The sequence below is a fragment of the Lonchura striata genome, chromosome 4, assembly GCF_050655825.1.
Source record: "Lonchura striata isolate lonStrDom1 chromosome 4, ASM5065582v1, whole genome shotgun sequence".
In the NCBI taxonomy this organism is placed as follows: Eukaryota; Metazoa; Chordata; class Aves; order Passeriformes; family Estrildidae; genus Lonchura; species Lonchura striata.
The window spans coordinates 38,174,976-38,463,333 of NC_140706.1; the positions used below are offsets into that span (position 1 = coordinate 38,174,976).

The following is a 288,358-nucleotide window of genomic DNA, read 5'->3' on the forward strand; positions in this document are numbered from 1 at the left end:
AAGTGTTTAATGCTGGGATGAGCCACCTACCTCAACAGTGGCAGAAGCAGTGTACAACATTACAATGCCAACACGCTATGATGATAAGTGGCCAGTGACATCAGATACTGACACTGAACAGGATCTTCTGAGTAGAGCTGTGAGTTGTTTTATATCAGAACCGTGTGAGATGTTGATGTTATTTTAAAAGCAAAGCAGAGCTCTTAGGTCTGTGCTGACCCAGAATAAGTAAGGCTGAAGTCCAGGTGACAAATATGGTGTTGTTCCATCCTCATGCACCATTTGCTAATGGAATATAATCTAATGACATACTCCTCTCTTCACCATGCAGGGAGCCAGGATCATTGTCTCCCAGCTCAGCTATTTTGAGAAAACAAAGTTTTTTGGTTTTAAAACTTCATGTCATAATTTGAGCCTAACTTACATGTAGGTTTAAAGAAAAAGAAAGGAAAGAAAAAAAGGAAAAAAGAATTTGTTTGGTGTTTGGATAAGTATAGAAATATTTCAGTGTTCAACTTCAAGTGTGGAGCTACCAGAAATTCAGTTTTGTAACTTAGGCTCATCTTACACATTATTCACAGTAACTCTTTACTTCAACTATTTTTCCTTTTGATGTAGAAGGAAGTGGTGAAAGGCTATCTGATTATTTCAGAATGCTATTTTTCTTAGTTTCCCTTATCTATATTAACAGTAACATCTTCAAAGAACTTGAAGAAGAATGTGTTACCTCTTCATTCTGAATTCTTTGAACATGTTAGTTTTTTCGGTTTCCATTCACTACCAAAGCCATATTTTCCTTTCTAAGAAATTCTCTAAAATTGATAGAAAACCTGTAGATTTGTGTTATAATCTATCTTTACACAGTCAAAGCCCAGTGCAATTGCATGGCATTCTCTTCCCCATCTGCAATCCCTTTGCTGCACAACAGTCTTGCTAAAGGAAATACAAAAGATGAAATTCCTCAAACACAAGGAAGAATAGTGAATGCTTTCCACTTGGATGACACTTTTAAGATAATCTGTTGGTCTGATTTAATATCTCTGAAACCTCTCAAATTATTCAGTAAAGTATGCTGTGCTCTGCAAAGTGTATTTCTGTGATCAAACTGTGCTGCTTTAAAACTTTTGTTGCCATATAGTAGAAATAATTTTCAGCTTTACTTCCCCTGGCATGATAGTCTACAAATGACATAAATTAAAATTTAGAATTATATTTTCAGATGGAACTTTCTTTTCATAGGTTTTTTTTTTTTTTTGTTTGTTTGTTTGTTTGTTTTTCCTGCTCTAGCAGCTTGCCTTTTCAGCAGTTGTTTAGTATTTATGGGGAATTAGATGTGTCTCTGAAATGGCACCACTGCAGTAGTTGGTGCCTGTAGCACTGAGTACATACATATACAACACCCCCAGCACCATGCTCCAGCCTGATAATTTAGATGGGAATAGATAAGCTCTTTTATTTTAAAAGCTAGTAATTATTATTGGCTGCACACAAACTCCTTATGTTTTTATTTCAGACAAGTGGTTTCATAAGTCAGGACTATAATTTTGACATTATTATGATGGTGATCAGTGCTAAGGATCAGTGCCCCAGGTGACAACACCATTGTAACATCTGTGAGCTAGCAGCTATCTTGTGTAGCTTCATATGCATCCTTCTTGGTTTTTCTCAGTTTATTCTAAATTCATAGAATAAAGGAAAAGGCTTCCTTTCTTATGATCAGTGATGCTAGTTAAGTCATAGGCTTTAGGTTTCAAATTGGGTATTTGTCTAAATCATGACATAGTCTAATTGGTAAACCACTTTTTTTTCCACTTTAAGATAACTTTTAATTGAATTTATGGCATTTACTCAGGAATCATTCAGGTATAAATGATAGCTTTAAACCTGTTCCTCTTTTCTTGGATTCCCTTGCCACCTCCAGAAGCATCTAACAGCAAAACCTTCTGCATCTTGTCTCCACATCATCTAAGTGTCCCTTATCTCCTCCTAACATGCACAATAGTGAGAAATTATTCACTTAGAAAACTAAATAGGATTGTTGGTATCTTAGGCACACTCTCTTCTCTGCGAAGCCTCAGTTAAAACCAGTGAGTTACAGAAACAGCACAGAAGGGAAATTAATTTTGCTGTGGCAAGAGGAGGTAGAAACCTGGCCACCAAGGAATCAGATCAGACACCAGACCACCAAAATATCACTTCAGAGGAACAGCTCCTGGTGTTCAGAGGAATTTGATTTGTATACAGCTGTCTGCTAAAGCTAGAGAAGGAATTTAGAGACTTTAGATAAAATCTGTATGAATTTTAGAAATATCAGTGTCTTAAAAACTTTTAAAAATATAAAATGCATTAAATTTTCAGGTTTATTTAATTGGTTATGCTAGAGCTTATGAATAGTTATTTAGAAGCTTAATTTCACAGTCTTGAATATAGATTTTCTTTTCTTTCTTAGAGTAACCTTCCCCTCCCCTTCTTCCCCTCCTCAGTGTAGCCTTCCTTTGAAGATTTTTAAGACAAAGATGGCTTAAAAATGGAAATTAACTGTGTATGAATAAATTATGTTTGACCATCATCATTGGTGCTGTGTGTTAGATGCTGTCAGGTCACAGGTTAAAAGAGAGATTTGCTCATTTAAGACACTTAAAGTGGAGAGGTAGGACCAGGATGAGGTGGAATAAGAGATGTCATTTTTCTTTCAAATAGGTCAGTTTAAAGGGCATGTGGATTCACTGACTCAGTTCCACTTAGATGTGTAAGGAACTAGAATCAGAGTCAAATGACTTTTACATTCTTGGGAGAGTTTCTTTTTTGTTTCAGAAAAGGAAGTAAAAAAAGTCACAAGTGGAGCAAGATGAAGTAAAAAGAGAAGGAATAAATTAAATATAAAATCTTATTAAATAGTAAACACTTATATTTTTTATTGATTCTGTTGTAAGAAAAGAACTAAAGCAAAGAAAAATAAGCTATTAAAAAGGAGAAAGAAACATAAAGTCAGCATATTGTGGTTTATAAAGAGCTGGTGCAGATAGGTAACTGTCCACATTGCAAAGTGCAACACAGTATCTGTTTTCAGTTATTGTATTTCCAAACTTTGTGATGAACACTCCTGTATAGGACATAATTCCACAACAATTTATTAAACAAAATCTTAAGGATCAAAGTGTTATCTTGAGTTCTATTATGAATGAAGAAAGATGAGAGTATTAACACTGCAAATCATAATTATTTCCCTAGCTGCCTCCTAGTTCCTGGAAAGACAGCTTGGGATCTAGGCTGCCTCAGTGTCTTGAGTGGGCCAATTCAGACTGATTTACTGATCTCTCTGCTAGTTCATTCTCTTTGGCTAAACATAATGTTTGCTTGCCTCGGTGAAAAATTCCAAATCTTTCTCCTTCAGACATTCAAGGACTGTAACCTACTCACCAGGTATCCCAAGAACTATCTCAAAATGCATTTTCCTGTTGTGCATCAGATAACAGTATTTGTTGTTTGTCATGCACAGCCTCTTCTTTGAAAAATCCATTTTGAATTGAGCTAATGGCCATTCAGCTGTGAAAAGAAATACAGCACAGAGCAATGGTAGAATTGATTGGACCATAGGATATCATCACAACCTGCATGACAATAAACCAAAATGTTCAACAAGCAGCTTGACTTAAAATTTGACCTACATTCACTACAACTTGGGAGAAAAAATCTGGGACAGTATAATCTCACTATGAGACAATACAATGAAACTTTTTAAAATAACTTTCTCAGGATATTTTAATTCTTTCCTAAGTGGTGCTATTTCTCTACTCAGCTGTCCCATTTTTCATTTTGAGAGTTCATTTACCCAGAAATATTTTCACTTCTCTCTCTGATATGTTTTAGCTGCAGGGAAGGCTTCTGCCTATGATGTTGTGCTCATTCTGAATGTTTCATTAGGTACTTCAAATACTCAACATGCAATAAACTTTTTCAAGGAGTGTATTGAAGAAAATAATATGGATTAAACTTTTGTTTATTTCTTTTTGAATTCAGAATAATGCATTTTCTGCTTACTTTGTGATTCTCTTGCAGTGTTGTTTTACATATTCACTTTTGCAAACAAATATTTTAAGACTGACAAAGTACTCATATATTTTTAGTAGAACTTTTGAATGCTTGGTGCCCTTTCAGTGGGTCTTGTGCTGCTGGGTGGGTTTTTGTCATTCAAATGGGATTTCTTTCATTTTAATAACTAAAATAAGTTTTAATTCTGAATTATGTCCTTCCTTTTTCCTTCATTGTCTCTTCTGAAATGATACAGGTTCCTAGAATAATTTGTATCTAGGATTTTATAGGCTTTCATAAGTCCCTTTTGTAATGTGCACATGTGAAGTATACGAATACGTACAGTATAATAAGACATGTATCTTATCAAAAAATACAGGTGAAATTAATGCTAAATATATATTTCATTTTGAAACTGAGTCTAGATATTATCTTTTGTAGGGATGCAAAGTCATAGCCAGAGATGATTGAAATCAGTAGAAAACATGGTCATTCAGTGCCTAATATTTTTTCTACAATGTTTTAAAGGAAAATTTTTTTTTTTTCAATATTAAACTGCTTTTACCAAACCATAGTCTAAAAGACACAATGAAAATTAAATTTTGCTTTTCACAAGTATACTTCTAAATATTATAGGATTTACAAAGTATATGAAGTACAGGAGGTTGTTGGCAGCTCTAACCTATTTTATTATTACTGAAAAACTGCAAGACTTTAATAGCAGAATACAAAATAAAAGTATTGAATGTTATTTAAAGAATTAGCTGAACAAGTCATGTACCTTGGAAGAATTTTCTTTAACTGACAGTGAATCAATTTACAAATGATGCCCACTAAAATCACAATGAAAAATCTTATCTTAAATAGAAGATATGTATGTAGTGGATACATAAATGGAATTGATGACTTCGTTTCACTTGGTCCTTCTCTCCAGGAAGAGATATTGTGTTGCCCAGTATCAGCTCCTTCCTGTGTCAAACATCAAATAAAAGGAGAGAAAAGGAAGTGAAATACTGTATTTCATTTGAAAAGATGGTATTAAAGAAAAAAAGAATAGAATGTTCTATAAGAAATAGGACCCTTGTAGCAGACTTAATGTGCATTTGGAGATTAATAGAGTCTTTAAAGTATTTTATAAGGGATTTTTATGTTTGAAACCTATATTCTAAAGAAACTAAATAAATGAGCAAATAAAATATACTGTTATGATAGTTTCTCCATCAATTTTCCATCAATATGCCCACAAATTGTAAAAATATTTGATCAATTTTTTCCAGTACTAAATAGTGTAATGAACTAGTATTTTTCAAAGAAATAATCACAGACTGTTGCCATGAAAACCTCCTTTAGTAATAATGATCTTACTTACTCAGAAATTAAATAGCCTTAGTACTAGGACTTAGATTTAAATTACTTCTACTCTTGCCTACAGTTGTCTTTCAAAATACCATTGTATATTAATTCCACAGCACTTTAATGTATCACCCTACATTCCAATAAAAAAATATTTTATGCTTTCTGCCTCCATCTTAATTACATTCATATGGAAAGTGTTCAAAGTAACTGATACTTCCAGTGAAAATGTGAATAAGGAAATGTTTACTTAGTTCTCAACTGTATATTGGGTTTTTTTGGTTCTACCTGATGCAATAAACTTTTCTGTGAAACAGAGATACAAATACTAGATTAAAAATATTCAGTGTTATGGTATTATGAAAAGTATGGAAAATAATAATTTTTATATTGTGAAATCCCACTGATTTTATTGTGAAAATTATTGTATTTTTTAAAGTATCTTTTGACAGGGAAAAGCATGCAGCATGGGTTTTAGTAATGTTGCCTGGAAAACCCATGCTATATTTTCAATAACATTCATATTTTGCATGTACATTATTGACTTCAGATTGAGTTACAGATTTGAAACACCTAAATTTATTTTGAATTCTGACTATGGGGTAAGTTTACATTGTTAATCAAACTGGTTAACCATGTTTGTGCTAGGTTTGAGCCATTTCCAAATGGTGTAGGGAAAAAATGAACATTGTCATTAAATTTAATTAATAGTCATTGTAGAGGGCATGCTGTTTAACTCTCTCTTACCAGCTGAGAGTTAATTTCTCCAGTTACAGTAACTACAAGAATCAAATGTCTTATTTCTGCTGACAGCTTTCAGACCTCCCCTCTTCCATCTCTGTCACACAGTCTCTTAAGAAGACTTGCAAAGTCCTTGCCTTACAGATAACTTTGTTGTCTCAAGGAATAATATGCATGAGGCTATCTATGAAAGGAGACACCACTGTTTAATTGGATGGTGGAATTGGAATTCATCTTAAAATAAGAGTTTTTTCAGAGGAAAGAAAAAGTAATCAAACCAATGGCAAAGGAGACATAGAGATAAAAACAAGAGATCAAAATTATGAGTAATCCTTAAAAATGAAACAGTGTAACTTCCTCTTAAAATTGTATGTTATCTTTTTTTCTTTTCTTACAAACTTGATATGGCACATAGTTGACAGTCAGGAGTGAGAAACTCCTGGAGGCCAAGTCTTTGGGTGCTTAAAATTACCTTCCTGAGGGGCTAATGGAAAGAAATATAAAAAAATCCTGCGGTGGATGAGTACTTTTGGAGATTTCCTGGTTTTCAGTTTTGCTAGGTCAGATTTGGAATTTTCAGGTAAACCATAAGTTTTGATTAATGGAAAGTTTTGATGACCTTGTACTTTGGCACAAATATGGTTTAATATTTCTTCAAAAGTCCTTAATTCACCAACTTTACTTCAAGAAAACTGTCTGAGGGAAGGTCTTATTGTTCACAAACAATAATGTCATTCAGAGTTTGGTTAATGTTCATTTGCAAGGAGTGTTTGTAAAGCTCAATCAATGAAGACTGCATTAGGTGAGACACTGAGGGGATTAAGGGAACAGAGAGAAGTATGTATAGCACAGCTTATCTGGAAGGCAAAAAGCAGCTTAGTAGTGCTGATGTACTTTTTCCACTCTCCAGAAGTTGCTTGACACCAATAGCTGTGGACAGAAGTTCAACAAGCCGCCAACATTTTGCTGTGCCTGAGTGGAAAAACCCAGGTCCACTCAACCTGATTGCATTTCACATGCCTTTCTACAAGGTAAGCTGAATCTGCTGTGCACTGTTTCCTCTATTGTGTTCTGGGAGGATGGCGCTTGTTATTTAAGTGTTTAATACTGCATCCAGAAAATGAAGAAGCTAAATTTAGCAATGCCAGTTTGAACTCTTGGTTTTGGCTTGTTTGGTGTTTTTTACTGGCAAGAAAGCAAAACATACACGGGTAAAAATGTGTATCTTAAAAAATAGTATTGCATTTGTAGAATCAGAGTCTGTTTTATAAACAATTTCATGGAATTTCTGAAAATGCTAAACTCATCTCCAAAGGCAAAATTTAGAATATTTTATGCAGCAAAAATAAATTGCACACTTGTAGTATGTTTTGCAATTTGCGACTGCTTTGAAGGAACATCTGTTCTGTGAGGACTATTCAAACCTTTTAGATGACCTATTAAAATCTTAGAGACTCTGAAGCATGCTATTCTTAAGTCAAAGAATGGGATGAGGGAGGAGGGACATGATGCCTCTTTTAGCACCATGTTAGTGTCCAGTGGCACTTGGGAAAAGCATGTCCTGATAATAAAGTCACTGAAGAGGTATTACGTTATTGTAAGGAAACTGAAGGACAAGTAGATGCTTTCTGCCATTAAGATGCACTTTCTGTATACTCTTCTGGCAGCCTGGAGGACAAAGTAAAGTGCTAATACAAGAAGAAAGGAAAGAAAGAGCTTTAGACTGCCATTTTACATTTAAGTAAAATTTGTTATACTAACTGCTTTTGTGATAAATGTTTTTGCTAAAAAAACCAACTACATGCACAGTACAACACAACACAGTATCTATAAACTTACTATTACCTCTATCAAAACCTGTGCTCTTCAGCCAGTGAAAGACAAACAGGAATCTGGAAAGATCCCCAAGGTTCTAAAATGTCTCCTGCAGTTACAGTCATATCTATACTGGGAAATTCTGCCAGTAAACAGGTAACAATAGCAGGTGCTGATCTAGATGTTGTGTTTGATTTATCGCCTTGTTAAAAATGTCCTCATCAAGAGAAATTCTGTCAGGAGATTTCTGTGCCTCCCATCCCATCACCTAGTTTACTGTTGGGTAGAAACGGTTCACCTGAAGAATTCAGGGTGTTCTAATCCAAGGAGTCATAGTTCCTTTTCCTGTAAAAATCTTATCCCATGTCTAGGCCTTTCCTCTCATAGTCCCCTATGTCTTCCCTTTGCCCTCACTGTTCTCTCAAAAGTAGGTGCTGTAGCTCAAAGTGTTCCCATCTCCATTTTAGAAACAAGATGCATGGTTTCTACAGCACTTCACTTATTAAATGATTATGTATTATCTTGGGAATGAGAAACTTGAAGGTGATGAAAACCTGCAACTATTTCAGGTTCTGTCAGACACTTGGCAAATCTTTTTACACCCTGTGAACTGGTGCTTCTAAATTTTTGAAAAACATTTTGGCAGTATTTGGAAGTATTAACAATATAATTAACTGTGTATGTGCAAATCGTTCAAGCATGGAGCTTGCCTCATGAGACTCTTAAGGATGGAAGCACTAAAATGTATAAGGGAAACAGGCAGCTCTGTACTGATATATACCAGTACCTGAGTGGTTTCAACCAGGATGATAGTTGTGCAAATGTAGATTCTGAGTCCTATAGAAAGGTGTTCCTAAACAATGCAGGAAACAAGAGCTAACACATCCCAAGACATCAGAACTGTGTTTGTGGTACATTCAACTTGTCAGTCCAAAAGCTGTTTGTGTGTACAAAGTATTTTTGAGAGTACAAGTGAAGCACTGGGAGATCTGGCTGACTGTAATACTGTCTTTATGGACCTTGTCTGCTGTTCCGCAAATAGGGGATATGACACTGTTATAAAGAAAAAAATATTAAAATGTTAAGTGGAAAGAATAAATATAAAGCTGACAGCAAGCTGATCCTTCATTAGCTAGACAGAAGTTACAGAAGCCTTTCATTAATGTGCTTGACTGAGGGTGACTTAAAAGAATGCCTTAGAATGCCAGGCATCCCTCATATATTTTGATGCAGCTCTAGCAGAGTCAAAAATGGCTAATCAGTGTAATTGTTTGCTGTACTTGCTCAAGCACACATATTAAATGATTTGCAAAAGCCCATTTTAAATTAGAGTTCTGATGCACTATATCATTAGACACAAGCAATAACATTTCCCAGCACATTAACAATAGCAGTCAAAGCTTATGTGAAGTAGTCTTACATAAATTTCATATTTTAAAAATTTGACTGTGAGCTTTTTGCTTAACATTATATTTGAACTCAGCCATGTTTTCTAAGTGACAGAGCTATTGTCTGACGGGTTTGCTGCTTTAAAATATATTTCCTAGGCAGCTCAAGTGTAAACAGTTCCACAGATATGGAGGTTTTGTGGGTGTCTTTGCAGAATTTGTCTTTTCTGCCTGAAAATGACAAACCTGCCTGTTGCACTTCCCTGGGCAACAGGGAACAGGACTGGGCTACTTTCTCCAGCAAGCATTTCTTTTGATCTTGCCTCCTTTGCTATGTCAAAATTATGACCTGAACATATATTTTCCTTTTGTATTCCTGAAAGTGGATTTATTATTAGCAGAGAATTTGCTTTCCTTAAATCTTTCCCACAAAATCTTATCTATTATTACTAGGAAATAGTATTAAAAAATGTTCAGTCATTTTCCATGAAACTGCCAACAACATTAATATAGCATCTGCTTATATGTCCTGTATATTTTCTTCATTAACAAAAGGCAGCCTTCCTCTTGCCATATCATCTGGTTTACTATACACACCTACATAGCTCTATTAATTTGTGACAGGCTTACACACTGAAAATTTGTTACATTTCCTTGTGTCCATGAAGTAATTGCAGAAGCTTTTAAAGAACCTTAAGAAGATAAGCTGCTGTCACAGTGCTTTAATTCCAGCTTCTATTGTCTTCTGAGAAAGCAGATATTTGCAGAGAAGACTATGGGACTTGGGTCTGTCATCATGTTACTGCAGGGTGATAGCCCTGCTTGCTGCACTGCTGCAGCAGAAAAATGTCATGCTGGGAGGAAACACAGCTGATTCGAGAGACACATCTACACAGTGGATTTCTGTGGACCTTAAAATGCTGGTCACCACAAGAATCTGCTGCATGGCTCTTCCTGACACTCTTGCATTAGCTTTTCAAAGAACAGCAGTCCTGAAACATGTCTGCAGTCACACCGGGATGCCAAAAAACCACAGGATAATTGTAAAGGCAGGGGTTCTGGTATCTGCAAGCAAGGCTTCTAGGATCAAGAATTTTTGTATGTATAGCTAGTTATGGCATAAGGGAGAAACAGAAACACATCTAGAAATACAAATAATATGCAGTTTATCTAAATAAATAATTATGAAGGAAATTAAATATTATATTTTTTTAAACGAGGACTAGAAAGAATTCTTGCTAGGACGGAGAGCAAGGAGCGGAGTTGCAATTGCTCAGCTCATCCCCATCTCGACTGAGGTTCGCTGGAATTAATGCGGTTCCCCGCCGCCACCGGGGGGCGATGCTCTCCCAAGTACTTCGGGAAAAAGGCACAAATTTCACATTCCGGCCTATCCCGCTGAGATGTTAGCATAACCATGGCTCTATTTAAAGAGGTTTATAGAAGTAAATTTTGAAAGGTAAGATTTAATATTTTGATTTAATATTTTAGTCACTTTCCTAGAATTTTTGGATCTTTGACTAAATTAAATTTAAAAGTTAATTTAGAAAAGACTGTGTCTTATGGAATTGGAATGTTTAATGTATTCTCCTTGACTTCAGTTAATGAAGGTTATTATTAAATATCTTATTTCTGCTTAAAACTCATGGATACTGTCATAAGACTGTCATGTTCTTAATCTTCATTGCCAGTTTGTAACCATTAACCTAACATTAGTTAATACTTCCCTATTTATTATCCATATACTTTTGAAGAAATTAATAATTTACTATTCTTTGACTTAAAGGAACAAAAGCTAAAAGCTTTCCAAGTGTTCAGAGTGTACATATATTGTTTACCACTACTATTCTTCAGACCTTTAACCCAAATGTATATTTCATTCCCTGCAAGTGCATTGGTATTTTATACAGGAAAAAACAACTTCATTTCCAGCTGCATAAAGCAGTTGACTATAGTGAGTATATCTGAATAGGATCATAGAAATGTTGAAATGAAAAGGGGAATACCCTATCATTCAAAAAGTTAAAAAAAAATTAAAAGGGAGTAGCGGCATTATAAAGCACAAATTTGTTATTTCACCAAAAATTTCACCATTTACCTTTTACCTTTCAGTTTCATTTACTGTAACCTCTTAAAAACCTCCCTCCAAAAATCTACTAAGGGATTAGCACAACAGGCATTTTGATCAATATGTACACACACTTTTTCAGATTGGTAAAAACACTTTAAACAAGTTATGGAATGGACAATTCTATTTTAAATACCCAGTTTATTATTAACAGAAAAGCATTCATTACATGCTTTATAACTCTCTGTCTTTTTATATTATCTATGTACATGGCCTAAGATCAGGAATAATCAGGTTCAAAACAAAACTTCAACTCTTAATCAAGTCTTTAGTGATTAGTACAGGCTTTTGGCATTCGTAATGCCACTTGGTGTATATTGATCAATACAGCCTATTCATTTAATGTGGAAGATGTAATTTGCCTCTGTTGTTCTAATTCTGTGCAGCAATATCAGAACAATCTCTGAGAGGAGGTATCAAGATGATTTCCTAGGCCACAAGTTTTAGGACACTGTAGAAAAATGTCTGTGCCATGTCTCAAAATATTACCTTTCTCCATAGCTTCTGTTTTGGTCTGAGAACTGTAGTCTGTCTTGGAGCTAATTTTCATGCTACTGAGATAGTTACAGGTTGATGTCAAAAATCAGAAAGCTCTATGTCAGTCACTCATTCCTCGTTTCTAATATTCTCCTGGTGCATGATTTTCTCCCTATTCCAGGGGTACTTTAGGTGAAAATGTAATTCTTTATTGTGAGCCTCTCTCAAAAAGAAAAGATAGCCCCAGCATTATGACTCTCATATGTGGCCACCAATACAAAAAGTTGCAGAGTGATGAAGAATGGTGACATTCCTCCACCTTGATTAAAAAAAAGTCTTCTATCATATGGCTAAAATTGTTCCTGCTATGTAACTCTGAGGGAGACCCTGTTATTAGAATTAGGTGATTATTTGATATTGTTTTGATGAACATGAGGCTGGATGCTGTGGAGGATTTTGGGAAAACTAAGACATTGAATTCCTACAATTAGTCTGGATTTGCATCCTTTAATGAAAGCAATGCAACCCCTCCTTCAAAGGTGTTAACAGTTTGGGGTTTGGATTCTCAAAGATGCTGGTATATTTCTGTTCCTGTGTTCTTGACTCTCTCTTTTGCTATTGGGTGTATCATTCAGAGTGATACATGAAAATTAAATTTCTGTATAGAATCCAGAACTGCAGGTGTACAAAAGAGTGAAAAAATCTTGAAAGTTCCAGCCTTCTTTCTCTCTTACAATTTGAATGATGACTTCTCTTTGGTGTTTGGAGAAACTATGCAGGATATTAGGGGTTTCTCTGAAACACAAGCAGCCTCCTTCAAATGAACTCTGGAGCAAGGAAGGAGTACTCTAGGTTATTATTTTTAATATAGGGAAATTATGTCGCTTGTACAATGTAACAGAAAATTTGGGATCCTTTGTGTTTACCTTGATGATATGAGGGTGAGAACTATAAAAAATAAAAAAGCAAAGCAAACAAAAAAACCCCAAAACAAATAACAGTGAGAGATAAGAATTACTTGCTGTTATACTCTCCTGGGTTGGTATAGTTGAGTGTAATATATGTTAACATAATAAAAGCATAAATCATAATAATTTATTGTGGTGACATAGATATAAAAAAAACAAAACTTTTTTAAAAAATGCAAAGTTGTACTACTTTGTTGTGTATTAACATACCGTTATTTTACTCCAATAAATTGGGAAACTATTGGACACATAATGTTTTAAGCTAACAAAATATCCCAACAATTATTCTTTGCAAAGCTATTAAATGAAAGTCAACTAATGGTCTTATATGCACCCCAGACACATGCAAAGTTAGAGGAAGGGAAGAAGAAAGTTTCATCAGCTGTGTCAATATACTTCTGCATTTCTGCTGACCTCTATAAGAATCTCTGGAGGAACTGAGGTCTACTGGTGGGGTACTGCTGAATCTGGGGGGTAGCTCAGTGGGTTACCATCAGACTGACAGTAGCATCTTCACTGCTGTCCAGAAAGGCTCCATGGGATAACAAAATGCACTGTAGAAAAGCATATGATCCCTATTCAAGACCAGAAAATTTCAGTAGCAATGTTAAACCTGTGGTTTAACAAATCTATTTAAATCTAGCTGGATTAAATTCTGGGTAAATTACAGATGTTCAAACCCCTATACTTGTCAAGGTAAGTAGAGGAGGTTGAGCAATGTCTTCTCCCCACTTTCCTCTGTATGCACAGCCATTTGGCATACTATGTGTCTATGCTAGGGAGAAAATGTTTGCTATGGATGCAGAAAAACTTCTATCTCAGAGGGATTTGAGATTGGAATTATGGTAATTCTCCCCATGGTATCTTGTGCCCTTTGAAACAGATTATCCTAATGGAAAATTATCTTTAAGTAAGGGGCATGCAAGTTTCCAATAGATTTATAAATTGCTTTCCAGACTACTCACAATGTGTGCAATATTTCATTCCTTTCACATTTTCTTTTATGTCAAATTGAGATGAAACGTAAATGTCCTATAACTATTTGTTGAATCCAAACTTTAAAAATTATTTTTTCTTTAATTTCAGTGTTTTAGTTGCTTAGAATTGAAAAATTAATTTTAATTAAATGTCAAATTGCATCTACTGGTATCTCTAAATTACTTTATTCTCTAAACACTATGTTCCTATTCTCTCCTATGGCTTACCTAAGAAGCCAGATGTTTAGAAATTTCCAGATCTTTTACCAGGCTCTATGATAAATCTACATCATCTACAACTTGTTACAGTTTCCTTCGGGGTTTAGACATATCTGGCCCACAGAATCGAGGACTCAGAAACTTAGTCTTTGAAATACAGAAACTACAAATTGCAGCCAATTAATTATGACATAAACGACTATTTAGTAGGTCACCTAAATTTTGAAAAAATGAAATTGTTCCATTTGGTTGGATAAAGTGTTAAATTTTGCTGTGTGAAAATGCCCTTAGAATAAGCAGAATTAGCTTCTTAGAAGAATAAATTATTTTGAACTAACACATTTTAACTGTTTACCTGGATTATTTGTTAATTGGTGGTGTGGAACCAGAGTGCCGTGGAACCAGAGTTCCTTTTCTCTGTTCCTTGGGTTATTTTCTGGTGGTTATTTTGTGGTTTATTTTGTTTCTTTTTATTTACTTTATTTGTTTATTATGTTTGATTATGGGGATTTTGTTTGTTTGCTTAAGAACTTTCCCCTCTGATTTTTAATGTATTAAAGGTGATGAAAAAATCAAAATAGTTAAAAGAATGATCATATGGAAAAATATATAGTTCCTAGATGTCCTGATTAAGACAAGCTTCCAAGTGTGAAACACTGCTGCCAATTCAAAATGTCCAGTTCAATACAGAGAGATTAGGCTGGAAACTGAAATAATCTATAAATTAATACCAATCTACTCCCAATAGCTTCATCAGTCCTGGTAATCTGAAGGCCAACTCTAGAGTGGTGGTTTTTGTTTTGGTCTTGTTCTACATCAATTCTCCACTTCTGAAATAGACCATATATATGATTATTAAGACAAAATACAGCCAAAGAAGTTAACTGAAGAAAGTGAAGGGAACAATGGAGAGGTGAAAAAAGATGAAAAGAAGTAGGCAAAAGAGAAACCACACATCTTTATTCTGAAAACCACAGAAAAGGAAATGAGTTGGAAAGAAGTGATTTTGAAAGACAAAGTCACAGAAAGATGAAAAAGGTATTGGTGGTTTTAATAAATGAAATTTGCCTGTGTGCCATTGTGAGGTTTTTACCCCTGCAGTAAATTTGATATTTTCATATTTTAAAATTGGGTAGAAATGTTCAGAGGCTCTTCTGGGTTATATCCTAAAAATTCTATCTTTTTTTTTTTTTTTTGCAAGATTTATGATTAATTTCACTTACTTTTAAATTATACAGAAGTTTTAATGATTACAGCACATTCATAATAAAAAAAGAAATATCATTTCAGAGACCTAGACCTTATATGGAGGTTATTTGTAAAGAAATTGTACTTAATTGCATAGCCTCCTCTCACTTCTGACTGAATTGGTAACAAGGTAAGACATACAGCATGTGTGATAGTGCCTACAGGCTCAAAACAAATTAATTTAATGGACACAAATGTGTACTCCTGTCAAATTATGTATTTGATTAGGAATGGACTTGGCTTCAACTGTACATGTGGTTTTGCAGAGGAAAAAGAAGCCAGTTACGCCATTTAATTCTGAAATGTCTTACACAGGTCTAGAAACAGAGCCAAAGAATAGATAGGGTTTGTGATTGAACTGTAAAACTGAGATTCCTCTTCTGTTGTAATTCAGATTCCTTTAATGCTTACACTGCTCCAAAATCTATCATGTTAACTAAGCAAATCTTGATTTTCATAGCAAAATTGTTTTGAATATGTGCAGTCCTCCAGATTAATGTCAGGCTGGGTAGGAGTGTTAATCTGCTGGAGCTTTGCAAGCTCTCCGAGGGATCTGGACTGGCTGGATCAATGAGCTGAGGCCAATTGTCGGAAGCTCAACAAGGCCAAGTACTGGATCCTGCACTTCAGCACAACCCCATGCAGCACTGCAGGCTTGGGGAAGAGCAGCTGGAAAGCTGCCTGTTGGAAAAGGACCTGGGGTGCTGGTCTACCAGCAGTGTGCTCAGGTAGCCAAGAAGGCCAGTGACATCCTGGCTCGTATCGAAAATAGTGGCATCAGATTGTATCAGCAAGACCACGGTAGCAATTGTGCCCTGTACATGGCACTGGTGATGGCACACCTAGAATCCTGTGTTCAGTTCCGGGCCACTCACACTCAAAGGGCACTGGGATACTGGAGCAGGTCCAGAGAAGGTCAACAGAGATGGTGAAGGGTCTTGAGCAGAAATCTTATGAGGAGCAGCTGGGGTTATTGAGCCTAGAGAAGAGGAGGCTTAGGGTAGGCTTTATTGCTCTCTACAGCTGCCTGAAAGGAGGGTGTAGCCAGGTGTGGGTTGCTCACTTCTCCCAAGTGACAAGAAGAAACAGCTTCAAGCTGCACCAGGGGAGGCTTAGACTGGATATTAGGAAAAATTTCTACATGGAAAGTGTTGTCAAACACTGGAACAGGCTGCCCAAGGAAGTGGTTGAGTCACCATCCCTGGAGGTATTTAAGACATGTAGATGTGGTGCTTATAGGCATGTTTTGGGATGGACTTGTCAGTGCTGGTTAATGGCTGGACTTGATCTTAAATGTCTTTTCTATCCTAAATGATTCTATGATTCCATAGTAAATAGATACTTTAGATGGAAATGGCATGGTGAGTTCAACCGAATTCTAAGTAATGTCTCTAGCTAGTTCTATAGGTAAATTAATCAGCCTACAGTTAGTCAATAAAGTATTGCATGCAAACCTGTCATCGCTAGAAAATACAGGATACTTGTGGGGAACGGCCTTTGCGCAGTTACTGACAGAAGAAAGGGGCAATATGGTTCTATTTTGACCAGCTTAGCTTTTGCTTTTGTGAAGATCTTTGGGATGATTTTTGTTCTCTTTTAAGTTGTAAAGACTTACATCTTACATGACATTAGGCTGAATTTGTACCTACTCATTTTTGATGTCTATAAACATGAGCCTTGTTTCTTTTATTTCTCATATAAAACATTTTAATGAAGAATAGCTTTCTTCAAAAATTACACCTTATTTGGACACATTTTTAGACATTATTAAAATTATTTAGATTTTATTAAATCCTCTGTAACAGTGTCAATGACAATTAATACATTAGAAGTCTATTAACAAGATAAAACTTGATAGGATATTGAATATGCAATGAACAGTATATATCCAATATATGTTCAGTATATAATAGCAAGATATGTTTTATTTTATCAAATTGCTTTGGACATCATGCATAAAACATTTTACAGGTAAACATTAGCTTCTTAATAAATAATATTCAAAAAAGTCTGAAATAGGAACTAATATAAAGCAGAACGTTTCTGTATTGGATAAATTGGATTAAATTTGTTTAATTTTTGAGTAAACTTTCCATTTTGATTAGTGTTCTGGCAAAACAGAAAAACACTAACCCCGGTTTTGCACAAAAAACCAAAAAAAACCCCCAAATTCCTAAAAAAACAAAGAAAAAAAACCCAAACAAGAGCAAAGTCTTGTAATGTGTTAAAAAACCCCCATGAAAACAGTCTCAAGGTTAGAAATTTATCATTAAATAATTTTCTTGCTTGCTACATTATTTATAGGCTACAACTATTTTTAAGAGAAGCATTCAAGAATTTCAAGAACCCTGTCTCTTCAAAGTAAGATGTAAGATCAGACAATGGCTTGTGGTCAGGGAGAGTAAATATTGGGAAGGAGATTAATTAGCATGCCAAAAGATCTTTACTAAGATGAGGAGCCTACAATGGGGCACAAAATCTCCAGCTGCGCAGAACCCTCAGGAAGAAGGAAAAAGTGGTAAATGAAGAATCTAAAAGGGTCCCCTACCTGTTTAATCAACCACAGTGATTAGAATAATTAATGTTTTTTCGAACTGTGTTGCAGACACATTTCTTAAAAGATGCCAGTGATCTACATAGTAAAGAAAAATAAGAGAGTGTGTTTCAGAGAGAAAATTTAAAAGAACCCAAAACTCTTCTGCTATGTAATATGCTTTTTTCCCATGTTATCTTCATTCTTATTCAAAAGTTTCATTATATACTTCATCTTCTAGTTTTGTCTGCACTAGAATTAGTTGCCCAGGTAAGTTATACAAGTGAATTCACAATATTATTCTTAAAACTTCAGGCTTGAAAATGCATAGTGAAATAAATGAAATAGCCAGGTGACACAGATCAGTTTGGAGTTTCTACCACTGACAGACTCCACCAATGGTGATTCTAGAAGTAGATTTGGATTGACATCTGCCAGCAGTGACATCTGGCTTTGCCTGTGGGCAGTGAGATACCTAGCTGTTCCCTTGGGATTCCCTTCAACATAAGTTTATTCAAATATAATAAGTGAACACATTCTTCATTTGCAGGAAGTGAGTAAAACACTTTTGTGACACAGTGTTCAGGACATAAATTTCCTACCATTTCCTAATAATTTCTTAGCATGTCCCTTCTCTTCCATCAGTAACCTATGCATACAAACTTTTCTTCCAATATATATCTTCATGCATACATTACATAATTCCAACGCTCTTTCATATAACACACAGATGTGTACACAAAATACATATTTAAATGTATTCTCCCTTTTTTTTTCTCTTTCCATCTTTTTCCTTGTGCAACAACTACATTACTCACACCAATATTGTAACTTGCAAGTATATTACCAGCTACACCATCTTCATTGCTACATCCTTGTAGGATGCATCGGCTACTCAGAGGGGAAGACACCTGAAAAGTTATTATTCTAAATTAGTAAGACTTAATATTAAAATATTTGTTACTGGAAATTTGCAATATGGATCATATTTTGGAATCGAGAAGAAAGATTTTTTTAATTAATAACAACAATACTTCTTGACTGGACAATGATGAAGAGCTATGAGGCAGTTTCTAAACTCCTATTTCAAAATTATGTTCCTGTTACTGTTAGTATTATCTTCTTACCACTGCTGCAGTAACAGATTCCCTGTCACATCTTAAAGATGCTATTATTAAACACGTCAGTATGTAACAATACAGTTACATTTTCTGTAAGAAATATATGTACATTTAAAATAAAGAATATTTCTCAAGGTGCATAGATTTAATCTTTGAAGAGAAGTGAAATTATTGAGAAAAAAAGGAAAACTTGTTAGTTTTGTATCTTCAAAATGCCATTTCAATCAAGTATCATTGTGTGCTTGAATAAATGGTATTACCAACTTGTGTAAAGTCCTTGATCAGAATGAGGCTCTTAAACCAATTATGTGGAGATCAGAGTGGTTAAAATTATAAGGAATACATTTAGAATTATTAAAGACTTCAAATAGCTTGGTTCAGGCAAAATTACATATAATTGATCATTAGTATATGTTGTCAGTAGAAACTGCAGTGATAGGTGTTGAAGATCACTTTTCAAATTGCAGTGAAACTTTTGTAAAACTCAAACCATAAGAGATTTCACCTTTCTAAGGATTTTTACTGAATGCAAATCTTAGCCACTTTTATTCCTCTTCTCTAAGTACAGAAAGGTGAACAATAACTTAAAAGTACTAACTAATTTTATCTGGAGAAAATTGTCAAACACAGGTGAAGCAAACCAGAACAAAAATAGATCACTTTCATTGGTGGGTAAGTGAAAACAAAAATTCAGGAATTGGGATGCTGTTAAAAAAGTTTAAAGAAGTAATTATTTAAAAAAACCCCAAAACCTCAACACATTAGCTTTATAGAGAATTTTCTTCTTTGCCAAAGGGCAAAGCAATTTGTAGGAAATTAACATTAAGTCTGACAAATACAAACTGGATTGTCAGAGAATGGTTTTGTCAAGCATTGACTCTATAACCCACCCTGAGAATAACATGACTGTTTTATTGATTCTTATTTAGCCTCTGTGTAGTCCCTCCATCCCTTTGCTTTGAATTTTATGATTCATTTATTACAGAATATAATATCATTCTGGATAGGTAGCATTTTTAGAGTCAGGCACATAAATCCTAATCTGGCAATCATCCTCTCTGTCATATGAGGGACAGGATTTTCATTGATTTTAGTGATACAAGTTCAGGAACAAAATGGCATGACTTATGTACTGTATGATGTAGGTTATTTGATTTAATTAATACTCTACTATCTGTCTGTAGTTACAGTTTAGGACCAAAATCAAAACTTGAGAAAATCAGTGGCAATCACATAATCACTTCTCTTTTTGCATGAAGTGGCATTTTTCTGCCATCAGAGAATCTCTTGATGGACTTGGCCCTAGTACCAAGTATGAAAGTAACTCATATTTTCAGCACTACACTTGGAGTGTTGTGTACTTGACAGACTTGGCTACCTCGCGGTGGGTTAATCTTGGCTAACAGCCAACGTTTGTTCCCCCAGCTGCTCAGAGCCCCTCTCCCCAGCAGAACAAATATAGGAAGAACTGGAGAGAGAAAGCTCACAGATCAATATAAAATCAGGAATACTGTTTAACAATTACTGTTGCAGACAAAACAAACTTGATTGGAGGATTTATTGCTAATTAAAGTAAAAATGTAATAGCTAGTTTGAGTAGTGCTAAAGGTGAACGTCAAAACAACGTTTCTCCCTTATTTTCCCAGGCTCCTCTTCATTCCAGACTCCTCTCTCCCTGACCAGCACAGGGAGAATTGTGGGCACGTACAGTCAGCATGTAACAATTTCTCTTCACTGCTCGTTCATTCTCACACTTTTCCTCTGCTCTGGCATGGTTTTCCATCGGCTGCAGTCCTTCAGGACAATGAGCTCTGGTCTGGGCTTGCCACAGTTTCTCTGGCTATATCCCTTTGCTCTGGCATGAATCTTCCAGGATGTGCAGTGCTCTGCCATGGAGAGCACCTTGTCACCCCTCTCTGGCCCCGGCGTTCGCTGCTGCTTCTCAGCGTTTCTGTCCGCGCTTCCTCTCTCCGCGCAGCGTTTTCAGCCCTTTCTCAGCGGAGGCACCGCCAGCTTTGCCGAACGGCTTAGCTGTGGCCGCAATGTCATCCCTGTGGAGCCGGTCGGAGCCAGCTGTTCCCAAAACGGGAAAGTTCCACACCTCTCCCCACAGGGGCCACCCCGCGGTCTCTGCCCCACTCCCTCTGCCGAAACCTTGCAACACGCAGCTAATACAAACCCAAATGCAGAATGTTACTCTAGTCTAGGGAGTAAAGCTAACATTTAAAATGAGATGAAAGAGGTCAACAGGATGGCAAATAGAACTTAAATATGGAGGCAGGAATGCTGGACAGGTAATTGAATTATTCCTGCACCTTGCTCAATTCTAAATTAAATTTAACTAATTCGGGAAGGCAACCAAATGTCGTTAAAGACTTGGAGTTAACCCACAGTTGCTGTTTTTAAAAGACAAAAGCCAGAAAGAGAGGGAAGTGTGCATGTTATCCCTTACAAAAGGGATAACACGGGCAGGCGGCATCACAATGCGCCTCCATCAGCGCTCAGAGGCGACCCGCGAGCTTGTGCCTCTCCTTGTCCCGAAGTCGCGGGAAGTTCTATCTTGACATGCTGTGAGTTTTGAAGGATCGTGTCCGCCTAGGGGTTTTCGCCGATCTAACTCGGGGTGCGAGGTGCCAAGGAAGCGGTAGCGAAGTTCCAGCGGCATCCACCCCCACCTGGAAGAGGCGGCGGCACCGCGAGGCCGCTGCGTGGCCGGGCGGGGCTCGGCGGGGCAGTGCCGGTGCCCGGGGCAGTGCCGGTGCCCGGGATGTGCCGGTGCCCGGGAGGTGCCGTGCCCGGGAGGTGCCGTGCCCGGGATGTGCCGTGCCCGGGGCAGTGCCGGTGCCCGGGATGTGCCGTGCCCGGGATGTGCCGGTGCCCGGGATGTGCCGTGCCCGGGAGGTGCCGGTGTCCGGGATGTGCCGTGCCCGGGAGGTGCCGTGCCCGGGATGTGCCGGTGCCCGGGATGTGCCATGCCCGGGATGTGCCGTGCCCGGGAGGTGCCGTGCCCGGGATGTGCCGTGCCCGGGATGTGCCGTGCCCGGGAGGTGCCGTGCCCGGGAGGTGCCGTGCCCGGGATGTGCCGTGCCCGGGATGTGCCGGTGTCCGGGATGTGCCGTGCCCGGGAGGTGCCGTGCCCGGGATGTGCCGGTGCCCGGGAGGTGCCGGTGCCCGGGATGTGCCGTGCCCGGGCAGTGCCGGTGCCCGGGATGTGCCGTGCCCGGGAGGTGCCGTGCCCGGGATGTGCCGTGCCCGGGATGTGCCGTGCCCGGGGAGCCCGGCTCCGGGCGGGCGCGCGCCTCTCCCGGTGCGGCGCGCGGCGCGGCGCGGGCGGGGGCGGGGCGGGGCGAGGGGCGGGCGGCGCGCGCGGCGCGGGAGCGGGGCGGACGGACGGGCGGCCGCAGACGGCGGCGCGTGCGGGGAGGGAGCGGGCGCGGGGCCGCCTTTCCGGCCGCGGCGAGGAGCGCGGGGCTCGCAGCAAGGTGACGGGCTGGGCAGCCTTCCCTTCCCCTTCCCCCCGCCGCGGGCGGCTGTCCCGTCCCCCGCCGGCAGCCCCCGGCCGCGGGTCGGCTCCGCTGTGGGTAACCCCCCTGCCCGTGTTTCCTCTCGCCCAGATGCTCACGGCAGCGGCAGCCTTGGTGTGCGTGTGTGCGGCAGCCTGGTGCAGCCCGGCGGCGGCGGCGGCGGCCGGGGGCAGACCGGACAGCGGCAATTTTCTGGACGATAAACAATGGCTCACGACCATCTCCCAGTACGACAAGGAGGTCGGGCAGTGGAACAAATTCCGAGACGTAAGTTCAGCCCTTCCACCCTGCCGGCCGGCAGCCGCGCCCAGCCCGCTCCCGCTGGTTCCGTTCCCGCAGAGTGTAGGGCATCCCTTGTGGAGCGGGGGCTGGGCTACAGCCTCAACTTAACACCCTTCTCCCCTAATTTGAATTTTTAATTAATTGCCTGCGGCGCCTCGGCGAGGAGGCTGGAGGTCCCGCCGGGCGGTTGGCGGTGCGCTCCGCCGCGGAGCGGCCAGGACCGCCCGGCGCGCCCCGGGCCGTGCGGGGCGCCCGCCGCACCTTGGGGGCCCCCGGGCCGGGCCGTGGGAGCCCTTCTCGCCCTGCCGGGCGGTGCAGGGGAGAGCCGCGCTCGTCCTCCCTCTTCCCGTTTCCCGCCCCGCTGCGGGAAGGGATGCGGCGGGGGCGCGGGGCCGGGACAGGGCTCGCTCCGCCGGTGCCGGCCGGCACAGAGCCCCCGCCTCCCCGGGCACCTGGCAGCGGCGCCGGCCGGCACCGCCGCGTCTCGCCGTGCCCTGTCATTAGTGCCGGCGGGGGAGAAGGGCAGCGCTCACGGCCGGGGGCTGCGGTGTCGGTGCGGCGCTTGGGCGCAGCGGTGCGCGGTGTCGGGGCGCCGTGCCTGGAGCCCGGCAGCAGCAGCCCCAGCCTGACCCGAATCTCATCAGTTACGAAACCTGCGCTCTAAGGTGGCTCTGTCCTCAGCGCGCTTCGCCTGTCCGCCTAGTTCGAGCTGTGTTTGCTGCAAGCTGAGTGAAACGCAACCTATTTCCAAAAGTCATTCACATTTCTTTAAGTAGAAAAGATTTTATTTGATCATCCAGTATCCTGCGTCCCTTGGCGTCACTTTTAAAAATCTGAATTCCAACTATGCAAAGTAATTTTTTGTTTTCTTTACTCTTTAACCTGCTGGATTTCTTTGATTTGGTGAAAAGCATTGATTTGGTTTGCAACTTCAGAGGCAACAGGTTTTTTCTTGTTCTACAGCCTGCTGGTGACTGCGGTTTGCTGTAGCAAACCAAAGTCAATGTCTCCAAGAAGTCTCTTATTTTTCTGAGACCTGGATGGAGTATCTGGTGATGCATGTATTTTCTAGCTTTATATCTGTGGGATACAAACTTCGTTATTTATCTTGAGCACCTGGGAAAGAGCTACTAGAGTTGTGGGAGAACTTATTTTCATAATAGTTTTTATTAAACAGCATAATTCTGGTGTTTGGGAGCACTTCCAATCAGTCAGATATTTTTGTTTGCCTTGAATATCTTAACAAAAAAGAGCTTAGGTTCATGTGAAAAATACCACTTCAGTATGCTGTGCATTGGAACCTGTGATTTTGGGGGTGAAAAAAAAGTGAAAATCTGGTGCTATAGAAATGTTTGAGGATTAAAGGCTGCTGCTAGAAAACTCCAAAATACATGCATCAGTTATGTTTTGTAATTGGGCAAAGTCATTTATGTAAGAACTAACCTGCAAGGCTGAGGAAGCTAAGTGCTCTCTAATGCCTGTCTCCTGGGTGCCCACTGACGTGTACTGTAATATTGGATATTAGCCAGATAATTTATTCTGTGACAAGTAGGTGTCCCCAAGGGTTTTAAGAGTGACTGCTTTGAGGAATACTGCATACTGATTCTTCTGAGGCAATTTGCAAATATGCTGGCTTATTTTTACACTGTGTAAGTTTTATGAGGCTGCTGCTTCAGTGAAGAGTATGTTTTTATTTCTTGTGCAGCATGCTTGTGTCCTATTGATTGGTACCCAGTCTAGAATATTTATTTAATATTACAAGGCTCTCCCTATAAAGCATGGGTATTTTTCAGTAATTCATAACATACAACTGTAAACCACTCCCCACAATTGTGTTAATCTACCTGTACAAGAATGCATTAAAAAAAAATCTTGTAAGAACAATTATCAATTATCATACTTAAATATAACATGGTGGAAAAGTTTTACCATCCAGCATTTTATATAATTAGTAAATTTACTTGTGTAAATTTGCGACTGTAATTTGTTGGTTTTGAAATTGTGATTCGTAATATGATTGGTGATTCAGAAGTGGCCTCCTGTTAAGGAACAGGACAGCAGCATTTGAAACGTGGGGGTAACTGTCTTGCAGAGTTAAAATCAAGGTATGCAAGGCCTGTGTTTGTAATTTAATTCTCTGGTCAGAGTAGGATATTTTTTGCAGGCTTTCAATACTCTACAGATGTTAGGGTGAGATGGAATTCTGGTGTGAAAAGAAGTATTTAAAGGCTTAACTTAAGTCTTAACTGACAGGACTGATTAATGTGAAAGATAATGACCCTGACTTCTGGCTCATTGGCTCAGTTGCTTAAGAGTCTTAGATCACAGTGAGAAAGAACACAGTCAGTGTGAAAGGGAACCCTTACAGAGCCTGATAAACCAGGATATGATATTTTATTTATAAAAAGTCAAGCCAACCCACAAACCTAGCTCTCTTAACATACTCTAAAATGTCAGTTTTGTCACTAAGTGTTATTAATATGAGATTACTAGCTAAGATCTTTTCAGTACTTTCTACAGGCAGAACTGTAACTGACTCTTCATTTCTTTTGAAAGGTCTTGATCATTCTGACAAATCTATTGAAAACAATGCAGTAGATCTAGGCAAGAACTATGCCTTAACATGTTACAATGGGAAACTAGACATGTGTTAGAGGCTACCTAGCTTCCCACTTCTTTTTCTTGTGCAAAAATTGAGAATGGTCTTGTTTTTAAATAGGAGACTTTCCCTCTTAAAGCTAGGGAGATGGGACATGTCAAATATCACTTCCCTTAAGTTGTATGTGCAAGTCAAACCATTTTGGGTTCTATACAAGGATAAGTTTATTTTTTGCCTGAAGTGTGGGGAAGGAAGAGTTTTCAATCCTGTCTTAGTGCTGCTGCAGTCCAGTTGCTGAGTAGCTGCAACTATTCATGCCTGTCACTAAAATAAGTCTCAGGGCTGATGTGTTTATTAAGGTTTTCCAAGTTGCCTGGTTAGGCTGCTTCAGTGGTGTCAGGATGCTGGGAGGTTCTAGCCCATGGAAATGTATCCTCTGTTTATTTCAGACTTACAGATGCTGTTAGGGGTATCTTCTTTATTCATTGATAATGCTTTATGGTAATGGTTTTACCTATGGTAAAAGCACTAGACATTTCATAAATATATATACACATATACTGCAGTTTGTCTAAAGTAAAGGTTATTCCTTTTGAAAAACGTGATTGAGAAATTGCATTGCATTTATACTCTCCAACTTTGAACTTCCTAAATCTTATCTAGCAAACCTTCATTACTCATAATGCTGTAAATCTGTGGAGGAAAACAGAGTATTGGAAAATAGCAATTATTTTTCTCTTTCTGTTTACTTTTCAAATAGTGGTGGTGTTTTTAATCCTAGAGCAAAACACAGTGGCTTTGTAATTAAAAATAATTTTGTCTGTTCATATCTTTACAGTCAGTTGGACAGAATTGCATACAACTGTATTTGTTTGTTGTATCACTGTCTAAAAATCTTTAAGGCTTTCTTTTCAGAAATTTTAATTTTAATTTCTTTAAAATACAATGAAGCAACATTCTATAGAATAACTCATTTTAGAAATGGATATTTGTAAAGTGTCTTGTGCATTTGTGTTCATTAAAAACACTGTATTTTATATGGTAAATTTAACTTGCTGTTGGAATAGAGATGTTGTGTTCTAACTTGTAAGTGATATATACTTTTTCTTTTCAGAGGTCATAATTTAAGTGATTGCTGTATTTTCAAATTTAAGTTGATAAATGAACTCCACAACTCAACTGTGTCATAGTATTGCTATGAAATAATAGGGTTTGTTGATCGTTACAACCAGCTGCGTCATGCTACAGTGTTAACTATCATCCCACCATGTTAATTACAGTTATCAAGGGTGAAGAAGGTAGAAGAAAATTGAATAGACCTAAAACCAATCAGCTAAGAAGAGGAAGTTTGCACTGGTAGTACTTTTTACTCTGCTTTGCTGTGAGGTGTTCTCACATTGACCATCAAATGCATTGCCTTCTACATGTGGCAACTTTGGGCAGCTTGTGTTGGCTTCCCAGAGGAGTCTTTTGGAAGTATTTAAAGAGTTTGTTTTTTCAGCATTAGTGAAAACTAGACCTCTGTGTTTGGAAAGCAGATAAATTGAATATTAGGTCTCCATAGCAATTCAGTAATAGCCAACATTAATTATCCCCTTGTCTGTTTTGGAGGTTTAAGGCTTCTCAAAAACAAACACTGCCACTCAGTTAAGCTCCATTCCAGCTCTATGCAGTACTGTTGTGAGCAGAACATCTCTGTATGGATCACAACTACATCTTTGTACAATTGAGTAAGCCAAAGGCTCTTTTAAAAGGGATTCATCACGAGTTCTTTGTACTTCATTGTGGGATTACCATGTAAATATTTGGAAGGTTTTAATGCTTCCAGAGTGGAGTACTAGTAACTTTAGTTTAGGAGGAGGAGGAGGAGGACTTCTGTTCAACAAGGTTTTTGTAATGGACAAGAAGCCCTCATAGTTTATTGAGGATCCTAAATGTACTTTAGAGGAAGTCAGTATTTAGGATTGGACAGTGCAGCACTCATGGTTTTTTCTCTAACTCATGTTAACTCATTAGTTGCGAAAAAAGGTTTGGTGGTCTTATTTCTTCAGTACTTTTCATGGTTCAGGGCAAAAAACCATATTATTGGGTACAGCAGCTTTTTTTACAACATACATATGTCATGATCATGACATCAGGAGAAAGTGGAGTTGAAAACATGAAAGATGAGCTGCTTCTTCTTTATGTTGCTTTAAGCCTAAGTTAAACCAAGGTCTTGTAATAATGTAAAGCTACTTTTGCAAATAGGGCTTTGAATCTTTTCCACGTGCCAGCCTGTTAGCTGAAGCTGGCACTTCTACAGTAGTGTCAGTCACTTTTTTCCATGACTTACTTTGTATGATCTGAGTTTTATTAATGTGGTGAAGGAGAAAAAATTTTGAAGCCTAGGAGGTCTGACAGCATAAGTATTTTGTACCTTCACCTGTAATTACTGCCTTTGAAATGAAGTTAGTAAGGACTTGACTGCTCTTTTTTAAACTGTAAAATATGGGAAAGTATTAAGAATTTGTATTAATTTTAATTAATGAAGGAAATTTAAAGAGCTATTGAATTGTTCATAACTTCTAGATTGAATGTAACAAATTATAATAGGAAAGAGTAATGAAAATCTTAATTTTTCCTTTCTTCTGTGTTATAGACATAGGCATCTAATTTTTACGTGCTTGTAATTAATTCTTGAGTATGGATTCCTGTTTTCTTTTACAGGATTACTTTTCCTATGGTCTGCCTTTGCTGCCTGTTTCTAGTGCCAAATACTTTTTTTGTCTGAAAGGCAGAGTCTACTAATCTCAAACTATTGTTAACACTGAACACTTAAATGTCTCTTGGAAGGCATTAACTTGGAAGCTCTTTATATAGCTGACGTTTAGAAGTTAAGTAAATGGTAATGTGCTTTTCCTTAGATTGCCCTCATAATCTAAAGTAAAGCTGATAACATTGTTTCATCTTATCTTTATCTCCTTTCTCTGAAGAATAATCTTTATTTTATATGCTGTAGGTTATTTAGTGGCTATGGATATCCAGTCTTCTCTTGTCTTTCCATTAAATCTTATTGGGATTGACTTTAGCCATCTGTGCTTATTATAGTGTAGTACATATAGCTTTGTAATACACAAATAGATGGTAACAGTAACAGAAACTGCATAGGCTATCTTGGTTTTACAATCAGAAGAGAAAGATGCCTGAGAGATTTTGTAAGGAGTGACAGAATGTAGGAAACAGTGGATTGAGCAGAATTGGAATATTTTTAGACTGATGCCATTAATATTTTTTCCTATCTCCTCTGTTTCTATTAATTCGTGGTAATTGAAACATTTGATGTAACTCTCTGCAGAAAAGAGAAATCATAGCTTGGGTTATTCCTTTTGCAAGTGTTGGCCAGTTTCTGAGTGTGACTCCTTTGAGTTGAAGCAGTTGTGTGTTGTTTCTGTGTCATGTCCATGTTGTTGTGACTCCTGCTGTGGCCACCTTGTCCCTGCACGCCCTCCCTTCCCTGCAAGATATGCTGAAAGAATAAAGAAAATCTTTTAGCAGCTGGTATGTTTTTTTGGAACCTAACTTTAGAGCAACTCCTATATATTAAAGCATAAGGAAGCTTTTATTCTAACTGCAGTATTTCTATCACTTTTTTATCAGTATTGGGAAAGTACTTTAGTAAAATAGCTGTAATGTTGTTTTGTGTTAATGTTTCCAATGTTGACCTTTGAAAAATTTTTGATACTGATTTTGGAATGGTGTTTCTCCTACTGCTTGTTGTTTTTCTATTATCCTGTTTGTCTTAACTAGACATATTTTAATGTCTTAGTAACTACTGAGAGTTTCTTTTTCTGCATCTCAAAGTCCCACTATGCCTAATGCTAAAAATCTTGCCTGTTTGCTTTAGAAACAAATACTATGTAGGCAATGCTAGTAAATGCTAACATAGGGGATTGCATTAAAAGTGTTTGTAATTTTCATATTTCTTGAAATTTTATTTCTGAAAGAGAAAAGTTAGTGGCTTGTTATATCAGTGATCAGAGTTTCACTGGGCATTCTTACCTGATTTGAGCAATCTTTAGTTGTTTTTTAGTTTTTTGTTATTTTTTTAATGGTTTTTCACTTCTACTTTCCCATTTGACAATGATAGATGATAGTAGGAAAAATTATGTAGGAATTAATGATGTACCTAAAAAAGGTGATACAGTTTAAGGTAATAACCTTGGACAGGACACAAGGAGAGGTAGAATGAAATTATAATCCATGACAAAGCTTTTCACATTACGATGAAGATGTGATATCACTCCTCTGTTACTCTTTGGAAGTGGCTGCTTTAACAGAACACAATGAGAGAATGGGTTTAAAAGATTGAAATAATTCAAACTTTTTGATATTTTATCACTTCCAGAAAATATTATCTTAATATATTGTTATTGAAGACCATCCAGTGCTTATATTTTGCTGTAGAAAATTGTTATGAACTAATTTTTTATTTTCTCATGTGATACATAATCATTGACTCAGAAGAGACCGTCAGTTTACAGCTTGTTCTGTATCTTTCTAAAAAATGTCTGCAAGTCATCAAACAATTTTATGTAGTGCACTTCACTGGGGCCTATATGCAACTGAAAACAAACTCCTTTAACATTTCTGATCTTGCTCTTGATGATGAAATTCATTCCAGTTGTTAAATCTTTGTAGCATAGCAGTGAGAAGTACAGAAGTTACTCCTTGTTATATGCTACTGCCTGTGAAAAATGATCTGTGTTCTACCAGCTATTCATTAAAGCAGCAAGAAGTTATTAATATGAAGAGTGTGGGGATCTATATTTAATGATGCATATATGTTTTGAGGATTTGGCAGGGCTTGTGTTGTTGACTGGAACATCCCTTCACGAGAGAACCCAAGCAGCGATTCTTAGAAGTGAAAACAATAGATTGGTAGGTAAAAGAGCAGTGACAAGACTCTGTTGTAGAAAGTGACCTTCCAGCCTTTTGCAACAGAGTAAATTAATAACTTTAGTCAGATTTATAAAATCCATGTCAAGCTCTGAGAACTATTTGTATTCAAGTTTAGGGCCAGAGTAGACCGTTGGATTTGACAATGTACTTGCCTGTGTATAGTGGCTTATTTACTTATAGCCTCACAGATTATATTACACCCAAAAATTCTACTTTGGCAAAAGCATTTCAGGTTTCAGCAATGTTTGTGTGCTACTGGGCACAGATTAAGATTTGCTCTCTAAGGCCTGCACTATGAGGGAATTAATTAGCTGCAATATTCCCAGATGATCTAGGCAACAGATTATTTATGCTGTTTTGCAGAAGAATAAGGAAAAATACAATTTAAATTCATATTGGTCTGATCTAGAAGTGTTTTCTTTTTGGCCCAAAGACTAAATGGCTGGAATGAGTGCTTGACTTTTCTTATGCTAATTTGCTGTTTAAAAGGATTTCTGTTCTACCATCTTCATAGAGTTTTCTTGGGTGTGTTGTCAATAAAAGCCAGTTGCTTTTATGTGAAAAATCACAGTTGATGTTGGAATGCAAGCTACTTCAAATCTTAAGGAAGGTAGAGAAATGGCTTCAGAATTTTCATTAAGATAGTCACCAGGATACATACTTTAATCTGGTGTTCAAGTCTTTAAGCATATTCAGAAACAGGTAGGCAACCTTTTTTCCAACATCCAGGAACAGAAGACATGAATGTGAAGAGCTCTTTAGAAATCCGGCAAAGGGCTGTCAGATTGCTCACTGTATTGAAAATAGTGCACAATATTTTATATGTGAACTATATTAAAGCACAGTAAGTGCATAACTATTTTACTAAATCTTACTCAATCTAGCATTTCTCACCTAAACTGTTAAACTGTTAATTTTTTCCTATGTGTGCTTATTTCTACAGGTGTATATATTTATATACCTTAGTAGGCAGTTACACGGTCCTGTTTTGCTGAACTCTGGTACTTGGGGTATGAGTGGACAGAATTTCTTTACACTATTAAGAAAAAGACTAAATTATGTTAGAAAAAGAGGCAGTTGGTTCTACCTGTGATATCCACTGAAATTCATGGGCTCCACAAAAGAAAATATCCTCTCAAAGCATGCAGGAATATATACCCAAAACTGCCTTGTAGTTACTGTAAATAATGTCTTAGCCAATTTAAGTTTAACATGATGATGAATCATGAGATTTATCTCTGAGATTTGTGGATGTAGTCTCATAAAGATGGAGAGGGAGGGATATGCAGAAGTAGAATTAACTATGTATATGTAGATTTGTACTGAGGGAATAAGATAGATGAATAGAACCTCAGAACATTTCAATGTTGTTCACTATTACTGAATGTGGATTTATAAACTGGGTTCTAGACAGTGGTAGAATTGTGGTGTGGACAAAGGCTACCATACTCTTCTGTCTTGCATGCTTTTTACATATGGTGAATGTTTAAAATTCTTCTCTTTCCTTTTTTTATTCCTGTGTAAAAATTATAGTTTCTTAGGGCAAATGAAACTATCATTTTTTCCTCTAAGTTTTCTAGATTTGGATTATAGCAGTCTGTAAATAGAATTCTGACATTTTTGGGAAACATAAATCATTGGAAGACAATGGCATTTTTTCCTCCAGAAGGTTCTAAAGTTCTAATATTATAGAGTTAATATTATAGAGTATTTGATGTCCAGCAGATGGAAAAGTTGAGCTGCTGTGTGGGGTGGTTTTTTTTTTTTTAAAAAGAAGTGAATGAGGCGGTGCGTGTGTGAGGGCGCACATGTGCTTATGCTAACTGGTACCTCAGATCAATAAAAATGTGAAGTGATTTTATTCTGTCTGTCCCTCATTCTGAGGAGCAAAATACCTCAAAGAATATTTGAAGTAATTTATAGGTGCAACCTCACCATGTCTGCCATTTTATCTTACCATTTGACATCCCATTGATTGCAGATAATTTGGATATAAACTGAAGGTGACATGGGTTTAATAATGTTTGCGGTATGCAGAATGAAATAATTCTGAATTCATATCTCAGATTTTGAGGCAGCTATATACAATAGTTTCAGCTCACTGACTGGAAGAACTAGGTCTTTTTTTACATTCCCATAAATATCACATAAGAAAAAGGGAAGTATTGCTACAAGCATATAGAGATTATCAATAAAATGTTTGAACTCCAGCTTCTCCAAGAAAGGTGGGGGAAGTTATAAAAATAATACTTAAAGAAAATGTGAGAAATTATTCTGTGAAGCAAAGCTGATGTTGATTCTAGCAGTGCTTGTCTAATTGTAAAATGTGATAGCATCTTACATAGTCAAGGTTTTAAAAAGATCCTTCTTGTCAAACAGTTACTCTTTCAGCTGGAAATTAAGGGGATCTTGAATTTTTTGCTATTGTAACTTTCCAGCCCAGTTTGAATATAGCTGGACTGTTCAAGAGCGTGAACGTTAGGAGATAGTTTTCCCTAAAATATTATAAATTGCTGTCAGACATTATTAATAATAAAAAGTTCATCTGGTTAGTAATATCTGTTTATTTACTGCTGCTTCTTCTACAGATATCTATGCTTTTTATTCTAATGCAGATAAAGGTTAGCAATTTGTGCATGCTTAATTACCACATACACAGATCCAACTCTTGTTTATTTATTGCAGAAGGATTTTTTTTTAATTACCAAAAAAATTACTAGTTGAAGATAAAATTTCTATAGCTGTAACATTTTTCACAGTATTTATACAACTGAGTTATGTCAATGTGCATCATTCATTTAAACTACAATAAAACAAATTTAATCTTGAAAATGAAGTAGATGTATTTTCGGATTTGACAAATTAATTTTTCAATTGTCTTAACTTAGGTAGCTGTAGCCAAACAGCTTGCTCATTAGACCAAAAAACCTGCCAAGAGTAATCAAGCATAGGGATGAAACAAAAGATGTTGTGATGTTTTATTTTATGTCTCGTGTAGATCAAGAGAAGTGTTTGATTGAAGGAAAATGAAAGAAAAGAAATAAAATAATATTAATAATGCTGAATTAATTGTAATTTCAAAGGGATGTGTAGTCAGCCAACCTTATAATACATGAATTGTTAAAGGAAGTTGTTCAAATAGTATATTTGTAAGAAGTTTCTCAGGAAGTGAAACATTTCACCTTGAAGATTTTCTCTTCTCTTTTCTTCATTTTATCAAATCTTCACTGGGTTTCTCTGGGGTGATGTTGCATTAGACTGGATCTGAACCTGGTTTGCAGGGAGTCTTTAATTGAGGTCACTGAGGATATGTTCACTGACGTTTGCGAGAGGTGGAACTTTGCCAGTCTGCTTATTTGAAATAATTATCTGACATTTAAGTCTACAAAACAGACTTCTGGATGTATTTTGCATATTTGAAAAATTGAAAGAAAGCAAGCTAAGTCATCCATCCAATAAGTCTTTTTCATTAGAAAAACCCCTCTAGTGGTATAAAGTAGTGTAAATACCAAGATTGTGTGGTTTTTTTATTTTTCTTTTTGCTTTAATAGATATAAGAGAATTACAAGTTCATTGCAACTTATGGAGTACAATGAAAACATTGTTTCTTTATTTTGTTAAGTTTCTATATTTGACTGGGGATTTTATTTTCCTTTCCAATAAATAAATTGTTATTCTGTAGTTCCTCCCCCTTGCCTCCCTTCTTCAGCCATTTGCAAGGTGTGGGTACAAAAAATCATTCAGTTTTACTGACCTGAATCAAAGTATTCCATTTTGGCTAATTCATCTTCAAGGATTTCTGTTTGTGTATTTAAAATATGTGTCTGATTCATTTGCTGCATTGCTTCATGTGTAAGTGTAGGTGCCTCTGTGCTGCCTTTACATGCCCAGCTCCTGCAGTGAATTGCAGATTGTGTGATCCCTCTGCTTTCCCCTTCTGCTGAATCACGTGTTGCACTCTGCAAAACTGTACAGAAAGTCAAGTAAATTGGAGGGTGACAGTTATGAAGCAGAAATAAATAAAGTCAGACAAGCATTAAAAAATCTGCACAGTGTATAGCAAGACAGTATTTCTGAAGCAAGATTTCCATCCTGTGTCAGAAAGGCCATTTATATAGATAATAATACTGTTAAAAACAAAAGCTGAGTAACCTATTTTGTCAGAGGTATTAAAGCATCCGTTGCATGGCTTAATTCTGTGGAAAATCACAGGGTTGCTGGCAAAACGAAGTACTGGGGATGGATTTACACAGGAGCTGCTTCTTTCATCTGGTACTAGAGTAGATTGATCATCTGGCATTGTTAATTCTTAGATGTCCCAAGTAAAGTATAAATCTGTAGGCAGAACAAGTCAAAACCAGGTTTAGGTGAGATATGCAATTGTGTAATTATAACTACATTTTTGGAAGTCTGTATTTAATCTCTGTTCATATTATGGTATATCCTACTTATTTCGCTCATCTTAAGTAAAGTTCTGTTATACCTGTCTCAGATCTATTTTTCTAAGAAGTTACTCAGTCATTTGATGCTTCTAACATTTTTATTTTTTCCTCATATTTATTCAGAAATCTACTAAACTATTTGTTATTTCCCTCCTTGACTCAGCAACACAATGGGTTGTTCACGTGTAAATATTTTCACAAAAATAAAAATATATTGTCACTTTCCTTTTATAACATTGACCAGAAAATTAGAAATGAGCGTAGGATGAAAAGAAAGTCAAAATTGTTGCTTTTATATCAGCTGTAGGGATTTGCAGCAATTATTTTATCCATGCAGAGATTTTTTTGACACTGGTCACAGTGGTCTATGTCCCTTTCTATAGAACCTTTACACCAGGTTCAAGTCTCTGTTCAATCTCATAAGCATCTCAAGTGTTAGTATTGCTTGGAGTCTCCAGGCAAAAACCAGTGATTTTATGCCTTTTCTACACCAGTTTATATATTTGGTATGACAGAACTGGAAAAATAGGTGGAGGAAGAATTTCTCCCTTTTTCAACCTGGATCTAAATCATGGTCATTCCTGTTTTAAACAGTTAAATGCATGAGACTATAAACTCTGAAACTGAAGGACAACAGCCATCCTTGGGGCTGGACTTAGTGAGAATGTAAACTCCCCATCCTCCCTGAACCTAGATTATTGGAAAGCTGGGCAGTACAGTTGCACTGTATCAGAAATAGAACATCTTATCTAAAAAACTTGAGTATCAATTCAGAATTTCAGATCTTATCACTGAGGTCATGAATTTGGAAGAATTTTTCTCTCATTCTATTTTTTTCCTTTCTGACAAGTAGACTATAAGTTTGGAAGTCTTCCTGCTTTCCTCCTGCAACTTCAGGTTTCTTAAAGAAGGATGTGAGTGAATGGTGTGCTTGCTGAAGTTAAGTATCTATAACAAGAATCTGTTTTATTTGTGAGTGCATTATATGAAATTTGACTGTGACTCTTAGATAATGCCTTCTTGCTTTTCAAAATACAGGTGTTTTCATATTTTTGTGATTTGGTGGGGGGTTTTTTGGTTTTATTATTAATTTATAAGGAATTATGTACCTAAGTTTTATTATTAACCAGGGCAGTTTGGCACAGAAAATGTCCTGTAAAAATTATAGATTGTTCACTGGGACAAAGGTTTAAGAAGTAATCAAGTTAGAGGGGATTAAAAAGAGGTTAAGGGCTTTATTCCAATAGTGTAAAAGTAGTTAAGGACTGGATCCTTTTTTTTAGCTGTGTATTGCTGTTCTGAGTGATTTTTGGCTTGAGTTGTTAGGAACAGGTATTTGTAATGACTGGCTGCCAAATAGATTTGTAGGAAAGGAAAGAATCCTGAAATCTTCAAACACTATGTATTAGCTTTCTGAGAAAAGTTTGTGTTAAAAAAGAACACAAATATGACATAATTATTCCATGTTGTCCTTTGATTTACTGTTTCTCACCTAGTTCTTTGTCATTGCTCAATTTGTGTTGTTTTCTTTCTATTTACTTTCTTGCACATAACAATTAAGTCAGAATTCTTGGGAGAAAGCTTAAGAGTAATTTAGAGGGCTTTTAAAGAAAAATGGCTGGTTTATGATCACATGAGTATTGTTTCATGATTTCTTCTGAGAACGGAATTGCACAATTGGTGAGCAAATATTCAGCCAAAGGCATTTAAGTACCCAGAGTTCTTACCCTGTGGATGTCTAGTTACCCTCTATAGGCAGTCTACTATTTGTGTTTGTTTGGAGAAGTGGAATTTATGTGATTCTTTCACTATATCAGCTTCCAAGTTAATTTCTAGGAGTCTGTATTTTACTACACTAAAAATAGTTTGCTTATTTCCTTAAATCACTGATGAAAATAAGACTGAGTGCCAAGTCTTAATTTTCACAACAACCATTAATGTTCAGACAGGTTAAGTGAATCTTGAAATATCAGTGATGAAATGGTCAGGTATAATGATTTGTTAATACACCATTATAAAGGTCATATTATAAAGATTCAATGTTCAAGTCCAGTTCCATTGGCCAATGCTGGAAGAGGTAGGTATCAGTCTTAGAGGGGATCTGACACTGGATTTCTCAGATGAACCAAACTGACAGTGCAGCCAGGCTAGTTAATCACCACTGGGACTGATTTCTGCATACTGAATTTGAATGTCTCACATCTGGAGTGCTCTGTGTTTTGTCCAGCAAAGAGTTTAGGTCTGTGGCTAATGTAAACCTGTGAACGAGCTTTCTGTGAAATCACTTGTTGTGATTCCATTAAGTAGGTTTATTAATTTGTTTTAAGATAGTAACAATTTGGCTAGTTTCTATTTTTGCTGTTCATTCCAAAAGTATGGGATTGTTCTTTAATAGATGAAATGGTTGAATTGTTTGCTTTTAGTCATGTCTTACTGGTGGGTTTGATGTGACAATATTACTTGGACGTTTCAGAAAGTTTAGCTCTGCTACTTTGGAAAGATTAATTGTAGCACCAGTTACTTTGACAGTCTAATTCCCATTTCATACACACAAAAAAAGGAAATATGATAAACTGTCAAACTACTGTACTATGTCTGAAATGATTTGGTTCTTTTTTTAAGAAAATGTTAAAACCACTGGGTTTTTTGACCACTGAAACTTGCAACCTTCTTTTTAATTAAGTTCCTCACTACTAATGTAGTATAAGTATCCAAAGCATAGAATTTGTGAAGGGATCTGCTGTGCAGGAGCAAATAATGTTAGTGCCAGTAAATATCAGATCAGGTGTGTAAAAACATGTAGATTAATTTATAGATTGTTATTTGCAGGTATAACTAGCCTGAGAAAAGACTATCCCTTTCAATATTTTAAAATTTATTCAAGAGGAATATACATCAAGAAACCCAAAATCTTTTCAGTAGTTAATGTAGTTTATCTTATTTGGACATGTTTCAAAATTTTGTGTTAAACAGTAAAGCTAAAATTAAGATTGTGTTCAAATTTAAGATGGTACTCAGTTTCTGCAGCTGTAGCTATGTATCCCATCTTTTTAGTGTACTCTTCTGTGCCTAAAAATTCTATATTTCCTTTATATCTGGACACAATCCACTCACACCTTCCTGTGACGTAGCTCTTTTACAATTAAACATTTCTGTAACACACAAATCAACAGTTTATTTTGAACACTTACTTACAGTACATGAATTGTAGAACTTGCCTTGTTTGTAAACTTCTTCTGCAGATGTGTTTTTGTTAGAGGTCTTTCACAATAACTTGCTGAACAATAACTAATCAAGAACAGCAGAAATCAAGAGCATAACCTCAATTTTTTTTTATCCGAGGGGAGCACTTACGATATGGAATGTAACTTGAATATCATGAACTATGGGCCAGGTGTCTTTTAGCAGCCAACTCCTGTAGTTTATGTGCTGCATTCAGCTGGAGCTGCTGCTCTGAAAACACTATTCTGAAATGGATTTGTATTTTTTTTGAGTATCTTGGGAAAATTTTGTGTTGATAAGAAATGGTTTCAGGTTCTGTAGGGCTATTGATGAATTCAGCAGAAGGTGAAAGTAGCTTTAAAATTGAACATGCGTAGAAAGCACTCAGTTTCTAGATAGAAAATAGCCATATCCAGTGGGATTTCTGTATCATTTTCTTATAAAATGTGGACTTTTTGATGTAAAATTAATTATTTTCAGCAAATCTGATGATTTTTGAAACTGTAAACAGTCAATTTGTCTTCATTAAGTTTTTTTTGTAGGAAGTGAAGTTAGAGAAATGTGTTATGGAAAGTTAGTTGCATGATCATGGACTTGTATTAATTGTATTAATTAGTTAAGGACTATCTGTGAGGAAAAAAAATCACCAGAAGTACTGTTTAAATGTGAAAGGTTCTCATGGGTTATAGGGAATTCAAGGTAGAACTCTGACCTAAGAACAAAAATGGTGTACTTTATCAGACTATAGAAAAAAACCCCTTTAAAATAACTGCTGAAAAGTAAATGTGCGGTCTATTGCTATGTGTGGGTGCTGTTAGGCACTTGCAGTTCTTAGCTTGGCTGTTGCACAATACTACAGTTTATTTGTGGGCAGTGTGTTTCTTGGTGGTTTCTGTCAGTATCTTGCTGCCCCATATCACCGATTTGGAACAAAAGTGTGATCCTGCAGTGTGGTTTGACAATAGGCATTGTATTTCTTGATGGATTTTGGTGATATGTAGAGATGTGTGTGATTCTTTGCTTGTATTTTAAAAATACCCAAATGAACCCAAATGACTATGCAACCAAAGAAGCAGCGACTTGCCGCATATAATTAAGTTTTCTTGTTATTAAGTTGGCATTTGGATTTGGTTGCTTGGTGAATAGTTCTTTAGCATACCTAGTCTATTTTAAGGGACAAAATAAATATGCTCAATATTTTGTTCTGGTTTTAAGGAGCAATTTAATGTACTTTACATCTTCATGTATTTTATTGTTTGTTTTTATTGGTCTACTACGTTTTTTTTCATATCTTTGTGTCTTGTGTTTACTTTCGTGTTGCTTTATTAGATAACTAATGGAACAAAAGAAGCTGAGTGCTTCTCTAGGGGAAACAGGAAAATAAAATGTTGGTATATATATACAACAAGCACTAGAAGGATATTCTCACTGATGTAAAATATTATAGCAACAGTATGGTAATTTCTTCATAGCTGGATTTTTAAAGCCAGTGTTAGGTGTTTTAGGTTTTAGATTTATTTAGGTGCAAAACAGCAGGGAAAATATGTGCCTGTTTGTAGGAGGAGCGGGTTTGTTTTTTTTTTTAGCATGTGCATATATATGCACTTGGTGGGGTTTTTGGTATAAAATTCCTTTGACTGTTAACTGTAGGTCTGAGACATAGATATTCTTCTCTTTTTTGGACTGCAAGAAAAAAAAAAGACGGGGCTAGATCTTTGCATCTTCTGTAGTTCTAATTACAGAGCTAAACTTGATGAAAGGGTGGTGTATGCTCTTTCTATTGTATATCTTGCCATATATGATGTAGCATAAATTTAGTTTATAGGAAAATTAAATGCTTTTTTCTTTGTTTGGTTTTGTTGGGTTTTTTCTTTCTCTTGCAGTCAAAAATTATAAGTTTGCATTGTTTTGCTTTAAAAGGACTCTTGCAAAAATGACTTGTTAAGTTCGTCACATATATAAAACTCTTGCCTCATATAGAAATACTTCATTTAAGTTGTGAATACCAAGAAGAGTTAAATCAGTTTGTGATAAATCAACAGCGTATTATCCTTTCCGTATCAATTATAGCGAGTAAAAGAGAGAACCTTGGAATAACTTTTCTTTCCAAATGAAAATGGAAGATCTTACTAAAACACTGTTATTTGCTTAAATAAAATATTTGTCATCAGGGCATCTGTCACTCCTATGGGTATTAATTTCTACTAAACACTTTTTCTATCAGTGATCGAAATACATCTTTGAGTTTCATGTTGAAGAGTTACAGAAACAGGTAATATTTTTCTGAAGTAAGAGTAATCTTTTGAATCCTGATTACGAAATTCATCAACAACTGATACATGATGATTAATGTAAAATAAGTAGGTATAGAGAGCAAATGCTTTAGCTGCTCCTTCTGGTATATCCCTGTGGAGAGACTAAAGGTGCATCTAGGTAGCAAAATGCTCTCAAGAGAGAGCACTTGTGTGTAACAAGTGAGGCTATGGAGGTAATAATAATGATAACATAGAAATAGCATAGCTCTAGTAATTCAGGGCATTAAGCAAGCAAGTTTATCCTATTTCTGAGTGATGCTTAAAAAATAATATTTGCTCACACTTTCAGTGATTTTAGTATTTGGTTTACAGAGGTCATTTGAATGGATCTGAGTGGTAGTTTGAACAAAATATGTAGTTTTACACAATTTGTGCAAAAGTGCTTAAGTGCCTTTGTGTAAAGTAGCTTAATATAAGCCTTCTTTTTACCACCTCCAAGTGAAAACTTAATGCAGAACAAGTTAGCCAGCTTGCTTGTAGGCAGGAGTTAGTCCACTGAGCTTAGTTTTGAACAGCAACCACTGAACAATGGTATGTATTTTGGCTAGCAGGATATGTATTACTGCTGCTTTCCAAAACCAAAAAAGGTTCAGTGGCAATGTTGTAAAAGTAGGTTGTTGGTGTGCAATTATTTGGACGCAACTGAAAATCACTACTATTATTCAAAACATTCCAAATATATTTAGCCTATTCATTGTTAAACCTGAAACTTGAAAAAATATTTCAGTTGTTGATGTCCTGTTTTTTATTACTTGATAACTAAAGTTTAATTCAAATGAAAAAGAAAGCTTTTTAAAGAACATATTTGACATATTTCAGATTTTTTGATTTCTTTTAGTAATGCTTCAGAGCTCTCTAAAGACTTGTGAGTATCAGAGAAAGAGCCCATGCAGATCAGGGACTCTTTTTACTGATGCTATTCATAAATCAGCTGTACTGCTACAGAAATTTTGATATTTCAGCTGGGGCTTAATTTGGGACCACCTCAAAGGTTAGAAATATTTTTTGATTTTCAGAGTACATGTTTTCTTTGACTCTTTATTCTAGCAACTGAAGTAGGTATGAGAGGAGGAAAGAATCCTTAATCTGTGGGGGAAATTTAGTTAGGCATTCTTTTGGCCGTGGTTAACCTCACTTCTGAAGTAAAGAATGAAAAGCAAAGAGAAGGATTAAATTGAAAGAGGAAAATAAGTGTACACACCGAAAACTTTAAAATAGAAAGGAGAGATGGTTTTTCCTTTCTGACATTGATTGGAGAGAGGAGAAAACTTCAAACTGAATGAAAGCATGCTCTGAGATGTTCATATCCTCTGCTCTGTATGCATGTAAGTAATTTGCCTATTGAGCATCAAAATGGGAGCAGCCTCTTCCTGTTGATGTGTTTCTTCAAGGTTCTCAAAGATAAAGCAGCGTAAGGGAAATTGACATGTGTTCAAATACTATTAGAGGTGTAATTTAATTTGCTTAAGGCTATTGCATCTCCCATTTTCCTGTAAGGAGAGATGAGGAGCTCGACCCCAAAGTACCAAAATGAAAGATCACAGTTAGGGAAAAAGCACATGATTGAGACTGGATATTGTTGCCAGTGTTCCATGACACTTTATTATTATAAGAGTATTTAAGACAAGCTTAAGACTCCTCAAGTGTGTACATAGTCTGGATATAATTTCTGTTAAAAGAGGAGGTATTGGTTAATATTGCAGTAGCTTTTCTTTTTTGTTAATCATGTTTCTGTACATTACACTCTGTTTTCTGTTTTTCATTGTGAACTATCTGGAAATAGAAGAATTAGTAAGACATTTTTAAGGCTTTAAACCTTTCATCATTGATTAATGTGACAGTTGGAGAGAGAGAAATTTTGCTAAAGTTTTTATCCTGAAAGGTCATCCCTTTTCCACATAATTTGAGCTGTAATTAATAGGAAGAGTTGTTTAAAATGGATACTATACATGTTTCAAAGGGCAAATCTGCTGTGAGTAAAAATTCTGCTTCCCAAGTGTCTGAGTTTCTTTCCCAGGAGGTGCTTTTTCACTTTTCTCCTTGTATGAGCCTTTTAAAACTATACCTAAATTTCTTTCTCCCTTCATCTGAATCACTAAGAATACAGTCCAGGCTGGAGTAAATTGCTAGCATTTTCTTCAGAGGCATGAAAAGACTTCAGACTCTAGATGAGCATGTTATTTTTGCTGACTGGCTGTTGCCATCTCTGCCTTAAATCAGATCATGTGGTGTGTGCAAGGTCTGTGCTGTGTTCCTGTACATCTCTAACTCTGGTGTCTTGGTCTGAAAGTGTGCACATCAGTACAGCTGCAAATAGTAAATACTCGATTTACTTTTGCTATACCCAGATGTGACTATTTGGCCAATGTTTCTGTCTCTTCTGCTCTTGAGTTTCTTTCCTGTTTCCCTCCCCATCTCTTGCATGCTAATTTTTTTTTTTTTTTTTTTTTGTCATTTACATGATCACACATGGCAATTGTCAGTTGGTGGAAATTTGTTGTGTCAAATTCTCCAGTGCTGAATAATTCTTGGTAGGATTGCTGTAAATAATTTCCACTGTAGATAACTATTACTCTAGAATAATTTGTTGTCTTTCTCCATAGTTATGAATGTAGTCTTCATGGAGGAGTTTTGCTTTAATCTGAAGTCAATTACCTGAAAGCTTAATGCATTTCTTTGTGCTAGGGTGGAAGAAAGAGTTGTGTGATAAGGCAAGAGAAGATTTTAATTTTTATTTCAGAAAAGTTTTGGTAGAATAAATAGAAGTGAATATAAAAAGGTATCCTTTTCTATAGCCCATCATGACTTCTATCATTATTTATATCTTTGCTGTTGGGATACAAATCCTTAAAAGCTGAGAAAAAGGAAAGAACCAGTTCAAGAAAAGTTTTGATAACAAGAATGCTGCTTTTCAAGGATGTCAGGATATTGTGCAGTTCCTCATGGATAGATACATATATCACCCCAGTAGTGGAAAAAATTTGAGAAATCTTCTTTGTGTAATTTATGCATCTTTATGTGTTAATTTTTCTGTTAAAATTATTCCTAGGCAAGAAATAAAATTAGGAAAAAATTAGAAATAAAATTATGGATTTTGTGTGAACTAAGAAGACTGTTCAGTGCCAGGACACTTAGCTTGGTTTCTTAAACAACCAGGAAATTTTTCCCCTTATTTTCCTTACCTGATTTCTACCCTTACATTTCACCTATTTCTTTTTCAAGTCTTGTCAATAATGACTATTATTTTCACCAGCACCTGGGACTGGACATGAATTTGTCTTTCCTTAGGAACAGAATGTAAATTAGATATTACGTTACAAATGGAGATAATTTTGCTTAGAAAAAATATCAACATTAAAGATTTTTCATCATTTTTTTCAGAGGGAAAAAACCCAGATGTAAATTAATTATTTTTGCTAGCTTGCAGAAAGCCAGTTCTAATGGAGGTTGAATCAGCTGTGATAGTAATGTATTGTTTCTTTTTGTGTGGAGTTGCTTAATATTCCAACCTAAAACTGCTGCCTTGATTTAAAACGCCTTGATTTAAAGAGGTGCCAGAAAAAGCATTTACCCTCTCCTATTCCTTCTGAAATAGCCACATTTGGAAAAGTAGTGTTGTATTTTTGGATAAATTTTGCAAAACAAAGAGAACTTGTACATTGTCCAGGTAAAGCACTGCTGGGTTTGTATGCTGGGTAATAAGAAGGGTTTCCCTGTTGGCCAAATAACTACTGAGTAGTGACGTGGTTATTCAGAAGGTGAAGCTGGCACTCATCTTGCCCAACTGCAGTAGTGTAGAACCTTATCATAAGCATATTCTCTGCAGACTTACTTTATATGGTAAGTGGGGACAGCTGTCTGCTTTAAACTCTTTTTTTGTTGTGATTTTGTGTGTGACATAACATCCTTTCAAAGTGTTCACCTTTTTCTGTAGTGAAGGCTAGTTGTCCTAGATGCTTTGTACAGATGGAACAGCTCATTTTGAAATGCTAAAATTAGGTACAAATAGTCTCCAATTTCAGGTGTTTTATACAAGTTAATGGAAAGACAATTGTTTGTTATTCTTAAATTCATCATGTGAAAAATAAAGCATTGAACCCGCATATGTGTACATTATTTTATTTTTGCAGTGCAGCATTATACTGCTAAAAGAAGTTGAAAACCTTTAACTCTGACATGTATAACTATTAAGTAGTTACTAAAATATTAATGATTTTGTTTCAATATTCTTCTACTTCCAGTAATGTTTGAGGTTTTTCCTAAAGAATGAAATAGAGTTATCATCTACAGGAACTTCTGGATTTTTAGTTTTCTATCCTTTGGTGTTCAATAAAATTGTTGGTGACTTGATATACTTTATAAGCAGTTAATACCTTTTAATGACCACAGCTATGTTAGAGAAGATACATTATATCCTTTTAATCAATTGTTTCTTATTTTTTTTCACAGAAGTGTCCGATCTTGAGATTAGCTTGTTTAAATGTGAAATATTGCAGTATGTTTTGTGTATGATGGAGCACTGATAAAGGGCATGACCTGAAATTCTTGGCAATATTGGGAGCACTTAAGTGTGCTATGGGTCAGTCCTTGAGGACAGTGCTGGTTAATGCACTCTGAATATGAATGTCTCAGAACATTTATTCCCTTGCCCCGCATGCACTGTGTTACAGTACTGTCTCTGAAGGAATCATAGGCGTATATATTGTCAAAAAATCTGTTTTTGCAGTAGTGCTGCAGTCTGCTGAGTGGGAGTTGGTTTCTCCAGGGAGCTACATCAAGAACATTCTTAGGTGTACTCTAGTTTGTTAAGGAAGTGTAGCTTCGTAGCTGCGAATTGCTCTTCTGTCACTCAAGTAACTACATCCATTTATATTCCATAGTTTCAGGGAGAACCTTCAAAAGCTGCTGATCAGAGTAATGAATTGAAGGATAGGTAGTAAATTCTGAAGAGGAAATGAAAACAGATAAGGCCAGAGTTTAAAAAAACCCTTCATAAGTTATGTGAAAAGTACACAAATACAAGGTAAAAATATACAGATATATCCATGCATAGGAAAGCCAGAAGGGAGAAAAATCTGAAAACAAGACAGAAAAGGAGGGAAAAAGCTGAAAACAATAAATGAAGTAAACAAAACACTTTGTGTGTATTAGCTGCCATATCCAGTAATCTAGGGATGCATTATATAGTATTTATGATGTTCCTACTGTACATACAAAAAATATTGTAAACTCGTAGGCTTTGCAGTACAACTGTTTGGTTTTGAGTAAAAAAAAAAAAAAAAGAGTTCCGCAGTGTATTAAACTACCTATGCAGAGATAAAAGCTTGAGATTTTAGTTCCAGAAATTGGAAAAAGTTGATGTCGTGACTGTTTCACCATGTTTTCTGATGTGAAGCAGCTTTCACTGAAGATGTTTTTTTCTTGTCCTACATGGCGTTAGCCTGAGAGGCAGTGTGAGTTCAAAGCATGAGTCTTCTGAATGTAGAGTGTTAAGTAAGGGACTTTGTTTTAGAGAGGGGGATGGGAGTGAAGGCAGAGGCATCAGCCTAAGGATGGGTTTTGGTGGCTTATTGACACCTGAAGCATCCTGACTAAAAAACATTCTTTCTCTTTCAGCAAAAATAGAAGAGACCTGTGTGAGTAATTCTTTTAGCAAACATTCAGTGATTTGAATTTATTTTTCTAGCTAATCAAAAAGTCTTTTAATGTGGATTATAAGAATGCTTGTCTTTAGCTTATAAAGATAAAGTGATTTTGGTTAACAGGATATACTCAGGAAGATATTCTGGAAAGAAGAATCCAAAGTAGACTGCATTATATGTAAAATGATTTAAAAAAAGTAATTTGAGTGCATTAAATGGAAGCTTTACTTAATGGAGTAAAGTGAGCAAAAAATATTGAAAAGCTGGGAGTATGTGCTGTTTTAAAATACACAGATTTTATACATGCATGTGTATTAAAATTGGTGCTCTGTATTGTTCAGAGAAATTGAGATAGTATGATCATCAGTGATTTTGTGTTTAAGAGCAAAGGATAATTAGTACTGTACACTGCAGGAAAATCTAAGAGTTTACTTTTTATTTCTTTAGTAGTTTTTTCAGATGAACTTTGATATGGAAAGGTACCTTTGGTCACGGGCTTGCTAAGCTGGTGAAGAGAGCTTTTGAACTAAAGTTGCTGAGAAAGAGGAGCTGCAATCCATCCCCCTCTTAACATTTTGCTACCAGAGCTACAGGAGAAGCCAAAGGCTGGAGACTCAGGTGTGCAGAGCAGCAGGAGAGCACCTCAAGGGCAGCACAAAAGAATTCCACTTAGTAAGTCAACTTCTTAGGGGCCCAGCTTAAATGCCTCTATTCTAGTGCACATAGCATAGAATTAAACAAAGAGTTAAATGTGTGCACACCTGCACACAGATGTATGTGACATGTCAGATGTTTTTTTGTTAGCTCCTGTGACTGGAGTGTTGGAATGGAAAGCTACAGGCTTTAGGAAGACAGGCAGGGAAGATGGGAAAGGGGTGTCACTTTCTGTGCCCATGCATCTGGAGTGCATGGAGGCAGATGAGGGGTTGACTGAGAGTTATGGGTCAGGCTGCTTCAGGGCTCCTGACCAGGAAGACCAAGGGGGTGAGGCCCTCTATGGACAGATAGGAGTGGTCTTATTTTAACAAATCCTGGTTCCTGTGCAGGACTTCAACCAACCCGATATCTCTTAGAGGGACGATACAGCAGGGCATAAGCATTCCAGGAGGTTCCTGGAATGTGTTGATGACAACTTCCTTCTCCAAGTGATAGAGAAGCCAGAGAGGAGAGGTGCTCTGCAGAACCTTGTTCTCAACTACAAGGAGGATCTGATGGCGAATATCAATCTGAAGGGAAGTGTTGGCTGCAGTGAGCTAAAGTGATGGAGTTCAAAATCCTTAGGGCAACAAGAAAAATGCACAGCAAGCTCACTACCCTAATCTTCAGGAGAGCACAGCCGGCCCTCTTCAGGGATGTGATTGGCAGAGTACCTTGGGATAAAGCTCTGGAGGAAAGAGGAGCCAAGAAAGCTTGTTGATATTCAAGGATCACATCCTCCAAGCTCAGGAGTGATGCATCCCAACAAAGAAAAATTTGGACAAAAATCACTGAGAGGCCAGCGTTGATGAACAGGTTGTTCCTTGGTAAATTCAAACACAGAAAAGAAGCCTGCAGAGGGTGGATGCAGGGATAAGTAGCCTGGGAGGAAAAAAAAAAATGTCTGAAGAGTCAGAGATCAGGTGAGGAAAACTGAAGTTCTCTTAAATTTAAATCTGGCTAGGGATATCAAGGGCAACAGTAAAATCCTTCACTGGCAAAAGAAAGGCTAGGAAAAGTGTGGTTTCTCTGAGGAAGGAAGCAGGGAACCAGGTCACACAGGATGTGTAGAAGGCTGACATACTCCACAACTTTCTTGCCTCAGTCTTCACTGTCAAGTGTGGGAGTCACACTGGCCTGAGTTGCAGGATGCAAAGGCAGAGACTGGAAGAATTAAGAACCAGCCACTGCAGAAGATCAGATATGAGACCATCTAAGGAAACTGAGGGTCCATGGGACTTGATGAGATACAACTGTAGGTCTTGTGGGAACCATGCAAGGAAGCGGCAAAGCCACTACCCATCATATTTGGAGAAGCTGTGGCAGTCTGGTGAAGTTCCTTCTGGAAAAGGGGAAACATAACCCTAATTTTTAAAAAGGGAGATAAGGAAGACCTTGGAAACCACAGGTCAGTCATTCTTACCTAAGTGTCCAGGAGAAGTCCCTCCTGGAAACTCTTAAATGATTGATGACAGCCCAGATGGCCTTCTGTGATGGGATTACAATGTTGTTGGATACAGTAGGAGCAACTGATACCATGTTCTGAGAGCTGTCAAGAGCATATGACACTGTCCAGCATTGTAATCTTTAAACCGGAGAGACGTGTATGGTGGGTGGATCACTCAGGGGATCAGGAATTAGCTGGATGGCTGCTCTGAAAGGGTTGTGGTCAACATCTTGATGTCCATATGGAGAAGACTGGCATTTCTTGGGGGTTGGTGTTGGCTCTGGTGCTGTTCAACATCGTTGTTGTTGACATGGACAGTGGGATTGAGGGCACCCTCAGTAAGTGATCATAATGCTGGAGGGAAGGGATGGCATCCAGAGGGACCCAGACAGGCTTGAGAGATAGGCTTGTGTGAATCCCATGAAGAAGTTCAGCAAGGCTGAGTGCAAGATCCTGCACCTGGGTTGGGGCAGCCCCAAGCACAAACACAGGCTGGGTGGAGATTGCACTTGGAGCACCCTGGGGAGGACTTGGTGTGTTGGTGGATGAGCTCAGCATGACCCATCAATGTGTACTTTCTGCCTGGAAAGCCAGCCACATCCTGGGCTACATCACAAGTAGCATGGCCAGCAGGTTGAGGAAGGTGATTCTCCTACTCTGTTCTACTCTCTGGATACTCCACCCGGAATGCTGCATCCAGGTCTGGGGCCCCCTGCATAAGAAGGACATGGATGAGAGAAAACAAGTTTGGAGAAGGGTTGTGAAAGTGGTTGGAGTCTGAAATGCCTCTCCTGTGAAGACAGGCTGAGGGAGTTGTGGGTGTTTGGAAAACAGAAGGCTCTGGAGAGACCTTAGAGAAACCTCCCAGTACCTACAGGGGGCTGCAAAAGAGCTGGAGAGGGACTTACTACAAGGGCCTTGTAGTGAGAGGAGAAGGGGGAATGTTTTCAAAGTGAAAGGAGGTTTAGATGAGATGTTAAGAATAAATCCTTTACTCTGAGAGTGGTGAGGCACTGGAAAATGCTGCCCAGAGCAGCTCTGGATGCTTCCTCCCTGGAAGTATTCAATGCTATGCTGGCCAGAGCTTTGAGTAACCTAGTCTAAATAAAGGTTCCACATCCATGGCAGGAGAGTTAGACCCAGTGATCTTTAAGATTTCTTGCATCCCAAAACATTCTATGCTTCTATGATATCTTCTACTTTAAGTGTTTCAGCAACATTTTCAAAATTCTGACTGGGATAGGAAGTGTTAACTTTAGATCCTGATACCTCAGTCTCTATGAGGTTCATTTAACTTTGATACTCTTGCCAATTTTTTTTTGATGCTCTTGAAACGTCACTTGTTTTAAATAAGTGTGAAAGAAGCTACAAGTAGGTTCAGTTGCATGTTCCTATTTTCTCCAGCAAAACTAGAAAAAATGTGGCATTTGTATGGAGTCAGAAACTGTATTTTGTTTAAAACCTCCAGTGCCATTTCATCGCAGTGATTTAAAATTAATAGATTACAATATTCCTTACAGAGAACAGTTTATCCACTAATGCCACATGGCAAAGTGGTTTTACAGCACAGTAGCTTTTATTCTGAAGTCTGCCTCCTTTTTTATTCAAATTGAATGTACCCTCAGGGTTTAGATTTGTGACTTCTCCTATATTAGGGTAGCCTGAAGATGAGCTCTCTAGTTCTTGGCAAGTCCTAAGCTCTTTTTTCAGAGTTTTTGTCATACAGAGCTGTGACCATCTGGTAGTAGATGTCTTATTTTTTCCTTCTGCAAGTGTGCTTAGTGATCCTAAATATTCTCTAATCCCACTGAGAGTAAATAACTCTGTTCTGGAGAGCCCTGGCAATACTTTTCATCTTGATAGAATGTTCCTATTTTCTAACAGTGTCCTGGAAAGAAAGCTTACTTAATCAGTATTGTTAAGATGAACTCCAGTTCTTAATTTTACTTTTGTATCTTTTGTCAGTGGCCAGTTTCTTATTCTCGGTTATTATACATCTAGATTAATCTGACATCTAAACAAAAGATTGCTTTTGATTGTATGTATGTTTTTCTTGTAGAGTGTGTATACGTTCAAAAAGAAAATGGTCTTTTTTTTCTCTTTTATATTTTGAAGAACATTAGAAAGTTCTATAGAATGGATGGGAAACAATGCCATATTTCTCCTGAAAGGAAAGAATTAGACAGTTTCAAAAGGTTACTTATTAAAAAAAGGTATTTTATGCTACAATTAATGTGACTGTGAAGAAACCTTTGATCAGGACTGCTATCCCCTGTATACTGGTTAGATTGTTATATTGCATAATTGTGTGAAGAAAAGCCAGGCAGGTATTCTGAAGCATTCCCCACTCTTCCATTCCCATAAACTTTTAACAGTGGCTTGTATTGCTGGCAAGTGTCCTGTAATCCTTTTTGCATGTATGAAAGATACACCTGGAAAGGGAGGGCTTTGTGTAGCTTTTGTGTTCCCAAATCTGTTATTTTATAACAAAAAGACTGTCCATTTACTCCACCATGTACTTAAGTACTACTTAAGATAAAAAAGCAAAAGCCACAAAGGCATAATGCAGCATTTCAAAATGATACAAAGGCACTTCAGAGGAGCTGGTAATATTACAGGCTTTATCAGCATTGCATCAGTTCTTTGCTTCATAAATCTTTCACTACACAAATCAAATAGTCAGATATTTGACAAAAGTGATGTAAGGGAAAAGATGTTACAAATCTCCATTACAGTTAAAATGATTGCAACTAAGGAAGGTAATTATTTCATCATTCCATCCACAGTTCCCAAATGCATCTAGAAAACAAATTATTGAGAAAGACTTTGTAATTTTGAGGCCATGCTCATTGTAGGCTGTTTCAGAATAAATAGTTGGCTCAGGTGCAAGAATACATCTTACTACCCAAGTCACTGGAATTTTTTTGGGGGTTAATTAGTTTTTTTTTCCACCCCTACTTAATTGCACATAGAAGTTCCCCCTTTACTTGGCTGTATTACACAGAATATGCAAGCAGATATTTACCGATTTTGCTTTAGCTGGTAGGCAGTCACTAGAGGGTAATATATTCTCATATCACTTTTGGTCTTTCCAAATCCTCAGGCAGCTGCCTCTGTGCATGCTTATTTAGCATGTTAGGCAGAATTGGCAGCTTTTTGAATGTTTGCAATCAGAATACTTTTGTTGGATGTTGCAATAATGGGGCTGCAGCATTGCCTGAAATCTTCATTGGAATAAATTGTTAATGTCAATGCTGTTGGCAAATAAAGCCTGTATTTTCAGAAAACTCTTGAATTCTTGAGTTTTTTTAAATTTTCATATCCTTGAAACACTTTGTGCAAAAGAAAGCCCCTTTGAGAATCTACCAGGCTAATTGCTTGCAAAGAAGGATGACATTAATCTTGGATTTGATGAGACCTGTGTGGTTGAGGCATGTGGTTGTTTCAGACTGTTGCCATTCGGGGAGAAGAAAATGGAAAGGAATTTTGTTTTTTAAGTAGCTTGGTCTCCTGTTGCATACTGGTCAACTTGATGTGTTGCTGCTCAGAATCACAGAGAATTACATATTCTCAAATAATGGTTATCTGAATAAGTGCTGTCTAGAACCAAAAGCTGTGAAATTTTTAATGTGGTATTTCTATTCAGCAGTCAGACCTGATCTTCTACAGAATCTGAAATGGCTTCTTATTTCATTTGACAACTTAGTAGCTACAGATTATTTCAGGTTTGTTCTGTTCTGCTGTTTTTTCATCAATCTCTTGTGAGAAATAGTCTCAAAAGATTCTACTGAATCAAATTTTCTACACTTAGAAGTGCATGGTGATAACAATTTGCTCTTTAATGGTAGTTGTCACTTACCTGTACTGACAAATTCACAAGTGCTTTTGAGAAACTCCAGTATCTTTTTCTGGAGTTCTTTTTTATCCTCTGATTTATAAATTCTAGTTGCATAAATCAGTTTGTTATTCTGTCCTTCAAAACTCTCTGCCCTCCATTTGCACATTTTATCTTCCCAGGAGATTTAAAAAGTTACATTCTGTTAGTTTGTAAAATATCTTAAACCCAGCCAATGACTGGATCTGTACAAGCGGTTTGGTAGACACTCAGAGGTATGTAGCTGGAAACTGTAGGAGTACCAAGTTAGCTGCTGCAGTTGTGTGCTAAAAATATATGAGGGGTTAGATGAAGAACTGTAAAAGTAATTGTAACATACCTTCTGCCTTCCAATGACACTGATCCCAAAGTGCATCCTTGTCTAACATAGCCAGCCTTGGAATTGGCCACCAGAGGGCAAAACTAAATGTGTATGCTCCCCACTTCTATATGTTCTTGAAAATCAGCTGCAATTCTTCATGTCAATGTTATTACATATTTTTCCCTCTACATTAATGGTAAACGTTTTTTAAAGAAAATACTCTTTTTCACTGAAGAGGTCATCTTGTCTTGGCTTATTGTGTAGCAACAGTAACCTGAAAAACCAACTTTGAAACATCACCAGGCTAGTTTTACATCTTACTGCTGGATGGGTTTTGATAACAAGTGCAAGCAGAAGATCATCTGTGAGTCTTTTGCTTCTTTTCATGATCTGAAAGAGCATTAATCAGTATTAGGTTATTAAAGAAGCTCTTGTTTACTGTAGGAAGTCTTCAGTCATGTAAGCTTGGGAATAACTATTCTAAGTCCATTTCCCTGGTGCTGCAGCCACTGACATTCTTCCTCTATGTTTGAAACAAGATAAAATTTTGTTCTATAATTCAAAGTAGTTCCAGGAGTTTCCTTTTACACTTGAATAGAACTTTGTTATTTACATTCCCTTTAAGGCAAACCACTTTACTGGACAATATTGCACAAAAGTTTTGCTCAGGCAGGTACTGAATTCACAGTGTAGGTATGAAAGATGACGCATCTCAATGTTTGTACATTTTTAGGTCAGTAGAAATAGAGACTGGGTGGATTTCTTTGAAGAATTATATACAAAATTAAAATATAGAAAGAATAAATAAAACCATCTACTCTAAACCTTTCAACTGCTTAATAAGCAGGGAATTGATTATAGTCACGAAATTTAGTGGCTTAAATGGATATTATATTCTCTCACTGTGTACTGATGGATACATCTTAATTTTAATTTGTTTTTCTGTGAAAAAATATCTTTCCTATTTGACATAAAATTATGGCTGTCAGATGAAATAGTATATGTAATGAAATGCATATCTCGTTGGAAGGGAATGGTACAATTATTTAATTTGGTGTTTGTTTTCATGCTGATTTTAGAATGTGGGTGAGTGCATTTTCTTCCTGGTATTTATCAATACCAAGCTATGATGTGGTGTGTTCCTGTTTAAGTTTGGGCTTCTTGGCCGTGGATAGTTTTATTTTGTAAAAGTTCCAATATGGCCTGGATCAAACCACTGTGAAGCTAGATGAGATATTACAGGATAGAAAGAAATGCTTTGACATTAAAGGTTTTATATTGAGTAACCTTGATTTATAGAAATAGTGGGTTTATTAGCCCTCATGTGCAAGACAGTAATTAATGTGGACTGTATGTTTATCATAATATTTTTCTGTTATTCTTTGTAAACATTTATAAATATATTTGTTGAGCTTTTTGTTTGGGATTCATGTGACTTCATAGGAATTTTGGATTTGATTCATATCGAAGTGGTAATTTTATAAGTAGAGAACTATTAAGCTCAGAGTAAGCTAAGTATTTGACAAGTTTTCAGTGTGTTTGCTTTGTAGATGATAATGTTGTAATATAATTTAAAATATATTATATTTACAATGCAATATTTCTGTAATGTCTGTCAGAGGAAGACTTTGAACCTCTACATCTGTATACAGCTACCTACTAACATGAGTTGTAGTAAAGGACTATTTTCATTAGTGGCAATTTGATATATTTTCCACAGCATCTTGGCCATATCCATTGTATTTCACAAAGGTTTTCTCTTGAAAGATTGAGTGGGTAAGATGAATGTGTCATTGTGTGGAGGTATGTCTCTGAGTCATTAAAAAATCCAAGAAAACCAAAAAATTCTAGAAACTCTCTTAAAGCAGGAAAGAGGCAAACTTCAAATACTTGCTTGTGCTTCATCTCTTTGGTGGATGAAACAGCTTTAAGACTGATTTGATACATTTAATGCTTGTTTTTTCAATTAAAACAGCATGTAAAGAGTCAAAATCCTTGTAAATCTGTATGTGTAATACAGTATATTTTGTTCCTTTTTTTTCCCTAAAATACTCCATATTCAATACATACTTTTTATTAAAATAAGATATTTGAAGTTTAAAAAAATAATTCTTGGGAGTGTTCTTTCAGAATATCTAAGAAAGGGCTTTGAAGTTCCTGTGTAGCAGGCAACCTTTCATTCTAGAAAAGAATTGATGACATTACAATTGGAACAATAATATGCATTGATTTTTATAACATCATAATAATAATTTTATAATACCTTAATACAAATTTGGTTATTTCAAGGAAAAAAAATCAAGTCCTATTGTAGTACAATTTCATATTTAAAACTCAAATGATGTTTCTGGCATGTGCAACTGAAGGAGGCATACCTGTGGTCTTACATGAGACTCTTTCCTGACTGAATGTTAAAACGTTTTCAAATTAATTTAGAAATTGTTTTTATGACATTTCTACCAACTCTTGTCCAGTTTAAACTCTTATCTGTACTATTAATGAAAATTTATTTTCCCTCTCTTCTCCCTTGGACTTGACCTACCTGTTCATGCTCTTGAATAAATGCAGGGATATCTACTCCAAATGACTCCTGGAAAGGAGAAGTTTTGTTAAAAGTGATGTAAAAATAGAAACTTGATGTATTTATTAGTGTATTACTTACATTTCTTGAACAGGGTGTAGTGAACAGCTCTAAAGGAGGTGATTCATGACTCATCAAATGAATTATTGCAACAAAATGAATTCCCCAGCAATGTTGTGTTCACACAGTAACAGAGGATTTTCCAGATATATCAGAAAAACTGATATAGATGGCTTTCCTTTCTCTGCCTTTTGTGTTCCAAATAAAAATTCTTGCTGCCTCTGCATGAGATGGGTGGCAATTCAAGGATGGAATATAGGAAAGAAAAAATGTCTTTTCAATAACTGGGTTCCTTATGAACTTGAAAACTGGTTGAGATAAATTGTTGACAGCTTGAACCTTAATGACATAGAATGCATAGTTGCTTTGTTTTCTTTTACAACTAATCTTGTACTTCTATCATTATGAACATGTGTTGTATATTTAATTATGTGATCCTGCATTTTTGAAGGCAGTTTTGCTTGTTTATTTAACAAACTGCCTTACTTTCAAGGTTCTTTTTATTATTATTGTTTTAGTAATGTGCACTTAGTGAATTATAGACTGCACCTTAATGAAGTAATTATTGAGGGAAGAGGAGTCTGCTTCCACTATATAATTGTCTTTTGCTGGGTAATGCGATCAAATTTGTAGTTACACTCATTCAGATTTTGTGTCTCTTCTCTCAGGTCTTTTAAGTGGATTGTTGTAAAAAGAAACCAGTTGGTCTATCTGATCGTGTAAAAACTGTGGGGATTTAAATCTTAAGATGTTTTAGAGGAAAAAACCCTAATGCCTTCATTGATAGACAGATCCACAGAGGCCTGTTGCTTTTTTGTGATGCTGGCTATTAGCAGTCTGCTTTGTAGTTCTTTGTAGTTCACATTTGAATTAAGTCTTGAGTTTTTCAGGAGTTGGTTATGATCTTGGCTTCGAATAAAACTTATTTAGACTTTATCTTCCTGGAATATAGTGTCTGAAGTAACTGTATCTATGGCTCTGGGATGTTTTCTACAGGTGTAACAGAGTTGACAGAAGAAATTAGATCAATTTTTCTTTAAGTTATAGAAGAACAAGGCTGTTTGGAGCCAATATGTTCAGTGCATATATCAAACATTAGATATATATGTAAAATTTAGATTTTATTAAGATTGCAGGCAAATTTCTATATTTTAGTTCTCTGCTTTAGTATTTATCTCATAATCAAATAAGCTTTAAGGAATAGGTAAAGTGTATGTCATATATATGACACTGATTTGAACATAGCTATCCTGATGGACTTGAACTGTATGTCTTGCTCATATATTTATAACTTTGTATGAAATGTGTTTGAAACATGTGCTGTTTACTTGCACAAGGGAAGCCAGTGTTACACAGCTGTAGAGATGTTGAGCTAGCCATTGGCTTGCCCTTTCTGTTCTTTCTTGCTCTTTTGTCTACAGTCTTCTTTTTTTTTAGCATAAAAATATGGAGAAAATGAAAAATTGTACATGGTCAGCAACCCAATTATCCTAAAAAGAAAGTCTCATACAGCTGTAGTGATGACTTCTTTATATGAAATATGTGAAAATAAGTCCAGCTCAATGTCTCTAATTCAGCAGCTCATGTCTGATAGCTGGCAATAACAAGCAACCAAAATAGCAGATAAAAGCATCAATGTAGTTATGGAGCCTTCTTTTAAAAAAAAAAAAATCTATGAAAATCTGTACTGCTACAGTATCTTCATATATTTCTGTAGTGTGTTATAGGTGCTCCCCTCTTTTGTGTTCTGTTTAGCCATTCATGGCTGTAGTTACAGCTTTGAGTGCAAATTACTGTCCTTCTGGTGGGATAATGGTTTTATTTTGTATTCCAGACTTTGTCCTATATTGATATTTAAATATTAAGAACAACATTCTATAACTGAATTACATGAACCATATATAATCTGTGTTTCCACAGAATTTAACCAGGATCTGACTTGGCCTTCTGGTTAAAATAGATCTTAAGATACTTCTAAGTTGAAAGAATTTTACCAGCTACAACTAAATCCTTTGGCTTCTACTTTAATGAGGAACAAAAATTATCTTGGATATTTTTGACGTTGATTTTCAACAGTTAACCAACATACATTTGCATCCAATAATGAAGGAAAGACATAATTAGGTTTGTAGTTTAGTCTTAATATAAAGTTAATCCTGCTGTCTTTAAGCTTGACCATATATTTATATTTTTTCTTTCTTAATCAGTTATTTTAGATTCCCTAGCACTGGATTTGTACCTGTGTCTGTCAGTGATCCTTTTTCCACTTCTGAAAACTTAAGAAAATATTAGTTGTCTTTTCCTCTAACACTAAAGGGTACTTTAACTAGCGACTGTGGGATTGCTGCTATTTGGAAAACAGTGATAGTCTTAAGAAATCTCAGTTGTCACTTATATTGCTTCTTTGGGTTTTGTTGTGTACCAATATAATAATTCTAGCATTTCTTATCAAGCTACAATCAATTCTACAGTTCTTCTTTTTTTTTCTTTCCCTCTGGTTAACAGCTGCTTTAGTTTGTTAGATGCAATGCTTACAAATTAGGAGGTACTGCAGTACTTACAAACGGTGAAGGTGTTTTAGTTTTATCAGTGCTGTTTCCTCATCAGATTATCTGATAAGAAAAAGTATAAACCAGCAATTTACCAGAGAATTTGTTAACTGAATACTTAGCTCTTCATATCGTACCTTCATGTAATTCTTCTGTAATCTGTCCTCTAATCTTTTGCCTTCCCTAAAGAATAATGTTATGGTGCATATTTAGAGTGAACTTGATAGTTACATTGAACTTAGCTCTCCTTAGGCACTACCATGGTACTTTGCTTGCCACCTTGTTTTGTTTGGAAATTTATCTTAAGCAAAAAACAGAATTGTGGTAGTCATGACTGAATTTAGAGCTTGTGGGCTATATTTAGGTATTTTTTATAAGGTAGGCTCTTCTGTACATTATCTTGGCATCAGATTTAACTTGAATGAACTGATGTATTGCTGCTGCAAAAAACAGGAGAGACTTAGAGAAATTCAGATTAGAAAGACAAATGAGTATCTCCAGAAGCACGTTCTGACATGGGTTGGTCCATTTTATTCAAAGGCAAATTGCACAGGTATTTGATACCTGTATTTGATCACAGGTATTTCAGATAGAATAGTTTTATATAGTGATCTACATTTCTAAGCAGCTAAGTATTACTTGTTTTATGCACAAATCACTGATCTTCAAAAAATTAACATCAATGAAGGTACAATTTTCTGAAAATTTAGGCAACAGTCAATACAGAGGGGAAGGAGAAAAAATAAGCTACAAAAGTGATTATTAAAGGACTTATTGAATTCATTTTAGACGAATCTACAATACTGAGGCCATTGAAAAAACCTTAATAGATATTATGAGCCCCCATTGATCATATAGTACAATTGTGAGTTGGTGAAATGTGGAAAGATTGTGGTTAGAAATCTTAAAGGTGCCTTGTGTTTTGGAATACACAGGCTTGAAATAGGAGACAAGAAAATTGTAAGATTGTGCAGATCACCTGCAGTTGCAAAATTAATATTCTACACTTTTATTTTTTAGTTTTTCTATCTATTTGAAGAGGATTTATATAAATGAAACAAAACTATGACACACAGTTTTCATGCGTAACTTCCATGTAATTTACAGGATGAGCATGTGAAGTATATTTGTGGAATGTGATCAATAATTCTGGATTTATATAATGTTTAGGTTTAATTTGGACATAACTGAAGGTGATGTTATGAAACTGTCTTATAGATAATGACCTAAAATATAGATATAATTTGGCAGATGTGATGGCAAAATGGAATGTGTTGGCACGTGCCAGAGCTTTGCCACTCTTCAGTGAGCGTATGGATTTTTCAGGTTAATCATTCTGATACATTTTTATCATCTAATGAAAAATGTTTGCATTGTGGGTATATATTTCAATCCAGAATGCTACATTTATAGAAAAGAGTCAGGTAATCTCAAGGTTTAGTCATTGAAGTATATTGCTACTTGTTTACTTTGACAGCAGAGTGAGGCAATTGTGTCACCTTTAACATTACGAATTTTCTTTGAGGTCTTCAAAGTTTATGTGGGTGTCTTGCCAGTGTGTAATCTTTAAAGGAAGCATCAAGTATTCTGTACTTGAATCTTACACTGCTAAAAGTTCAGGAAAAGCCAATTTCTCTCTGACTCTTTGAATGTTGCAAATAGGCACTTTCAATTTCAGCTTTATCATGTGCTTGTAGACTGGGGATCATTGGGTTTTCTCTCCATTCTAAGTGTCATTTTTCTTTGCCTTCAAAAAACGTGTTTGATTGTGGTGTCTTTTTAAATAACTTTCCCCCTCTCTACTTTTATTTCTCTTTTTACAGGAGACAAATGATTGTAGGAAAGAGGCTTTTTCATACATGAATCACCTTTTTCTTCATCCCAGCTAACTGAGCTTGTGTACCATACAGACTATGCAGGTAGTAACCTGTGTATGATATCACTGTAACATCAAGAGACTTAGGAAGAAGTTAGTTTCTGATCTGATCCATTTTTTATTTAAGATGTATGCTAGATTTTGGAATATTAATTTAGATAGTCTATACTTTATTGTTTAGGCCAGAATTAAATAAATCATCTTCTTAAGTATTGTTTGGAAGAAAATGCATCTTGTGCTTACCCATGCAATAATTACCTGTGTTTGAAATGGGCAGGTTGATGATGTGCACTGATAGAAGTACATGGATACTTTGGACTTGCAGCTTCCAAACATGGACTTGGAGAATGGAGCAGTACATGCTGCTGTGTGAGAATGAACTCCATCCCAGCCAGACTCAGGCCTGCTGCCAGTTCCTATTTGCATGGCTTCTATCTTTGAGTACTTTCATTCTGCCTTGGAGTTGTGCCTCCTCCTTGCTTCTCCCATGTTTGCTTTCACTGCTGTCCTGCTATGAAGCCTGTCTCTTGTGAGAGACAAGACATTCACAAAATTTGTCTTTGTTCTGTGTATAAGAGCACTTTTCAAACTTTGATTTGCTACTGTAATCACACATTGTTCATAAATTGTGAAAGTCAGAGGTAGCTGCTTCTCTCAGACTCCCATTTTGCTTCTAATTTAGGAGCATTCTATGATGAATTAGTGCTGAAGTACTCCCCCACATATATGCCTTTCTTCAGGACAATTACACACTTCATCAGTGTAGACTGAGTTGAGTACTTAGTCTTCTGTCCCACTCAATTTGCATTACTTTTTTTTTCTTTTTGTCTGTTTTCTGTCTTTTTAACCACAGCAGCTGCAGTCAAGACAGATAACCTATTAATTCTGTATGTATTTAAACAGATATGTGAAACTTGTTTTGTGATGAACTTAGTTATAGTTTTATTTTTAAAAATTATTATTGTTTTTTCCCTGATTCAAAATCAGTACTTGATTTGGCAAACAGACAAAACAAAGGATGACTCAGACATTTTAGAATCCTAATGAGACCAACTATCAAAGAGATGCTATGAGATATGGTATTTCTTAATGAAAACATGCTGAATGCTTGAAATTGTTGACTTGAGAATGGTTGACTTAACTCTTAATGGGGTTTTAAAATTATGGTGTTGGGTAAGGTATACACGAAAACTTCAAGTTGCAATGACTTTGGTTTTTTTAAAATATATGTATCAACGTGCAGCATGGGCACTATCAGATGTTCAGACTCATTATTGCACATCAGGAGTTTTGGAGGGGACTTATGCTTTTTGGTGCACTTGGCAGATTCTTGCTTTACATAAACTTTGATGTTACAGAAATTGTACGTAAAACTTTTGCTGTAATTAATAACATGTTGCAGAGTTGTGTACCTGAACAGCTTGGAGAATTGATACTTTCCAGTTACTTATGTATTAAGGGTGCTATGTACCCTGGCTCTTTGCCAGGAATCCTGTTAAAATTGCAATATTGAAGGCTTTATACTTCTTCATTGTTAGCTGTGTTTCTTGTGTCACTATTGATTAATTTGGATTTTAGTTGCTGTCAGTGAACTGAAAACATTGGAGACCTAAGACTTCTGTTTATAACATTTGTTACAATACAACACTGTTTAAATTATGTTTAAGCATTCTTTTGCATTTTCTCTCTCTTTTCACTTGGTTGTGACCTTGTGGGATAATTCCATGGAATAAAGGAGAGAGCACAAAACAGTGGAAACTTCTAATTAACTTTGAGTAGTGTTACTTCCGTAAGAAGTCCAGTTAGTATACATTCAGAATTCAGGTAATAAGTTACAGGACATTACCATTACTAATAGGAACCAGCTGACCAAAAAGAAAGTCAAGTAATGTGTTAGCAACTGTTAGAAAATAACAGAAAACAAACTAGAAGATGTGATTAAGTTCCTGTTGACATTCCCCCTTTTCTTACTCCTCAAGATATAGCATAGAATTAGAGTAAATATTAAAAAGAGGAAATAAGTGATAAAGGGTATCAAGAAGTAGATTTTAATTAAAAAAACCCTTAATATTAGAGGACTCAGATAGGGAGATGGAATGGTAATGAGAGGATGCTGTATTGCTTTCTTTCTCTAAAGACCTCTATCTTTGTTTATTGATCAGTCTGTATCTCTTCAATAACAGACTGCAGCTGTCTGTTCCTGGCTCCAGCTGGAGATGGAAATTGGAGTAGATGGTTCCATGTGGCAGGGTTAGTTGCCTGCATGCAGTGGCATACATTCTAAAACCAGAAACATATCAACGGAAGTATTTAAATGCACAGGAACTCTAGTGGAATAAATACAAGATGGATTCACTTAAAATTTAAAGCCAAAGAGAGTAGAATACTTTTAACAAAGAAAATGGAAAAGTCTGTGTACCAGAGGGAATGGAAACATTGGTAGATTCTCAGTCTTGTGTATAACCATGAATTTTGAGAGCAGAAAAGAGGTACTTCCTTGAAGTTGAATTTCATTCAATGTCATTGAATTTTGCTTTCACAGGAGGAACAGTTAGGGTCACAAGGAAACTGAAAAATTTATTTTCCACAGCTTATGTCAGTCCTGGCAAACATACAAGATGGGTGAATCTTTTATTTTGTCTACTTCCAAAATGTATACTAGTGACCAAAAAGAACTCTGAAAAACAAGGGGCGATTTCATGTGTTTGAAATGTATTGCTTAAACTATTATTTTATAATAACAGTCATGGTCTATGGACACATAATTTGCTTCCAGTGTATCAAAGACAAAAATCATGCATAGTTCATTACATAATTGTCCTTGGTTTTGGATGAAAATCAAGATGGCAATTAAACAAAATTCACCTCAGCAAAAAAATAGAACAAAACTAAGGAAAAAAACAAAACCTGTCATGATCTTTTTCTTTACCTTTTGTTGTCTTCACTTCCATTCATTCTGGTTTTCCTACTTTTGTCTGAGTTTAAAAAAAAAAAATCTGCAGATCAGTATTGCACAACCAGCACTTCTGTTAATGAACTGGGATTTATCAGCCCTATTCTGAGTAGTTCCAGTCTCCCATATTTATCACTGTACATATTTATCACTATTCTATGAATAGAACTATTGTGGTAGGTTTTATTAATTGAGATAGGCTGGAGACATAAGTATGGAATATCACTACTGCAGCACTTTTCTTTGAGGAACTGCTGACAAAACCACCAGCTGGGGACTGGTATAGATAAGAAGGACTTGTTCTATGAGTGTAGATTGCTTTGTCCTTATCATTGAGATCTCAGTATCTTTCAGGAATTTCATAATATGGCACAAGTACGGCTTGAGATGTGATTATTTTTTGATTTTGCTCAGTGAGGTTTTAAACTTTATTTTTGCAGTACTTACTTTTTCTCGTTTCTGATGATGATTATCTTTTTATTTTCTGATAAGGCATGGCCAGACAGTGGATATTGTATTTTAGAAAGGCAACCAACAGTGCCTTTAAAATTCTGTTGTTCTTACTTCTTTCACAAGATATTAAAGAAGGACCAAAACAGAAATAACCCTGAGGAACAGTCTTCTAGGATACACTGTGCACCACAAAGACTGAGCAATGAGCATTGGAGCTCACTTGCAGAAGGGTGGAAGGACTGATACTTGGCATAAATTATATAAGTTGCCTAAAGAATTAATTTCTTCCTGGTATACTTGTTGGAAATAGATACAGTAACAGAACGAGTAATTGGCTTTGTCAGTCAAAGCATGAACATTTTATTTAAAATATACAAGGGAAATTTCACCCAAGCCTTAAGATGCTTGAAACTTTCAGATTTACAGTATACTTTCAGATTTACGGGAAGCTAAATTGACAGAAGAGAAACCAACTGGCAGAAAGGAGCTGAGCATGTGAAGTGTAAAATTGCTTTGTTTTGGAGTAATTTCAGTGATACCATTTTTTAAAGTAATTTTTTCCCCTTTTAATTTGCTTTATTCCTTTTGGTTTGAATGAACTTGGGCCATGTGTGGCCATAATTTCTCCTTCAGTTCTGAAATGCACTTGGAGGATTTTGTGGAAATAATAGACTGCAAATCTTGTGTTATTTTGTCATGTTGATTCATATCTGCATGGTGGTGTATGTAAGAGAGCCGATTCTTGAAGTTGTCTCCTTATAATGGAGATGGTGTGGGTGTGGAGTATTTAAGACTGGTCAATGACTTATTTAGAATCAGGGATAGGAAAAGGTTGGAAAAGATCCTTAAGATCAAGTCTAACAGTAAAAGTATTACTATTGAATTATTCTGATCCTTCTCTGGTAAAGCAGGAATAAAGCAGGTCTGAGTCAGATCAGTGGTGTTTTCAGTATGCATTTTTGTGGTATGAGCAAAGATAATGCCCCTACAGCACCGGGTAAATAAGCAGCATTATATTTATAAAATTGTATTTTCTTCTAAAATTGCATATTGCCATCCATGTTGTTTATAAAGTGCCCTAAGTTAAGGGGGAAAAAAACCCAAAAATGAGTATTGAAAATTACGAAGACATAAGTAGCAATAATGTGTTGAAGATAATACCATTGAAGTGCCTAGGGTTAGAAAAAAGCTGATGAATAAAAAATCCAAATCATGAAAAGTAAGGAGATTTTAGGTAGTAAAACAGTGTATCTTCCATATAGTGAGTGATATATTGACATAAAAGAAATAGGGCAAATCAGCCTTTCATATTGAAATTGAGCAAAACCATACATGTATTTAGCAAGGATATGACTGGCTAGTATGGCAGGGACTTGGTATTATATATAAAGGGATTTTACAGTGAGCTCTGTAGCTCCCTTAGGAGCACCCTTAGCAATATTACTTTGACTACTTGGAGTGCAGGGGTTGGTACTGCTGTTTTTTAAAAAATCTTATTTAATGTAACTGAGTATTTTCACCCAGAGGTTTGCCTAACTCTGCCGGTGCTTTTGGCCTTAGTTGTTCTTTGCAGTGAATATAGGCAACTGGTGACTTTGGAACATCTGTCCAAATTTTGTCTTGTCAGGTATTTCTAATAATGTCAACTTCTTTTTTAACTTGGTCTCCAGTTTTCCACATACAGTTCCTATAATATGGTAAGTAGGCCCACAGAAGCAAAGATCCTTGATTATAAATTTAAGGACAGAAAAAACCAGTATTTACTTGCCCTAATGTCCTGTCTTACATAGGCCAAGGTATTTCACTACCACGCTCTGGAAAAACCCCAGATTCCTTAATACTGTCAATCTGATGTACAGATATTGGGCTGATCCTTAGAATATAAAAGTTAAGAAATCAGGCATTCAGAGCTTATACTTAAAATTTAAGCTTGATGCATTTACTGGTCCCGTTCTGTTACACAGTATGATACAGCCTTGTTACCTTCATGCTCATGTCTTGCACCTCTTAAGTGGAAGGGATTTTCTATGAGCCGTGCTTGACTTCAAGGGGAAAAGACTTAGGAGTCATTATACTTGTGTTTCATTCATGTTTCAAAGTACAAAGTAGTGAGAGCACAGAACTACAGGAAGAAGAAGGAAGGTAAAGTTAGTTTATACTTCAGGTTATGTGTACCAAAACATAATCTCTTGTTTCTGTGTTTATTTTTAAATATTCAGACTTTCTAACTTGAAGAAAGTAATAGTATTCAGTGTAACATTAAAAGATGTTACTAGAAGTAAATTTTTTGCTCAAAACCAGCTATTAAATATTTAATGAAATAGAAGTAATGGATCAGTACTGTAGCATTGTCATGTCTAATGTAACATACACTGAAGAGAATACCTGAAGAGAATGTTACACTTAGAAGCCTGACTATTCTTATTCAAAGACTTCAACGGAGGTCCCACATAGGTATTTTAGCTGTGAAACTCGTATCTCCCAGAGATACACTATAAATCAGTTTAAGCCCTTAAAATTGATTCTGCTTTAAAATATAAGTCAACTGCTTAATCTGTAATATTTTGCTTCAGAATAAACTGCAGAGATTACATGTGAAGTTTCAGTGAAGTTTCTTCCATGCAAGCTGTCATAGTAAATGAAAGAAATAAAATCCCAAGTGAATGTGTTGAATCCCAACCTGAGCAACCTATTCTGGTTGACCCTGCTTTGAAGTATGGGCGAAATATTGAGTTGTTCATGCCAACTTGATCTTCAGGCCAAACCTCATGTCATAAGGAGGGATGTCCTTAACTAGACAGGTTGCTCAGAGTCCCATCCAACCTGGCTTTGCATGGTTTCAGACAGGGCATCTGCCACCTCTCTGGACCAACTGTTTCAGTGTCTCACTACCCTCACCAAAAAACATTTCTTCCTTATATCTAGTCTGTATTTGTGTTCTTGACAGTTTAAAGTATTAATGCTTGTCTTATCACTACAGATATATTTGTTGTGCTTCTGTTCTTTTACAGGTCATTTTATTATTATCTAAGCATGTCAGCTATCATACAAAACATCACGCATGAAATACTTTATTAGAAAAAAATGTTTGTCTGTAATCTTCTTGAAAATGTTGTGTGTAGCTGAAAATAAGGCTTTTCAATGCTGATATACTGTATCAACTCTGAAATTGGGAGGATATTCATAAGCTCAGCTCCAGTATCCAGTCTATGCTGTAGAAGAAGAGCTGATTTGGCTATATTCTAGGGCCTGACGGGCAAAAGATAGATCTGTGGGGGTTGGTGTGGGGTTTTTTTCCTTGTTTGTTTGTTTTGGTTTTTTGTTTCTTTTGTTTTAGCTGTATGTGGAGGGTAAAAATTTGTTTTTTTAGGTTGTGATCCTCATTTATGTGCTACAGTTATTTTTTTAATCCCAGACTTGGAAATCTGTTGTAATACTGAATATCCAGTGCATTAGAATAAGAAAGCATGGACTTACTTGATTTTTGCCTATTATCTCTCAAGAAATGTTTAGAATGTCCTTGAAAAGTGTTTGCATGAGAGGAGGATGAGAAAATAATCTTAAACTGTGAAGACTAAGGCAGGTTTTGCTGCTGTCTTCAACTGCCCTTTGTAGTAGTGCAGAGATGGTAGAGCCATCATCAGTCAGGGATGCCTATCAGTAAGGAGATTTAGAAGTAAAGGACATGTTACAACATGAAAACCCTAATTAAGTGAAATAAAAACAATTTCTTGTGAGAATAGACAGTGGAATGGGTTACGCAGACCAGGAGTTGGAATCTCTCTTCCTAGAGATGCTCAAAGTTTGACTGGGCATGACTGTGCAACCTTTTGTAATTGGACATGCTTTAAGCAGTGGTTAAGACTAGATGACTTCCAGAGTTTGTTTACAACCTAGATTTATTTTATGATTATATGGAAAATTAAGATTAAATAAGAGACTTTGCTATATTTAAGAAATATAAGGGAGTTATTAAAACTTTGTTCACCAAACAGTTTATTGATAGTATTTTGTGTAATATTTGAATGTAAATTGCAAGCTTTAAAGTATTAGATCTGGTACTGTTCTGTTGAGGAAGTTTGCAAGGTGTTCACTTCTTTCCTAAGTCAGAATATGCAACTTTCCATTATTTTCTAGCTTATTTAATCAGCAGGGTACAGGAAATACTTGAGGGAGAAAGATTAAAAAAAAAAAAAATTAATTTTCTTTTGGGTACAGGAAATACTTGAGGGAGAAAGATAAAAAAGAAAAGGTAATTTTCTTTTTAGATGTAACACAAATTATATATAATTACAGACGTTAAATTGCAGAATATGTTTGAGAAAAATTATGTGTATTTGTGTGTACCTTACCACAAACATAGATCTGTGTACTGGTTTACAAATCTAGATATTGTTGCTAAGCGCCACTACCAGACTAGGAAAATAGCTTTCTAGTCTAGTTAAAAAGAATATAGAATGGAGGATAGACAAATTTTTTAATATATTTTTTATATTTTTTATATCAGAAAAGGTAGTCTCCTTTTCTGTTGTGGTTGTCTTACTGTTTCCCTTTATGTGCACAATGGTTTTGGTTTAGTGATTTCCCTATCTCATAGGAGTAAATAAATCTGTTCCTGTGTTGATCATAATAGCAAAGAGTAGACTAATTCTACCTCCTTTTATCAGTAGGATTTTGTTAGAATTACTCAGCAGGGCAGCTTAGAGACAAATTTCTCCTCTGAGCCTTTTAAATGTTTTAGCACTGATGCTGCTGAGGCAACTCTTCATTTTTTAAAATCACTTTAAATTTCACTTCATAGTGACAAGATGGGGTGCTGGAGGAAAACACAGTCTTAGGCCAGTGAGGTTGGTGTAGTGCTGTCCACTTCTGGATCTAACAGCATCTCTACTAAAACCTCTAGATTTTTACTAGAGATGCTCTAGTAGAGGATTTAGGACAAAAGGCACCATGATTTTCCTACAGCATTTCAACGTCCAAAGAGAAAACTGGACTCTGAGTGCAGAGGCTTGGCATAAAGATTGAGATCCCAACTGACCTCACAGTCCAAAGCAGACAGGTTCTCTCAAGTATTTAGGAGGGAGGATTGTTGTTTCATTGCTGGTGGTCATAGCTGTTGACCTGGAAAACATTTTGCTTTTTTTTTTTTTTTTTTGCTTCTGTCACCACAGAAAACTACACCTGATCCTTACAAAATATGACTAGTTGAAGATGGGAACTCAATCTATCTTTAAAAGTATCACTGAGAGGAAGTGAACTGAAATGTTAATGTACTCAAGTGTCCTTTCAGGCCATTGTTTTTCTTTTCAGCAGAAGGAAGGTGGTCCATATAGGCCATCAGAAATAATGAAAGCTAGTCTTCAGCTATGATTGCAGTTCATAAAATAAAGTCTTTTATTACTGAAATTTTCCATAGACTGAAAAAGGGAGTTGGCATCCACTCTTAAATGTTAGCTGCAGTTCTTGTTATTGTTGAACTTACTGCAAAGATTTGGTATGTTGCTTTATTTTTTGCAACCAGCACAGTGATAGCCGTGACATTCTGCTGCTGCTTGTTTGTCACCGTAGCTAAGACAACTCGACATGCAGAGTTTGTTAGGTAAACACACAGTAAGGGCACTAAGGATTCGATCCCTGGTCTTGGTATGTAACTTTCTTATTGCAGAACTTCCATGACAGGGAAAGGTAATGATACGTGCAGTATTTTAGAGATTAGTTTTATGATAGATCAGGATTTTCTAAATTGTCATTATCACTGTGTCTGCTGGATTGACTTGTCATTCTCTATAAGTATAGCTGTTTTTACTACTGAAATGCTTCTGGTTTTAGTTGCTGTACTCATTCAGTCTGCTTGATAGCTGCAAAACCTGTGCTCTTTACACAAGTGGGAATCAAATATTAACATCAACATTTCAAGGAAATGTCAGCCAAAGAGGACATGCAGACAGAAATTCTGATTCTCCTTCCACTTATATACTTCTTTCAGAATCAACATGGAATTAAATTAACAGAATAGTTGCCATGATGTTTTCTTTGTAATCTCGTTTCCCTATTTGGAAATGGGAGGTCTCAGCTGTTTTTCACCAGATCACTCTCCTCTGTGCCAAACTTTACTTGGGCAGGGAATCTACTGGCAGACACATATTATGCCTTGCTGAATTTGACATGCCATATTTAATAAACTGTGATTAGAAAATAATTTCTATCATGACATCACTGTAATAAGGAAAGAAGAGAATGTGTGTAATTAGTGATAGAAGTATTATTTAACGTTGGTCTTTTAATAAGGCAGGTTACACTACATGGTATTTCTTCATGAAGTAAGCTCTGAATACAGATCCCCTCTGGGTTACACAAAAAGAAGTGGCAAGTCATTCCACCCTCTTCCAGCTACTAAAAGATCAGTAATTATTTTTTGTGTTTGAGTTTAGGACAGTATGAAAAACTCAACAACAGGCAGGCTGGATATGTTCAACAAATAGTTGTAATTACTTGTATGGCAAAGTTTCTTTTTGTGCATACTTTAAGTGTGATCTTCTGTTTTTTCTTCTTATAGTGATTAAAATAATGGTGAAGCCTGGTCCTAAGGTGAGAAAAATATTTAGAAATGCCTTAATAGGCTTATATGGATTTTGGGTCAAGTCTGTGGGGAAATGTTCCTGAAATCTAGGTTTAGAAACTTGATATAATAAAATGGAAAATGAGGTGAGGTGATTTTCACTGATTTTTTTTTTTTTTTTTTTTTTTTTTGACAGCATAAGACTATGGAGGTTCTTACAGGAATGTAGACTGGGATTTAGAGGTACTATAAAAAGAACATTTAATTTGATCTATCATTTTAGCTCAATTTAGGCTTTTAACACAGATAAGTCTCATTAAAGTACTACAGAAAAATTCTGAACGAAGAAGACAATAGCTTTTTGTGAGAAGGAATAGAGAGTTCTGTGTTTTGTCATCCTTAGTATAGAGCAAGAGCATCAGGGCTTAACTCAGAAACGAAGAGTGAAAGAAAGATTAGGAAGAGGCTGAAGTTCACAAATTGCCTTTTATTTGGAAAGATCCCAAAATAAATTGCACTGTATGTTGTACAAATGATTAACATTTGGCAACATTGAAAGTTTTCTCATTCTGGGGCAGGATACAGCAGATTTTTAGTGCTCAGCAATAAAATTCTATTTTAAGGCAAATTGAGGACTCTGTTTTTGAAACACAGGGAAAACTCAAGAATGCAGAATGCAATTTTCTAATTGGGTACCAAAAAGGCTCATATTCATTTTCCTTTCAGGGGGTGTGTGTGCATGTGTGCAGGGTTGTGTCAGTTGCAATTGCAGCTGCTGAGAATTTAGCCCAAGTATAATAGTCGAGTCTTTGGTGTTAAGTCCCTCAGAAGTAAAAATGCTTCTGACAGCATAGTCCTTTCTAATACACTGCTGGGAGTTCAGCGTGGACTTGGTGTGTCATGTACTGAAGCATCAGCAGGGTTTCCTGCAGCCAGTGGAATTATCCTTTGTCACTCATCCGGGCAAGGTCTGAATCTGCTAGGTTTGAGATTAAAGTCCATAATAACCTGGCATAAGACCTGACGGACTGAGATAACAGAATGTTCTTGTAGGTGAGAAAGGAGGATGGTGCTAGGGGTGCAGTAAGGTTGTGGAAGTAGCATGATATAATTTCTTTGACTATTGAATAATAATTTGTCTTGGTAATGGTATTTTATTGTAATAGTTCACAGATACTAGGAATTGGCAGTTTGCAGTTAAGATCCAAACATTGTGATAAACATAGCTTTTTAATTTTGATGTATGTAAACTAGTCCTTCAGTCAAATCAGTGAAAGGGAGTTAGCTTTCAAACATTTTCCTTGTCTGAAAATATTTCTGCTGATGTCCTTGAGATCTGGAGAAGCCTATAGACTGAAATAAGCAAAATGTAACTTTTAAATAAAAAACAGTGAAAAATTTTAAGAAAAAATTCAAAAGATAGACTAAGAGTAAAGAGTAAGTGATTAGTTAATGAAATTTGGAGACTATGATAGAGTCCATTAGTGCACATTGTAAGATGCTGCTGCAGCAGGGATACCATCCAGTAGACTTCTTTCTTTCAAAGGTTTCTAGTCTTAAATTTAGAGTTCTTCCTTCATCAGTTCGTAACACAGGTAATGAGACTTTCTTTACTTGTGCTTGGTCTTTGCTGACATCTCTTACCGCAGATCTTTGTCCTGTTTCACGTTCAGGATGTCTGCTGTGTGAGGATTTTATACCAGTGCACTGGAAACCATTTGAGAATGAGCTGCTTCTTGATCCTTGCTTTGCTCTTCAATAAGAGATGCATTGCATGCCATCTTACAGCACCACATGCTGAAGTTGATTGGAGGTTTTCATGTAAAGCAGGAACTTCATAATATAGTGCATATGAAAACATATTTCAGAATAATGCATCTAAGTTCAACAAGAAATGGGTCAATTACTTTGAGATAAATTTAGATTGCATGTGAGAATAATTTCTTCAAGTAATTCAGCACTTGGTGATATACTTGTTCATTATTTTGTGTGAACTAATTAAAAGACTAATGCCAGTATTTCTAAAATTCCATTTTTGCTTAAAATCCTGTAGATTCTTTTATTGATCTTTTGAATGCTTTTATTTATTCTTCAGGCTTCATCATTAAAAGTTATTGATTTAGAATCTGAGAAATAATACTGTCTTATAGAGCCCTGGATATTGAATTCTTCTTTTTCGGAACAGGTGCTGTTGTTCACGATGAAAATGAAGCAAGTCTTTCCTCTTAACTTCAGTGATTTCCCTGAGGAAGACTGTTCAGATTTAGCAGATTTGACAAATAGCATTTAGTGATTAAAAACAGCCATAAAAAACACACGGTACCAAAGTGTGGTTTTGTGCATATTGTCACCTCTGCTCATTAAAGACTTTAAGGTTGACCTTAAGGGTAGTATCTCTAGATATATTTAGGAGAAAGGGAAACACTAATTTTCTTTTCCTTGCTTGCTGAGCTAAGATGTGTGTAAATAAGGAGATGATACCTGGTGCATTTACATGCCTAAAAGAAGAGCACTGTAGGAGCTGAGTTAGAGAAACTTCTTTAGAACTATTCCCAAACGTTAGATAGCTAGATAGATAATAGATAAGCTTCTCTGAAAAACAAAGCATCAGGAGGGCAAAGCAAATGTGTCACATACACAGATTTCTTGCTGTATCCAGGAGTAATAGTAGGGGAAGCTGAACCAGTCTGAACCCTTTTTGCTGCTTCTGCCCTGCAGTTAGCAAGCCTACAGCTGCAGTTTGAAGGACAGAGGAAGGCCACTGTTTCTCAGCTATTTTATGGTTTCTGTCGATGCAAAGTCAGTAGGGTGTTTTGACTCATGTTTCTTTGTAACATATCCTAAATTTCTTGCTATTTTTAATACATGCTAATGAATTAAGATACAGAATATCCTAGGTAGTATTTAATTCATGGGGGAGTTTCTTACATGCTTTTCACCACATATGGTTTCCATAACACAGGCTGCATAACAGTGCCTGGAGTTAAGTAACAAAATATACGTGATTTCTTTAAATTAATTTACTTTTATTTGGCATTCCTAAACTTCACTCTCAGTAGGACTCAGCCTTAACTTGTCTTGTTTATCCACTTGTTACCACCATAAAGCATTTTACTTGAAACTGTTGCAACTTTCTTGCTTTAACTTAGCATAGCTTTTGTCAAGGGCATGGAAATAATTGGAATGTGCAGTGTTGTCAACATTTTTGCTATTTAGTGTTTGCATTTACAGTAATAAAAATGTTACAAGACAGGTGTTTCATAAGGTATGAGGAAAAAGCACTTAATCATGGACATGCTAGAACTAGTATTTGAGAAATTGGAACATTAGAAAACTTCTTGAGACAGCAGCCTCTCTTGATTTAGCTGAGAAATATTGCAGTATTGTATTAATCTCCACTAATATAAACAAAGCTTTTCTTGGAAGGAAGTATCTGATTAGAGGAAGTTCAGAATGAGTAAGTAATATAGCAATACTGTAAATTTTAGACTTAAATTTGACTTTTAATATAGGTTGAAGGAGCATAAGTTTTATTTCTTCCTACAAAGACTGGCATGTCTTTGAAAAGAAGCTGTAGTTGTGAAGTACATTCTTAAGGAGATATGTACTTCACAACTACAGGAATTTAGGCTACTAAAGCCTAAATTTCTTCGTAAGCACATAGGGCATTTCGCTTGCAAATATTTTTCTAAGAAAAGAATTCTGATGTGGTTTTGTTTAAACAAACAGACTAAGATAGGCCAGTGAAATCACTTTAATCTGCAGAGTAACTATTTCTTTTCGGTGAGACGTCTGATCTTTTCCAAATGTATCTCATTATTAAGCCCAATTCAAGAATATGCTGCTTGCTGAAATACGTATTTTCCCAAATCACTATAAAATACCATTACTGTACTAAATCACTTATCACCCTGAAATCTGTATGTGCTTCTTCTGCCTTGTTCTTCAATTTGCTAAATTTGTAATTTTCTAATGTTGGCAAGAATTTCTTTGTATCCTACCAATCAAAAGGGATGACTGAGTTACTTAGAATATAGTTCTCTTTTTCTTACCATCCTTACTTTCTCTTGTCTGTATACTTGTTCTCTTACTGACATTAAACATCATGACATCTTATATAAATTTCTTAATTGTAGATACCAATTATTTTCTTAATATCTGTGTAGTGCTCTTCAACCGAGATGAGTATTTTTAACTACTTCCCTCTATTAAGTTGCAAACATGTTATATATGTGTGGTTTTCCTTCCATCCCATTTTCTGTTGACACATCTGTTCTTACTTGCTTTGTAAAGACAATAACAATCTCATAATATTTTGATTTCCTTAATTTCTTCAATTTTGGACTGTTTTCACACGAGGGTGTTCTTTGTTTGCGTGGCAATGAGGGGTAGACTAGAACATTGTCCTGAGCCTTCGCGTGAAAGACATTTTTTCTCCTCTGCTGGGAGAAATATACCAAAATTCTGTCCATGCAATTGGCATGATATGGTAGATCTCATGATTGTCTTTGTAATTAATTTTCTCCAGGTTGAAAACAAACAAGCAAGTAAAAGCAGTGTCATCAAAAGTAGAGTATCTGTTTTGTAACTGATTATATGTTTTTATCCCTGACATGCTAAAAAGACATAGATTTTCACCTTCCTGAAAGAAAATTGATGAGTAGCACTTTCTTCCCCCTCTTCCTGTGGTCAGATATGGTTGAAAAAATGTTTTCCAAAAACTGTAAGAGCCAAGGCTTTTTCAAATCCTTTCTTAGAATTTAGCAGACCTTTAAAACCTAGGCTGTTACTGTTCTTATGCCCTCTGTGTGTCCTTCACATCTTACAAGACTTCTGTCCTGAATATAAGTTTTTATTGTTGCATTATACAAAAAAAAAAAAAAAAAAGCCTGGTGGAGGGAGAGAGAATGGTTTGAAAAGACAAATTACATGAGCTCCTGTCATTTGTGGAATAGTGTAGCATTTGATACAGAAGGTGCTCACATTCCTTGTTGTCTCCTTGTGCACAAAACTGTTGCTTCTTTGTAGAAGGCTCTCTGGCTGGTCTTTGGTGGTACTCTGCACTGAGTATTTCTTTCTTAGCTTTTATCTTTTAAATTGTCAGCTGTTTCTTCCAGTTTCCAGAGACCTCCTTTATACAGTTCACCATTTTTTTTTAACAGACACAAACCATAGCCTCACAATCATATCGCCATTCTCTTTCAACATACCAAGGTTTGGTTTTTTTTTTTTTTTTGAACATACCTCCAGCTCCACATATATGATCTGAGCTCCCTGTATAGTCTGTTGCTGTTTTCTGTCTTGCTCTTGGCTGTCTGTGGAACTGTATGCAAAAGATCAGGGAGTAATTTTTTTGCCCTTGTTGCCTTGGGCTGGTATGTTAATGAAGAGGCATCTGAAGAAATGGAACAGTAAGAGGTGTTTGAAATGCCTGAGTGGGCATATGAAGGTCCTTCTTCACAAGTCGAATCTTGAAAACATAATAGGAGGTGCATGAACAGAACTTTTTGTATTTGTAGTGAAAAGATTGTTCATTATTTCTTTTATTCATAATGAGAAATGCGAGACACACTTTTAAAGAAAGAATGTTTTAAATTTTACTGGGATTTAGAAGCCTAGTGTTTGTGCTTTGATATTCCTTCATTTTCAAAATGCTTTTCAGTATTTTCTCCATATTTCTGAATATATGCTTTTAGTGAGCATTTGGTATTTCTTGACAAGTGATTTAAAATACTGTGCTATTAAAACTTGCTGTTAGTAATGCTGCTGGTACCAAAAAGACAGCATCCACAGAAATCTTACTGAATGGGCGCTATGCAACAGAGAGGACTGAAAAGTGGTGGCTCCCAGCCCAGCTTCATCAATGGTACCAGAAACAGGAGGCAAAGGAAGGGAGCGGGATAAACATTAGATGTGGGGAGCTGAGTGCCAGAGTCACTGGAAGCAGCTATTGATTCTAATTGTGCTTTGCCAGCCCCGTGAATACGGGCTCAGGGGTGGCACAGCCCAGGAGCTGGAGCTGGGCAGGAAGCTGACATCAGGCTCCCTGCGGGCTGGCACTGAACAGCACAGCAGTGTCCTTTCACCTGGCACCCCGCTCCTGGAGGCTGCTGCCAGACAAGCAGCAAAGGGGTTTTGCAGGAAGACTCTGTCTCACCTGCAGGTGATTATATCTTTCTCTGCCAGAGGAGCAATGCTTATATTACCTCTGGGGTGGTTCATTTTTTTGGAGCTTTTTTCATGTTGGTTCTTTGAGTTACTGACCTGATAGTTGTCTTGACTCATTGATTCTCAGAAGTATTGATGTGAAGGGTCACTGCCTTGTCTGTATCTGAGTACTTTTAACACTGAACTACTGGTAGTTTTGGCTAGACTAGTTATATTTCTAATGTGAGACTTAATCTGCAGTCAAAGCTGGCAGACGTCTCCACTTTGCTAGCCTGTAAATATCTTCTAGACTTGTTTTCTTTAATTTCCTAAGTGTAATAAATATGAATTTTTTTTTTGTTTTGAAACTGATTCACTCAAGAATGCTTCCTGCTCTGTGTAGTTCTTAAATTTGGCTTGATGGGAAGCAAAACAGGTATTTCAGCTGGTGAGAAAAGGGAGATCCTGTTGAGAAGAAAGTATTGAGCCAAAAAATGTGCTAGATACAACAGTCCCTGCCCTTCCTGGAACTAGTTTTGTTCCTAGTTCTACTGCAGACCTATAGCTATATGGCATCACATAAGGTCTGACAGATCAAGCAACCCATTGCATGCATCTGGGACAATTAGTAAAAAAATGTGCTAAGGAGCACAGGGTCCATTCTGGCTTCTTGCCTTCTCAGATGTTCTGAAATACTTGAGATACTATGATAGTAAATAGAGTTCTGGGGAATGTAGTATCTACCTTATTCTCATGTGTGCATTAATGGGCTACCCTGCATTTAATGGGCTAAACTGATACTCCACATTTGTACAGCAGAGTGCTCACATGGCTTATGATAGATCAGATGTCTGTGCACTTCAGCAGAGATGAAAACCAACATCTGATAGACAAGTGAGTATCCACATACTGCTGAACAGCATGTCTGCATCCTGGATGAGAATTCCAGACTGGCTCAGGTTTCAGGTTGAGGAATTTTCCCATACATGAGCATAATGTATTTTCCTGGTGCAACTTACGGTTCCTCAGTTCTGCTTTATGTTTTGGGGTAGTACTCTCATTAGATGTGTGTATCTTAGTTACTCTGTGTATGCTGTCTGTGGCCCTCATTTATTTAAGGAAACTACAGTATTTAGGGCTGGTGGATTTCCCATATTGATGGCAGCTTTGTTGTTGTCTCATCCTTTTTTTTCCTGTAATATTTTTCCATGTGACCAGCAATTTAAGGCTTTGTAGGATAATGACAATTTCACTGACATTAGACCAAAGGTTCTGGAGCAAAATAGAAACAGAAAAAAATTGCTGCACATGTTTTGTGCTTTTTTTCCTGGCTCTGGGAAGAGGCTGGTGCAGAGTATCAGATGACAACCCTTCCCCAGCTCTTTCAGTGAGACAGGATACAAATATCTGTTACAGTCACTGGGGAGATTTGGGGCAGATGAGTCAAATTCTCTGCTCTTGGAGTTGTACAGACACGTGAGGGGGAGGCACTTGGGGAGCTCAAGTTTGCTGCAGAAGTGAGCTTGAGGCAAGGGGAGAGATGTGATGTGGGACAGTTGGCTGAACTGAGTTGGCTTGAAGTGGAGTCTGTAAATAGCACAGCTACCAAAAAGCAAAGACCTAGCCTAAAAAAGAGGTAAAGAGCTTTCGTGTCAGATGAGAAGCAGATGTGTGTACTTGAGATGCAGATAGAAGAATTGGAATGGGAAGCCCATTAAGAACTCCTTGAAATGAAAAAGAGTGAAATACTCAATAGAAAAACAGCTAATGGCAGTGAGGAAAAAAATCTGAATCTAATACTGTAGATATTAAGTTTTCAGAGAGCATGTGCAGCCAGAAAAACTTTTGCTTCTAAAATTGTCAAATGCAATTCCATGTCTCTTTACATATTGAAGTATGTAAGTCGTCTTTGTTAAAAACAAAACAAACCTTCTGTAGGAATAAGGAGGCCAGCAGTAAAATGTATTTTTTGCACTATGGTAAGTCATATAAAATCTGAGTGGGATTTTGTATAGGCAGAATTAAGTTTGCTGTTGAATAGTGTTCAGGAAATCACGTCTTTCCTGTTTTGGTAACTGTTAGAAGTATTGTTTCTTGAAAAGTTATTATAAATGAAGCCTGACATTGCACAGACTTCTTCTAAAATTGGTAGTCTGTAATTAACATAAATAACAATATCCCTGTGCTGCAGCAGTAAAATTGTATTTTAATAAAATATAAAGAAAAGTTCAGAAAACTGCTTCAATTATAGTGGATTCTCTGTTACAAATCAGCCTTTATTTTAATATATTAGCTTTTATTGTGTAGGCCATACTAGAGCTAAAATGTTGAATACAAAACAAAGGCTGAGTTTTCTTTATTAAATTTTTTAGGTCAACCTTGGTCTGAAAATATTTGTGAGGAAACTTTCTTCCTTGCCCACGGACGCCTGCTGTTCTCTGAGTCACATATCAGCCATGTGCTACTATGTTCTTTAGAATACAAAGATTTCTGGTCAAGTGATGGCAGCATCTACAGAAAGTGTTGCAGAGGAGAGATCAGTTAAATAATGTAACAACTGTTCTACAGAGGAAAGAAAAGTTATAGGGTCATAGGTTCTGTGCTTATTGAAAGATGAAAACTGCTGCATGGCATTGCCATGTATTGGTTAGGTTTTTTGTTGTTTTTTTCCATTGAGCTTTTTTCTCTCTTACCATACTTAAATGTGTGTTTTTAAAAAACTAAGTAATAACTAATTTTTAACAATAAGGGAATACATATAGAAGAATATTGAAGTCCAAAAAGAAGCAATAAAAATGTTCAAGGCAGAATATTTTTTCCCTATTTTTAAATATCTTTTATTAAGCTGCTGTTTTGGTTCTTTTTATAAGGTTGTCAGATTTTGTAGGTTTTTTTAAAAGTAAGACCTTTTCAGGAAAAAAAAAAATATTAGTCTCAAGTTGCATATATAACTGTAGCATGAGCTTAAGTTCTTAGAAACACTTCATCACTATGACCCTGAATGAGCATAATGCTTAAACATGCATAATTTTAAGGCATGGATATTAAATTTCTTGAAGTCCATCATCCATCCATGGCTATTAGAAGTGCTTTGTCTTTCGAAGAGATGTTTGAAAGAAATCCTGACATTTCACCTAGTTTCAAGTAGAGCAGTAAGGATGAATTTTCTGTTGAAGATGTATAAATAGTGTTAGCTGGAAAATGTTGAAAAAGTGGTATGGTTACTGTTACAAATCTGTGATTTTATTCTGCCTACTTTTACAACTTGCCCTTTAACATGCTCAGGACAAAGGCCAGGAAACTCCTGAAGAAATTCAGAAGACTTAGGCTCTATCCTGAGACCTTAAGACACTGACTTTTGCATTTACAAATTGCTACAAGATACTTTACCTAGAGATTCTGTGATGCTACCCAAGCCTTCGCTGTAAACTGTGTATTCCTTCATTCTGTTTTCACATTAAAAATATGAAAATGAGGCTTTGTACATTATATAATGGCCCTGATTATTCTGCAGAGGATATTGAACGTTATTATAATCAAACTTACTGACTGAAGATCAGAAAAGGTCTGAATGTAAGAGGAAGCCAGGCTCTGATGCAGAAGGTTGAGCAGCTTCAGGAATATTCATAAAATTGTGAAGCTATAATTTATTGAAGCATTTTCTTTACTTAATCTGACAATTGATTAACAATTTAAATTTTTTTTTAGAGGCACATAGGGGTTTTGTTTAACATATCCAGATGTAGATTTTATTTAAGTAGCAGCTGACTAGAAAAATTAATTATTTAGAAAAATCAGTATAGGTACATACGGTTTATTGGTATTTATATTTTGGATTTATAATAGAAAATTCCATGCAAACCATTCAAATAATACTAAAAAGAACAAAACCATAGACACAAGTTACAAAGACAACAGAGGGGTAGGCATACTGGGGAGAATACAGAACAAAATAGTGTTGTGTTGGGTGTAGATCCATAATGCTGCTTTGTCTTGAATGCTCTGCAAATTCTAGTTGCCAAGAAAGCAGGCTTGGAAAAGATTCACAGAAGAGTAACAAGAAAGGCAGGGGTTTGCTTTGTAGACAGAAGTCAGTCAGCAAGGCTTCTAGCAATGCCTGAGGGATATTATATTTGGGATCTGTGAAGTTGTCTGCAGTATAGAGAGGAACAAGAATTGATTTATCTTCTGGATGGTTTCAGGCCAATTTGAGAACATGTAAGGTATACAAGTCCCACTTGTACATTTTTACTTAAGCAAAATGCAGGATGTTTTGCCTTAGAGGGGGTATTTGTCACACTCAGGATGACTTCTCTTTTGTTCTAATAGCTGAATATTCTAGATGCTCTAATTTTTCACCATTTTAATAATAACAACCCATTTTTTTGCATGGGCTCATAGTAAATGAACATTGTTGATTTAGTAGACATAGAAAGAGAATCTACCATTTTGAAATTTTTTCAAGAATTTTAAGTTTTGCCACTGTGGTGTGACTCCTGGAACAAAATTGCCTTACAGCTGGTTCAGACCTGTTCAGTACTCTACTGTAGGAATAACATCATAGTGACTATTAGGAGGAATATTTGAAAAATACCATCATAATTGTAATTCTGCTTACTTCTTATGTGTTTAAAAAAATTATATGTCTGTGTGTATTTTATTATTTTAAAAATATAGTAACTAAAAATGCAAATCACATATACTGATTTGTAGATTGTTAATCTGTCTAGTGCCAGAGTGAAGGAATGGTTAAGTATTGGTACAGAAATACAGTTTTATTTTGCACTTCCAGTTTCTTTTAATTTCTGTCTTTCTCTTTCAAAGTGCAAATTTTAATAACAACAATTTTACTAATAAATACGGTTTAGGCTGCAACCACTTTTTTCTTCTTTTCTTTTGGGGTCAAAACTTAATGAGTGTTCTGTACTTGCAAAGATTTATTTGATGCTTGATCATTTTAAACTTCTGACTATGTGGCTTTGACAACTCTATGAGTTTACATTTTCTCAGTAGTTTATATTTGTATAAATTGATGTTTCTTTACAGTGATCTTTTTAGCAAGTGGGATGGAACTGCTGGATTTGACAGTACACCCACTGTGTTAACTTTAATATTTGCAGACTTTAAAGTGTTTGGTACAGTCCTTTAAATATTTTGTTCTTGAGAATAGTTAGTTGGATTAAGACATAATAATAAAGAATTCCAGCCATTTTTCTGTGACACTTGTTATCTGAGATGTGCAGATAAATCTATTGTCTATTATGAAATTTCTAATCACCTTGAAAGCAATTAATTTAATTAAGTTTTTCCTTCTTTGAATTGAAGCCTAATACAGATGATGACTTAATAAGGAAGATATGTTATGTTTATAAAGATGATTTGTAGGAAAAAGCTAACTAGACTGACTAAATGAAAAATCTTACTGATATGGTTAAAACTACATAGAAAATTATTTTCTAAAATTCACATATTGTTTAAAATAGCTGTATTTTATTGATGATGACTTTGAAGCTTTACTTTTGAAAAACCATGCATTGAAAATGTAGTTAAGTTTTTCAATACCATTGAAGTTAAAGTACAAGAAAACTACTGTAACATTTTAAGATCAATGCTAGAAACATTACCTCTGTGAGTACTGTAAGATATTTTCTATTTAAAATGCTATTAAGTAATATTTTTGAATAGCATTTTTACTATGAGTGATGCAAATGGCCTCTGCATTACACTGTTTTATTCTGTGTAAGTAATTTGTCCCATTATGATAACTGTAATCTTTTTCTCTCCTTTTTTATTTTATTTTGCTGCTTGCCTTTTCTAGGAAGTAGAGGTTGGTATGCTTCTTCTGTCTTTTATGATACTGTGAGCTTTTCATGGAGTCCTTATATTTTACTAAATTGAGGTTGTTTCTCCCCCTCCAGGATGATTATTTTCGAACATGGAGTCCGGGTAAACCATTTGATCAAGGTAAGATTCCACTCCTAGGCACTTGTGTGGGATAAAATTTAAGTAATTTTATTTGTGCTCCTGTTCTAGAATACTAACAGAATTCTGTTAATTTGTCATTCTCTGTCTTCAAATAATTGGTTTAAAGAGTACCAGAAATTCAGCTTAATCATAATTTTATGTCTGTGATATTTTCAAACATTTATTGATTAGAGAAAGAGATGGGAGTGTTAGAAACCTCCAAAGTAGCTTAAAGTTTCCCTTGGAAAAACACGAGTTTTGGAATATTTTATTTGTATATTTAAATTAAGAACTCAGGCCTTTTCAGTAGGACATCTGACAAAAAAACAGGCATGCAGTCTAATATTTGTCTTTTGCAGTCAAGGAAAAAACTATTAAGATTTTGGATGTCTCTTTATATCCATCGGATAAAATATGATCTAGAAAAACAATTTTGGGACTCTGTCATGTTCAAGTGATCTATCTTGAGGCAAAATGCAGCTGGAGCATTGGAATGCTGCAGTACAGCAGTTCTGGGCTGAGAATAATAGAAGCAAATGCAGCAAATATTCCCATTACGTATTCCCTCCCCAGCACTAGAACTTAATATTTACTGTCAATATAATGTCCCTCATGTATGTTGTTTCAAAATGTATTGCTGCCATTTAAAAACTGCTGAGGATATTGATACTTTTTTAAATTGCTCTGAGAAATGTTTCAAGGACTTTGTCTTGTCTGGTAGTACCAGTGGCCTAAATGCAATCAAGAAATGGTGCAGGGCTTTGTAGACAAGAGACCAAGATAAAAATATGTTGTGAAGATAGTGTTTATTCAGTTTCAAGAACACTGACTTGTGAGGGATATTACTTTATTGTAATATTAGAAAAATTTGTGGTTCAAGGAACTGGTAGTTGTGCATATTATAAAAACAATAATAAATGTCTTACATAAAAGCCTTCCAGTCCCTAAAGGGGTCTGCATGAAAGCTGGTGAGAAGGGACTTTTTACAAGGACATATGATAGGAAAAGTGGTAATAGCCTTAAGAAGGAGAAAGCTAGGTTTAAATTAGATATTAGAAAGAAATTCCTTGCTATAAGATGGGGTGAGGCACTGGAACAAGTTGCCCAGAGAAACTGTGAACTTCCCATCCTTGGAGGTGTTCAAGACTAGGCTGGATGGGGCTCTGAGTAATATGGTCTAGTGGAAAGTTCACTGCCAGCAGTGAACAGGGGCATTTGAACTAGATGATATTTAATATCCCTTCCAGCCTTAACTATTTCATGATTCTATGAATAGAGTTTCAATTCATTCTTCCTTATTTCAGCACCTTTTGAAAGGCCTTCTTATATTAATGGGTTAAAGTATGTCAAAATTGCTCATGTAGACAGATCTGTGTAATTCTGTTTGTATTAATAAGAGCTTCTATATGGAAATATATGTCCAAGCATACTAGAAGGATGAAAATGTATAATGGTATTTATTCCTGGGCCACAAAATATATTTTTAAAGATAGAGAAATACTGTGATTTGCATTGCAATCAAACAGCACAATTTCTTAAAGAAACATCTGGCATTTTTTTGAAGGACTTATTCCCATTGAACTATTGTTTGCCTCCATCTTTTTAAGACAGAAAAAACCATATTTCAATGTTTGAATGTGTGTTTTCTATGTGTGCATATGTGTATTCACCCCTAAATGTTTTTGTGTTTATACAAATACCACAATGTAACTTGTTCATAAACAATTATGTGGGGCATGTATTACTGTTGGAAAAAATCTGAGTGTTCTTATAGCATATTTACTTACTCCTAAAAGGCAGGTTTTGCTCTTTCAGTGGTTTTGGAAAGCAAGTAGAATGTTCTGTGTTTAGGATTAAAGTTGACTACTTTTATTAGCTTTATCAACATTTTATCAATGCTTACTCAAATTAACCTTCCCATACACACACAATATTTTCTGACGCATTTTCTTCATGCACCAGTTTTACATCAGATGAAAATATACAGAATACTTCTGGTACATTTTATTTTTAGACCAGAGATGGTAGCAGAGCTTGGAGGGTGTAACTATTGAATGAAATTGCATACACAAAGACACTGGTGTAATTTGGTGAAGTGGAAAGGATGTTTTCCTTTGCTCAATAGAAGTACCTTGGAGGAAAAGTGGAGTATATTCATGTAATTGAAAAAACGCAGCATGACATTTTCTGTGGAGGTTGAATACCCTGAAGGTATGGTTGGTTCATAGATGTACTTATGAAATTTCTTGTAGACCATTCCATTGAATTATTTTTGGCTTTTGTAGTATCAGGTTATATTAGATGTCTGTTTACAGCAGGAATTTTGTAGATACTGTTGTACAACAGAACCAGATTTTGAAACTATTTTACTTATATTAGTTCAGTGTTTGCCTTTTAGCTCTGTGCATTTCATCTACCTAGTTCTGTAATAATTTGGGTAACTAATGATAACCAAATATATGCAAACACATCTCTATAATTTGCAAATACATTTCTGTACTGTGAACTGAAATAATTTAGAGTCATATTCAATAAAATAATTTGATTCACTCATTTGCAAGCCCTGGGAAGTCATAAGGGAGTTTAATGAAGATCCATTAGTTGAAGACTGAAAACAGTCATGTAGAATTAACTTTGCTGCATTTGATATGTGCTCTCATGATCTAGTTTTTGTAGTAGAACTATTGATGTTTTTAAACTAGAAATATATATCCATCACTTTCAGGATAAGTTGCAGTGATTTGCAATTAAAATGTATCACATAGTACTTTAAAATCTTGTCTCGTATAAAGAAATAGTGGTGTCTTTGTAGAAGGATGCTATGAATTTCAAAAAGAGCAGAACTGAAAAGCTTAAAAGCTTTTTAAAATACTTCATGCTTATTTACTAGTAAGGCTAAACTATATTTAATCTGGTGAACAGTTTCCAGTTTCAGGTATTTAGGTATGTTTAGGAATTCTGCTCACTAATGAATTACACAAAATCCTACGTTAAACAGATTCCCACTGCTTGATGAGACTATCATCTAGCCCTTGCCTGGAAAGATCTCTTGTAGATGTCTGAGGAACATTTTCATGGTGCTTTTTCTTAATTATCTGATACTGTCTTTAGATTATTATTTTATTATTTCTCTTTTATCAATGTATCTATTGTGGTAATATTACAAAAGTGCCCTGTCCTGTACAATTCACAGACTTGGCTCCTAGCTCAGGTTCACTGGATAATACACATCTGCTTGTCTGGTTATGGCTTGCAAATTGTTTCAGTATTTATTTCTGTGGGATAATCAAATGAATTCTAAATTTTTTAGCTATTTTTAGAAGAGTCTGTAGAAAAGCTTTTTATTGAGGCTACATTGAGCCCATAATAAGAGATTTTGCTTGCTTTCAGTAGCAGTCTAAGCCCTTATTTCCTGCTGTCCTGACATCTTTGCTTTATGCCCTGATGTTAGGTCTAGAGTCACTATATCAAGGATTATTATAAGATAAAATAAGAAGTGGGTTTTTTTTTTTAGTTTTTAACATGGCCAAATCCTGGATTCAGGTGTCTTTTCAGACCCACAGATAGTTATGTCAGAAACGTGTTAAGTCGAAATGTGTTGCAGGGTGATGGTGACTGTCCAGAGGTACAGCACCACAGCTTCTCAAGCTGGCAGCGTGCTGAGAAAAGGGTATGTGGAGCTGTTTCTTTGCATTTACTGACCTGCTAAAATTTAGTCTTGCAAATATCTCACTTGAGAAGTCCACCTTCTCTCTACTGTGCTGGCATGTCCCAGATAATGGTCAAATCCATGAGCACTGTGTACCTGAAAATATGTTCCTGTGTACTAGGACTGCTTCTTCTTTATAGGCCTAATTTGCTTAAATTTGCCACAGAAATTCAATACAAAGGCATATAAAGCAGCTGACAGAGGTAGGTATTATGAATATGAAATTGGACATAACATTACAATTTAATTTTGAGAGAAAAAAAGAAATAGTTTAATAAATCCCTTTAAAAGAACCAAACAGTATGCAAATACTGTAAAGAAGAAAAAAGAACTGTACATAGTTTTACTTTAATAGAAGAACGAAACCTGAAACATTACAAGTTGACTTTTTGACCTATTTACTTTCTTGTATTTAAAAACCTGTTAATCTGTAAAATTACAAATATTCAGAATGCTAAAATATGCTCTTTACAGAATGTGTTTTATGTGGAGGTTATCATTCAGTTTAACAAGTACATTTCCTGGTCATTTTTGTTATTCCAGGCTTCTTCAAAATGCAGATCTATGTATATCTGATGTATTAGATACTTCATGCAAATAGTCTACTGGATTCTAGTTTAGTTGGTTTCAAAAATTTAAAAGCTGAAGCTGACTACAGTAAAACTAAATTGATTAAAATTCCCTATGTAACTTAAGAATACATAATGAAATACAAGAAATTAGAGTTCTCCAAGAGACAAAAATAGAATTTTTAAGGTTGGAAAAGGCCTCTAAGATAATCGAGTCCAACCTTTAAGCCAGCACTTCCAAGCCCTCTCAGCCATGTTGCTGAGTGCTACATCTACATGTCTTTTAACTACCTCCAGGTCAGTGGCTTGACTGCTTCCCTGGGCAGCCTCTTTCAATGCTTGGTGGCCCTTTCAGGGGAAAAACTTTTTCCTACTACCCAGTCTAAAACTTCCCTGGTGCAACTTGAGGCCATTTCCTTTTTGTCCTATAACTCATTAGCTGGGAGAAAAGAGCAACTCCCACCTCAATACAGTCTCCTTTCAGGGAGTTGTAAAGAGTGATAAGGTCTCCCTTGAGCTTCCTTTTCTCCAGGCTAAACAACCCAGCTCCCTCAGATGTTCCTCATCAGATCTGTGATCCAAACCCTTCTGCAGCTCTGTTGCCCTTCTCTGGACATGCTCCAGCACCTCAATGTAGAGAGGACCCCAAAACTAAACCCAGGATTCAAGGCATGGCTTTGCCAGTGCTGTATCTTGTAGCATGTTGTTTTTCTAGAATAATCATCTTGGCAAGTGAGACAATGATGGGAGAATTTTCAGGAAAATGCATTTCTGCTCTTACAGGTCTGCAAATGTCTCTTTGCCCTTGTTGCCATATTGGAAGAACCCAGAAGTCAGTTCTAACACAGCCAGCATGTCTCTAAATTATGATTTTGTGTGTGTAGGAAAGGATAATATAATACTTAACTGTTTGCTGGTGAAAGATCACTATTGTGAATGGTCAAGTATTCTTAAGGTGTTATTTATTTTCTGCCAAATAAAAAAAAATAACATTTTGATATAAGAATAAAAAACCAAAAATGCTTTACTAAAACTGTTGAAAACTTAAAAATTGTGCCAGGGAAGTGTGCACTTGCATTTCTCCTTCTCTTAGTGGGTTTGGATATCTTTGCAGAATATTTGAGAGTTCCTTACTATATATAGAAGAAACTCAATATAATTGTCCTAATTTTGTTGTCACTTACACCAGTCTGAGCCTAAAATAGCTGTTTTTCAGCAATTTGAACAAACAGGATAATTTCTGAATTGTCACAGATAATGGAATTTCTCATTTACATCTCTTTTTGAGCTATGTGTAACCTATTCTCTTGTAAATTTTCAAGTAATACCCAAAAGACAAAACACAAAAAAGTGGGATGTTTTTGAAGCAGAGATCATAGATATTTGTGAGGGGGAGAATTTCTTATAATTTAGTCACTGCACAAGTGGCTTAAAAAAGTGTGACTCAGTGAGGATGACTGTTTTAAAAGGAGTGGAGAAACAATGAGTGAAGTATTTGAAATTTTGAAAAAGAGATCAAGCTTTAGTGGGTCTGTTCCAGACAAAGAACAGAGACTGGCAGATGCAATTTTGCTTTTTTAGCACTTATTTTAACTTATATTATCAGTACCTAGAATACCATGTTATGAATCAGTGTAATGGCATTTTCATGTCCATGCAAAAACTTTTTTGCAGTGAGCAAAATAGAAATGTGCAGTGCTTTCTGTCTGATGGTTATAACCAGTGTCAGATGATTATGAATTGGTATTAGATGTTTCTTTGCTAATCAAAACTTTTGTGTAGAATAACTACAACCATTGCAGGGCAGCTAGAAACCCTGTGCTGATGTCCCAGAGCATACTAATATAGAGCATTAGGAACAGTTTACAGAAGCCTGATAGAGACTTTATACAATTGTCCTTGAATCATCAGTCTGGCGAGTTCTGAGCACTCTTGGAGAATTTCTTGTGTAGAAGCTACCTCCATACACACAGCCACCTTAATTATTGCTCACAAGGTAGAAACCAGACTACACAACCAATCATGTTCAGAGATTTGAATCTAAACTTTTAATTACTTCTTTGGCCACCTACAGAAAAACCTGCACTCTAGCCTTCTTACTGAAGCTGTAGGTTCATGAGTCCAGATGGAAATAGTGTTCAGGAAGATTGCTCTAATGAACATCCAGCTGTAGTTACCCATTCTGCTTGTTATGCTATATAGTGAATTTTACATGGCAAATACAGTCCCTGGGAAAAGAAACAAAAATTTGAGGTTCTTCTTTTTCAGAACATTCTCATCGAGTTTCTGAGGTAGGGTACTTCTTGTTTATTTTTTTTTTCATAGATTTCAGATTTCTAGCTGCACAGTGATTAATTTTTATATTGAAGTTAAAAGGTGTTAATTCTCAGTAGATATGTTGCGTAGTAAGATGGGCTTTTCTTGTTCTGAATCGACAGCAGTGTGGATTCAAGCCACCTATGACTGAGGAGGTCCATATGTGCACATGCAAATTTTGAATGCTGATCACTGTAAAATTTAGGCAAAAGATAACCATTACCACTTTTAATTTTAATTAAATATTTATCTGGGCTCCATGTTAGCTGACAGTATCAACTGAGTGTTGATACTGTCAGCCCTGCTTTCCTTCCCTACTGTTTCCCTACTGGAAATTGTGGTCATGGGATTCTGCTAATATCTAGACCCACAACATTTGTCAGTAAGAAATCCTGCTATAGCAAGTGAGAAATTATCATCTTTCAAAATTAAGAAGTAAAGTGACTCATGGTCTTTCGGTACCTGCAAGAATTGTGTTATTTATGAAAGAAGGCAATATGAGTCATTCCCTTCTACAGCTCTGTCTGCCTTGGGTTATAACCTAGGCATTTGGCCTGATTATTAATATTTTTGTTAAAACTTTAAGATAAAAGATTTTTAGATTTTTTCCTCCCTGCATTGTCAAATATGAAAACTTTGCAAAGAAGTCAAGAGTTGCCATTTAAAGTAGTGGAATTAAATAATTAATGGGATGCACAAAACATAGCTGAAGCTTTGGTAAATGGAAATAAAATATGTAGTTGGTTCTTATTTTGCCCATCAGAAATGAAGCAGAACACTGGAGGAAAAAAATAGACTTTAAGTCTGAAAACTTTGTCCTTAGCCTTTTTTTACCTTTCATTTTACTTCAGAGTAGAAAGGAAGGAACATGTTAGAAAGCACTCAGAAGATTGTGGAATAATGATAACTTTGGTTTCTGCCAAAGTGCTACCATTAGGAATATTCTTATGTTATGGCTTGCTAGTCTTCATTTCCTATTATATTCCCTGTAAAAGTGATGTTCTGACTAATGCCAGTTTTTGGGAGTGCTTGCTGTAAATTAGGTTGCAGAAGGGATGATGGGAAACTTTTCTTAATTGCTTTCCCAAATTTCAATTACAAATAAATAGATCTTTTAGTAATAATTGAGTCAAGTTTTCAAATATTAATTGCTTCCTTACCATGTGAGAAGAACAAATCCATACTAATCTATAAAAATCAGCAGAAGTTCCTAATGGGAGAGCGACTTACTTGTCCTGAAGTTCTTAGAGAAATAGTAGATGTTAAAAAACATTTTATAGTTTTGATATGCTTTTTCAGACAGTGGTATTTTTCTACTTGTTGAAGTTTAGGTAACATGACATTTCATGGTATTGTAGCCAGATACATGGACAAATGTAAAGTAGGCATACAGACAAATAACCTGTAGCAAGTATGCTTTTCTGAATATTAGAAGCTGTGTAAAGCTGAACATTATCAAATTGTTAAAGCTTATATATCAGACTTGCATCTTTAGTAGCAGGTTGTATGTGACACTGTAGGAAGTCAGCTGATAGAGTATTGAAGAGATGATTTCTGACAAGACTTGCATAAGTATATTTCTTAAGTCTAGCGTCTCCTCTCTGTAGTGCAACCCTTTACCTGCTTTAAATAGCAGTGTAATTTTGCTGTACAATAGACATTTTCAATTATGGGGGGGAACCTCTAATTTTCATAAATATGATGAAATCAATTTAGTAAATGTTGGTCTGATAAAAACTTGGACTGATACCTGATCATGTTGAAGCCATGTTGAAGTTGTGAGGAATACATCAGTCCCACTGGGGGATTTTGACACTTACAATGATTTTGGTGTGAATATTGTACTTTTTCAAAGCTGCTTATTTTGGCAGAAATGGAAAGAAACAGGCAGTGTGGTCTGTGCAAGTCTGCATACTCTGAATGAGATGGGGGAATGCCAGGATTGTGTTAGGGATAGCTAGAAGATGGACTGAAGAAGTGAAGACTTAGTGCCATGTATTTATTGATATAAATGAGTTACATGCTTAGCGGAAGTCTGTGATACTTTTCCTGAAATAAATGTATGCATTTTCATAGTAGTTTAAGATATTTAGAATGATTCCTTGTAGAGACCAGACAGACACATAGACGTGTCCCTGTGTTGGAAGGGGAGTACAGTTCTTCCCCAGCACGAAGAACTTCAGGCCCTGGTTTTGAAAACTGTTTTTCTTATGGCTTAGCCTTTATTTCTCATGAAAATTATTCATTTGTCAGTTCCAAGTATCAAATAAAAGAGGCACAAGAGAAAGGCAGGCCATTTCCTTGCTTTTGTAAATAACTATTTTTTTTTTTTTAGTCCTTTCAAAGTTGGCAAAATCAGTAAAGCAATCTGATGTGGATGCTATACACTTTATGGTGTAGGATTGACTAGAGCATCTGGTATTCAAAGAGAAAGAAGAAGACTTATAGTGGTTTTCATGATTTCTCGCAAAATCTCTTTCTGTGTTCTTTCTTGTTTTATCCTCTGGGCATGTTGTTAGTTCAGGGAGACATTTACCCTTCAGTTAGTTCAATTTTTCATGTTCCAAAAATATGCAGTTTTTTTATCAGTTATTTATCTGATCTCTCCCTTCCTGTTCAAAAAAAAAAGTGTTTCCAAGGATATACATTCTTCTCTGACTTCTGCATCAGTAAAACTTTGTTCAGTAACTAAGAAAGTTTCATGAAAAATACTGGGAAAAGGGACACCCTGTGTCACACATAAGGTGAGGTAAAAACACTTCCACAGGGAGCTCATAGTTGACAGAGAACAAGTTCAGCAGGTCATGGAGTGATAATGTGAGTTTGTGTCGGTGGCAAGACCGTGAGTGCTGAACATGCTTTTGAATATAGAAATGGTCTTGTGATTTTGGCACCCGTGGCTCTGCTGGCTTGCTCACCTTGCTTAGTGAGTCTATACCTCACCTGAGGTGATCAAGGGTTACATACAGGCCATGATAACCACTGAGTCAGCAAATAGCAAAAGATTGTATTACTATATCTGTAAATACTGAAACACTGGTTTCCATGTGATACCCATCTTCATGTTGTCATAAAGGCAAAGTGGGAAATTACCATCTCTTGCTTGTAAAGTTGGGTTCTGCCTGTGATGTTTTGCCAAAATGGAACATACTGCCAAAACCATATTTTATGGCTAGCTAAATTTGATGGAATTGTCAAAACATACCTTCAGAGTCCCAAGAACTGTAGAAATAAAGTAACCATTTCAGTGGGAATGGTTACATGATCTCCCCTGTTAATCCTTTCTCCTGGAACATGTTTCCTACCTGGTATTAAACTCAGCATCCTTATATGGGTCCAGGTTTCTGTTACTCATGGATTTTTTTATTTCATTAACCTATTCTATTTTACAGAAGAGTTATCTGAAGATAGGCCATATTCCAGTATTGCTACCTTAGTGTCTCCATCAGGGACATTCTGGGAAGGAATGTTGGACCAGTATACATACTTGGACCAGTACGTTAAAGAGAAAATATTTTAAATGGAATCTAAAATCTAAAGTAAATTGGAGAACAATTTTGGCTCCAACTCTCTAATCCTAGTTCTCTTTTTTTTTTTTTTTTTTTTTTTTTTTTTTTTTTTTTTTTGCTTTGCTGCAGTTGCTTCCCATTTGTATAGAATTGCTGTAGTCAGATTTATTCTGGATTACTTGTGGTTTTATGACTAGCTTGCCGTAGAAATAAAAATGTGTGGAAGAAGGAAGAATACCTCTTTTCATATGTCCTTTGCTGCAGTTAACAAAATACTTTTCTGTCTGCATTGAATTACTGCTTTGATGATAGTATGATCTATTTGTTTTTGCACAACTGAGTGTATTATTAAAAAAAAAAACCCTGAAAAAAATCACTGTTCTGACTATATTTAATTCCATTTAGTACTACAACGTCGTGTGTCAAAACTGCAACTAATGATCAGCTCAGTTCTTTTCTGGGTATATGCAGGGTTAGGAGGCTCAGTTAATATCCTCTGTCAGGTCACACAGAGATGTGGTTAAAAGATTTTTTTTTACTTTGAAGAACAGGAGAAACATAAATTTTCTTTCAGAATATGTATATGTAAATGTATGCTCTCAGGCACATGGTGTGATTGTTGGGAATGTCCTGAGCAGGGCCAAGAGCTGGACTTGATGGTTCTCATGGGTCTTTTCCAACTCAGAATATTCTGTGATGCTGTGCTATTTTATAAGCAGATGCAAGAAATGGCGAAAGAGTATTTCTGAAATACAAATAAACACTGGACAGTAATATGCTAATGTGAAGAAGAACACGGGAAAACTGAATTCCAGTTGTTTATGGCTTTCTTGATTCAAAAAAGGCTACCAATAGGGGTAAAAAATCCAGTTTTGGAATAGTTAGATTACTTGAAAGGACACCATGGAGATCAGAGAATGGAGAAGTTTATTTTCTCTTCTGAGAGCTTAAATTGGCAGATGCTTTTCAATATTATAGCCATGTAGGCATGGCTACTCCAGAAAAATGCAAATTTATTAGTAAGCAAAAACAGCATTATTCGGTTCTTCCAGTATTATAGCCAGAAATCACTGTTCATAGTTTGAATTGTATTTCAGAAATGAGTATGGATAATGACTAAAGGATTGGCTAAAAAAAAGGCAAAAAACAAACCACAAAGCAGAAATAGAAACCTAGAAGGAGGTAGAATTTATGTGTAAAGATGCAGTCACACAAATTACTTACTTGCATATTTTAGTTTACTTTTTCTTTTGCTGAAATCTCATCTGAGTAATAATTTCTAAGTAAATTCAGTGTCATTGTTTGTTGCAATTGTTCACCACTTACTGTTGAGTAGAAAGAATCCAGTTGTGTCTTAGTAAGCACTTAAGGGAAACTGCTTACAAGGTGGCAATATTTGAGGAATATGTTTGAGGATTACAGTCAGAGAGTGGCCATTGTTAAAAGAGTATAGCAGGGAGCACTTACTTACCTACACAACAGCTGTATTTTTTCCTGCTTCCTTTCAGTCCAGTACAAGTAGGCCAGCCCCCTCCACATACTGGGTGGGTTTTATGTGTGGTGTTTCTTGCCTTAATTTTGTAATCTAGATAACTGTTAACAACTTTCTGAAACTATTTTCAGCTTTAGATCCGGCTAAAGATCCATGTTTGAAGATGAAATGTAGTCGCCATAAAGTCTGTGTTGCACAGGATCCACAAACTGCAGTTTGCATTAGCCATCGAAGGCTTACACACAGGTAAATACTTTCCTATAGACATTTTTGTAGTGTTTGTGACTGACTTGTAAACCATAAATCCATCATAATTAGTTTAATTACTTAACAACATGTGAGCAGAGTAGAAGTGGATTTTAGAAGTCATTATGTATATGTAATTTGATCATAATGTTTACTACTTGATTTTTTTGACTAGAATATTAAAAAAATATACATAGTTAAATGTTACAAGTGCTGGTACAAATGCATTTAGGGAAATACCCACTGTGCCAGTACCAAATGAATAAAAATACTGTAATAGTATTGTACTGCTGTACATTATTTGACATCATCACTTCTTCTATGAAGCTAGAGAACTCAAAACTGCCTGCTGAAGTGTAGGCAACAGCCTGATACAGGGTAAGTTGTTTGAGATTAGTGGAAGTTATTTTCCTTTCTTCTTTTTCTCTTCTTCTGTGCATTCTGATTTTCATTGCATGCTGGACTGGTTAAATGTAAGGAGAAAATATATAACAAATTAATGTGTTCTTGTGGCTTTATCTGAGGCATAAATATGAATATGTAGGACCTGAACCATACACTTAGTTGAGTCGTGACTGTTGCATGCTAAGGAGATGGAGTCAAATTGCATTTTTGACTTGATTGTTCTTTTTTTTCACACTTCATTAGGGGAAACAGGACACAGTAGAATGGCTAAATTTCAATAAATTGATTTAAATAAGTGTCTGTTAAAGTGCTTTGCTCAGTAGGGGCTGTAAAGAGCTGAGGAAAATAAGACTTCCTTATGTGTTGACAGAGGATCATTTCAAGTACAGTTTTATGAACGATATAAGGAATGTTCTTCTGAGCGTCTAGTTATGTTAAATACATCCATCTGGAGCTTTTCAAACAAGCAAGATAGTACATAGTAAAAGGAAAAGTTTAAACTATTCTCATCTGCAGCTGTACTTAACAAAAAAATCCAGTATTTGTGGAGTTACGCTGTTTATATTAAACAATCTCAGTGTAGAACTATACATTTTAGTTTGATAATATGATATATATGGTGCAAGAATTATCAGCGGACAAAGGTAGGTAGCCTGCTTTCAACTGCCTGTGAAGTGTTGGGAATCTATGAGTGTTAAATGTGAAGATACAACATAATAATTCAAAACTTCTAAGAGGTATTACATGTCATGGAAAATAATGAAAATAATGACATTTTCTAGTTAAGTATACGTGCAGTAGGTGATGACTGAAAACTGTTTTATATTAGATGAAGATGCATACTCTTCAATTAAGAAAGTTTTTGACACCAGCCTTCACCCCTGTATTATTCCTCCCACAGTTCTTAGTACTCTTTTAGAAAGGTAATATTTTAAAAGAAAGAACTTGCCTGAATATAATGCAGTCAGTAATGGGAAACTGGAATGGCAGAGCCTTGATGTTTGTAAAAAGCAGTGTAAATCTAGTCCTGTAAGGTAGATGAAGCAATTTTTTACCTACCTGTGCTGAGCCAGGGCAGGGTTTTCCCAAGTTTAGATCTCCCTATTCCCCCAGATTACCACATACAAGGAGAAATAATTTGCTTTGTGCTTTCTTTCTGAAAATGTTTTTCTTCATGCAGCTTCTGACCTTTTTGTAACATGGTGGGATTAATGTAGGAGCATCATAAACACAAGCAGACATGTCTGCTAGGTCTCTTTACCATGACTGATTTTTTTGGGCCAGCATGTTATTCCTTCACTTCTGTGTACAGTTTGCGTACTGATATTCAGTAGGGCCGTCTGTTCCTCAGAGTTCCCAAAGGACTATGCACTCTGTGTGAGCCTGTCGCGGTGTGCTCGCTGTTTCGCGCGGGCACGGCGCCTCTCCCAGGCCCTGAACCTCCTGTGCAGTCACCAAGGGATCAGCATGAAAACACAATATGGGCCTTGCTTGTCAGTCTGAGGATTGTTTATTAAACCATTAGAGTGATAACAAAAGTGTCCATAACTCCAGTGTAGAACAGAGGCAAGAACCAAGAACAAAGGCAGGGCAGTGAATTTGAAGGGAGCAAGGTGGGGTTTACAGTGGGGAACCAATAACAAAGGGACTGGGGCAGAACACAAAGCGGGAATTAAAATATTTAAACCACTAGGGAGCTACAGGGGAGGGGAACAGTTTAACTAAACCAGTGAAGCGTCGAAGGACACAAAACTGACAGAGAAATCTCTGGAAAAAGGGGCAGGTATGAGGGAGGACTGACATCTGGGATTAGACCAATGCCGTGGGGGGCGGGGTACAAAACCAACTATTGAAAATAATAATGTAACAAAAACACGCTACAACGTGAATCTTGGTAAAAATTAGATGAGAAAGCATAACTTGACAGTTGATAAAATAACCTATCTACAAGTATCCATTTCTGATATATCATTTGTGTGTAATCTGTTGTGAATAAACATTTACAAAATTTCACCCCAGTAATCCTTTCTTTTTTGCTTAATTTGTGTGTGCACACATGTGTTGTTCATCTGGGATTGGATAATATGAATAAGGAAGGTGGGGATGTTTTCTGAAAAAAATAGTTCAGATCTTTTTCATAAAGAACTTGCCTGTGGATTTTAATTTGGACATATTTGCTGTATAGATCCATAGAAGTTCCAGAGATTTTTCCCAAGACTCTTGCACAGAAAAAGTAGTTTAAAGTATGTGAACTGATACAATTGCAAAGATGATCCCCAAGAGACTGTCAGGGAAGAAGAAACTTAGCACACTTCCATAATAAATAAAAAGTTTATGGGCACCTGTGGGTACACAGGGAAAGAGGCATGAAATACAGTTACAGCTGAATAGATTTTTCTGTACTGTTGTCAAGTTGAAATGCTCTGATTTATACTTGAATTCTCTATTACTAGAAGCAGCATTTTCAAGAAGCCAAATTACCTGGTTCATAAATTTATGTTTATAAATTCTGTTACTTTCTTTAGATAATAGCATAGAGAAGTTGCTAATCAGTGAAGACTGATAATTGTATCAAATGGAGAACTCAATTTAGTAATTTCTTTTGTTGTTTATAAGAAATTAACTTACAGAAAAACACATAGGTGTAGACATTGTTATTCAGTCTGTGCTGTACTAGGTGTTCTCTATACAGTGCAATCTCCAAGCTACTGTAGCCCAGTTTGGATTACTGAGGGCCCCTCAGCACCACACAGTGAAGCATGGGTGGATATCCTAGCCACCTGCAAGGCTGGTAGTGACATGATATGACAAGGTCCCAACAAGATTAATTAATGTGACATCACACTTTAGTGATGATTCTACCTGTGCTTTCAGCAGTCTTACAATTGCTATTAGCTTGGGGATCTCAGCACTGTGGTCTTGCTGCAGTGTGCTTATATTTGTATGGTTTTAAATCCAGCTACTGTGTCTCACTGTCCTTTTCATGGAGTTGTGGGTTAGGCAAGCCTATGGTTTTGCTCTTTCCTCAGTTTCCATGGCAGCTGAGAGCATGATCTCCTCTCAAGGCTCATTTCCTTTTCTGGTAGAATGCCAAGATGGCAAGTCCTCTTCTAACACACTCCTGCAGGGCCACAGCACAAGAGCTTCCTTTATGTGCTGTCCTGGAAAGACTGAATAGTATTTGACAAAAAGATGAAATCGGTGTTGTAGATCATTGGTCATGAGAATAGTTGGAAGTACCAGGACTTTAAAGACACAGGGTCATGCTTAAAGGAGCAAGGTTTTTGTTGGTAGCAGGTAACAGCATTTGCATCTCTGCTGGCTTTAACTGTGTTGGAAGCTGTGTTCTGTGTGCTACACACTTAGCTCTACTGTGAAACACACACAGCTCTGCTGTGAAAGGAAGATAACTTACTTGAGGGGAAAATACGCAGGATATGTATGTAAAGGTAGTTCACATTATTCCTATGTGGACTGCTGTGGAAAGAGGGTATCTGCCAAGACTAGAATGCATCATAAATGGGTCTTTATATGAAGTAATGAAATGCTTTGGAGTATACCTTATTCAGTTACAAATACAACTTGCAGAGTATTGAATACAGTATTGGTTGTATTGGGATGTGTTGATATGAGTGCTATGGTGACAGGCAGGATATTCATCACGCTAGGAGTAATCATCTACTGCTTTTAGTTTCCCATCTCTTCACTCTCAGGAGATTTAGTTATTTGCATCTGCGGTACTAACAATCTCTGGCAACTGTGAGTTCACCCCTGTGAGCCTGGGGAAGAGCAAAGAAGTTAGGTGAGTGTTCTGCCAGAAGACATTTGGACAGGAATAAAAAGGATGAGTCAGAGGAGAGGGCTGTAGGTGGTAATGGCCATTTCATAATGCCTGCAGTGGTATGTGTGCTTTTTGCATATTTAGCGCAGTAGTGGTAGACAGAAATCCTCAAATCTCCGTCACTTCTTGTTGCCACTTTGAGTAAGCAAAGAAAGGATGTGTGCAGACACCACGATACACATGAGCTCATTAAGGCCATGCAAGCTGGTAACTAACTAGGCTCAGAAAACTGGAAAAGTTAGTTCAGCGGTGACCTATCCTAGATTTACAGGTCCTGATGGATAGTGTGTTAACTTTCTTTTAGATTTGAAAAGGGCAATTATGATATTGACATATACTGTAATTTTCACTAAGACCAACATTCTGTGAATAATAGGCTGCAGTACTAAACTAAGCACTAAACTAAGGTGAAGTTCTAAGCCAGTAGATTATCTGCAGATGAAGAGCAGGAAAACTTGAAAAAATGGGGAAGGATTGCTGCCCAGCAGAGAATTTGAATGTATGCATAACAGTGAACATGAGACAGTGCCTGTGGCTTCAGGAGAATTATTTTTATTGGAATCCTTTTTGTATTTCATGTTTGTCAAAAATATTTAAACCTAACACTTAAAGGTGAAAGAAGGAAGAGGAGGTGCGGGCTCTTTTTCAGATGTTTCTCTTTGCTTTTATCTCAAATCAGCTGCAGGAGATAATTTATAAAGGAGATTAATTCAGTTGAGACCTAGTTATTGTACAGCCCATTCCAAGATTTGACTGCTTACAGCTGGAAACCAGTGAAGACTCTCAACATGATTAGTCTGAAATTTGGGAAATTTCAAAACAGTTTTGGGCCAAAAATCATATTTCAAAAATCAAGTAAATCCCAGTGTCTTTGATATATTAAAACCTAGTGACTAATATTGTACTTACTCGTTGATCGTAGCAGACTCTGATTAAAAACCAGTCTCTTTCTTCTTCCATAAGTAGAGGAAAACTACTGTGTAAAATTGATTTGATAAATGTAATCAATCAGTGCTTGGAGGCATTAAATTATTTAGTGCATTGAAGGTGTATGCAGTTTTTCTAGCCAGATGTAGATCTGTCTCTTTTATGAATTCCCACAAGACATGATGCCCCCTGCCCCCTCTGTGAAAGTCCTGATATGCTCTTTTGATTTTGTTTATGTGAATTGTGCAGATCAACACAAAGGCTCCCTGCTATGGCAGAAATAGATTGCATTTGTCCGTGCTGTAGCATGTTAAGATGGAATAACAATGTTTAACGACCTGACAGTGCTTATTGTGTAGTGATATCAAACTCCCTATTTCTTTGAGTTTTTACCTTCTCCAATTATTTATCCTTAGGTTTCAGAGTAGGAAGCAGTAGTAACTGGTTTCCAGTAAATATTAACTAAGCCACAGATTCTGGTGATACTTGCAATTCTAAAAAAAAACCTTCACCCCATTTTATTAAAGTAAAGGTTAAGGTAGGACTGGCAACTTTTTAATGGTAAAAACATTTCAGTTACAGATGTTGATCAACTGGAAAATAATAAGAGTTCACCAGTTATGAATAGAGAGTCAAATTTCTCTAAGTTAAAAGTAAGAAGTGAAAAATTATAGCAGCTCTTTTTTCTGGTAGAGCCCCACAAGGCAGATTCCAGACAAGTGTGCAGACTGGACACCTGTAAGGTGCAGAGCTGGGTAGTGGTAAGCAGTATAGAAGGCCCAATGATAGAGAATTCACTCTCTAAGGATTAGTGACTCTTCAGAGATCTGTGAAATTAAGATAAATTTAGTGACAATGGTTCCCTGCCCCAAGTCTATGTGAAGTAGGACTCAAATTTAGGGATTAATAAAAATTCTGTAATATTTCTACCTATGGGTGCAGTCTTCAAGTTACAACAATTTCCCTATTAAGGTGTATTAAAGAGTGTCACTTTATTTCAGACTCACAGAAGCTGGTAGTGGTAAAGATGTTGCATCACCTAATCCTGTTTATTAAGGTAGAGTAGTAGGATAGCTTCATAGATTTTGTGGTGGCATTTTATCTTGTTACAACTTCCTTCAGGGTTTTGGTTTAAATGACATTTTGAGGTGCTCATTTGGTTCAAGTCATTGGTCATCTAGACCACTTTCTTGCCTTGGACTCTGTACTCTTTCAGTTTTCTGAAGAATGTGGAAAATCAGTCTGAATACATTTTATATGAGGAAGATTATCAGAAGATCTTCCCTGTATTTGATCACCTTAGTATTTTAACTTGAGGAAAATGTTCCATCTCAGCTTCGAAGTGATGAATGTTGGGCCTTGGAGCATGATGTGGATTAGCCTGGATGATGTGACAGAAGCTCAGAGTAACACTGTGAAAGAAAGCCAGAACCCCTTCTGTTTCTATTCATGTGGGTACTGTATGACCAAGATTGTGCTCCCAAGCAGAAAAAGTGAAGTCAAATTTGTGAAGGGCTTATTTGTGCCTATATGTGAGAAAAAATCACACACATATATAGTACATACATGTACATACATATGTGCACATACATAGATATGAATGAATAAGTACACATACATATGTATTCTTTTTGTTCGTATTGTATGCATACATGTACCCCAGATTTCCAAAACATCATACTTATGAACCTGAGGTATTTTGCTATCTCCCCTCCTTTGCAACAAAGGAAAGAGGAGATCTAATTTAGACTTTTTACAACTAAATTTCTGATTAAAAAAAAAAAAGGATGTAATTGCAGATCTGTAGTTGTATTTGTTTTCAAAACTGTAGTCTGAGCAGTTTTGAAAGCAAATCTGTTAGAGCTGATATGGTTAGAAAAAGAGGAAAAGAAGCAGAGAAGAAGGAGTAGTATAGCTTTGTAGCTTTCCTGTCATTTTAGGTGCTGCAATGTTTTATTATTAAAAACAACCAACAAAACAAACAAGCTTTCAAAAAACTGAAGGAAAACAAAGGACTTGCTTTGGGCAAATTTTGTGAAAGTTTCAAACACCACTATTGAGGATGTCATCATTTCACATTATAATGCTGCTGAAGAAGGCCAGCTGGTGCAGTTAAGTCCCTTATTGGAAATTTTAGTCTGATTCATTACTGTGATTTGTAGTTGTACACAGAAACACTTAATCATTCTTATCCTCCAAGCTCTATTGAATCTACTGAAGGCTTTCTGGTTCTTTGCATAATTTGTGCTGCCAGTCTGCCAGCTTGGCAGTGTTTCAAGCTTGTTGCATTATCTGTGTTTGTTTGCACAGGAAGTGATGCTGCATGTAGGCTGAATTTACAGTAATTCTTTTGTAATAGGCTAATGAGCAACACTACTTCATTCACAATACTACCATTATATAGCTTTGATTAGACCAATTGTTGTGTAACTATGCCATTGTGATCATACTTGCACTCTACAAAGTACTGAAAAGGAAATTTGCTTAGCCGTAGCTTCACTGAATTTGCTGAGAAAATAATTTAGACTTTTATGTGCTCAAGAGAGGTGAAAATCTGGATACGTTGGAGATTTTTATATGCTATGCAATTTAATTTATTAAAGTGAGAAAATGAAGCTTCTTTTTTTACTCTCCATTTCATTGCATTGGGGAGGAAAGGAGGCGACTGGCACCGTTCATCATACATTCTGCATGTGCTGTGGAGGCCTGTTAATTCCTTGGCGAGCTTGGGTTCCCTCCATTCATGTTTGTGGGAATTATGGGTACACAGCTGGAGGAAAACGGGATCCTCTCGTGGAATTCCTTCTTTCTCTGTACGGAGCTTTTGCTAACACTAGTGGAAGAGTTCTGTGTGATGCATTGTGTATTGCAGTATCAGTGTTGTCTGTATCAGCCTTACTATTTATTAAGGTTGTTACTAAACCATACAGTGTTTATAATTTTTGCTGTCCAGCTTCAAAACTCAAAAATTGCTGTCCTTATAGAAAAAAAACAAAAAAACCACGTTATCCCTGGCCTTCTCAGACTGTGTCTGTAAAAACTGAAAATACTAATTTTTTAATGCTCGGGGGTTTTTTTATTCTTTTTGTTTGTTTTTAGTATGTAAAAGAGATTTTAAATAAAAGAGACCTAAGCAGAGCCTTTGTATTCTATATGTTAGCAGAGCAGGAGTTGTCCAGTATACTTTCCCCATTCAAAAATCCATGACAGTCTTTTTTTTAAAGAAAATGTGGAGCTCTATGCAAGACTACATCATATGGACTTCAGTTAATTTAGTAAGTCCTGAGTCTACTAATTTTCCACCTGCTCAAGAAGAAGCTTGTTGAGATTCTCAGTTGCCTGTAGGAGTGAGAGGGTGCACTGGGTAATCAGTGCATGTGATGATTTTTTTTGTTTGATTTTTTTTTTTTTTTTGGTCAAGAGACTTCTACTTAGAAATTCTGCAATGAGGTTATAAATTAGGATTGGATTTTTATGCAAGAGAATGGATTTCAGCTGTATTTCTATCTTGCTGTTGGTGGCTGAAGACACACTCATTTGTACAATCTCTTAAGAAGCAGGGACTTAGAAAACTTCTATTCATAAAGTAGACAACAGGAAAGAATGTGACTAGGAAATGGGACTATCTAGGAAAGCTTTGCTGGTAGAGTGTATAATTTTGACTAATTCTAGGGGATGTTAATATACTGTCCTGGTTGTAAAAATGGTGTGTCAGCTTTTGTTGTGTTGTTTTAAAATGGTCTTTTCCCTTACAGTATTCCTGAGAATCTACTTTAAAAGATGGCATTTAAAAAAAAAAAAAAAGATTAGGAAGAATGATGAAGACAGTGATTTTAAATTACTTCTCCACCCTTAACTATGAAGTTGTGATTGCAGTCCACAGCAATAACTCACTGTGTACAACTGTAAATATTGAAATAATACAAAATTATGAGATTTTTTTATTGCTTATTAGAAAAGGTAGGCAAAGTGAATTCGGGAACAGTTCAATGCCCCTTCCTAAAAATATGTGTTAAGCTTGTGATAAATTTTTATGGTGCTTTAAAAATTAGCTGTCAGAATCAGTTTTCAGTGTACTTTATTAGAAAATATTATCAATTTTAAAATAGCTGATGCAAACATTTGTAATCACTTAATGCTTAATTTGGAGTTTCTTCATGTCTTAGGGGTTTTTTTTTTTTGTTTTTTTTTTTTTAATTTTTTTTCTGTATTAGTGAAATACTCTGATACTACGTAATGGAACATGGTAGAATTTCAGGATGCTTGTGTATGAAGGGTTCTTTCACAGATTTTAATGTTTTATTTTGCTTATAATGAGGTGCTTTTTTTATTATCTAGCATCAGTTCTTATGCATTTCATTTTATGTGAAAGTTGTCGTTCATAAGTTGTGTTTATAGGCTCTGAATATATCTGCTTGTTTGCTTATGTACCAGTGGTGGGAAAAGGATAGTGTGTGAAACCAAGTAGCAGTAGTGTTCAGGGAATAGAAATCATTGTACTAATTTCCATTTATGTAAAACAATACATTTAAGGTCTCCAATGTTGAAAAATCCATTAAGTGTAGTAGCTGGAGGTGTTTGTCATCATCGAGTGAAGTATGTGCATATATTGCTACTTTACAGTAAAATGTACTACTGCTTTTGGAACACAGATAGTGTACTCAGAATGCTAAAGGGGTGTTAGAGTCTCTTAAATGTTTCTGTTTCTTACATGGTCAATTATATAAGGGGGTTTTGTGTCTGGTAGTATTTTTATCTTGTGTTTAAAATCAAATACAAAACCCCTTTTCACATGTCCAGATTGTCTGAAATAGGTTTGCTTTACAGAGGGCTGTAGCCTGTTACAGGAGAACAGAGGTATTTTGCTTAGGTATGCAGCTTTCACCACAGACTACGATATCTTTTATATATTTTTATTACCTAAAAAAAAAAATTTCCCTTTTTTTTTTAATGTCAAAATCTACATACTGGGCTATTTACACCACACAAATACTTTTTCCAAAACACCTCTGCATCTTCTCTAGTAATAGTAATAATAATAACGAAAAATTCTTACAATCACAGTCCAGTTAAAGCTGGATTTAAAGCTTCCTAAATCTGTGGGATCCACTGTCTTAATTCAGGCACTATCTATCCAGTGGTTTGAAGAGTTGTTTTGGGTTTATTGTATATGCACAGACTATCCACATGATGTGTGGCACTGTAGACTGTGTGTCCAGAAATCTCAAAGAAATACTCAGATTCTGTCTAAACAGAATTCCTGAGGGAGGCAAAGAAGGGATTACACCTGAGGAAACCTGAGCTCAGAATAGCTGTGACTCCAGCGTGTTCTGGTTCAATTCCTTTGAGGGATACTTCTTTCAAACACAGAACTTCAGTGATGCATTTGAACATTCAAGCACAGGTAGCAGGTACACTTTGGGGTAAAATTTATATAAGCATTTTATAATAATAGAGTGTGGTTTTTTACAAGATTGCAAAAGTGCAAAACATTCAGGATGTACCCTTATTTTATAGACTGTGTTGCCTGAAGTTGCAAATGCAATAGCAACAATGCTTACAGTATTATCACTTTTCTAATAGATGCAGACCTGCAATTCCTAGGCTGTTCCATAAAACAATGTAAAGCAAACAAGCTACCCCAAACCAAATAAACAAAACTACACAGAAAAAGAAGCATCAGTTCTCTCCTATGTTCAGAACAGCTTTTCTCCTCTAACTAATGGGGTAGAACTGGTTCGTAGCACGTATGGATCAAGCCATCCAAAATTATAATCTTGGAGGATATGTATTCATCAGTGCTTAACTTTTTCACTGTGATTTAAAGTTATTTAATTCTTTGTGGTTTTGAGTGTGACTGTGTATGAGGCATAATTTCTGTTCTGTTTTCTAATTATTATTCTTTCTTCCTTAACTGTAGATTATTTTAGTTCTGAGTCTAAAATAACAACTGTTGTAAAATACAACCTTTTAAATCTTAGAAATAATGCCTCTGGGAAAGATGTTTTGTAGAGAAATATACCTACGTGGGCTTTTTCTTGTCAGAGAGTTTCATATTTTTCAACGTTTAAGATAATTATTGTAATTTGGGGATTACTTCATTTCTTGATCAGCCGAAGATCTGGGAATATAAATGTTTCTGAAAACATTTGCACATCTTGAAGAATGCGTTCCTCTTGCCTTTGCCTTCACTATTTGCACATTAATTGTCAGTGAATATTTGTAGTACAAAGATTTGCATACTTAAAGAAGCTTATTTGAAGTTTTGATCCCTAAATTCAACACAAATTATGTTCCAAGCTTTTTGTGTTGGATCTTCCTTCTAAGAATAACTCCAGCCATCATCTCCTCTTCAACCCCAAACTCAAGGAGAAGTGCAAGGTAGGAGCAAATAAAAGATTAAGAGGAGATTTAAGCTGAGGAGTAGGATGATAAATTTACGACTATAGGAGAGTGATATCCTGAGGTTATCAATGATTGATTTTGCATATTTGGAGTATGCTACTACACTTTCTAAAATGTATGAAGGTACAGCCAAGATCCTCTGTATGCTCTTAGCTATCATAAAATAAATGTACATGTTGGGTAGTAGGAGGGGAGGGCTTGCTATTCCCTTACTCATTATTACAGTAACATTTCTAGGGTAGCTTCAGCTTTTTTTTGTACACACTTGAAATGTTTAGAAAACTGAATTTCTTTCATATTCTAGATGTATACTCATATCTAGAAGTTATATGACATCATTATAACTATTTACTTCAAAGTACAAATGCTGGAGGTTTTTACCTGAAGTACAATATTTTTGTCACGCTCTGATTCACCTCTCCTATCTTCAAATTGGAAAACAAGGTAATTTCTAATAAAATCAGTAATTGTTTATTCTCTTCTCTCAACTGAGAAGCAGACACAAAGGGTCATTATGAAGAACTTGGAAAATTTATGCAGATGCAGTAGTTATAAAATCAAACACAACAATGGAAATTTGTAAAGAATGCAGAAGAGGGTAGTCTGTAAATATTAAGAAATAATTTTGTGTGAGGTCTCACAATGTATTTAATAGTCCTGTTATCTATGTCCACCTTGATAAATGACACATTCCAGAAGGAGAAACACTTCTGAGCTGTTAAGAATAGGATCAAAAACCTAAAGAGACATCTGGATGAAAACCCTGGAATATGGGTGCTTTACTTAGTGCTAACTTTGTAAGAATGACTATGGCAGAATAACTTATTTCTGCTATCATTGCTCAGCTACTTTAATTTACTCTCAGAATGAAGGAAAAGAGAGAATATAGAAGGCAGCAGATTCCAAGCAAATTTTAAGAATCTGTTTAATTTCGAAAGACATTACTGCCACAGAGCTCTTGGTCCACATTAGTTAAAAGGAAGATTGAGAAAGGTGTGTGTGAAGAGCTAAAGCAATCTTCCAAGCTAGCATGCAGGTAAGACAGCTGATATTTCCGGCATGTAACAAACCTGTTCTTCACAAGAGAGTTATAAGTTTTGCTTCTGGTCACTTTACTCCTATTTTCCTTTTATCTTTCCTTTTAGCTGCTCCTTTCCAGCTCTCCAGCCGCTTTCTACAAGAAGATTCTGTATTTGATCAGCAGACTGGATACTCATCCAGTTAGAGACCACAATTTACTGTTTACCAAAGTAATTTAGTTATTGAAAGACACAGTTGATTATATATGCCTGAACCTATAAAGACTGCAATAAAAATAAAAGTTGAGCTAGACTATGAAGTAGAGAAGGAAAAATGCTGCTGGAAGAAGTACACTGTCTTCTCTCAGGGTTTTTTTTTAAAAAAATCCTTATTGTCTGCAAACAGATACTTTCCCAGGAAAATTATGAATGCTTTTTTTGCCCCACAGTGGGAGCAGAAAATAATTTATTTCCATTTGTCATCTCTCAGTAGATTATTTTTTCCTTTTTCCATGCCACTGCAGCATTTTTATCACTCTTACTGCATTGCGATTTTGCGATTTCCAAGCTGAATTTGTGGTTAGTCTTCTAAGCAAAGTATTTGGAAGCATGTTCAGCCGTGAGGCTGAGTGGTGAATTGTTTGTTTTGCAGAGTCATGACTTTGAAGATGAAATTGGGCAGCTAAATCAGGATCAATATTGTGTTATGGTATGCAGAGCACTAGGGGTGTCCAGCTGAGGCACCATCAAGGGCCCCGGCTGTATGAAAATGTAGACTCTTTAGGAGTAATTAAGTGGAGGAAAAGGTGAAGTCTTAAGTATCTGATTTTTCAGTTATTCTGAATGGTTTTTGAAATACTCAGAGAATTTTCCAAATTTTAATGTCTTCATTTTGCAGAATGAAGATGTGAAACTACAGAGCCCTAAAAGCTGAACCGCAATTCTCTTTGTGTTACCATCCCAGAAATATTGATTATTGATGTTTTACCTTTTGTAATGTGCTTTTGTTTTATTTAAGAATTTCTCTTTTAGCATTTTTGTTGTAGTTTTATTTACTGTTTTTCTCTCTCTTAAATAACTCTTTTCCATTTTTCTATATTACTTTTCTTTATCACAGTACTTTGTGTTTTCACTCAGCATGGCTTATTATTTATGCAGTCATATCCAGTCAGAGATGCTTTATGGTGGCTTGAAAGAAATGGATTATGTGTTATCTTGTAGGTACCATTTTATGGGACCCATATTAGAGTAATTGAGGAAGGAAGAAAGAAAAAGTAAGGAAGAGTCTATACTGCTGATGTGTATGAACATTAATAGAAAAGGAAAATATATTAAGATTGGAAAATTACTGACTTCCTAATGGCACAAAAATAAGTTATATCCACTTGTTTGCCTATCAGATTATTTTATGGAATCAGGTTTTCTTTTTCTTACAGACATAAGGGAAAATAAAATGCAAACATAAATAATAAAAGAGCATTTTTGTCATGCTAGGCTAAATAATGTGAAATAACATTACAGTAGTTAGTAAAACTACTTTGGCAGTATTATTGACAATTTTTTTTCATTGCTATTCTGGCACACATTTCATTCTGGATATGTCTGTTTTGTATTAAATTTCCATCTGTAAAATGATTTATTTATATGTGGGCATTATCAGACTAGAAAACCTCACATTTTAAATCTCTTTGATTTTCTTGCCTTGAGCAATAGCACAAATAATCTATGTATAAACTTCATTTATAGATGGCAATGAAAGTAGCAGTTTTCTTTTAAACTGTTTGGCTTATTTTCAATAGAGCAATAACTGTACCTATCTCTTTGGATTTAATATGTCTATGACGAAAGCAGATTAATAAGTAAAACACACTGTACATTATTTAAAATGTGAATATTTTCAAGCTATAAAAATCATCACTTGTAATATATAAAAAAAGCTAAGTTGCTTCCTAATTGAGAAGGGAACTTTCTCCCTCAGTGAAAGTCACTGTTGATGATCCTTGGATTTGATCAGAGGTAAAAGGATATTACAAATTAAAACTAGCACTTAGGGAACATCAGTATTGTTGCAAAATGTGGTCAAATTTTGAAGAACAAGGGCAAACAAAAGCAATATGCAGCCAAAATGGAGACTGTACAGGTGTTGCTCTTTCTTTTATTATATTTAGCTGGTGCAATGCTTTGTTGAACTGGGTTTTATATTTTATCAGTTTTGCCCTCTTTTCCCATGAAGTTTATCTAAGCAGATTTTGATACTCATTCAGTGAATTCCTGCATATCTGCCAGTATGGATGACCACAGTGTACAGACCTGTGGCACAGTGAGTGTTTAATAGAAATGGTACTCGCTGATGGTTGGGATTTACTCTGTCATGCATGGATGTCTTTACCTAGGCAGGCTCTGCCCTGAGCTACCTGTGTCAGGTTTGAGGAGAAGCACTCCAAAACTAAACTTAGCCTTCAGTAGTAAGCAAGGAGAAAAAGAAAAAGTTTTATGTTCTTTCAATATAAAAGAATATCACTCTAGTAAGTTAGTATACTGCAGCAGATGGTCCTCCACTGCTAATTGTTTGACAACCCAGTTTTGCTCTTTTATCATCTTACTATGCACTTGTTGCTATACGTTTTATCTGAGTAGACCTCTATATGATAAAAGCTTGTCAGCTTTATCTTCCCATTTTCTGATGTTATCAGACATAATTCATAAACTCAGAAGACATCATGCTGGCAGAAAAGATAATATCAAGCTGAAAAGCCTTTCTGTCTGTTTTTTGTTTGTTTTTTTCTCCTTTCCTCTGCCTCTGCAGGAGAAAATCGGTGCTGATAGGTGCTCTTCCATCTATCTAAAGAGTACTTGGAAGATTACAGTACAGTAAGCTGACAGTTGTCTACATGATCTAAAGGAATTCTCTCTTTCAGACATGCCATAGCTATTAACCAGTGCCAGAATACAGAACTTTTATGAGATACTGATTCACAGACATAGATACTTATCTTAAAAACTCATGAACTGTAAAACAGCGCTCTTTTAGCAGCTGGTTAACACCACCATCTAAAAACATCACAGCCTTTGTCAGAAGTGATCTAGACTAACCACAATAGCAAAACTAGCTTGGGATAATAGTTCTTTAGTTTTAATTTAAACTGATGGTACTTGTAATCCTGAGCACCATTGCATAACATAATTTTCTGTCGATGTGTGCTGTGTCTTACAATCTGTAACCACAGACATGTTATTATCTTTATGCTTTTGAAATTATTTTGGCTGTAGAATTAAGGGCAGAAAATCCTTGCACACTAGAATTATCAAGACAGCTGGCCTATTTCAAGCCTTGTTCATAGAATGGTTTTGGTTGGAAGGAACCTTAAAATAAAGTAAAACCCCCTGCAAGGGACACCTTCCATTAGACCAGGTTTCTTAATTCCCCATCCAGCCTGGCTTTGAACACTTCCAGGGAAAGGCCATCCACAACTTCTCTGGGCAGCCTGTTCCACTGCCTCACCACGCTCTTACTGAGGAATTTCTTTTTGTATCTGATCTAAACCTAACTTCTTTCAGTGTAAAGACATTACCTCTTGTCCTATTCCTACGTGTCCCTGTATTGCTCCACAGCACCAGGCACAAGATACTACATAAAGAGGTCTCTTATGTCTGTTATGTGGTTTTCTTGTTTAGCAGAATTATTCTTGATTTAGCTAGAGTATGCGTCCCATTCAAAGTTGTTTAATGTAAATGAGTGTACAGGGTAGGTAGAATTGTATTACCCGGTTTCTGTAATATAGCAGTTTAAAGTAAAAATATACCAATTCTACTGTTTATGGAAATTAATTGTGGTACTTCTGGAGGAGGGGAGAACTATAAATTAAACCTGGCAGGTTTAAGAAGCTGAACTGTAGATGGTGGGTGCAGCATCAACCACACAGATGGACACGCTGATGAGTGGAGTTAGATACTGTACAATAAGAGCTGAAACGGGCTGGGGAGCAGGGAAGTATCACTCACTCCAAAGCTGTGCAAAAGAACAAAGAACATTTGTTAAAATGGATGGCTGCAAGGTTTTGTGCTGTAGGGTGAAGCCACCCTGAGTAACTTGTGCAATTAAGGGATATTCAGATCCCTGAACATGAATACTTTGAATATAATCTTTGTAGAAGTAGCTTATTATTTCTCACAGGTCTAATGAATAGCTCAGAATTGTTAAATTCAACCTGGAGAGATATATAGTTACTAATGTCTCTCCTTAAATTTTTCAGTTTTGATTCAAAGTATGTTTCTTTAGTTACCTTTTATATTTACTCTTCAGAAAGAAAAAAAATCCAAACATGTCCTTTTGAATTTGATCAATAACTGATATTTTCTACCTGTAATCCTGCATTAAGAGTTTAGTATATAGAAGATAAATTTAAGTCATTAACAGAGCAGATATATGTTGATAATATTAAGGAAAGAAAATGGAATTCCTTCTTTCAGATATTGATTACTGTGATGCTTGCAAATGGTTTTTTCTTCCTTTTTTTGTCTTTATTTTTAAGCAGACACTGACTAATCCTACATGAGGGAAGAAAGAGCTGTGAGTGTGGGCAGCAGGGGTGCAACTTGCACTTGCCAGGCAATGAGAAAGATAGATTGCATGAGAATCACTCTGCAGGGTTCTGAATCTGATGAGTGCAATATCAGTTTATTCTTATAGTGGTGAAAGAGCATTTTTGTGGCAGCCAGTGTTTTGAGCCAATAGGAAAAGTAGCTATTTTCTAGTGAAAATTATTCTGTAATTATGTTGAACATAGTCAGTGTTGTAGGAGTAGATGTCCTCATATAAATATTAATCAAAATATTGTTACTATTTGTCTACTTTGGGTTGTAGAAGTGATTATTAGTGATTTGACTGTTTCATTTATTTTAATTTTGTTTTATGTTTAAATTATTTTTATTCATTCATTTTTTTATAAATCAGAAGCATTAAGGTTCTCTCTAATGAAAACTGTGTCTTTAATTGGACTATCAAATGCAGGTGACAGCATCATATTATGCAAAACAGATTCTGAATTAATATCTTTGAATTCTCTCTCAATAATAGATATACAATCATTGAAAAATTTAAACCATTACCCTGACTTGCAGCTTTGCAATTGCTAAATTTGCTGATACATAGGAATCCTATTTAAGTGATGATAATCAAATGAAATTATTAGACTTTTCTTACTACTAGGGAGTTTTAGATTCCTGTTCAGCAAACTACTAAGAATTATTGATATGGCACCATACTCTGGTTGTTACACATAGTTTTTAAAATTACATCTATTGACTAAAAAGAAGTCTTTACTGTTTTAAAGAATAAGGTTTCTGCTTTATTAAATAATGTGTAAAACAAAAAAGTTTACTTTTGCTTCTGTGCTGTTTTAGAAAACATTGAAAAATGTCTGCTTTCCTTTGGAACACAAATTGATGTCTTTTTCCAGTAGAACTAATACATAGTAAATATATTTATATTCAAAGAGGTAAACTCTGCAAGGCTGAGTACACACACAAAATCTATATAATATTCTGTCTTTGCAAAGTAGAAAACTATAGGTTTGAAATGTGTTTAGTAATTCTTTTAGCTTTATAAAATGAAAGCAGTTCTGGGAAAAGGTAATAAATATCTCTAAGAAATTATTAAAACACTGCCTTATTACAAGGTCAAGCACTTAGATTAGCATAAAAAGCACTTATGAAAGACATTTGCATATCTTGGTGATCAAAGGTGAAGTCTAAGTTCATAAATTCATATACACTATTAAAAACCTTTCTAAAATAATACATAATTGTAAAGTGGGGGTGTGTGTGTGTGTATGAATTGCAGTTTCTTTTCTAATATGGTTTCTATGTTATGTCAACTTAAATGTGTATTAAATTTTTTGAGGCTTCAATTCTGGAATGACTTAAAATTGTGAGCATCCCATGTAGTCACTGAAACTATTGAAATCTTTGCAACTTTATTTCTATCAGTTTGATTTGTGAAAAATTTAAATATTGATTATTAGTGAGATATGTGATGGAATGCATAAGATTTTATAGATTAAAATAAAGCCTTTAAAAAAAAAATTGTAACACTCAAGTAACCTCGTAAGTTATTAGATCCTTAGTTTCTTATTGAATGAGTAAAAATGCATATATCCACTGAAAGGAAAGAAGTAATATTTAGATCAATTCTTATATGAAGTACAGGAAATCCTCTAAATACTAGAATGAGGAAAAACAGTAGGTAAGTTGATAAGCTTAAAAATTATGAAGTCAGTGGTAATTTTGTTTGATCTCTATGTGAAAACAATATCAAGTAAAGGAAGCGTCTTTTTCATTTACATGATGATACATTTTCATACATTATCAAAATAATTGAAAGACCTTTCTCTGTAACTTTACTGTTCTCCAGCTCCCATGGTGGAGGCCAAAATAACTATGCTGAAGAGCCAAATTAGACATCCTCTGATAGGTGTCTCATTCTGCCATGTGCAAAACACCTGCTTCATCCAAGATTTCCTTCCAATTTATGCTTAATTTGTGAAGTTATTGTTGTAATCTTTGCTTTCTGAACCACTTTATTCAAGTACTTTTTACAGTGCACAAAGGCTCTGTAGGCAGGATACATGCTACCTAAAATTATAAAATCGTTTATTGGCCACTGGGCACAATATTTAGCTGGCACTAATTTGCTTTTAGACTGTACAGACAATGCTCTCCACCTCTTTCCAGAAACTCATTGGGTCTTTGCTGGCCACACAGTTAAAGTATAACATGTATAGCATCCCATGGCTCATTGAAACAGACTGATCCTCAGTGTTGTTTAGGCTTCTGTCTCTGTTTTTTGCTTTTATAAATTTTCATATTTGTGAATTGTTTTCTCTCCACTCCTGACTGATCTTGTTCAACAATCTTAGTTCTGTCTGCAGTTATACCTCTCTTACATTGCATGGTTCCACACTGCTTAATTTCTGATAATTCTTCCTCATAATTGAGTAGTTTCCTTAGTGTGTGCCAAGGTTATTCATCCATGTCATAATAAAACCTCACTCCTCAGGAGGAAGGGAGGCTAACTCACTCAGCTGTGGGTTAACTGGGAAATGGATGCCATTTTTCCCTATTCTCATGGTCTGAACTGCAAATACTTGTGGGCTGATGGAGTGTGCTTTGCTGCTTCATTGACCAGCATGCCTAGATTTTAGAGACAGTGAGAATATAGTTTATGCTCAACTCTTAACTTTAGTGGGTGAGTCTAAAGATTTGACAGCATCTGTAGCTCAGGATTTCCAAGTGGGATTTGTAAAGTAGGTAGGAATAAAATGCAGAACATTCACAGAAGTCATACTGCAAATGAAAATATGTGGTAAAAATGGTAAATACTAATTTTTTTAATAGTCTTATTATCTAGGTATTGTTTATGCAAATGTGCCTCACTTGTTTCTCTTGAAGTAATTTTATTGATCTGCTAATTTAAACAGATATCGTGATAGAGTTATTACAGATATTAAGTTGACACTAAACTTGCACCTCTGTCTTTAGAAAAGTCTAAGTGCATGGTTTCTGTGACAGAAAATGAGGTCTGTTATATACAGGATTGCTTTCCACATCTCTGGCATTTGCTAAGCAAAATCTGCTTCAACTATATGTATGTGATCATTTCTAGTTAAATATAGGACATGCATGGAACTATGTCAGATCTGTAGTAAGCATATCCATAAATAATGTTGGACAGGAAATTCCACCTGAATGGATCTCCGTAAACTTGCAGATGACACCAAGCTTTGTGGTACTGTTGACACTCCTCTAGGACAGGGTGCCATCCAGAGGGTTCTGGACAAACTCCAGAAGTGGGCCCATGGGAATCTCAGCAGCACTTCCCAGAAGGATTTGGGGATGCTGTACATGAGCTGGCAATGTGCACTCACAGCCCAGAAGTCCAGCTGTGTCCTGGGCTGCATCCAAAGAAGCATGGCCGGTGGTTGAGGAGGTGATTCTGTTCCTCCACTCCATTCTTGTTAGACCCCACATGGAGTGCTGTATCCAGTGTGGGGCTTCCAACATGAGAAGGATGTGGATGGGATGGAGCAGATTCAGAGGAGGGCTGTAAAGATACTCCGAGGGCTGGGGCACCTCTCCAGTAGAGACAGGCTGAGAGAGGTTGTTCAGCCCAGAGAAGAGAAGGCTGTGGAGAAACCTTGTAGTACCACCTAGAAGGGGGCCTGCAAGGGATCTGGAGAGGGACTTTCTGCAAGGGCATTTTGTGATGGGATTGAAAAATAGTAGGTTTAGATGATATGCTGGCAAAGAATTCTTCACTGTGAGGGTAATGAGGCACTGGAAAAGGTTGCCCAGAGCAGTTGTGGATATCCCATCCCTGGCAATGTTCAAGACCAGGCTGGATGGGGCTCTGAGCAACCTGGTGTAGGGTTAGGTATCCCTGACATGGGAGGGGGTTTGGAATCAAATTTTCTTTAAGGCTCCTTCAAAGCTAAAATCTTCTATGATCCTATGATTTCTGTGTTGGGGTGCAGTCTTTGTTTTTTTGTCTTATGAAAATAGTACACTTGCGAACTCATTCAGTCTACACTAAGACTGCTTATCAATAAATACAAATGTCTTACCAAAAATGTTAATCTATAAATTGCTAAAATTGTTAAAATATATTTTATTTTGATTTCCACATTAATATTACTAATTTTTGTTCTGTTTATCTCAGTTTAATTCAGTTGTTGTTGGTTTATTCAGACGGATTTTTCTACTATTTTTAGAAGTAGTGCAAAGTAAAGAAACAAATGAAAATAATATACTCAAAAAGACTGGCAGTAATGAATTTAAAGGTTTTTGACATTTGAAAGAAAAATCTTAACAATATATTAACAACTATGGCTTTCTTCCAAGAGACTTCTACATGAAAAGGCAGCTTTGAAGGAAATTCAGGCAACTCTAAAGAAAGCAATTTAGATTTTATGATACAAGTATTTTTTTTGATTATGTTAATCTTACACAGGCTGATTGTGTCCTCCAAAGGCCATGACAAAACATAATCAGGCTGACTCTCTAAATTGGAATAACTCTAAAACCTCCTGAAGATGCAAATGTAGTTATCAGAGAAGAATTGCAAGAGTTCTTTCAAAGAATAATTTTTAGTAACTCACACTTTTTTCAACCAGTTTTGAAAAAATGTGTTTGAAGATTATCAAATCTAGCTATTAAATGCCATTTTTCAATTGAATAGGGCACTTATGCATTATATAGATATTAAATAATTCATGTTGCCAAAGAGTTGCTCAAAGCTAAATTTTAAATGGACTACATTAAGTATTCTCAAAGTATTTGCAGGCACAATTTGTGTATACAGGAAGGTAAGTTTGTGTCTGCAAACAGGTACATAGGCTAGACTAATTGGGCAGATTGGCTAATTATGTTTCTAGGCAGGCATGCACAGTTTGGTGTATGCAAATTAATGCAATCAGAAGCATTGCTTGTAAATTAGGCCCATATATTTAATTTTATCCTTTAGGTGTCAACAATATCAGATAAGGTGGAGATTGCATTCAGTAACAGTTATTTTATTATGAGACGGGTACCAAAGCCTTTTCAGGAAATTTTTGGTGGAAGAGGTTGACTTTCTTATGACATCATATCATTAATGTGACAACATACTAACAAGTGCAAGAACATTTATAGTGATTGCAGTAGAATCACAAAATTCAGTGACAAAATGTTATTAGCTGCAAGTTGCAGTCATCTGGGTTGTCTTCTTGCATATTGAATTATAATAAATACAAGGAAGAAACAAGTGATTTATTGAAGTGAAGTAACTGCCTTGTTTGCTATTTTTTTCCATGTCTTAACATTTTAAAATTTAAATATATATTGCTTTATCTACATATCTCACATAAATAATAACCAATTATGTGTTATAGCTTTGTACTTATTTCGGAATATTTATATATATCAATTATCATATCCCAATATAATTTTTATCATCACAGTAGTTTCTCAGTTATTTCCGTGTCAGTAATTTGTATGTCATTGCCTAGCTGTAAAAAACATAACACCAACACCTGGTTGCAAAGAAATAGTCAACAGAAACAAATCTGATGTAGCTAAATAATGGTGAAAGGAAAAGTTTGAGTACATAAGTAAATTGCATTATTCAGCTATTTTTTAAAATGCACATATCTACCATAACTGGCATTGAAAATATTTTTAATTGACTTTTCATATTTACCTGTCAGTGTCTGACAGTCAAAAATAGCTGTTCAGTAGCTTTGGTAATATGGTGCACTTTCAGCATCATTGTACTAAAAGCCTAACAAAGCAGAGTTCAGTTGAGGAAGGTAATTTCTCTGACTATATCAAATATTTTCTGTTTTCTTCATACCTCTCTGCTCATGACAGAACTGTGTTCTGAGCTTGTTCTAGTTTCATTGTCCTTGTGATCCTGTCTGAGATACCTCTTTTGCTTCAGGTGATTTTATTTCTCTTCATCTAACAGGAGGGTTTTTTTTCCTTTCTCTGTCTTTCTTTGTCTTCATCAAGAGCATACACAAGCATGTATATATACGAAAACACTAAGCACCAGTAGTCCTTTCTTTGATTTATTTTAGGCATCTACACCAAGTCCCCTGTGTGCCACACAAATTCTGCTTCCAGTTTGTTTTTTGCTGATGTCAATGAGGTTCTCTCTATTGATGTCTGGAACTTCTGCAATTTATTTGTACATCATTTTAAAGTTACTGTATCTCTGATAAACAGAAATTGCATCAGGTTGATAGTTGGGATGCTTGTCCTGTCAGTAGCCTCAGGCTACTGGGGCACTTCTGGATAATTGTGAGCTATAAAAGTAACAAGAAGTTAGAGAAAGATGCAGCCATCTGTATAATCTAATGATGCTGGAACTCATGTGAATGACTGGAATGCTTTCAGTCAAGTGAAAGAAGCAGCAATAGTCTAATTATTACTATATATTGTACATAATCAAAGACACAGTTTATCTTTTTTTTTTGCTATAATGGAAACAGGATGATTTTTGCTTTGTCTTCAAATTGTGCAACTCATCAGAAAGGATTGCTACTTGTTAATTAAGGTGGTATGTTCAAATTGTTTCCTTTTTAATGCTTCCTGGTGGACATAAAAACTTCCTGCATTGATATTTTATTATCCATTATGCTACATAAAACTAAATCTATTTTTGGCTTTTTCAGTAGTAACTGACACCTTCTGTATGCAGCATTTCAGCTTCCTGTTTACACTGTAAAAAATCTGTGCAGTTCAGAATTTCATTACACAACATAACTTGAATGCAAACTTCTATAATTCTGTGATTGCTGTGATTTTTTTTTTCCTTTTTTTTTAAAAGACCACATTTACAGCTAAAATTATTCACATAAACATTAGCATGACTTGGAAATGGGCTTTTGTTTTTTGTCATCACCAGTTTACTCTTAGGTGTATGCTTTTAGCCTTTTACTCTGCTCATTATAAAACCAGAGGATGAGGAGTTTATTTTCTCATGTTTCTTTTTATTACTCCAGACAAGTTCTTCTCAAAAAATGATTCATTACTAGCAAAATAGTTCTTGATTATCTGTAGGTGAAAGAGTTCTCTGAGAGTTCTGCTCCATGAAAGAATGTTTGATTTGAGATTATATAAGTTTGAACATTTGTGTGTGTTCTGATAAGTCATTGCTGTATTCTCAGTAGTATTAAGACCCAAAAAACCAAACCCAATATAAAAATCATGCACTATTGTTTATTTTTTATTTATATGCAAGAAGTAACTTAATATATTTTTAGGTCATAAAGGAGCTGTTTCATGATACAATGGCTGCTAAATGCTTTCATAGTTGAAAAAAATACTGGAAAAATTAATGAATAATAATGAATTGAAAGCTACAGAGAAAGAGCATGTCAGTCTGAAGATGGCTGTATATCACAAACTGAAAGCTATAAAATATTGTGAAGAAGCATCAGTAACTTATTTTAAACTTTTATTCTGACTCAGCATAGCCTTTTCCTAAATTGAAATAATCCATATAGCTCTGTATATGTTTATATGAAGATATACATATATGATTGTGTAGATTGATTCTGTGGTCCAGTAGATTAATTTGTTTTTCTCCCTTTAGACTATATATTGAGTTTTGACTGAATTTTGCAAACTGTAGACAGTGAAAGACAGTGTTCAAAGTGGGGCAAACAGTTGGACCACCTCCCTGTTACTAGAGAAGTATTTATCATGCAGATCTCTAAAACCTAAATGTTGCCTCATAAAATATCAGTATTTAGTTCTGAATATAGTTCTATTCATACTGTTCAATAACAAAAAGAGTAAATGCCATGTAATTCCAACATCTTTCACTGATCAATAAGTGTAACAGTCCCCAAAGCATTATCTTAATCATTTCTTTTCTACTCATATGTCTTAGAAAGTGAAATAATATGCAGGAATCAAGTATCACTACAGTGAGTAAAGTACAAAGGTGAAGAAGTTATGCCAAAGACATTGACAGCCTTTTAAGTAAAAGAAAACTTTATGGTTCAAAGTATGTATGGCTTACTGTTTGTAAAGGCTCATTAAAATACCCTGAATATGTTCTATTTTTACTACTGCTTATCAGAATTACATACTTTTTGTTTACTTACAGTATGAAAGAGGCTGGTTTAGGCCATAAACAGTGGAGGGGTGGTCCCATTTCATCAAACTGCAAGCAGTGTCCAGTAGTTTATACCAATCCTGTTTGTGGATCAGATGGTCACACATATTCTTCTCAGGTAAGAATTGAATAAAGAACTAAAGTAATCTTTCATTGTTCCAATCAATTCCAGCTCTTGGAAAATAAAATTATGTATTGTAAAACAAACTAATATTTATTTGTTTTGGCTAAAAAATGTATTGCAGAATGCCACCTACAAGAATTCTAGTATTTTGTATGATGTAAAAGCAAAATGGTAGCAAACCCTAAGAAACATAAACCAGTAAAAGCTGGAACAGCAGAGTGTAGGTGTGCTCCACAATGTAATGGAGCACATGGAGTGCTCTGCTGTGTGACGAGACACCATGGTGGGGTTTGGGGTAAGCAAAAAAGTGTTGGGTGTCCCCAGCTGGGGGTAGAATAGGCATGTTAAGTCAGATTTCCCAGCCAAGCATTGAGGGTGTGCTTCAAATTCCAGGCTCTTAGACATAGGTGGAACATATCCAGAAAAAAAATGTAATCATGTAAGCAATTGTTGGATAGCTTTCCTTGCAAAAGCATGTTGCAAGTTTTAAGATCATAATCAAATCTTCCTTTTCTAATCCTTACCCTCCTGTCTTTTCTCTCATATCTTTGAAGATAAAATAATAACTTTTAAATGTTGCTGTCAGTTTACCACATCTTGTTTGGATTAAATACTTTGTGTTAGTCCTGCTAAAGTCCAAAAATCCTGGGACTGCATTAGTACAGTGCAGAGGTGAAATTGTGAAATGGAGGGGCTTCATAATGCTGAAAACAGATTAATTTGTTTAGCATCCTTCATTAAAGCTTTAAGCACAAGAATACTCAGCCAATATTAACAACTGAATCTTGTTTATTAAAGTGTGGGCTCTTGATAAACCTGTTTTTCTCAGAAACAGAATATAGTTCAGTAGTGTGAAAGGAGCTACTGCATTCTGTGTTACTGACACTGTGTCCTTACACTAACAAATTGTTTCATTAGTAGATAGTATCCAGTGCCTCAAGAGAAGTATAATAATAGATTAAATTGATGGAGATGTAAAAGCTCTGTTTGTTACTTATGAAGAAAAAAGATCCATGTCATATTTTAAACAAAATACTTTAAGGATACTTTAATATCTAAAGATTTTTAGAGTTTCCATAATTTTTGTTTGTTTTGTACATAATCACAAATCAATCACATCTGAAGTTTACACATCTGTAGTCACGTGTGAAGTTTAGAAAAAATATTTCGTTTCCAGGAGGGACTGGGTGTTGGATTGAACACCAAGTATCTTTTCCAAGGATATTTTATTCTTGATAAACTAAAAACATCAGATTTAACTAATGCTTCCTAAACCCTGACGATACTTTGGCTTTTATCCTAAATTTTACATTAGAACATGTTTTTCCTACTAACTTGAACATTTAATTATAAGGATTTGGTCTAGAACCTACTTTTCCTTTACAGAAAGCAATTAAAAATCTTCTAATGCTTATACCAGCTTATCTGAGGCCCTACAAATGAATTCTGGATTCTTTGTCACAGCTAAAATATACTTCCTTTCATTGACAATATGATTTCAATTTAGGAATTTGAAAAGTATTCTGATTTTCATTAGCTGTAATCTCTTGCCTATGTTTTTTTTGTGAGCTAAATGTGTGCTGGCATCTTACTAGACATTAGGTGATGCTGTCATTTAGTGTTTACTTTGCCTTGCTGTTCAAATGTTCAGGCAGTCTTTAAGTCTCAAGTCCAAGCTGCACACAGATATAATATAGATGGTAGCCTCTACAATTTTGCAATTTAAATAGATGGGGTAGATAAGTTAATATAGTTAATACTGGATGAGCAACTTTTTTATTTTTTGGATACTGTGTACTTCATTTATTTCAATCTCTCCCTGTGTTCTTCCTAATGTAATACAAAGATCACCCCAGTTTAACCTCATTGCTTATTTCTTATTTTACCATATAGCAATGCTGTGCTCTAAATACTTCTGTAGGTAGAAATGACCTTTCTGGCCCCTCATGGTCTGGTCTGGACTAGATGTACAAAAGTCTATAAATATTGATGAGATGCAGATATTTTTAAATCAGTTTGTGTTAAAGGTGCAGCTGTTCAAAGGGAATGATGAGGGATGAGTGGATTGATAGGCACAATGTGCTCCCATTCCAGTGCATTCAGTGCAGCACTACATGTTACCCACCTCAATGTCCCTTGCATGCAAACAGTGAAGAAGTAACATACCATCAGAGATGTTTTGGGTTGTACTTCTGTCTTCCACTGCCTTGTAATGGTAGATTTCAAATCTCAGCTTCCTGAAGAAAAATGCTAAAACCTTTCATTGCCACAGAATATCTATATTAGTCTATAAATATTTATTTTTATTTATTTTCAGTGATATGAGGATTTTGTATTCTGTGCTACCAGTTGCATCAAAACAGAGGTCCTTGCCAGGATATTTCAGGAGCAGTGTTTTTAAAAATTGACTAAAGACAAATATTTGTGTTCCTGTACTCCAGGCAAAGTTTATTTCATTATGTCATCAAGTTCCAGTAGGAGTTTATACAGCACTTTTCTTGTATTTAGAAAGCATTCATCAATGACTCTGGAAAATTGTATAATACATTTTCAGAAAATAAGTCATTAAATAGTAATAGTATTGTAGAACACAGCCAGACAGTTGACATTTGTCAGATAGATGCTCTTTTGGGAGTATATCCTTGCTTTTCAGGACAAGTCCATGAAATGCTTGAATTAAGTTATGTAACTACAGCTACTTCATACAGGCATTTTGCTTTGGAAAGCAAACAAGAAAAAAAAAAAAAGATTATATAATAGCTGGACTATCTAGAAAGAAAAGTTATCTGCTAAACTGAGCTTTTCCAGAGTCAGGTAAGGGTATTTTGTTTCCCTCTCATTTTTGCAGTCCAGGTTAAGTTTATTTTTTTTCTCAGCTCACAATCAGTCACATGAAATCAGTGTAAAAGAAAAGTGGCAGATGTAAGACATTTGTTACTAGCTTTACAAGAATGATGAAACAAAAATATTACATGCTGAAATGTTGAGTAATCAAAGTGAACATGAATCATTGTGCTGGAAGAAATTCAGTATAAAGAGATCCTGCCATTTCCTTGGCACAGTGGTGGTACTATTTTTACTTACTGGCCTTTAAATAATACTGCATATGTTCTACAGTTGGTCTGCTTTTACCTTCTGCATTTCTCTAAACTTTGGCACTTGAAAGTGCAGTATGCATTTTTACACTAGGAATTCTCAAGCAGTGCTATCTCATAAGGCTTTAGTACCCCTATGTACTTGACATTCTCCATGAAAAACACAGCCTGTCTGTGGCTTCGTCTTTCCTGGGATTAATAGGGAAATAAAAGGACATGAAATGAAGCTCAGATGGGTTGTTTTGAGGCAGCAGCCCAGCTCTTGCCATTCTTCCACCCAGGGAGGCAACTCACTGATGTGCAGCACATGCTGTGAACCTGGTGTAACTGGGATGAGGTGGTGATGCTCAGGCTTGGATGATTCTGTTGGAACAATTCTCCCATATTGCACAATATTGTAGCTGGACTTTCACAAAAATGGCCAAGAGGGGCAAAAAAATATGGTCATGCAGATGAATCTTCTTTTGAGTGGATTTTGCATATTTTGATTTCAGCTCTGATGTTTGGTATAAGAGCCTGAAGTTTTCTCTCTTAAGTTGAATGCAGTTGACAGTCCCACTTCAGCAAAATATAGCCTTAAATAAGATCAATGAACAGTGCTTGCAGTTTTTTGAAAACACAGCAGAAGTAACTAAATCTTTAAATTATGCCCATTGCCCCATGGTTTTATGCCAGAATTGCTTTGGCAGTTCTACTGTTAGCAGCAATTTGCTCAAGATGGCTTCATATTGATAGTGAATTTATATTTTCTCTTACCTATGAAAGCTTCATGTTACTGATGACAATCCTGTATGTATAAATATAAATAATAATTATGTTTTTCAAAAGCAATGGGTCTGAACTAGTTTCTCAGACTAAGATGCAAGCTGTATAGAAAAGTAGTCAGAAAAGAGGACAAAAATCTTGAAAGACTCCACAGATAGATAGGTATGTGGATTTAGATCTTTTTAATATTCAAATACTTTCTTCAGTCTCCCAAATTACAATTCCATACTATGAGGAGATTTGAAAGAGCTGGGGATAAAATTGGACTGTGTGAAGGAGTGAGTTTAATATTCCATTCAATTTTTGTTTATCATTTTGCATGAATCTGAAATAGATTTTTATTCTAAGGGCATCCCATATTTAACATTTTTCTTTTTAAAGTAATTGCTATCTATTAATTTCAAGTATTTTTAAAATTTTAACTTAATAATCTGTATCTCTTAGCAGTGTGTTCCATATAAGACAGCTTGTTGGGAAGAAACATAAAAAATCTGTATTGGCATTTTTAATCTTTGTTGTTACTTTAAGGACTGTAATTTTACATAACTTAAATTGATTTAATGCATTAATTACTGTATTGTGAGCTTTCAGGTCACATGCCTGAGCTATTCAAACTTTTTTTTCTGCTTCAGGAGAGATTGCTAGAAACTGAATTGCTATTACAAAATAGAAGTTTTGTATAAGTAAAAAAAATTATTTTTCACAAGGTTGATTCAATGTATGTCAGTCTTCTTAAATTGGGCTATTCCACTATGCCTTTCCATTTTTATCTGCCTTGTTACTAAGCAATCTGTTGTAGACTTAACTGCCAGTTAAAATATAGCCAAAAATATTAAGGTTAAATCACTGCCTGCCACCTTTAGTAATAAAATAATGTAATCTCTCTGAAATAAATTGTTTGACAGCATACAGGTTCTTTTGCAGCTGCAAGAAGGATCTTCTTCCAGGTGCTCTACCAGGGCTGATTTGTTTTTCTAATAAAAGTAGATTTTGTCAAAAGGGGCATCTCAAAATCAAGATTTGTGTGTCTAGCCCAAGCAACACCCATCCAAAGTCACTCCGTTGTAAGTGGAAAAATTTAAAAACTTCTACAGACCAAATCTGGGTTGTACTGTTACAATGACCTTGTGGCTAAAATGCATGGCAAATAACAAATTAAGTTGGTAGATGTCAGGGGGGAGGAAAAACAAACCCCAAAAAATGACAATAAACCATGGCCAGGCTGCCTTCTGCCCCATTCTCTCCACCCTTATAGAACCCCACAAACAATGAACACCCTGTAAACAACTTTTCTTGAATGAGACTAATGAATAGACAGTGGTAAAAATAAAATGCATAATGCTTAGTTGATCCTGGAATATACTTTGAGTCTTTACAGAAATAGCAGAAACTGGTTGTTTATTGCTTATATGCTTAAAAAAGGCAAACAATAAATAAAGGAAGGAAATGAGATTGGCTGAAGCTGGAAAATCAGACATGGATGGGTTTTGCCAGTAAGGCCTGAAGTTTTATCTGGAACCTTTATATTGATAGGATGTGGTATTAAAAAAAAAAAAAAAAGGAAGAGAAATATCATAACTTTATATTATCCAGATTTTCAAATAGGCTGACATACTAAAAATTCCAAGCTATATCAAATTATACATAACTGATCTCCTCTTTATCTGCTGCATTGAAAATAAATAGCTGCTAAAGCTGTAGAGAAAGAAGACTTAGATAACAAAATGCTTTACAGAAACTTTAATATTTTGAAATTCTGAGCAATTCAGTATTTCTCACACTAGGATGATGTATTTATATGAGCAGGAATTTGATTCCCTTTTTCATTTCCAGAATATCATGTTTGTTTAATATATTGAATTTGCATTAAGAGATACCTAAACTTCAATACTTCAGTAAAAATAAAAAAAATTGCAACTTTAGGGACTGGAAAATATTTTCCAAAGACTTCATCTCTATAATTCCTTTAAATGGAAATCCACCTTGGCATGGATGAGATGCTGACCAAGAGCTTAAGGGTCAGCATTAAAGGGAGACAGGGACAGATGACATTAAAATAGGGGACTGCTACAGGACCCCTCACCAGGAAAAACAAGTGAATGAGGGCTTCTACAGACAGATAGGAGCAGCTTCACTTTCACAAGCCCTGGTCATCATGGGGGACTTCAGCTGCCCTGTTGGAGGGACAACACAGCAGGGCATAAGCATTGCAGAGGCTTCCTGGAATGTGTTCATGAGAAATTCAGTCTCCAAGTGATGGAGGAGCCAAGAAGGGAAACCTACAAGACAGTTGGAGAGAGACTTTCTGCAAATGCATGTAGTGATAAACAGGCCATGAGTAGATTTAGGTTAGATATTAGGAAGAAATTCTTTACTATGTCGGTGATGAGTTGCTAGCACAGCTTTCCCAGAGATGTTATGGATGCCCCATCCCTGGAAGTGTTTAAGGCCAGCTTGGAAGGGGCTTTGAGAAAAGTAGATTTATTTGCCCATGACAGGAGAGTCTGAACTAGATGATCTCTAAGGTCCCTTCCCACAACATGGAGTCATACTGTGACTCTGTGTATGTTTTTTTTAAACGGTTTTGTTTTTTTCTATAATTGAAAGCACCTAGGCTGTAAGGAAAAATCAGTCAAAGAATAGGATAAACAGGTAAGGGGAAGTAGTATCAGTGTTCATTGAAGAACCTTCATGTCACAGTAGTAGGATACAGATACGAAGTTCTGAATGTAAATTTGTGTGTTAACTGTCAAATGGGACAGCCAGTAAAACAAGAAAGCTAAAGACATACATAGTTACATGGAGAACAGTCTTTTCTCTGGGAGGTTTAACCATAAGGAGTTAATATTTTGGAAATAGTATTAAAAATGTAACTAGAATTACAACTAAAGTAGTTGGAATCATTTTGGCAGAGCAATTCTTTTCCAAAAAAAATATGTCCACATCATATGCAGGCAGAAATGCATAGGAGCTGAACACAGGAGCTTATGTAGCCTTGTGGAGCAGAAACCGGTTCTGTAACAAAACAACAGAGAAAAGGGTCTGAGGCATTGAGACAATTAATCATGGTCTTATGTTTTCTATTTGCTTCAAATATTAAAGTAATGAGAAAATAGTGTAGAAGTTTGAGATGAGCTGTGTCAATTGCAAGAAGGAAATCAAGAGACACAATTGTCTCAGATTTACCAAGTGGAAGCACATTAAAGCATATGGTTTCAGTGGAGTAGAAGATAAGGATGGTAATAATCCAAGATATAGTTAGGTGGGTTTAGAGGATTTTTATGATCTTGGGAGGCTACTGTTTAGGCATTTATTTCTAAAAAATGGAAAAGGAGCTTTCAATAGGGAAAGAGAATGGTTAAAGATGACATGAAGTGAAATAATGTCAACCTAGTGAACAGATTTTGAGAATTTATAGTAACAATCTATTATAAGAATGGGGCTAAAGAAGTTGAGATGAAAACAAGCAAATGGCAAGTGAGAACTGGCTCAGATCTTGGCCCAGTAAAAGCTGCAAATAAAGTGAAAATTACTAGAAAAATGTAGTTATTCAAATTAAAAAAAAATTCTAACGTAATTAAATTTAGTAATCAAATGGGAAAAAATGTTTAGCGTCTAAAAATATATTCTTACACAGTGTTCATGCAGGTCACATTTGTATTTAGAAAGAAGCTGAAATACTGTGAAATTTAAGTTTCCAACCCCATAACAGAGATTTAGATCACCAATGCTATAAACTAGTCATGTTGGCCTGGAGAAAAAGAAAAACTTCAGTCTTTTTTTTGTCAGATTCCGATGCAGAATTATGTTTGTAATGTTAGAGAATCTTCTTCCAAGTCTCATGGTTTGGGTTTGTTTTTTTTAAATTTGTAATTCCTGCAAGCTCACAATGAAATATTATAAATGTGAGCCAGTTGCTATGTGGATATTTCATTGAAAACAAATTCAGACATATGACTTGAGTATCAGAGGTAGGTCCTCTGCATCATAGCAATGTGTCAACAACAGCAAAAAAAAAAGTAGCATCTTAGGCCATCATGGACTTACTGGAAAAGAAAAATAAGCACTGATATAGCAAAATTTGTTACTCTGACTGTTCATTCAAAGCATAACATATGAAAACTTGGCTTTGTGTTTTCCTGGTTTGAATCCATATGTGTTTGCAACAGAACAAGGAAAATTTTGCTTCTTTTAGGAATCAAGTACTAACAGCACAAAGGGGAAAGATTTAGGCACAGTTCTGTGTGTCTCTGCACAAGGTGTATCTCTTTAAAGTCAAGAATAGAGATGTGATATAGTGAAAAACAGTCCTACTTTGGAATGTAATTCCCATTTGTACAATACAGTGTTTCTTTCCTGACAGAGTGAGAACTAGTAGGAATGTGAAATTTCATAAATATTTTTGTCACTGATAGCACATGGAGCCTATGGAGCCTTGTATTTTGGACTGTTTAGTAAATTAAATCTAGCTCTTGGAGTTCAAATTAATATTAGCATACATTTTTAGGTGAGCAAAAAAGCAGAAAGCTCTACAGGCAATACGCCTATTTGAGAGTGCCTAGGTGTTCTACCTACTTGTAACTTACTATGTAGAATTAATTTTTCCTTTTTATTTGCCTTCTCTTCTTTTTCTCTCTCTTTTTTTTTTTTCCCTTTTTCGCCACAGTTGACAAAGAATAGTTTAAATGTCTTTGAAACTTTGATGGGATAACCCAGTATGGACTCCCTAGGTCTGTGCATGTTGCTTATGTTGCTTTTAGTACTTCTGTTATTTTTCCTGTAATTGAAACTAATGAACATGCCCTTTAGATGCTATTTTAGCTCAGATACAACTTTATAAATATTTCAACTTAGATATAATTGGATAAATTGAACTTGTTTAATTAGCAATGCAATCAGCCAGCATGGCTTAGGAAGTCATATTACATTAAAAATACAGTGATAATGCATACTAATAAGGAATAAGCAAATTGTTTTAACAAAAAATTCCACACTTTTAGAAGCCGTTTGTCTTGTTATACAATTTTGCGGCTTTGCCATTACTTCTATTTTGCTATTGCTGTTATTCAGAAATTTGTATGCCAGATGAAAATCAGTGAAGAGCTTTACTAGCTGATTCTTGAATGGATGTAGTCAGCCATTTTTAAGATGGTTGTGTAGGAGAATGAAATGTTTTTGTTCACCTTTAAAAATTTTCCTTAAATGTTAATTTTCAAATTTGTAGCGGGAACTTGAAAATGTAAAGTTAGTTTTATCTGAGCAATATTTATTTTTCTCTCTCAAGAAAAATTCTCAAAATTGCAAAATACTGAATGCTAACAATGGGGTGCACAAAGGATTTTGCTTACACACAGTGTTGGGTCACATTCTGTGCCTCTCTAGCTCAGATGGAATAAATACGATGGTGAAGTTTGAAACAAGAAGCCTGATGAAGTGCTAAAGTTTGGACTACACAGGCAAGAGCTCTGAATAAGAGCCAGAATTTACAGATTTGAGTATATGTGTGAATATATCAGAAAGAGATTTATATTTTTGTGTGTTAAGCATGCTTAAAAGAAGCTTTTAGTAAATTTTCAGACTGCATCAATGTTTATATTTTTGGAATAAGTGAAGGCATGATACCATATATAACATGGTTATATATTTTTACACCTTTTATGAATGATTTTTTTAAAAACAATATTTTTTAATTTGAAATATCTTTTTACACAATTTATGGTATTCAAGGAATATTGAAATAATAATTTGTATGTAAGGAAATATATTACATTTTTTACACAACTACTAAAAGCATTATTATTACTTATTCTGAATTGACTGGAAATAGTGTATTTCAGGTAAGGATTTACCATTAATTAAGCTTTGTGTTCTTACTTGATGGTGTAAAATATTAGTTAGCCTGTTTGCAATATGTTTAGAATAAGATACTGAAGTATATATTTTTCAAACTAAGTGTCTAAAAATTCAGACAGCTGATTTTAAGAGCAGATAAGTTCTTTGAAGGATTTGCAGAAGCTCCTAAGCATCATGTGTCTCTAATAGCCTCTAAGTAGGAAAGCAAAGATAAGTAGGTGCTTAATTTAAATAATCCCAGTAGGCATCTCTTGGCATGTTTCTGTGATTTAATATGTGTTCCAGGGTGCCCAAAAAAGATAGAATATCTATCTAGTTGACCTGATTTAAATGATTTCAAGCTTTAAATTTTATACCATTGCACTGCAGAACATTGAAGGAAACAGACAAGAGTTAAGGTGGATGAGAAGAAAACTGCATACAGGTTTTAATTTTGTCATGCAAATAGCATTCTCTAATTTATAGCTTCATAAACAATGTATCACCAGTTCTCTTTCAACCACAAAAGGTTTTCTTTGCTCAGGGTCTTGGTTCAATAGACACATTTCCTGTTTATTCTGATCAAAATGCTAGTTACATGTCTTTATAGTTAATATATTCAACAGTTGTTTACATTTTCAATAGCAGTACTTGTTTGCTGAAAAGCTGTTAATCCAAACTCCTATTTTTTATGTGAGAAATACACATGCTTAGCAGGTTACTGATAAGATAAAAAGGCATTTGTAGATCTTGGTGATGCTTCATGGATAGATTTGCACATTAATTTTTCCTTTCTTAAGCTTGAATTTGTTGAAAGTAAGATCTCTTGGCATTATGCCTAGCTGTATTTGGCTGGAAATTCTATACCTTCCTGGCTGCTTTTTGTAAATGAAATCCAAATTATAGAAAATTTTCCAAATTAGGTTTACCACGCCAATAACTGGCCATATTTTCACCTTCATTTCAAGCCAGCCTAAAGTGATTGCATGAAGCAGTCCTTTATTTCTCTTCCACGTTCTGTATCAGCTAATGGTCAGTGTTGAACTGGACCTGGAACTTACCTGATCAGAACTCACCCTACCCACCCTGCCCCTATATTTGGTGACAGGAATCACCGAGTTAAAAAAGATACTTTCTTTACATATTTGACTTAGATTCAAATCTGAGGGCATAATTTCACATAACATTTTGCACCAAATACAGTAGAGGAAAATTTTTTGCTGGAGAATATATGTAAGCTTTGTGAAACAGGAATAAAGTCTGAAAATGGGGAAGGTGGTTAAGAAAACAGCATGAAGGCAAATTGAAAGCACATAGTTTTGAGTAAACAGAGATTATCTGTTCAGCTGTCAGAGATACCAGCTTCTAGCAAGAGGGAAAACATCTATATTGATGCATGAGTGAGGAGCTCTGTGGGAAAGATTTCTGCCTGTGAAACATACAGTGATACTGGGAAAATATATCTGTGTGGTGCTCTAGCAAAGAGCTCTTTTCTCAGAGATCTTCTTGATTGCATCATACAGAAATCTTCTGACCATGAATTGCTGATCATCTAGAAAATATACAGGAAAGAAAGAACTGTGTGTTGTGGTGGGAACATATAGACTTGAAAGGATATTCCAAATAAACCCAGCAATTCTATTGGTAGCATATGAACTAATAATTATTAGGGAAATCTGAATTTAATTATTTATGTGTGTGTTTTTTCTTAGAATTGGATAGCATGCCCTGATTGATTTTTAAATGTTCAAAAACATCAGGGACTGATGTTGCGAGCTGTCATTGAGATAAGGTACACTTAAAGGTGATGGTTAACTTTTAAAGAGAAGACACTCTACAGTTACATAAATACTAATTATTGGTTGTCTAAAAAGTAATTTATTAAATGCTCAGTATTAAATGGTGTTCTAGAAAGCATTTCTGTAAGTATCAGCACCTCAGCAGATGAAAATATCTGAAAGATTCTTAATACTGAATTCACACTTCGTCCAATATTTCAGGTATGCTCCTGTTTAGAAAAGGGTGTGTTGATGTATCTGGCCAGACTTCAGGTTTTCAGTGTGAAGGGCTTGAAGCACATAATGGACACAGTACTCACTGGACAGCTAATTTCTGCTGACTTGTGTGCTGCAGGGGTGTACCAGATCTGCTTCCAGCTGCCCAGGATGTATACAAATGGAAAAGAGGGGTTGGAGGGGAGTGTCTGCACATTGTACCTCAAGGCTTCCATTTGTGAGCTTCTGTTCTTTACTTGCCAGAGAAATCACACATGTCCTCATTACTTAGTTTGAGTTAGTTTTGTTTAAAAGCCATTAGGTATTCCTGGCAAGACAGCACTGTTGTGGAAAAAATGTTATCTTGCACTGAGGTTGAAGCCTTTTCAAAAAGGAACACAATTAAGTTGGTGAGAAAAAGCAGACTGATAAAATTATTGGAAATACCAGAGTCAGTGCTGCCCAAGGACTTTTATCTTTCTTTATAATGCAATTCTAATTCTGTTGCCTTCTTCCAGAGGGCTCTTCACTCACATAACACACAGAATGGACATACCTCCCTTTTATCTAATCAGGAAATTGTCGTCAGTACACACATCTTTTATTATATGGTAGCCAGACAGTTAAACTAAACTTCTCATCTACTTTAATATGACTTTATTCCCTGTACATTTTGAGAAGTCTGCAAATAGCAACTAATTTACAGCTGTCTGACACACTGTCCCTCTGTGTGATATGTCTTTATACAGATAGTTGATGGTTCTGCAGATGAAAGCAAATAAATTATATGTGAGATATGTATATACAATTTAAAGATTTTTTGTTCGTATTTCACAATGCAAAGCATTTATATATTCAACTAATTTTTGTTTTAGTTTATCTAAAAATATTTACCGTGTTCCCAAAACATATATCAGGCTTTCAAGAGCTCAGGAGAGCACAAAGGTACTCAGTACCAAACAGAATTTTGCTGAATTTATCTAGGATCGATAGACCAGTATAAACATTATTTTTCTTTCCTTTTGTGCCATCTCCCTAGTTCATTCATTACACATCTTTCAAACTCTTCAGTAAATGAACAAGATTTATGCAAGCAATAATCTTTTGACACTGATTCATTCCTGAAGCGGGTCTGTACTGTACTTCCCAACTGAATAATCTTGATGCCATCTGATTCCCCCATGTTCTCAAAGCAAGATAAGTTACACAAGTGGAATTCCTGATGGATTTATCTAAACCTGGTTGTAAATACAATTATTAAGATTCAAAAAGCTTCTCCAATGATTTGTTTTAAGACATCACTACCTTTCTTAAAAGGTCTGCCTAGTATCTATTTATTATTTCTCTGCAGCAATTTAAGACAATTATTTCTTGTAACATTCATTGTGGTATTCTTTTCAGCTACCTTTCAGATGTCTTTTGCCTATTTGACAGCTGTTTTGTGAATAGTCTTTTCTTAAGACCCAGTCCTTCAGCCTCTTTTTGATGACTATTTTCTAGGTTTCTTGTTATTACTTTTACTCCTTTTCTGTTTAATTTCCGTCTTGTTTGAAACCTTGTCACAAACTGTATATTGCTGCCAGAACTATGTGAAATTGTCTTACATGTTTTGTAGGTTGCACTAGCATTTATATGTCCTGGTATAATGTTTTTAAACATCATTCAATTGTTCTTAATGATCACTAAACTCCTGTTTTTCCTTTAGAATAGATATCTAGCCAGTTGCTCCAGCTTGTTAATATCTTGATTATCTTGTCTATGTAACAGTAGAACATAGGAGTTTTCTGTATTGAATTTCATTATATTGTAGCCTATTTTAATATTATACCTATTTTTTGTGTGTTTCTATCTTCTAAAACTCTTCCATGTTTCACAGAATATCCTTATCTCATCTTCCAACCCTCTAGAATCATTGAATAGGCTGAGTTGGAAGGGACCCACGGGACTCCTTGTGCTCAGCTTCTGGCCTGCACAAGATAGCCCCAAGTGTCACACAGTGTGCCTCAGAGCCTTGAACTCTGTCAAGCTTGTTTCTGTGACCACACTCTGGGGAGCCTGTTCCAGTGTCCAGCTACTGAGTGAAGAACCTTGTCCTAATATCCAACCTAAACTTCCCGTAACACAGCATCAAACCATTCCCTTGAGTCCTGTCAGTGGTGACCTCAGAGGAGAGATCAGTGCCTGCTCATTCTTTTTCCCTAATGAGGAAGCTGCAGGCTGCAGTGATATCTCCCTTCAGTCTTCTCCAGGCTGAATGGACCAAGTGACCTCAGCCACTCCTCATACAGCTTCCCCTCAAGGCCCTTCACCATCCTTGTGACTCTCCTTTGGAGGCTCCCTAATAGCTTAGTATCTTATTTATGTTGTGGCACCCAAAACTGCACACAGGACTTGAAGTGAGGCTGCCCCAGTGCAGAGCACAGCAGGACAGCCCTGTCCTCCTTGCCTGGCTGGCAATGCACCCCAGGGCACAATGACTCAAATTTAACTTCAAAGCCATCAATCAGGATCCCAAATTTCCTTTCCATGGCACTGCTTTCCAGCATTTCATTCCGCAGTTCAGCTGTATTCATCCAGGGTTGTCCATTCTAGGTGCAGGATCTGGTACTTTTCTTTGTTGATCTTCATACAGTTGCTAATTGCCCATCCCTCTTATTTGTCCAGGTCTCTGGACCTCTCTGCCTTGGAGAATGAGTCAACACCTCCTCCCAATTTAATATCATTGGCAAACTTACTTCATATACTTTAGAGTTCTGCGTCCAAGTTGTTTATGAGGACTTTGAAGAGCACTGGCCCTACAGTGGAGCAGTGTAGAACCCCAGTAGTAACTGGTCACCAGCCTGATGTAGCCCTAATGTTATCCCATTTACCCCACAGTGCTTTGTGTCCAGCCCATGAGCCAGGTGCTCATGCATCACATGATGGGGTTATCCTGCTGTCTGCTGGACATTTTTTCCACAAGGGCAATGTGAGAGGCAGTATTGAAAGCACTACTGAAATCCAAAAGGATTATATCAATTGGTTCCCTTGGTCAGCTAGGTGGGTAACTTTGTCATAAAAGGAAATTGTCAAGTTGGACTTCATCCTTATTAAGCTGTCCTGGCTGTGACCAATGATGGTATTATCCTTCTTATGTCTTCCTGTAACTCCCAGAATAATCTTCTCCATAATTTTATCAGGCATGGAAGTGGGACTGGGTCAATATTTGTCAGCTTCCTGTTGATTCTCCAGATTCCTAAGACTATTGAAAAGTCATGGAGAGGTATATGGTTAGGAAATCAGGCAGCTCCTTGAGTACTGCCCTGGCATGAATCCCCTCACACTACCTCTCCTTTTTGACCACTATTTCTCATTTTGTCCTCATAGTCTGCATGTCAGTGATTTCTTTTTCTGTGGATTTTTTCAGGTATGTTGCTTGCTCTTCTACCAGTTTAAGAGAAACACTGAAGGAAGTTGGACCCACTTTTATTTAACTGACCTAAATTTACAATATGGTCATTCATTGTTAATTTGGGGAATGATGTCAAGAGGTTTGAACCAGAGTTCTGCTCCTGGTTTCATTAGCTGCTAATAGGAAATTATCAGAACTGCCTTGATTCATTTTCAGCTTTTGCAAGCACTATGATGTTGCTTTGTTTCTGAAAAAAATAAATATATCTCTGCTGCCTGCTATTTGCAAATAGGACTGAGTAGACACCTTAAAAGAAAAATAAAGAAAATAAAAGAAAAAAAATAAAAAAGAGTAAACTTGCAACTCATGATGCTAGCTGAAGCACCTATGAAGTATTTACTAGTCTCTTCAGCAACATTCAAGTGAATCAAAATTAGGAGTCTGTAAAAATAATCTTTCAAAGAAAGGATTAAAGAAATCTTCAGAAATTAAATAAAAGCATTAATTTTCTTTTTCTTCACTCTTCATACTCTGTTTCTCACATTCTCTGGAATGTGTTTATATGTCAAATATTAAGTGGCAGTCTCACCAAAGGGAGTAATCAAAGCCTAAAGCACAACTATCTGTAGCTTTAAATCCTTAAACTACCAAGTTTGAAAAATAAAAACTGTCATATCTTAAATATTTTAACAGAGATTAGTATTAAATCTGAGCAATAACCCATTCCACAAACTTCAAATACTGGTTGGAGCATTAAAATGTGAATTAGGTTATGTACTTTCTGGAGAGAGCACTGGTAGGCATCACAGTAATGCAAGCCCTCTCCTGTACAGCCAGGATAATTGAGATAGAAAAAGTTCGATTGTTTCAAAATCAGCATGGGAGGGTGTTTGCTTTGCTTCCATTGTCTAGTCCTTTGTGAGATATTAGTGCTATATAGCTGTAAATTGGAACAGTTATGTTGGTTTTTTGGGAGATTTAAAAGGTTCTGTTAGTGTAATTTTCCTTTAACCATGCATTTTTGGCAAAAGCTGACACATTCAGAACTGAGGTACAATAATGACTTAATTGACGTACACAAAATCTGAGGTAATTATTTCTGTCTTTTCAGTACTGGCAATGGTGCCAAAATGTACTGTTTTAATACAGTGATGCACTTCAGGCTATGCAAGATATAGAACTGCATGAGAGTGTGACAAGATCAAAAGTCTTGACTGCTTAAAAAGTTGATAAAGTTATGTAAATTCACAGTGCTTACATCTACATACTAATGGAAACTAGCAGTCTTTCAGGAGGCTCCTTGATTCTTTCATAGCTACAGTGCTCCCACCCTTTACATATTTTGAAGAGAGAGAAAGAAACTTTGACTTTTGCATTCTCTGGAAATCCTAAGAATCAAATAATGGAACTGCATTACAGTGAAGTCATGTACCCCAACAAAATATGAGTCAGGGAATAAAAGATAAAAAATTCTGGTGAGATTGTTCTGAAGTGTTGTGATGCACAGAAAACGCTTTGTATTTTTATTTGTTACTCGAATTGCTTTTCTGACTCATATGCTTCTGTGTCCTTTACCTATTTAATGAGACATCTGGCATCTTTTGTTCAAGGATAAAGTGTTCTCCATAACAATCTTTCTTCTTTTGCTTTGGGAAAAAGTTCTTTGTAGATGCTTCCCCCATCTTTGTTTCTTGTTTATGTTTTTCCTAATAATACATTGGCAAAACATCCTGAAGAAAAATCTCTATGCAAAGAACTGTTTTATTGCAAGAAAAAGTAAGAGTGATAATGTTTACAATGATACTATTTTCTTTGTATGTGTTTTTTAACTACGTTATTTTTATGTGCTTGAGACAAAAATTTTGTTTCTCAGATATAGTTAGCTTTTATGTGGTTTCTGGGTTTGAGCTGTAAGCACACAGATCGGAACCTCACAAATTAATCTGTTTCTGTATCAGAAAAGATAGTCACTGTGCAGAATTACATTAGGCACAGCTTTTCATTTTATTCATTAATGCTTTTTACCATGATACTGTCATCTTAAAGATAGAAAATTAGTAATAAATTCTATAAAAATTGATTGTTTATTGCTCCTATAAATAATGAATGTTATTGCTGTGTTTATTTGCTCATTGAATACAGATAAAAACCAATGCAGCCTGCTTCCATTTAGCATGGATATTCAAATCTGTTTTATGCCCCAAGTGCCTTCATGCTTGACTAGAGTCTGAAAATGTAGCCAGGCTAGGAACCAAAAACTTTGTACCTTTCTTGAATCTAATTTTTGTTACAAAAGTAGCATATATTGCAGGAGACTTTCATGAGAGATTGCTTCAAATTTCTTAGAAGTATAATTTTTCTAATAAGATATGTTTATGTTAATGATAGTCATTCTGTCTCCTTACAGTGCAAATTAGACTATCAAGCCTGTGTCTCAGGAAAACAAATTTCAGTGAAATGTGAAGGACGTTGCCCTTGCCCTTCTGACAAATCCACAAATGCAGGCAGAAATGACAGGAGAGGTGAGTGATGGTAATTCGTGTAATATTTTTAATACTCATTTCCAGAAGGAGGGAAGATTTTGCACACAGAATATTACAGTTATCAGAAACACTCATTATTCTTGAATAAAACCAGCTTTTGTTCAAGGTTGTTTCTTTGCCAAGGGTTTTCAAATTGTACCTATAGTAAAACACCATGGATTTTTCAAATATGCTATTGTAGTATGAGTTACTGCTGTTCTTCTTTTTCTTTTTTTCATTTGCTATTTAATACTCCTTGAGATGCTTCTAAGGCCAAAAATTAATTCCCTGCTCCTCAGTGTTGTCAGTTGAATATTCAAGAAAACAAAGTATGGTAGAAAGAAGGAAACTTAGAAGTGCTTGTTGCTGGTCATAGGAGCAAGCAGTTGAGCTGTAGAACTGTTAGTAATGGCTGTATTATCTGAGTTCATTTGAAAAGTGCTTGATAGGAGTAAATCAGCTTCCTTTTGGACCATGAATGAGATTATGCTGCTAGAAAATGAAGTTGCTTTGCAAAGATTCTTAGGCATTTTAGGTGCAGCTAGAACAAACTGGAGAGAGAAAATGGTGGCTAAGCATATTTTAGTGGCTCCCAGGTGATTATGGAAGGTGTTTGTTAAACAAAACATGATACCATCTTTGGTGCTTCTGAATAGCAAGCGGCCATAAGGTTTTAGACTATCATGGACCTGAATCTGTCAAGAAAAGCATGATTGGAAGTCTTCATTTTAAAAATTTCTTTAGACTGATCTCTGTTGGATGCATCTTTTTGTTCTGTCTATATAGTAACATTTTGATGAAAAAAATACATTCAAAAGACAGAAAAATTAAAATTTATGGATGATGGGTTTTTTCCTGTAGTTTTTACAATGAATGAAGATGACCACTATAATGATTAAACTGTGTGCAGGCATACAAGTCAATTAAAAAGACGCTCTGAAACACTTCTTTAGGTCCCTTTTCTCGTCTTTGGCAATATAATTGATTGTGTAATTAAGTATTAATTGAATATATGTAATTAAATGCTTCTTGTACTGGAACCCCTCTGCAAAATTATAGTCTTGATGTTTTTTAAAGCATTAATTTACAATTTTGTGTAGTATCTTGAAAATAAATAAATATGTAATCTTCTCACATTGTTAAACAAAAGGAAATGTGCTGGAAGACCCAGCGTTGTGGCTAATGTGGCCCTTTTGATAAGATATACAGTGAGTGTAACCTTAATGTGGTTGCAGTATCCTCTAGCAATAATTTCTGTATCTCCAGGATGGATACAGGAATATTTGCTTAACAGTGGGCATGAAGTGAAATTAAGATAATGAGGCGAAAAGCATTTCTGTGAATAGCAGGCTTACCATTCTCCAGTGTTAGTCTTTTAAAATGCTATTATTGCCCTTAGTTTTTACCAAAATGAGATGAGTATTCTCTCTGCTGGAAGCTGTTTCACCTAATGCAGTTACCTTTTGTGTGTATTCTTTCAAGCATCCAGAGACAAATCTTTTTGCTTCAAAAATTGGAATTTTTTTACAATTAGGAATGAACTCTTCTTGATGATTTAAGTTGCCAGGGAATTAAGATTACTTGTGCCTAGTAATGTAAAAGAAAAGGAATAAAGGTCTCATGGGTATAGGAATTAAAACTAATCCTGTCCTGACAGATTGTCAGAGCAAGCAAAACACGGGGCTTTTCCAAGTGCTATATTTTGTTGCAATGCTGAAATTTGGTAATATATTTTCTTTACAATACCAAAAGACAGGAAACGTGAGAAACACAAAAATGAGCTGAGCATCATTAGTAAAATTTCAGCTTTTATTGTGACAGAATACAAAATTTTTTACAGCAGAAGTTCTTAGAACAAAAGTTGTAAGAGTACAGTCTTTGTCTTTAAATGGAGCTCTGTAAAGTGTTGTTGTGGTTGGACTTGATGATCTTGGAGATACTTTCCAAACTAAATGTTGCTATGTTTCCATGGTTCTAAGCTGTTACGCATATGTCATTTGCTTACAAATTTGATGAAGCCAAACAGGCAAAGTAAGGTTGCTGTTCCTTTTTCAGGGGTAAGTTAACTAAAGGTTTCCTAAAATACATCCCCTACCTAGGCTGTTTGGGACAATTGTTCATCTTTTCAGATTAAAATTGCTGATTTTTTGTTCATCTTTTCAGATTGAAATTGCTGATATATCTAGAGAGCATACTATGCCTATGAACTTTCCTGAAATAATCTTGGTGTGGATCCCTGTACTCCTTTGGGAAGCAAAATTAAATCACTATTCAGAAAATCAGATTTTCTTCTAAAAATGTATATTAATTTAATAATGAAATCATAGGGTCCTTTTAGTTGGAATTAAACTATGAAGTTTATCTAATCCTTATTTCTGATGAATACATGAGGCAGGTTAGGGGGTCCAGGCTTTTATGAAGGTTGTCTCATTTTAATGATACATTTAGAAACATGAACCCAGTTGATGTTCAGGGTCTCTTATGTTAAATCCATAAATAAAAGGACTAAGAACTTGCTTTGTATCTAGATGTGTAAGTTGTTAAGAAAAACAAAAGTTACAAGCAAAAAAAAAAAAAACAAACTCCACAACAAAAAAAAAACCACAATAAAATAAAAATCTTTGCCATCTTTTTTTTTTATTGTAATTTCGATAAAGCAATGGATATCATATAAGCTATAATAGGTGCCCCAGTAATTTTTAAAAAGAGACAGAAAAGAAAAACTTAGGGTTATAAATGAGAGAGGGACATCTGCAGAGCATTAGAGGCAGTATTAGGGGAGCACAAAGTTAGAAGTAAATGAATATGGGGAGTACAGAACAGAGGGAGGGCTTTGGAAGTTGTGTAGAAGCACAATGAGAAAAGAAGGGAAAGCAGAATGGATGGGAAGAGCTACCACTTGTGGCAGAAGTGTTAAAGAAGCATGTGAGGAAGCATCTTGTTTTCCAAGCATAGCCATTGCCTCATGCCCTGCTTTTGCCCCAATCTCCTTGTCAAGTATGTGCCAGGATTTGGGGTACCCAGCTCATACTGAGTTGTACAGCTTTGAATGAATGGATTTCATTGAGTCAGAATCTGCAGATGTTTATTTTCCTAAGCACATCTGAGGCTTTTTTTCACTGGTTATGTGGAACCAGAAGCTCAGAAGGATTCTATGGACTGCAGATTTTTACAAAACCGAGGAGTCTTTTGGCCCCTGGGCAGTGTCTGGGCACAATTTTTTTCTTTCAAATAGTAGTCATGGTCTTTTGCTCTGAAATGTAGTGAGCCCTGTCCCTTGCTTGTCCTGCTCTTCAGTCTGATGGGTAAGAAAAAATACACATGATTTAAAGTGTGGTCAATGAAGACCACAGACATTTCTGCAGAAATTTTGTCAGCAGGTGAGTGTATGGCTGACAGCTGTTAGCTATGATTAAAGACCTTCAAAGGTATCTAAGAAAACCATCCATTCATTGTCAGTTGTCTCAAATTTGCTCTTCTCTGGAGTACATACATTGGGAAAGTTTAATTATTCTTAAAATTAAAAATCTTGACAGAGTTCTTGGTTTTATTTCCCTGTCAAGCTGCACTAATGTTCTGACAAATGTGTGCTGTGACATGCCCAGGATCCTGGTCTCCCAAAAAGTCTATTTCAAAGATTTGGCTGATGTGGAGTACAGCATCCTTCTCAATTATGTCTTTGGATACCTTCGTCATAGAAATAAGTCTGTGTTTCTGCCCTGACCTAGGGTCAAGATTCAGCCAATTCAAGGCCCTGCAGTTTAAATGACAAAAGCTGTATTATTGTTGATAAAATACTGAATATGCATTTTTATTAGCTATTGAAGTAGAAGAATTCAGTCTCAATAATTTTTGAGTTAATCTCTAATAAATCCTGTGCTCATGTGTTATTTTCACTGAAATAAGAGATTTAGGCTTATATTCATGGAAAAAAAAAAGGGTTTCTCTTTCTTTCAGCATCTGAGGAGGACTATGTAGGTAACAAGGAAGCTCTTACAAATGTCATACTCTTTGACTCTAAGCTTTTGCCAGAAGGAGCTGAAAAGGCAACCTTTCATGCTCAAAGTACTTTCAGTTAGCATGTCTGAAAGACTTTAATCACAGAATATGACTGCTCTCTCAGCTGCATCCTGTTTTATGCTGAATACTGCCAAATTGTTAATTGCTTTGTAGAGATGGGGATAAAGAACAGTAGGATTAAAGACACTGTGGATACTGGTTTGTTCTGTGTGCATCAGTGCTTCAAAAACAAATAGAGGGACAAACAACCAAGCAACACTCTACCAAATCCTCTGATTTAATTTGCATAGCATCATCTTTTCGATACATGACCTCTACTACTCTTCATATAGTACAGGTATAGATGCCAAAAAAGAGCTTTTGTTTTGTTTACATTCAAAGAGAACACTGACTGGTTTCCAGACTTCACAAATAAAGAGATTGAGGGCTGAAATCACCACTTGTGTTAACTCCTTAATCTCTGCTTTGTATTTCTGCCTTTCAATGACAGATACTGCTGTTTTGTAATCCCCTATTTCTCTTTTGAACAGGTAACTACAGGACATCAATAGAATAAAATTCCGTGTTCAAACCAACATGTACTAGGCCAATTAGATCTTATATTATCAGTGACATGTTATATTGCTGTTTGACCTTTATTTACAAACATGGTAGTATGTTTTAAAATTTTTTTAAAAGATCTAATTGTAACATTTAATTTCACACTGTCATGCTTGTTACAGAAAATAAAGTGACCAGCCTATAAAAAGAAACACTAAGGGAAAAGCTGGTTCTCATCACGGGCAAGCTGCGCTCAGTTAATATTCTCTCTCAGAGGAATATGCACAATAAATGGAAGGAGGTGGTCTTGGTAGTCTGGGAGTATAGGTGGTAGCAACATTCATTATATGTGAGTTAAATTTGCACTGGGTAATTGTCAGCTTTCTAGTTTACTGTTTTTCTTAGCCATATATTTATATTGAGTAAGTTTTTTAAATGTAATTCCTACTACAGTTCTATAAAATGCAATAATGAAATAAATCCTCTATGCTTTTTTAGTTGCTTAGTTTTCATTAATTTCATTAATTTACATAAATTTTGCTAATCTTTCTTAATATAGTCTTTAGATGAAGCCTGAAATGCCAGAGCATAATGATGAGTGGTATCAGTGGAAGCACTCAAACCCAGGAGTTTGTCTTATTTGTACTGATATACACTGCTTGAGGTTGGTTTCATTGTGGGCTTGCAACAAAAATTGAATCCGGGCTAATATTTCTACTCTTGTCTTTACTGCTGGCATCAGCATGAATCATGCTATTGATTTAAATGTAAATCAGCTATAACATTGTGACTCAGTTTCCTTGTTAGAGGAAAATACATTATCCATAGGTAAGCTTTCTTACTCTACTGATGTTTCTGAACACTATTTTATTATTGTTTCTGAAACCTTTTGATTTTTAAAGGTGCTATGAAACTAAAATGTATTATTGTATATACATTGTAGTACTTCAGAGGGTATTGACTTAAAAGTAAATGTTCATTTTTCTTCTATTGCATCTTTTACTAGAATACATAGTTTTTACTTTCAATCTTAATGCTATTCATCTTAAACCTGTATTTGTCCAAGCATTCAAGCTACTGTTTTTCACCTTTTTTACTTTGTTATGCACATTTACAGTAATGGTGAGCTGTAAGTATACCTAAGGTATAATTTGAAGCTATTTGAAGATAAAGTGAAAATTGATGCATTGTGGATTTTTATGCTTTGATATTTTGTCAGTCTAATTAATTAGGAATATTCTTTTTTTTTCTCTGTTATATATAAGGTGAGTGAGGGACCACTTTTTACTTGATCTTTAATAAGAAGTACTACTTTTTTATCAGATTTTAGAGCTTTACTTGATATTTTATATCAAGTAAATATATAATTTATATTATAAATGGTAGGTTATTTCTGAGATAGCAGACTAATAATCTTTGCAACAATTCATTTATATTTGTAAAATATTTCCATATGTATGATAGGGAATTTGCTAGCGCAAAAATACTATGTTACTGTATTTGTAAAAGGCATTTATTTAAGTTTCATTACTGTGTTTGTGTAATAACAGAAACATAGTGGAGCTAATTTTATTGGTTGTTTCTTTGATACTAAGATATATTTTTTTCATAATTCTTTTAAATTTTTAAACTAGCTTCTTTTTCTAAATGACAATGAGCCAAGTAAAATTGTCAGCATTATCTTCTTTTCATTAATCAAACTCCATACTAAGACTTCCTAAAAGGAGACTTGTCCATCATAATTAGTAGTAATCTAATTTAGTGTGATTAGTAGCAATCTAATGTGGTGTAGAATGACAGAGAATGTGTTTGGGATGAGAGTGGTCTGACCTGTGTCCCCACCATCCATGGTTCCTTTGTCAACTAGCCTGGGCTTAACCAGAGCACACCCACATACCTAGGCTTCCTTCCTCTGGAAGCTGGGAAAGGCTGGAGAGGAGTCTTAGAGGCTGCTTGCCAGGTATTGTCCATGTGTGATGTGGAAATGCTGAGGGGCCTGTGGCTGTGTTTGAAGGACTGGAGAAATGGAGGTGCAGCTGTGTAAGCTGTTGTTGGGCTCTGGAAGTGACTCAGTTTTGCTCCAGATGCCTGTTTCTCCTGTAATTTCAAACTTCTCCTGCATGGAATAGTGTGCGTTCACTTTGTTTAAAATACCTTTATAGTTTGAAAAAGATAATTAGAATTGGTTACTATACCGGTAGATGACCTTTGGCTAAAATTTTTTTGCTTTTTCTTTCTATTCTTACAGGGATTAGAATATTTGAGAACAAGTGGTAGAAGTATGTGTTGTGCAGAAAAGAAGTGATATCACAAATGCAGATAGAGTAATGAGGCAGAGGCATTCTGGTAAAAGAATACCATTAATTCAGACCAGAGTGGAGATGATAATGTAAAAAATAGTGAAAAGGCAGAATGTGCTTGAGCAGTCATCCATATTTTTTATATTCTCTGCAATTAAGTCATAATTGTAGAACGAATTAAAATTTGTTTGAGCCTGACTGTTACAAGGAAGAAGTGAAGGATTAAGGGAAGGTTGCTCATTCCATAATAATACTGTAAAAAAGGCTAGAGTGTATACACTGTGTTTATGAAAAATAATCCCCATAACACTGCAGAACATACTCGAGAATTCTTTGAAGAAGAACATTCTATTGTTTCCAGGATGAAGTGTAATACTGAGAAAGGATTGTTAACTGAGTGCTTGTTGTCAATATTGCAAAGAGCTATGATACTAAAGGGAAGATGGGAATATTACATACCCATCGCTGGAAACGGCTCTTTGTTCACAGTTCCAAGCACCTTTGCAATATCAATCTCCTCTATAAGCACCTTGTCTTTGCTCTTAATTTGGCCTGTTTATTTCCAAGTCAATCCACTTTTTATGGCTGCTTTTGGAAGCTTTTGGGTACTCAAATCTATACAGTTTTGTCAAATCCTAGGATGTATGCCACATCCACAAATTTGCTTTTAAATGGAAAATTCTTAAGGTCTCAATGCTGTGGAAAGCAGTTCTATCCTGCTGTGGTGGACTGCACTTGGAGAATTTGCACCTCTTGTTTCTTGTAATCAGCAAGTGAGTGTTGTACTGGCAGATCTGGCCTTGTGTTAAAAAAAGTTGTGTAACACAGTTTCTGATTTCTAAAATAATGTCAGTGTTGCATCTCTGCTCACTTTGTGAGTACTTTTTATCACACAACACCGTGGGCGTGCATGTCCTGTGCAAGCTGTGGCTTAGAAAACACGAGTGCATGTTTGAGCACTGGGCACAGCATGGGACTCCTTGTCCATCCTGTCTGTAGGGAGCAATTCAGAGTGAACTCCCAAACTCCATTTCAAAGCTAGCTATAAGTATGTGAGCTTATAGACATGGGGTGAATTGCTTTTTCTGTAATCCTTGATTTCTTTGGGGTTGTTCCAATTTTTAGGGCCATTTATACACTGGGGTGTTTTTTTAGGTAAAGACTCATTTACAAGATGAGTAATCAGTCATTCCTAGTTGTATTCTTACAAAGTATTCATATACTTTTTACTGGGAAAAAGTTGTTCTGGAGGAGGTTTCTTTAAAATTATTTATTATGAAAATTTTGATTAGCTTAATTGATTTTTTAAATTCCTTTCCCCTTGTGTTTTTGTAGGAGGGGAAGCCCCAAGGTACCCAGTGGTGAATATGCCTTTAGAGGCAAAAAAGTTACCTACAGTGTATCAGTCTGTGGTTTTGTGTGTGTTCCTGCAATTTTAAGACAGGCAAGCTGTTATGATGAAAGTAGATAATGCTGTTTTTATTTTAGGTTAATTTTAACTTAGATCTTGAAACAATTAGTGAACAAATTCAGTTCTAGAGTCCCCAAAACATACAAATTATTTGGAAAGTTTAGTCTGTGTAGCACAACAAACTCTATTATAAACTATTTTAGGTAGTCATGAGAGCATGCTTTTTTAGGATACATTCATTGGTTTCTTTTGCACTTCACTAACCAGCTTCCATGTATTATAAAGTGGAAGCTTAAATATAGTCCAGACCATTAAAATGGTGTTGCATTCAATTATAATGGCTATAATTGCCTTGATTATGTAAATGAAGGGGCCTTGCCAATCTTATGGTACATTAAAAGCTGTACAAGTGTGTCACAGCAGTTGTATTGAGAATAAATAACCAAAGAGATGCAGATCATATGCTAAGTATCTGGATCAGCATTATCTTTCTGTTCATACAATGCAAAAATAAGTTAAGGATGCCTTTATGCTTGTGTCTCCTTTACAGATGTGATGGTAATATTTTTTTAATGATACTTTTTTTATACCATAAATATGCAGTATTTAAAAATCTTTCATTACTCAACAGTGGAAGATAACTGCTACAAAAATCAGGTGTTTTTATAAACTATGTAATTACTTTAAATTACTTAATTTGCTCCTCCTTCATATTTTTTGAAGATAAAACGTGGTGCTAATTGCAACTTAATTCTGAATTATTTTTTCTGTAAGTATATCAGTATATTGACAGTGAATCTGCTTGAGATCCTTAGGAAGCTCAGGAATGGACTGATGATGGTTCAGTATTGTTCTGAAGGTAGATCAGTAAGATTCATGAAATCCTCTTCAAGTACCATGTAAGCTGAGTGGTATTTAAAGAACACGTGATAACCTTTTGGCAACCACTTCTCAATAGTATTAATTGAGTCTTTAGTACTTCAATATCCTATTTACTTTAGTACTTCAACTGTGCTATCTGTGTTCCCTGTTAAATAGTTGCAGTTTCACTTTTCTGAAGTGACTGTTCTAATAGCTGCCAGAATTTTAGTGTTTTCCTTAAAATATCAAAAGCCTTTAGAAGACAGGGATTGAAATGTCTGTCTTTGGCAGCTATTGCTGATATTTCTACAGCTGCTACACTGAAATTGACAGAAATTCATTAATACCCTGGTGATGTGGTAGCCCTTTCAATTTTTTTTTTAACATAAATATTATATCTCATTTATTCTTTGAAGGTGATCTCTGTCATGGTAACTAGTTTCTACTTGAGCTAAATTTAAGCAAATATTCCAGTAGCTTACTACACAAGGAAAAAAATTTACTTGGAATCAGCATAGCCTTACTTGGTTACACAATATCCTCTTTCAGTAGTATATATAGTATAATAGTATATATATACAATCTTACATATAAAAGTAGAAGTTTTCTCTTAAAAAATCTTTCTCACCCCTCCTGAGCATACAGACTGAAGTACAGAATATATTTACTGTTTCAATTTTGCTTTTCTTACATAAATACCTGAACATTCTTTCACAGTTGAGAACCATTGTTTTCTTGGTTAGGGTAAAATTTGAGACACTACCGAACATTTTAATGTGGTTGTGTGTATTCACTGATACTCTGAAAATGTCTATCTGTGCATTGAAGGTATGATGACACCTAGGCCCCATTCACATCACTCACTTCTAGCTGTGATAATTTCTAAAATTTGAAATGATGATGCAGTGGATGTATTGTTAGAAAAAAAAATTAACAGTATTAGAAGAAAATTATTTAACAATAACTCTGTAGGACAATTTTTACATGCTTCTGAGTGTCTTTAAGAAGGTAAAGATGTATTTTGAAAAACCCCCATCCTTATTTTGCATGCAAAATAGTCCTGCTAGCTTTGAGTCTTTATGTAGGTTACTACATCTTTACTTAGAGACTCGGGAAGAATATGTACTAGTGTCAGTATGATCTAAATCTATTTCAAGTGAAAAATTTTCACATCTCAAATGTTTTTACTGCCAAGAAGGTAGGTTTTGTATTTGTAAATACAGACTTATTTTGCATTCTTGATGAATCAGCATTATCAAAACATGTATTAATAAAATTATTAGATCGATCCTTTGTGCCTCAAAGTATAGTAATTATCCAACTGTGTTGCTTTTTATCTGCATCACAATAGAAAATGCTAGTTTTATTTTTTCTTGATATCTTTATTTTATATCACAGATGCATACCACTTTACAAGTCAGAAATTCTCTAAATAAAACATTAACGTCTTCATGGAAAATGAAAAACCCAACTTCTTTCCTGAAGGCACCATGATCCATGAAATTAGCTGTGGCATCTGTTCTGCTGATACTGCAAGATCAAGTGCTACAGTCACCTCATATGCAGGCATCAGCACTTGTTCAGTTTTATCAAATTGTTAAGCTTTGGCTCATTAGCATGGTGGCACCTTTAAAACATAACTACCCTAAAATTAGATGGCTTTTTATTGTGATTTACTAGTACAGAGGTATGTCTTTACTACTACAGAGGCATGAAAAAAAACCAAACAAATCTCTTTACCATTTCTAAGAGTACAAGTCTTAAGAAATCCTGGATTGATTAACCCTCAGTAATTCCTGTCAATATTTTTGTATTATTTTTCATATTTTTAGTAGGGGTTTGTTAGAATACTGAGAACAGTAGGAGAGCACAGAACATTTAAAAAGAGCGTAGTAAAGTCCGTTTAAGTGGAAAGACAGTTTTGTTCTGTTTGGTCTCTTTAGCAGGATTGTCTCAAATTCAGATGTGGCTGAATATTTTAAGAAAGTTTGTTTTTAAGAAAGTATGTCTCTGGAATAGGAATCCTGTATAGGAATCTGATTTTTTTTTTCTCTAGTTTTCTTTTAAGGTCAATAGTTGAAGCTGATCAACCTCTGTAGTATTTCTGTATGTACAGTTTAAGAGGATTAAAAGATACGTCAAAGATAGAGGCCACTAAATTGCTGGTATTATATAGTTACCTTCTTTCTAAAGGTTTAGCTACAGAAAAGGAATGCAAAAAGAATGTATAGTTTTAGCAAAATGGACAAAATACTGCTGCAGCTCAGAAAAACAAAGAAAATAGTAATATTCTCTGGTTACGTGTTTCACCCTGTTTAAGTCTACTAAAGAGAAAAAAGAGATTGTACAAGCATATCCAAGTCAGTTGGGATGTTTCTGACCATTTAATTGAGCATTGGATCATAAATAGACTTCATAGAAAACAGGATACATAACATGCAGTAGGAAAGCAAGTTTAAAAGAAAATTACTACAAATAGGAGTAATTTAGAAGAATTGTCCACCAGCTTTAAAGATTACTGATTGATAGCTTAAAAGTATTTTTTCTGAGTGAAAAGCTGACAATAGGCAACAGTATAGTGTGTCAAAGCTAAAGGATCCAGACAGATATCAGAGAGGAGCATCTGTGACAATTTACTGCTTAAGAAAATAAAGCTAGAGATGAGATCAATGCAGTTAATCACAAGGTTATTGTATATGTGTGTTTATTTCTTGATGTCTCTAGAGTTTCATTCACCAGGGTTAAAGGTAGATTTTGTAATACAAGCACTGATTTCCCATGTCCACAGTTCATCCAGATGGTCTTTTAATTAATAGTGAGAGCTCTCACTGACTGTAAGGATTAGCAGCCTGCACCTCTGTAGTGTTCATTTGTGGGCAACATGAATCTCATCCTGTAAGATGCCAGTCTGTCAGGATGTTTTTTCTGCATTGCATGGGAAGCTGATAGAAGTTCATTGATGTCAGTAAATGATGTCAGGGAAATGATTTCTTAAGCTTGTTGAAAGAGATTCTCACCAGTGGCAGGAATGTAGCACTCAGTACAGAGTAATGCATTAATTCAGCTTTCTAGCTGAAGTATATTCCCTTTCTGGAGAACATCCTAGTTTTCTTACATTGAGAAAATATATATTACTATTTTCTTTGTCTTTTTCCCCTCTCTGTAGGCCACTTGGTACATAGTGTTATAGACCATGTAGCGCTTCAGTCTGCAAGTGATAAGTCTAAGATATTGGTCCTTATCAGTTAGGGTAGGAGAGTTAGAGTGAAGGATAAGCAGTTAGTTACTCATTTGTCTTAAATAATTTCATTTGCTATTTTAGTTTATTTGAAATTAATTCAGTTTTTTGCATATGCAGTGTCATAAAGATTTTTCCTTTTTAATTTTAAATCTTATTTCTGAATTCCTCCAATGTATTGGGAGAGATTTAAAATTAGTTGTTTTGTAAGATCAGACTTTGATGTGACAAAGGGGTCAGGCTTTTGATTTTCTCTATTTTTCTTCTCAAAACCCAAAACAAATACAGAAATAAGCTTGGGGGTGGGTGTGGAGATGGAAAAGTTTGCTTAGTGTAAAAGGAGCAAGAAAGGAATAGAATTTTTTTCCCAAAATAATCTGTGCAACTGGCACAGAGAATCTGCATAAAGATCCAGTCAATGAAGAATTAAATTTTACCATCACTTGAAGTGTTTTTTTTGACATGTTTGAAATTATCAGTAAAATTCTTCTGCTATCAAACTTTTACTAGGCTACACACCAGTATTACAGAGTCACAGACTAGCAGAATGGTTCAGTTTGAAAGTGACTTCTGGAGATGCTCTTGCTCCAACCCCCTGCTCAAGCAGAGCCACCTAGAAGAGGTTGCTCAAGACCGTATTCAGCCAACTTTAAAATGTCTCTGAGGATGGAGTCTCTGTAACCTCTCTGGAAAACTCCATCACTCTTACAGCAAACAACTCTTTCCTCATGTTCAGCAGAAACCACCTGTTTCACTTCGTGCCAATTGCTTCTTACCTCATCACTGAGAACTACTGAAAAAAGCCTGCTTCTGTTTTTATGTCCACCCTCCAGGTATTTATTGACATTTATAAGATCCCATTGTATTCTTCTCCAGCAAAAATGGTCCCCGCGCTTTCAACATTTCATCATATGAAATTCTTTTTATGCACAAAATGTAAAATGTAAAGGTCCACATTATAATTAGCTAACCAAAATTGTCTGTCATAATAGAACCTCATGAGTGATTTTGTCACATTCAGTGGCAACTAGTGAAACAATTTTTATTAAGGGATACTACATTTGCTTTTGTGTGCAAATGCATGTTTTTCTTTTTTAGCCAAATATAAAGAAATGCAGTCTGATCGCATGCATTTGAGGAGCAAGTTGAGAAATGTGTAGCTTAACATATAGCATGAAATATAGTCAAGAAAATGGGATTTATAGCTCAAAATATATTTATCACAAAAAATTCTTTGCCATTTTAAAGTGATGATGGAAACCCATAAATTTCCTAGATAACCTTGTGCAGTTTACAGTGATTCTAGATTTATATGCTAACTTTCTAAGAGAAATCTCTTAGAAAAAAACCAGTTTGCATACATGCATACACAATGCAGATATTTTAATGCTTCATATATATATATATATATATATATATATATATATATATAAAATATTTTATCTATAAATTAAGCACCTAGACCATTGAAACTATCCTGTGGAACCAAGTGGGTTTTTTTGTAAGGTAACATAATCATGTACAAAATACACTGAAAACTATGACTAAAAGTAGTAGTAGTAGTCTGGAAACCTAACATATTTTACAGTACATGAACTCATAAAAACTGTTTGCAAATCATAAAGCCTGCAAAACAGCCTTTGCTTTCCATCTTCTTCAGTCACAGTGATGTAACGTTCAATTCATACATTCATTCATAGAATGCTTATCTGAAATAAGCATTCTAATGGGTAATTATTTATTCTTGACATATGGACAAAGGACACAAGGAGCCTTGGAAGTAATTTTTAAATTCCTAGCTATATATATTTATATGTAGAAACAAGCTAACTATACACAGCATAAACATAAAATTGTACTGAATTTCATTACCACAGACGTCATAGAATAATTGCACAATCTACTATTCCTTTTTTTCCTATTGCTCTACTTCATTCTACAAACAAGATCTCTTCAGACTGGAAGAATGACTCTATTGCAGTTTAAGGATCTCCATAATGGAAATAGAAATGCATATATCCATTAAGAAGTCATTTGCAGAGAGATTGATGGTGTTGGCATGCATTTGTTAAGCACCAGGCAAACAAGCAGTCCATATGTGCAGACTGCCCATACTGCACATGCTGTGATCTGGTGTGTCCTGGAGGCTTGCAGCTTAATGACTTGAAACTTGTGTGGAACACTCTTCTGGGAGAGCTGCACATGAAATGGTCTGGTCAGAGCTTCTGCTCTTGTTCTGTTATAATCTGAGTTTCCTTTTGATTTCCAGAGTTGTAGGGAAGATAAAGAACAGCATTCTAAAAAGTTGAAATGCAGGAACTCTGTTCCTGTGTGATTGAGCAATTTGTTCCAGTGTATCATGTGGACGTTGGGTAATTCTGCTGCATAAATCAAAATGGAATATACAATCCTTATCAAGCATTATAAATGCTTATTTGTGGGTTTTTTTGGGTGATGAGGAATTTCTTTTGGAATGGACGCCAAATAGTAACTGTGAAAACAAAGTACCTCTGCCTATTCCAGTCTTTACAGAGATCTTATTTTTTGCTATCAGTGTCTCATTGTTAGCCTGTGTTATTTTATTTTTTCAAATTGAATTTACTTTATCTGTGCAATATCAGGCCATATAAAAAATGGACATTTTCCTGAAGACAATTTCTTTACTTCTTTCAATGCTATAAACGAAAAGGTTTGTATGTGGACTCAAAAATTACATATATTTGCATTTCTTTATAGCAATTGGGTAAGTATCAATCAATTAATTTAGATTAAAATGTTCAGCATCTTACCTTTCTAAAAAAAAAAAAAGGTTTTCATTGTTTTATTTTTTTTAAATAAATATCTACTATTTTCTCCAGAAAAAAAAATCAGTAACAGTGTGATAATGATAATAGGTATTTGGTTACAGAAATATGTGCTGAGAAGCAAATAGTTCATTTCACAGGAAAATTTTCAACACCAAAATGACTAAATGGAACACCTTGATTATGTGGTGTACAATGTAATACAAACAATGTGTTGTTCATTAGCTCTTGACACTTCAAAAGGTGAGGAACTAAAGAAAGAAACAGCCTAGAAAAGGGGAAAAGGTGACAGAAGAAAATGCGAATAGCAAAGATATGATGATTTTTTAGTTACGTCTTTGGCTAAGGAGCATAGTCTTGTGCCCACAAGGCAGGTGCTTGGCTACCTTGTCTAGATAGAAGAGGGGAGAAAAACTCACTATTATTTTATGTTTATATTCAGCCATATATGTATGTTCCTGTCTTCTGCTGAAGAGCTGACCTATTTTGTGTGTGCCTGTGTAGTAAACAAGAAACAAATAAAATCTAGATACCTAATATACCTAGTTGACTACCTTTCAGGGGGATTTTGGAGAGTTTGTGTGAATTGCTCCCCTGTGGGCCATTACTACTGCCTGTATCCTCAGGAAGTTTCTTCTAATTGTCATCACTATTGAGTGACTGAATAATCAGAGGAGCTGTTGCCTGCATCTTCTTCACAGGTGATCGATATCAGTGTGTTGAAAATGTCATGCTTTCTGTTTTCTTGTTTATTGATTTCTTCTAAGAGACTTACCTAACACTCGTGAATTTTTGGACTTTAGGCAGTCACTAGACATTCAGTACTCATTTAATTTATTTGGTCAACTATTTGTTTACATCAGATATTTTACACAGCAATGTCATGGTGGTAGCAGGAGTGGTTTTGAGTTCAGTTCAGGGTGTTGTACATTGATACTATTTGGTCACAGCTCCCTCATGCTGACTCCTATTGAAATAAACAGTATTACTGAGTAATGCTGGGTACAAGTCTAATAGGGAGGGAACTGGCAGGACAACAAGAGGGATTTGGGGGTGCTGGTCAGCAGAAGCTCAGTGTGGGTCAGCAGGGTGTGCCCTGGAACCCAGAGGGCAAAACCCCATCCTGGGATACATCAAGCACAGCACAGACAACAGAGGTGACTGACCCATGGCATTCAGCCTTGGGGGCCTCACCCTGAGCGGTGCCTGCAGTTCTGGGCCCCACATGTCAACAAGGAAGTGATGGTCCTTGGATGCCTCCAGAGGAGGGAAACAAAGCTGGTGACAGGGATAGAAACAATATGCTGTGAGGAGAGGATGAGAATTTGGGGCTTGTCAAGTTTGGAGAGAAGGATGCTGAAGGATGACTTCAGTGGTCTCTACAGCTCCCTGAGGAAGTGGAAAGGGAGGTGCTGAGCTCTTCTCCCTGGAGTTGGGTGAAAGGACACATGGGAAGGTTTCAGAGCTGTGCCACAGGAAGGTCAGCATTTTGGAAGCATTTGAAAGCATTTTGTTACTGGGAAGGTGCTCAAACACTGGGACAACCTTCCCAGAGAGGTGGTCGATGATCCTGTTGGTGTTTAAGAGGCATTTTGGACAATGCCTTTAATAACGTGTTAGATTATGGTTAGCCCTGAACTGGTCGGGCAGCTGGACTATTGTAGGTCCCTTCCAAGTGAAATACTATTCTAAGTGAGTAGGAATTGTTTTCCTAAGTTATGATTCTGTTTAGGAATCTGCCCACTTGCTTGTTTAATAGATTTATCCCAAATGTAGTATAACATACCTTGAGGCACAAATAGCAAAATTCACAAATCTAATTTCTAGTATCTGGAAGATAATAAAACCAAATTATTTTCTATGATTTTATATATTTTGTTTGTCTCAGCCTGAATAAATAAGTCAGTTTTTTGGAGTTTGAAGCTTTAATGAGTTTTTGGTTTATTTCTGTGTTCTAAGGCTTAAACAACATTTTTGGTACCATTTTAAATTGCAAACCTTTAGGTTTGGTGGGAAGTCTGTTGTTATTGTAACTTCCCCTATCAACTTGGAAACATTAAGGTTCAATGTAATTTTTTTTTTTCAGAAATTTTTTCCCCCGCTCAAGTTACTGCCTGATTTCAAAATACTAGTTGGAGTTGTACTGAAGTTTTTTAATATGGAACACTAAACTACATTACCATAGTGACAACTGGCGACCATACTGCATCATGTACTGCAAAAATTTATTTAGTCAGGCCATCAGCTCTGGGACCCCCAGCATAAAAAGGACATGGACCTGCTGGAGTCAGTCCAGAGGAGGGCCACAGAAATGTTCAGAAGGGCTGAGACCTGCAGTGGTTCAGCCTGGAGAAGTGAAGGTTCTAGGGAGAGCTTATAGCAGCCTTCCAGTATCTGAAGGAGGCTACAAGAGAGCAGGATGCTCAAGGCCTTATCAAACTTGGCCTTGAACCCTTCAGGGCTGGAGCATCCACAACTTCCCAGGGCAACCAGTTCCAGTATCTCATCACCCTCACAGAAAATAATTTATTCCTAATGTCTAACCTAAATTTCCCCTCTTTTAGTTTTGCCGATTACTTGTTCTCCCATTACTACAGGTCCTCATGAAAAGTTTCCCTGTAAGCTCTCTTGAGTACTGGAAGGTTCCTATGAGGTCTCCATACAACCATCTCTTCTCCAGGGGCTGGACAGCCCCAAATTTTTCAGCCATCATCATAGGAGAGCTGCTCCAGTCCTTGTTTTGACCTTGTGGCCCTTGTCTAGACCTGCTCCAATAGCTCCATGTCCTTCTCATGTTGGGACCCTGGGGCTGGATGTGATAGTCAGGTGAGATCTCACAAAATCAGAGTAGAGAGGGAGAAAAATCTTCAAGTTGCTGGCCATGCTCCTTCTAGTGAAGCCCAGGATTCCCTTGGCTTTCTGGGCTGAGACTGCACACTGATGGCTCATGCTAAGTTTTTCATCAACCACCTCTGAATTCCTTCTCTGCAGCCCTCCTCTAAGTCCCTTCTCTGCTCAGCTTGTTGGTGTGCCTGGGACTGCTGTGACACAAGACCTTGCACTTGGGTGGCCTTGTGGAACTTCCTGAGGTTTGGGTGGGCCTGCCTGTCAGGTGTGTCAAGGTCCCTGTGGCTGCCATCCCTTCCCTCCAGCATCTTGACTGCAGCTCACTGCCTGGTGTTGTCAGCAAACTTGCTGAAGGTGCACTTGATTCCACTGTTCGTGTCACTGACAAAGATATTGAACAGTATCAGCCACACAATATAATTATTCTCTACATTTAATGACCTTTTAAAATTATGCAGTACATCCAGTCCTATTAGACTTTCAGGTGTGTCTGTAAATTATAAAAATGACACTTTCTGCCATGTACAGTATGTTATAGGATTATGTTCTTTTAGATGTTACAAGATTATGTTTATTTTTCATCATATTTACCAACTCTGACTAATCTGTGAGCAGCCCTAGAAACTTCAGAAACTGTTTTTTTTCCTAAAACAGGAGTTCAGTATAAAATGAAAATAAAATAGTGGTTTTTCTCTGTAAATTGATTGCATATTAAGAAATAATAGCAGTGTTGGTTCTTAAAGTTGAAATGTATTGATGATGTCCTTTCAATTAATCAATTAATATATGCAGACAGCAGCAAGTAAATAAGATCCCATGTCTGTTCAGGTACCCAAACCTATAGCCTTCAAATTACAACTGTAAATCCAGGAGGAATTTTTGAGGTTTTATGCAGTAGTGATAATGGTTTTTTATCTTTGTTGAATGCAAAACTGGTACTGAAATCAGTGACAAAATTCCCACTAAATGGAACCGGGGTTTCTGTTTGTTTAATTAAATAAGAGCCATGGAGAAACTCTTAAACTTGGACCTGTTACACTGCAAGGTAGTTCTGCTTGCTGTTGACTCCAGCAATCTCTGCCCACATTTGCTGTGCCTCAGCTTCACCTTGGTAAATGTGAAATTGCTCTTGTCTGAAAGCCATTGAGGAGCAGTGTCAACAGCTTGAAAGTGAGGCAATGAGCCATGCAGACAGGAAACCAACAACTTTCTGAGCTCAGTGCAGTAGTAATAAAACATGGGGTTCGACCACAGTGAATTCACAGGGTGGCTGTCAGGGCCTGTATCTTTTAAAACTACCTAAATAGCTGAGTGATACAACTGGCCCTATAGAATAGAATAATCTGGCAGGACTCTGTCGTGCCATGTTGATTTAACGGTGAACATTGTTGAAGAAATGAGGAACTCCTGTGTGACCATTGAAATTCAGGTATCACTGTGATGTGTTTCTCTGTAGTTATTGATGTGTTTAAAGAAATATAAAATACTTCTAAGAGCACGGCCCAAAAAAGGCAGAAGAGATACATGCATTAAATTGAATTTCAGTAGCAAAAGGAATAACAGCTAGAAAATGGTCTTAAGTCTTTTGACAGAGAACAGAAGAATCTATGTGAGAAATAGACATAATTTTACACTATAAATGTTTCTTACTGTTTTAACTAGGATATCTTCAAAAACATTATCAGTAAGTCTTTCATTATTTCTTAAAACAATTGTAACACTGATTTTGTTTTTTCACTTTTAAGTCTCAGATACTGCTGCATTATTTTCAGACTCTTGCTGATGTCACTGATAGTTTAAGAACTTCTACAGATTTTGTAAACAGTGCAAAACAGTGATGCCATTATTAGGACAGTAGCTTGGAAGTCTCAGATGCAGTGGTGAAGAGGCTCACAGTTGATGATCCTTGGCAGTTCTTTTCAACTGTAGGCAACAGTGCTCATAATCAGTGCAACTAGTTAGTATAAATGCCTTTCATGGCTTATGATTAACAAGTGAAATTATAACTGAATAGATTACTACCTGGCATGTCTAATTGCCCATACTCTTTTTGCCTTGAAAGGTTCTTAATCACCATGTGGAACAACAGTGTACATTCTAATTATATAGATTTTGTCTAAAATGCAAAACGTTTTCTTGTGTAGATTTGTTTCAAAATATGATGTCATATTTCTTTAAACAAAAAGGTTATATTTTTTTTTCTTTTAATAGATTGCAAAATTTATTAAATGTAATTTTTCATAGTGAAAAATGTCAACAGAATTGTTTAAACAATTATCACTGTGTTGATCAGTGTTAGCAGTCTTTTCCTCTTCAAAGAACCAAGTAGTTGGTCTAGACAGCAGCAAATTGAGGGTGAAATTCTGGTTGTACTGAAGTCAGCAGTAATTTTACTATGGATTTCAATAGGATAAGGATTTTAAGAGGACTTAGTTCTGTTATGCATACACATGGTGCTGATTTGGGCTTTCTGTAAGCAACTCCTTTTGAAAACTTCCATACTTGCAAAGTCAACATGGGCAGCACTACATGCAGGAAAGTGTGGCAGGAAAAAAATTTTCTGAAACCTATCACGATACCAAGACTGACCCCCCAAGGTGTCTGGTTTGGATCTGATGTTGGTTTATGTCACACTCTGTGTGTTAAAGGTTCTCTGTAACACATATGATGTTGTTGATAATGCAAGATTTTTGGATTTAAAATACATACAGGAATAACCACATTGGAAATTACCAAGGCTAAATAAATTCCTATCTCTATGAATATTCTTATACAGCTCATAACAATTCCCTGATCTACATCAGACATTAATGAACAATCCATTTAGTGCTGAATGCATAGACTAGCAAAACATAATTGCACTTTGCTAACATATTTCATATATGCATTTGTAAACATTTTGGGTATTTGTGCCCTAACCATGTTTTTTTAAAACTCATTAGTTTCTGCATTTCTCCTAACACTCTTGTATATTGAATTTGTGTGGAGACACAGCTGCAGATTACATTTACTTAACCAGCATTCTGATTTCACTGAGGTGGTGGTAGTGTAGTAGAGTTTGCCTCTCACTGCCTGTCAATTCTGGGCCAGGGGAATTGAGTCCTGCTGTTACATTACTATATAATGGATTAGCTGTCATAGGTTTCCTCAATAGTAGAGAAAAAGTTTGTCTACCTCTGTTGGCCTTTCTTTAGGGATGATACAAATAATTGACTAAAATTGAAGTAATTCTTCCCTCTTGGTCCTCTCTGAAAGGTCTACAGGCAGCTGTGCTCTTTAATTAACAATTTTATGTGATTGACAGCAATGTTAGATTAAACATTCAAGAAAAACACACAAGCAAGTGGTTAGAGTAAATGCAAAGTGGTTTAAAGCATCAGATCACAATCAAAATAAGAAAAAAAATAATTTCTGCAATGCAGCCTCAGATCTGTTAGACTTCAGTGGGATCCAATATGATGTAAGATTCCTTTATGCCAGACACTTGCAGAGCAGATTGTAGTTAATTTCTGTCAAAAGGTGATTCTTCAGCCCACTGTTCAATTCTCCTGCCCTTCCATGACAGACAAAAGATGCAAACCAGTAGATAGTCATAACAAGGAGCAATAATTTTCTCTGACAACAGAAAGAAAGGTCTATCAGCCCCTTTTAGGTTCTGTGCATGTTTACCAGATGTAATACTTTTAAAGTCTTTTATCAGGACAGAACGTTTCTGATTTCAGAAAATACCTAATTTGAAATGGTAAAATAATATATATATATATATATATATATATATATATATTAAAGTTTTCTTTATAAAGAGCATGATTCAGTGATCTTTTTACCTTTGTCTACTATGTTTCAAGGGATTGTATGTCAAATGCAAGAAGTCTTTGCAGGTCTCTGTCAGTCATAGTCTTGAAAGGAAGAAAATGTCCAGACTATGTCCCAGAGCTGTGTAGTGCTTTCAGGAATCCTTAAAACTGAATTTTGAAAACTACCATACTTCTGGGTTATGGTTTCCTTAAAAGCTTTCACCACTAACACAATTTTTGGTCTGTCCCTATTTCATACTTCCCATATCTTTTATTACATGAAATAGCAGTTTCAATTGAATATACAGAAATATTTTTAAATTATCTTGAAATATAGCATATGACCGTGGAACATCTCTTTGCTATCTTCTTTTGCTGTCTGTGTTCATAACTCTGTAATTTGCAGATTAATAACATCATTTTCATCCTCAGAAATTAATAGTTTGGAATAACAGAACACGATGAGAAATGATAGCCAGCGCTAAAGGTTAGCAGCAGTTAGCAAAGGAAGTAATACATATTAACTGTCCTCCAGAAAATAAATTGGCAAATTCCACAATAGGTCTGTGAAAGACTACTGAGAGACTAAAGTATCAGTATTGTCTTACTTAATTGCAATGTCTTTGTAAGTCCACATATTTTAAGATGTAGACAGTAACTTGGCACATAAATTGTGTGTGTTGTGGCTACTATTATTTTTCCTGCACTCAGAAATTATTATTATATTGAAATGTGAAGTCTTTAAAAACTGTGAGGACACAAAAATACCAGATTTATTTTATGAAAATGTAATTTATTGAAATCATTTTGCATTTTATGAAGCATTAATCATGTGCAGAATGTCTGTATGGAACATTAATTTGAGGCAGTAAAAATAAGCAGCTGCAGTTCCCTGATATGGTATCTGCAGCATTTGTATTAATTATCTCATAACATAGACTAACCAAAGTAGCAAATTCATTATGTTGAGTTAAATAGTAAGGAGATCAGAATGTTTTTATTTTTTAATTTCAAGGTATTATCTTCTTAAAATCACTGGCCCTAGAGATAACAGATGGCTGATAAATGTCATCTTATAGGAATATAAATATATGCATTAATTTTTTCAGTTTAGAGCCTTTTTTAAAAAAAAACAAAAAACACCAGTTCTAACTGTACATTCAGGATGGTTAAAAGATGACTGAAACGACTGTCCCATCCTTTAGTTACAGGTTTGGAGGGATTTTTGTCCTTCTGCCAAATTTATGGGGTTTTTCTAGCACATTTCTTTTTGCCATATGTTACTCTTCCTATTTGTGACAGATGATGCAGAGCTAGAAGTGCTGCTCTATATTACAGGAATTGTAAGTCACTTGCATACAATTCTTAGACATTAAGAATTAGCCACATGGGTACTAGCCCTTATTCTGGAGCCAGGAATTTTCAGTCCAAGTAATCAGTTCCTCAGGGCTAAATTCACAAGGCTCTGCAGAATGGCAGCCTTGCAGAGTACTGGCACTGAGTGGTTACGTGTGCTATAATGTTCCAGTTTACTATAGTAGATGATGTCTTTAAAGGCAGCACTGAGTTCTGATGGCAGTTTCAGGGTTACTGTATTTTCAGAAGAACATTAAATGCCTGTGCTGGAACAGATGCTCAACATTTTCTGTGCAGCCATATGACTGGTAGGTAATGCTGTCAAAGGGCATTGGGCTACATGAGCATCAGCTGTGGACAGCTCCTAATAATCCTGCTTGCAGCTGATTCAGAATTGCTGCTCTAACCAGGTTTCTGGGTGTCTGGCAATCCTGGACAGATGGGTGCAATCTTCAAGTTACAGCATGAGGAAATACTCTTGTACTTTTCAGGGAGAACAGTATAGAGCTACAAAACAGTTGCTGGTAATTCCTTTCAAAGAGGGGTTGTCTCTCAAGCACTGAGGAACCCTCACATGAGTTGCCTGATGGTCACAGGACATGAATGACTTGACACTGCCCTGAGCAGCCTGATGTAATTAGACCTACTTTTAGCAGAGAGTAAGACTGAGCTACTTCTGGAGGTCCCTTTTAACAACTATTATTGGACCATATCATATTGTTCTTTGCACTGCTTTTGTAAGAATTATGCAGTGTTTCTAATATGTTGAAAAGTTTGAATAGCAAGAAGTCTTGCTTTAGCACACACTGACTGATCAGTTGCCCATCTCACATGGAGGAATTACTAGTTGACTCTAAAACATGGTTGATGTTTTCCAAGTTTTCTATATGCTCTCTTTATATTTACTTCCTGATTATTTTATCGTATACATGAATTTATGAGTATAGTTCTGCCCGATTGAATGAGACTGTGTGTGCTGAGGAAGATCATCTGCATAATTTGCAGTGTGGTTCTCATTTTTTTTTTCTTAAATCATTTTTTTGATCCCTTCACTTAGCAAAAGCTACTCTTTGATATAATAGTATTGCAGTATGCTCATTATGTCCATTCAATACTTACTAAGCCATTTTTTTTCTGTTTCTGTGTTTACATAAAAAAAGAAGCACTATTAAATAACTTACTTTCTCTTATATCAGGGAGCTAAGACTGGTTTAAATTTGTTGGGGATTTCAGTACATTGTGCTAGTGCTAAAACATGTTCTGCATGTCTTTACAGCTTTCAGTAACACTATTTTTACTTCATTAATTAGCTTGAGTTGAAAGGCACTTAAAGAACTCAGGCTGATACAGCATTTTCAAATATTTTACTTCCAGTCTGTAAAGTATATTCAAATGCCAACATAAATCATAACATTTACTGTATGTGAAAACAGATTGACTAGTTGGTTCTACCTAACATTTAATAATATTTATTATAGAGTTATATCTGGGTTAAGTACCTATAAGTTTTATAATACCTTCATTTTCTTTTGCATAGCCATAGCTGTTAATTTTAGCAGACAGTCTCATTGCTTGAAATGACAGTAAAGTCCAGTAACTATTGAACTAGTGACTTTGCATTACCTTGTACTAATTCTCTTAATGGCTGCTAAAATTGATTTCAATAGCGGGATTGCTTTGCACTGGCATCATACAAAAACAGAAGTATTTCTTGGCAGGTTCCTGAGTGGATTCATGTGATTTAATATGCATTTTTTTTATTACTGTCTAACCTTCTACAACCTTTGCTGTCTGTCTTTCACCATTAAAGATTCATATCCCAGTCTTTCAGGTTAAATAATAGTCTGAATAGATCTGAATTACCTCATCTTGACCTATATTAAATCAGTACAGACAAATTTGCACAATAATTTCACTACAAGCTCATCACCAGGATGAAAAGTTTTTAAACAGTTTTTAGTATATATCAACTAATTAATATAATTTTTCATCATGTTTCAAAGGCAAGTAGCATTCTGGTGAATGGATTTTCAGGTCAATCATCTCTGTTACAGACCAGAAAGTTGAACATAGATATGTTCTCTCATTCCTGATAGACTCGGGCTTGGCCAGCAGTAGGTCTGTGCTGGACATCAGCTCTGCTGGACATGGAGGAAGCTTCTGGCAGCTTCTCACAGAAGCCACCCCTGTAGCCTCCTGCTACCAAAACCTGGCCATACAAACCCAATATACAGCTGTAATGGAAGGAGACATTAAAGAGGAGCAGAGTGTCCCAAGTTAACTGCTGATTCTTTGTGCTGACCTGTCAACTGATTGCAAGAGTTGGTACAGGAAGGTGTCATTATAGCAAACAGAAATCCCACATGTTTGAATTAAGATATGTAGTCTTGGATCAGGAGACCATTTTCATCTTGCTGTTGTATACATTTTTTAGTACACATGGCTATTTATCATTATTTTTCCCCAATTCCCTGTAAGTTATCAGAAAATAAATAGTTCTATTACACAATAGAGAAGCACAAATAGAACATTTATAAAAATGTCAGTCCATAACATATGGAAATGTATGTATGGATGAATTCTACTTTAGTCTTTCATGGATAGAATCAAAGTATCAAGAGGGACTTCAGTAAAGAATAATTAATCCCATGCTTAGATGCTTGCAGTTGTACAGGCATTGATAGTTGTTGACATAATGACATGTTTCTATCCTATTCCAAAATACAAATAGGCATTTCACAGTGTTGTTTAATTTAACGAAGTGCTAAAAAAGCTATGTCACTAAATGTGCTGGATTGCTACACAATAAAGGAAAAGTAAGCAAACTGGAGATTTGTTTTCAAGAGTGTCACTGTGAAGCTCTGCAAGCTTAGGTATGAGCTTTTAGATTGTAGCTTATTCAGTTACTGGTAGACCTGGAAAATGATCCCAGTTTGGAAATGGTAGCTATTGAGAATGGCAGTAGAAGATATTTTGTTACCTGAGCAGGGATACATTTGGTGTCTTTTCTGCTCTTGTTGTCTTCCAGATACTGCTATTTCTTTTGTTTTCTCTTAGCTTTTCCCAAAGAAATGGGAAGATGGAGTTCTGGGAGGGATAACTGCTTGCTTCAAGCATGCCCTTTCTTTGTCTTCTCAGTGAATAATCCTCTTGACTGCACATCTCTCTCTGATACATACTTCTATTGGCTTCTGTACAAACTGCCAGTACTTTACAGCACTTCAGCCAGTCTTCTACTAATCTGCTGCTCTTGGCACTACAGATGCTCTCTTTGGTCTGGTGTGCTTTTTCTGTCTTTGCTATTTCTGGTCAAAGAACACATCCTTTCCATCCCCAAGTGGCTGTACAGTTGCCTGTTTGTCATTATGTGCTTACAGGTTTGGCTTGTGAAACTCCATTCCAAGTATTCCAAACTTCCAGCACATTGTTGAAACACTTTTGCTGCCAATGCTATTTCCTCTTTTCATGCCTCAACATAGGAAAGCAGGTTGGGTGTTTGTGATTATCTGCCTGAATTTCACCTCTGACCTTTTCTGGTAGGGCTTGGATTAGTATTGCCTTAATGAACATGGAAATGAAAAGATAAAAGGCTGTCATGGGAGTCTCAGCCTCATCTGCTGTAAGGTGTGAAAATAACTGTGCTACAACTGTGTATTAGTTTGCAAAAGAAGTTTTCTACTCCTTGGCATCTGTAATTTTATAATTCCTTTATACTGCAGATATTTATTTCTCAGGACCTCCATTGGGTTCTGAAGGCATACCTAAGCAATGCAGCTGAATTAAATAAATTTAAAAATCTGTGGAACATATCTGTTTCTATTACTATGTGGGGTTTGGGTTTTGTGGGGGTTGGGGAATTTTTTTTTAGCATAATTTGAAAAGTTCTATTTAGCACCCTGAGGAAAAACATTAAACAACTCTGCATTTTGCTTTTCAGTGTGCAGTGACCTGGAATTCAGGGAAGTTGCAAACAGATTGAGAGACTGGTTTAAGGCACTTCATGAAAGTGGAATTCAGAATAAGAAGACTAGAATTGTTCAAAGGCCTGAAAGAAGCAGTAAGTGATTTCTGCTTGTCTTATTTGATATTTTCTTCGATCCTTTTCTGTTCTTTTGTTTTTCAAATGCTAGGACCTGCCTTATTCTTGTGTGCTTTAAATAGGCATGTGTACAAAACTATAACTTTGGGCTTTTCCAGAATTGGTTTCTTATTTATGGCTTAGTACTAAAAATGTTCACTTCAGACTTCCAATATCATTTGGCAGGACAACTATCATTCACAATGCTTTAATTTGTGAATGCTATCAAATTAAAAAAAAAAAAATAAAGAGCTTAAATTATGTGTGACCCATCTTTGCTAGTTGATGTTACTTTATGTACTGGTCCTGAAAAACAGGTGGAAAATAAGCTTTTACTTAAAAAGGAATTTTTAAGGTTATACTTGAAATTGGAAAAGACTCAGGAATACTAATGAAGTGGAAACAGTAGGGGCATAATTTTTAACTCCTTCCAATATTTAAATAGACTTTTTTTGTTGTTGTGGAAAGTAGTTACTTTTTAAAATGTAATAATCAAATGGTTTTTTAAGAAGAGCAGTTGAAGTGTCCATTAATAGTTCCAAAAGTAAAGTCCAGCTGTGAGAGGAGTCAAATTGGATTTTGTAAGCCATAAAACTCTAGCTTTTGTTAATAAGAAGGGCAAACTATGAATTCTTCCAGAATATGTTTCACAGAACTTGGCCACCACTGGCTTCTTACCTTACTTACTTTATTTTTAGCTTTCTAAATATTTGAGATTTTTTTTAGCTTTTGTTTGTTTCAATTTGTAGCATTACTTTTTTTTAATTTTTTTTTTAAGAAATCCATTAATTTCACTTAGTTGGAAATGCCATTTCATTGTATGATTTTTTTTTCATGCTAAGAAAATGTGAATAATTCTGTAAAACTGAATGAAGTAAAGATAGTTCTGTCTTATCTGAGAATACTTTTCTTAACATTGAGAAAAATTGTTTATAAGATATGGTGGTAATGCAGTAGTGCCAGTTTTTACTGATAATGAAAAAAAATTATATTTATACCTGTATATTTCCAATTTACCATTTGCTAACAGTCAGTCTATTTCTGAAGAAGAATTGTGCACCTTGTCCTGTTAGAAGATGAAAGACCAGAGGCCAACAGTAATAAATAGAGAATCTTCTTATGACTTGGAAATAATAGCATGATTTGAAGTCTAATACACTAAGAATTTTGAAAAGAACCTAAAAAATCAGGGAGTCTGAAAGAAAATTACTTATAAGTGTCTTTTCTGGAACTAGCATAGGAAGACATTATTACACTAAAACTAACAAATCCCTATAGAAAATTTGGGGAGGGAAAGACTAATTTTGTAAAGAAAAGTAAATAAAATAAGCAACTTACGATTTTAGCTTCAAGATTTTAATTTCATTCTGACTATCCTAAATTCCTTATTGATGAAGAGACAAGCTGATGTTATGCAGTGATAAATTATATTTCCCTGATCTTCACTGCTGAGGCATATTTGAAAACCCTGAAGTGCAGACAGAACTCATGAGAACAATACAATTTCCCTTACTCCTAGAATAAGGAAAGAACTCCTAGAGCTGGAAAGACTTGTAGTTTTAAACAGTATTTTTGATATCTTCAAAGCACTGATGGCTTGAGAATTTGTCAAATTCCTGAGATTATATCAGAAAATGTTCCATGAAGCTGAGCTGCAAAGTTGAATAGGCCAACAACTTGAACCATAGTTCTAGCTTGCTAAAAAGGAAAGGTTCTTCCATGGAATTCCTCCATGTGTCAGGTTAGCTCATGCAAAGGCATCTTCAGTGCAAGAGTCTGGAAAAAATCCAGCCTAGAATTAATTCTGAACAGGAATTTTAATGAATCCATCCCTACTTAAACTTAAGTCTCTAAATGAACCAACCACATCAGTATTGCTGACTGAAAATTGGTTTTGACTCAATCTTTTGTACAGAATTATCCTTATACACATGGGTCTTTATTATTTTGTTTTATTTTCAGTTATCTGCTTTCCTCCAACAGTTACTCCTGTTAATAAAATGGTAAGTGTGGTGTCCCAAATAACAAATTTCTTCTGATCAATCTGTTAGGAAACTGATAGTTTCTAGGAATAGGACTCATGTTGCTTCTCCCTACCCACATTTTCATATAAAATTCTTTAAAACACTTCCAGGAAGAGACTTCAGAATGCAAACTTTCACAGGAACGCTGCAGTTGTACTTTATTTCTTTCTTTTGTATTTTTTGTTGTGACATGAGAGTCAATGTGCCTAAGTTTATCAAAATACCTTTGGTACCTTCCCCATGTTCCCCAGGGCCAGGAGCTGGCTTTTGGTGATTCTTATGCGTCCCTTCCAACTCAGGACATTCTGGGATTCTGTATCCTGCCCTAACCTGGGCTCTGCTGGTGTCTGTGTAACCACAGTGAGCAGGAATGTATTACAGCCTGAGACAGGGGACAGAGTGTTATGCCCTGAATCTGTCTCCTGGCTCTTGTGGAGCCGGATGAGGCTCACCAAGATCACAACCTTTGTGATCAAGTGCAAAAGCATTCACTTCTGCTTAGTCCTCTTTATTTCAGTCTTCACTGCTTTATTTTAGTCTTTCCCGCTCTGCTCTGTCCTGATTGCATTAGGAAAGGAAACCTTTTCCCAGCTTGTGCACAGTAGGTCTCAGCTGTGAGATGCTGTTCACTGAAGGTTTTCTATCAACCACAATAGTACAGAAATCCATTACAGAAGAAAACCTTGCTATGCAGCTTGCACACGGAACAGGTAAAACTCATGGTCTAGATGCCAGCCAGGAGTCTGGCAAAGAGTGCATGCGTGTTTATTCACGTGTGATTTGCCAATGACTTTTATTGCTTCAGACAGCACACTAGTATTGGAAAAAATTGTGCATTTCTTGGCATATTAGAGAAACAATTTCTGTATAATGCAATATGTGAGCCCTGTGAGTGTATGCTGTTCTGATTTCCACATGGCTTCAAAAGCTGTCTTCCTCACTGTACACATTACTTATGTGCTTAATAAGCAGGCAAATTATAGTTTTGCCCTGGAAAGCAGATAAGAGTTTAAATTCTCCCCAGAGAAATAACCAGGAAGAGGCACATATCTGTTAGTTCCTTTTGAGCAAATGTTTTGAATGCCCAGTATGTAAGCCAGGTAAGATGGTTATATTTCTTAATAATTTTTCGCTTGGAATTGTTTAAACCAGGAAAAGAGCATGAGCTGGTACTTCATATTTTTTAGATAGTGTTCAGAAATAGCTGCTTAAAGGTTCACTTCATTAGGGTGTATGGTAATAGATTTTGGGTAAGTGGTTAAAATGAAAGAGAAAACCATATTTCATAATTTAGTCATCTGAGCAGCAGTTTTTGCACTCCTCAGCATAATGTCCTGATACTTAATCATCAAGAATAAATTACTATCATTCAATTATACTAATTATTCCTTAGTTTCTGCTTATTGCTTTGTGTTACAACGTTGAAAAATGTATCAAACCAGCATTCTAGTTGCTGTTCCAAGTGATAATGTATGTAGTATGTGATTTGGGCAATAATTTTCTAGGTCTAGGTCACTGGGATTTTTTTGATTCTTAGTTGTGTATCAGCTGACACCTTCGTGTGTCAAACCATGTTAGCACATACCAAACTCTAGATATGGACTTCAAGGCTTTTCTCCCTTTTACCCAAGTATATTACCTTCAAGATGTATTACTTTATCAATATTATAATAGAGAAAGCAAGTAGCTGAGAGAAAATACTTCTGGTAATTTTAGGTTTGGACAGTTCAGTAAAAGTTCTTCTAAAATGAACAAAGAATTTTACCATAATAATCTCTAAAAGAGTTGGTAATGTGTATATAGACCTGATGATCTTTTTGTGATGTAGCAGTTCTGGAAGAGGTGGAGTGCTCCATTTTATATCAAACAAAGCTGCTTCTACCTCTAGCAACACCTGCCTGATTTACCTCTGAAATACTTGAGGCATTTTTATTTATTTTATTTATTTTAGCAAAACTAATATTTTACCTATATTTCAGACATTTCTATATTGCAGTGACTGGTGGTTGTGAAAGACTTTGGCCTGATGAAACAAGACCAATGAAAGCTAAGAAGAACTGATTTTTCTCTATTTACAACACTAAAATTGTATATGCTAAACAAGAGGAAGAAGAAAAAAAGTAGTAAAAGCAACAACAAATATACTTGGACTGTAAATGAGAATACAAACTACTTCAGAGTTGAACTCTGAGAAAAGAAACATAAATTACTTTCAAGATAAAACATTATCAGTTTTAGAAATTATTAAATCAAACAGTTATTTAGTAGAAAATTAGACCCCATGACCCACAGTGCTTTTTTACTCCAGTATCTGATACTATTTAACAGATAGGTTATGAGAGTTTTAATAAATGTAAGCTTTTCTTACATAAAACGTTATTGTTTGAAGTGGGTTTAATTGTGGTGTACAAAAATAATATATTCCTATCTTCTAGGAAGAGTATGTCATGAATATCAGACTTCATACTCTATATTTAAATATTCAGCTGTGGTTATGTTGAACTTTGACAGGATTTATTGAAAATATTAGAACATAATAACATTTTTCTGGTGCTATCTTGTTGGTATCAGTGATCTGTAATAAAATGATCTGCTTTTAATTATATTGCTGACTCCAATACAAAATTTTTAATTTCAAGCTTTGTCCTTAATTATAAAAAAATGTAATAGAGAAGATGCTAGTGGGACATAACTTTTAAAAAAATCTAAAAGCTATATAGGAAGAAGTGAGAAAAAAACTGAGGAATGGGAAGAGAGGATGAACTCCAGTCACAGGCTAATGATAGTTAAAGAAAGCAAGAAAAAGATAGGGAAAAAATCTTATGCAATTGTATAATATTGTTCCAACCTTAATTTAATGGTGTGTACAACTTTGAAATGTTCAATTCTCTTTCACTGTACTTCAGATAAATTTATTTCTTTTTAGAATATAATATGAAACTGACTAAGGAGTTGGACTCAATGATCCTTGTGGGTCCCTTCCAACTCAGCTTATTCTGTAAAATAAGCAGATGTTTGGAGGGTTTCTGCTTTTCCTTAGCATAGTTTATTAAAAACATAAACCTGTCTTTTAGTGTCCTCAAATACAAATATTTTACAATATGAGCTTTGCCAGCATGAACCACAAATACTAATTTAAAAATATTTTGTCCCATCACTGGAAAACGATGCCTCTTTCAATAAACTTAAGCTGGAATTTCCACATGTAGGGGTATTATCTTCAATTATTTTGGCCCACAAGGTCTACCCTTAAATACACTTTTAAAGTGTCTTTTTTCTTAAATCCCCTTCTAGTTGGCATCTTACTAATTTAAATTGTAGTTGCTTTATTTCTTCCCCAACTATTAGAGTTTGGTGAGCTGGCCAGGGTGCTAAATGCAGAAAAAATTAGTGAGCACAAGAATAATTTCTCCTGTCATACAGGTACACAAAAGGCAGGATAGGTAGCAGTATGTTTCATGCTGACTCTTTTGGTATCAAAGGTCATGAGGAGGATCTCTAGCTAAACCAGAAAGAGAGAAAGTGTTAAGAGACCTTCAGGAACAGAATCTTATAGGTAAACAATGTTATACTGAACATTAATCCTTAGAAAAAAAATGTTTTAATATAGAAGAATCTTCCAGATTTTTTCTAATCAGGAATACCTGTTGAATAATTCTGATACCTTTTACAGATGAGGTTGCATAAGACATTTACTCTATATCCTTATTTATTCAGTTGGGTCCTGTATCTCACTGCTCTTCATAATCCACAGAAAATAAGTTTTGTCCTGATGTTTTATTAGGGGCTGAAGAGGAAGGGAAAAGTATCTTTGGCTGAATGCTTGGGTATGCTTTTAAATTGTGTTAAATAAGTGAAAACTTAATAGGAAATGGCTTAAATTTTATTGCTTTTTTGGTCTTCTTTCTATCAAACAAAAATCATAATTAATGCAACAGATCATCAGGGAACTAGAAAAAGTGAGATCACCCTGATGAAAAATCATTGTTAATTTAGAATTTCTGAGGAAAGGGATTTTATGTGTTGGTCTGACTTGCAAAGGGATTTTTGATGCTATCACCTTTCTTTTCCTTTCTGAAATGGTCATTCTACCACAGAATAGGCATTTCCATGTACAGATATATATCTAAAAGGACATCTAATGACTTCTAAATGCAATTACTGGATTAAACCTGTTTTAGCAGTTTAGAAGCACTTTTCCTATTTCTTTACTGTTTGTCAGAACAACAACAAAGGTAGGCAGGCTTGATTTTCAACAGGAGTAGAAACTGGGAATTCCTGTATGCTCTCATGTCAACTTTTCTATAGCCATATCTAACAATCAAATTTTTTTTTGTTGCTCAGTTTTAACTTAAAAGTTTCAAGAAGAATGATGTTGGGTAGCTCTGTATGAGGGTGTGTACTCAGTTGCCTGGCCACATGGTGCTGTGGCATGACCCACAGCACACAAACCAGGAAAAGGGCGTGTTTGTGTTGGCAGCTCACAGCTTTGACACAGCCAAGAGGCCTGCTGCTTTCTGCATTTCCCTTTCATGTCCATAGGCAACTCTGCATGTACTTTAAAGTGCATGCAGGAAACACAAATAGGGGGTTTGAGGTCTGGCTACAGGAATAAGTAACTCAGCCTGTTCCATTTACCTATTTTTTCATACAGTTATTTAGGAAGATGCAAACTGTATTAGGTAAGTATGATACTGGAAGCTGGCCGCTGTTAGCAATAATTTCTTACGTGGCCTCCTCCAAGATACAAAGTACACCGTGTAAAGATAAAATACAATTTTCAAAGCATTGCTGAGACTGATTGTCATGTTCCTTTTTTATAGATAAATGTATGTTATCAGAACAAAAAAAAAAAAAAAAAAAAAAAAATCAAACGCAAGCAGGAACTTGTACGTGTTACCTGGAATTTATTCTCTTCTTAGTTCTGCAAGCTTTGCAAACCAATTAAGCTTCATTCTCCTGATTTGTAATACCACTTAAATTCCTCATCAGTATTTTTTTCCAGGAAATCATAATCTATCATTTATTATTGTACTTAATGTGTGTGCTATATAGATATCACATCTGACATGAAAACTCATATTAATATATGTTTTGAGACTGAATATAGGATTGATTTTTTAGCAGATTAGTCACTTTAGAAGTGAATCTGACATATAATTTCTATGTGCATTTCAATAGCATATACTGTTTATTTATGTTATCTGTGTACCACCATAGCTATTTCCATGATGCAGCATTCTTTGTGGTGGCTGGGATCAGCAGCTGCTCCAGCTTTCCTCCTATATAATTTTTATTAATTTTGTTTTCTCTCTTAGGATTTGATACCAGCATTTTGCCAATTTGCAAAGACTCCCTTGGCTGGATGTTTAATAGGCTTGATACGAACTATGACCTGTTGTTGGACCAGTCAGAACTTGGAAGCATTTACCTTGACAAGAATGAGCCATGCACCAGGGCATTCTTCAATTCTTGTGACACGTACAAAGACAGTTTGATATCTAACAATGAGTGGTGCTACTGCTTCCAAAGACAGCAAGGTAAAAGATGAGATCAGCCTGTATGTGTGTGTGACTGACCTTTTTGTTAGGCTTTATCTTTTTTTAACATATTAAGAAGATTACAATGAACTACAAGCTCTTAAATGCTGTGCACTGAATTTGTGTTAAGGTTTGTGACATATGGTGAATACCTAAAATGAAGTAAAAAAAAAACCTCAAACAAACAAAAAAGCCAAACTACTCAAGCTGAATGGAAGGGCTTGCTAGAAATTCAAGGACTAAATAAAGTGCAACACTGCCACTAATGCTTTTACTGCTATATTGTTCCTTATGCCAAAATTTAGTATGTATGTAGAAGGAATGAGATGAAAATAAAGAACAAAATTACTTAATTATTTCTTTCCCAGTCTACTTTACCTACATTGTAAAGTAAAATTTTTTATTGCTAATGTAGGGTATCTTAATGTTCAGTGAGCCTAATAAAATAGCTGAATGAACATTATGGATAAAGTTATTTCCAGTAATTTAGACCTAAAACCAGTTGGTGTTTATTACCTAGTTGAATCTCTTGTTAATGTTCTGATGTGATTTTGGTTAGACAAATAAACACATTCTATAGGCATTATTTTCCTGAGGAATATATAACAATTTTAGACATAGGTGAGACATCACATAAATTATATAGTCAAGCTAGTTATTATTCACTGACTGAATATTGTCTACAGTTGGTCAGAATAACCCCTGCATTTTCCTTACTAACATGAGGAAGTTTTTCTAGAGGATAAACAGCGACTAGGGTTCAAATTTCTACTGCTGATAGAAGAGATAAAACTGATTTGATGGAAAGATTGCTAAGCTAACTCAGCCTTTTGGAAAGTTTTAGTATCAGTTTTTAATTCTCACTTGTACCCTTAAAACTCTCATGAGAAATTTGCATTATCATTCAACATTTATGGTTTCATTCTGATTTCTGTGGAAATAAAGGTTTTTATCATGCTACATCTGCCAGTTGTAAATCTAAGTAAAAATAAAGCTGTACTTCTGTAGATAAATACTAAATAGCAAATATCTTTTCTTTGATAACTTTCTTGTTAAAAAGTTAACATTTAAACTTTCAAAACACCTTGTTTGTTTTATAGTAGAACAATAACTTTTGTTTGATTTTTTCATAAGCATATATATATTGCTACCAATACTAGCAAATGAAAAATAATCCATCCCAGAAGTAATGTAGCTCTTAAATAACATAACATTTTGGTCATTTGTCTATAAAATAAAAAATTTTTAAAAATCCCAGCACAATAATTTCAGCTTAATATATAAGAACCCTTAGTCTTTGGAGGGCAGTATAATTCTTTCCTGTTGCCAGAGGAAGTCCAGAAAATTACATGTGGCCTACCATGGTGTCGTGGTTTGACACGGAAAGAGAATTTTTTCCGGAAGGAAGAGGTCAATTTAGATATTGACCAATTGAAAGTAGACACGCCTCTGAGAGCACAGAGGGGTTGAAAGCAGAATTCCCAGGGGAACTCGCTCTCTTTGGTTCCGGTCAGCGTGCAGTGCAGACCTTCCCCCGCCCAGCCACGAGCTGGGTGGGGGAGGGGAAGCCCCATGGCCTGAGAAAGGTAGCCCGAAAGCCCCAAGGGTGGTGAAAGGACTGGAACCGGGCTGGCCCCTGCAGATGGAAGGGTGGAAGAAATCTGGGATGTCTGCGTTCCCCCCCACCCCCCCCGGCCCCGGTTTCTCTCCCGAGGGGGAGAGAGAAAGAGGTGGCGGCGGTCCTGTCCTGTCAGCAATTCCACCACGAGGAAGGAGGAGCGGGGGGAGCTGCGGGGTGCCCAGTTGTGTGGGAGTTGCTGGATGTCCGGGCATCGAGCCATCCTGGGAGTTCGGACTTTTAACCCTTCCTTGAGAAATGAAAGCTTTGTGAATTTTCCTTTCCCCTCCTCGGTTTGAAAGAGAGGAAGAGGGACACCTTGGACCCTGGGATGTTGGAAGGAGGAATTCTGGATGGGAGGGGGACAAGGAGTGGCTTTTGGCTGGACTTTTCCGTGTTAGCCACAACCTGAACCAAATCTTCTCCTTCAAGAGGGACTGTGTTTTAGGAGGATGCCAGTGAGTCAAGAGACCTGCTTCAGCTGGGAAAAAGACAAAAGTGGAGTGAACAGAGAAAAGGTTAGGGGGTTTGTGGTGGTGCCCCCTTGCCCTGGAAAGGAAAGAGAAGAGAAGAAGATCTCTGTTCTTGAGCCCTCGGCCCCAGGGGAAAATGGGGGGGACTGTGGTCCCAAACAATGAAAAACTGAACTGTTGTTTTCTCCCCTCTTGGCAGGGCATCCTTGAAAGGAAAAAATCCTAAAGGCAGTCTGACCATCCATGCATTGCGGTGAGAGCACTGTGCATGGAAAGGAGAAGGGTCACCATGGCAAACTTTTTCTCTGGGCGGTGCCATGTGTGACATGGAAACACAGGATGTGGAGCTGTGTTTCTTGGGGGGTCTGTGGCACAGGAGAGACTCTGTTCCCTCGATGGACTGAGTATCGGTTGTTTGGAGGGTGGAAACCTGATTGGGGTCCAGATTGTGTCTCACTGTGGTTTGTTGGAGTTGGGTGGTGGGGGGAGGAATGTTTTGCAAGGTTTTCATTTAGATCTTTGTGTGATTTTTTTTTCCCCCTTCTTTAGTTTTCTCTTTTCTTTTGTAGTAGTAGTTTAATAAAGTTTTTTTCCTGTTATTAAGCTTGGGCCTGCTTTGCTCTATTCTAGATTCCACTTCACAGCATTCAAGGTAGGGATCACATTTTCATGGGGGCACTGGCATTGTGCCAGTGTCAAACCATGACACATGGTCCAAGTTTTTTCCACCACTTTCATATTATGGCATAACCAGAGCACATGAAGAAAATAATTCCACAGATCAGTTTGAAGTAGTTTTGCATTTTCTTAGCTAATAAACTGTCATGGTTTGACACTGGCACAATGCCAGTGCCCCCATGAAAATGCAATCTCGCAATTGAATGCTGTGAAATGCAGTCAAGAACAGAGCAAAGCAGGCCCAAGCTTAATAACAGAAAAAAACTTTATTAAGCTACTACTATAAAAGGAAAAAAAGGGAAAAAAAAAAAGAAAACACACAAAGTTCAAAATGAAAACTTTGCAAAGCATTCCTCCTCCCACCACCCAACTCCAACAAACCACAGTGAGACACAATCTGGACCCCAATCAGGTTTCCACCCTCCAAACAACCGATACTCAGCCCATCGAGGGAACAGAGTCTCTCCTGTGCCACAGACCCCCCAAGAAACACAGCTCCACATCCTGTGTTTCCATGTCACACATGGCACCGCCCGGAGAAAAAGTTTGCCATGGTGACCCCTCTCCTTTCCATGCACAGTGCCCTCACCACCAATGCATGGATGGACAGACTGCTTTTAGGATTTTTCCTTTCAAGGATGCCCTGCCAAGAGGGGAGAAAACAACAGTTCAGTTTTTCATTTTTTGGGACCACAGTCCCCCCCCCATTTTTTTTCCCTGGGGCCGGGGGTCCAAGAACAGAGATCTTCTTCTCTTCTCTTTCCTTTCCAGGGCAAGGGGGCACCACCACAAACCCCCTAACCTTTTCTCTGTTCACTCCACTTTTGTCTTTTCCCTGCTGAAGCAGGTCTCTTGGCTCACTGGCATCCTCCTAAAATACAGTCTCTCTTGGAGGAGAAAAAATCAGTTCAGACTATGGACAACCAGGAAAAGTCCAGCTAAAAAACCACTCTGACATCTCCTCCCACCTAGAATTCCTCCTTCCAACATCCCAGAGTCCAAGCTGTCTCTCTTCCTCTCTTTCAAACTGAGGAGGATAAAAGTTTCACAAAGCTTTCATTTCTCAGGGAAGGGTTAAAAGTCCCGACTCCCTGGCTGGCTCTCTGCCCAGATTCTCCGGCTCCCACAGGCAGCTGGGCACCTTGCGGCCCCCCCTCCCTTGCTCTTCTCCTTCCCCGTGGTGAAATTGCTGACAAGCCACCGCTGCCAAGAGACTCTTGCGGGGGGAATGGAGGCATCCCAGATTTCTCCACCCTTCCATCTGCAGGGGCCAGCCCGGTTCCAGTCCTTCCACCACCCTTGGGACCTACCTTTATCAGGCCATGGGCCTTCCCCTCCCCACCCAGCCACGGCCGGGCAGGGGAGAGGCTGCACTGCGGCTGACCGGAACCAAAGAGAGCGAGTTCCCATGGGAATTCTGCTTTTAACCCCTCTGTGTTCTCACAGGCGTGTCCACCTTCAATTGGTCAATATCCAAATTGACCTCTTCCTTCCGAGAAAATTCTTTTTCCATGTCAAACCACAACATAAACACATTTTGTACATAATATTTGCTCAGTGTACTGTTAGAAACTGAGAATGATATTGTAAAGACTGATCTAAACACTGTGGAATTTTATTAATGGTACTTCAACAGATCCATCTTTCAGTGACACTGATTCTTCACATTGTTGAACCCAACATTATCAAGCTTTTCTTCCCTTTTTTACCAGTTTCCTCACTGTCTTGATAATGGTGTTGAGATAAGGTTCTGATTTCAAACAGATTAGATAGTCTTTGTTACTACAGTGTGTTTGAGTATATAATAAAAAGATGTCTCCTTAAACATTGAATATGAAGTGAAATCTGAGTTTCAGCAACCCTTCCACATTAAATATGCCTGTTGTCCTTCGAAATTAACCTTGTCATCAAAAGCTGTATTCTCCATCTTTTGGTGTAAGGACAAAAAAATCTTGTAGTCTTCTTTTGTCATATCTTATTATTAGCTGTTGCACAACTGTCTGAGCCCTACTTCCCTAGTGTGTTAGTGACCCGTTGAATTCTCTGTAATTGGGATCATTATGCTGAACCTTGGAATATGTTCATGTCTAGTTATATTTTACTTGATGGAATGATCTAAATAAGGCTCTTAACTAAGCCTTCACTATTAATATCAATGAGATGGAAAAGCTGAGAAATTCAGCAGCTTCTTTCTGATGTTTATTAAAATAAGTTGATACTAACAGAACGCTTCAAGCCATGTAGAGCAGTTCTCTGTATTCATTGAGCTTAGTGCTTTCTGGGTAGATCAGTGGTTTTACAGTACTCTTCATGATTAATGTTGTTCTAAAGGGATTACAAAATTTAATCAACCATATGTATCATACTGGGATAGCAATTTCATTATACTTTTTAAAAGTACATAGTGTTAGCCTGAGTCATTTCCCAAGAAGCCCTCATGGTCTTTGATCTTAGTTTTACCACGCAAGACTGTCAGCATTAGACAAGTACTTGAAACTCTTCCTCATTCTTTCTTTCTGCTTGATTGCACTACACTAGACCTATTACTGAGCATTGAACTTCCAGTCAAGATAGGCAATTTTTTTATGAATCCTGAAGTCAGGTCTTGTGGAGAAGATGATCTTCCTGTAGTAGTTGTCTTGCCTTGACTAATGGTTAAACACTTAGGTACAGTCCAGTGATGCTTATTGCATTTTTTCCTGCCCTTACTCTGCCTTAAATGTAGTTTAGTATTTCTGAGGTATATCTAAGGCATTAAAATGCATTTCTGCAATGCATCAAAATCTGCACTGAGCCAGTGCTCTTTGCAAGTCCTTCTGTACACTTTGGTCACTATGGCTCTCTAGTTTCAACAATCCACGCAAGTGTTCCAGCACCCATCTTCAAAACTTACTTCCTTAGTTGTTCAATGCTAACATGACACTTTAGTGCTTACAGAAATACTGAAATGCTGAGGCCTTTGCAATGGTGGCCTTCTTATAGGCTGAATTTTTTTCAATTGATTACTGCAGCCTTGTTTTGTTGCATCACTGACTTAGAGTAGGAGAGTAGCCAGTTTTGCTGGGAATATTAATGCTTAGCAGCAAAGTATACTACAGGCCTCTGCATGGATCTATTAGTCCAGCACCTCTCTAGATGTGTTTTCATAGAGACTCTTCTGTCTGTCATACCTGGAAGATATCTTCATCACTTTAAAAACAGTCTCTCTTACGGAAGAATGATAATTATAATGATTTGTACTTGCCAGTCTTAAGATTGCAACAACTTCAAATATATTTATAGATAGTTACAAATGAAGATGCAACATGCTTTTATCAAGATAAATGATGATCATAAATGAGATCCCCTGGCAGACTTCTTTAACTGCAGTATTGAAGTTTCAGATCACTGAAGTGCAAACCTCGGATGTCCAACAATTATCATGCTTGATGCCAAGTACAGGCAAGATGTCACTGCAACCTTATCTGCAGTGGACCATATTCCAGAACTTACGGGCTCTGCCAAATATTACCTACTTGATTGGTGAAAAATCAGTGTTTTGTTCTTGAGTAAGAAGGAGAATCTCTGGAAGTTGAAGGCTCACTGTGTGAGTAATAGCTCCTTGAGACCTATCTTGTAAAAATAATTGTCAAACCTACAGTTTGACTCCATCTGAACTGTTAATGTGCTATTTTGGTAAATCAAAGCTTAACTGTGCTAGTCTCAAACACTTCTTGACATGACTGGATATTGGGGTCTCAAGGGCCAGCGTTAATAGCATTGGATACTCTGGGGTTCTCCAGTACTTTGAGCACTGATGAACAGTGAATGGCTGGTGTTGTGTGGCTCATGACTCACTCCTAGCCATGCACTGATTGTCCAGAAGGACAACTCCTACCACATCTGTGAAAGTAGATTAAGGATGAAAGTGATTAGATACCTTATTTGTGTTCAGATTTTCAAACAGTCAGATTCATTGCTATTTCAAGAGAAACTACAACCATGATTTTTGTGAAGGATTTTTTTTTCCCTTGGCTCAAGACTGCCATAAATTGTCCAGTGACTGATTTTCTTATAAAAATAATCTCAGAAATCTAAAAAAAAAAAAGTTTTACATACTTAGGAACTGACCTACAAATAAAGAGATTTGGAAGAGAGGAAAAAGAATGTGCTGTGAGCCAAAAGGAATTGGTTGAACTTCCAGCCTGCTATTCTCTTTGACAGTTTTAAGCACCAGAGAGATTTAGTATTGTTAAGAGTTTTTGTTGCTTTTTGCCTGAGAAGCAAAGCTTGAGTCTTGAAGACCTAACTTCTGAGAAAAAGAGTGTGTTGGGTAAATAACTACCTCGTGTTGCCTTGTTACCTCTTGGTTAGTGGTGTTCCTTTTTGTAATATGCCACCAAATATTTATAGTTATAAAAGATTTGTTTTTTTTCCTTTAGGCATTATCTGTAAACTTTACATTTTCACACTTTAGTGCTCTTGTGTGCATATCTATGTTTCTCATTTAGGATTGTTTTTCATGGGAAAAAAATGCATGTATTCTTCCTCTTTGACTAGTTCTTCTTCAGTGGCATATTTCCCAACTCTTTTGTAGGAGAGGAGAAAATAGAATAGAATTGAATAGAAATGTTCTGTGACATTACCCAACCATTAACCTAACCCTGCCAAATCAACCCCATTCCTAGATCCTTATGAACTCTGATATTTTTATGATAAATGACTGTCATTTATTAAATTAATGGTAGTAGAGAATACCTTTAATTTAAGAAATAATCGATTCTCAGAATGTTGTAGTATAGAGACTTTAAATCATCAAATTTTGGGGAAGACAGAATTCTTAGTTTTGAAAGGTAATGAAATTGTGAGCATGATCATCCTCAAAGTATTTCTTACAACGAAAAAAGATACTGTAGCGTCAAAAAATACTTAAAAGACTGAATTATTAAAATCCTATACTCACCCAGTGATATCAAATCAAGAGCACACAGAGGAATTGGTTCATCATCTGGAAAGACAACTCCTGAAAATTTCTTCTGGCATTAAGACTCCTGTTGACAGTATTTTGGAAGTGGAGCCTACCCTTAAGAGCTTCACTTTTAAAAAAATCATTATAGATTTAGTTTGAAAAGCCAGGCCCACCAGAGCTGAGGCCACTGGAAACATTTATAAGCTGCTTTAAATATTTTGGATATGTAATTCTTATCTAAAATATAAAACCAAGATAAATGAACAGCTTGCTACCAGTAAGGGATTACTATTGTATACTACATTTTATTTACTGTCTTAGATAATATCAAAGGCCTCTTGCAGTAACTAGGTTGTGCCAGCCAAGAGGGTCAGTGTTCACCAGAACTATATTTTTGATCCTCACTTCATCTAGGCCTTTGTCACTAGAGTGCCCTGTGTAGTGACTGCGTTCTGGTCTTAGGTGTGTTCTGCATCAATGGGCTGGGCCAGTCTTACCATCTTTAAACCAGCTCAGAATACATTTTTCTATTTGTATGGAGAAAAGGGGATCCTTGAGTTAAGTACATGGCAAAGACGTATTATAAATGATCAGAGTCTGCTAAAATGGAAAATTCATTTAATATTCATGGAATGTAAGATTTTGTCTGGGAACGGTGCAAGCTAAAGACACCTGTGAGTAAACTGAGTAATGCTATTGCTGGTTCAGAATGAGAAGTGCCTGGTGCTAATAATGGTCTAATGTGGTATGCAGTGCCAGTGTTCAGAGATTAATTAATGCTTTGATGTCTTTGATTCTTTCACTTACTGAACAGTGATGTAAACACATTCACATCTTATTTTCTTCCCATTCATGGCGCATACTGCTACTTTCTTTTATGGACAGTAAAAATGAAATTATTCAGAAGTAGAATAAGCTGTAGCTGAATAATGGAAAACTGAATTTTAATACATATTCTGCTTCTTAAAGCAATCTAAAGTTTGGCCTCCATTTTTAAGTTTGTCGTACATGGGCCTTCATACCTATGGGATCCAGTCTTAAATTGTTGCCAGAGAATCACTGAATCTCTCAAACTTTAGTGAAGAAAAAGGTCTTATTTTCTTAGTGTGGTATGTGAAATACAAAATTGGAACATGACTTCTAAAAAGGACAAAAGGGAGGAAATTAAAAGATCTGTCCTGTTTTTAGCTAATACATGAGGCAAGCTTCACTGTTGCACAGATTTTTATAGAACAGCAAAGTAGGGTGTGATAGAGTTACTATTTTGGTCTAGCATTCCTCAATCCTCCAGACTAGTGACTAGATGCTCACTTGGAGATGAGTTAAATATGTGTGGTTCTGCACAAATCCATGGTGATGTGCAGATTCATAATTCTGAAGCTGTAGCAAGGTAATTCTTTTATTTCATATGTGTGTTTCATAAGATCAGTAGAGTGAGCTTACAACATAGAAAACTGAAAACTAGTCATGTGCTTTCTGTCCTAGATACTGTGTAACCTGTTTAACATTTTTTATGTTGTTTTAGACCCACCTTGCCAGACAGAACTCAGTAACATTCAGAAGCAGCAAGGAGGAAAGAAGCTCCTGGGTGAGCCATAGATCATACTTTTGAATGTTTTATTACTTACATAAATAACCCTAGTTAAACAGCAACACAAAATCAATATTAATCCAATGAAGATAGACCACAGTAAATCTCAGCAGCAAAACTTATGAAATTTTTGAAAGCTATTAAACTTGGTTTTATTATGTTACCTACCAAAAGCTCTTACATCTGTTTTATTACCCTGATAGAAGGTACATTTTTACAGTGCAGAGGGGACAGCATAAGGTATTCCTAAAGTAGTATTTCTGCTGATCCTTTAACTGTAATATTCTGTAAGTAATTGAAATCTTTGTTGTGAATCAGTTTATACTGCATCAATATTTCTGAAGTGTAAAGTTTTCATTTACCACTAGCCACTGTGTGAAAGCTGTGTAAAATAAAAGGCTTGGCCTGAAGCAATCAAAATTGTATTTCTCATCAGGATGGTTTCTAACAAGAACAATCTCTTCAAATGCTTTCATATGAATATTTTGTTCATTGTGATCTCCACTTGGTCCAAATGATAAACAGTGAATTGTTCAGCTGTAGACAAGTCACTGCTTCACAAAATAAGCCCCTCTTGTACATATAAATGCAAATTTTTTACAGGTTTTTTTTGTGGTGTGTTCTGCTGCATTTGTCTTCTGTGGTGGAATAATTAAATATTAGTATATGATGATTTGTAAAATACATATTAAACACAAATAGGTCCTTGTAGTAGATAGTTAGTCGGGAAGTCAGGCTCTTACTGTTCAGACTTGTTTGTACTTCACAGATAACAGAACTTCCCATTCAGGAGCAGGTCCTACATTGAGCCTTTTCACCAGAATACAGTGAAAATCTGGACTGAGATATTTGAGAGTAAGAAATATGTATCACAGGATCAACAAAAAAAATTAAGAAATATCACTCACTTTATGAATGAAATCAATCACTTGAAATTAGTCCAAGACTGATATGTGATATTTTTCCTCCCATATTTGATCCATTCAGTCACTTTGAGTCAATTGAATTTAGTACTGCTAAAGCAGTACAGTGTAATCAGTGTAAAGTCTGAAATGATGAAACAGGAAAAGGCAGATGCTTTCTGCTATAATTGTGACATTGGCCAAGACATGGACTTTAATATACTTATTCAACATATCTATCTATATCTCTCTATATCTATCTTGCAGGGCAGTACATCCCCTTCTGTGATGAGGATGGGTATTACAAACCAAGTCAGTGCCATGGAAGCCTGGGGCAGTGCTGGTGTGTGGACAGATACGGCAATGAGGTGTCAGGATCCAGAACAAACGGCGCAGCGGAATGTGGTAAGTTAGGAACCTTCTGTGGTGTTTGGTTTAGACATGTTATTGCCTCTGATTACCAGCCAGGTTAAATTTCTTCAGTAAGAAGTGTGGAACCCAACTACATGGATTCTGATACAAAACCCAAAAAATTATAATTTGTTATTGTTATTGCATTACTTTCTGGAACTCCTGTTACTGTGTCAACTATTAATAGACCCCTTACACGTGCTTGGCATAGTGCATATAAACCCAGGAAAAATTAATTTTCTAGAGGAGCATTAGATAAGTCCCGGAATGTTTCATGAAATTCCTTTGGGTAATCAGCATGCAAGTGAATTCAATTTGACATTTTTTTCAGTTTATATTTGAGGGAATTGCCAGAAGTTTTTAGCACACTAAAATCTTCCCTTATTTTTCCCTTCCCTACAGCATTGTGCAGCTTCTTCCAAGAATTCCCATGTCACCTTTATTTGATGTCCCAGATATAAAAGATGAAAAAAAAGTATTTTTCCTCTTTCTTTAAATTAATGACTCCTTTTCACATCTCCAACAAAAGAACATAGCCTAAAGCAGAGAGTAAATTGTACACAGTATTTGAGGTACAAGCTCAGGCCTATTGTCCATCTAATCCAAGATCTTTTCTAGATAAATGGACAGTTTGATATAGGCCAAGACGATACGTAAGAAGTGAACAATAGTCAGGGTATATTATCAGTAGTCTTTATTGCCACCTGTAAGTTGGACTTAAATTTTTTAAATAATTCCTAGCATTCGTTATAGTTCTGCAAATTCATAAAATTTGTCTTGTTTTGTTAACATTGAGAAATTAATTCAATATTGAGGGGGATATTTTATGACAAGAGAATCTTCGTATTATTTCAATTTTATTTTTATGTAACACTCTGTAGTTGTCCTGAAAGTAAATATTCTGGTGTGCCTTTTGTATGATTATGCAAAATATACTATAAATATCTAGTGTATCTTGTGAGTCTTTTCTATAACTATCCTGCCTTTTTAGCTATTGATTTAGAGACTTCAGGTGATTTTGCCTCTGGTGATTTCCATGAATGGACAGATGATGAAGATGATGAAGATGAAATAATGAATGATGAAGATGAAATTGAAGATGATGATGAAGATGAAGGGGATGATGATGATGATGACGATGATCATGATGGATATATTTGATAATATTAAGAGGTCCCTATGTTGTACCTTTCTAAATTTCATTAGATATTTCATAAAATCCCTTTGCTCTCAAAGATCAAAAGGGTTCTAACAAATATGTATATTTTGTATGATTATTTCAAACATTGCAGCTGGAGTCATAGACTTTTTTGTTTAAATAAGAATATCATGTGCTTTTGAGTTTTTAAATTCCTTTGCGCTGAAGAAAACACATTGGAATTCCAGCCTGAAAAAAAATTGTTATGTGCTACTGAAAATATATATATGTGCAAAACACACTAGAAAGTCAACCAGTCTCTTCAAAATTCTGCTGAAGAAATATTTGCCCTTACTTGGGACTGTGCATGTCCTCTTCAGATTGCATACCGTGACTTAACTTCAGTTCCGTCCGTGTTTCAGGCCCTGCAACTCTCCATTTAATGAATCAGAAATGTATTGCAGTAGAAAAACATTGATGCTCAAGTAGCATCTCAACCAGCCTTTAATTAACCAGAGGTATGGAGAAAAATCAGGGGGGAGAACTGTAGCAAAGTCCTCCTTTTCATTTGTAGTTATGTTTGTTATTAGGAAATGGCTAGATTATTGAATGGATTTTTCAAAAGCAGTAGCATGGACAAGCACCAGTTCTGTAATTCTAAAATTTTCTTGTCCTTCCTTTGTTTGGTTTCATGTCAAGGTCATACAAGTTTTATCATTATTTACGTAATCATTGCTTCACCCTTTGTTGTTTCTCTGTATTTCTCTCTAATCAGACTAGCGTAAAATATTTACAGTGGGAAAAAGATTTGCTTAAAGTTTATTATCTTTATACATTACTGTATTTCAGAGTATTGTCACTTACCCCGAGGTAGTTTTTAATAAATGTATGCTTTCTATTTTCTTATTTTGGGAAATAGTTTTGCTCTTTATCTTAATTCATGTTGTTTTCTGTTACTAGTGCAGAAACTTATAGAACGTATTGTAAAGGTGCCTTGCAAAATAGAACTAGAGAGTTTTAGCATGCATACCAGTATAGGATGTTAGGCAATAGCTAAGCACACCCAATTACCAAATTAATACCAGTATAGGTACTGCTGCTGGAATGGAGAAAATGGATTATTTTAATTTTTTTCCTATTATTATGTAATTACCATGTGGTCTAGATTATACTTATTGTGTAGAGTAGCACTTAAGATTTGACTGTAGAGAAAATTACTTTAATCACTGTATTTATGTTAGCATGTTAATTAATTGTGTAGACATTCTGGGACTCCACCATCTTCATTCACATCCTATATGTTTCTTTCTGCCCATAATAAAATTTACATGACCTGTATAATGTATTACTGCAGGTTGTATAATTTAAAAATGAGTCACTGATTTTCCATCATTAATAAAAGAAAAATCAGATTCTTATTTGAATTAATTTCAACACGGTAAATACTAAATCTAATGTTTATCTTATGTAATATTGAAAAATATAATGCATTTTCTTTTTTACTGTTTCTGTATAGTTTGCAAAATAAAAGCTCTTGTAACCAACCTTTGGCCAGTATAGCCCATCATTTTGACTTTTTATGTAGTCTGAAATTTAGAATCAGGAAGAATTCATGTTTCAGATGCATTTTACCTATTAAAATATGTATTTATTTGAATAAAGCCATTAATGTTTTATTTCCATTTAAAATATTTGAATAGGGCTTAGGGAGCTTCTGATTTTCTGTAATTTCCCTGATTTTTCTATAGCTTTGTTATGTACTTTTATGAGATTGTCTTCATTACATAGTAAAGAAAGAGAGACATCTTTTCAAGCTTGGTCCATAATTTGTGGGGCATAGTTGTGTTATTTTCTTAAAAAAAGATAGTTAAGAGTGTACCATTCTGATAGTGGGATTTTGTCAGAAAAGAGTTTCTTATGACTGAAATTCACTGATATATAAACTGATTTTAAATAAAGAAGCTAAAGAAAAAGTGTTGTCATTATTGGCTGATGCAGGAAGTACTGTTCTGGGGAATTTTTTGCATGTGACAAGTGGTTATTAGATGACAAACTGAAAATGCATTTCATTAAAACTTGTGATATTAGAAAAATTAAAGAAAATTCATTATGTGTTTTACCTAAGGGATTACAGTATGAAGACCTTTCTGAAAACAACTGTCATGCAGAAGACCCTTAAAGAAGTTTTTATTCTTTCTTTCTTCCCTGAAAATTCCCCACTGAGCTGAAAGAGGAGTATAGATGCATTTTAGTCCCTGAGTATTAAAGCTACTTAGCATAAATTCAGAAGTAAGTCAAGATAGTTAAATTCAATAAAGAACAGTGACAGTGGGGAACATGGATAATTTTGGGTTATTTTTGTGGTCCAAAACTAAAACAGCAAGAACCAAAATTGCAATTGTTACATATTCCTGAGGAAAAGCCAGAGAAGAGGCTGATACAGTGTAAAGCTTCCCTTGCAAACATCCTTTTATTTTGTAAAAGATAGGTAACTGTCTGTGGATTAATACAGTGGTGTTGCTTACCTTTCATGATACCAGAGGAACTGGAAACTACTTCATTGTGTGCTTCTTTTCTGCATTAAATAAATGCAGGAAGTCAGGAGCAGCTAGAATAAATAAAGGTAAAGGCTGATGATGTAAATGTGCTAAATATCTAAACCATTCAGAAGCTTTTTCCTGGGTTCCATAAAATGCAAGAATTTGCACAGATGCCTGTCCTCATGACTACAGTCATGCAGAAAGCAGTCGGGAGCCCTTGACTATTTTTACAGTGTTGCTGTCATTTGTTGTTTTTTCTTGTTCTTACAGTTCTACACATGTATTTATAGACAGGCAAAGATTGTGATGTACATTTGGAGGTTTTCATGCAGAGTGATTAATCCTTATGCTCTTCTGAGAATGTATGGAATTATAAATCTCAGTTTCATTGAAAAGTAAGGAATATGATGCTCAGTGCAATAAAATATTATATAGTCTTTGAAAGAAGTATTTTGGGTCAAGGCACAGATGTGCTTAGTTTAGAAGGAATTAATTACTGTCATTAGTTTGCTTATATAAAAATTGGATTATTGTACAAGACTGAGGAAGATAATGATAGTGGAAACATTTTTGTCTGTTTTGTGCACATGGACAAGAACTGGATTTCCTTTATTCTTACTTAAAAATTCTACTGCCCAGGTAGAATTATAAAAGTTTATCAGGACGTGGATTAGCCTTATGCTCCATAGGAAATTTAGATGTATTTTTATTTACAGATTCTCTGGGAAAGCAGTGATCATACTTTTGATTACTAAAAGCTTTTGAAAACTGGATTTAAATAAAGCTGTAGCAGCACAAAGTTATTTGAAATACTGTAATTCTTTTTACTGTTTTTGCAGTTAATTTGAGTATATCGCTTGCAAATCACTCACAATTGCATTTCAGCAAGTGCAGTGGACAATAAAATAGTTTGTCAGCAAGTTCCTGTGTGAAGGGATTGGTACTAACATGGAGAAGAATACAGTGGATAGGAAGAGTCTCAAACTTAACCAGATACCACTGGGTGAGTAATTAAAACGCCAATTTTTGAAAAACTCGGCCACCTCCTGGAGGCAAATACAATGCTGGACATGCTGGATTAAACTCTCTTGTCACAAGTGGATTTCTGTTAACACACTCTCTCTATACTTGCTGTGCAGAAGGGATGCAGTTTGCTAATTAGTTAATTCATCCAGTCAAAAGGCAGTGGAAATCACTCAAGGAGCCAGAGCAAGAATGGGAAACAGAGTTGCCTAGCCTAAAAGATGACACTTCCACTTGAATTTTTTGTTGTGCTTCAGATGCTAATTGAACCAAATTCTGAAAAAGAGACTTCTACACACTATGTGTCTCCTTGAAGGTGAGTTTTTCAAGTGAAATATGTGTGCCTATTTTTAAAAAGATTTTTGATTCCATAGTGTTAGTTACAGTGCAAGGCATTTTACATTTTTTCACTGGCTTTCCACACAACTCCATGGAAAAACCTGAATACAACAAATGTATCTATAGGAAGTTTATGTATTTATTCTGTGCCAGGAAGTTTTCACATTTGCTTAGCACAATGAAGGTTTGTGCAAAGCAAAGGTTTGTGCCTCTGTGCTGTGTCATCATTGTGATTATTTGTGACTGATGGATGTCACCAGTTTGTAGGTTAGTGTAACTCAGAGTATGCGCAAATGTGAATGATGCTGCAACAGCACAAGATGATGGTACCAGTCTGTATTTTTTCATGTGCAAGTGAACTTGTTTCCCTCAATTTCCCCGTGTGTTGGAAACACAGACTAGTTTCCAGTGAAGGACAGAGATCAAATGTTGTGCAGGACTACTACTTTCTGCAGTAAGAACTCTAGGATCTGTCCCTAGAAATCCTGCCAGAATATAGGAAGGAGAGTCTTTTGAAAGCATAGCAGCTTCAAATGCATGATTTATTAGATAAGACTGATTACTCTTAATAATTTTGTGAAGAAAACCTACCCACAATTTTAATTTATGCCTTGAAAATATACCAGAATGTAATCTTTGCTCATGGAAAGACAATTCCTAATTAAAAACAAAACAACACAAAAAACAAACAAACAACAACAACAAAAAAACCCCACCCCAATATAGTAATGCTGAAAGGAAGGCAGAAGAAACATTAGAATGTGCCAGGCAGGAGAAACATTAGAATGTGTCAGCATTGGGATGGAATCTATGTATCTGAGTGATCCTGTTGTTGAATTAAAAAGTGTGAGGATTCTGAGTTCATTGCTCAGGTTGTTCTTTCCCCTCATAATTTCACCACATATGTTTTTATTAGGCTGTATAGCTTTCTAGCATATCTTCACATCAGAAATTACACATAAATGCTGAGATGAGTTCATTTCCCACAGTGGCATCTGTAGGAATTGCACCATTAAGCAGCCCAGAAGCTGAGGACATTACTGGCACATTGTCATTCCTCTGAAGGGGTTTTACAGCAGGTGTTTGTCCAGATGTACTTTAGTATATCCATTATAAATGCTTGTTTGACTCAGTACAAGGAAGTGCCCAGAGTTTTTGCCTGTATAAATGGTAATTTGTTCAGGTTTTGACATAAAAGTGGAATACCATTGACAGTTGTATCTCTTATTCATTAAGATAGCTTGATTTTCATGTAGTGCAAATGTTGTTACTATTTTATCTCTCTGCCTAGTTACTTTGAATCAGCAATAACAGCAGAAAAAGAATTGTCTTCTAAGTTTCCTATATCAGTTTTTTAAAGATACAAAAAAATCAGTGTTGACATAAGGGATGTCTTAAGGCCAAAGAGGTAATGAGTAGCTCCCCTAATACAATCGACTCCTGTGATGCATAGATCTGACTTCCACCAAAAGCACTAACTGCCTGGTTAGCTGTTGTCTGGCCATACTTAGATTTCAATTATAATGAGAAAGTGAGTGAAAGAAGCTCTCTTTTTTCCCCCTTTCAAATCTGTAATATGTCTGTTACTGTTAATTATAGGTCAGTTTGTATTAAATTGTCTCCCACGTCTCTGCTTCTTGAATACCATTACATAACAATGGGGAAAAAAAAGGCCTCATAATTTTCAACAGCAGGAATGAAATTGCACAAAATTTCTAATATTTGCTGCTGTATTGAAATAGGTCTTTTTCTTCCAATGTGCAGACAGGAATCTTGCTGTGCAGCTCCTGTGTCCTTTGAGTGAATGGTGCTGTCATGAGCAGGGCAGGTTTTGGAAACCTGCTGCCTGGCACAGCTCATCTCTGTGCTGCCCTCCCCGATGGCTGAGCTGTGCTGTGACCTGGCCACAGAGGACTGGGCTGTGCACAGACTGTGTTTGCTGAAGGGGAACTGCATGTGCCTGCTGAGGGGCTTTGTGGGAGTGCTGCTGCTCGTGCTTGCCCAAGCGTGGCGGAAGAAAAGGGAACGATTTTTCTCTTTTGGCACAGTGAGGTTATACAGACTGCATAGTCCCACAGCAGTGGCCCCTCTGGTGTCTGTATTTCATCTTCACAAAAGATAGTTTCTCTGTCAGGTGTGTCAACTTTCCATTTCTCCTGGTTGTACCAACCCAAAATAGCAGGCTATTTTCCCCTGCCATTTTATCTGTTTCAAAAATAAAGAAATATTGTGCTTGTGAGGTCTGTTTCTCATTTTTCTGAAGCATTCTCGGTCCAGCTCCTGTTAAAAAAAATTATTCTAAACAGGAGAAGAAAACAAGACAGAAGTGTAAAAAAAATAGTAAACTGCTAACAGAAATGTGGAAAGTAACATATTGAAGGTGAGAAAGCCTCACACCGCATTTGCTCCTCCTAACTTTAGCTAACTTACTTACTTTAGCTTTGTGACCTTGGTCTGCATCGATCTGTAGCCAATATTTAATTTAAACACTTCTGGGATTTCACCAGTTCATGGAGCAAACATCTGTAATCTGTAAATTGCCAAAGCTACATTTTACTCATGGGAAGAATTCCAGTCACTCTCCCTTAAGACAGTGTTTGCAATGGATAACTCTCAACATGTGAACTTTTTTTTTGAGTGCTTAATTCGTGCATTAATATGCTGCGGTATAATTTCTTCATTCCCTTGAGTTCTGTGGGACCAATTTCACATGCCACAAAATATAATCATCAACTCAGTATAAGAATACCAGAGCATGTAAGAAGTGATGTATTGAACCAAAGGAACTGATGTCCACCGAGCTTTGCCTTTACCCCATGGAAGACCATCACACAGCTGTGACTTAGCAAATGTGCATTGCAGTGTTGTCTGGCAGGCACCACCTGGCAAAAAGTGAAGAGGGAAACAAATGTAAATGATTATGATAATACTGTTTCTCTTTGTCCCCTACAACATGTTCTTCAGGGTATGGTCTATTTTAAGTGCTAATCTGGCACTTCCTATCAATCTTACTGGACCCGATACTGGTTTTAGACAAGGTACTGTCATTTCTTCCCTAAAATAGATTCAGAAGGTCAACACATGGACTGCAAAAGCATGTAAACAAAAATATCAACAGCCATTAATGACACTGCACTTTTTTTATAAAATTATTTTCTATAAATATGCTTCTAGGCATTGCTCAGGTTTATTGGTTCATTGTTACAGGAAGTGAATTCTAATTCTTTTTCAAACTATGAAAATATATGGTAGATCCTGACTTTCCTTATTGAAGCTTTTTAAAAGAGCCAAACCAGAACTTTTAACATACTTCCTGATCTACAAGTTGGCCTTCAAGTGGCATCTTCTTAGCAGGATCACAAAACATTCAACACATGCTCTGAAAAATTGGACTTATCTACAAAAAAGCAGGTATGACTTTCAATTGTATATCTTCTTACTTAGCTAAACAAATATCTTTTCCCCATTTTTAAATGTGAAACTTTAAATGTGAAGTGGTGAGACTTCTTTTTCTTTGTGAAGAGCCTGATCATTGTTCTTCTACTCTCTTAAGCTACTATCTACTAAAAATTGTCACAGCTAGTAGCTTTCTGTTGCACAAATTAATTCTCTGTGCATCTACATCTACTCTACGCCTTCATTTTATCCTTTTTGTCACTAAATTCTACTCTTCTAGAAATTACAGCAGCAGTAAGGAGGCTCCAAGGTTGCTCTTGGTCTTAGTGTTTCATATGCTCAATCAATTTCTTTAAGCAGAAGACTGTTCACATATGATTTTTGTAGCAGCAAATGGCCTACTTCATATTCCTTGAGAATTAGCAATTGACTCAAAAAAGTTAACACTATTTTTTCCCCTCTTATACTACCTCTTTGCTGTCCCACTTGTTTCTTTGGAAGCTTCCTTGAAAGGAAGGCTTATACAGTGGAAATTTGTCTAATTCATTATAAATGTCCAAATAATCAAGTTGTATGTTTTGCCATTGTTGACTTTCACTGTAAAATCTTCAAAGGGAAACTTGGTTGTAGGCAAGAGCTCCTGAGGGGCTTATTACCCTTTACTTTTCAAACAGGCCTGGAAAACCCACATCTGGATCCTCAGAGAAAAACGTGACCTGTTGGCTGGAGTTGGTATTCTGTGTAAAAGAACTACATAAAATCCCAGAATGGGCGAGCTTGGGAGGGACTACAGTGGGTTGTCTGGTCCAGCCTCTCTGCTCAAACAAGGTCATTCCAGAGCACATGGCACAGGTTGTGTCCAGATGTTCTCCAGTGAGGAAGACTCCACACCCTCTCTGGACAATCTGTTCCAGTGTTCACTCACCTGCACAGTAAAAAATCTCTTGCTCATATTCAAATGGAACTTCCTGTGCATCAGTTTCTGCCTGTTGCCTCTTGTCCCATTGCTTGGTTTATCCTATGTAAGGATCTCATCCAACAGTATTTCAAAAAATAGATGAAAAAATAGTGAACTTTCTTTCACCAAGGTTTTTGACATTAATGGCATCTGACTGACATAAAGGAGTCACTGGTAAATTACTCTAACATAGCTGTGAAGAAAAAGACCTTTATAGCAATTCAAATGTCATTTTATTTTTTCATGAGAAATTACTTAATAGTGCACTCCTGTTAGAACCTAGATTTTTATGTCAATCCTGGTTAAATGCTAATTTGAAAGTATTTGAAATTCATTTATTTAATTATTTTTTATTACTGGGTAAGAAGTAATCCATGCCTTTTTAACTAAGACAGTTTTAAGAGGGGTTTTTTTTCTATCTTCTCTTTGTCTCTTTTCTTTCTTTTTTTTTTTTTTTTTTTTTCCTAGAGAGTGAAATGCATATATACAAAACCTTTATCTTATAGTTACTTTAATTTAATTTAAAACTGCACTTGCCACCACCTGCCAAATCCCATACTGGAAGTAGTATAATGCCATAGTGACTATGCTAGCAGTGATGTAACTAACATGAATTTATTGTTAATGTTGCTAACACTAGGAAACAATGCAAATCTCACCTGGAAACCTTCTCATATGTTTTCCAGACCTAAAATTTTTTAAGAGCTGCCAAAATTCTTTCATGTCAGAGTCAATCTTCAGAATTTTCTCATTTGGCACTTGCCCATATCAAATTAAGTATGTTTCCTCAGTGTGTATTTAGGGACAAGTCTAAGTTCCGAGGGACATTTCAGGGGGGAGACAGATCTTTCCCCAAAGTTTCTGGGTTAATTGGGGTTTTTTAGCCCTTTCAGACTCCTTCTTTTCTGTGGGGAATTATTTATAGGACCAAATGTGTCAAGTTGTGAAAGAGAAGGATTCATGGAAGAGAAGGATTAGTACTGCCTTCAGATATGTTCTTTTCTATGCATTTTTCAGAAGCTGTTTCCTTTGATACAGGACTCTACCCATGAAATAATTTTTAAATTTCCTTTAGACATTTTTGGGCTTTTTTCCCTTTTTGTGTCTTTTCTTTTTGTGTTTACTTGTTGGCTTAAAAAGTAGTGACCAAAGGTGTTTTACAGGGTAATGGTGATGTTTTATACTAATTTGCTCTTAGGATTTGTTCTTTTTTAGGAGTCCACCAGAAATTTGTGATTTGGCATGTAGATATTTAGAAAGATAGAATCATTCCACAAAGTGTCACTAAGTGTCTTCCTGCATTTTACAGATTTAGGTATTTTTAATGTGCAGCCTCTGGGACACCAAAATTTATCATCTTAATTTCTGAGGGTAACATCTGAAACTTTTCAATGTAATTAAAAGATTTTAATTTTATTTGATATTGCAAGGATAGGACCAGGGATATGATTAAAGCTCTCTGTGAAAACAGTATTTAATGAAAATTTTCTGTGGACAAAGTGTATTGTTATGGTTATATCTTCAGAATGGAATTCATTCTATGAGTGGATTCCAGAAAAGCTGTGACTACTCTTAGATGAATACTGGATGACAGCATGAACAGGAAGGCCTTGTTTCTAAACAGAGAATTAAATGAAACTAAATAATTACAATAAGTAAAGTATTTATTATATAGCATATGTTCCAGATTTTGGTAAAGTTTAGTTACATAATTTACCATTTTGTTTTTAAAATGTGCCAAGTACTTAACAAGTGTATATATATTAAACATTATATGTGTGCTATGTAACAACTTGGAAAAACCTATAAATGTTCTATTTGTATTTAAGTTCTTCTCCTGATCATACAGACCATTAATCTTCTTAAAATCTTGACCATCAGCAATCCTGACCCTAAAAAAATTTAAAAACAGAACAAAATTTTTTGGCAAAAGTTTTAGATTAATTTCTTCATTAGAAATTAAAAAAAGAAAAAACACAATTTATTTTCCTTTTTGCATAATTTTAAAGAGAGCTTCATAATTCTTCCGGTGAACATAATTTTTCTGCAATAAATGTAGAGGAGTGTTAGAATCTCCATCCTTGGAAGTGTTCAGAAGCTGCCTGGACATGGTTCTGGGCAACCTGCTCAAGGTGATCCTGCTTGAACAGGAGGTTGTACAAGGTGATGTCCAGGGATCCCTTCCAATCTTAGCCATTTTGTAATTCTGTGAAACTAAAGTAGGAGAAACATCTTCTATTCACTCTTTTTCGTTGATCTTAGATGGGATTTACAGAATCACAGAATGATTAGGTTGGAAGAGACCTTCAAGGTCATCGAGTCCAACCCAGCCCTAACACCTCAACTAAGCCATGGCACTGAGTGCCACATCCAATCTTTTTTTAAAGACATCCAGGGATGGTGACTCCACCACCTCCCCAGGCAGACTATCCTGGTACTTGATCATTCTATCCGTAAAAAACCTTTTCCTAATGTTCAATCTGTATTTCCCTTGGCACAGCTTAAGACTGTGTCCTCTGGTTCTGCCAGTTGCTGCCTGGAGAAAGAGACCACCCCCCACCTCACTGCAACTCCTTTCAGGGAGTTGTAGAGGGGGATAGTAGGTCAGCCCTTCTTCCTCACCTGTTTCCTGTTAAAGTGTTGGAAAACAGTGTGCATTATTTAGGGCCCTCATTATTTAAGTAGCACTTACTGAAGTGGAGCCAAGATCTTTCTGAGCCATCCATGTGTTGGTGTGATGGAGATCAGAGTAACCAACTGTTTCATATGTAAAGCAGACACATGCTCCTATTTAATGAGAGTTTCTGCTGGCCCTTGGTGCATTCCAGAGAATAATTTTTTATTACTTTTCTGGAGAGAAGGGAGTTTTGTTGGGGATAGGATACAGAGAGGAGATGAGATTTATAGAAGTTTGAATTGATAGGCCAGAAGTTGATATGAATATACTCACAAGACTTCCCTCTCCCAAAAATGGGCTATTCTGTATAGCACATGCCATTTATTATTTTTAACTCAAGAATACAAGCAAATTCTTGTCTCTGTCAAGGATTGCTACAGGCTGTGGATCACTGCTGTTCAACAAAACTTTATTCTAATTCATGATTTTTACTCAATTGATACTTTTTGTTGATCTAGCTTTTTCTTCTTCTAGTAAAAGAATGTTTTACCATTTCCATATTTGTGAAAGTTACTGCAAAGTTTTCCATGTCATTGTTTTGTGTCTATGCATTCTGTCTGCTAATGATTTTAGCAATTGTTTTCTTTCTCCTTCTGCTTGATTTATTTCACTACCAATCTGACCTTAAAATAAATCTGGGATTAAAATTTCATTTTGTTTCACAATTCAGGAACAGATAGCCATCGTTTCAATGGACTACTTACAAAAATAGTTTTGATTTCACCCAGAAATATTGAAGCAAATGTCACTAGGAAGCCCAGTCACAGGGGAAAGGAATTCTCTGTGATGGAAAAAAAGGATTTCTTACACACAAAGACTCTCAATATCAGTTTTTTAGCCAGTACAAATGAAACCACTAGAGAAATCTTTGGATTATTTTTTCCTTCTGTCTTTATTAGCTTGCTTAAATATTTATGGTATGTTAGCTGTCTGGAAAGAAAGGTTATTGTGACTAAGCAGTAAAGAGAAGCAGGATTTGAGTAACTCCACACTTATGACAGAAAAGGACATATTTTCTAGTGACAGCAGGGACTGGGGCTGGCAGCATGCTGTGAGATCTCTGATTAAGTGAGTAGTTACAATGTGATGTGGCAGCTTAAGGATCAGAGAAACTTTTTTTGTATTATTTCTATGGAAAGGGATTGTTGATGGGATACCATATTTTTTGGCCTATTCTCTGCAAGATTTTGTGACTCAGAAGCAAAACAGAAGTCTACACAATTTGAAAATAATTCCTCTTATGGAATTATGGAAGTTATGGAACTCTTTATGTTGGGTAAATAGTATTTTTGTCTGAGAAGGAACAGAAAAATGTCCTGAGTAAAATTGAGTCTTGCCTTATTGTCTAAATATTGTAGGATGCCTTTAATAAATTCCTTGTAATCTAAGTGATGCAGGTTGTCTTTCCTCTAAGGTCATGTTCCTTCACCTTAGATATTTGTTAGTAGCAATCTTCAACCTCAGTCTCCCCTATAATATCTTGATGAGTTAACATTGGACAGGCAAGAAAGCAAATTTCTAAATCGTTTTACCATCCTGAATAAAAAAAAGTCTGTAATGGGTCTAGGAAACTTTCACTTGCTTTGCAGTCAAAAAAAAATTAATGACAACATGGAAAAGAACATTTTATCACTGAAGACTTCACAGCCTTACAAAGCTGAATTGCCTGTCAAATGTAAGAAAAAGAAGTCTAGCTAATCCCCTAAACACATAATAATTAGCAAGTTCTCACATTTTTAGACCTGAATAGCTGTAAAAAAAAAAAAAAAAAAAGGCCTAAAAAGAGCTTAAAATTCAATCACTCTTTCTCTGTTGATTTGGAAATGCCCTGTTATGAAGTTACTGGCAAATGATTCTATGTGGTGTCTAAAATATATTTACAGAGAAACAATGAATATCTATTATAGGAAGATTTATATTCATTCTTGCTGTGACAAGGTGGCTGTGCTGCAAAATCAAATAAAAAATGGACATTAACATGTGGGATCCACATTTGTTATCACATGCTACTTCTGGAGTCCATGGGCAATGTGTGTCCCTTCAGCTGTAGCTCAGCACTGCAATCCTGCTCAGCTGTCAACACCTAACAGAATTCAGTGGGTTTTTCATCCACCAGGCTGTTCTGCTGCAGGGAGTTGAAGTTCCATCAAGTGGGAAGTTTCATCCTACTTTTCTTCGGAACCAATAGCAGGTTTAGAAAATGTTTTTTGTTCCAGATATCCAACTTCTGCTACTGAAAATATTCTATGGATGACAAGGGAATAAAAGCTCTGTACTTTAAGGATTGCATCGTCATGTGCAAGGACAGAAATGAGGGACAAGGGTGTAATGGCATTTTTGTTTGTCTAGTGAAAAGTTTTAGATAGATTGGTCTAATTATAGTTAAACACCAAATGTGAATGGGAAGTCATTTGAATTCCCTAAGCCAGATGGTATAATTCATCTCTTCTTTAAAGCACTTTGATATGAAAATGTTGAAAGGGTCTAATGCTCAATTTTACCACATTTAATTCTATAGAAAGGTGGGAGAGCAATATATTGGCAGATAGGATTTTATGGTCTGGGTGTGTGACATGAGAACTTGATCACAAAGAAAGTGCCAGCATCTTGCTGTTATGTGATAAGTCAGACATGCTTTCCTGCTTGGGCACTTCTAGCTCTAGATGAAAACCATTAGGGTATCAAAATCTCCTTAGCCACTCTATTTCCCGAATGTGCACATTTCTTTCTCATCTACCTGTCCTTCAGTGACTGGGGAGCTGGACATTTCCCCTTAGCAGGTTGACTGGCCTTTCTTCCAATTGTTTTGTAATGAATGAAGTTTGAAGCCCAGAGAGACAAAGGGATTAACTCTATTGTCTGAGGCTTGTTTTCCCAAATGTGTGTCATGTACAAATGTGTTTAGCTGGAATAAACACCATCAGGGAAAAGATTTTTTATTCTTTATAGTTGTGAGGATTTTGAAAGATTTACTGAGGTCAGCAAAAAGATTGAGAGTTGAAATGATATTTCTGTGATCATCTCTTTACACTGGTTTAACATTTGTTAACATGAAACATATAGCAGTGTTATGTTTTAGGAATGTATTCTCCAGTTTAGTACTCCCACAGAAAACATACATGCCCCACTTGCCCTTGCCCTCCAACTGAAGGAACAAAAGGCAAAGAGTATGGGTTGAAATAAGTACAATTTACTGGAAATAGCAGTGAGATAAGAAAACAAACAGCAACAGCAAAAATATTAACAAAAGTGTATAAAAGAGATAAGTGATTCATATGCAGGAATGTTCACTGCAGAGCCCGTGACAATAAACAGTACCAGACATCTTCCCATGCCACATTTTCTTGACCAGAAGGAACCTGTTTTCCTTGAAGAGAATCTATTTCTCTGACCCTGGCATTGACATGAGGTGGTATCCCTGTCCTAGCCCTGTTCCCTCCTAGCTACTGCAAAAGATTAACCCTGTCCTGGCTGGGAGCAGGGCAAGTAGGTACTGAATAAAAAAAATTATCATTTATTACCCTGACCTACTCTGTCTCCAGTCAGACAAAGTGTATTATCTGAAAAAGATTGTTTATTCAGATACACATGCACTGAAGCAAAAAATCCTGCATGTTTTATGCATTCTTATTCAGTTATTCAGACTCAAACTTTGATACTGAATATTTACATGAATCTCAATCCTTGACTTCTTAGGTAGTTTTCAAAGTGGAGTCACTCTTCAGCTTTAAATTTTGTTCTATTTTGGCACCTTTATAAACATGGAGGGACAATTTTACTGGAATTTTTTTTCAAAATCATTACCTGACCTTGACATTTTTGGGCTGACCATGTAATATTTTCTCAGTTGGTCTCAATAAAAAGCTTTATAAACTTTTTTTCTAGCGGAAATACTCCACACTCAGATTTACTGTGGAATTCAAGAAGATTGCTGCTTTTTGCTTAACTTTCTCCTGTGACAGATTTGCTAGGTAACTGCATTCATAACATTCTGCTGTCTCAGCCTGGCAGGATTAGCACCTTTTTCTCTTCCTCTGAACTTCCTTAACTGCCAGTCTAGCATATTTCAGGCTTAGATACTTATACTCATTTTAAAGGCAAACTTATGATGATGTACTGGAAGAAATAGTTCTCAGAAGACTTGTCAGAACTAGTCGTCATAAGAATGTATAGATCCCTTCAGTAGAAGGAAAGATGGCATATATCTGAATGGATCTGATGGGAATGAAAATGAATTTTGTGATGTAAGTTCTGTCCTACTATTCAAAAGCTGTTTCCCCTGAATGCATATTTTAAATCACTGATATGTTACATACAAGTATCACTTACTATTGATGGTCCTGATTCTCAAGAGCTCTGCCTGGCCTCTAACTATACCTTTTCCTGCTGCATATATGAGTAGTATTTGGGAGGCCTCAAGGAACACATGGAGGAATATACAGGTATTGCAAACTAAACCCTAGTGTTTTGTGGTCTCCAACATTGCAAGTTACTGTATTGATGACACAAATTCTGTAAAACTGTATTTTAGAGAAATGAAACACCAAAGTTACTGCCAGGCTGGCATTAACAGTGTGAGCTATCATTGATGCCAGCTGAGGGGCAAATAATGAAAACTGAACCTCTAGAAACATTTTTGTCAACAGCTTATTGACTTAAGTACAGAAAAAAAAGCCTGTTTTGTCACTATCATATTACCTTTTTATTTATTTTCTCATCTAGACATATTAAAGGGAAAGAGAATAAACATAGACATTATTAAAATCTATCCATAATATAAAAGATGCATGAACCCCTCAAGCCCAGTCTGTATCTTCACCCGTGGCTGGTAATTGTGTAACAAGGTGCTCTTCTCAACCAGAGAAGCTCTCAACGAGGCTGCTCTTGCTAAGCAGCCTTGATGAGCCTCCTTGTAACCATGGCATACCACCGAGGATGGGGACAAACATGCTCCTTCTCCAACACTAATGGCACAGTCAGATAATAGTGACACTTGGCACTCTTGTGCCAAGTCAGAACAGTCCTACCTATATGCTCAGCCTGTACACAACAGAGTTTCATCTGCTGTTTCTAGCTTGGTAATGTTTTAATGTGGTAAAGGCTTCTGGCTCTATATGGGAATTCAAAAAGCAGGTTCATATGGAAGCCCAGGTACCTCTTTCAATTTTTTGTTTGTTTGTTTTTGAGACGAGTATAGAATATCAGTGATTTTTTACATGCAGTTTTGAGTGTAGCCAAGAACTAATGGGCTGAATGACTGTTTCTCTGGATTTGGTAGCTATGGCAGCTGGGCATTTTGTAACGTTAAAATACATATTTTTATGTGCATTCACAAAAAAGAAGTTCTTCTTGTGTGCCTCAGGACAGTGATTGCTTTGTTGGGCACAGGTCAGGAACTGAGGACAAACAGGATGTCCTTGTGCAGTACTTCAGGTCTGAACATAGATCTACTTCATCTATTGTTTGCATTCTTCCATTGTCTGACAGAGTGCCTTCAAGAAGCTTCTCAAGTGTCTGTGTGCACAGGAAGTTTTATTTTTTATCTGTAAACATAGGTGAAATATTTATAATAGTTGCTGGGCTGTGGTATTCATTCCCCATTTACCTTCCTGAAATGAGATCTCAGCTGAAGGAAAAACACAAAAGAAGGGCTTATATGTGAGAGTGTCTGAACAAGGAACATGTTTTTCCTTTGGTTACTCTTTTTTTTTTTTAATATTTGGTAGCACAAACACATAATCTGTAAAGAATTGACAGCTGTGACAGCAGAATAGGGTGTTTGTTGAAGTTATTGAAGCTGAAGATACATTCTTCTTCTGAAGTTCAATAATGCTTCTTAAATAGGATCAGTTTGAAAAATCCTTCTCTGCAGAAAATGATTTATCTGTGTGAAGGCTGAATTGAAACAGGTTAGAGTGTACATTTAACTCAGAATGGAAAAAACTTATTATATATTTGGGCTCATGCAAGTATATATATGCTCAAAAGTGAGAGGTAATAGGAATTTCTGGAAAGTGCTCCCTTTTTTTGGCATATCAAAAGCTTGATTTGTGGTCAGCAGCTAACATCTGTTTCTCTTTCCTGGTATATCATAAGTAGCTTTTCCTACTTTCATCTAAAGAAAGAAGATAATGCTGTAGGGTCAAAGCTTATTCTAACTTAAACCACTGAAGTTAATGAGCAGAACTCTCCTCTGTCACATTAGCACACCTGCTGCCCTGAAGTGTGTTTCAGTGATGGAACTTACAAAACCACAGAATGTATTACTGTTTTGTTGGGATTTTTTTTTTCTCTTAGCAGCATGGATACATCTTTAGAAAAATAACTGAAAGTGACCCATGAGGTTATTTAGGGTGTAAATTCAGCAGATAGTTTTTTTCACTGAAGTTGCTATAATACTTTTGAACTACTCTCAGACAACTCAGCTTCTCATCATTCCCTTTTTAAAATAAGGTAGCTAAATAAATAAATAAATAAAAAGAGTAATAATAAATGAAATAAAAAGAGTCCAAAGCAGTAACATATTGACATGGAAACAGAGACAAAGAGAAAGACATTTGTATAAATGATACTAAATATTTTGTTTTCCTTGAACCCTGAGAGAATAAGTATACATTTTAAAAAGATCCACTGCTTGAAAATAATTGCAGTAATATCTACATTAATTAATATTAAATTGTTCACAGAGCTTTAAGAAAAAGGACTTGCAAACTTATACAACTAATAGCATCTTATTAAAAGGAAAAAGTTTTGAACCAACATTTTCTGAAATGGATTTTGGGTGGATTAGTCAAATATTCATTTCTGTGGAGGGGAATCTCAGGAATCATGTTGATTCCTGTTGATAATGGTATGAATCTTTTAATAAAGCATTTGTAAATTCTGATGAAATTAGAAATTACTTGTTAGGGACAATTGAAGTAGAGGCTCAAACAGCTGAACATCTCTTATTTCACCTTTCATTAATTCTTTGCTACTGGGGACCCATATAAACTATTTAGGGGTTGAGATTTTTTTCCTCTTACTTGTTGGGTTTTTTTTCCAAGAGAACTGAAATTATGCAAATTACACAAAGACACTGGCATAGTCATAAGTGAAGAAGACAGGCCAAAAGTTCCCTTGTTAGTTAAACCCAAATTCCCTGAAATAATTTTTATTTAGGCAAAAATTCAGCCGTATATCTGAGGAGCAAATAAGGCTGTCATGTAGAGTGTCAGCTCTTGTGTGATAGGCAGAGAAGATTTTCTGAAAAGGATTTGTGAAGACACTAATTAGTGTATCACAGTTGCAGAATAATATTTTGGCCAACCAAAGATATGTTATATTATTTATGCAGAATAATATTTTGGCCAACCATACATATGTTATATTATTTAATGTTTTTCCTATAAAATATAAGCCACAAATCCCAGAATTGCTGCTCTTGAAATTATAGATTGACAAGTGGCTCTTGCGTTGGCTTTCTTGGAGATGTTGTTCCTAGTTGAAAATGAAGAGGAGTAGAAGAAAAAGGAAGGAGAAGAGGCCACCAAGCAAAATCCTGTATGGGAATCCCCATAAGCAGAGCTCTGTGACCTCTGCACAGGGCACATCAGAGCATCCCACACAGGGAACACCAGGTACCACAGAAACTGTCGGATATGTTTGTCTGTACCTCAGAGATGCTCAGGTGCTCTGTCCTGACAGCTCTGAGGCTATGATAGGATTGTGACTTTTTTGGGTAGAAGTCATTCCTATGCTTTCTTGGAGATTGTATTGTCACTTCTACTTAAACCGATTCAATAGGGAATGGGAACTCTTGCTATTTGATTTAGTAAAGGAAAGTGTGTGAAGCAGAGCGATGCAGAGTCCCCAGGCAGGTGCAAAGGAGAGATGCTTTTTTGCAAAAGCCAGGCCTTTTAAAGCAGTCAGGCCTCTATCAGTTCCACAGTTTTAAATCATGACAGACATAATTCAGACAACCACCACACACCCCGATGTGAACACGTGATGATGACATGGATTGTTTTTCTACCTCTTAATTCAGCTGAGTCACTTTCTCATAGTCTTTTTCTACTCAGCTGAAGCAACAGGCCTGAGCCATGATTTTACAGGGCCTTCCTTTTTTTTTACCTAAATGCAACAGAAAGGTAGTCATAAATGAATTCTGGGTGCATAAATTAATCTAGTTTATGCTCTGTTGCTATGGATTATTGTTTCATATCAGTAGGTATTTTTTACTGCATCTGAATAATAGAAGGCAGGGTTGCGACAAAAATGTGGTGTCTTCACTTACCTGCTCTTAGGTAGAAAAGCATTCATATAAAAGAAAAGACAAGAAAGGAGGGAGGAAAATAAAATTTGGATGCTTAGAATTCTGCCTTATTACTCTATTTAAAAGATCTGTCCAATATGTGGCTTCTCTAATAGATTCTTATTCATCTTATGGCTTTTAAAATAATATACCAAATACATTGGTTCTGTAAAGGGCTGATTACTAACAATGTTACCTTCATCTGTGCTAATATAAGTGAAGAAACTAAGTCAACACAACCTAAATCCAGAAAAATGAAGCAAACTAAAACCTGCAGAGCACAGAATAATGAACATGTGGGAAAGGCAATTAGCTCTGGAAAGCTGAAATGGATTCAGAAAACATCCAGACTATTTTCCTTAGAAGCAGAGCGCCGAAACAGTCTGATTACACACAAATGAGTGAATGTCAACATAAACAGAAAAAGGACAATCATTTTACCCAGATCTTCTCACCCCCCCACCCCTAAAATTATTTGCAATCTGCAATGTAGTACATGCTTTGAGTAACAAGTGATGGGGAGTGAAGGAAAAGAATAATTTGTTAACATCTTAAATTTGTGCTGCAGTTTATAATATGCCTGCTGTCATATTTTACATGCAGAATCAATGGTCCCTGCAGGCTCAAGTTGCTGCACTTCCCTAGCAAAGTCAGCCTACCTTTCTTCAACTAGATGAGGCATGTAATTGTTAATGGGTTATATCACCAGTCATGGAACTTCTTGTTTGCAAATAGGCCCTGAATTTTATTTATATTGCTGGCTCAATGCAGGATGGTGTCTGAATGTCAGATCAAGGAGTTTCCTATGTTAGTTTCATATTTTTAACCTTTTGTATATAGGTATAAAAAATAAAGGGGACTTGGGAATGTTCACATCTATTAGAATATTCTGTGCTGAAAAGGAGTCAAGAAAAAGTTGTGCTTTCAGTGCCTGAAATCTGAACAATCTAGTTAGGGATTTCCTCATTCAAAGTAAATCCAGCTTTATTATAAATTTGACTCCTTTTATGAGGGTTTGTTCATATCACTGTGCAACTCCTTGGGATTTATATCTTTCAGGTATTTACAATACCCTTGAGAGCATTGCCAAGTGCAAACCTGCTAACCTGGGTACCAGTTCCTTTCCAGTTTTGTCCTTCTCACCCTGCTTAATGATGATGTAGCTTACAATTCTCTCCCACTTAGTATTTGTCTTGTATCTACAGGCCTGGAAAGGCAGCACAGTGCTCCTGCAACTCTTAGACCTGACGCAACTTTGTGTATTTTGCCTAATCTGAGTGAGTCTTTGCATCTTCAGACTAAAATTAAAACATCTATCAGTTAGTTTTCAGAATCTGCATTTAGTATCTATGTCTCTATCATGGAATAAGTTTTCCTGTGAATGAATCTATCAGGTTTTCTTTATGTGAAATCCTTTTATTACTGAGTAATCTAGGTAATGTCAGTATGTTTACTATGGAAAGAGAATACTTCAAGATGTTGAAAAAGAAAAGGAAGAAGAAAGCATACTCAGTAGCTACTTTCTGTAGGGTAGCTTGGATGAGTTTTCTTTTATGATTAATTTTCTTAATATTTTGTTTTTTTAAAAGAAGATGGCAAAGATGGAATTGTGTCCATAATTGGCATCCAGGAAAATTAATTGTTTTCTGATTAATAGCTAATGTATTGGTGACTCAAGCATGATGAAAACAGCCTAGAGGGGTACAGAACTTCCCTAACTGTCGTGGTTTGACAGACACTAACCCTAGATTACTTTGTTTCCTTCAGGGTGCTTAAAGTTTTTTGGGGTAGCCTTTGAAATTTGCCTTTCTATTGGATTTCCACTGACCTTCAATGCTATACTGTCCAACTATTTTATAAAGTAGTGGAAAGTAGCCTGGATGCTGAAGGAGGCAGAGAAAATAGGATATATAAGGTCATAACAAGTTCATAACAAAATGAAAGCAAACCATGTCTATTCATCCTCAGCTAAAGGTTATCCTACTTTCCCTGGGAAAATATATCATGTCAAAATTTCTGTGAAACTTGGGAAATGTTCCCTGCAGTGTTTCTGACACCACATTTCTGGCAAAGCAGTATAAGCTGCAGCAAATACTCTGTCACAAGGTGTCTGTTTTCTGGTATCTCACTATCCATGTGTATTTCCTCCAACTTTCCTCCAGGCTATTAAAAATACAGTTTTCTTTCCTTCCCCAGCATGGTGGAAGTGACAGTGATGCCCATTTGTCACTATATTTTCCATCTGAATGTTTCTTTCCTGCAAACAATGTGCCTTTTCTTTTAAACAAGAAAGCCCAGTTTATTTGTTAAACACTGTTCTTCCTTGGTTAAGCAATACAGTTTTAGTAAAACAAATACTGTTTTAAGAAATATTTACTAAAATATCCTGGAGAATGCACTATCTTTATTTTTTAAATATCCCATTGTTAAAGAGAGACTGGCCTAATCTCTAGAAGATTCTTTCTTTTATTTTCTTGGCACCATAGTAATTTGTCCTAAAAGAATTTTAGTAAAAAAAAAAAAATTATAAAAACCAATACTAAACCAAACCAAACAAGCAAACAAACAAAAAACCAACAACAACAACAACAACAAAAAAACCAAAACAAACCAAACCCACAACTCAAATGTATTTTTGTGTGCATTTGTAAGATGGAATTCTTGTCTTCTTGAAGACAAAAGGTATTTTGTCTTGTTACATAGAGAAAAGACTTGGGAATCTTGAAAACCTAGTATGTCCTTAGGGGTCTCATAATGTATCCCAGCAATTTATCGTGACTGAATCCATGCTAGGATGATGATCTGCGTAAGCACAGTACCATGTTTTGAAGATACATTTTTGACTTGGTCAAATTGTGAACTCTGTAGTGCCTAAGGAGTTAGAAATAATCTTTCTTGCTATTATCTTTTTTACCAGTGTGTAATCTATATCTCTGTGTGCTTTATCTTTTCAGATAGTTGTAGAAATCTCCCTTCTTGCTGTGTATGACAATTTTTTTCTCTATTCTAGTCTTGCTGCTTTTGAACGTTTAAACCTGGTAAGCAAGAGAGCTGACTTTTACCCTCTTGGGTGGTTGACCTTCCTGGCAAAGAAATGGAGGGCTAATAACAGATTTTATGTGTATACTTTTGAATTGTGTAAGATAGCTCAAAATAATGTGTGATAGATACAGTGTACTATAAAGGGTAAGGTTATGTTTCAGCATATACCAGCAACATTGATAATCACATTATCCTCTGAAAATTTGTATTTCTGCTGGCATTTTGCCATTTGAAACTTTATTCATTTCCCTATGGTGTTTTGCATTTGTTTTATAAATGGCATGTGCACAAAGCTATACCATGGTCTAGAGGAAAGGGAAAAAATATCTAATATTAAGCCCTAAAGGCATCTGTTCAGTAACCTGTATCTGAGAGTAAAGCAACCATACTGCCATCTGTTATATTTTCTGTTTGATGGCTATTGCCCTCATTGTAGGTTATTACAGGTCTCAAAGGGCTATGCTCACTTTGCCTTTGAGCCATTTTCTAGAGAATAAAAAATATTTTGCATTTTCTCCTGTCGCTGCACAAGCTGTATTGAAAAGATTGCTTCAATTACGAGATCACTTATGTTATTTTTAAAGAGAATTGATTTTGTTTTCATGTAGTATAAATGAAAGTGAGCTTTCCAAGAGGCTTTTAAAATGTGATGTTGTTGCCTTGCATGACTTTGCATAACAGTATGACATTATTTACTATTTATTTCAGATATTTAGTAAAATAATTCTCAGAGCAACTCTTTGTCACCTGTACACAGCAAAAGGAATGCATTATTTAGAACTGAATGTTAACAAAACAAAGAAAATAACATGTATAGCAGTTGTTTGCTTCTTTTCAGTCTCATTCCAGCCACTAATCTGTCATGATCTTTGTCAGAGTAAGTCAGATATTTTATGAAGAAAAAAGCAGCTCTCTTCCCTCACTATTTTCATGGCTCTGCTGAGTGTGAAAGGTGCAATACACTGCTGTGATCCATTTCAGACAGTAATTTCATTTCTTTGCCAAGACTAACAAACAGGTAAGTAGAAGCCCACATGCTTCACCTACCAGTGCTTGCATTTAAACTGTAGCTTTTCTCTGAAGCAGAATTTTCCTCACTTTTCTGAGTGGAAAAAAAAAAAAACAAAAACCCCAACATTAACTGTAAGGCCAAAACTTATTTTTGAGGTAAGAAATAGTCCAGAATTTCAGGGCCTTTTGTGACCCTTAGTTCATGAAATGAAAAATGAATGATAAAAATCTGATCCTTATTTATTTTTTTAAGATAACAAAATGACCTTTCCAGCATGAATGGTTTGTTAAAACTTGCCAATCTAAAGGGGGGCAGAATATTCCTAGATTAGATAATAACATTTAGAGAACCTGGAGTAGGAGTATTTGTAGTCAATTTTTTTTTTAAATTCTCTCCAAGAATTATAATCTGAATGCTTTGGAAGGTGCCATTGTAAATTCAGGGTTTACAACTCTGTACTTCAATCTGGTTTATAGCAAATTCAGGGTTTACAACTCAGTGCTGTGGGGAGTAGGAGGGGTGAGGAACAGCAGACATTTTCATCCAGACAGAGGAATCCAGATCTTTCATCCAGACACAAAGGCAATGTCCTGGGTCGCCCCTCGGTTGTTCACCATAAGTGAATTCCTACAGCAGTGGCCATAATTGGAAGCAAAATATTATGACAGTCTTCAAAACACCATTTAGCATAATTTATATACTAGAGCATGTAGTGACAGAGCAAGGGGGAATGGCTTAAAACTGAAAAACAGTAGGTTTAGACTGGATGATAGGAATAAATGCTTTACTGTGAGGGTGGTGAGGCACTGACACAGGTTACCAGTCCCTGGAAGGTGTCAAGGCTGTGTTGGGACTCTAGCCTGGTCTGGTGGAGGGTGTCCCTGCCCACAGTGGTGGGAATGGAACCAGATGGTCTTTAAGGTCCCTTCCAACCTAGGCCATTCTGTGGTTCTATGATGTAATTTAACAATTGTAAAGAAAGATGACAGTCAGTATCCTGTAATGCATTTAATGTTTGCCCAGCTGGATATAGGAATTAAACTAGCAAAACAATTTTGAGTTGCAGTTTACCAACAAGTAATATAGGTCATCTCCCTGCATATTTTATCTTGTGATCTACCTGAAGAAATTAATTGTAAATATGATAAAATATTTCCTGTTTCTTTTGTGTGTGTGAAAGCGATTGCAGCATTACTGGCATTTCTTTAACCAAGATGTGCAGTGTCTGTGAGGTGAGCAATAGATGAGGTTAACCAATATCCTTCCAGATGGAACTCTTATCTCTCTCTGTTTCATCTGTTGTAAATGCTTTCCTGTAATTTAAAATGGTTTTTCAGGATTCAGCTCAGAGGTTTTTGTATCCTGAAGAGCAAAGGAGAAGACAAGCTTGTTTGCAGGGGGGAAAGAAAGAAGATGACCTCGCAGCAGGTCTTGGGAAAGGAAAATAGAGGTGAAAGCACCTGTTCGAGGTGGACCAGGCACCTATGTGTTACATGTTTAGTCCCTGTGAATTTGCTAGAGGAGAAGTATGAAGTGCTGGGCATTTAATTAGATGTAGCATTGAGTTTAGAGTGAATTTAGAGGCTAATCTCTTCATGGCCAAAATGTGACAAACCTGGGCTAATCTTGAGGAAAAAAGATAGGAAATGACAAATCACTTGAACATCAGAAGTATGGACTCAGTTTCTGAGATATTTTCCTGTGTTTTCCCACAACCAATGGTACATTTCAATTCCAAATACACCTCAGCTAATGGTTTAAGTGAATCTTAGTGTATCAAACTTTTCTTCATGCTATTTGTAAATTTTTACATTTTGGTGTGAAGCTGAAAGGAATTAAATGGACATAACTATTTCTCCTTGTAGTGTTGCAATATGCAAATTTTGAACTTTAGCCTCTTTCAGCTGCAGGAGTGGTTATTGGGTGACCATTTCTCCTTCAGATTCACAGGGTGAGGACAATGATTATTCATAAAATAGCAGCCTCTTCCATATGTGATTACCTTTTTATCCTCCATGGCAATTGTTTCTCAATATGGAGTTGATGAATATTAAAAAAATGTGAAATGTTAATGAGGGCAATTAATATTTTCATTACTTCATTTGTGCTGCTAGGTAACTTAGCTGAATTTCATCCAAAGCTTAAGAAATCTTATATTATTACAAAAAACAGTCAGTTTTTTCTAGATGTAGTGAAATACCTGGTTTAGAAGTGATAGTAAATACCTTGAAAATAACCCTGTCCATCTCAAAGGGGCACTTTGCAGAAAGCTGTCATTAGAAGTGAAGGCAGAAGACACCTTGAGAAACACGATGTGTTGCTCAGTTTTATTCATATTCCATAAGCAAAGGTAAGAGAATAAAAAATCCCTTGTCTCAATCTCTTTATCAATGCATAGGATTACAAAATAGAATTGAAAGCTGGAGGTTGTAGTGTGTAGAAGAGAAACAGCTGCTTTTAGACAGTGTTACTTATTTGATTTGGGGTTTTTTTGCATTATCCAAGTGTCTTGTTATCTTGTTCCATTTTGCTATCAAGTCAGGGAACCTGGCTCATGGGGCAGTCTTTGGAAAGATGAACAGAAATACAGTGGTGACTAAATTTCTATTCTTAAAAGGGCTTTTGCAGTCTTTTTGCCTATTGGTCACTGAGGTTATGGCTTAAAAAGAAAAATTAAAGATGTCATTATAAAAAAGGGAAAGAGGAAGGGAAAAGGAGAGTGTAACCGTTCAATTTTAAAACTGGTCTGTTAGTTTAGAGAGACTAATATTTAAATCCTGCAAGTCTCTGGTACTCTACTGCTACACAGCTGAGCTCCTATTCTGTGAAGTATCTTTTTTTCTCACTTCTTTTTTTTCAATGCAGCAACAGAAATCGTGTCCCTAAAATATGTGGAAAAGCATTTATAAGCCTTTCTTGAGAATTACTGCCTACATTTGTTCATGGATGTGGTCTCCTGGAAACTGGTTCATGCTATATAACTGTGTGCACACTGTTTTTATATGTAAAAAATACCATGGTTATAAACTCCTGAGTCTTAAAAGGTAAAATTTCTGCTAAATACTGCACTCAAGATACAGAGCCCTTTATTATTACTTTAAAAAGACAGAAAAAGAAACAAAGCTTTTCATAAAAAAAAAAATTAATTTTGACTTTTAAGAAACTAGACTGTAAGGCCTGTTTTTCTCCACTGCAGACACCTTATCCTGTCTATTAAGAAAAGTCTATTTGAAAGGATTCTTTTGAAAATTATTAAAGATACCTCTAATCTGTTATGTGATGTCTTTCAACTCCATGTTTGGTAAATAATTATTTGTAATTACCCATCTATTTATCCCTAAATTCATTTTTTTGACACATTCAATCTTCTTTAGCCTTTTACTGTAACATTTGCTGCTAAACCTGCTTGGGAATAACTTCATGCCATTTTCTTCTCTTTATCTTCTTCCTGTGCTTTCTGAATTGGGTGGACAATGTCATAGAAGGATGCAGTATGTCTGAGGAAATGACAGAGGTGTCTGCAAGGGGTGGGAAGAGAGACCCTGAAGAGTCTTTACAATTGTACTAGGGTAGAGAGGAAAAGAAGCAGGTGCTTGTTCCTTCTGCTCCTCCAGCAAGTTTTTAAAAGAAGCCTTTTCAGTAAGTCTCTGCTCCTTCTGTGTTACTGAAGAGGAGGAAGCTTTCGTCTGACAAGGGAGTCCTTACGAACGTTTGAAAAGGTCTGTGGCAAGTTGTTCTCTTAACAGCTCAGAAAGATTGAGGGTGAGGTGTTATCATGGATGTATGACAGTGCATGGACTCAGTCACCGCTGCTGCGTAGCGTGCCCTGGAGTACCACTGCCAGCACTGTGACACCACATTTATTAACCAAACCATCTGTCACTGTAAGATAAACCTGTGGATGTTTTTCCTGAGACAACAGACAGCTTCCAAAAATCAACAAGACCTGACTCCTCAGTGTGACAACATAAATGCTCATGGGGACAGCATCTTATTTGTTATGTTTAGGTATCACATACAGGGTTCAGAACATAGGAAGAAAAATCATTGGTCCTGCCCCCAGAAATGTTTGCTAAGTTAAAAGCTTTTCAAGCTGCTGCAGGTAGCAAAATAAAATCTTTCTCAAAGTAAGCTGTTTTCTGCCCCAACATTGCCAAAAATTTCAGATCAAGTAGGTTCAAATCTCAGTGAAAATTTCAGATACTGAATGACGGTATCTGATATACCTGTTGATGTGACTAATGCTGGATAACATGTCTTTATTGAAGAAAGATTACTTTTCCGTAAAGCTGTTCTAGAGCTCTTAGCAGGCTAATATCCATTTTGGGTACTTTAGAAGGAAATCAAAGACATCCATTAACAGTAGGTAGAGCACTCGGTGATCTGGCCAAACAGTGACAAGTCAGTGATAGTAAAGAATACTGTCATGATCCTTCAAAAATGTTACATAATTCCTTATTAAATTCCTAAAAGAAAAGTTTTCTTATGTAGGAAAAGTAGTTACTAGCTTAGACAACCAGCAAAATTAGGCCTTGAACATAACCTTTTCTTTGTACAAGACGTTGCTAGAATTATCTCTTCTCTGTTCATGTTCTGAACATTTTTTTTTTCTGCACAGTAGCAGTTTGCCAGACAAGTGAATTAAATAATTTTTAAATCTGTATGTCTACAGTCAGGTGCTGATATACACTTCTGTACAGCTGTTCATTTATATACATTTTTCTTGCTCCTAGCTCTGTCAATACTTGTTTACTCTGCTTTTCATCTCTTGCCTTTCCAACTTGGCAAAGGAAGGAGACAGCCTCTCTGTATTTGCTCCCCTCTCCTGTTGTATACACACACACACATGCATACAATTCCTGGGATTCAATTCATCCCATAAAACTCTGTAGCTATCCAGCTGTTGAGTAAGGTAATGTTCTCAGGTCAGAAAACACAGCATCACACTCAGCCTGTCTCCCACCCTTAGAGCATGGCACAGAAATTGATGGTGCCCTTGTTATTAATCCTTATCCAGGTATAGGACAGAGAATAGAGAGAGAGAAAGAACAAGCTTGTGAAATTAAATCTTTAATTAATATAGTGTGAGACAGTGAGATATTGCCAGAACTGGAGGCATAACCAAGGGATAATGCAAAAATTATAATTGTATATAAATGTAAAAATGAAGAAAAAAAATGAAGATTCCACATTAGTGAGTGTCTTCTTTTCAAATTTAGGGAAAAGATTTTTGCCATTCTGATTTAAGAGCTAGGAAAGAGCAGAGGTGTCCTGTGAAAGCAATCTATAAAATGTCATGTTGTTTGGAACATCCTTTTTCTTGCTTCCCTTGAGCTAAAGAGGGACTTAATTCAGAACTTCTTTTCAGGCTTTCCTTTGAGTGTCTTAACAGATATAAGAAAAGTTGAATCTATATTAAAAAGAGACCTTTAGTTAGATTTTGTGCAAGATGTCATCATGTGTATCTGTATACATTATTTTTCTCTGCTTTATGTCCAGTACACTTCTATGCCTTTAAATATTTATACTCGTATATATATATATATATATATATATATATATTTATACTCCAGGACTCCTGGCAGTCCAGGCCAAGGACATTATATTTTATAATATAAATATTTTCATTATTTATTATGTTTCAGGTGCAGACGTCATTCATTTTTGTGTGTGAAAATTTGTCAATTTAAAATTATTCTCTCCAGCACGGCTTTGTCACCATGTGAGTGCTTCAGACCTATGAAATAACAGATTAATCAACTAAAATTACATTGGCTTTTACTAATTTTCTGGGCTTTCTCCTGCATTATAAAGAACTTTAGAAATAAAAGTCAGGAAAACCTTGTTGCTCAGAAGAGAGATTTAAAAGAAGTTTGTAGCTAATGGAGGGCAAAAGATTCCTTTTGTTCTAATATGAGGACAAAAATCAGCAAGTAGTAGCAAGAAGACCTTGAATTTGGGACATTCCTTTGAAATGCTGAAAGAAATAATTTGTTTATTATTGAGGATTCACCTTCCTCCACTCAAATGTTCTTTTGATACTGGTGTGAAGTTTTTCCCCCACAGAAGCAGATTTACATGCAACTGTTTTTTCAAGAAAAACATGATTTTACATGTCCAAAATGGCAGATGGCAGACACACCATGACAAAATACATGCATATATATGTTTGAACAAATACCTCATGAAAACAAGAACAGTGCCACTGCTAAGACTGTGCTATTATTTCCTCTACTTTACTACTGAGGCTTTCCTAAGTACTTCCTCATCTTGCTTCTCCATATGTTTCCCTTTTGCAACATTTAAGTAACACATGCCTTCAGAACAGTGATGGAGAAAATCTCTCTCAAAGGAGAACTGATGCTCAGGTACAAATAGTTTGAAATGTGGAGGTTGTTTGGAGGCTAGAAAAGTGCTTGCTACGTCTCTTTACAGCTTTTCTGTGCAATACTTACACAAAGTGTATAATAAAAAGGTCTCTTTTATCACAAGCAAGGATTTAATACTAATAAAATCTCTATTGATATCCTTGTGTAGAATGTATTTTAAAATAATGCATCCCTGCACACGTTTTATAAATAAAATACATTCTAAATATTGCACTGACAATTCTTGCAGTAATTAGAACAGAAAGGTGTCCATGATGCTTTATTGGTTATTTTTTACAAATCCTTCTTTTCTTGTTATTTGTTCAGTGACCATATTCTGGGGAAGTACATTCAGAAAGCATTTGTTTCCTCAGTAAGAACTCTCAAACTTAAGAAGCACTAACTGCCATTAAAGGTTATTCAGAAAATTCTTACTAGGAGAAATGAAGAAATAATTGTTTTGGTGACTGCATCTTTGTTGTAAGATACTGCAAACTACTCCAAATCCCACTGAAAAAACTGGAAAGATTTTCATTGACTTCAGTGGATTTAGGATTGAGCCAATTAAAAGCTGATTGCCTCAAACTCTCTCCCCAGTAGTAATAATACTTAATACCTATTACATTGGTAATTACCTCTGTTTCTCTGTTCTCCTTGTGTTTCTCTAGATGTTGTGACAAGCCCATACTGTGTTTCTTTCCTCTGGCCCTGAGCTAGATTTCTACATGATATGTGCTTTGACTGTGAGATACTACAGGTTATGCAAGAAAGAAATCAATCTCTTATTTTTGTGAATGCCTTCAGGTTAATTCTCATTAATTAAAATTAATTTGCTGATCTTTTTCTCAGTCCCATTATTGTAGCTACAAAACCCACTAACAATTTTATGTATAAAAGTATTAATATAAGCTTCTTTTTCCTGTTTTATTACTAGATTTTTTTAACTTTTATTTTCTATGCTCCATGAGGAGGAGATTACCTTGTAATAGGACTTCTTTGATAGAATGCAGAGATAAATTTTCAGCACTTGTAATATTAGCAGGAACACATCAAGAATTCTTTTTCATTATAATTTTATATTCCACTCTGTATGTTTACAGCCACTTTGTTTATAATATGTTTTGTCACAAATAAGTTGGCTGAGCCAGTTTTTAAAATAATTAATAAATGAAAAGTATTTTGATTTTCCGCTTTTCTTCAGAGACAAACTATCCTTTCTTAGTGGTAGCATTAGAGCTGACTGACAGATACAAAATTCTGGTCTGCTTTTTAGCTTGCATTTAGTCCTGCCTCAAAAAATAAATGCTTAGCATGTAAAAAAAAAAAGATAAAGAAATATTTTTATTCAAACTATTTGAAAGCACAATAAATGGCAGATCCAAGCACATCTTGAAATGGGAAGAAAAAGTTCTAATTTATTTTTCCTCAAAGGATTTTTTTTACTAAGTTTTTTACCAGGTAGGTAATAAAAAAATAGTATCCAGAAAACTTCTCACTGTTTCCTAAATCAAGGTTTTAAAGATAAAGGTGCAGTTTTCATAGTTTTTTCCCCTCTGCTGTACTGAAACAAGGTATGTTCCACTTTAAGGGCTTTTGATGGACCACAACATGTGTACAAGCCATGTGTCTGAAGATTTTTCATTATGTCAAAGAACAAAGTTATTGCTATTATTGGTATCAATGCTACTGGCATTACTGGTGTGAGTGCTACAGAGAATTCCTTAAGTACATCTAGAGCTTTCTCTTTGCTCGGAGAATAGGGTGGAAAATCAACTTTAATCCAACTGTTATCCTGTGCTTTGTTCCTTAACAAAATCTCCACTCATTTTCTGTAGTTCCCCACATGTTTCCATCTCTTTTTCTTTCTTTATTTCACTCTCAGTGGTCAGTAGCAAGCACTGGGGCTTCCTCCCTTCCTCTTTATCAGATTACATTGTGGTAGCTGACTGGTGAGTAGCTCAATATGGAAACTTTTAATCTCCAAAATTTAAAATTTCTGAATGTGGGTACATTTCCTGCTTAAGGAAATGCAACTGGATCTGCAATGATCATGCACTATCTGATGTTATTGTCCAGCCTGCTTGTTCTAAGGAGAGGAGGAGGAAGAGAGGAAGATGTAAACATTTTGAACATTAATTCAGAAAATAAATTAATTTGAGACTTTGCGTAGTTCTGTTAAACCCTCAGATTAACTAGAAACAAGAAAATGCTAACATTTGCACTTATTGTTTCAACTCTATACAGATTTATTAATCTTCCTTCAAATATTTACTTACTGAATGATTCAAACTGTTAAACATGCACTCTTCTTACTAGCCAATTAAGTAAAGATTTTGTTTGAACACTTTTGAAGTGCTGGCAGAGGTGACATTTTCTTCACTATTGGCATGTATACCCAGTCCAGAAAAGGCTTGGAGCTACAGAGCTCCTGAAACACACACTGCAGTAAGCAGGACACTTCAAAGGGAGGGCATGTGAAAGGTTTTTGAAGAATAATTTTCAGAATAGTTTAAAAGAAAAATTAACTTTGAAAAACTGGGGGAGGGGGGAAAAAGTCATCTTGTCTTCAATAATCATTCAATAGAAAGGGATTTTTTCTTTCTTGACAGAAAATCAGTAGCTTGGCCAATGAGAAGTGTAACAAAAAACTTGGGTGATTTTAAGAGATCTTAGAGGGGGTTGCACAGTAAAACTGTGCCTCAAATGTACTTCAGACACAGGGAAACCAGCAGTTTCCATAACTTGATTTCATGGAGTGTAAGAGGGAAGAAAGTCAATGCAGTAAATGAAGGGAAAGGTGAAAGGTTTGTTATTTTCAGATTTTCTAGTCTTTTGATGTTCAGGCAGTAACCTGACAAGTTGAGGCCCTGAATATGCCAGAATTACCAACTTCCAGGTTCTTGTTCTTGTCATACATGGGACACAAACTTTAGCAATAATTTTAAGTCCTCATGGCATCAAAATGTTTCAAGATGATTTTTCTCTGACCCATTTAATTTTGCCCTTAGGAAATGTCAGGTGTGCCTTCTAAAATGAGGCCACATTTCTAGCAAGCTTTCTATACTACAAATTGAAAAAAAAATACTCCTACAGTCTGTATTATTTCCCTCTTTTTTGCAGGTTTGATGAAGCGCCAAAATACCAGTAACCTCATAGTTGATTAAACTATTACAATTACCATTGTTATCAATCAGTTTTTAGCTTTCTAACTCATACTGAGTCTTTCTTAATGCTAACACTGAGAATACTTTTAAGGCTACTTTGATGGAATATCATGTATCTTCAGCATAGTGACAAAAACCCCTTCCTGAAAACCAGAACTAGCATGTATGTACTTACTTGTAAGTGCATTGCCACAATACTTTGCTTTTCCTGTCACAAATCCATTTCAAAATCCTACTAAAATTTTAAACACAGAATTCTTCATAACCATAAACAAAACAAATGAAAGCAGCTGCATCTGAGGTGGAAGCATCAGGCTGTGAGTGCAAAAACTCTGCTGGCTGAAGAAAAGGATAGTCAGAGGATTGCTTCTGATGGTGGTCCCTTTCAGCACCCAAGGACTGGGTGGAATTCCAAACACTGCAGACGTATCTCTATGGTTGTGACGTAAGGAGTCAAGTTTGCAATGGCAGTCAAATGATGCAGAATTTTCTAAAGGGCAAAATGTCAATCCTGCTCCTACTAGAGCCAGTGAGACTTCACCAGAGAAGTATTTTTGGAAACCCCATCTGTACCTTGCTGCCAATGTAAAATGCACATTTTGGAGTCTGTTTTCCTGCCACAACAGACCTCTTGAGAACGCAGAATCAAACAGTAACCACAAAAAAAGAAAGTCTACGAAAGTCAGTCTTGAAATAATGTTAAGCTAAAAACCAACACAGAAGACCCACTGCATAATGAGAAAAGAAGCAGTTCAGAGGTGCTTTAAAATAAGAGTATTAAAAGAGAATCAATGTTACTATGAGCTTCTGTGTAAAGCTCTTTGAGATACATCACCATGGCCATTGCCTAGGTTTTGGCAGCAGGACTGTCACTTAAATCTCAGTTAAGCAAGGCAAAGAAATACTTTCTTCCCCCTAACTGAACAGTTCCCTCCCACAGGCACCAGTAGATTTGCAGTCCTGTTGGTAGATAACTTTGCTTAGTAATAATTAAATGCTTTCAACAAAGCACCAGGCAGTTCAGTATCCAGTTCCCCCAGCTGCAGAAGTTAAAAATTACAGGAGCCATGTAAAGATATCCTGATTCTTAAGTGAAAGATCCCCGAAAGATACCAAAAAAAGCAAGTACCAGCAATGGACTAGTGCTTAACACAAATTTCTGCATGAGTCCATTAATCACATCAAGAGACACTTCCATCCTTAATGGCATTATAATGAGGAAAAGCTTAGTATTTAACTAACTTCAGAATTGATTGTGCTTGTGGAGAATTTTAATGTATTACTAATGCAATACTAATTGCTGGAAATAGATATGTACAGGAACCAACTGAGATTTGATTATTTGGTTTCTATTTCTGGTGGTGAGAAAGTTTTTAACTGCAATAGTAACAAAGCCAGAACTTTGTTACTCCAAAACTCCAAGACACATTAATACAAATATTTATCTAACAGCCCTTAATTTGTTGCTGTAAGATTTACTGGGTGATGAGAAGATACTGGATTTTGCTTCTTGAATGAAATCGTGTGCTTTAAACAGTGATCTTCAGTTTTTCCACTCTAATAGGATGCTGCAAGTTACATCATGTGTTGCTTTTCCAGCCAGACTAGGAGAAGACATAATTGTGGCAAGTGGGAGAAATGAGCAACCTGAGAGGATCTTGTAGGCAAGGTAATGCCTGTGAATCATAATTTTTCAATCACACACATACACCCTGGCCATTGTATTGATGTGATTTTGAACTGCTGCTCAAATTAATCTGTCTTTGATATCAGCTTAAATAGTCTCTTGTTACCAAAGGTGTGAAAAATGAGGAAAAGAGGAAGCTGGAAAAAGTTTTGACACTTCCTTTTAGTTTATAAATCTGGTTAAAATGCCTGCATGTTTTCAATTTAAAATTATTTTGGCTGAATATTCTGGAAAATAAATCAGTTAGGTAATCTAGAAAACAGCTTGGTTTGGTTTTTACTATTTGACTTTTTCTGACAAGAATTTATCATTGGCAAAGACCTAATGCTGAATACATTATGGACAATACAATGGGAAGTCATGTACCTTTCTCTGTCAGAGAAAGTCATTGCAGTTTAGTAAAAACATCTGTAACTGTATCAAAGCAAGCTTCATAGTCACATTTTGGGTGATGGGGTTTTAATTTTTTGTTGTGAATAAAGCTGCTTAAATCTCATTTTTAAACCTCTTTTTGACTCAAAACATCTAATTAATGAATGTTTCCCAATGCATTATGTTTTTTGCCCCTAATTAAATATCTATTACACTTATACTTGCAGTACTTCTATGATCATCGTTCTCTTACAAGTATTTTACAAAATTGCTCAGTGTGATAAAACATTAAAATAGTAACTCTCAAATAATTTCAAAGCATTCTAATGAAACTTAAAATATTTCTAGTCCAAGAAATAAGTATGTTATACCTCATAAAAACCAAATGTCTTCCTGTATTTGTTGTTTTGTTTGCTTTTGGTTTTTTTTTTTTTTTTTTTGTTTTTTGTTTTTTTTAATTTGACTGTACACAGTTTCCCAACAGCAAGGTGTTTATGGACAGAATTAAGAAGTCCCCTCAGTTAACTTGTGATTTGATGTTCTGTTCCAGTGGAATCCTGCATATGAAGACTAGATATGAAACTGAATTGAACACATCATACCTTTTTTTCCAGGGATACATGACTGGACTTGTTAATCATGGGAAGAAATTTGTAGGGAGGGAGGTTGTATGTATAATTCTCACTCCAATATTCAATGTAGAAAGAGCTGGGAAATGCACAGTTGAGATGGAAATGAGATCAGGTATAGGATAGTTTGAAACCTCCTCTTTTAATTTGATATAAAATTATTATATATGGAATAAACAGCTCTCTGGAATATTTTGAGAGCATGCAAACAGGGAAACTTAATTCAAATTAATTTAAAGGAACATTTATATAGGCTGTTCAGAAAATGTGATAGGTGAAATTCTTAAGAAAATGGTGCTGTCCTAGATCCCAAAAAACTCATGTAGAAAGTGTCAGATGTAAAGCTTCATTAAAGGTAAAATAGATACAAGTTTAAAGTGTTAGTTTCTTAAAAAAGAAAACATTTATTTATATTGAATTTGCTAAAACAAATATATTTTGCTTTAAAGATTTTTATATTTTTAAAATTTTCTTTTGCTGGAAGTAATTCTCAAACCAATTTTTCTGAAGTGAGTGGAGGTTATAAAACATATTGAGACCTCAGAAATAGCGGGTATTTCAAAGTTTCTGAAAATCAGAATGCTTAACTCCTTCAAGCTGACTGCACTATTGCTCATGTAATAAAGTTGCTTTCACCTGAATTCTGATAATATCTCCTCCAGCAAAATGGTCCTTTGCTCTGAGTGGAAAGATTTCCTTCAATCCACAAAACATTGTGAATGGTTGCTTTCAACATAAAAATATTTTTTGCTCACCTTTCTTATCTTTTCTGCTGTTTTTAACATGAGATCCTGGAGATGAGGTCATGTTCTGCTTCATCACAGAATTGTTCTCCTACAGCTGAGACTCATTTCACTGAAGGTGGATGAAGCACACATGAAGCAGAGCAGAATGTAAAGGTTTTGTGCTTTGCCTCCCTCATGATGTAGATAAATGTAGGGTTTTGTGTCTTTAGTGTTGTTGAGCCAGAACATTTCTCAACTGCCAAAATCACACAAAAAATCAAAATTCACAACTGGCATAGGACTATGTATGCTATACAAACTAACATTTTCACAGCATGCCATCAATTTTAAAGTCTATCTTTCTCAGGAAATTTCACATGGGACAGGCTTTCTTGGATGAGAAATCACCAGCAGTGTGGCTTTATTTATGGGATTGGTCACACACTATGTCTGCTATGGAAAGAAAAATATTAGTCACATTGGTGCATGCAGCACCATTTTTGATAATGTACATAATTTTAAATTCCCACAGTGGGGTTCAGAAACATATATCCTCCATTACTTTTTCAAATCTGAAACTTTAAAAACTTCGTATTTACTTGTTAAATGTAAGGCTCCCCTCAGCTTTAAAAAGAAGGAAATTTATGTACAGTTCAACTTGCTTCTAAAAGAAATACATGATGTTTTATTCTGACAGTTTGCATACCTGGCTTGTCTGAAAAATTCTTCACAAAAAAGATTGTATGACAAGTTTGTAAGTAGGATAAGTATATTTTTCAGTCCCTTAAGCAACTTTTTAATGGAAATGTGGAACTAAATCTTGCTTGTAAAAGCTTGGGTTGTAGAAAACCCAGGGAACGTTATAATGGAAATGACAAAATATTTTTTATGTGCTAACATTCTACTTGAAGGAGAGACAAACTACATTTACAGAGTCTGTCCGAAGAAATGGGAAATCTTACTATATACAGTTTATCACAGGACCTACTTTTCCAGAAGGAGATTCCATTCAGAAGATGGAATATCTACAAGGTACATCTATGCCAAATCCTGAAGCTTGAAATTTCCCTGTGTTGCACAACTTGGAAAGGATGAATTTTATGGTGAGATAACAAGCAGAGAAGTGTGTGCCTATTTTATCTATGCATTGTGTAAATATGAATTTTCATAAGTTAACATCAATATTCATCAGCTGGTTTAAGTCTGCTGTATTTACCTGCAGTAAAATATATTCTTGTCTGTGTAGGGCTAAAATTAGCACTGCCTGTTTTCCCGGAAGATAGTCCAAAATATGTAATAATTTTTTTTTAATTGATACTTTAATATACATGAGGATTTTTTATTTTGAAAGGAATGCAAAGTGGCAACTCTGGGTGCACTGTTCTGTGTCTGTGTGTCAGGGTAGATTTTCAGTAGTGGAGTGAAGCAGTTGGTTACCAAGCAGTGCTGTGCTGAGTTGCAGACGATTCCTGTCTCTGCTTCTGCCATATGTTTGCTTTTCTCTCCAAGGGTGTATCCATCAAATGTGCTGACAAGCAGCACTAACAATGTCTATCAAAAAGGCCTTGGTTATGGTTTTGGTGTGAAGCTTGGAGTAGCTGTGTCTTGGGGGGTGTGAGAGATGCTTGAGGTTGCCTTTAGAGCTGAATGGATACCTCCGGGCATGAAGAATATGAGACCTGCACTGTCTTTCAGAGCATTGAAATATTCTTTCCCTTTTTTTAACTGTCTGTGCTGGTGAATGGGAGTCAATTCCAGTTTTGTTTTTTTTCTTCCCATTACTGCAATTTATAGATTGCAGGAAAACATATCCATGCATTTGAATAGCAAAGGATGTAGTGATAGGAAACACCATGCCATTATTCCTCAGCACAACAGTAATTTAGCAAGGGGACATTCAGAAAAATGACTTGTGCAGACTCTGTAGTATTGTGAAGTGCTTACAACTTCAAGTTGCATTTTTCTAGTTAGAAACTGTAACAACCAAAATTAAATATAAATGCTTCTTCAAATATTTTTTTACATCTTTTTCTTAAAAAGTACAATATTTTTTAAAGATAATGTGTATAAAAACTTGTGTTTCTGTTGACTTTCATCCTTACAATTGAGAGCTCCAATGTGATCTAAAAACAGGCTAGGAACAGACCTGCCTGTTCAGCCATTAAAAAAAAAATAAGAACTTTGAACATACTGCTACATATATTTTATTTGATTTTGGGTTTATGTGGGTTTATTTGTTTTCCAATAGATAATGGGGGCCGCGGCTGTTTATGAATGGCATCAATGTTGTATATTTTAAGTTTTTCATTTATGCATTTAAATATTATTTTATAGAAGTTAGTTTTTAGAACTAGGGTTCTAATTTTAATTCATCCTTTCATAGGCACTTCATTTGCATGATTGTTCTGGTAAGAAACATATAATTGCATTTGGCTTGCCATATTTGGAACCTCTATCTCTTGATGACCTGTTCAAGAGAAAGGAACTGTTCAGGGCATGAAAAATAAAATATATGCATTTTCTTGCATCACTTATACCTGCTTTAGTATAATATATATTTACTTCTTTTCCTATTCTCCATTAATTCTGGTTTTGAAATTTCATGCTTGTATCTCATGCCTGCACATACAAAAACTCCATGTAACTTGATGATTTGAGATTATTCCCAATTATGTTTTTTACCATGGTTTAGACAAAAGGGGCAGTTCCTCTCTCAGACTTGTGCATGCTCCCTGGCAGAGACTTGTGACTTTGGTTCTGCTCTGGCAGACACTCTCTTCTACACAGGTGGTATTTTGGCAAAAATTGTGATAATTTCTGACAGGCCAACAGACAAACAGAAAGTGACTTATCCACCCTCTTATCATCCCTTCTGATTGAATAAATCTATTTAACTAAAGAAATGGGAATAAGAGGCAGATTTGGATCCTGAAGCTGCTGGCTGTAGTGTTTTGTTATGTGGTTGGCAATATGTTGCCTGAATCTACCATCTATCTCAAATTCAGAGAACAAGTTACGTTGCATCTGACAGAGAAATACATGGGAATTATTGTAGCAGAAGTTAAAAATTTTGCTTTAATGTGATGAATATTATCAGATAATGATTTTTTTCAACTCTGACATATATGGTGAGAAAAGTACAATTTTCCTCTTACTGAATTTCATTACTACTTCTAACATAAGTGATAAACCTTTAAAGTGATGCAAACAGATTTAGTAATACAGCTTCCACTTAACACTAATAGGACTTATAAGGCTAATTTCCTGTGCATCAACTGGAAAATATGCCACTTAATATAATTTAAACATGTATTTATAGCTTAATTATTCTCTACCATTAGACAAAATGCACCATTACATAATTCCATAACTTACTTTAATTCCATCTTGTACTATGCTCTGGTAGGGGGAAACATTTTCAAAATGTTTTGAATCTCTGGAGCTATGATAAATCTTACCACCATGTGTGTACACAGTTTCGAAAGAAGCCCCAAAACCTCAAAGTGCAATGAAAACTTATCTGTCAAGCTGGAGAATTCTATTTTGAAAATTGCAATGGCAAACAAAATGAGAAAAGCTTCTGAAGAATATAGTGAATTTGAGCCTTCTGAATCATATAGTAATAAACACCTGTAATTTTACTGGTGTGAGTAGCAGAAGAGAGCAGACTTTTTATCTGAAACAACAGAATATGCCTGATGCTTAGAAAAAGTCTACCCAGCTGAAGAAAATACACTGCCCCTACGTTTAACAATGTTGAGAGTGTCTATCATGAGTGATCATTTCACAGTGTTTGAAATATCAAAAGTATAAACCTTGACAGTTGCAGTAAAGAAAAAGACAGTTAAAAAAGAATATTTTTTTATTCTATGTTTCTCAGGGTATATTTGATCAACTAAATTGAATTTGAAAGGAAATGGCAAACTTCCTTGAAGTGGCCTTCAAAATAAAAAAGGTAAAATGTTAACCTGCTGGGAGTATGTAAGATTGGAAAGTCCTGTAAATGACTTAGTGCAAAAGCATCATGCAAGAATTCCCAGTTATTGCACAGTGATTATACGTGCTATAATATTGACTTCCAGAATTTGGTCACACCAGAGAAAAAAAAATCTGGACATTTCTGCAAAACTTGGGGAAAAAAATGACCTTCCAGGTGGTACATGGCATGACTATTGGTGTTAAGGGTACCAGGTAAACTTGGTATCTCTCTAGTATGCAGACTAGAAGAGCCTGTACAATAAAATAAAGAGGGAAAGGACAATTAAAAACCCATGTGATAAGACTGGCAGATCCACTACATTTCAGTGAATAAAATTCAGAGTTGATTCATTTACTTTTTTCTGTGCTTAAACATACTGCACTATAGCTACTTATTATGTTAGCAAGAAAGGAGATTAACAAGATGAGTGATCTGTTGACCCTGTTTAAAATAGTTGCAGTGTGGTAAAGGCAAAAAAAGTGTTAAGCATTTTTAGTGCCAGGTGCCTGTGCTTAGAAGAAGAAGTAGTCGTCTTGTATAAGTTTTCATGCCTTCATTTATGTTTGCTGAGAATCTGGCCTTTAAATGTAATGCTTTGATTTCAAACTTGATCAAATACCTTTTAAAATTGGGATTACTTACTTTTGCAGAGCAATTCAGACTTATCTGAAACTAGATTATTAATTGTAGATACTTCAATGGTCTGATAGAAGAGTGTGACATCATGTAAATGGTCACACAATTTAAAATGCAGAAGCATACCTTTTTTTCCCTAAAAAAATTGTTCTGTGCTTCAAGGCTACAAGGAAGTTAATTAGCCCATTTTCTAGTGAATAAGTCTGAATTAGAGCTTTCCATGTCATAAATCAGAAAGGGTTATGGAACTTCTTTGTGGTTTAGCACAGAAGTGGCAGAAGTTAACAGGGGGAAGATCAATGTGCCATACACATCCTTCCTCTCTGTTATTAATGCCATGTGAATTAATGGCATTTAATATGATCAGTAGCTGTGGGTTAACACTAATCTTTACATAATCAGCTTCATGGATTTTTTTACCAAGACTTGCAAACTGAGAAGATTGTTTGTATTGGCACAGTTTTGCTCTGTGGACAGGTTATCACAGCAGTTTAGACCAACTCAAAGACTTCCTTTTCTCTGTAGGCTGTCTCCATGCTGAATTGCATAAGCTGATGCTTTAGGTGGGATAATTTTCTTCTCAATCACAGACATTTTCAAATGCATTTTTATGCTTTCCTTTTTAATGCATTGATTTTAAAATTCCAAAAGAACACTTTTTATAATTTTCCCTGTCCTTAAGGAATCGCCTTAACAAAAGAACAAAATCTCCTATCCCTTATGAATCAACTCCACCTAGAAAAAGGATATTCTGCGTGAATTTGTACCTAAATGTTGTTCTAGCATGGCTCAGACTGGTAAGTCATTTACATCTTACAGCAACCTTCATCAGTGAAAACTGTATTGTTTTAATATTTCTTTATTCATTATCACTTCTAAGCACTAACAGAAAATGTCACTCGAACCAGATTCTATTTATTTTGGTTCAGTTGACCTGTTTCAACACCAAATACTCCATTTCTGTTTTCTGCCTTATTACTTTAGTAGTGAGAGATTTACATACATCATCACATGTCAGAAACTAATTTTGCAATGCAAAAATATAACCATGAGAATTTTCAAAACCTGGGTTTTGGTGTTCATAAGAAACCAACACACAGAGTATTAGCACGATGTACTAAAGATTGCCATTAGAAGTGAATATTGCCTCGTTACAATGTAAATATATTTACATATCCCTAGATCTGCAGATGTAAATTCAGACTAATTCTATGGGTCAAAAATGTTTCCTGCTACTGTTTCTTAAGACCTGTGAACATTTAGGATGCTAAAGAAAAAAGTTTAAAACAGCTTTCGAGTATGATGACTGGATATATTCTAAGACAAATATACCTGGTTAAGAAAGACATTTTGAGTTACAGTATCTTCCTTCTTTTTTTATTCTAAACCTAATTGTATCTGAGGGACACTGTGATTTGTGCAGCTTGGTATATCTGCCTCAAGCTTAATGAAAACACATATGATGATATAATGAGGAAATATGCCATTAAAAGATACCTAAAGGATCTCCATAAGAGTACAGGATTAAGAAGTCCTCCACAGTTAACTCATCAGCTGAAGGCAATTTTAAAATTTTGCTTTGTTGCTTAAAATTTAGCTCACATTAATTGTCTCTGAAGTGGGGAAAAAGCCTATTACAACTATGAGTAATTGGAGTGCCATCTGCTTGAGGGACATAAACATACAGTATAGCACAGACAGCTAATATGGATTGAAACACTGTCAAAGTTTTATGCCAAAAAAATGGTTGAGACATTTTTTTTTCCTGGCAGAGCACTGGCTCTTGGTAATTTATCCTAATTTTCTATTTATACAAGAGCTGTAAGCATAAGCATACAAGATTAATGAAGGTTGATTTGACCGCCCTCTTTGCTTCCTCTGCCTTCTGCAATATTATAAAGGTGGTAGATTGCTAATCAAGAGTCCTTGACACTTTGTCCAAACTCAGTGCTGAAATTCTCAGAAATGACAATTACCTGCAATTCCAGTCATGATCTCTTTGACTATGAGTCACAGCTAAACTATTTGTCTTTTCCACTCATCTTCCTTACAAAATGAGACCATGCTTATAAATAGCATTTCATTATTAAGGGCACTCTTTCCTTCTTTCATAGTTTAATCTCTGACACTGTCAGTAGATGTCATGAAACTATAGATAGTTCACAATTACACTTGTCTTAGGTAACAAATAGGACACTAGCCTGTTTTCTTCATCTTTTAAGGGCATTTTCATGTGTTACATCAAAGGATTACATTGCAGTACACTGTGTGCTGTAGACAGTGGACTGTGTATTGCACTTGGAGCTCAAATTTATAGATCTAGATCATATCCACTGAACATATGTTCACCTGAGCTTTGAAAGGGTCTTACAGTACAAGGAGATCATGTCTCTTAAATGCCAACTATTCTAAACCAGCATAATGCTGCTGTTTTATAAACTCCAGTATTTAACAACTCACTAACTGGATAAGAAATTACAACCTCTGTCATTATCTATGATATCCTAGATACCTGCCAAAAGTTCAATAAAAGATCAGGGCTGGAAGAAGACATTCAGAATATAAGGACAAATAGGAAGAGATTACAGAATACAGATAGTGATAAAAGGAGATTAATACAGAGTGAGAAGATTTGTCGCCATAAATATTCAAATTACTGTAGATGGGGTGGGATACAAAAAGATTACCTTGCAGTTTCTTTATGTCAAAGGTCAATATGCCTATAGTGGCTGCAATGGTATTTCAGGTATTTATTTACAAAATATATTTGTTATTACCTTTATTTCTCCTTGCTTTCCTGTTATTTCCTTCCTAGCTTGCCAGCTGCCCTTGTACCTGAAACACTGATTACATAGGTGCTAAGAAAAGAGTTACTGTTTATATTTAGACTTTAGTAACCATTTTAACATAAAGAATTAAAAATAAAATGGGTGAGTCAATAATAATTACATATTTATTGCATTAAAACTCTTAAAGCCAGGATGAAATAATTTGACACTTCTTCTACCTGATCTCCTTTGCTAATCTGTAATGACTTCAGGTTGGTTACTTTAAGGCCATGCATTTGCTTCTCCCTGCTGATTTCTGTTTGCACAGATTATTTCACAACAGAAAAAACTTTCTTCTCCTCATTTATGCAGCATATCCTACTAAATACACTTGATTCATGTTTGCTGCTATTAAAAAACATACACTAATGATAATAAATGGGGCCAGACAACTGCTCCAAAGAATTTTTTAAGATGCAATGATCATAAAGGTCAGATCAGGGATGATTGTAAGGATACTGAGTTAGCCAGTTCACTGAGTTCCCTTTCCTCTCTAGGTTTCTTTGTCCCTGACAGCTTTTCACCTCTTTCCAAGACATTTCCATTTCACTGCAGCAGTCTGAGTTCTTCTGCCCTTTAGTCTGTGGTCCGGGTCAGAAGCCATACAGGAGCAGCCTGGCTTCCTTCCCTTGCACAACACAAGTAGCAGTAGTTTATTTTTTGTCTAACAACTGAGAGCTATGGGTAACATAAAAGTTAAACCTCAGGATTAAAATACATACAGCTGAATGAATTAATATAAGTTGATGTTGAAAAGCGAAATAAAAAAATGTCTATGCATTCCATTATGTGAAGTCACCAAAAAAACTTGCTGTAGACACCTGTACACACACAAACACTCTGTGTATTTAACTAAAATGATGAACATAAAATTAAATTAAAAAACCCTGTTCAGCCTATATAATCAACATTCTGTATTAGTATAAGAATGAACAAGAAATATCCAAATTTTGTTGATTGATTTAATATTACATTTTCTTAGCAAATACATTGTTTCCTAGATGTCTTTTATGCCTGGTCTCTTCTCAGCTTGAGTTCATGCCTTCCTGCTATAGATTTGCATCATTTCCCTGGATAACCCATGAGTACCAACATTTGTCAGGACTGTAATATTTTTCTGTTACTCTCAAATTAATAATGTAGAAATTAACTTCATTTTCTGAATCAATGCTCTTGGCATTGATCATCTCACTTTTACATCTTACTTTTAAAGTTTTTTCCACATTGCAAAACATATGTCACATCAGTCTGTATATTAAACTTAGTAAAAAATTTAAGCCTCAATATATTTTGTTTCCTTCCATTATCCACTGGTTAATATTCCTGTTGAATTTGATAATCCTTAACATTTAAAAACCTTAGTGCTGAAGTAGCCCAAGAGCACAAGTACCATTTTTGGACCACCTCAGAGCACCAACCTCCCTTTTGGTTTGCTGGGTGGTGGTCTTTTTTTTTTGTTTTGTTTTTTTTTAAGTTTACAGAGTTCTTTGTCTGAAAAATGAAGACTATAGCATTATGTTTTAACTGAAGATATAGTCAAGTCTTCTCTTAATATGAGGCATAAATTACCATTTTCCTTGTAAGCAAGTAATATTTACAAGGTTAAACACTTGATCTCTTTCCAAATTATATCCTCCTTTTGCTTTTCTTTATTACTATATACAGCAGATTCCATTATACATCTCATCCTATTACTGCTAGTCTTCATGATGTTTAATCTTTATCTTTTTACTCTACTTTTCATAATATTTCCTGCTCTTATAATTTAATTCGCTGTTCCATTCTTCATTTGCTTTCATATACTTTGATTTTGTTTTCTAACTTTTAAGTTATTCAACACCTCTTTTGTTGTCTTCATCTCATTTTCTATCTTGCCATTGTGAGTCAAATTAAACACAATTTCATTTTCTATCAGTCATGCATTATGTACCAGGAATGCATTTTTCATTTCTTCAGATATTTTGTGAAATCCTATGACTTTTTTTTTTTTTTTTTTTTTGGGGGGGGGGAGGGTGGGGCAGGGGGAGCAGCTGAGCAGTTCTTCAACAAGAATTGATATTTCATCAACAAGTGCTGAAGATGTTAGTTTAACATATGAGAATCAGCGGATTGATTTTATCCAATCCTTCCTATGTGTGGATCCAAGTTAATGTTACTGCTACCAATTCATTTTCAGATTCAGGAAAATGGTCAGGAAAAGATATTTTTCTACAATCATAAACAGGACATGCTTGATAAAGAATAGTGATGTCATCACTATGTATTCCCATACAACAGTCTACAGAAAAAACTGAAGGCTACAAGGAAAGAGCAGGAAAAGTGGGGGTTCTTTCTTTTCCAGAAGCCCTTCAAAAGCAGGCATTATTGCATAAACATCACAGGGCTTTTGGGGTGCCGGTCCATACCTTGACTACAAAAAGAAAATAAAATTCCAGACATGCTTCCCTCAGAAACCTCCAAAAATACTGTTCAGTTTCTGCCTGAGTTTAGAAAGTTATTTCCAACTGCAGGTTTACTGATCGTTTTATCACTGAATGTGACTGCAGAACTCTTGTGATAATTCACCTTTCAAAGTTCATGTAGATATAACCAAGGGTAAATAGGGGCATATGCCAATTTCTCATTTATTCAGTTAAGTAAAAATATGCTTTGAAATACTATATAATTTCCCCCTGCTGCTTGTCCTTTTCAATTACTTTTCAATCACCACTGAAAAATACCTCCATCATTTGAATTTTCTGTATCAGAACCTGGTCTTAGAATTTTTCAAGGAGACAAAGGAAATTTTTTAACTTATTCTTGAATTTTGAATTTGAATTGCAATGAGATAAATTGATTTTGTCCTTCCACTGTAAAATAACTTTTTTGAATTAAGAAAATAATATATTGTTTATAACTTTTTAGTGTAGGACACCTCTAAACATGTGGCAAGTGACACCAAAAGTCCTTGAGGAATATATATTAAATTGAACTTACTGTAATAGAATGGCTTTGTTCTTGTTTAGTTTTTTACAACCTGCAGCTACTGTTTTCCTTTACAATGAGCTTTGGGTTTCTCCAAAGGTCAAGAATAATCTTGCTTTTAAATGAAAGAAAAGAGAATGACATCTTGTTGTCCATAACTTAAAAATTTGCTTCTTTTCACTTCACTTCTACTTTTTATAAAACGTGTTGGCATACTATTCATATGAGCACTTAGAATCTGTCATCATCAGTAAGGTTTATTTGCCTTGACTTGTTTTCAGCAAAGATGTAAGGTATTCTTTTTATTTTCTTTTTTCCATATACAATGACAGTTACACTGTATCGGGAGGAAAGTACAGCAGGAAAACTTTAATTTTTTAGGCATGTTTTTCAGTCAGTAACAAGCACAACTTCTGATGAATAGGGGGATGATCTGTCACTGACCTGGTGTCTAAATATTCCAGTCATAAAAAATTACAAGCAATGTATTACAAAACTATGAAATTTTAAAAAAAATTAGTCAGGAAGGAATAAATATTTTGAGATTGGCTTTAGTTTAATTGTTAAACTAAGTGTGAGGAACCCAGATTCATGGTTATCTGAACAGAAAGCATGGGGTTTATAACATACCTTGAGGGTGAACGCTGAAAGAATAAAAATGCAATAGTTTCAATTTTTGTGTTTTTTTACAAAGACAATTGTAATTAGACATGAGAAAAAAATACTTCACAAGAAGAGTGGTTAAACACTGGGATAACTTACTAACAGAGGCTGTGGATTCTGCACACTACAGCTTTTTCACTGTCTCAAGCCCTGAACAACCTTTGAAGCTAGTTCTACTAAGCAGAAGCTTGGACTAGATGGTTTTGAGGGTTCCCCACCAGCCTAAACTATTATATGAATCTTGCACTAACATTCAGAGCCCATAAACAGACTATGGCAAATCCAAATTCAAATTAATGTTCTTTCCAAGTTAAAGGAGATATCCCATATCTGATTGAATGCCAAGTCCACAATGACTTAAAGTCAAGTTCCTCATTTCTTGACCCTACATTACCCAAGCTATTAGTAGTTGAATAACTGGAGCAGAAATTTTGTTGGAAATGTCTGTTAATTGGGTCCTTTCTGCACCTAATTCTTTTTCAGTCAGTTGTTTTCTGCAGATTTCTTCTTGAGATACTGCATTTTCTAGCACTATTTATCAAGTCAGAGCACCTAAGCTGATACAAAAAACACCTTCCTGAGTCCAACCCCTCTTGTCAGCTGGTAACCCCACAAAATTCCTTGGGAGCATCTACTGGTCCATGTTTGGTACACCAGGTTCTCATTTCTCAGAAATTCTCTCATTTTATCTGTTTATTTTCACTTGAAGCTCTGTGTCAGGAGGGGATATATAAAAAAAAAATCTATTAATTTTTCCATCTGTGGTCCTGGTGAGTTTGTTGCACCATTACTTGGAAAGAATGAGAACCGGTGTGCATTGGTACCATTAGAAACAATTATGTCATCCTGTGTGATGTACCTGGCTGTGATTTTTAGGGCAGCATGATGCTGGTCATTTTCTGGCACTGAGGTTCCTTGAAGAATCAGAGGTGGAATTCCAGGTTGCTTTTTGTTAATATGCAGGACTACTCCATTTACTTTCACTCTGAAGTAGTTGAGTGCAAAGTAGGTAGAGGTGAATGCAACTTTCCAGATGGTGTAAAGAGGCAGAGGAACTGTCTTTGCCTGGACTCCTGGATGTCTGGGGCCAGCCCTGCTCTACTCTGCAAATAAGTGCCCCACCTCACATACCCCATGTTTTGTCAAGTCTCATTAACACAAGCACAGGCCACCCAAATTCTCTCTCAGTTTCAGGGCCAGAGCTGACTTGCAACTACCCAAGTCCACTGGTGTGTACAGCACAGCTGCCTGTCTGTGTGTCTGTCTTCTCTCTGTCTGCCTGTCTTTGAGCAGCCACAGCACCGTGGTCCCCCCACAGGGCAGGGGAGTGGAGTGCCAAAGCACAGGCAGGAGGCTGCTTTCCCTAGGCAGAGTCTCTCTTCCCAGAAAGATGAAGGTCTCAGTAACCAGGAGTTGATCTTTCCTGTAGAAATAAACCATTCCTTACCAACAGAGACTGCTGGGCGCAGTCTGGGGGCTCCCAGTGATGAGGCACATCTGCCCATGCATTGCATCAGTGCCACCCTTATTCGTGCAGGTACTGACATTGTTGGGAGAACTGCAAGGGTGTGTGAGAAAAGCCAGTCTAGTCCAAAGGTGCAGAAATAGATAATTCAGATAATTTCTCTTTCTCCTGTCTTGTGGTAGAGTCAGCAGGTGGGGAGAGGAAACAAACTGCCTGCTTTTCCCTAGGTTGATTTATGTGTGTTCACTGTAAACAAGACAGTATATATAATAGGTGTGGGCTTTAATTAGGCTGTTGTAAAATATGCAATTACAGCTACTAAAATCCCTTTCATGTCTGAACATATAAATGATTTCAGGATTGTTGATGAAACTGTGTAAGAGAGCTGGTTTCTAAAATCTGCATTTATGTGGTTCTTTTTTCATAATCAAGAATATGTTCAAGTACATTCCATAAAAGTTTGCTTATTAAAAAGATCTGGACAGTACAGGTGATGATTCTGTTTCTATTTTAGGCTTTTAAAAATTAGCAATTTCTGAGAAGCAATAAAAAAGCAAAATTTTCTCTGTCGTATATATGATGTAGGTTTTTTTTTTCAGTGTGTGGGCCCAGTGAATCACATTACATGCTAGAGATACCATTATAATTATAAGAATAATTTACTCATACTTCATCCATGTAGTTGACTCGCTTTTGATAAGCAAAACAAAAATACTTCCTGTGTCTGTAATCTATAGCAAACTGCATGTCTTTGTTGTGTGGAATTCAGATGGCTTTATATTCCTGTTAGTCTTTGAACTCATGCTTCACCTTCAGCTGTTACTTAGATTTTGTAGCCAAAGTAGATATTTTGCACATAAGGAAGATGATGAAAAAATATTTGCTGTAAGCCAAGAAGAAAATTGACTTGTTCTACTTGAAACAACTAAGTAAATGAGCTTTTCCTCTTATTTCTTAGCAGTTTTTTTCAGTTTTTTTCTTCCCTTCCAAATCACCATAGGAAAGCCAGTGCAGAAAATGAGAGCAGAGTTAAAGATTGTGCTGATTTTGTAGATAGCCCTTGTGCAGCTGTGAGGAAAGGAATACAGCTCAGGAGGACATCTGACTTTCTCCCCAGCACGGAGCTCAGGCTCGCTCTGCTTACAGCTGTAACACGGCGCTGGCTCAGAGGCACCCAGCCTGCAAAGCCCCCAGTGCTCTGCTCCTGTAGCATCGAGGTCATACCTCAGTGTGGTACTTCATTAATCTGACTGTGTCACTTTATTAGAGAGGGCAGTACCAAAACAAACGCTGAATTTCTGAGCTGTGTGATCCACGACAAATGTAGGCAGTGTTTCGTTTATTGGCAGCCAGGGTTTGTTTCTGTCCTTTCTGCACAGCTGCTCTGAGCTGCAGGAGCATCTGAAGGGGGACTGGTAAATCCTACAGCACTCAAGTTGACCTCGTGTGACCACCCATGTCTCTGCATCTTATTTTTCAGTATTTTTATGGGCTCAAGATAACTAATTTGTAGTGAACATGAGTAGTTTGGGTCTTTGGGGGTGGCTCAATAAATTCTGCACAATGAGGAGATGAACCTTTTTCTGTGTGTGATGTGGCCTGGGAGCAGAGTGGTACCTTTGATACACCACACCTGCCCTAAGAAGAGCAGACAACCTCGACTGGCTCTGCACAGAGCCAACTCTGAGTCTTCCTATCCAGGACATGATTAATCCACCTGGATTTGATTATAAATGGTTAATCCCCTTGGATAAACCACAGATGATGTGGACTGACTAAGCCCCTGCTGCATAAGAAATATTATTCATTGACTCTAACAGCAGCTCATATGATCTAAAATAGAATAGTCTGTTTTGCCGGGAAAATAAACAACTGAAAAATAAAATGGAATTGGGTTTTTAGCTCAATCATAGATTACATCTAGAAGGATTTTTAAAAGTGGATTTAAAAAGATTAATTTAAAATAATCCCTACAGTTTGATGGGATTTAAAATTGTATTAATTTATTTCAAAAATGTATTTGAAGTCCTTTTAAAAAGTAATTTTCTTTATTTTTCTGTTGCATAAAAACTTACCTTCCAATTTGTATCATACCATTGGCCAAATTTTAGTTGATAGTTGTTTAATTTTCACTATAGTTAATATTGATTCATAATGTTGTGCCATTAACATCAGTCCTATATCTAAATATACATATATTATGAGAGAAACCTAAAAATATCCGATTTTGACCTGAGCCTTAGTGTTTTTTGTCTGATGGAATTATAAACCCATCCTCCAAATACTTCTTTTATGTCAATTTCTAGAGATAGAACTTAAGAAGAAATACTTTTAAATAAATAAAACACTAAGGGAAAACACATTTCTATTGTTTTAGTATTTCTTTTGTTACTAAAGGAAAGGTATTGAAAATGTTTTTATGGTGTTATTTGATGATTACCCTCCATGTGAAGTTAGAAATGTTCATAAAACACATTTAAAATATTCTGGAAGTTGGAATAAAGTGTAGGAAAGAATGCACTATGGGTCCTCTAAAGCCAGATTTCTTGCAGTATTTCTTCCAAATGTGCTAAATGAGCCTTCCTTGCACTCATGAATGTGTTCTTTCTGATTCCTACTAGGACTATAAATTTCATTTTTTCCCTCTGATTTCATAATGAAGTGAGAGCTATGGATCATTGAATAGACATCTTGAATAGACACCTACTTGTAAGTAGGTGGAATTTAGGTCTGGGATTGCTAACAGTGTGGAGAGGGTGGCTCATGTATGGATGGCACAAAGGTATTTACATTACAGTAATTCTGTGTTCCCTGTATTGCAAAGAGGTCACCTCAGTTCCAAGATATTTTCCTTCCTTCTGTCCTTCCTTCTGTCCTTCCTTCCATCTTTTTCTTTCTGGAAAAATGAAAATACTTTTCTGTGAAGGGTCATAAATATAATTGGGAAGCAAGCTATTAGACAGGAAATTGCATCTAATTTTTTTCTGGATGAACTCATCCATGGTGAGAAGAATAAGAAAACAACCCCTTGTGCAGATTTTTGTTCAGAAAATAAAGAAGCATGTGGATAATTCTTCATGAAAACACGCTTGGGTGATCCAGGGTATGAAACTTGGCAGAATAATGAGATATCATGTTTTAGACCCTTTACATTTTTCCAGCTGAGAAGAGTAACAATACCACACAGAGGTAATTTCATAATCAGTCCAGGAAACGTGATAGAGTCCTAGACTGCCAGGCTATTATTTTTTACTGAAGAGCAAGAGAATTGCTCTGTCTTGGTGTTTACAATAACTTAAAGGCCAACTAGACTGTTCAGTATTTTAGATTCCACTAACATAGGCAGAAAACACTCTATCTAATTTGAAGTTATTTCAAATATTCTCTCAATATGCAATATGTATTTTTATAGGAATATATCATTTTCTAATGACACCTCTATAAGTAGATGCCTCCATGCTATCAATATGGTTTCCTGTTCACAGCAGTTATACTCCTATAAGACCCGTTTTTTAAGCGAGATATTTCAATTTTTATGTAAACACCCTAATAAAATGGGAATACTTTGTAGTTTCTAAGGGTCTTTCCCTGTTATAACATTACACCAGAAATACAATGAAAATCCCAAAATTACTTACCACAGAGCTACCCGTTCTTCCCTATCCATCACACAGCCTCTTCCTGAGTTTCCAATCATGGATGGAGAGTCATGGAGGGAGAAAACTACACCTAGCTATGCTCGCAGCCCATCCAGGCCCTGTTGATTTTGTGTGATGATAGGAGCCCTCTGTCAGGGCACCAGATTGCACTTCCTGTGCTGTAGGGAAGAGTGAGAAAATGCAGCACTCCTGTCTCTGGGCAATGGGTGAGTATTTTGCAGTACAAGGTTTGTATGGTTGGAAAATTTAATAGGGTTTTCAGCTATGATACTTGAACTTTAAACACTTGGTATTAATTATGATTAACTGTGTAATTATTAGCATCTTGCTGCCACCTGCTAAAGATTCTAAGTCACTGCTGATGTTTCTTTAGTTCTCTGTGCTTTCATAAGGCTTCCTTTTTATTTTTTCCACCTTTCTTAATTTCCTTTAGAATATTTAATTGTTCCTAATTTTAATATTTTTCTTCTTCTCAAATCATGATGAATATTTACTGTATTTCTAACATCTTTTCATTACTTTGCCCTGAACAAGAAGAGTTTGGACTACACTTCCCCCTTTATGGTGTGGGAACTATGATTGATTAGATCATGCTTCTAAATATCCCAAAGTAAGTAGCTTGTACTGAGACTGACAGTAAAAAATTTTCCTATTTACATTTTGCCATTGATGTTGCTCCCAACCTTTCCTAGTCTTCAGGAAGCAAATGTTTTTGCATAACTATATGAAAGTGCTGTCTGCTACTCTCCGGATTAATCAACTCCAGATTGCTGGTATCCTGGCAGACATTTACCCTTGGATTAGAAGAGGAGTGGTATAGAAATATCCTATGTAGTTGGACATTATCTACCTATCACAGGAGCCCTAAAAATGTTTTATTTCAGCTTCTGTGAGATGCCTACTAATGTCTCATAAGTCTGTCCACATTTGAAACTTTCCACAGGTTTTGTGTGCCTTCGAGGTAAGCGTTTCTCTCCAGTGTGAAGCTGGTAACTCAGACCTGGCCATGCCATTTTTCTCCTGCTGGCTGCTGGTCAGCACTCTGATCGTCTCTGTCAGAGATGGCCATTAGGCACTTTAGATTTCTTAGAACCTGCAGGTAACTGATGTCCTCCTCTCTCCTCCCTTTCCCTTAACCACGTAGGTGTCCCCCCTTTTGCCCACTCTCCATCCAGTGGTTTTAGCCATCACACCACTGGGCCTGTGGACTTTCTGGGGCATCACTGTTCCAAGGGGAACTTTTAGCCCTGCTCAGGGTACTGACTCATCACAAAGTCATATAACCAGCTTGCTTTCTGAAATAAATTCGTTCTTTGAAGGGGTTTGAGTTAATGCTTCTCTGTTGTTCTAGACAGGGCACCCTTCTACTCTCTATGTACAACAAATGTCTACTAGAGGCATTATGATTTTAATCCGTTAATTGCATTTATGGACTAGATCTTCTGTTTGTCACTCCCATGTATACAGAGGAGAGCTCATCAGAGTGGGGAGGAGTGCTTAGTAGGTAAGTACATTTTGAGCTTACACTCTCCCTTCTGAAATAACATTTAATTCAGGCACTTCCATCACAGAATGTAATGTAGGCTTTGTGTAACAGCTCTGTGTCAGACCTTGTGGCCTCTGGTGCACCATATTAAGAGATTTTCAGAACAAGTGCCCATATTTGAACTTCAGAAGTCCTCTGGGAACACAGGTAATCTGAAGCCCAGAGCTAGTAGTTTATTAGCAATGTTATTTTCATTTCAATTAAAACAATTAGAGCAAAATAAAATTGAACTAAATAAAGAAATAGCTACCCAAAGGGCATACATACAGTAAAAAATTGATTACTTATGAGAGACTAAATATTTTCCATTTGGGTGATTTGGCACAGTTTTTCTGAAAGAAAAAAAACCACACATTTTTTATGTGTGTTCCTGAAGCCTACATTACTGCAAGTTTCATTGTGGGTTAGCAGAAGTTTCAGGGATATTGATAGTATAAAATGTTAATATTAGTACAATATATTCCAAATTAATATATAAGAATTCATTTTCCAATTGTTTTGTGGTTTTAGGAGATTTTTTACAACCTATTCTCAACTTTCTCTCAATTTCTGTATTATAAGCAATTTAGTTATCTATTTTCTTATGAAAACACCAACTGAATTTTCAAACTTTTTTATTTGAATTTAAATATTAATATGAGTGCTTAATGACGGCAGTTTCATTAATCAGAGTTAATAATTTATGATGCTGCACATGGAATTTCTTGTGTCTTTAGTTTCAGATTAAATCAAATCTTTACACAAGAAAGCTTCTTCACGAGAAAACTAAATGTCCTTACAGCAATGTTTAATTCTTTCCTGACATATGAAATGAGAAATTATAAGTATGATAGATACATTATATCATTATGAGGGTAGTTTCTTGAGAAATTTTGCAAAAGCAGTTAATTTTAGGTTTACTTATGGGTGTATATACAAATCATATTGCAATAGAAATAAGAGTTAATGTCAAAACAATTTACCTTGAAACTGCTTTTCACTTAGAGATTGCAATTCTGAATGCATGGAAACTATGAGAAATAATACAAAAAAGTATCTGTTCATGTGAGGGTAAGTGTTTAGATGCACACTATTCAATGAAGAGCCATTCATTATCATCAGTAATTAAAGAATTTCTTTCATTAGTGGGAGAAAAAAAAAATATATATATATAAGGACAGGTGTTATATTAATCACATCAAAGAGCAATTCTTCCCTAATAGTAAAAATCAAAGGTTCAGAGCCCTCTTTACAGTTAGTTCTAATATTGTCCTGATTGTAAAACAGACAATTGAAGTCAGTAACTTTCTTATTAAGCTTACTTTGAGAGTTTCAAACCACAGCAAATCATAAACCAATCTTCATTTGGTTTGAATTATTTGAAAGGAAGTGAAACTTAGTAGAGTACTCCTGTCTTCTGAATCTGGTAGAGAGGCAATGAAAAAGCACTGTTTAGTTCAAACTGGTATTGAAACTGATTTACACTATCAAATAAAGTGTGCTTCATATTTCTTGTTGCACAAATATTAATGTATATCATGAACTCAGCTCAGTTTATATCTGCATGGATTAAGTCCAACAAAAGAGGCATTTCTGTAAAGCTGTCAGGAAAACAAACCTGTTACCACATAAGAATACATGCAGCACTCTGAACAATTTAGTTAAATGAATTTATTTTGCTGTGCTTATTCCAGGCTATGAGGTAGAGGACAGTGATTTATAACTTGCAGAGCCATAGGCCTGATAGGATGATGAAGGACCATTTCTTCTCATTATGCCAGCAGAGCTTCTTTTCATCTCTTCTCTTATTCTCTGTTCATTGTTTGCCCTTGGCATCATCAGTCACCAGGCAGTGCAGTTTACAAACATTGTTTTGGCTGGCAGAAAATAAATTGGTCAGCCAATGATGTGAAATCTATCAAATTCCTACAAAGCTGCAGCTTGAAACTCCTATTTGAGCTGATCCATAGTTTGGGTAACATTTTACTTTTAAGAAATAGATTCTTCCCTCCTCACTCATTACTCAGAGCAAGATGCATTTCCTTTAATCTTTCAGCAGTGAAAGGCTGACCAGCTTCCAAGAGCCGTAGAGACTAAATCATTTATCTCTGAACCTTTTTTGCTTTTGTTACAAAACCCACATGGACAACTTTATGGAGGCATAGTTGAGCAGTGTTTGTCACGGTGGGTAACCAAATGTGAATAACAGCCAACATGGTAAAAGTAGCTGAACTTCACTGTTGAAAGGAAAACATACAAACCAGAAAGGTGACAGGAACAGGTCTAAAACCAGAAACAAACAATGTGTTGTGTTTATCCACTTGAAGTAAACTATAAAGCCCTGTTTGGTTAAATGGTTTGGTATAATCCACAAGTAAAGCAGTTTTCTGCAAAGCACTGAAGCTACTGAATGGGAAATTAGGTGCTTGCTTGTATATTTTATCTAAAAAAATAAATAAATCTGGATTACATATCTGAACAAAAGTAGACACACTGATATGGCTTTTCTTAAATAATTGAACTATCTGACAGAGCTGGTGTAACCATAATGTGATTAGATACATTCTAGAATGGAGACCTGAAGATTTGCAGAATATGAAGCCTGGAAGGCAAACTGCTGTTCATATATGAATTTTAGACTCTTGGGACAAATTCTTGAAAAATATTCCCTATCATTATTGCCTACTAGGGGATCACAGACTGAGACTAACAGAAAAGTAATTTACTCTGCTAGTCCACTACATCTCTATTTTGATGTGCGTTTGAATGATTTGAAGTATGCTGGGGCTTTTTTTTTTGCAGTAGTTGTAAGTTGATGAACCTGAAGTTACTGCTAGGTCTGAGTTTGAAGGTAAGTATGAAAGGAAAACATTTTTTTTCAGTGTTCTGACCTTTTCTATGTTCTTGTTAACTGGATTTACTGTTTATAGCCCACACGCTTGTGACAGAATGACTAAAGTCTTCCACAATGAACTTAAGGACCTGAATGAGTATTTTTCAAGAGTTTTGCTCTGCACAAATTTCTCATAAGTGTCAGTAATTATTTGCCATCAATAACTGGAAATTGAAATACGCAAAGAAGAGCCAGAAGTAATAATTGAAATGTTCTGAGTAACATTGCTTACATTTGTAGTAGCTTGCACGTGTGTCCCATGTTCCTTTTCTTTACTGGCCTCCCCTGGCAATGCCAGGAATGCGAGGATGCCAAGGACCAGGGCTTAGGCAGCCCAGGCTGTGTCACACTCTGCAGTCTCTACCTGTGGGACATGCACTGCTGTCCTGAACTGAAGGTTTTGAGCTGATCTAAAGCATTTCAGTCTGCAGAAGGCTAAGCTGTGGGGAGCTGCAGGCTCAGCACAGAAGACTGCAGTGCTGTCAGTGCCAGAGCCCTGGAAAAATAGGTCAGGAGGGAGATCTCTGTCGTCTTTATGTGAGTCCCATGGTTTCTATCTGTCTGAAGTAGGTCAAAACCAAAATAACCTCCCTGATTCCAAATCTGTCATTTATTTTTATTCCCAATATTGTGATCAAGTCACAGTAGCCAAGTGTCTCAGAACATGCAAGACTCTCAGGACCAGTAGAGTTTAGTTGTCCCACCTGTCCAGGCTGTTTTGAAATTTCAGACCTGCTTTTCATTCAGAAGGGATGGAATATAGCCACCCCCACCCCAGCTGCATCAGTTTATTTGCTATTCTGGAATGCATTAGCAATTGATAATTTTAGTTTTATCCTTTTGGTGCAGCAAATATTTGTAGAAAGAAAGACTTGACTGAAAGTCGGTCCCTCAGAATGACAAAATTCAGCATGAAAAATACATTTGCTGTAAAAAACTTGGGGGATCTTTAGTCCTTTTAAAGTAGCAAAGTAGGGAAGTGTGCTTTACTCTTGGAAAGTTTGATTAAGTGCCATATCCCTCTTGTTCCTTTATTTTAAGTCATCAGACTGTCACAGCTGTCACAGATCTGGCTATCCAGCTGTCCAAAGTATTTGTTTTAACAAATGACTTTGTGCTTTGGCAGCCTCCTCAGGCAGTGAAGTTGTTAGATTTTTAAATTACTGTTTGGATACTTACAAGATTGGCTGCTGATGTCCATTCAATTTGCTTTTTATCTTTCTGTGAGCACAGTAATTTTTACTGGGTTGCTTTTATATTTTTTGAGGAATTCAGACAGTTACTTTCTGGTCCTCTCCAAGATCAGCAACTCTGCAGATTACTTTCTTTCTGCAAATGTTTGAAATCAGTGAATATTTACTGAAAGTTCCAAACTGTTTCAAATAATTCCATGTACATTTAAGTTTGCATGACTCCTTCTTTAGAATGTGTATTTTTTTAAAGCAACATTTTAAAAAGCCTTGTTTTCCTTCTTGAGTACACATCTCTCTCAGGTTGTTGTTTTCATCTTATAGGTTTGCAAATGATACAGGCAATTACCTCTATGAACTTCTAGTATGTATAGCAGACAGGTACAGATGCTGCTGTTGAAATGGTGGAGAATTTACTTTATTTTTCTTAGATTAAAGGAGCAGTGTTTTTCACAAACAACTCTAAGTAAATAACTGATTGTTACAGGGCTTTACCTGTTTCCTTTTATGACAATAGGCAGAGGTGGTAGTCCTGCATAAGACAACAGATGAGTTCAGCTGTCAGATAGATGTCCCTGAACAGACTTTTGACTTTTTCTCAGGAAACCTTGCTCTGGTCAGGATTCATTGACTCTTGGTGGAGCAGCTGTGTGTTGATGGATTCCTTTGAATTGAAGGTAGAGTCACAGCCAACATGTTCCTTCCTTTTGAAGGACTTTTTGTAGGATTTCTTTATCAAATTGAGGAGCTTCTGTGCTAAGGGACCTCTTAAAAATAATTAATCTTTCATTAGTACGCATATTGAAGTCTTGACACAGCTATGATTTCATCCATATTTAGTTCTTGTAGAGGTATGAAGACCATTTTTCTCTCTATATGAGTAAAGACTGGATGGGGAAGAAAGATTTACTTCAGGATCTGAGTTACTATATGCTAATTCTTAGAATAAAGAAGTTCTTTACAAATAAATGGCTGCAGTCTTGCTTCTGCAAGTGTTTTATTCTGCTTAGTATATGAGATATTTAGATCTAAAGAGATTGTAACTTACATGATGTTGAACTGCCGTGTTTCAGTCATATCCTACCCAATTAATATAAAATGACGCCCTTTATTTAAACATGGAAGTGTAATTTGGCAGCAGTGTACCTGCTGCTGTTGGTTGTAGAGATTGCAGAGTCATGGAGGACTCATATCTGTAATTTTTTAGGGACCAGTCTTTAGTATGCTGTGGGCATTGAAACAGCTGAAACTTCTCTGGATTCTCTGTATGGCAGTATTTATTGCCTTACTGTTCAGCATCTGTTTTTCATGCAACATATCCCTATGTCTGCAGGGAAAACTCTATATTAAAACTTCAGATATAACTTTCTGGCTAAAGTTACATAAAGTCTTGGATTTTGAGTTTTCCAAGTAGGTCTATATATATACATCATCAGCCTATGAAGCATTTTTTATCTATTGTATATTTTTATTTCACTAATTATGATAAATATTAACATTATTAAAATATTTTGATCAATTTCTGAGCACCAGTAGAATCACTGTTGGAATTAAGGACACCTTGCATGTCTTGAAACTTTCAACATGACACTACAAACAGTAGTTCAATCCTTACATGCTTTTAAAAGTTTCTCCCTTTTTTATTCCTTCCTCATATGAAAGAGATACCTTTTGAAGATTCATGCTTTCCAGGAAATTAGTATTCTTCACATCTTCCTATCACTGTCTAAAAACCATGCAGCTCTTCATCTTAGAAAGCCACTGTAGAGTATTTAATTTATCTGATTATTAAAAAACCACAACATCTTAGGGCTATCATTGTGCTTTTACAATTATTTCTTCTCCTCATGGTCTGTTATATTTCTGCCTATTTTAAACTGTTCTGAAATGCTTTATGTATTTTATATTCCCACCTTTATTCTATGTGCCTTTATTCTACTTCCAGTCTTCTGTCTCCAGTCTGGTCCAATGCCATGTTTGTAGGTCATGATGAAGGACAGGAATATATCTGAGTTCTAACCATAATGAGTTTAATCAAGTAACAGGTGAACAACAAAAATAAATGAAAAAGATCTTGTGAAGACTAGTCAAAAGTTTTTTAGTGTTAGCCTGGCCTGCCCACCAGCAAACACTTGATCTTCTCTTGCCTCACTTGTCCCTATCCTGTTTGAGAGATATAATTGTAAAACTAGTTGAGTTTCATTTTTTTTACACCAACATAGGTTAATAAATTGGAAGACTGCAAATTAAAACCACCTGTAAGGTTCCTTTATAAAAACTGTAGTCCTTCAGAATAGATATTAAAAAAAAAAAAGGTGTTTAATCCATTTCTCATAATAAGTTTTCTGTTTGCATTTCAGTCATTTTTTCTTACTGTGGTTTTTAACAATGCTGTATTTTTATGGGCCTATGTATTTGTATGTGAGACGATAAATATTTCAATATAAAACATATCAATGGAGTCTTTGAATCTGCTTTAATCTCTTTCCTTAAAGGTTTGAACAATCAGCAAAGATGTTTTTATTTTGTTATACTTTGTTTCCAAAGTCAATAGGAAACATCTCATAAAAATGTATTTTATTTTTGTAAGTTTAATGCTAGATGTTATTATTTACATGCTGTATTATGTTGGAAAAAGAGATAGCTTAAAATAATGGCATTAATAATTCGTCTTATAAATCATATTGTAAAGAAAGTAAAAAATTGCAATAAAATCAGTTTCAAATATAACTGATACACCTCAGGGAGTATCTTTGAATTATCTTTCCTGAGCTAGGAAATGAACACGGTAATGTCATAATTCCAGTAATATTTGCCTGGGTGCTTGACCAGGTGCTAAAGAAATTGTTGTATCCCTGTGGCAGCCAGGGTCAGGAGAAGGAGAACATCCCTACCAGACCTATACAGACTGCTAACACAAAGTAGACTTTTCCTGTGGAAAAACTGACAATTGCTCTGGAGCGCATTTTCTATACCCTTCACTTTTAAATTGAACTGTCACCAGGCACTATACTTAACAAGCCTACTTTATATGCTGTTCATTAGATGTCTGCTAATAAATGACTGACAAGGCAAATCTGAAAGATTTCATCAGTGATCTGTCAAAATGCAGCATGATTAACTCTCAAAACTTAGAAGTTACTGTCATGAGGGTTGTCAGTTTGAGTTCATTTGTTTGCTTCACTTGGTTTGGCTGGCAAAACCTATCCTTGTTTAAAATCATGCCTCTGGGACTATCTGCCTGGTTAATTTTGTCTTCAGAATGGCTTTCTACCCAGTGCTGGAATCACCTACTCCTAACTGAAATGGTATTGGAGCTGATAGACCTGACTTCTGGGAAAGCCACAAGTTTCCACTTTATGATGGTTCCCATCCCTAGTCTGCACAAGTGTATGATTTATCCTGCAGTGTGCAGCACTCACACAGATCCATTTCAAAAGCCAGAGAATATTTAGATATGATACCAGACTGGCTTCTGCTTTCAAAGCTCATTGGAATATTAAGATTTTATGGGGATTCAAGTAACTTTGAATCAAACCTTTGCCCATGGTGTTTTGCTGTATGAGGAAGAAGTTGTGATAATTGTTGTGCACTACAGAGGGGTCTAAAAGTCATGCTGTGACATTCCTATAACCTTTCCCAAGGTGTCTCTAAATGAACTGCTCTGGAAAGAGCCAGGTCACAGACCAAGCAGAGGCCAGAGAGCAAACCAACAGCTGGGTAATAGGGTAGATTTTGGTTCTTGCAGGCATGATCATTCCTTAATCTTCCTTTGCTATGGGTGTATCTCTCATATGCAGCCATATCCACTATAATATCAGTGTATCAATACACTGTGTATCAATCATCAAAGTATCCTGTGCAAGAAATGCTGCACGTGATGGAAAAAGAGATGGAAAAAGGAGGCCAAAATAGAATTAAACATTGATGCATCTCCCATTCTATCTTTGGCTGACAAAATACCTCAGTAGGTGACTAAGTCCAAAGTATTAAGTGCTCAGCAGGAGTCCCTAAAATCCCTTTAAACCAGTTAAGACATAATAATCTTGTTTCTTTGTTGGATATTAGATTCTGTTCCACAGAGTGTACTGATTCTTCTAGTACAGATCCTCCATGAGGAACAAAAAAGAGAAGGTCCTACACTAATTTTAGAAAGGATGTGTTTCACTTTCATTTAATCCAGGAATGATTCAGCTTAGGTGAAAGTCTTATTTTAGACAAATTGTTCACATAGAAACTTATTAAGAAATTCAAAATTATCCCTTACTTTTCTAGAAAGGCTGTAGCATTAAGAAGTAGCCAACTTACAGGTCAAAAAATGTAGCTTTGTCTTTCTCAGGATTTTGATGGAAGTCAAGTGCTATATTTAATAAGTTAAATTGTGTTATGCCAGAAATATGCAAAAGTTTAATTTATTTTTTCAAGTAATATAGATCTATATTTGCTTTTTATTTTTTGTTTTCCAAGTCAAGTAGTTAGGAACAGAGATTTTCAGTTTTTGCATCTTTTCCCAAATGTCTTGGCCTGCCTTTTCCTCTGTGTTTTTTCTAGGGGATAAAATACTAAAGTTTTGAGTAGTTCATAATCCAGCCTTCAACTTTCTAAGATGTGAAAATATTTTATCATCTTTTCAAACACATTAATTCAGCAGGATTACTTGTGCTGAAATTAAGTATGCACATAACCCTTTTCAGGGATTAGATTGACAAATCACACCTTTAAAATCCAAGCCTTTTTAAAGATGGGTACAGTGTTTCCCTTCTTCCAGCCACTTGGGTCTTCATCGGACTGCTGTGACTTTTCAAATATCATGGAGAGAGGCTTGGCAGCATCAGCCATTTCCCTCAAGATTCTGGGCTACATCTTATAGCTCTATGTACATAGATTTATGTGCATTCAGATTCCTCAGGTTGTCATGAACCAGATCTCTACTTACAGTGGGAAGCACTTTGCTCCTCCAGTCTCCATCCTGTTCATCTTCTCAAGAGGTATGGGAAGAGAGGTTACTTCCCATTGAAGACTGAGGCAAAGACTGATGATTACCTTAGCCTTCTCCTACTCTGCTGTTACCAATTAGTTACTGTTGTTTTTCAGGAGGGTGCACCTTCTTTCACCTTCCTTTTATGGTTAACATACCTATAGAAGCTCTTCTTGTTATTCTTTGAATTCCCTTGCCAGGTTCAGTTCCAGCTTCTCCTTGGTCTTCCTCACCCCTGTACAACCAAACTTCACTCTATACTCTTCCAGGGCATATTAATTTCCATCCCCTGCCTGTGCATTTGCTTCTTTCCTTTCTCTTTGACCAGCAGTTCCCTATTCCACCATGCTGGTCTCTCACCTGATTTTTTGCTCGTGGGAATTGCCAGTTCTTACACTCTGTGGAAGACTTCCTTAAAGGTCTGCTATTTCCACTCCTTTGGCCCTGAGGGAAGTCTCCCAGTGGGTTCTATTGACTATATCCTTGAAAAGCTGGAAGTTTGCTTTCCTAAAGTACAGGGGCCTAACTTCACACCTTTCTGAGCCGTATCCCTCATGACTGCAAACTCCACCAATGCACCATCACCACAGCTCAGGCTGCCTCCAGGCTTGAGGTCTCCAATTACCTGCCTTATGTTGGTCAGACCCACTACTGAATACCCTCTGGCAGAGCTGTCTCTTGGCCTGGCTCAAGGAGTTATCCTCCATGCATTCCAGGAGTGTCCTGAGTTGCCTAGAGCTCACTCTGCTGCTTTCCCAGCGGATGTCGGGGTAGTTGAAGTTCCCCAGCAGGACATGAGTAGCTTTGATTACCTTGTTTGAGACTTGGCCTTAGTTTGTGTTTCTTTTCTCAGTAATGCTGCCTCACAAGTCCTTCTAAATATAGTTGAAGAAGCTAAAAGGCCACATGTCATCAGTGAGCAGAGAAATATAAAATCATCTTTGCTTCCTCTAAGCAAATCTGCACGTTAAATCAGGCAGACCCCCAGCTGCTCTACATTTCTATCTTAAGAAATAGGAATGTGATACATGCTGAGAAACTCTGACTGCAGGAAGCTGTTAAAATAGTGAGCAATTTATTTGGAAGGATAATAAGGGTTTAAGTCTGACTGTCTGCAATGAGGAAAAACCAAAATAATATAATTAAAGTATATGAAATCATGTTGGTGTAAAATCAGTGTGGATGTGGTCAGAAATAGAGGGTTCTAAATATGCTTCCTGGTTCAACTGTATTGATGAAATCAACATTTTCAGGTAATAAAAAAAGGTTTTATATCAGGAAAAAAAATTATTCTGCATTATTTCTTCTGTTTGTGTTCACGTTATTGCATATATCTGAGACCTGTTCCTTTCACCTCTGCTCACCTTGAAATAGTCATCATATTCAAATGATACTATTAAAGCCTGTGAGGTTCACTGAGGTGGATAATGTCTGAATAGCTCAACCTTCAACTAATATAAGTTGGTTTGAAAAAGGTCCACATTAGATTAAAATATAGCTTTTTTACTTTTTTTCCTAGGTACAGTCAATTTATGCAAAAATTTAAATAAAAATGCTTCTACTTTACAATGAATTTGAATCCTTTTATAGATGTCTTGTATATCAAAATCCCCACAGAGTATATTTTTATATCTTTGTCTGTTGGGGTTATGCAAAAATTCTGTGGAGTAATTTTATCATCCGATTATTCTCTGGATAACAGCAAATGAAAATGCTGGATCAAAGTATTCTACTTTTATCTAGCTAAAAGTCAGAATAATCTATAATATAAAAGCTAAAGCATTCTTTTTAGGTTTCATCAGGTCACAATGGTGGTAACATCTACTTTACTGTGTAATGTACTGTCATGTCACCTCAGATACACTGGGAAAGGATTTGGCATGGTGTCACCTGAGATCGTTATGGTCAGGACTTTCTCTGGCTTAGGGAAAAAAAAGAAAAAAGACAGTTGTAGGAAGACAGTGGGGAGAAAAACCTCAGGTTTTGATATTTCTCATTTGGAAACAGAAGACCACTTCAAATCATGGTATGGTTAAATTAAGTCAATATGTACCACAGTGGTATAAGGTCCACCTTTCATTAAGAACTGTTATATATTTTAGAAAAAAAAGCTTGATTAAACCGGGAAAGATTTTGTTCTAATCACTGGAATATGTTGCCCAGATGGAAGACACCATGTGTCTTTTTCTAAACATTCTTGTAAGGAATTAAAATTGGAATTTTATTCTTCTATCTCATGAGACTATATTTGTTCTTTCAGATAGTTCTAAATTGAATATTCCAGTATGAGACTGTTATGACTGCTTTGTTCTCATTTTCCCACCCTTTCCAAATCATCTTTAACTTCACAACTTTTGAATGGGATTGGAATCAAAATTACTTCAAAAAAATCTCCATGAGGTAATTCTTCTGTATTCTAGCTTGACACAAAAGCAACCAAAATCTCACAAATCTGCATTTACATTATTATCATGCATATTTCATATAATTTTGCTTGAATACTTTTGAACATGTAGTGTTAAAAACATCTAGACTTGTAGGAGTAATCTTGTGAGTTAACTAATGTAAAGTATAAATATAGTATAAAGTTATTGTATTTCTTAATATACACAGAATGACCAAATACAGCCCCAAATCTCCAGTTTGGAAAGGCCTTTATGTTCTTTCCTTACAAAGAACCATTTACTTTATATGATCATCATAAGGATTTCAGCTCTTGCTCCTCACTCCTTTGTGCTATGCTGCTGGTGTAAATAATTCTAAAATTCACATATGACCCATATTTCTGAAGTTATCATGTTATATATACATCTCAGTTAAATTTATATATCTCAGTGGTAATTTAAAATTTTAACATTTGTTGCAGCTAAAATCTGTACCTTTTTAATTCTCCTTGGTACTCTGCAAGTCACCTTAAGTCCTACACGTTGGGTAGTAAAAATTCAAAAACAAAGCCTGGTTTTGTCTAGGCAGTTCATTTCAAGCTAATTGTAAATGAAATAACTTGGCATAAGCTACCCCTTCTGTTGTTGTGGGCCATTCTTACAAAATCAAACTAAACTTGAAAGTCATCTGTTCACACGATGACAAAGAGCTAGAAGTTTCTCAGGTTTGTTTGACATTGTTCTGGCTTCTTTTCAGCCTTCTGGTTTCTGGTGGAGAAAAAGTAAGAGCCCACTGGGAGAGGAAACAAAGCTCTGGGGCTTTTGATTTATTTTTTTCCTTTTTTTACTTATCTATTTATGCAACTACCAAAAAAACTTCTAGAATACCAGCTAATCCCAAAGTCTTGAGGATAAAGTGACAAAAAGTAATTCCTTTGCTGCACGGGTGGTTCGTGGCACAGCAGAAATAAGCGCAAAGCAATAATTTGCTCAGTTCAAGAAATCTGCTAGTCTGCTGATACTGTCACCAGAAATATTTACAGCTGAGCAGGTAGAAGCAGAGATCTTCACATTAGTTTTTTCCAACTTAGCAAAACTTATTCTCTAAGATCTGTATCATTGCAGCTGTAATTCATAAATATTTTTAATATTTAAACATACTTCTAAATTAATTTTTAATAAGATTGTACTAGTTCATGAATGAAAAATGTTCTGTGCAGCAAAATCAAAGGCAAGCCTGAGTGCCACACAGATCCATGGACAGACTAATAGATGAATGCAAGATGATTATTGTGCATGGATTTTTTTCTTAACATAACTCAGTTATCAATAGGGTATAAATTACATAGGTTCTTTTCATATCATCTGATATTTGACATTCATCCACTACGTCTGCAATGCTGTGTAGCACAGCCATTACCAAAATATCAACTTATTAAAAAATTAATGAAATGTGCATTTTTAATCTTCAGATTTTGAGCACTGTATTTAATCATTACTGAGTCATGAAATACATTGATCCTTGGTGTGGCAGTTACATGTGTGGAATAAATAAGATACCAGGACCCAATCCATGTTCCACAAAGGAGTGATTGAGATCTGTGACAACCACTGTTAATGGCTGCTGTGTGCAACTCTGGGCTTCCACACTGTTAAAAGCTTGATTTTTCCAGCTTACATTTTCAGAAACATAAAAAATGCCCTACCAAGAAAAATAGAAATATTAGAATCTTTCAGCATGTAATCAGAAGGAAAGAATGGTTGAAAGCCCAATCATTGCCAAGGCTATAGTATTATAGTGTTAACTATTTTATTATTTTCCAGCAGACATCAGGGCTATTTAAGAACTTGTATTTAACGTATAGCTGGGGTTTTGTATTTATGCATCAATATAATAAATGGTGCAATAAATAGCACCATACTACTATTTGAGGGCATGAAATTCATATCATCAAACTAGATATGTAAAACAAGGTGGTTTTTCCTCCAGACACTTGATAAACTTCTTATAGGCAGAATTAATGGATCCTTAGCCATGTAGCTACAGAAAAAAAAAAGGGTGTAGAACTTTTTATGTGTCCCCCCCTACCCTCTGAATTTGCTACTATCCAACTCCAGGTCATTTGCTTTTAATCCTCTCTCTGAATCTGGATCTATCAGACACCTCTATAGGTTCTGCGAAGGCAAAGGAAGGTGAAGTTCATTACATAAACCATTATAACTTTTTTAAAATTCTGATTTCGTTATTGAATTCATTCTTTAGCCATTCCTGGACAGAGAGATGCAAATTAAAATGGGAGAATGTAACGGTTTGCCTTTTTTTTTTGTTATTTATTGACTTATTTTGTTAATTACTAAAATTTTGTTCTTGTCCAAAACATAATTTTAACATTCCTGTGTTAAAAGGAGAAAGGAAACAGTATTTTCCCAGTAATTGCTGGCAGTATTATTACTACCCAGAGTTGCTTTCCTTTAATCTGTAGAATGGTGGGAAATCCTGTCTTCCTGGAAAGCTTTTCCTACCGCAGATAAGACTTTTCTCCTTCACCTTCATGACATACCCGCAAACAGCCTGTCTGCCTTACAGACCAACTGTAATGGCTGCTAATGCCTTACCTATCCATGGAATTGACTTGTAAGTCAACAGTCATGGAGGAGTTCAGTCTGTATCCTTGACCAAAGGAGGATCAAGGCCTAGATCTGTGATGGTTTTACTGGTCTCCAACGTAGAGTGTGCACGTCAACTTAATGTGCCAAATTACATGCTTAAACCAACAATGAACTTGTGTGTCTTAGAGAGGCAGAGCAATGTATGCATAAAAGCTTTGTAAATATAGAAGAAGACAAATCAGAAAGTGGATGATTTAATAATGAAGGGAAACACAAGAAAATTCAACTCTTGTTTCTAACACCTCTTTGTAACTTAACACAGTGATATATCTGACCAAACACATATATATTTAGACACGTTTGGGGGTGCTAGGTCTTAGGGAAATCAAGGACACCAAGACTGGCAGCAGTAGTTACTGTCAAATGTTTTTGAGCGAGAATTTTAGATTCAAGCAGAAAAATGGCTAAAAAGCTGTAGTTGCTGAAAAAAAATACATATATATATATGAACATACACATATATATGAACACTGTGAAGCCAGAGAGTAGACATTTTATTTTTTTATATTATTTTAATCTCATTCTAATTCAACCAATATTCCCAGGGAATATTTATATCCAGGTTTTACAGATAGAGGAGAGCTATTACTGAACTAATGGAGCTTCTTTTTGGAAATTCACAGAACACTGTAAATTCATGCACACACACACAAAAGTAAGAAAGTTATTTCTCCTTATTTAGACAAGAAAGAATGCTCCTGGATATCATATTTTATAAGTCGTCATTCTTCTCAGTTTCAAAGAAGAGAAAAGTATTAAAAATAAAACCTGACCTGAGTCAGCAGTAGCATTTGATTTTAAAAAGTTGCTTTCTAGGCAATCTGATTCTGTTTGTTTTTCTTTTGTATTATGACTTTTACTAAGGTTGTATGGTTAGTGACTGAGGTGTATCTGGAGTATTTGTAGAACACTGTGGCTTTAGCAAATTACTTTGTATTGTCTCACAGCAACTAATTTGAAAAAAATAAATAATCAAAATTGATTTGGCCTGTAACACTTAGCCCATGAGCTCCGAACTGACTCCCATACAAAGCCGACTGATGAATGGATGCATACTGAATTGCAGAGGGAAGCCAAGTAGTTATTTTGGGGCAGTCTGTACTTATGCCAGGCCTGGATGTGATTCATTGTTTCTTCATTTTTTTTAATGATAACCAAATGAGTGTATATCTGATTCCTTTTTGATGAAAATTCTCGCATCTTCACAGTTGGGCTGGGTTTGGCAGTGTGAGTGGAACAGAGGAAGGAAAACCCAACTGCTTCCTCAGAGGTTAGGCTATGGATGCTGACTGGGCAGCAATGGGGGCTGCAGTTTTATTGCTGTTGACACAGCTTGTCTCAGACACATCAAACCTGCTTGTGGTAGTTTTGTACCATGGATGTTTCTTTATAGCTGTTTCACCTCTGTTTCATGAGGTTACTCTGGGTCAGAGAGGATTAAAACATCTGAGTTTAACTATCTGCTTCCAAGTGTCTACCCTCTCTTGGTGTGAGATGGAGCGCTAGACAAGACAGCCAAGAGAACAGCTTGGTTTCTAAAGTAAATACTGAGGGTTTATTCACTAGTGAGCAGGTCTTCCTTGTAACTGGAGTTGAGACATTGCTCACATCTGTGTTTATTCATCATCCTCTGTGAAATGAAACCGAACCCTTTTTTCTTAGATGTTATTGTGAAGCAAACAAAAATGCTTGGCAGAAATATTTCAGTACAATGAATATGCACCATTCCTAGTCTGGGACTTGGCCATACTTCCCTGAAGTAGAGCTTGGAGAGCCATATTCACAGCTTATGTGACTAAAGGGCAGGCCTTAATATTGATAGTGTTGCAGACAATATTTCAGAGCTATGTGATTCCCTGCTCTGAAGCTGAGAGCCTTTTACCTCTATCCTTAGCCTGGCTGTCATAGAAGCTGTGATGCCATGTTTCCAAATGCATCAATGAAATACTCATGAGTATTATATATAATTCTATATAATTATAGAGTCATCTGTAGTTCACTATTGGTAGTGGCTAGAGACATCATATTCCCAAAAACAAGGCCAAAAGACAACTAGAATTTGGAGAAAAATTGCAAGTCTGACCTATGGTCAGAATAATCCCACCACTAAAAATGAGAAATTACAGGATTAGACTGCTTTCTAAACTTTGCCAGCAAGAATGGCAACATCACATGCACTAGAGCTCTTTTGCATCAATACCACTGATCAACCACCAAACTAAGCACTGACTACATATTGAACCAGGTATAAGAATAAGCACCTATTTTATCTCTCTCTCCTCTTCAATTTGCTAATAGTTAAGAAATCTTGAAAAATATCTGTCAAAACTTTGAAACTAATCAATGTTATTCCTGGCAATAAAATTGCAAACTTTGCCATTTCAAATTAGAAACAATCTGGTCAGAAAGTAGATTTCTCCACTGAGTTCTGAAGAAACTAGTAGAAGATACCAAGTCTTTCAGTTCTAGTCCAATCTTGTGCTTCCAGTTCCCAAATAGTAAGCATCAAGTTTGAACAAGATGTTAAATCAACAGTCAAGAGTCCAGCCTCAGGCACAGAACAGAGATTACTTTTGTTGTATCAAACTGTGACCTACTTGCAAGATCCTGGACACAGTAAGAACTTCCTCCAACTACTGCTGTCTGTGCTGCTTTTAATACTGTGAATTATGAAGTATCTCTGACTTGCCTTTGTTATGGATTTTTGTTCTATTATTTTTGTTCTATAGTTATATAGAATCTGAAGACAGACATTACAGTCCTTAACCCATTCAGTAAAAGCTGCATGCAGATGTTTTCAATGGAGGAATGGAACAGCTATAAGGGAAACATTTATAAAATGCTCAGTAAACATCATGCTTTTCAGTGAAGCATCTCTCCCATTTTTAAAAAGGGGAGAACAGGAAAATCAGTGAGTCTCACTTATGTCCAGGCAGAGGCCACTGATGAGAGGTGTCCCTTCGGGGTCTGCCTTTAGTCTAGTGCTCTTCAACATCTTTATCAATGACACAGACAGTGGGATCGAGGGCACCCTCAGCAAGTTTGCAGATGACATGAAACTGAGTGGTGCAGTTGACACAAGAGAAGGATGTCATCCAGAGGGACCTGGATAAATCTGAGAAGTGGGCCCACGAGGGACTCACGAAGTTCAATAAATCCAAGTGCAAGGGGCTGCACCTGGGTTGAGGCAATCTGAGATGTGACTGGGAGTAGAAGTCATCAACATCAGCCCTGCAGAGAAGGAGTTGGGGTTCTCCTGGATGAAAAGCTGGACATGAGCCAACAGTGTGCACTCACAGCCCAGAAGGCAATCTGCATCCTGGGCTGCATCAAAAGAGCAGTGGCTGCCAGGTCGAGGGAGGTGTTACTTTCCTCTGCTCTGTCCTCTTGTGATCCCACCTGGCGTACTGCATCCAGATTTGAAGTCCTCAACACAAGAAAGACATTAACCTATTAAAAGAGGTTCAGAGGGGAGCTACCAAGGTGATGTGGGAGTATCTCTCCTATGAAGACAGGCTGAATGGAAGAGATTTTGCCAATGGTCAGTGGTATGGGTGAGTTACATCAATCTCTACTTCAATTATTGTTTCTTTTTCCTGGCTCTAATGTCACTGCACTATATCTAAGCAATTCTATTAAAGCAATATCTTATACTATACTATACTATACTATACTATACTATACTATACTAGTATTTTTCAGTTTTATAGAGTTCAGTAAATAATTCTGATTTGTCATTTCTCATAACAACTGATTCATTTTTATATAAATATGCCTGGTTTGCTATCATTATCATTAATCCTGCAGGCCAAAGTTGTGCAAAGGTTCAATAAGACCTCTGTAATTTCTTAGACTTAAACCATTGGCAGTCTGAGGCTAAGATTGGCTTCATTTTTCCCCAGGCTCCTTTCTGAGAATTTTGCAAGTGGGTCCTTTCTGCACATCATGATTCAAAGGGAGGGCTTCTCAAATAAATTTTATCTGAAGCTCCACTCTCTCCTGCAACAAAGGTTGGGGTTGTTCAGCCTTGAGAAGAGAAGGCTCCAAGGAGACCTCATTGCAACCTTCCAGTACCTAACGTGGGTTTATCAAACAACGGATGAGGGAGTTTTTACATGAGCAGATAATGACAGCACAAGGAGCAATAGTTTTAAACTGAAAGAGGGCAGTTTTAGATTAGATTAGATTAGATTAGATTAGATTAGATTAGATGTTAGCAAGAAATTCTTTACTCAGAGTCTTGAGAGGCACTGGAACAGGTTGCCCAGGGAAGTTGTGGATGCCCAATGTCTTGAAGTGTTCAAGAACAGGGTGAATGAGGCCTTGAGCAGCCTGATCTAGTGAAAGGTGTGCTCATGGCAAGGGGATTGGAACTAGATGTCCTCGAAAGTCCCTTCCAGCCCTAACCATTTTTTGGTTCTAAGATTCTAGAAATTATTTTCTCTGATTTCTTCACTCTATGTTTGGGTTTTTTTCCTCCCTGGATGGTGTAAGTAATTATACTGTCTTAATTTCTGCTTCTAAGATTTATTTGGGATAGCTTTATTTCATTTTATTCATTGTGACAAAACTGTACCTAAAATATTTATTAACTGCAGTTTCAGAATATCTGAGGAAAATCACAAGTGCCTATGATTGTTACATTAATGACAGAAAGTAAATCAGAATTTTGAAGTTCCTATGGCATCCTGGATGACGAACCTACAATTTTAGTGATAAAAGTAAAAATTATATATTATACATCTGCTCTTTTGTATGAAATACACAAAGACGTATCATTAACTGGTTAGCCCTTCCTTATTTAAGGGACATAACAGACACAAAAATAAAAAATGGGAAGATATAGATATATGTTTATAGAAAAAGAATATGCCATTGTGAAGAATGTATTCTGGCAATGACTTACATTCAGAAACTTCAGATAAAATCTTAGTATAATCATAAGGAAAAAAATCCCTATGTAGTAATTATATTAATTATTGAAATCAAACATCCATATCTGAAGGTCATGGGTAATTTAATAAACAGCAAAGTGTGCCCAGAATTACATTGTGTGTGATGCCATTTGTCCTTTATGAGGGAGAAGAGTAGAGCAAACTGTCTCTGAAAACAAATTAGATATATTTGGGACTTTTCTACCTTGGAATTAGGGAATATTACTTTGAAATCTTTTTCCAATGTAGGTGTGAAAAGCTTTTGAAAATTAAAACAAACAAAAAAAAACCAAACCAAAACCAAACAAAAAACCCTGAAATGGCATAAGAAATCATATTTACTCAATTCCAATTAGGACAGCATGGGAAACAGAATTGCACAGATATCAAAAATAAAAACCTTTATTTACTGCTAACATTTCAACTTATTTAAAATACATGTCTATAATAGTCAAGATACAATTAGTCATTGAGATATACTTATATCAGAAAAATCCCCCAGGAATTAATTATACCAAATCATTAAAGTTCAAATTTTTATTTTACGTATGATATTGAGCTAATCTAGCATGAGCATTAAACAATTTTTAATAAGTTTTGCACAGATGGGTGGCAGCAACTACATTTTATGAGTGTCCTTTTGTAGCTGCTGTGATGTCTTAGCTTTGCTGACTTCTACTAGAGCTTGATCAGTTGATGTAAAAAAGAGGTAACAGAGTGGTTAAAAAGGGTCCATTCTGAAAAAGGGTAGATCTCTCAAGGGTAGATATTTTGGAAACTTTGAAGTTAAAATGTGACTTGGAAAGCACTAGGGTGAGATTTTCTTAAAGCTTAGCAAGATTAGGGATTAGTATCATAATTTAGGTTTCACATTTAACTTATACCTTAGACCTTCTTCAGGTGCAGGTTTCAGTTTTCAAATATTCACAAAAAGTACAAGGAGTGTTTTTTTTTGTTTTTGTTTTTTTTTTTTTTTTTTGTAAGGGTTGTATTGAAGAGCCTGGGTATTGCTATGAGAAAAAAAAAAATCCTTGTTCCGTGACAGTTCCCTCACTGGCAGATGCTTTTGAGGGCTGTCAGTTGGCCATTCCTTAATCCTCTCAATGTGGGTTGTACTTATATCTCATCTGCTCATTATTAAATCAGCTCAACTTTCTTATGATAAATTGCAGATTGGTCTCTGAACCATCTGCGACGCTGTATCTGAATGTATAAGTTAGTGGATTCCTGCTTAGAAACAAGGCAGTGAATTGACGCTCAGAAAGGAAGAGGAGCTTGAAAAAGAGCCTGGTTTCTAAACATCTGAAAAGAAATGGTTGCTTTTTGTGGTGCAGCTTGGCCAGGCTGCAGCCCATGCTCTGCCAGCACTGCAATGGAGCAGCAGTGCTGCAATGTCTGCAGCAAGCTTCCAACATTTCCATTTTTATATAGTCTTCTAAGTCTAGTGATATATACCACAAACACTTTTATTTTGAAATTATAAATATATGCATTTTTCCTCAGTGAGGCATGTACAAAAGATGTTTTAAAGTATATTAAAGCAATATAGGCTTCAAATTTGGAGTTACTCATTATGGGATCTAATGTGGAATAACTATTGAGATAATATGCTAATATTTCCTGCCTTCTGGAGAAAATTATATAAAAGCTGTATAACAGTGACTTACACTAATGACGTAAAAGGCCTCTGCGTATTTATGTGTTATTTTTATAATAAAATGAAAGGTAATGTGGCACATGGAATTACAGAGGTAGTCAAAGGTGCTTTACTTCCTCAATTTTGACTATTTAATTGTGTTTGTTTGGGGGTTTTATGCCAGCTGGATATATTTTTTCCTTCTTAAAATTTATTTATTTATTCTATTGACTGTATTAGTTCCATGTGATTTCTGTTTGTTGCCTGTATTTTTAAACTCCAAGGACAAAGATTTTTCAAGTTTCAAAGGCATCAGATTTGTGAAGACAGTGAGATTATGGATTTAAATTATTTTTTCAGTGGTCAGAATCCTTATCCTAGAACTAAAGGCTCTTAGTGTGAATCACAATCCACCCTGCCATGTGACAGCTATATTTAATACAAAGTGAAATAGGATAGCCATCAGAGCTAAGGGGCCTCCCCTTCCTTCAGAACTGGACCAAACATTGCCAGATAGGTGCCTCTGGGTGCCTTTATTCAATAAGTTTAGATTCTTCTGTACTGTATCTCTCAGCAATTTCCTTTTTGTGAGACAAATTTGTAAGGCTTCTTTAGCTCAGGAGAAATTTCCCTGCAATTGCTAAAACTTCCTTATTTCACAGATTCTCAGCATCTTTATTCTTGCACCAATTCATGCATGGAATGCTGGTGGCTTCATCCCATGAATCAGACTGACTATTTCCTGAAAAGTACATTGGTTGTGATTTCGACTATCCACTCTTAGGCTCCTGAGCCAAAACTTGCTAAAAGTCAATCATCATTTTTAGTCTGAGCAGCTTTTATGTTTGTAACCCTGCAGTGTGCTGTCCATGGGAGGATTATGTAATTTCTGCCCCCTCTACTTCTGCCACAGAGCACAAGGATCTGCCTGATCTTCACATAAGGTGAAAAACCTCCATGTTCTTTGTAATTTGCTCCCAGTTTTGTTTTTCCACATACTGCAAGAAGCTTACTTCTACATTTTCAATGTATAATGATATCAAAGGAGCTATCTTGAGTACAGGTCTCTGGTAAGTGAAAGAAGGACACTTATTTCCTCTCCTCCAGCAATGATACTCTAAGTAGGAGGAAAACCTAATTGACTTCATCTTTAAAAAACTCAAGGATTAGAATGGGGGTATTTTATCATTATTTGAATTTTTCTCCTGTGAAGTTCATGATACTTTTAATAATCATGGTTCTTTAATTTTTTTAGGAGAATGTCTACCTCTTTTACTCACTAATTATCATTTTCATTAATTGTAAATTTAAATGTGATGAGATGGGATGTAAATTTAGTTACACATTGAAATGGACCTCAGAATAAAAGATTTATTCCATGTTTTAACATGGAAAACTAGAGGAGAGAGTTACAAATTGATAGAGTTACAGATGATAATTATAAGGAAACAGCTGATGTTTTGTTCACAGGTTGATGCAGTGAAATTATTAAGAAACTGCTACATAAGGGAACAACTATCCCATTCTATAACTTTTACTAGCCAGACTTGTACCACTTGTATCACCAGACTTCTGTTCCACATTCCCTTGATAAGGTTTTTTATCTTCTTCAGAAGCAACTGATGCAATCTGGTGTCCACTGTGGTAAAACACATTGTAGTACTTGAAAGTATGCTTAATGAAAGCAAAAATAAAAAGGACTATTTACTTCCTGGGGGAAAAAAAAAATGTTTCTACAATTTTAAAGGTAAATAGAAGTCTGTAATTCTTTTTGTACTCTTTTTTTCCTTTCACTTAGATATTTTTTCATTACCAGAGAGTCTAGGAGATTTTATTTTAGTACCATGAGATTGTAACTACCACAAAAATCAGTTTTTCATCAACACTGATTGCAGGGAAGAGACCTGTCTGCTCAATCATGAGGCATAGATCAGCTCAGGATTTTTACCTACCACATGATGTGAATAGGAAGGCATTTACTTGACAACTCCTTTTCCAAGGGTAAATTGCTGATAGCTGTAGTGCTCTATAAAGGCACTAGAGAGCTTGAGGGTTTAGAAGCCTGTTTCTCACACATACATGCACACACACTCTTCCTTTTCCTTTCCTTCCATGCTTTTGTTCAAGACTCATCATCCTTCCTGATAGAAAGGAAAAAACCGGATGTAACTTTAGCTTGCATTAGTGCCTCCAGCATATCTGGGCTGATATAATTTCTGGTCTACATTTACAAAATTGAAGGTTCAATAGTTTGTGTGTGTCAAGTCAGCTTACCTTCTCTTTCTTGTGAGCTGGATGATGGTGGTTTTGTTAACACCTCTGGTTCTGAGGTATAGAACATAAGCACTATATAGAGAAAATATGCATATCATTGTGAAGGTTAGAAGTAGAAATAAAATTTATCAATTGATATCTTATTGGGAATTGTTATGTTGTGCCTCAATGAAGAGCCCACTAAAGTATCTTTACATCAACCAGTAATCTGTGAAAGCCAATATTTGGCTGTCTGACTTGTTTGTCTCTTGAACCCACTCATGCTTCTCAGCCTCTGCAAATACCTGCCTGGACCCTGGCCAGCCCAAATCACCCAGCTCTAGGCTCAGCAAGAGTGGGATGAGTGTCCCCTGCTGAGATCCCAAAATCAAAAGAGCCACATCAGTGAATGGTGATGAATTCACCTGACCTGACCTTCACATTTGGGAGCCACCTCAGCTAGTGATAAGGGAAGAATCTCTGCCTGATTCTTTCCTCAGGGCAAATATGATTTGAGGCCAATTATGATTTTTAGCTTTCATTTTCCAATGCTTTTTTCTCCAAAAAGTGTAGTAATACTTCCCTCTTTTCTCAGCTGGCAGTCTAAAAGCCCTTCACTAGAGGGTGACTGCCACAGGTGTTTTCTACAGCCCCTAACAGAATGGAGCTCTAATATGGGATGGAGCATATATGGACTACCATGCCTCAAATACTGCTGACTCTTACCCAGCTCATTCTTCACCTGAGTTGTGCCACAACAACAGAGGCAATAAATACCTGACATAACTGAGTAAGGTTCAAAACACCAAAGGATATATATTTCTATAAGGGTGGAACCATCTTGACTAATGTCTTCTTTCCAAACACAGTTTATAAGAAACATATAAGCTACTAGACTTTGCTGTATTACTAATGAAAGGCAAGTAGTTGGAGCTATATTGTAAATAGCTGTGTCGTAAAAAGAGGGGTACCAAAATGCAGTGCTCACATAATGTGTTAAGTGAAGTGTTATTGATTGGTCATAGTTAGAAAAAAACACTAAACTAAATTGATTCATAAAGTAACACTGTTAAAGAAATTTGGGGGAAGCCAAATGATTATAAGCAGAATAAAATAATCTAAATCTGTTTGACACATAAGACAATACAAGCTAATGAACAGTGTTTTCCAGCACTCTTTATAGAGATGATTTAAAAAATGTGAGAGGGAATGAGGCAACAAACTCTGTCAGATAATTTGTTTGTGCTGCTTTACTAATAGCTCTTTGTTTATTAATGTGCAGTAATTGTTGATCATTTGAGCCTGGATACCAAAATAAAAACCTAAACACTAGGGTTTAACCCTTTGTCTAGTCTCTTAGCATGAGTTTCAGTACGTGTTAGCTGATGATTATTGATCATGAATTTAAGTTTTCTATTCTGGGTTCCAAAGCAAAAGAACTTGTGGGACCAAATTATTTTGTGCCAGACACATGTTGTGAATATTGTTTTTTACTTATATTCCATTGTCATTATTTTGTTGTTACCATACTTTAATATAGCTTCACTTGAGAAATACTTTTTTTGTTTTCTTTTAGGATCATGCTACTGTCTTCATCATGTCTTCTTTCTCTGGATAATAATAAAAAAACCAAATCATCGTAATATCCACACAATTATGCCTCATTCACCATCTGATCTACCTATTAGATGATATCTAAGTGCCTTTTGATAAGGCCATGAGTATTGAGACAGCCTCGAGAAAGTAACAATACTGCTTACCTTGAAAGACTATTGTTAACTAGACATCTGTCTATGTGGCCTTCTTTATATATATATATATCATAATAATTACAAAGTGTATCTGATGTTGGAGAAGCTCTTTTTCTCCTCTAAATTGACCACAAACAATAAACACTGGTCAATGAGTTACCTGTTCAGTGGTGCAGCCCTGGCTGGCTGGCCTTACTGTTGAAGCTGAAAAAAATATACCAAAAATGTCTTGGATGGACATGGACATTGCATGTTAGTGGGCTTCATTTTGTCATACCGTGTGGATACAATAATTTTATTTCTGATGCTAAGAAAGTGGGAAGAGTGTCTCTGCCTTGAAAAGGGGTGCAAATAGCTGGATCAAAGCACTCACTCTTGACAACTCATCTGCAGACCCTCAGTCTGACCATATGATTACCTGACTAATATGATCTTGGTAAGGCCACTTAAGAGAAGCACAGACCTCAAAATGTGGACTAGGCTGGCATACTCTGCTAATAGAACTGGCATTTCCCTTCACTCTTACAGCCTCCAGCTGGGATGTCCTTTGGGGGCAGTATTACATGTAGAGGCCTAGAAGGAACACCACTACCAACATTCAAAATGTAATGGGTCTTTTTCTTGGTCCACTTTGAGCAGACATGTAGGATGCTTAGAATATTTCTTTGCACGTTTTCTACACAGTGGAAGAAAAATGATTCAGTATGAGTTCACCAAAACCTACTCCTACTGTGTTGAACAAATCCTCCCATTCCTTGCTCTTTTTTTTACCTCTTGAGATTTAAAAGGCTGTCAGATTTTATATCACACAGAGATGTACAGCCACTTTACATTCTCAGAACTTTGCATTCACCTAGTTTTCATTAATCAGATACACCCCATCAGCACAGTTTACATATTTTTAAAAACCATTATATTCAGTAAGTAGCTTATTGCCTTATTTTTAATACAAGCAGTGATTTCAAAGAAAGTGGTATTTTAGAGTGCTGCTATGATGATTCATGCTAGTATATGTGTAGTTTTTGAACCTTCAGTTATTTAAACCTTAAAATGACTTTTCACAGAAAAGAATCACTGCACACTGCACTAATCTTGGGATTAATTGAAGTGAGTAATACATGAAAAAAAATGGCTATTTCTCTTTGAAATGACATGATTATCAATATTTAGTACTTCCTTTGTTTCACAAGTGTCAGAAACACTAGAGAAACTACTTAAAATATGAACTTTTACTTGCTTTTATGTTGTCTTATTAGTCTCTGCAAAGAGAGATAACACTGATCAAAGACTGGTAAGGCAAATGTGATGTTTTTCATTCAGCAGAGATGAGAGAACTCAATTTCCAATTAATCTTATAATTACCTGTGTTTTTCAGTAATATAATATTAGCTACCTTTACACCTCTTCTGAAAGGGCCAAGGGAACTTCTGGAATATGTATGTCGCCCATTACTGATTGCAAGATCCTTTTACTGTTAAATCAACTAATATTTGTGTTAGCTGTCTTGTTCCTCACCTGTAAAAATGCTGAAATTTTAATAAACATGGGAAAGACCTAGGGATATCAACTCGTACCAGTGTGAACTGGTTCAAACATGACGGACTCCATACTCTTCTGCTATTAATTTCTTCAACCTCACATTAAAAGCCTAGAAAACTTAATCATTGGCAACATTGTGAGAGTGGCAAAGAAAAATATGTAATTAGAAAGAGAATGGTTTCTTTTGTGCCTCTTCATTTATGCATTCATTTATTTTTAATACATTAATGGTATAATGGACTGGTGAAATGTATTCTTCTAGTTCACCACAGCTTAAAGGCTGCTTCTAAGATTAACTTGGAAACACAGAGGAAAGGTATCTAAATTCAAATGAAGCCATGAGATTTTATGTAATAACTACAGCTGAGAGCTTTAAGGGAAAATTGCTTTAGAAAATACCTGGCCATCTTGTAGCTGTACTATATCAGACACAGGTGTAAGCTGGCTGGTATTAGGAAGCATTTCAAACTTCTTACTGTTGCAGACACTGCTGCCTGCCATTAGTCCCAGTTTGCAATCTGCAAAACAGATGATATTTCGAGAAGATGGAGTGAATGTTAGAAGATATATGCCTCCATCATAGCATCTGTGGGGAGAGTTCAACACATTGTGCTTTTAGTACTGAAGAATAAGAGGTGCCTGCAGGGGCACAGAAGAGATTGAATATCAACTGAGAAAAGTTACTTTATTAGCAATTCTTCAGTATAAAGAAAAGTAAAATTAATGAGTTAAGAGGAAAAGGCACTGTCAGTCCCTTAAGGGGTACAGATGCTTGTGTGAATGAGTCATATCACTTAGGGGAGTAGCAGTCTGAATGTACACACATTCTCTTTATCTCTGCACAAAGAAGGGATGAAATACAAAAGGGACATTATTCTGCAGAGGTAAAAAGAATATCAGAACCCAGAGGACTGTATATAATTTTTTCAGAAAGGACAGTTCAGAAGAAGAATTGCTACCATCTAGTTGTTCTTTTTCTTTTATTATGCTACTTTATGGAAATGTAAGTGAGCAGCATAGCCTGCAAATTTAGCATCATAAATAGTGTGAAGATTTAGAGTTGAAGATAACCTTGTTATCTTGCTCTGTCTTCCTGTGCTCATTTCAAATCTCATTAAAATGTGTCATGAATAAAGAAGAAAAAAGTCCTGTTTATACCTGATTCTCTCTCTTCTTCTTCTTTTTTTTTTTTTTTTTTTTTTTTCCTGGAGAGATACAGCCAGAATGCTTAAAAAATTGTTTGCATGATTTTATGCTTCTCTTTCATTTGCCTGCTCTCTTCTTATCAGAGTTCTGTATCTTTAGCCCACTGGAATTCTGATGGGAGGGAAGCCAGGCAAACTGCATGGCTGAGGAGCTACAGCTTCCAGGCCTCTCGGTGCCCACATCCTTAGGGATCTGGACATGAAGCACAGTGACACGCTGTCTCTGCATTTGACCTGGGTTTGCCTTTGTTGTTGACTCACACTCAGGCTATTCTGTAAAAAGCAGTTGTTTGGCCCATGCCTGAGTGTGTTACATAATGAGAATTCACATCCAGTGCAGGAACTACTGGGAACCAGGCAGAGATGGGACTGCTGTGGCTCTGGCTGCAGCTAATTTGTGTTTTTTGGAGATGACAGTGAAAAAAATGTGATGGATAAAACAGAAGATGGAGTTGTGAATGCTGCCCTAGCAAGGCTAGTTTAAGTTGTCAACTGATATTTTTTTTTCTGTTCCTTGAGACAAAGAAGACAGGGAAGAAAACTGCCTTCAACTTGTATATTAATGGGAAGGAGCTTTACATTTCAAATCTTCAGAAAATTCTGAGGCAGTGCTACTATGTTTTGCATTAGATGATTTTGGTTTTATTTTTGAAGACCTACAACTGCTAAATTGCTTGCATATTTAATCTTTGCAATACTGTACCCATTGCAAGAATATAAAGAGAAACAGATCTTTTCTTGTAGAGTTACATCCTAATTCTTAATTCATGGAATTATCTGAAATCTGTGGTCCTTCCTAAAATGCACTTTCAGATGTAAAAAAAACATTCTTCTCTTTCAATAGCAGGACCCTACAAACCAAGCACTGCTTTCATTTTTTTTTTTTTTTTTTTGCTGAGGCTTACTGCCATGTATTGCTTCATGCCCTTTGATTTCACTGGCAGGACACTGAAGCCTGTGGATTGCTTTACTGACTGACTAGATAATTCTCTTCTATTTGCTGCTTTTGTCTTTAGATACAGTCTATTCTCAAAGTACTGATAGCTAGTCTACTTTTAGTATATGAAGTCTAAGACACATTGGCAAGGCTAGCTAATTCCACAATCCCATTCCATTTTGCTGATATTTGATTCAGATCTTCAAGAATTTGACTGATTTTAGAGGAGACTGTGTTCTGCTAATGCCTGCAGACAGTAGAACATGCTGACTCAAAAGAGAGGAGACACTCAAGTCAAGATTCTTTTCCCCAAACTCAGAGAGAAAGAAGTCAACAGGGGAAAGAGCATGAGACACAAAAATTCTTTGCAGTGGAGAGGAGGAAGGGAAAGAGCAGATGACCTCTAACTGCCCTGCACTCTCTGCTCTTTACAAGTCAAAAACCATTCCAAGAAGTGCCACTCAGATACTCATTTCTTTTTCTGGTCTCAGCATCACCAGTCAAACAGCCCTATGGCACTCTGTTCACTGCCAAATGTTTCTGTCTCTTTCACTTTCAGCTGCCTCTGGAAATGTTTAATGTGGCACTGCAAAATGACTGGCAAAAAAATTCCACAGCATTATTTACTATGGTACTTTGATGTTTTATTGAATGAAACCATCTGTTCAGGAATGTTTTCCAACGTTGTGGGCTAGATCTAGAATTTACTGCTGCAATATAGCTTGTCTGAGGGAGTTTCATAACAGGAATGCCACCCAATGCATCACAGATATGTGAGACTCTGAGTAAGAAGAATATTGAGAAAGCTTCTATTTCCTCCCATAAAACAGAGTCAATAGACTTCTTGATGATAAAGATTCAAAACAGTTTCAATTTTTTCCATTACAGTCTGATAGCTATGTTCCATGTGCTCTGTAAACTTGTGATTCAGGATATTTCCTAAATTACTTCAATGGCTCACAGGACATATACTTTTGGCTGATAGCAGAATGCACTATAAACAGATTTATGGGCATTTTATGAAAATATTGGTAGCAGACAGGATATGTAACAAGGTGGCATTTCATTAACTTTTTCTTTTATACTGATAGAAATGGGAGTTTTGTACTGAGAAGAATAAATTTTGGCCTTTTTCCTCACCCTCTGAATTACTTGTTCCTTTGAAGTGAAACAAGAGACAGCTGCTGATAAAAGTCAGCTGTTTGATTTATTCTGAGGGTTGGGAATTTTAGGATGTACAGAGCAGCTCATATATGACCATAATTAACTAAATGACATAAATAATCAAGGTAGCAGCCTGGGCCTTCCTCATCTAAGTTTTTAAATACATAATTGATGTTTGCTTGGACTTTCAAAAGTAAGGAGAAAAGTATACTCAAGTTAAACTTAGATATTGTGTGATGAGATGGACATTGTCTCAAAGATTTCTGTTTTTCAGTAATGCCAAGTACTATGTACTTGGGTCAAAAGCTTATAGGTTTATAGTTTCTGAATAAGAAAATTGGAAAATTCCTTTGACCCAAGTCCTCTGCTAACCATCACAAACATGAATACTTTAGCTCGGATATTAATTTATTGCCGAGTTGTAATACCTTAGTAGGTTAGTAAAAACGAATACCATGCTGTGTGAGTAGGCAGGATGTAGCTGATACAAAATACAGTCACATATCTGTATATATTTGTAGCTGCAAAGATAAAACTTGTTTGGAATAGGAGATGATGCATGCTTTCTCTTGGAACCTATCTATAAAAGAGCAGTGCAAAGGTGAAATGGTGCATGGGCATGGCCATTGCCTGTTATTTAAACACTCAAATAACCAAGAAAGGACCAGACAGCCTTGTAGTGTGCCATTTCTGCAAATTGGCACATGTAAGCATTAGGAGAGACCTTGTAAGGCAAAGGAAAAATTGGCAATTGTCTTTTTTTTTGAACTTTTTTTTAGGAACAGAAGTACTCAAAAACTTATACCAGTCCACCTGAAGCATGAATCTGAGTTTTTCCCAGGTTCAAAAAGAGTTATGGTTATGCAGATAATTTACCACCTATACAGAGGAAGCCAGAGGTTTCAGCAACATTAAAAAATAAGGTTGGTCTGCCTCTCCAAGCAAAGATTTTGAAATCACTGTTGGGTGGTTCAGGGCTCCTCTTCTTACAGCTTTGAAAATTTCCACATGGAGGCCCAGCATCTTCTTCCCATCCCCCCTAACCCTCATAATGGAGCACCAGCATGACTCTGGGATACAGATCCCTGAACCTGCAACATTTTAGGAGATATCAATTCACTGAATTGTTGAACCTACCCCCCTACCACCTTTTTTTATTGAGTGGACCCAGAAGCTCATTATTCCAAAACCTGGATGTTTACAACGGGAATTTAGCAGTGATATTACCTTTAGAAATTCTTTCACTTTCTTCTCCTTCCTTTCATCCCACTTCCAAAAGCCACTCCATCAGGAGCACCACTAAAATGGTCTGTGGCACTGCACAGCAAATAACCCTGAAATAATTCCTTGGGTCATGGCAATTCACGCTTGTGGTATCATATGTGTCCCAAAAGACTTGTGGTAAATTAAAAATTAGATGGAGAGGGTAGTCAAATACATCCTATTGTAGATGCAGTTTATGCACAATATTTTAATAAATTAAATTAATACACATTTAATTTTAGGGGATCTTTTTAAGTACCTAACTCCAAAGTGGTCTGAACTTTTCTTCAGCCTTAAGAACATGCTTTAAGTAGCATGTCCTAATTTTAATCCCTTTGAAATTAATTTTTAAGTTGGTTGATTGTGTTTGCTATATTTGACTTTTGTCTTGATTTTGCCTTTCTGTCTTGGGAATGTGTATAAATACAAGAACCATACACTCAAACCTAGCCATCTTCCCTGAGCTGAGATTTCTTACAATGTTAACATGGTTCAGAAGTGGAGCTCCCAAGAGAAATTGTGTTAAATGCTTTGACAAACCTGAATTTTTCAAAGCCATCCTTCATGATAGTGATGGCAATACTTAAGGGCAATGGGACATTAATACAAGCAGAGTATCCAGAAGGCAATAGAGTATGCACTATATAGTGTACATTTTTGGATAGTCTAACAAATCACTAAGCAAAGGTCATGTTCAAGAAATTTATGAACCAACAGAACAAATGCTGTTTCATATATCATTTTATGATATATGAAACTAATGGTTTAGCAAAAATAGAACAGTAGTCTTGGTAGTTTTCAGGCAAATGTGGAGCTGAAAGCATTCCTTTAGAATATGCTAAACCTAATCCAGAAGCAATTTAAAACTAAACGAGAATATTTTCTTTAATAGAGAAAACACTGAAAAAGGACTTTGATTGTGTGTGTATGTATACAGAAGAATCACTTCAATCAAAATATATTTATATAGATGTGAATTTGAGATTCCATTACTAACAGGAGTACTTAGTAAGTCTTTAATCAAAACAACTAGATCAATTCACTCTCTGAAACATAAGACTTGGTCTACACTTCTGAATCCTTTGGTTTAAACATTCTTTGTGCTTATATTTTTAAATGGAAATATTGGAAACATTTCCCTACATTTTTATGGATTTTATGGTAATATTTTTTACCTTGGATGAAAACAACTTCTCATTTAACTAATAATAAAATCTATTAAAAAATAAAACCACTATAAAATATTAATAATATTTTTAATAAGCCAGAATTATGCCTGGTTTAGTTACATATAAAACCTGTTCTATGAAACTGTGATAGAAGGCTTTTTCACCTTGGCCAAATTACAAAATATGACTGCATTTGCAAATTGTGACCACATAGCTATTAAATTATTGTTTCCTATTTAATGCACTTGTGATGATTCCCTACTTATTTGAAAATAGAATTTACTTTAGAAATCATTAATATTCTATGAAATCTGATACAATATGAAATAACCTCAAGCATTATGTGTATTTACATACTTACTTTATTCATTAAGGACTCTAACATTTGTGAAAGATCCACTTACCATCTGCCCACCTACCTAAAATTGCTTTTATGATTCAATTGTTGATCATAAGCTATTAAGATCTGTAGAAAAGATACTCTGAGAAAAGCTGAAGTGACCAGAAATAAACTGATGCACTATTTTCCTGCAGTAAAATTGATATCCTGGCAGATTATTTGAACTGTTGAAGCGCTATAAAAGAAAAATAGGGAAATTATGGAATCCTTTTTCTATATTACAAAAACATTAACATTTCTTTTCAAAATATTAGTATTCTAATTTTACTACTTAGTCTCTGAAGGAAAAAGAAATGAAGATATTACCAAATAACACTCTAGTTATTTTTTTTTTTAATATTCCTTGGAGTCCATTTTGTTGGACACTAGAATGGTCATTACTAATAACATTAAAGACAAGCAGTAAGCTCTGAAAATATCCCCTCTTTTAAATAAGGAAACTAAAGAAAAACCCGTATACTATGAATGTCCTTTAAACTTAGGTAGGACGGTTGACATCAGGTTGTTTCTCACAGAGCAGCGCAGGAAGGATTACCTGTTCACGTGTTTTTCCCCAAAGTCCATACTAACCTAGAAAGATTATACTATATTTAAATATCTCAGATTCTGAATAATTAAGTCTGTAGCCATAATTTCTGTAATTTACTTAAGTAACAACACTTTGGTGTGATTGGGATGAGACATGGAGCAAAGTCTCTATTTCCCAAACTGCTTTTATTTACATATGAATAATTAAAGATTCATGGGACCAGATTTTTTAATCTGCTAATCAGGGAATGCACTTGAGTGTTGGAAACCCTCATTTCAGTTCCCAAGTTAATATTGTAAATGTAATGGTTGTATGAAGGAGGAATTTAAATCCAGGTGTACCTTCTCAGGTGAATTAGTGCTTTTCAAACTTGGAGTCTATTTATTCCTTGAAAAGCATGAGAGGAGATGAAGAACAGATTTCTAAATGTTCTCTAACTCAATGATTAAGGTTTTCTATAGAAAATTAAATACATAAATACTTGAGGTGCCTAGAGAAAGAGCACCATTTTGTTTTCCATTTTTTTGTCAGGAGCTTAGTCTTCCGAGTGTACATTGAAAGTTCAATTTATCAAATTTTAACATCACTGAAAAGTAATTTCTAAATTTTCATATTTTTTCAAGGAAAGTAAAAATTTGTGGTTTTGTTCCAACTACAAATGGTTTTACAAATCCTGTTAGTAGTTGGAAAATGGCTGCTGAATCAAAAGTGAATAGTTGTAAAATTTTGGAGATGAAAGACTGTATTAATAAAAGGATCTCTCTAATGTAAGCATTTCTATTTTGTTTACAGAAGATTTAGTTCAGTAAGGAACAGATGGTGTTCATACCAAAGACAACTCCTGACTACCTCAACCAGGTACTGGACAGATGGACCATGGAAAGGCAAAATGAGGTAACTTCTATTATAATATTTTTTATCATGTTGAATTGTCTGGTGTCCTGTGCAGTGAAAGATTTGAAGCCATGTTGTGGTGTAGAGAAGACCGATACTGTTAAAACTGAGTCACAGACAATGGTTAATATACAGCATGATAAACTAATGTTTACTTAGCTGTAGCAGAGCTGGTTGTGTCTCCATAAATGGGAAGGCTCTCCCTCATCCTTCTGACAGCCATGGCTCTTTCTTAGGACTATGTTAGCCTATCAGTCTGGGCTATGTTATACAGCCATGTAAAGATTTCATTTTCATACATCAACAATTATATTTTGTGAGCATAGGATAGTTGTGACCAAAGTCAGGCATATAATTTCTTATACCCCATTCAAACTAGTATAGAAATGTATCTTCCTCAATTTATACAACGGCTGAGTCACAAATATTTCTCCCAAGTTACTTTTCAGAGGATGCTTCTCATGCTAATTTTTTTTTCACACTCATTGTTCCCATGCTTTTGCTACTTACTTATGTCAGAAATGTAAATCATGGTAGGAAGATTAGAAAATGCATTCTAAGAACATGAAAAACAGATCTCACTGCATTCTAACACCTCTGCATGCATAATTTGCCTCTCTTGACTACACTGCCATCACAATTGTCCCTAGCTCATGTTGCCATGGCTGGACTGTTACTCTCAGCCAGGCAATGACTAAATCTGTTTCAGGCATGGCTGAGGGCACAGACAGAGGGCACATGGTACACAGAGAGACTTACCATGCACTGGGTTTAGTGCTGGTACTTCAACAGCTGGAGACATGAGCACAGCCCAGGTAGCTGCAGCCTTGCTGGGAGAACCCTAGGGACTGTCTTTTCTCATGGAGTCAGTGTGTAGACTGGGTAAGAAACTGCAGAATGCTATGGGTGCAGCTCAGCTCAGCTCAGAGTGTGTTTTTTAATGTCAGACCTAAATAGATATTTATATGTAAATCTAAAACTATAAAGAGCAATTTTAATAATCTAAAGTGTTAATTTAGCTCTTCATCTCTGTAACACTCTATATGGTTTTTCCCTTTATTGATTATTTGGCTTTGAGATGTAGAAAGTTCACATTAAAATGTCATTGCAAATAGTCATCAGTATAAAGGAAAGCATTCTGGCAATCTGAGCAAATCTTTTTTCCCTCTAAGTCCATTCAGAAAATGTTGTGGTTCTCTGTTGTAGGCAAGATCCGAATAGAACCGACAGTGCTGAACACAGCATTTGGAACTAATAAATGAGGTAGTGCAATCACTATCTAATAATGACCTGATGAGTCAATGATGACTTAAAAAATCTACATGCTTCGAGTTTGACTGTGAATCAATGTAGACTCAATGCATATGCTAGGCAAGTGGATTGGTATTCTAGATAATGTTTCATCTATATATGGGTTAACATTTGTTGTAAATTATCTCAATTTATATCTGCTTATATCCTGTTTGTATATTACATTTGTGTCAAAGAATCCATATGTCAAACTTTGTTATTTCTGTAAAAACCCTATGATTAATACTTTCAACACTGTTAATGTTATAGTCATCATCTATAATCTGCTTTAAAGCATAAAGATGTGAGATTTCTTTATGAGTGTATTATTTTCTGCTACATCTTTGAAAAATGTTTTGCATTACTTTGGTGAAGTTGAAAAGGATGCTTTAGGAAAAATCATAATTTCTTTTGTCATAAAGACGGGCTTTGATTGTCAGGGTAGACATTACAATTGTTTAATAGTTCCTGAAATATCAAAGTATGTAATCATGCAGACTCCCTCAGCTGTGAAATAAATGTTGTGAGAGATGTAGTAAGAATTTAAAGAGTAATGGTAAAGAAAGTAGAGCTTCATCTGAGAAAATTACTCAAAAGTACTCAACAGGACCACATAAAACTCTGACTGCGCTGAGACTGTGCCCATCTAGAAATGATGGGATTATTGTGTCTCTCACCATTTCTCTTCTTTCTTCTGTGCTAGAAGACTTGAAAAAATCTCCAGTTTACATAGTCTGGTTATACAGTTGCCTTTATTTTACTGGCAGCCCATCCTCAGGTCATTCTCTTAATACCCACTAAGCTGCTTTGGATTTTAGCTTATTGCATTTGAATTTAGTGTACACTGAAGTGCAGAGCTAGCTTCCCTATCTATAATAAAGTCAAAGTACAGTAATACTTCCTTTTAAATTACTCTCCTGTCTACACTCATTGCTAACCAACTATTGTAATGTTTCAAGTGAGAGACAGAAAGATTGACAAATCATTAGAATCTGTGAGAATCTGTGAATCTTTTGAGAATCTGTGAAACATATATAAATTTAATTGGCTTACACACCTGTAACTCAATTCCTCCTTGTCCATAACTATTATGCTTCTAAAGATTAAATCCCTATTAAAACATAGTGCCAGGTTTGTGCATTATTTTGAAAGGGGTTTTGCAACCTGTGTTATTACAGCATCACAGGGTACCAAGACCCACATGAAGTGAATCAGTCATGTACATTGAATTATTTATGGTTATCACAATGTGTTGCTTAAATATGGAGAGGTAAGAGTGATTTTGAAGATGTAAATCTCTGTCTCTATGCAGCTGAATCATAGAAAGGATTTTTTTACTCAGAACTCACTATATGAAGACAGAAAACAGTTTTTTTCCCAATCACCCACAACATCTGCAGAAGTTAAAGTCTCTGGTATAGTTTCTGAAATTTTCAAAAAATATATCAATTTTTTAAAAACCTATATTTTACCTTCAAGATTTGAACTATTCCATGCATTTTCTCCAGTGCTTTGCACCTACAAGCTACGTGATTCCAAGGCAGGGATGATCCACAAACTCCATAGAACAAGAGGAACAAATATCTGAGAGTGAGCTTCTATGTGGACACATGAGTATGATCACACATAAGGCAGATATTACACATTCAAAAAATGACTGTGTGTCAAATGCCACATCTTTTTGCAATGTGAAGCTTCCAAATGAGACATTTGGGACTGCCTTTTGGGAGCACCCACATAAGTGTATGCACTGAGGCAGTAACTGCGCCTGTAACCAGTGGTCACAATGTTTGCTTTAGCAGTAGAGTTTATATCTACTTTGAACGACTTCAAACATTTCACTTCTAACGTATAAGATATGAATATAAAAGTTGGTAGGAACATACCCCATTTTTGGACAACCATCAAACTTCAGAGAATAGAAAAGATAAGGGAAAAGGTGCTGGTAATTTGAAAAGTACAAGAATCACTTTGGTAGACTTTGCACTGTCTATATTTACACACATTCAGGAAATATTCTTCCAAAAACCTAATTCACATTGAATATTGTCAATGGCAGGAAAATTGATACTCACTGTCATTCATCAGTGTAAAAAAGTCTCCATTAATAAAGTCATTTAAACTAGTTGTATGATTACAGTGAAGGCCAGTTTTCTTGAAGCCAAATTGAAAATGACATGCCAAAATATCTTAATGTTCATTTAAAGAAGGGAATTTGTGTGATTTTTACAGTGGATGCTAGTTTTTGCTCTTGAGAATGCTACAGACATATGCTAAGGCTCCATCATCTAAATAAATTCCTTCTGAGTTAATTTTCAGTCTACTGTTAGGTTATCTATGAGCTCAAGGAAAACTGCTTTAGTAAATGCTTTACTCACAGTGAGCTTTTATAACTTTCTTGTTGCAGGCTTCTCTTTTCTCTGCCCAGAAATAATGGTCTTTCCCCCAGATTTGACACCATATGTGCTCTCAGAGGCGAAATAAAAAGAAATGAAGAGATCTGCCTAATCTTGCAAACAAAATTCCTGAAGAGCTTACAATGACTAAGCACATTCTTGGCACAATGGTAGCCAAGTCTCAGAACTGTTGCTGACATGAGGTAAGTGGGTCTGCCTTAGTCAGACCAACTTGAGGAAGTCTGTGCTTGAATACCCTTTAGCTTCCACTGAACACAAGACAAAAATCTCAGGGAATCTTTGTGCCCTTTCTTTACAAGGAGGAAGAATGACAGTGGTTTACCCAATTATTTTCTGCTAAGTCTTTAAAGTAATTCAGAGATTAAAAAATTCAGAGATTAATGCAAAATACATACACAGCTGGCAGTTTTTCTTAAACTGTCACATCCCAGTATAGAGGCCTAAGGATGTTGAAATGACATCAACCATATAAAGCTGAAAAAGGCTTGTGAAAGCCTCAATAAGTTGCAAAATCAAACTAGAGGGTCCAGCATGCCTAAGGCAGCATTTAGTTCAGCTCCATTGTTCCCTGAAAGCCTTCACCTGTAATTTTCCATGTATGCAGGACTGACCCAATGTGCTGCCTTAGCTCCTTAATAATTTTCCAGCTAAATCTGACAAGGATCTAAGGATCTAAAGCTGACATCATGTTCTCTCAGGTCACTCATTTTTAGATTTTCACTCTTTACATCACATTTAGTGTACTGGCTTCAAGGGCAGAAAATACAGGTTCAATTAATTCCGGGAAGGAGTTGGTTGGGTTGGCTGTGCATCCCTCAGAAGAGGTGTCAGGGTGTGAGAAACATATTAGACTCTTTTGGTGGGTTGAAGGATTTGGAAGTTTGCATTTTCTCTCCCTCTCTCTGCCTTCCTCTCCCAATCTATAATGTATACACTGTTCTTGTTTCTTCTAAAGTGATTTTTCCTAGTTTTCTTCCTGTTTTTCCCTGTACCTACAAGATGTCATCCTCAGTTAAAAAAAATGAACAAAAATTACTCAAGAGCTCCTTAAATAAAATTTTCACAGCACACCATGTAGATTGAAAGACAAAAACAAAATCTTGTCACGTCTCCTGTGTTACAGAATTTCTGAGACAGAGAACATGATGTATGTCTGGAGTGAGGTTTGAGCTACCCTTCAGACTAGGCCTGATGAGTGACCTTGATGGGGCCTCGAAGCCTTTGATGCAGTGAGAATTCAGTTGTGGAGCAGATAGAAATTGTGTTAAGGTAACTACAAAGTAATCAGCTATCCGAGCATGAATTAGAGTAGAGCTGCAGAGTGAAAAGTTTAGCCACCTTAGGGAAAAGGTAAACAATGTTAGTATGCCAATCAGAGTGTCTTTGTTTTCGTAAACTATGTAGAAGCTTACATAAACTACCATCTTATCTCAAATAAGGGGAGAATGTTTGATTAACCACATAGGTTCAGACCTGCATTTGTCCTGTCCAGCTTCCTGTTTTCCTGAGGTTCCCTGGCTTTTCTCCTACTGATTTGAACTGAACTTCATAGAATCATAGAGTAGTTTGAGTTGGAAGTAACCTTTAAAGGTCATCTAGTTCAACCCCTTGCAATAAGCAGGGACATCTTCAAAAAGATCATGTTGTGTAAAGCCCTGCTCCACCTGACCTGGAATGCTTTCAGGGGCGGGGCATCTGCCACCTCTCTCAGCAGCAATAGCTTCTTTACTGTTGTTCATTGATATTGATGTGTCTGTTTGGTACATTGTGCTGTGAAAATATCATTCAAATGACTTGTTTAAAAAAAAAGTCGCAAGGGGTTGTTTTCAGGAATGGGACATCTACAACCTCTCTTGACAACCTGTTCTAGTGTTTTTCCACCCACATGGTAAAAAAATTTTTCCTCATATCTAGTCTGAACCTACCCTTTTTCAGTTTAAAGTAGATATTCCTTGTCCTACTGCCATAGGCATTACTAAAACGTCTGTCCCTGTCTTTATTTTAAGTTCCTTCAAGGTATTGGAAGGCCATAATCTGGTCTCCTGGGAGCCCTCCTTTCTGTAAGCTGAACAACTCCAACTCTCCTCACAGGAGAGTTGTTCCATTCCTCTCATAAATCTGTGGTTTGAAACTGCAACAGTACACAGAGTACATGTGATGAATCCAAAACTATGACTGAGATGAATAACAGAAAAATTTGTGATCTAAATGAATTCTGTGCTTTAGTGATACTAAAATGTTCTACTAAATCATCCATGCAGTTCTGAATAATATAAATACAAAGAACAGATCCAGTGTTAACAGTCTTTCCTGTTATTCCATCTGGAGTCTGCAAACTGTGGCTCACTCATAGAGTGTGCAAATATTTCCTTTAGGAGTACACTTTGGAATTGAAGAGTGACTCAAAAATCTTATGAATGAACTCCTTTGCTTAAAAAATCATAAAGAAGGCAGACTGCAGGGCACTGAAGTCAAAAAGCATGAGATTGCTGCCCCATCTACTACTGCCTTCTGTGCTTTCAGACTTAAATACATATATGGAAAACCTAAATAGTAGTACTCTGGTTTATTTCAGAATAAAAAGGACCAGTCACTCACAGTTAGAACATTTAATCACTTCATTAGATATTAGAAACTGATTAATTATTTATATATAATAGGTGTAGGTCCATCCCTCACCTTTTAATATTTTTCTTTGTTTTAATTAAAGTAAATATGTTACAGGACAATCTGTCCAAGTGCCTGGCTTCATTACTGGAGATAATAGTGATGATAGAAAGCATAATTGTTTGGGCTATAGGAAAAGCTTTTTTTTTTTTTTTTCCTAAAGATCATTATGTTCTATCAATATTTTTTCAAAGGCAGTAATTAATGAAACAAAAAGCCTGGGCAAATACAAGATTGAACTTTTTTGCACTTGTCAGGAACAAAATGCACATACAGAAGAAAGGGCTCCTTTGAGTGAGAAGCATGAAACATAACTATAAGATTTGGGGATGGTGGCTTCCATCCCCCATGTAATTTACTTTCTGTACGGTGAGCCCAGAGGGAAGTTGTGGACAGACTGGTGGCCATGGCATAAGTTGTCAACACCCATTGCATTGTTCATACACACTTTTATTGCTGATTCTTGCATAGCAGAAATTATTAAAGCACTAATGCTAGACAGCCCAGGATTTTGACAGGAAATATTTTGTCATAACTATTTGTACCAGACTTTTGTTCTACTGTCTTGCATATAACTACCATTAAATGTAGGGATTCTTTCCTCCAATATTTTGCACCAATGCTCTAGTTCTCAGTATGGATTTGTTATTAAATACATTTAAAAAAAAAAAATTGCCCAGGCATGTTGCACAAATTACTATGAAACATTATTAAATTGTTCTATGAACATATCATCTATTTTAAAATATATATTTTTCATTTCACAAGCTCAACTTGATTGTACAGTGAAATTCTGTAAAGTCAAAACTATTCAAATAAAATTTTTTAGATTCATGTAAACACTGTGTTTCATAGGAAGAAAATTTTTCCAATTTGATAGTGGATAATATGATTTATGTTTGTAAAATTTGCAGTTAAAGACATGGTTAAATGCCAACATGCTACAATTATTTCACATGAAGAAAATTTGTTCCAGATAAAAACTAATTGGAGGTAAATTAAAATTGATGACTGGGAGCATGTCATATTTTTTCTTAATAATTTCTCCTAGTAAAGAGATTAACTTTGGGAACCTACTCCAAAATATGTGATATTATGTGCAGTATCAGGTATTAAGAAAATGGATTCTCAAACCGGCCTCCATTTGGTACAAAAGTTAAAACATAATGCATTTCAGCACTGATGTTTCTCCGCTATGCTTTACTTCATTTGGGTCAATTTGTTTAAGTATCAAAGGTTTGATACTAAGGTATTCATGGGTGGGTAGTTGAGAGTAATCTCAAATATATATTCCAAATTGGCATATATATTCCATAGTGGAAGCAATTAAATTATTACCTCTTTATTGCTAGCTGCCATATAGCATAGAAAGTATTAAAAATGGAGCATTTTAACCTTCAGCAATGAAGATAGCTTGAAAAATTCTTGCCCTCCCTATTCTGCTTTTTGCCATAGAATAATAGAATTGTTTGGGTTGAAAGGGGCCATTATAAATCATTTCATCCAACCCCTCTGTGATGAGAGGAACATGAACTGGATTGGCTTATTCAAATCTCCATCCAACCTGACCTGGGATGTTTTCAGAAATGGAGCATCTACCACTTCTCTTGGCAACCGGTTCCATCATTGCTTCTCTCAACTGCTGTTGCTCACTATATTGCTGTGTATGTTTTATGGATACAGCTTTTCAGGTATTGTGATGTAAAGTGTAATTTAAATGATCCCTGCTTAAAAAAAAAAAAAAAAAAAGCAAATTGTTTATTTAGATCAGCTAGGTGCTTTGTTTTACAATGCCCCAAAATAATATAGTTTTGTGAGAATGAATAGGGAGGAGGGTGAAAGTCTGAGCTTGGCTGAGAATGAGAGGAATGGGAGAAATGAAAGGAAAATATTTCTTGGGACATCTCTTTCCTGGGCTAAATGTGTCCCACACCTATATGCTCAGTTTCCTCTCTGAACTGGCTGGTAAGATGGTGTTGATAGAGGACTTTTTCACTCTTTCTTTGTCACATCCTCTTACGTTTCAGATGCCTTTTCCCCCCATACACTGGGAAACCCTGATCTTTTAGCTTCACAAAAATTCCTGAGAGCCCTCGAAGTTGTTGCCTGGCAAGACTGCAGTGCCTACCTGCATTTATTTCAAACACTTAAACGTGACATACCTGTCCTTGGCCTCTCATTTCATGCTAGCCCTAGTCCTACTTCACAATAAGCAATTAGTTTAGTTTAAAATTGTGTTATAGGTGGATACTTATGAATGTAAATATGTCTCATTTTGGCCCTCTTTCAGAATTTAAGGATTTGATCATTCTCTGGAGTTGTTCCAAGCCCATTGTTGCAGCCAGTTTTTTCAAGCCAATAGAGTAAGTGAACAGTTTCAGTGCTAACTCAAAATAGAAGCTCAATGCAGTACAGCAGCATTAGTGGTATAAAATAACTCTCTGGACTACTCAGTCCTGCAGAGAGTAGCCTCATTCATTTGTATTTAACTGCACACTCTGCCTGTATTTTTCCATCACATTATCTGTGCTTCAGATACTGCTTTATTTTTTGTTCTTTGATGCATCTTCTTGCCAGAAATGGATGAAAGGTCACCAGAGATAAATAATTTACATTAATATTTCCTAGTCCAAATGAACAAGGGGGACTTTGGAGAAATTGGTCTTGATTCTCTAGTTTCTTAAATGTCTACCCAAATCCTGCCATTCTCATTTCAGTTTCCATTAATGAAATTTATATTTTAAGTTTTACTTCTGCCTATTTTTCTGCACAAAACACTAACAAATTATTTAGTTCATTTGAAAAAAAACCCAAAATTAAAACAGTGTGCACCCAGTAATATGATGATGTTCAAGGTTCTTCCAAAAATGCTGACTAACAACCATAAATCAAAGTGGATGCACCAAACTGCAGATAAAAATAAGGGAAATGGCTGTCAAACCTGTTCTCTGAAAATAGATCTCTTAGCTATAGTTATAAACTATGTAAAAAAAAAAGAACATTCGATTTTCTTGTGTATTCCCAATCTTTAAATGGAATGTTGTTAAAGTGATTATTCTGTCACAGCTGGCACCTTTCAAAAAGCAATGTCTTTCATAAAAATAATACACTTGCATAATTGGACAGCCTGTCAGAAGCAGAAAGTATTTTTTCCTGCAGAGATGAAGCAGTTGATCACTCACTCTTCCTATTTTTCTTGTTGATATTATTTTTATATTAATTTATTTTCTTTTTAAATTGCCATTTTATTCTCTGGGCCAATAATTTGCTCAACCTACAGATTAGAGAAAACTGCATTTATCTTCAATTGAAAAGGAAAGCATTCATGCACTTTTTAACATCCATTCAGAAAGTTTTCCAAAGAATGAAATTTCCTACCTAATATATATACCCAAATCTCAGAAACTTGGAAATTAGATGATCCTATTCTTTACCTCAATGATTTTTGAAGAATATCATGTATTTATCGTAAGACATTTGCTGGCAAAATCGGGGGGAATAGTAGCATTAGTTGTGAATATCCTACCTCTTGACATTTAAATTATACCATTTGGACATTATTCAAAATCTCTTGACACAGCTACAGCAGGTCCCATCCACTGAAATTAGATAGTTGGAAATTCAATGACAGAAGAGAAAGGCACCTAAAATGTTTGATTACAAGGATGTGTAGCTGTTTCAGTCATTACAATGTCACAGGAAGGTTATGAGACATTTCCATTTTTAACAATCTTAATGGGTTTGGGTCTGGAAGTCCTTATTAAATTACAGACTATTTGATTTGTCAGTCTTAGGCTTAGCCTATATATCTGGGATGGAGGAATGAATGGTAATGTGATCTATCTTGGGAATTAAATGGGATGCTGCTACTGGTACCAGTACTATTAATGCCAGCTGTATAACACGTAAGTATGTCCTCTCTGTAGAGTTTTTATGTGTAATATTGTCACTGGCTGAAAGTTTCTGAAGCAGTGAAACTGCTTAGTTGCCATTTCCCTGTAACAATAAACTGTGAATAAGTGCCTAATTAACACTTACAGGAATGTGAAAAAAAAAAATTCTTAAAATTGGTCAAATTTTGTCTTAAAATTAATAAAAATAGAGAATTTTAGAATTTAGACCATAGAATTTAGACGTCTAAAATGTTTTCCAAACCTTACCACCTCTAAAGTTCTATAAGCAGTCATAGGATGTTTTGTCTTGCTTTTTATGTCTATGGCTACATTCATTATTGAGTTACCTTGAGTTTGCCACTTTTTAGAAAAATGCCTGCAGAAAAGTAATAGCAGAGGAAAAAATAAGAAATTAATTTTTATCCTACTTAGTTCAGCATTCTCATTGTGACTAATCTTGCACTGATTTAATAAAAAAAAAAGTGAGATTTCTATTTTTTTTTAAATTTGTAAAAATAAAACCCATAATGTTAAGTGTAAATCATATTTAATATGTTTAAGTATATATACAGGTTTTAAGTAAACTTTTCTAAATCAATACAAAAATATTAAAATTGTATCACTTCAATACCAGAACCCAAATTTATATGCAATTTATATAGTACTCACTCTTCTAAATCTATCTTGTCTTCTAACTTTCAAGATTAGAATTATTAAGATTAATATTAGCCAATGTTTTGCACATAGTAAATTTCATTAATAGAAAATACAGAAGCCAATATTTTTGGGCAAGGGGGATTGAACTATTATTTTTTTTAACATTTACATCACGTCTTATTATGAATGTGTAAATTGGTTAAAAAACAATTCTTAGGGAGAATTGAAATTATTTTAGGACATAGAGAAATTACTTCCAAATGCACAAGTAATTCTAACTGTGATTTTTATTCATGGTCTTTAACAACTTGCAAATCCTTTAAAGTGTCCATTAATGAAATAGGCTTTCAAAATAGTTTTCTGAGAAATAACTGTGCACTCTCATTTTGTATAGGACTGACTGCTGGTAGTATCTCTAGGGGTACTTTCATTTCTAGCATTTCTGACTTTTTTCCTTGTTGTGTATTTTCATGAAGCTGTGTTTTTATATTATTATTTTTTATATTCTTTTCTTGTCTTTAATGAGACTAGCAGAGCTAAACTGTATACCTTAAAAATACAATAACTAAGTTGATAAAAGGCAAAGCAGTTTCTTACTACAACTGTGTTTTTAATGTCTAGCTAAAGTACTGTGAGACCATTAGGGAAGCTAGAATGTGTTTTTGACACCAAATAAAAATAAATCTCTTTATCTCAGAGCTCTATTTAGTAAGGTACATCTGGAGAAAAAAAATGCCTTTTCTGTTCTGCATTAGGAAAAACTGTCATCCTTAGAGTACAGAACTGAGCTACAAATTACAATGGTTTTTAGTTTTCTTTTTTCCTGCTTTGAAACCTGTCTACCTACCTAGTGAATTCCTTTTAAGAAAAAAAAATAGTATAGATAAGATAATCTATCTAGACAGCCATGCATTTTTGAAGACCAAATTATATATATATATACACATATCATTTCTTTAGGTCTGTTGTCGTGAAGCTGTGTGAAGAAACAAACAAAGCAACAAAGACAAGCAGAAGGTGTTAAGAGTCACCAGTGGAATTTAGGTGTGGCAATACTGGCCACTGCCACATCAAACCATGGGCATGGAAATGCCCATGAGCAATTCACAAACCTTTTTTTGGCATTTGACCTCCTATAATGAAGTGAAAAACTGAAGGGATTTACAGAAGCCAATGTGCTGAGGGGAAAGATACCCTGAAAGAACAGCTGGTGAAGATGGAATCTGAATTACCTCTCTATGCTTGAGAATGTAAATGTGTAATGCTGCACTGGACATAGGTCTTTTTTTAAACTTGGCTTTTACAAGCCTTAACTTCCCTTGAATTAGAACCATAAATCTTACAGTGACAACTTCATTTCTAAACTACTTCATAACTGTCCTGTAGCATAACATTTCTTACACTGGTTCTTGGAAGAAAATTTCTGCTTCAGCCAATGATCTGCTCATATGTTAACTACAAACTTCTTAAAAAAAAAAAGAGACATGGAAAATGCAAAACTAAAGCATTAAATTTTACTTACAAATATCATATACATTGTGTATCCTGTCATTCCACACTATGTTTTTTTCACTGGAGACCTTAAAATAACTTTCCTTGTAAACCCAAACAGATTTTTATTTTCAGAATCTTTATAACTTGTTACATGTCGTCAGGATAACAATTCTGTAGACAAGGAATATGTGGGTAAGGTCAAACACAGATTTTTTGGCTTTCACATGGCTTTTAGTGTAGATTTCAGAACATTTTCGATTCTTAGGTTTAAAAAATCAATTTTTGTGGGTTTCTGTAAATATTACATAGCTAGCTATCTCTGATTATCACTCTGTTTTTTTGTTGGGTCATATTTAGTTAAATGCCTTGTTATTTTTAGGAAATTATGGGGGGCTTCCCTTAATAATTAATAACCTATGATTTAATTGACTTCCCATACATCTTTGAAGACTGTGTTGATACCTGGATATGCATAGTTTTCTTCTAGAAATTCTGAATTGTTAGTGCTGTCCTAGTACAAGCCACTGGAATCGCCCAGACAGAAGTAATATTCAATAAAATAAGTAATAATAAAAGCAGTGGGTTTGCTCATTATATCAGTTACTTGACTACAGTCTAAAAAATTACTTCATACAGGCTCCCAGGCTGTGTGTGTGGGAAAACCTGCTTCCAGAGCTAACAGCACTCAGGCCAAGGACATGGAACCTGTCCTAGGATTTCAGCGCTGTCCAGCAGATATTGCTGAAAGATTTGTATGTTCCTGCTGGCTTATTCCTCAGATAAGAATCTGAGCCTTTTTCCAATAATGTGAAAGCGTCTGTGCTTATTTGGTGAGCATGCCAATGGCACATTTAAATCTGTTCTTTATTTTCTCCATACATTTATTCAATTACCAGTGGGTAATTTGTCTCCTGGTGACCTTTCTCCGAAAGACCATTTTCACTTCAGCACTTTATTATTTTTTCTTAATTTTTTTTTTTTTTTTAACTTTGGGCTATGAGCTTTGGGCCCTTCTTAAACCCCAAGATATTACAAATGCCCCAAATTACATGGATAGTAGGGAGTAAGGGTGGAATAGCATCAGGCCCTTCATTTCTCTGCTCATCCATTAGCAAGAAAGAATAAAATAGAGATGAAAAATCATACTCCTGTTCTTGGATACATACATTCTCTTTGCATAACACCACTTCTACTACAGTAGAACTTTGAATAATTCATAATTTTGAATTGTGGGAATATACTTTGAGCAAAATAAAAGAAACCAGTAGTACAAACCAAAATTGATGACTTTTTAAAAAGAATGCCTTAAATGGCTTCTCCAAGAAGGACTAAGCATTTATTTTCATTTACAAATAGCAAGCACTTTGAGTTCTAATTATGCACCATTATTATAAAGGCTTTCTAAAATAAGATATAATAGTTTAAAATAGCAATTTAAAGAGCTGCTTAATACATTGAAATGAAAAGTGAGAGTATGAAAAATACATTTCATTACTTCCAGCTGCCTCAGTGTCTTGGGGCACTATATTTACAGGGAGAAATATTAAAAAATAAAGTAACCTGCAGAGCAATTTTATGGTGGACTTTTTCCCCTGGTGAATTCATTTGACAACAACTTTTTCTATGTATTTGCATGCTGTACTGCTCTACATTTGAAAATCATTTAGTGAGGGAAATGAAGAATTATAAGAAAGGGCTGAGCCCCAGCAAACCTTAGAGAATCAGAGTGCAGAAGAGGAAGCAATTATTTACTAGCAATAAGTGGGGAATGCAATCTGCACTGGCAAGATTGGATTCCTGCATTCATGAGCAACCAATATGACATTGCTGATATGACATTGCCACAATTACAGCACTGCCTTATTTGAGCCATAATGAAGTTGCAGACTGAGTAGCTTAAAATGTGGAAAAACCTTCTGGTACCCCTGGACATCTGAGAATAGACCAAACCAAAACTTGTTGTTTCTGCATTGTTGGGGTGTTGCAGTTGTTTCCTCAGCTGCATGGCATTCCTTATGGCCTTGAAAGCCAAAGATTTAACTTCCACATAGAATTGTTGTTCTTCCCCCACAAAACAATGCTGCAACTCTTGTTGCCTTTTTCGCAGTGGTCATCATAGCAGTTCTGAGGAGGTGGGAGATCTCCGTGCCATATTCTCTGGAATTACAACATCATTGAATAATGGCCTTTTTCCAAGTGCATTTTGTAACAGCACCAGCAACCAGCAAGTCCCCATAGATGGGAGATCTTTTTATACTGCTGTAATGTTGTGGTTCTTCTAGTTCTTCTGCTCTGCCAACCAATCCAGTTCCTAAGGACACCAGGTCTTTGTGTGCAGCAAAAATAGACCATAATAAAGTCAGCTCACCTTTCATTTTAAACTGCATAAATTCAATGAGGAGCTAATTTTTGTACACTGTAAATAGACTCTTTAACCAAAGCCCTAGGAAAGAAATATTTACATTTTTTCTGATATTACCATTTTCTCTTATTGTATTCTTGGCTCTCTGTCAAGGGATTTTCAGATAGACATGAAAAAGGGTTGGGTCTACAGGTTGTTCTAGGTTTATTTGGTACAGTTCTGCTTCTGCTTAAAGACACTATGAAGCAAATGCTGTTTCAATAATTATTCATAAAACATGTATCTCCATCTGACCTAAAATTGTCCTGCTGAAGGAAAAGACATCCTTATAGAATTAAAGCAATTTCAGAGATATCTCCTCCTCTCTCTCAAAATCAGTGGCAGAAAAGAAGCCAAAACAAAATGGAGACACTGGAAGGAAAATAATTGATAGAAATTGTGCTTCTGGCAACTTGGAGTGAATGAGAATGAACAGTGAGTTTTGCTGCTAGAGGAGGTCACTTTGGCTTATAGTTTGGAACTTTTTAAAAGGAAAAAATCTCACAAATGTAGAAGAAAGCCTGGGAGTGTCATCAAGGTTCCAGGTACACCTGGAACCATAAAAATACAGCACAACAAAAAACATTAAACAGAATAGATGCAAGAACAACAGTATTTATTTGAAAATGAACTAGTGGAAATGATCTACATGGCAATCAGAGAAATATGAGTAATGCATTTTCAAGCCTGATTGATTATTAAAAAGCTAAAACTTGGCACAAGGTTTGAGCACAGGAGGCAGAGAACAACAATTCTAACATTTTACTGCATAATTTTCTGCCCTATAAATTCCATAACATTTTGTATCTGAACCATGGAAATAGTGTGGATAATGTGTTTTTAGCATCTTTGATATGGAGAAAAAAAGCATAGACATTAACAATATTCTATAATTTTTTTTCACTGCTGATGTTGACTAACAATGTCATAATTAAAATAAATTCTACATAATATATGGGGAATCATGTTTTGTTCAGGATAATGCTGTTTCTTATAGTTCCAGTTACTTATTAATGATTTCCAGTTCTTCAACTCTATGTATATATTAATGTCTCTAAAGCAACCATTTAACATCCTCTTAGGAATGTCACTAAAAAAAAACCATATCAGAAATGAGTAAAGCAACTTATATAAGATAAAAATAGTAAGCTTGTGCCCTAAGTTTTAATTTTCTATTTGTAGATTTTTAAAGGCAATCCTAGGAATATTTAGGAAGATGAGCCTTTGATTCTACTAAATTGTTAAAGCAAACAAGGCTACAGTAATTCCCTGTCATTTTTATTCCAGTTTAACTTAAACAAGCAAAGTTTTCAGTTCTTAATTATTATTTAGGAGTCCAACACATCTTTGAAAAATCCCTTTCTCATCTCCATGGAAAAATATTATTTGGCAATTATTTTTACCAAATTATTTCTGTAACTATTTTTTGGTGCTGAAAGGTGGTGAAAATCCCAGTGAATGATGACAGTGTGAGACTGAGAAGCAGTCACTTCCAGCACTATCAAAACTGTCTACATTTGATTAATTTAATTTCTATTTTTTCCTAGAGAACTGCTATGTTGCTCTCCTGAAAGGCTGTAAGCTTATGTTTTAGAAGCATGCATAAAGACTTTTCAGAAATTAAAGATCTCCTACAGATATAAGAGTTAGTGAAATGATGATGCATGTATTCTGGGTCACCTTACAGATTGAGATGTACTCCCAAGAACCTTATCCCATCCTATATTCCTATATTAAATAAAATATAATGTCTTTTTAATTTATAGACAATTGTTCAGAAAGAAATTATAACAGATGAAGCAGAAACTCAGCAAAACATCTGTTATTTTATTACCTACCCTTATGCATTTATCATAACAATTTGGTGTCCTTTCTGCTCACCCTTACTATGTGAATGGCTTCCTTCTGCCTTTTCCATTATTTCTCACTAGGATCTGCCTGAGAGAAACAGTGCAGATAAGCACAGTGTAAATTGTTCAGGCTCCTTCTGTCTGAGATACCTTCCAACAATAAGTTCAGTATCATCACTTCCTCACAGCCCACTACTACAACATAACATGCAGAAGTGGAGCACTTATGTGCACACTCAGGCTGTGACACTACCTTATCATCACCTGGACAACTCTGACCTGAGAAAACCCCACTACCACCACTCAGAGAAAACACAGTGTGAAAGAACTGGAAAGGTCCTGCAGAAGTCCTAGACTAAGAATTTTGAGACCTAGCTGGCTCCAGGCTGCTCTCACGGACAATAATGAACATGGCCAGCTGGCCCAAGCATTGTCATTCTCTCTCAAATGCATTAGAAAAGAACAACTACAGAACATTGCAAATTACATTGAAAATTAATTACAGTAATCCAGGGTAGTGTTTATCAATTTTTGGTCTCTTTGACAATCATAGATTTTAGATATCTATCTGGCTACTTAAACTATATGTTCAACCCCCTGTTCTTACTGTTGTTAAATCAGATCAATTATCAATTTTTTTTTAAGCTACATGACAAAGCAAGTATTTTGAACGAAAGCTATGAACTTGTGATACTGAGAAATTATGTAACTGAAACAGGAACAATGTCCATTTGCAGTTTGAAATTAGACTGAAAACTGTATCCAGAATATGTGCCTATATCTTTTATAAAACAGATTTATTTTTATTAGATAGCAATAGGTACTAGAAGAAAACGTTTGGAATATTTACAAAACACAGAGAAAATTCCTAGCAGTTTGATTATTCCCTTTTTTAAATGGAGAAGGAAGAGAGGCAAAAAGATATACTTGTCATACCTTTTCTAGAAATGGAACCAACTGAAATACTTGTACCTTCATGAAAATTGAGGCTGCTTACTCCTTCTTAGCAGATTGCAAGCTACTGTCATGGATGAGAAACATGATACACTTGAACGTTCAGTTAACAGGTGGCATGGCAAAACTTCGGGAAGACAATTATCCAGGAGGCATATAG

The 288,358-nt window shown here is 35.9% G+C and overlaps 1 protein-coding gene across 5 annotated transcripts; it reads left to right on the plus strand.

The window, feature by feature from the left end:
- Positions 1–22,400: 22,400 nt before the first annotated feature.
- Positions 22,401–184,386, plus strand: SPOCK3 (SPARC (osteonectin), cwcv and kazal like domains proteoglycan 3). 5 transcript variants are annotated; one of them, XM_021555661.3, is made up of 11 exons: positions 22,401–22,482; positions 22,615–22,791; positions 81,400–81,445; positions 93,172–93,286; positions 118,536–118,662; positions 136,153–136,267; positions 163,379–163,498; positions 170,862–171,083; positions 180,326–180,388; positions 181,561–181,698; positions 182,696–184,386. In XM_021555661.3, exons 2-11 carry the CDS (start codon positions 22,615–22,617, stop codon positions 182,863–182,865), a joined length of 1,293 nt encoding a protein of 430 aa, XP_021411336.1. In that variant the 5' UTR covers positions 22,401–22,482; the 3' UTR covers positions 182,866–184,386. The 5 variants fall into 5 exon arrangements, with proteins under 5 accessions (XP_021411336.1, XP_085434126.1, XP_085434129.1 ...); XM_085578002.1 differs by lacking the exons at positions 22,401–22,482; positions 22,615–22,791 and adding exons at positions 68,386–68,418; positions 69,332–69,363; XM_085578001.1 differs by lacking the exons at positions 22,401–22,482; positions 22,615–22,791 and adding exons at positions 68,440–68,460; positions 69,332–69,363.
- The last annotated feature ends 103,972 nt before the right edge of the window (positions 184,387–288,358 follow it).

Bases quoted from the DNA above. Each gene is read 5' to 3' on its own strand.
- SPOCK3 (XM_021555661.3), top strand. From the start codon at position 22,615: ATGCTCACGGCAGCGGCAGCCTTGGTGTGCGTGTGTGCGGCAGCCTGG. The intron at 22,792-81,399 runs GTAAGTTCAGCC...CTCCCCCTCCAG, and splicing joins AGTGGAACAAATTCCGAGAC to GATGATTATTTTCGAACATG. The intron at 181,699-182,695 runs GTAAGTTAGGAA...CTGCCTTTTTAG, and splicing joins AAACGGCGCAGCGGAATGTG to CTATTGATTTAGAGACTTCA.